At 42.4% G+C, this 288,358-nt stretch overlaps 3 protein-coding genes and 1 long non-coding RNA gene across 15 annotated transcripts; 2 read left to right on the forward strand and 2 right to left on the reverse strand.

Moving 5' to 3' along the window:
• Positions 1–8,945: 8,945 nt before the first annotated feature.
• CASP7 (caspase 7) lies at positions 8,946–47,724 on the reverse strand. 2 transcript variants are annotated; one of them, XM_053312746.1, is made up of 8 exons: positions 47,601–47,724; positions 47,345–47,455; positions 43,809–43,927; positions 29,411–29,550; positions 28,884–29,012; positions 20,641–20,816; positions 17,182–17,320; positions 8,946–12,580 (listed from the first exon to the last, which is right to left on the reverse strand). In XM_053312746.1, the coding sequence occupies exons 3-8, from the start codon at positions 43,889–43,891 to the stop codon at positions 12,357–12,359; spliced, it is 891 nt and encodes a 296-aa protein (XP_053168721.1). In that variant the 5' UTR covers positions 43,892–43,927; positions 47,345–47,455; positions 47,601–47,724; the 3' UTR covers positions 8,946–12,356. The 2 variants fall into 2 exon arrangements, with proteins under 2 accessions (XP_053168721.1, XP_053168723.1); XM_053312748.1 differs by lacking the exons at positions 47,345–47,455; positions 47,601–47,724 and adding an exon at positions 30,436–30,514 and having other exon boundaries at positions 43,809–43,915.
• A 6,557-nt stretch (positions 47,725–54,281) lies between these two features.
• On the forward strand, positions 54,282–132,755 carry NRAP (nebulin related anchoring protein). Of its 3 annotated transcripts, XM_053305237.1 has the most exons (42): positions 54,282–54,499; positions 54,821–54,915; positions 57,023–57,110; positions 60,389–60,493; positions 63,090–63,194; positions 64,920–65,027; positions 65,846–65,950; positions 66,054–66,161; positions 67,343–67,435; positions 68,667–68,771; positions 70,156–70,272; positions 71,726–71,830; positions 72,814–72,918; positions 73,743–73,847; positions 76,505–76,603; positions 78,067–78,171; positions 80,204–80,311; positions 81,411–81,512; positions 83,539–83,736; positions 84,125–84,229; positions 86,257–86,355; positions 88,325–88,429; positions 91,822–91,929; positions 92,891–93,202; positions 95,268–95,372; positions 97,900–97,998; positions 100,536–100,640; positions 101,208–101,315; positions 104,783–104,893; positions 106,313–106,510; positions 106,964–107,068; positions 111,425–111,523; positions 113,040–113,144; positions 114,496–114,603; positions 117,119–117,430; positions 118,933–119,037; positions 120,674–120,772; positions 121,060–121,164; positions 126,625–126,732; positions 127,981–128,292; positions 130,295–130,447; positions 132,315–132,755. In XM_053305237.1, exons 1-42 carry the CDS (start codon positions 54,428–54,430, stop codon positions 132,414–132,416), a joined length of 5,196 nt encoding a protein of 1,731 aa, XP_053161212.1. In that variant the 5' UTR covers positions 54,282–54,427; the 3' UTR covers positions 132,417–132,755. The 3 variants fall into 3 exon arrangements, with proteins under 3 accessions (XP_053161212.1, XP_053161214.1, XP_053161213.1); XM_053305239.1 differs by lacking the exon at positions 111,425–111,523; XM_053305238.1 differs by lacking the exon at positions 67,343–67,435.
• HABP2 (hyaluronan binding protein 2) lies at positions 132,234–217,277 on the reverse strand. Of its 9 annotated transcripts, XM_053305240.1 has the most exons (15): positions 199,438–199,573; positions 190,076–190,112; positions 184,599–184,739; positions 174,268–174,381; positions 171,767–171,877; positions 167,397–167,513; positions 166,416–166,535; positions 147,876–148,047; positions 146,651–146,745; positions 144,572–144,821; positions 144,063–144,205; positions 142,232–142,366; positions 137,430–137,572; positions 133,876–134,078; positions 132,234–132,374 (listed from the first exon to the last, which is right to left on the reverse strand). In XM_053305240.1, the coding sequence occupies exons 1-14, from the start codon at positions 199,504–199,506 to the stop codon at positions 133,902–133,904; spliced, it is 1,824 nt and encodes a 607-aa protein (XP_053161215.1). In that variant the 5' UTR covers positions 199,507–199,573; the 3' UTR covers positions 132,234–132,374; positions 133,876–133,901. The 9 variants fall into 9 exon arrangements, with proteins under 9 accessions (XP_053161215.1, XP_053161217.1, XP_053161222.1 ...); XM_053305242.1 differs by lacking the exons at positions 184,599–184,739; positions 190,076–190,112; positions 199,438–199,573 and adding exons at positions 199,631–199,751; positions 204,804–204,943; XM_053305247.1 differs by lacking the exons at positions 184,599–184,739; positions 199,438–199,573 and adding an exon at positions 199,631–199,748.
• A 21,266-nt stretch (positions 217,278–238,543) lies between these two features.
• On the forward strand, positions 238,544–240,815 carry LOC128349206 (uncharacterized). Its single transcript, XR_008318617.1, has 2 exons — positions 238,544–238,617; positions 239,009–240,815. It is a non-coding gene; the product is annotated as an uncharacterized LOC128349206 (long non-coding RNA).
• The last annotated feature ends 47,543 nt before the right edge of the window (positions 240,816–288,358 follow it).

Below are 288,358 nucleotides of genomic sequence, written 5' to 3' on the forward strand. Positions count from 1 at the left end.
GCTCTCACCACAGTCACACTCAGCCACCTGGCACAGCACACCACCCACCACAGACTCAAGAGGATTTGGGAGCCCCAGGGGGTGTGGAGGCCCTGGACTTCCACCTGGAGGTCTAGGGGGAAGAGTGCCTCTGCGACTATGACAAGGCTCAGATCTGAAAGCCTTCCTCCCTAGCACCAATTTTGTAGGATCAATTGTAGAATTTAGTGGTGATGAAAATGCTCTCAGCACTGCTCCTTAGCATGAACTTTGATATAGATAAGTTACTGTGTTTCACTTTTTGGAAAGCAAGTCCTAAACCCAGTTCTCTTCCTTACAAAATCAAGAGTGTTCCAAAAAGAGCAGGAAGTGGGAGGCACTGGAGTTAACCCAGGCCAGGTGCTCACTAAATCATTTGGTTTCAGCTTTGTCTGGCAATCGTACCTTACTTCCCTTGAGAGACTCAGAAAACATAACATTGTAAGCAAACTGGAATGTATTTTGCTGAATATCTCTAAAGGTTGGCAACAGGTTGCTCTTTTTGGTGCTGCTCTGTGTCTTCTATCGAGCTACATCACAATTTAGACCCAAGTATCTAGTGGCACAGTTACAAATACTCTTTTCAACAGGGGATGTATCTCTTAGCATAGAGAAAGCCTATGGTTTTATCAGACCCAGGAAAGCATGGAATGGATGACAGCAAAGTAAGAACATAAGAACAGCCCTGCTGGATCAGGCCAAGGCCCATCTAGTCCAGCATCCTGTTTCGCACAGTGGGCCACCTGATGCCTCTGGAAGCCACAGGCAGGAGTTGATGGCATGTTACTCCCCTGCAACTGGTACTCAGAGGCATCCTGCCTCTGAGGCTGGAGGTGGCCTATTGCCCTCCGACTAATAGCTGTTGATAGACCTCTCCTCCATGAAGTTATCCAAACCCTTCTCAAAGCCATCCAGGTTGTTGGCTGTCACCACATCTTGTGGCAGAGAATTCCACAATTTATGGCATTATTTAAAATGAGCATTTAAACAGTTTCAAATAAACCTATTTTATAAACCACCATTTCTTCATAAACACATTTTGCATCTGAGCAAGTTTTGACAACGTGGCATAGTCTTTCAAAGCAAAGCATAAATCAAAGCTGTGCTAAGCTGCACACACAAAAGCAGCACTGAATAAATCTATTATGGGGGAAGGGGGCATCTACATTTGAAGGAATGTCATGGTATGCAGAAAGCATGAGAGTAATTCTCTTACAGTGAGGACCGTCGTTATCTGCAGAATGCCAATGATTATGATTAGTGGTGGTGGGGAAGCATATCTAATCACTGTATGCTTGCTTTCACACATGTATTTCATTTGCAATATTTTTCCAAACAGAAGATGGCCCTGAATTTAAGATGGCCCTCTTGAAAATAGAGGTTAAATTAGGCTATACCTGTAATTATCCCAAAGGAACAGCACTCTGAATTTAAGATGATGACATCCCCCGGCCCCCGCCATTTCTAACATCAAAGAACTTGGAAAAAACCTAGTCTTAGATTCAGGTAAATATAGTCGTGATAGAGAATCTTTTGAATACGTTCACTCTAATTTAGGTTAAATAATGGTAATTCCATGACTATGCTTCTTGGGTTTTGCTTGCAAAATTTTAATGAGAGTTTCAACTTAGCTCCTATAAAACAAAATCTAACAAACCACTTTAGTTAAAATGAAGAGGAAGCAGCATGATGAAATTAGATGACATTGCTAACTTTTAATAACTCTTATAAACAATTTCAAAGTGAAAACTGTACTTACCAGCACAATGTGTGTGCCTTGCCAAAGATCAACAGTGACCAGTCATATCCACGGTGCATTGCTTGAGCACTGTATTGCTCTTAGTTCAATGCTGAGTAGGCAACAAGTTCCTCCTTACACTAGCAGTCTTCTAAAAGCAGCTGGTACGATGAGTCATAAGGAAATACCCAACTTTTTTCTAGTGAGCAAAGGTGCATCTGTGGAACTGAAAGAAGGATGTTTTGAAAAGGAAAACCTAGGAGATTGTAGCATGGTAATATTTACTAATGGGTCCTGATCAATAGATGTACTCTGAACTCATGCTGACTGGGGTTAAAATTAATGCCTTTTTGTTTCCTTGTTTCAGTTTCTCCCAATGTTTATCTGACCTCTAGTTTAAAATGCACCTTTCTGAACCTGAAGCAGAAAGGAAATACTATACAGCTGTAAATGTAACACAGGAGCTGATAAGTACATGCTTCCTTTTTTCCTAATCATTCCAACAACTAAATTTGAGTCCAATATTGACTCAGTTAAGCCAACACTATATTTAAAGGGTAGAACAGTCTAAGTCAGGATGCTCATATGCAAGAAACCAAAAGCCCCAACTTCATTCCTCAATCTGGACTTTCCAATATGAACAGGGAGTAAGAGGAAAATAGGGATTTCCCCTAAATCTGGGATATCATTATCACCAGTTAATCAATAACCAGATATGCATTCCCACTTTAACTGTGGGTGCTCATGCACAGGTGATCATGCATGTGTACAGCCCTCAGGGACATGTTTGAACATTGCACAGCGCGCTTCCAGGGGAATGGTAGACTGAAGAAGATTGCTTCCTGCATGTGAGCATCTGCACTTCTGAAGCGGGAGTGCACCTGCTGCATGCATGCTTTTTGGGGGGTGGGGGGTGGGGAAGTGTTAGTCAAGGTCAAGCCTGATAGAGACTTGAGATGACATGTTGTCATGCTCACTACATTCACATTTGTGCACCTTGTTGCAGAACCAGACCAGAAGTTTGGTCATTTTAGCTTACAAAGTGTTGACATTTTAGCCCTTTGCATTCCTGCCATTACAGGTCATTCTAATTAGGCATTTCCTGGTGCCCTAAGGTCATTAGTGCAACTATAATGGGATTGGGATCTGCCACTCTTTGCATCTAGAAAGGTACAGAGAGTCAGGGCAGACCAGTCTAAGAGTAAACAAAGAAGACAAAGACGATGGAATGCAGGCTTCCTTTCGTCTTAATGAGCTTTGAAGATAAGGCAAGAGTCCAAGGACACTTTCCTTCATTTTTGCAGTCGTTTCAGGTGAGTCATGCTGGTGAGAAGTCATACCTCCTCTCATCTTTTCTTTTTAATCTGCCTCTTTGGCAGGAACCTGTTGAAAGATTCTTTTATTTAAGGGGGAACTCCTAAGTGTTAGCCCACAGGATGTATGCTGCTGACCCAGTAACAAGTATTCAAAGTCCTTTTGTTGGTACCCACATACTCAGGCCATCAGACCATATTTTGGACTATAAGATCCTTTCTCCCATGAGGTTCGCGCCCTCTCTCTTGCTTACGCTCTCTCTCCTTGATTTATCTTGCTCACAGACATCCACACTTGTTCCCTTGCTAGCCCTGATGGATAGGCACCCAAGAGGATAGATGATTCCCAACCCAGACAGCAGGTAGCAGTATTTTAGGGATATACTGGGGCCATTCACATGACCTATCCGGTAGGGGTGTGCAAACAGGTTTGATGTTGAACCGGTTCAGTTCGACTGTTTGGGGTCGAACCGAACCATCCCGTTTGGTCTGACTTCGGACCAAACCCCACTGGGGATTCGCAATAAAAAAAGGTAAGTACTTACCTCACCTCCAGGGGAGTTGGTTGAGGCAGCGATGACCCAGGCCATGAAGAGGCCCATTACACAGGTGCAGCGGCCTCCAAAATGGCCACTGTGCTAAGGAGGAAGGCCGAAAAGCAGCCAAACAGACAATTAGGCGCATGAGGGAGGCCGGCAGGGGGAGGGGGAACCTCCATGGACACCCCCCACTGCCTTGAACAACTCCCCCGAAGGGGATAAGTGCTTTATTTATTTATTTTTAAAATAAATACATTGTGAATCCCCCCCCCGGAATGAACCAAACTGGGGCGGGGGTTCAAGGAGGTGCTGTTCCAAAGTGGCCCGGTCTAGGTTCAGTTTGGACTTGAACCAAACTGGACCAGCAAGTTCCGTGCACATCTTTACTACCTAGCGGGCAGGAATGGGGGGTGGGGAAGCTTCCCAAAACTTGCCTTGCTCCCAGACCAATCATAGACTGGTGAAAGCATGCTCCGCTCTTCCACATGATCCTGTTCCATGTAGCACTCCAAGGCTGGGACTTGTAATCCCGGCCTCTATGCATCTCAAAGTACACCACGCATAGAGTGCGGTGCACTGGGGGATTATTCCAGGGGACGGGTGCTCTAGGAGACCCCAGAACCAAGGTTGCACCCTTAACCTCAGCTAAGAGCTGGGCTTTAGTGCCAGGTTTGGCTCCTTAGCTGCTTAAGCCTGGGCATGGCAGCTTGCGAGAACAGCCTCATTAGCTGTCATAAACCACGTGCTTTCATTTACAAACAAAAGCCATGTGCATTTGTTTACACCAGAAACCACATGCTTGCAGACATCACCAGAAGCTGTCAGAAGCAGCCTTACATCTCCAGAAATGCTCAGAAACAGGCCTATGCCTTCACCCTGGATATTCTGCCCTTCCCCCCTCCCCAGAATATGCCCGGAAATGCCCTGAAGGTAGGCATGTGACCCCTTGATGAACACGCTTCACCACCCTGGACCAGTAGGAACAGGTTTAAGAGCATGGAAAGAAAGGCTTGATGGTGAAGGTGTGATAATGGCCATTTTGTGTAAATCTATTGGCTGAAACAGGTTCAAGTGACCTCTCTAAGTACAGCCCCCTGTGGCAGAGTGCTTAGAGGAGGCAATTTTACAGTACTGCTGAGACCATGGAGGACACTAGGACTCGGCTACAGTCTGTGGGCCTATATTTGCCACCCGGACTCTTGAACATTAAGCCTAGGAAAGTCAGGACCATGTATATGACACCGAAGAGCCTGTCCTATCCTCCCACAGGTCTGAAACAACCAGACGGCTGTTTTTACCATGGATCAGGTTCCGGATCCAGAAACAACCTTCCCAGTGAACCAGTATGATGAACTAGAATGCGATTGTGGACATTGTGACACCACTCCTGCTCCTGCTGTGGAAACTGAAACCAGAGAACCTCCAGTTACTGCCCCCAAACACAGTAGCAAGAGTTAATCAGATTCTGAAACAGAAGCTCCTGTGAAATGAAAGCTGCATAGGGAAACAAGTTGTTTTAGTAAGACTTACTAGAGAACTTGAGTTTTGGGTGGTATAGAAAGGTATTAAATGAATAAATAATAAAATAAATTAATCAGCCTACTTTCCTTTCACTGTCTCTGCAACTGGGCTAAATTTGGTTCAAATCAAGGTCCACAAGTTAGATCTCTTGCACCTCAAATGTTCATGCATCCACCATCTTGGATCATGGTGAATTACATCATTACAATCACTACATTACATTACATCATTACAATCACCACTGAGGTGTCCCTGTGTGTCACTCACTACAACTATATCAAATTTGGTTCAAATCAGTTAGACAGTCCTCAAGTTAGTACACTCGCACCTCAAAAGTTCACACGTCCACCATCTTGGATCAATGTGGATGTCATCGCCACAAACTATACCATTGGGGCATCAAAAGGCAATTTGAGGCCTGGCTTTCAGAGCAGGAGGCTTACACTCTGCACAAACCTGCGAGGACTCACTTTAAAAGAAACAAGATGGTTGTTTCATGGAGGGAGGCACAATAGCAGACAGATTTAGTGGTCATGCAACAATTTTCTAATTACAACAAAGGCTACATTTTGACAGTGGTGGGTATTCTATCTAAATATGCTTGTGGTGTCTCTCTAAAAGACAAAACAGGCCGGGAAATGGCCATGGCTTTTAAAGCTATTTTCAGAGATGTCCGAAAGCCTGACAGAGGGAAGGAGTTTTTAAAGAAGCCAGTAGGCAACCTGTTGAAGGAGCATGGGATTTATCACCTTGACACGAACAATGATGTCAAAGCATGCATGGCGGAACATTTTAACCAAACTTTAAAAACAGGAATGTAGAGATATATTTTACTGATAACAACATCTTCAGGTATATTGATGTCATGCTCGAATTCCTAAAGAGTTTTCACAGAAGCAACCAAACAAGTGTGGATATTAAACCCATGTTATGTCTGTTTGGAAAACAGCTTACAGTAGCACTATCCACAAAAAGCCAAGCCTCTCTGGTACTAAGAAAAGGAGATCACATTAGGATTTCTAAAATTAAAGGAGTTTTTGAGAAAGGCCATGAACAAAACTACAGGTGAAACTCGGAAAATTAGAATATCGTGCAAAAGTCCATTAATTTCAGTAATGCAAATTAAAAGGTGAAACTGATATATGAGACAGACGCATTACATGCAAAGCGAGATAAGTCAAGCCTTAATTTGTTATAATTGTGATGATCATGGCGTACAGCTCATGAAAAACCCAAATCCACAATCTCAGAAAATTAGAATATTACATGGAACCAAGAAGACAAGGATTGAAGAATAGAACAATATCGGACCTCTGAAAAGTATACAGTGTACTGTGCTTGATTGGCCAGCAAACTCGCCTGACCTGACCCCATAGAGAATCTATGGGGCATTGCCAAGAGAAGGATGAGAGACATGAGACCAAACAATGCAGAATTGCTGAAGGCCACTAATGAAGCATCCTGGTCTTCCATAATACCTCATCAGTGCCACAGGCTGATAGCATCCATGCCACGCCGCATTGAGGGAGTAATTGCTGCAAAAGGGGCCCAAACCAAGTACTGAATACATATGCATGCTTATACTTTTCAGAGGTCCGATATTGTTCTATTCTTCAATCCTTGTCTTCTTGGTTCCATGTAATATTCTAATTTTCTGAGATTGTGGATTTGGGGTTTTCATGAGCTTTACGCCATGATCATCACAATTATAACAAATTAAGGCTTGACTTATCTCGCTTTGCATGTAATGCGTCTGTCTCATATATCAGTTTCACCTTTTAATTTGCATTACTGAAATTAATGGACTTTTGCACGATATTCTAATTTTCCGAGTTTCACCTGTACACCTCAGAGTTGTTTGTAGGGGACCAAGTCATCAGAAGAGATGAAAGGCCGAACTACCTGTTAAAAGACTGCATGAGTGAGGCAATTCTTAGCAGCTTTTATCTTTACAGAAAGTTAAAGCAGAAGAGGACAAGCTGTACAGGGTTGAAAAAAATTCTACTTGCAAGAGGCTGTGGCAGGGTAAAACACTTAGTGAAGTGGCTAGGCTAAGCTGGTCTGAAAAGTTCCAACAGTTGGATGTCCGCATCAGACCTTCGAGAACTGGTATAGAATGGGTGACAGAGGATCTTACGTCACTCTCCCCAGTAATGCTAGCAAGGCTTTCCCACAGAAAGCTAGTTCAGCCTTCACTATCCAATTAGCAAGGCCCCTAGATTTTCCTGGGGAGTGGGAAGTGGGACTGGTTGAGATACAGAGGATACCCCCTTTGAATACATTAAGGAGTTAAAGAAGTGGTCCTTCCATTTATGAAAGGGGTATTATTCCATCATTACAGATTTGGTGGATGATATTAATGAAATTTTCAAGCACCCAGAACGTCCTAGTGGGAACAACTAGACTTCTCTGGGGGCAAAAGTGTAGCTTCACAATCAATGTGGTGCTTGTTCACAGGAATGTAGTGTCGCTTGTTATCACCCATGTTAACATACTCACTGTTCTGCCCATAAACTGGAATGCAATGAAAATGTGGACACAAAACTTGTTTCAGCCAATAAAGTTACACAAAATGGCCTTCGCTTCATTGTCAGGCCTGCACCACCAAGCTCTAAAACCTGTTCCTACTGGTCCAGGGTGGTGGGGCATGTTCATAGAAGGGTCACATGCCCACTTTCTGGACATAGGCCTGGTTCCAACTATTTCCGGTTACTTAGGCCTACTTCTGACAGCCTCCAGCAATGTAGGCCTGCTTCTGACAGCTTCTGGCGATGTCAGCAGCATGTGGTTTCCGGTGTAAACAAATGCACATGGTAAATGTGTGTTGGTGCAACCTAAGCCTTTTTCAGAGAGTCTGTACACCCCTTTTGGGAAGATTGTTTTCAGCAATCCACTGGGTGCAAAACATTGCTTAATCACCCTTTTCTTATTCAAAGCAACGCTTTGTTTTCAAGACACATGGCTATGTTCCTTTCTTTTACCTACTCTAAGTTCCAGTGCACCAAGTTACTTTCTCTGATACGCTGAATATACAACATAGCTGTATGCAGATTTGTACTGAGTTATCTCCCACCTTAGTCAAAATATATTCACAAAGGGTGTTTACTAAACTTCAGAGCAAACTTTGTAACACAGTTGCTGCCATTCATTGTAGGCAAATACTGAACTGCTGTAGATGGACCAAGGGTTTGACTTGTGTAAGGCAGCTTCCTGTGTTAGCTAAATTGACCTTTGGTCTGATCCAGCAGGACTATACTTGTACTGGAGAGCTGGTCTTGTGGTAGCAAGCATGATTTGCCCCCTTAGCTAAGCAGGGTCCACCCTCGTTGCATATGAAAAGGAGACTTGATGTGTGAGCACTGTAAGATATTCCCCTTAGGGAATGTATCCGCTCTAGGAAGAGCATAAGGTTCTAAGTTCCCTCCCTGGTAGCATCTCCAAGATAGGGCTGAGAGAGATTCCTGTCTGCAACCTTGGAGAAGCCGCTGCCAGTCTGTGTATACAATACTGAGCGAGATGGACATGGCAACTTCCTATGTTCCTATGTACTTAACCATGATTAAACTGAAAAACCAGTAGATGATAACTTCTCTACTGTGTGAAGAACTGGGGTGGAGGTGGTAGGAAGTGAATGATGTGTGAATACAAACACATTTTAGAGAGATACATAGAAACACATCTTATAACTTCTACTACTATGAATATTAAACAATTAAAACAACTGGAAGAGAGGCCAACCATAATTTCTGGGGATGAAGGATTTGCAAGTGCACGAGTCACATGTCCCCCTGACAAAAAATTAAACAAGCACACTAGTTAGAAAATTATCTTTATTTGTTTCATTATCTATTTCTCTATGAATTTACTAACATGTTTTTGGAGGAAAAATAGATAATCCTTGCTGCCTTACAATAATCATAGAAAAATATATTTAAAATATACAGATTGGTTATGTTTGCATCAATTGTTTAAAAGCTTTGGTATTCTTCCCTGAAAAACAAAGGTGGTTTTACGCACTACCATTCAAAAAAATTATTTACCTCAGTAGTTCAAGATACTTGTTCAAGTTCTCTGTTCATAAGGACATAAATAAGGAACTCTAATAATAAGGACAATGGTAACAGCAGATGTTTTGAAAATGCTGTAATAGATCTCTTACCAATTCTGCATATAATTGTGCAGACATGCAGAAGTCCAATGAATTCAAAAATTCTTTGTGCCAAAAGTATTTTCACCAATAACTGAGAATACTACCCATTTGCAAGGCAGAACTCCCATGGATCTTCTGATGCTGAAATTTAAGATTTATGCTCTGCCTTGCTACAAGAGAAGTATATGTTCTCATCGGGTAGATTGGGACAATCAGCTTTTCACACTGCATGGTGAATTCCGCGGTTGTTGTGATATGGGATATCGCCATTCTGTTTTTGCATTTTGCTAAAAACATTATAGATGTTAGGGCTATGTGACACTTTTTGGTGGCTGATTCATGCTGGAAGAGATTCAGCCTGCATTGACCACCAAAGCCTTGATTTGAATCTGAACTAGTAGACTACAGGATCAGTCCAAACTGAATCAATTATAGCCACACTGGACCACTTTGGAAGCACTTCATCCCTCCACCCAACATTACTTATCAGGTATAGGCAGAAAGAAGGGCAGGATGTACTTCATCTTTGTTCCAGGCATTGAGGGAGTAGCATCTTCTGCTTCAGTTTTATATTGACCCCTAGAAGGCCTTTTCTTGTTCTTCCTCTGACCCTGCACTTTCCCCAGGATTGCAGGGAAATTAAAAAAACCGTACTGGAAATGATTTCAAAATGGAAGCCGCAGAAGATGCTGACCCCTCACTGACAGGAACAAGGATGAAATATAACCTGCCCTTCCTTTTGCCCATGCCTGATAAGTAATGTCAAGAGGGGAGGGGTGGCAGCTGCTCCCTTGCCACTGGGAAAGCAAGGGAAGTATAGATGTCTGCCTCAAACCCTGTAGGAGGTTCAGCAACTGGGGGAGTGGTGAATGCAGGGTGAAGATTCAGCCCCAAACTGAAGGAACTGCTTTAAATCCAGCTACTCTCCGCCACCCCAGACTGAATTGGGTCCCTCAGAAGTGCTGATGTTGACTGCTGAATCAAATGAGTGGTGCTTTGTACAGTCCTAGGAGGCCTATGTTCCATCATGGGGTCCATTGTGCACTGAATCCCATCAGACACTGACATTCCATAGAGTTCTCTTCTAGCAGAAGACTAAAAAAAAAAAAATGTCCAATTGATGTGAAAAACTGGGTCATTTGAGTCTAGACTAGTTACATTTAAGTAGATTTAATTACTTTTTCCATTTTACAAAGCCAAAAACAACAGAAGTGTAGTCTCAAATTTACTTCAAAACACACACACACACACACTATGGTAGTGGTGTGCACGAATGGTTCGGAGGTTCGATCATGGACCCAAATGGGCTTGGTTCGGGAGAACTGGTATGGGACAAACAGTGGGGTGGGTGAGAGAGGAAAACTGCTTACCCTTGGCCCATGTGGCCACTCACCCTCCCGGTACAGTCCCCCTCCTTTACCGAGCTGCTTGGCTCGGTAAACGGTGGGGCCAGCTGGTAGGGCGAGTGGTGGCAAGTGGTAGTCTCCTCTTGCCGCTGCCTATGCCCCTTTACTTGTAAAGGGGAATCCTTGCCGCATTCCCCTTTACAAGTATATCCACTGAACCGGTTCAGCCCAGTTCGGTGGCCAAATCAGAACTGACCTAGTTTGGGCGGACACAGAACTGAACTGGCCATACTGGTTCCATGCACACCCCTAATCTATGGGAATCTGGCAAACACATGAAGTAAACACATACTTGCAACAGCATTGGACTTGTTATAAGAAAAGCATTCAACAGTTATAGAACACTGGGTATCAATCAAGGAACCAACAATTATCATGAAATTTAACACCCAGTGTAAAATGCATAGGCTTGTGTGATGCAGTTCAAGAGATCATGCCTTTAAATGGAAGTGCAAAAACTGTGCAAAACTGAATATGTAGTGTCTAATCATGGTGACTAGGTACCATGACAAGAACTAAGGCAGTGGGTGGCCAACCTGAAGCTCTCCAGCCCCACTACAACTCCCATTTTCAATGCAATGGCCATTGTGACTAGGGATGATGGGAACTGTAGTCCAACAGCTAGAACGCCTCAGGTTGGTCACCTTTATCCTACAGGATCTAAAGGAAAGAACTGTGGTTCCTCAGCAAGAAATTACAATCCTACTTTTAATTATTTTGTTTGCTACAGTTTTACTTATTGCTTCCTGGAATCATTGCGCTTTGAATGGACTGACAATCTGTAGTCATCACTGTCCTTTCTGTTTATTAACTATGGAACTAGACAAAATAAAACAGATCTTCCTAAATTATTAATATGTGAATGGACTATTTACTATACAGGAATCTCAAAATACAACTCAAGCAGTTTTCCCCATACTGAGTAAAAAGAACAGTTCAAGTATTTCCTAGGTTTTATAAGAATAGTTTGCCTCAATATCAAAGGTAAGGAAGTAGAAAGAGATGGATTTCCAACAGCAAAAGGCTAAAAGAGTTACCATCTGTTGCTTCATATATGCATTCAGATCAATCAAGATATGTAGAACTGTAATGTTCTCTGATATGTAAACATCAATGATACTGATATTTAACCATGGGAAACTTAACAAGAAAATCCAGGACACTTTGGTCATACTGATGTATTCATAACCTCCCTTTTCTCCCTTGAAGATACTAAGAAACTATTATAGACATTTGATAAACATTAATGGTTTTGGCGTATTAATGTTTTGCTAGAAACAAGGTAAAACAAGGTAAAAGCAGTTAAAGAAAAGCTATGAGAGATTTCCAGCAGGAGGGGGAAAAGACCCCATAGTCAAGCAAAAGAGGTATTAATGTATTCCTTTCAGTGTGCATAGAAATAGCAAAAGAACAGGAGGCATTTCCAAACACATTCAAACTTGTGTAGCATGTAGAAAAGGATTATAACAATCAACTGAGGTAATCTTGATATTGCATATTTCAGAATAATTGAAATATTCTAGTTGAAGCTCTGATTTTAGAGTTGTATTTCATTTCATAACTTCTGATTAAAAGTTGAGCACTGTATTACAGAATGTAGTGCACCATATATTTGACTCTTCCTGTGGGAAAAATTATCAGTGGTTGATATCCGCCCGTACAGATGAAAGTTCAGAAATAAAGTTCCTTAGTAAGCATGGAGACCACACAAGGAACCTGCTTTTTCTCACTGTAGCGTGGGTCATCAGACTGTGATTCATAGCGTGTAGCGACCTTAAAGTTAACCATAGTGAGAATCTGTAGTATCTCCAGTTGTTTTCCATACTCACTCAGAACTGAGCAAAGTGATTGCACAAACCAGGATCCTTTCCCTGGATTTCTCCAGGAATAATAACCTATGAATAAGAAGAACAGAGAAAAGTTGCTTTATTGGCATAAATGGTGCAAGTCAAAAGCAACATAATCCTATGTGCATTTACTCCCAATGATTTCAGTGGGGCTTATTCTCAAGTAAGGGTGCATGGATTGTGAAGGCTGGACTTATAGAGGACACAAAGTTTAACAAATGTTACAACTGTGGTCATGATGAATGGTATATGTAAATACAGAACAGAGCAGAGTCTGTAGTTTAAGGTTCTCACTGCAGCCACTCATATTGCTGAAGAAGCAAGTCACCTCTTCAAAAAGCATTTTATCTCTTCAAGAGCCTGAGTGTTCACAGTGGAAACCCATCAAAGAAAACTCTGGCTGTATGTGCAGTTGTTTCTGAACTATAGCAACTAAAATTATCCCAGAAAGGTGCCTCATGGCTATGAAACTGAAGGCTAAGGAGTATGGGTCTCTTTCAGCCTAAAAAGGAAACAACTTGTGGGTGGGGTTGGAGATATGACAAATATGTATACAATTATGAATGGTGTTTTGAAAGAGGCTAGACAGAAATTGTTTACTCTCAAAGCAGCAGAACCCTGTGCCTCATCTAATACATTTCATTAGTGTAGGTTCAGAACAAACCAAATATCTTTATACACAGTACAATCAATATGGAATTTATAGCCACAGAGTATTAGGATGACCATCAGCAAAGATTAAGCCAGGGGTTCCAAATCTTGGATCCCCAGATGCTATCAGGCTACAATATCCATTATTCACAGCTGTAATGGTGAAAGGGAGTGAGGATGGGAGTTATGCTGCATCATCATCTGGGAATGCATGGTTGAGAACTCCTGGGCTATACAAAAGCCATGATGGAGATAGATATAAATGGTTATCAGCCATGAGCTAAGAAAAGAACTTCCATCTTCACAACAACAACCATGGCTCTATCATGTCCTACTTGTGATTTTCCCAAGGGCACTTGGCTGGAAAAATCTCACAGACAGTGCTGGATATCTCTCCTAACTGAGCAAAGAAGCACTTTATAAAGTGGTGATTCTCTTATATTTAGCACAGGAAGAGCAATCGTCCCCATCCAACCCCAGCAATACCTGGTGCTTTAGCACTTTATTTAAAAACTAGTATTTTTCAGCCCGTTGAAATAACGGGCGCTAGTTGCCTTCTCCGGCCTCCCCCGCCACCTCCTCCTGGCTGGACCTTCCGCCTTTCATGGTGGTTGGGGGGGGCCTCCACGGTGGTGCCGCCCGCTGCCGCCTTTGGCCTTCTGGGCGGGCGGTGGGTTCCGCCGCCAAAAGTGCCGCCTGCCAACCCGCCGCCACCGCCTCTCCTCTCCCTGTGGCTGGGCTGGACCCGCCGCCACCGCCTCTCCTCTCCCCGTGGCCGGGCTGGACCCGCCGCCGCCGCCTCTGCCCTCCCCGTGGCCGCCTCCGGCCTCCCCTCGGCCGGGCCGACCAACTGACCAACATGGCCGCCTGGTGCCTGCGACCGTTTCTCCCTCGGCTGTTCTGGGCATGCGCTCTGCGCATGCCCAGAACGGCCGAGGGAGACGCGGGCACAGTCACCGGAGGACACGGGCGCACACCCAGGCACTTTATTATAGAGGATATTCTACCAATAATACTACTTCTCTTTCTGCAGCTTTCACAGATCTCAAGGCTGCATTTGACTCCATCTCCCAAATTAAATTATGGGAGAAGATGGAATCTTCCGCAATCAATTGCACGTGGAGCCAGCATGGCGTAGTGGCTAGAGTGCCGGACTAGGACCAGGGAGACCCGAATTCAAATCCCCATTCAGCCATGAGGTGGGTGACTCTGGGCCAGTCACCTCTCTCTCAGCCTAACCTACTTCACAGGGTTGTTGTGAAAGAGAAACTCAAGAATGTGGTACACCGCTCTGGGCTCCTTGGAGGAAGAACGGGATATAAATGTAACAACAACAACAACAACATCAACAATAATAATAATAATAATTGAGGATTGATTGCTGCATGCTCTATCTGATTTGTATCCTCCATGCAGATATTACCCTAAACGTAAAGTGCAACCCCAAGGGCACCTCATGAACTTGATGCTGACCCAGAAGAGTGTCAAACAAGGCTGTATTCTGGCCCCACTCCTTTTCAGCTTTTAGACTTTTATACATCCTGCCAAGCTGGCAGAAAAATGCATCTCCACTCTGCTCTATGCACATGTCGCCACAATAATATCCAGGACTCCCATAGGTCTTAGAAGAGCTCAATACTGCAAAAATGACCTGCTTAAAATTAATTAACTCCCCCCCCCCCACGTTATGGCCTTTGCCACAAGACCCAAGTCCCGTTCCTGGAGTATAGATGGCCATAAGATTGAACAGGTCGTCTGCTTCAAGTACTTGGGGGTGGTTTTACACGCCTCTGGCTCAATAAAGGTCCACAGCAATCATGTCACCTACACTGCACAGAACAGCTCCTCTGCCATTTTAAAATGTCTCTAGACTAGAAGTGGCCAATATGTCCCCCAACACTTAAACTGTTTAAAGCCAAATAGTTGGCACAACTCCTCTATGGAACCCACTCAGCCCCTCCCCTTCAATTTTGCCCCACTGGAATGGATGCAGTCCAAAGAGTGGCGCTCCAAGTGCCACATTGTGTCTCAAATGCCACCCGGACTAAAATGTCGACCTTGGGCTTCTCCTCCTTTTTTCTACTTCCTATGGGCTATAACCAGGCAAAAACAGTGATTAAAACAGAAGATAATGGACACAGAGTGACAAACTGATCTAGGTAGGGCCCCAAACTTCCTTTCCTTGGAAAGTCTTAGATACTCTGTGTTCCCTGTTGCTTATCTAGCACAGCTCCAAGTTCCAAACCACAGGAGGGCCTCTCCCTCGGCCGATGGCATGCCCTTCCTTCTGCTGTTTTAGAAGGCAGATATAGGAGGACTCCAATTGTGGAGAGGCTATGCCCCTGTGATACTGGGCAGGCCAAAACTACAGATTATGTTCTTCTCTACTGCCCCTTCTATAGAGACAGTTGTGCAAAGCTCATTCTGCCGCTACTAAGTACCCTGGACGTCTGAGCCATTCCTACACCATGATGCTTCTTTCGGATGAAGATACAACCCTCATGTATAACACTGCCAAGTTCTGCGCGGCAGGGTGTAGGATATGTCGGGTCCTGATAGCCAACAGGCCTTGCCCCGAGGGCAGTTCATAATTCTAAACAGGTGGCAGCCTCAGCCTGATCGTAGCTCCATGTTTTTAGTCAGTTTCTTAATTCTGCTTTTACCTCGTATTTTATAACTAACATAGCCTTTTATAACCGCCTTCATTAGTTTTATTAACAGATTATTTCCAGATTTTATATTTCACTTATGCCCTGCATCGGCAGAATTTTATAGTTTTATACAGTGTAACAGTTTTATAGATTTATAATCTGCTATTGCTTTTATGTCATTATGATATCCCCTGTATTGGCAGACGTTTACAGTTTGATACAGTGTATTTAGTTTTGTAGGCTTATAACTTGCTATTGCTTTTATGATATCCCTTATAGCTTTGGTTTTATCCTGGTCTATGACCAAAATAAAGATGATTGAAATGGATTAGCCATGTATTTGAACATGGGCGGATAGACAGAGCCTGCCACTACCCCAAAATTCATAGGATGCAGGGGCAGACTGTAATGTCTGAAGAGGATTCTGTTAAAATGGGAACACATATGCCATTAAAAAGAAAGAAAGAAAGAAAGAAAGAAAGAAAGAAAGAAAGAAAGAAAGAAAGAAAGAAAGAAAGAAAGTGCTTTTAAGAATATAAATGCAGCTAACTACTATTAGGAATACTATACTGGTTTTCAATAAACATTCTCAGCAGTTTGCATTGAAAATTAATTAGTTTTGTTCCCTGTTCCAAAAGATATTACAACCTTAAAAAATTAATAGTAAGGAAGACACTAGCAACAGCTATGAAGGGTACAGATGTCTATACAGTCATACAGCATAATGACCAAATAGGCTGTGGTCGGGCTACTATTTATGAACACAGCTTAGATTTATTGCTAATCCAATTTGAAATTTTTAAGACTTCACCATTAGTGCAATTAGTGAAAAATAAAAGCAGACCTAGAAATGCCTAAATTTTTCAGAAGGAAGCAAGCCTAGTCTGACCCTTTCTGCAGTTAAAATATAAAGAGCAATGTTTCAGAATGTTAAACTGGGCCTAAAGCTTAGAGGCTGACATCCTGACTAATGAAGCACATGTGCAAGGATGGGCAGTGATGGGAGACTTTGCACAACTCCCTTAGTCCCCCTGCACACGGGCTACTGCGCAAAAGTAATTAGAGTTTGGTGTGCCGCATGTGCTTTGGAAGTAGTCGGTAAGATTAGAAACATGTTGCTGCAAGAGGCTTCCTGGCGTGTCGCCAAAGTCCCTCCTTAACACACACACTTTGTTAGTTAGGATGTCAGTCAGTGTAAAGAAAACACATTATCTTTATAGAATTGCAATGAATTTCTATTTGTGATTCCCACCCCCCTCCGAAGTTTAGCTGAAATGCCTATATTTGTTCCCCAACAATTTACACTAACTCATCTGTAGGTCAATTTGTCACTTTCCCCAAACATACCTGGCACAGTGGAATATGCAAACAAAAAATCTGCTTCCACTGGAATCTTGTAGCTGGGATTAGCATCTGCTTCGAGCGTATCATTTGAAGGACCTGAATCTGTCTGAATCCCATCATCAAATTCACAACCTCGACATGCCTGAAACCAAAATATAAACAGTAGGCAAAATAAATCTGTGGCATTCTGTGATAATTCTGCAACTGAGACAGACCCACATCATAACCATTTGTAACTGAAACTTTTAAATGAAACACTGTACGTTAATGACCTATGCTAGGATTAGTATGGAAGTTCAGCATCAAAAACTTGAGACCCAGGGCTGCAGCTTATATATTTTAGTTGCATTTCATTTGTAAAGAGAGGCTAAGTCATAGCTGCTGCCATGTGATTTATTATTTATGAAGTGTCCAATACTGCACTTAATGCTGACTTTTTTAAAAAAAGGAATACATGTGTGTTTATGCTGATCCAAAATGCCTAATATTCAAGAAAAGATCTTGTCATCACTTGAATGTAGCAAGGTAAACACTGAGGATTATGCTGGAAAAGAGGACTAGAGAGTCAAGGCTGCAGTACTGTTGCAAGGCTATGACTCTCTAAAGTAAAGTAAGCCGTCAAGTTGATTTTGACTCCTGGCGCCCACAGAGCCCTGTGGTTTTCCTTTTGATAGAATACAGGAGGGGTTTACCATTGCCTCTTCCCTCACCATATGAGATGATGCCTTTCAGCATCTTCCTATATCGCTGCTGCCCAGGCGTGGCTCATGAACGCGCTTCCGGGGGGCGGTGGGCAGCTTCTTTAAGGTAAGCCCCTGCGGTGGAGAATCACCTCCGCCACTCACCTGGCTGCTGGTGGGGGCTCGCCTCCGCGGGAGCCAGGTGAGTGGCGGAGGAGATTCCCCGCCACGGAGGCTGCTGGGCGGCACGGAGCACCAGCTCCGTTTACCTTAAAGAAGCCACCATGGACCTGATATAGTACCAGCAGAGATTCAAACCAGAAACCTTCTACTTGTTAGTTAAGCATTTCCCCGCTGCGCCACTTAAGGTGGATCTACCACCATCGTATCTTATTATACTGATGAAATTTGGTAAAGTCCAGCTTTTTTTGAAAAGCTGTTCAAATACTGCATGCTAACAGAACACCACAGCACAAAGCACAGCTAGAACTGCAGAAAAGCCAACATAGTGTATGCCTCAGTTCCCACTTGTGTGACCGGTATTTGAGAAATGAGGGGGTTTGGGTACATTCATCAAAGATTACTATAGTCCCTCAATGACCATGAGACTGTCATAACAGTTATTATATTTCAAAAGTTTACGTTAGTATTGTAATATGTGGAATTATAATTTATATATTATTTGTTGCTTTGCAATGAATGAAATGGCAGGTCCCTGCCCCAAGGAGCTTGAAGTCTAGGAAATAGATACATGAGAGAAAACGGAGGAAGAGGCAGGGTATATCAGGGGAGCAAAGGGAGTAAGGCCGAGGGCTCTGCAAACACTATGACAGAATCGGGAAGGGGGGGATGCAGGCCCCAAGTCCATGTTTCTCCTGAATTACCTCTCTATTAGGGTTGCCATATTCTGGCTCTCCAAATCCTGGTGCCTGATTTGCATATTATGTAAATTGGTATGAAAATAATTTGCATGTGTAAATTAGCAGCTGCACTTTCCAGTTGACTTGTATTTGCTCTGGATATCTACCAACAATATTTGGGGAAGATATCGTTGCTTGACCTTTTTGTTGTTGTTGCCATATTAGCAGCAGCAACAGAACACACACACACACACACACACACACACACCTTCTAAACTAAGGCTACAATTCCATACGCACTTATTTGAGAGAAGATATGATCGAAACCAATGGTGTTTACTTCTAAGTACGCATGCATTGAATGTAAAGCCAAGGAAGTCCTTAAACATTACAATACACAGCCTGGTAGGCAGGTAGTGATTCACATCAAAAGCAAGCTATCTTTTCAACTGCTGATAGAGATCCTCTGCTTATAACAAACAAGACAATATTCCTCAGGGGATTACTGTACTTGTGAAAGTGAAACCCTCCCAGCTAGTCTCCTGTGTCCTTCCTTTCTTAATCCAAGTCCAAAGGTTGAGCAGAATAGTGAGTGCACGTTTTGCTCCATAACTCTGGTTCTACAAGGGCTAGAGCTTAACTTTTTTTAAAAAAAGAGATGCTGAAAATCCAGGAGGTACCTGGAATTCCGGGGGGCATGGCAACCCTACTCTCTATGGCCCTGGGGAAAACACACAACTGTTTCAATTACAGATACATGGGCTTAGTTACAGTAGCCTGGTCTACTGCAGTTAACTGATTTAACTTTATTAATCTTTTATTTTACGTTGTATTAATGTTCTGAGCCACCCCGGAGAGTGTACTGGGGTGGCAGAGTATAGAGAGCGGCAGAGCATAAATAAATTAAATAAATAAGAAATGGTTACAGTGCACTATGGGGGTCCTAAGGTGGGTTTTGCGAAGGGATTGGAAGGAAGAAATAGCACCAGAGAGGAATTCTAGGAGGATATTTCCATCATAAAGGGCAGCAAAGTAGAAGGGGTAGAGTAGTTTGAGGTGGCTACCATCAGATAGATGAGGGCAGCGAAGCTGGGATAAGAAAGGTCACAGGTAGTGATTTTTTTGTTTGGTTTTAGGGTAGGGATGGACATATGTTAGATTGGGGTTTATTGGTAGGTCTCTGGGTGAGTTGCAAGGGGTTTTTGGCAAGGGCCTTTTTGACAACAAAAAGGCATCTCCTACCTCAAATTAAAATAAGTAAAGTGTGCCGTCGAGTTGGTTTCGATTCCTGGGGACCACAGAGCCCTGTGGTTGTCTTTGGTAGACTACAGGAGGGGTTTACCATTGCCTCCTCCCATGCAGTATGAGATAACGCCTTTCAGCATCTTCCTATATCGCTGCTGCCCGATATAGGTGTTTCCCCATAGTCTGGGAAACATACCAGTGGGGATCTGAACCAGCAACCTCTGGCTTGATAATAAAGTCATTTCCCCGCTGCACCACTTAATTTAGGCTGCTTAAATTAAGAAAGCTTGGGTGAAAAATAGAAGAGTAAATTTTGTGTGTGAAGGGACTACTGTATTAACTTAGTGCTGGTACTGAAATTCCTGGCTTGAGCATGAGCTGGGAGGCAACCTGTTCCTTTAATTCTAAGTCTTTTCTATCCCCTCCTCCACCACGCCACTGTTTTTTTAATAACCTGATTCCAGTAGGTGGAGCTCAGGGTTCTTCTAATCAAAAAGGAATGCAGGCTTTGCAGTCCTGAAGTCTGCTGGCCTCTGTTTCAGAGTATATCACAATTCCACTTTCAAACCTAAACCCTGAAAGCATTTCAGGTTATTTCTTCAGGTTCTATCTCACTATCCCTATGCACTGCAAAACAGATTCTACTAACAAGCACTGGCTAGCATGAGATGCCTTACCTGAATGAAAAACAATTTAGGCTTTCCAATGAGGCTTTGGCACTTGTCTCCTCTGAAGAGAGCTGTCAGGTCCTTGATTGGCATCGCTCCATCTGTGCCATAGATACGGCCCTCCTCTCCATGGCTTAATAATATGCAGGAAAAACAAGCAGCATCGCTGTGGTTTTCACAGGCAGCTGCAGATCAAACATATTTTCTGTCATATAATGGAGACTCAATTCCTTTTTTACAAAAACAATAAAAGGCAAGCTTTTTTGTGCACAACTAGAGGAAGTGATTTAGACTAGAAGTTCCCAAATCAAGGAAAAACACTTAGTTAATTATAATTGTATGTTATTTGTTTCATGTTCAGCAACATAATGTTACACTTTACTTTCCAATATATAAAAAATTCAACTTCCCCATTAAGAACAGAGATGTAGAAACTCTATTTCAATGTTTCTTTTAAATGAAGTCCATTAATTTGTTCAATTTAGTAATTTCATATAAAAAAATGGAAAAGCACCACTAATACCCTGGCAGCAGCTGGAAGTTTCACAATTAATAAAGACAACTAGAGTCAAATATCAATATTATTTAAAAACAGAGTGGATGAGACCTCAACTGCAGGGATACAAAAGGCCATAGTCACAGTCTTAACAAAGATTCAAGTTTACTGAATTAATTTCATAATAATCAATCTTACACTGTTTGATCACCTGCATACTTCCAGCACTTAAAACAATAGTTTGCAAAATCTTGTTTAATCCAACAGGAGTCATATCCCATCCGAATTATATCCTTCTAGCTGGACCGGACGCAAGAGAATCTGCACCTCGGCTGCCCAGCTGGCTCGCTTCCCCCCTCCCCGCGCGCATGGCTTTTGGCTGGTGGGCCGGCTGGCTAGCCGGCCCGCTTATTCTCGCCCCCACCCCCACCTGCCACTTTCTGGCTGGTGGCCGGCCGGAAAACTGGCCCGCCACCTCCTCCCTCCCGCCAATTCCCGGCGTCAGGACCAGCCCACCACTGCCTGCTCCCAGCAGCTGGGCAGCCTGCTGCTGCCACCTGCACCTGCTGCTCCCGCCAGCCAGGCTGGCCCACTGCCTGCTTCTGCCAGCTGAGCAGCCTGCCGGCCAGGTAGCCCACCACTGCTTGCTGCTCTCGCTGGCTGGGCTGGCCCGCTGCTGCTCCCACCAGATGGGCTGGCCCACTGTTGCCTGCTGCTGCTCCTGCCAGCTGGGTGGCCCGCTGCCACCTGCTCCCACTGGCTGGACCAGACTGCCGCCACTGGAGTCCCTATTTTCTCCCCCATCCCTGTCACTAATCGGCAGCTGCTCCCGAACTCTCGGGAGAGCTGCCACACATGGGATTAGTGACGGGTACGCCTAATAGGAATAAATATAATTTCATGTAAACTGTAACAGTCAGTTGAAGTTTTGATCTATTTCAAAATAGTGTTCCATGTATCTTTAGGTATGGTATAGCCAAAATCCCTTTCCCAAGTATTTTGTAAAAAGTTCACCAATACATTTCCTGTATCATATACAGTGTCTGTATAATCATGTTAAGGTATAAATACTGCACTTCATTCCAAGCCCTGAACATTTTATTAGTCACAAAATCCAAGCCATCCATTCAGGCAGAACTTTGACGCAGAGCAACTAGGTGACCAGTGCCACCACATGTCCAGATTGGGGGCGAGGCTATTGAGAAGTGTCTGAGATATAGCAATTGGAAAATGGACCTCTAAAAAGCTGTGCTTCACACATAAGCAGACCAAGGGTAATGTATCTTTTTCTGTGGTTTTCCATTTAAATGTATTTAATCAAAGCAAAAACTCTTGGTTTTCACAAAGTTATGCCTGTGACAGCTCCAACTGAACTCTGGAAATTTGATAGCCCATGATGTTCACACCATGGGGCATGAGACCTGATGGCCAATCTGAGATACTGCACTGGCTTACAAAATTATAAGAACTTCTCTTGGTGTACCGATCACCTTGCTGCCCAGTGGAGTTCCTAACTGAGCTGACGGATTTGTTCTTGGGTTTGGCGTTGGAGTCTCCCAGTCTTGTGGTGCTGGGGGACTTCAATGTCCACTATGGGACCAATTTGTCTGGGGCAGCTCAGGAGTTCATAGCGGCCATGACAACTATGGGCCTATCACAAAGGGCTTCAGGACCGACGCACACTGCAGGTCACACGCTTGATCTGGTCGGTGTTCTGTGGGTGGGGACTCCTGTGATTTCCCCATTGTCATGGATGGACTACCATCTGGTTAAAGTTGAACTCACAGTCACACCCCACCTTTGCAGGGGGAGGGGCCCATTTGAATGGTCCACCCAAGAAGGTTATTGGATCCAATAGGGTTCCAAGAAGCCTTGGAGGGATTTAGTGTTGGCTCTGCCGGTGATCCTGTTGATGCCCTGGTGGAGAACTGGAACAGCAAGCTCACCAGAGCAGTAGACATGATCGCACCTAAGCGTCCTCTCCGACCCGCTTCAAAATTGGCCCCTTGGTATACAGAAGAACGATGGGGGCTGAAGCGGCGAGGTAGACAACTGGAGCGCAAGTGGAGGAAGACTCAACTCGAATCTGACGGATTACAACATAGAACGCATTTGAAGATCTATGCTCTGGCAATACAGGTGGCAAAGAAGAGAGTCTTTTTGGCCCATATTGCATCCGCAAGTTCATGTCCGGCAGAGTTGTCTAGGGTTGTGAGAGGGCTAGTGAATGCCTCTCCTCCCATGAATCAGAATTTGGGTCCATCTATTACCCGCTGTGATGTGTTTAATGATTTATTTGTGGATAAAATCTCTCATATTTGGGCCGACTTGGATTCAAACTCCACAATTACTGCAGTGTCTGAATTGGAGGTGTCCAGCGACTCCTCTTATGTGGTTAGGCTGGATCCGTTTCACTTTGTGACTTGTGAGGATGTGGACAAGCTGCTTGGATCGATGCGGCCTACCACCTATTCTCTTGACCCTTGCTTGACGTGGCTAATACTATCTGGCAGGGAGGTTCTTGTAGAAGGCCTGGTAGAGATCATAAATGCTTCTCTGAGGGAGGGAAGGATGCCTCCTTGTCTTAAGGAGGCAATTATTAGACCACTTCTGAAGAAGCCTGCCCTGGATTCTTCAGGGTTGAGCAACTATAGGCCTGTCGCAAAACTTCCGTGGCTGGGCAAGGTAATTGAGGGGGTGGTGGCCTCCCATCTCCAGGCAGTCTTGGATGAAACTGATTATCTAGACCCATTTCAGACTGGCTTTTGGGTGGTCTATGGGGTGTAGACTGCCTTGGTCGGTCTGATGGATGTTCTCCAATTGGGAATTGACAGAGGAAGTGTGACTCTGTTGGTCCTTTTGGACCTCTCGGCGGCTTTCGATACTATCGACCATAGTATCCTTCTGGAGCGTCTGAGGGGGTTGGGGGCGGGAGGCACTGCTTTGCAGTGGTTCCACTCCTATCTCTCGGGCAGATTCCAGATGGTGTCTCTTGGGGACTGTTGTTCTTCAAAAACTGAATTTCGGTACGGTGTCCCTCAGGGCTCCATATTGTCTCAATGTTGTTTAACATCTACATGAAAGCGCTGGGAGAGATCATCAGGAGATTTGGTGCAGGGTGTTATCAGTATGCTGATGACACCCAGATCTTTTTCTCCATGTCAACATCATCAGGAGAAGGCATAACCTCCCTAAATGCCTGGCTGGAGGCAGTGATGGGCTGGTTGAGAGGTAACAAGCTGATACTGAATCCAGATAAGACGGAGGTACTTATTGTGCGGGGTCGGAACTCGGGAGATGATTTTGATCTGCCTGTTCTGGATGGGGTCACACTTCCCCAGAAGTAACAGGTACGCAGTCTGGGGGTGCTCCTGGGCACAAAACTCTCCCTGGTGGCCCAGGTTGAGGCATTGGCCAGAGGTGCCTTTTATCAGCTTCAGCTGATACGTCAGCTGCGTCCATTTCTTGAGATAAATTATAAATTATTTTTTCTTGTTTACACAGTCAGACAGGTGTTATTGACTGGTTTGTTTTATCCAGACATCGAGTCCTTCCCAAGGACCTGGGATGGCTGAATTTTATCATCAATACTGTTGGTTATTCTAGATATCGTCGCAAAATATAGGCTGTTCCCAGTAAAGCTGCTTTTTGTAATTGGCTGATGGTGATTTCTGTGGCCCCTATGGTGTTGAGGTACTCTTCAAGGTCTTTTGGGACTGTACCCAGGGCACCAATTACCACTGGATTTTGGTCTTTTTCTGCCACAGCCTTTCAATATCAATTTGTAGATCTTTGTATTTGGTGAAAGTCTGTGCGGTCTTTTTACAACAGCTGATTAGGTGGTCCACTGTTTCATCTGCTTCTTTACAAAGGCGGCACTTGCTGTTTGTTGAGGATTTTTTGACTTTTGCTCTTATTGCATTTGTTCTTAGTGCCTGTTCTTGCGCAGCCAGTATTAAACCCTCTGTTTCTTTCTTCATGCAACCATTCTTAAGCCATTGCCAGGTCTTGGTGATGTCTGATTTTCCACTTATATTGTGCAAATATTGACCATGCAGGGGCTTCTTTTTTCCATTTTTCTGCTCGGTTCTTGACTTGTTCTTTCTTGTAGGCCTGCTTTCTTTCATTGGTGTTGAATAGTTTCTCGTTATTGACCATTTGAAGTGCATCTTCTTTACTGTCCTTGATATATTCTTCAAGGCCTCTTTTCTCCTCCTCTGCTGTTTGATGGACTTGCAGCATTCCTCTTCCACCTGAGCTGCGAGGGAGGTATAGCCTATCGACATCACTGTGGGGGTGCAGAGCATGATTGATGGTCATGATTTTCCTGGTCTTATGATCTAGCGTCTCTAGATCTGCCTGGGACCACTCTATTATTCCTGCAGTGTATCTGATAACAGGTATAGCCCAGGTGTTTATGGCTTGTATTGTGTTCCCGCCATTGAGTTTGGACTTGAGGATTTTTCTAACTCTCCTGATGTATTCGCTTCCAATTTTTCTTTTAACTTCAGTGTGTGCGATGTTATTATCATCATCATCATCATCATCATCATTTCAATTTCTATACCGCCCTTCCAAAAATGGTTCAGGGCGGTTTACACATAGAATTAATAAATAAATAAGATGGCTCCCTATCCCCAAAGGGCTCACATTCTAAAACGAAACATAAGATGGACACCAGCAACAGTCACTGGAAGTACTGTGCTGGGGGTGGATAGGGCTACCTTAGAACAGTAGTACATCTGCTTGTCATCTCCAAACTCGACTATTGCAATGCGCTCTATGTGGGGCTGCCTTTGTACGTAGTCCAGAAACTGCAGTTAGTCCAGAATTCGGCGGCCAGACTGGTCTGTGGGCCATATCGGAGAGACCATATCACTCCTATCTTAAAACATCTACACTGGCTGCCGGTAAGTTTCCGGGCAGTGTACAAGGTTTTGGTTATAACCTATAAAGCCCTAAATAGTGCAGCCCTGGGTATTTAAGAGAACGTCTTCTTTACTATGAACCACACCGCCCATTGAGATCATCTGGAGAGGTTCATCTGCAGTTGCCACCGGCTCATCTGTTTCCTACTCAGGGACAGGCCTTCTCCATTGCTGCCCCGAGGCTTTGGAACACAGTTCCTGCTGAAAGAAGAGCCTCCTCATCTCTTACAACTTTTAAAAGGGCAGTCAAGACGCATTTGTTCACCCAGGCTTTTAATTAGATACTGTTTTAATAGTTTTAACTTTTTAATTTTAATTGTTGAAATGTTTTAATCTTTTATTGGCTGTTTTTATTGTTTTGTAAACTGTCCAGAGAACTTGTGTTTTGGGCGGTATAGAAATGTATTAAATAAATAAATATTGTTAAAAATAAAGTCTGGTGATTAACTACCAACTCTAGAAGAGAATTAGGTGGGCTCAACTGATTACAGTTTTTGTCTCATGTTGTCCATAGCTGAACAGCTATGTTTTTCTGCCATAATTCCATGCTCTTTAACACCTACATGAAACCGCTGGAAGAGATCATCAGTGGATTTGGTGCAGCATATTAGTATGCTGATGACACCCAGATCTACTTCTAGAACATAAGAACAGCCCTGCTGGATCAGCCCCAAGGCCCATCTAGTCCAGCATCCTGTTTCACACAGTCACCCACTGGATGCCACTGGAAGCCCACAAGCAGGAGTTGAGGGCATGCCCTTTCTCCTGCTGTTACTCCCACGCAACTGGTACTCAGAGGCATCCTTTGAGGTTGGAGGTGGCCTATAGCCCTCCGACTAGTAGCCGTTGATATACCTCTCCTCTATGAAGTTATCCAAACCCCTCTTAAAGCCTTTCAGGTTGTTGGCTGTCACCACATCTTGTGGCAGAGAATTCCACAAGTTGATTATGCATTGTGTGAAAAAATACTTCTGTTTGCTGGTCCTAAATTTCCCGGCAATCAATTTCATGGGATGACCCCTGGTTCTAGTGCTATGTGAGAGGGAGAATAACTTCTCTCTATCCACTTTCTCTACACCATGCATGATTTCACAGACCTCTATCATGTGTCCTTGCAGTCATCTTTTTTCTAAACTAAATAGCCCCAGTTGTAGTAGCCTTGTCTCATAAGAAAGGTGCTCTAGGCCCCTGATAATTTTGGTTGCCCTCTTCTGCACCTTTCCCAGTTCTACGATGTCCTTTTTTAGATGTGGTGACCAGAATTGTACACAGTACTCCAGGTGTGGCCACACCATAGTTTTGTATAAGGGCATTATAATATTAGCAGTTTATTATACTCCATGTTAACATTCTATTCCATGTCAACATTATCAGAGGATGGCATAACCTCTCTAAATGCCTGCTTGGGAGCACTAATGGGCTAGATGAGGAAGAATAAACTGAGAATGAATCCAGATAAGACAGAGGTACATATTGTGCGGGGTAAAAACTCCAGAGATTATTTTGATCTACCTGTTGTAGGTGGGGTCATACTTCCCCAAAAGGAACAGATACATAGTCAAGGAGTCCTTCTGGATCCACACCTTTCCCTGTATCTCAGGTTGAGGGAGTGGCCAGACGGGCTGTCTATCAGCTTCAGCTGATACTCCAGCTGCCACTGTTCCCTCGAAGGTGTGTGCATGCTCACAAGTTTTTGGATGTCCGCTCAGTTCATTTTAGATCCCGCTCAGGTTGAATCAGGAAGGCCCCATTCTGAATGCAGGTGCACACACACTGCCTTGATACTGCTGCCCAGAACAAATCTCATTCCACAAAGAGATTAAAAAAAAATTAGAGGGACCACTGCCAGCTACGCCTGTTTCTTGAGATGAACGACCTCAAAACAGTGGCACATATGTTGGTAACCTCCAGACCCGACTTCTGCAATGCGCTCTATGTGGGGCTGCCTTTGTATGTAGTCCAGAAACTCCAGCTGGTACAGAATGCAGCAACCAGGTTGGTCTCTAGGTCATCTCAGAGAGTCCACATCACCCCTTTGTTGATAGAACTACACTGGCTGCCAATAGGTTTCCAGGGAAAATACCAAGTGCTGGTTATAACCTATAAAGCCCTAAATGCCTTGGGCCCTGGGTATTTAAGAGAACATCTTCTTCATTATGACCCCCACTGCCATTGAGGTCGTCTGGAGAGGTCCATCTCCAGTTTTCACCAGCCACACAGAGACAGGCCTTCTTGGTTGTTGCCCCAAGACTGTAGAATGTGCTCCCTATTGATATACGATCCTCCTCATCTCTGGCAATTTTCAAAAAGCACTTGAAAACCCACCTCTTCATCCAAGCTTTTTCAGCTATTTGAAAATTTTAAGTTTTAATTTGTTTTTTATTTTTAGCTTGTCTAAATTGTTTTAAGATCTTTGTGTATTTTTTAACTTGTTTTATGTTATCGTTAGCTGCCCAGATATGAATGTTTGGCGAGGTGTACAAATCTGACAAACAAATAATTCAGACTGCTTTCTGACCACAATATATCTAACAAAGATGAAGCATTATCTCCTCCCCCCGCTTGAAATCAATATTCTCTTGATCTAGACTAAACCACTTTGGCATCCATTGCTAAAACTGCTTCATTAACCAATCAATTTGTCAGGAACTGGAAATCCTCCTTTTTCTGTAGACTTTTGCACAGTGCTAGCCCACCCACTAAGATATTTCTCTTTCCATATGAATTCAAAGAACTTTTTTCTAGGCCTTCTAAACTAAGAAACACTATTCAGCAAAAACAAAAAGCCCCACTCCAGGAAGCCTAACCGAACAAATGTTCATTGTTACCTTCTTTCAGTAAGTTTTCCATAGCTTCACAGGTGAGATCATTATAGACAGTAACATCAAACCCAATTTTTCGGAAACATTTTTGCAGATCACCAGCATCTTTATCAGTCCCATTTCGTGGAGCCATGCCTGATAGGAAACAAAGGCCACATCTTAATGCACAAGAGTATATTCAATTGTCTAGGTCTACATTGGGTCAAATGACCCCTGTGAACAAACTTCAGGCTCCTGAGCAGTGTTCACGAAAAGCTAATATTACATTCACATATACCCAAATGATGCCAGCTTTAGTTTATGTGATGGCAATTGATCACTCTAAAGTCCTCTGGCATTTACAGACACTCAAACAGCAGTCAGGGCTGTGAATGACAGCCTAGAATGACAGCAATTCTAAGGAAATGTAGAGGTTAGCATCCTGAGATTTGTCACTGACCTATTAAAATACTGCTTGCCCACACAACTATACATAGTTGCAAAGAACATAATCTGGAGTTATATTTTAGATAGATTAAAAAACAAAAACATACCTATGTTTTCTGCGAAGTTCTTGTTGTTTATAATAATGCATTTACCAGTTTTCTTGTAGTCCATACTATACTGAATTGTTACCCCAGCTGTCCGGGAATGCCTAGGGCTCTCTGGCAGATCCTCTCCATTCTTTTTTGGTCTGTGGAGATTAAATGTTCATATTCTAAGATCAACTCTTTCAAACAACAGTTTATACACGTTACGATGGTTCAAAGGATTTACGTGGACTTCACTTTGGGTCAGTTGAGATGATACTTTCAATGCATGATTAGATTCCTCTACCTGTGTACAAATAAGAATCTGAATAGAAAACTATACATTCTCTACCCTGGATTTAAAGACTAGATGCCATTTAGGATTTAGAATGTGGGTTAGTCACTATCATGTGATTAGATGATCATCTGAATTGCAATGTGGTGTCCCCCACCCCACCCTCCGCTATCCATCGAGTTTGACCGGTGTACAAGACAGGTCTGTATACCTGTCTGTATACCAACTCTTACACTTTTCCCCCAAGAGCTCTGCTTCTCAAAATATTGTTGAGAAGGAAAATAAATATAAATATAATTATATAAATAGAAGAACCAATTTTATAGCAATAATTCATTTTCCTGTCCTCCTAGAATGTATTTATTTTTTTGGTAAACAGCTGTGGGGTGCAACCTCTCTCTTTTCATTTGACTTTATAGACCTGTAAACCATGTATGCCAACAAGGTGCCTGACCTTTCATGGAAACCGAACATGATTCCCGCTTAAGCCCCCCTAACCCCCACTAAAACCTGAACATCTATTACCATTTCCTTTGAGGGGAGGAATAAAGAAGACCCAAAATATTACACATAGTTCACAAGGCGTATGTGTGTGAGAGAATTCTTCTAATATGAATATGTATGCTATTCCCAAGGTCATAAAGAGTTTTAAGTAGATCATAAATCTATTTAAAGAGAGACAGTATTTGCTGAGAGAGGAAAGATCAAGAATTACCCTGCCTTTACGTAACTGGTTCTTTAAAAGTGAACACACCAAGTGATAATGATGTTCTCTATTCCAGGCCAATGTGTCTCCTCTGAAGGCTGCAGCACAATGGAAAGGAGCTTGAAACCTGATAAACAGACCAAGGGTCGTGTTCATTGCACCAAGAATTATCAGAATTTTCTGAAGCAGTACACTAGAAAATATTATAGACATTAAACACTTTATTAAGAGAAAGATCCTTCCATAATTGCCATATTTCAGATTTCTAAATAAAAAGCTTTTGTCTCTAGCATAGTGATTTCCCAACTCTCTACCATTATGGAACCTTTTCCACACCAGACTTGTCTTCTGAGAAACCTCTCTATTGCAGAGTATTGTTCTATGGTCCAGAGCACGAATGGGGAACACTAAATGTAGGAGTCTTGATGACAAGTGAACATCAACAGGTATGGACCTAGGCATCAAAGCTCTCTTCAGGGGCAAAAGATAATAGGAAAGTATAATATCTACCCTTACAATTTGCGAGCAGGTTAAAGCCTCTGGACTGGCCCAGTGTTATTAGCAGATGGCCGGCCTTCTGCTTCTGCTTGGTCAACAGCCAAGTGCTTTACTGCTTGCTACATTGCAGGTTCAAGTCTCCCCAACTTCCAGTTCAAGTCAGGGATTGGAAAGCCAATATACTGGGTCTCAGTTCAGATGCACTCCTCACACCTTGGTCCTGCTGCTTCACATAGGGCACTACTCAAACCTAAAGGGCCTTGCCATCAACCCGTGAGAACTGAGTGCACCTTTGAACACATTCACTGCTAGTCACGCACAATTCATGGGAAGTTTGGCTGTGGTAGAAAAACTGTATTTCCTAGGAGTTTGCCTACCACAATCAATTTCCTCACTGAGGAACTCCTGAGAATATTCTGGGGAAACCCAGAGTTCTTAGGAGCAGAGCTTGAAAAAGGCTTCTCTAATATGTTGTGCCTGTGTCCTGTTCCCTCCTGCTTCTTTGCTATATGCTTGTCCCTACATTATCAGTGTTGCACAATCAACCTTAACTGCCCAAGCTTCCTCAAAGTTGTCTTTAATTTGGGGAAATTACTTTAACAAGGTTGGAGAGCCCCTGGAGAGCCGCTTGGAACCTTTTAGGACCAGATCCCTGTTACTGGAAGTCACCTAGACAGCTGTGACAAACACCGAGTAACTGTCCAAGGCTTGGCAAGGCATTAAGGAAGTACATTTGCAGTACAAACAGAAGGTTTTGGAATTTCCCTTATTTACATGCCAAAGCAAAGGATTATAAAATCATTGGCTCGAGAATAATCAAAAGTAGATAATGGCTACATCTCTCTGATTTATGCTCAATACAAGTACTTCAGAGAGTGAGGGTGATGCAATACATTTCTACAGTAAACAAGAAACTTACTCCCAAACATGGCCCTACGGACAGAAATGTAATAGCGAGCTTATGAAACACATGACTTTTATGAACTGAGGTTTCATTCATACATACATTTCATGTATGCCTGCTCAAACTACAAAACATATTCATAAACTAATGATTTTTTCTTTCAGGCATGTTTAATGTGCAATGTTTTACTGTCAAGCTACCCCACCTAGTATCCATATTGTAAAGACTATATTTGTTGCTTTGCAAAGTGACTCCTATTTAATTTAATTTATTTATTTCATTTATATACCACAAGTTTCAGAATGGCTCAAGCCGGTTAACACAATTTTAAATTTAAAATAAAATAAAATATTATAGTATTTAAATTTTGTAACATAGAATACAGTTAAAATTAACATAAAACTCATTTTAAAACCATTTAAAAACAATTAAATATTATTAAAAGCCAGGCTGAAATGATGGGTCTTTAGGACTCGCTTGAAGATGGAAAGCCTCTCATACTCACAGGGAGCGTGTTCCACAACCCAGTGGTGACAACTGAGAAAGCACAACCTCAGGTTGCCACCAGACGAACTGGTGGTACTGGAAGACAGACCTCTCCTGATGATCTTAATGAGCAGTGGGGATCTTGCAGGTAAAGGCAAGTTCTCCCAAGTAACCCAGGCCTAAACTGTTTAGGACTTTAAAAGGTGATAACTAGCACTTTATATTTTGCATGGAAACATACTGGCAGCCAGTACAACTGTTTAAGAACAGGCATGATGTGGTCTCTCTGAGCAACCAATCTGGTTGCTGAATTTTGAACTAACTGAAGTTTTCAGAGGATACCAGCTGATACACCATCGTTTTGAGGTAACTCTCTTCAAGGAATGGGAGGAGCTGCTGTATTAGCTGAAGCTGGTAACCTGGCCAAAGCCTCAACCTGAGACAACAAGGTGAGACCAGGATCCAGGAGCACTCCCAAACTACATATAAATATTTTACTATATCAACATATAAACTGTTAATATTCACACCTGTTCTTTCTGGGGGAGTGTAACCCCATATAAAAAAAAGGAGATTCCATCCTGTCCTCCAGATTACAAACCTTCCCACTCCCCATGAGCACAATCCGTCTTGCTTGGATTCAGCTTCAATTTATTATTCCCTTATCCAGCCCATTACTGATTGTAGGCAGGCATTTAGGGATATAACGCAATTTCATGACAATGATGACAGGAGATAGATAGATTTGGGTGTCATCAGCATACTGATAGTACCCTGCACCAAATCCCCCGATGATCTTATCCAGTGGTTTCATGTAGGTGTTAAAAAGCATGGGTCACCATATAACAGCTCCTGTTTTGAAGAACCACCGTCACCAAGTGCTGCCAGCTGAAATCTATGAGATAGGAATTGAGCCACTCCATCCCAGCAGCAGAACAAATTAAACAAACATATCATATAGGCTTGGAACCAGAGGTATCTGAAAGGTTGTCTGATTTGATGTGAATTTGCTTTGCTCTTTATGATGATCATCAGAGACCTTCCTCTGGGTTGTGCTGCAACCTTCAGAGGAGACAGAGTCCTTTTAGTGATGGAAACCTATGTGGATACTGATGTGCATACAGTGTAGTGCCCCACCAATAAGGTAGTGGGACAAATGTGTTGGCTCTGTGCCACCGCAAAGCTTGCTGACACTGCTAGTGAACGCAGAGAGCTCCATGGTGCCTAAAGATTGCATCAGAGGTATAGCGCCAATTTCCCCATCATTCCCAATGGAACAATCAGCGCTATAGCTCTGATGTAATCCTTGGGAGTCAAAGAGGCTCTCTGCGCTTGCTATCAGCGACAATGGGTTTTCAGCAGTATGAAGCCAGTGTGTATGCCCCACTTTTTCATTCACGAGGCACTGCACATAGTATGCAAGTTCCTGTCCCAGAGATACACAACTAGTGCTTACTTTACTAGCTTTTCAACATCAGATAAAGACAACTGTATTCTCCCAATAGATTGTACTGAATAGATGATTGATTTTATTTTGCTGTTTCTTCCTTTCTATTGTGGTTTGTAAATTTCAATATTTTGTTATTTTAATGTTCCGAGTTTAAAACTGTCGGAAGCTTTTGCTGAAAGGCAGCATAGAAATATTTTACCTAAATATTTCACTGTTAAAATTCTCTTGCTACAGAGAAAGAACGACAAAATCAGGAGGTGTGGAATTGGCACCTTTGCTGTGAATTTGAGAGACCTCTGCTGAGACCAACAGCTGAATGGTATGGACTGAACCAAAGTGGGGAACAAACTGTTACATGTTCCAGAACTCAAGTTTTCATTAATCATATCAACACAATGTTGTTTTGTTAACTGGGGCCTTAAGCTATTTCCTCTTGCACTACACAATTATGGATTTAAGAGGCAGAAAGACACATGCAATAATTTAGTAATAGGCGGTAAATAGTGACAGGAGGAATTTTTAAAAGAACATGTTGTTCAAGACCACTGGATTAGAAATGATATATAGCTCCCCACCCCCACATAAATGTATTTTTCAAGATATTTAAATTTGGGAAATTTTTGTACAGCATTTACTTCTTTCCTGGGGAAATCTTAAGAGTTGCCTAATGTACAGCTTGTCTGTCTGCATACATCAGTAACCTGATACAAATGCAAACATTGCTTTTAATCAAGTTGTTATTCAAAGAATCATCAAAGCATGCAGAGAAAACCTAGGGCAACAAAAAGTCATGATGACTGCCCTATTATTTCAGAGAGAGAGAAAGCTGAGCAGCAGGGTGGGTTCAGCATTTGGAAAAGAAAAGAAAAGAACTCCCTCACCACCAAGAAAACGACCCAATTCAACAATGAGATTCAAAGTCAGTACAAGTACAATAAGCTGACTAAATCTATTTGAGAAAGTCCCATAGAAATTAAAAAGAAAAGTTAGGAATGTTTAACTTTTCCTTTTAATTCCAACGGGGCTTCCTCCAGTAAATTTAGTCAGGACCTCAGCCACAATCTTGAAGAACTGGAAAGGCCATTAGAGGCCTGAAATACAACTTGTCAAATCTGTCTCCTTTTGGATTCCAGTTAGAATACTAATTTCATGACAATAAAACAGTAAGAAAAACAATACAATTGCACCTGGAGGACATCCCCGACTCCTCGAAATGACAGGATAGCCCCTACAGTTGCAAAGTTGTGTGTGTGTAGGTGTACATATGAGTGCACCAGAGTATATAACAGTATATGGTAGAGTCACTGGATCATGGAAACTGACTTCATTGAGAGCACACATATTCTGTACAGTAAATCATATCATGAAGTTCTCCTTTTCACAGACTTAGGCTGCAATCCTATGCATATTACCTGGGATTAAGCACCACTGAACAAAGTAGGGCTTCCTTCTGAGTAAACATGCATAGGATTGCCAGGGTAATCAACTTCTGAGAGAAGCATCACCATCACCAGGGGTGTAACTATAATTGAGCAGAGGGGCTCAAAAAACTTGGGGCCCCCAGCTCTTGAGGGCCCCTCCAACTCTACCCTTTCCTATTTTCTTCATTATCTCCTTACATTGTGAAGGGCTGCCGGGGAGAGGAGTGAACATGGACTCACTCTTCCCTAGCTACGCCCTTGACCATCATTTCTATCAAATGTTATGATGGCATTGTATTGCATGCATGTTGTTATTAGTTCATACTGGTACCAGATACTGGGGCAGGGACTGTTACTCAGGTTTAGGCCTAATGTCCTCGGGGGCCTCACAAGTTAACTATTACCTTCAACATAATTGAAGACAGAAGCAGAAGTACTTCTGAATACTTAAAAATATGGTTTTTTTGTTTATATGTTTATATAAATGTTTATATGAATTTGACAAATGCTACAGTCACATTGTGTAGTGTTCAGAGATGCAGCTCAGGATGAGCATGCAATGAAATAATGACTCATAGCAACAGAATTTCAGATTAGGAGGAATAATTTAGGATGAGCGAATCTAAACTTCCAGTCAAAACAACTGAAAGCCGTTCTGCTACCCTTGTATCATGAGAATCCCACCTATTCCACTGATTCACAATTATTTTTACTCACTGCATTCACTTACATAATCCACATAATTAAACAACATATTCTACAAGCGTTTATATTCTTAGCTCATGCTGAGAAATAGCTTAACTCACATTTTTCTCACAAGAAGTGACAAGACTTGTGTTCAAATCCAAGCCATCAACCTTATGAGTGGCCTTGGGCCTGTTAGCTTCTAAGCTACTTCATAGGGTTGCTCTAAGAAGAAGACTGGGGTGGGGTGAGGTCCTTGGAAGAAGAATACAGATTAAAACACACAGTATATATAGTACCTTGGCTCTTCATCAAGTGGTACACCACTCTGCATCTGAAACTCGTGTTCCCCTTGTGCTGATGAACAGGCTTAATCTTCTCTAATCATGCCAGCATCCCACCATGCTTGCAGCGCACTAGAGTAAAGCAGGCTACGGTGTGTTCACAGACTGAGGATTTGTCTGTGTCAGCAATGGGTCACGCTGGACTTTTCTATAGGACTATTGAAACCTCCATAACTATGGCCCAGCAAGCAGCAGAGGTCATGTAGATCTCCTCTGCTCCTGCTGACAGGCAGAAAATATATATTTTCATCACTGTGATTCTATCACAGCTGCACTGCGACAACACAGGTAAGGAAGAAGTGCTGAAGAGATGGACCCCTGGTGCAGTGGGTGCAGGAAACAGGGCTATATTTTCCTTTAAAGGTAAACTGATTTTTATACCTATCTCCACAAAGTGGTTTCCCTGAAATCAAACAGTCTCTTTGAAAGTAAATAATTTCTTTATGGAGGAAAAAATACCCTCTCTAATAATAGGTTGCTGGTACAAATCCCCGCTGGTACTATAGTGGGCAGCAACGATATAGGAAGATGCTGAAAGGCATCATCTCATACTGCGCAGGAGGAGGCAATGGTAAACCCCTCCTGTATTCTACCAAAGACAACCACAGGGCTCTGTGGGCACCAGGAGTCGAGATCGACTTGATGGCACACTTTACCTTTGTACACACTTATGTATTCTTGTATTCATGACTGTTTTTGTGTGCTTCATTTTGGGCTAGCAGCTAATTACTGAAAACTGAGAAAATAGCAAGAGCTTTTTCTTTCCTCCTGATTCCCCTCTCCAATATACTTGCAAGTAAGTTATTCAAAGTACAGCAGGATGGTTCAGGAAAAATTAGATAACACATTCACAGGTTTACACTATGTCAACAAAAGTATAAGAAGTGATTTGAATATGCTCAAACTAAAAGCATTACGATACAACAATTCTGGGGCCTCAATGTCCTTATGTAAATCCAAAAAAGAAGGAAAGAACCTTGTATAGCAGGTTCTACAACTGCAAGCAAGCAAGCAAGCAAGCAAGCAGTAAAGTTGCCAAATATGCACAGCTGAATGTATTCAAACAAAACTGGATTTAGTGCAAAATATGAAGGACTCTTGAGATTTCACAAAATAATAAAATAGTATATGAAATTCAGCAGTCATGAAAAGTACACACTAGAAAGGACTTTTTCAATATATATTTTGTCAGTTTTCAAAACAGCATCTGACACAATTAATTGTACAAGAACTACATGTGATACAGTGGTTAAAAAGCAATATTAATATTTATTAGACAAGGAAAAATACAGAAGGTTCTGTATTTTGCAGACCTCTAGAGCAAGAAAAGTATATCTTGACCTTTTAAAATGTATTGGTCAAGTATTTGTTGAACAGTGCTGGCTTTTAAGAAGCAAATCAATGCTCTGCTCCTTCCAATGAAAATTCACTTTTCAAAGGTCAGATTTTTAAAAGGCTGGGGTTACAAAGAGTGTGCAACACATCTAGATCCAAGAAGACAAACTTTTATTGATCAAGGGGGTGAATTTTGAACTAATTCGTTCCACTGTCTTTTCCTATGAATGTTTTGTTTGTCAAAAAGAGGACAGGAACTTGTCAGCCATCAGAAGTGGGTGGAAATTACTTGCATAGGGAAGGGAATAGTGGTAGACAGACAGAGAACAGAAGCAGGCTGGTACAGAACCCTCCCTCTTCCGTTACATTTCCGAAGCTGTCATCATAACTGGTTATTAAGTTATGTGCAAGTATTGTCAAAGAAGAATTCAAAGCCCCTCTAACAGAATGATCTTCCAGCCTCTCTCTTCCACAAAGATTTTGCAAGTCACGCAGCAGATCAAACTTTTGTAAAGAGAAAAAAGTAGTCGTAAAAGGCATTCTGGTGCTGACAATTTTGGGTGAAAATTCAAGAGCAAGTCTCACACTATTAATCTATTTCATATTAAAAAAGCAGCTACCCATACCACTCCTAGATGTGGAATAGAATATGGACAGGTAAAATCTATATTGAATATTAATGTGTCCTATCTAACTTATTGGAAATAAAACTGCTTAAGGTTCACATACTCGCCAAACAAAAATCCCTGTACAGTCCGTCCAGCAGAAGCACATGACCAATTTTCTACTGGCAGTATGCGACTTGAGTAGTACATGAGCATGTGCAACATGCTTCCCTCTTAAAAACCAGAAGACAATATTTGAAGACTGGACCTATAGATGTATAGGTCCATAGATGCCTATAGATGTATGCACGTGCCATCCAGATGACTCATCAAACTGGAGAGGAAACTCTCCAGTTTGAAACTCCTCCCATCAAAATGGGAGGAGAGCTGGTCTTGTGGTAACAAGCATGAATTGTCTACTTTGCTAAGCAGGGTCCACCCGGGCTTGCATTTAAATGGAAGACTGAATGGGAGCACTGCAAGTTATTCCTCTTAGGGGATGTGGCCGCTCTGGGAATAGCATGTGCAAGCTTGCTTGTAGAAGGTTCCAGGTTTCCTCCCTGGCATCTCCAGAAAGGGCTGAGAGATTCCTGCCCATAACCTTAAGAGAAGCCGCTGTCAGTATGTGTAGATAATGTTGGGATATGCAACAGCTACAGTTTAGCTTGTTGTTTAGTTTGCACGCAATCCATTACAAAGCCAGAAGGGGCATTATAGTTTCCTCTGTATTGGTTGGGCTAGCTAGGAGCCCAACTATTTTATTCCCTGTTCTCCTTCCTGTTCCTTTGTATATGAGTCAGTAAGTTCTGTACTGACCTCGTAGTACAGGGTTTCTTAACCTTGGGCCCCCAGATGTTGTTGGACAACAACTCCCAGAATCCCCAGACATGGCCTTTGTGGCTGGGGATTCTGGGAGTTGTAGTACAACAACATCTGGGGGCCCAAGGTTAAGAAACCCTGTCGTATTGCCTTTGTCTCACAAGTAATCTTAAAAAACTTTCATTGATGTTTGCTCTGTAATCCAAGCAGACAGAATACTCTCTGCAACAGATAATACTGAGCTAGATGGACTTATTAGAAGGCAGCTTCCTATGTTCCCATGCAGCCACAATGAGGCAAAGCATACAAGTACATAAGATTTGTAATTTGGGATGTGTATGTGTGTTAAAAAACAGGCCCTAAGCACACTTGGGTTGAGGTGAAAATCCAGATGCCTTTAAATAACTGTTTCAAATGTGCTTAGACTGGAGTGGTCTCTCACAGGCCACACAAGGAAGAGAATCTCCAGCATAAGTCTTTATTTTGATACCAGGCACTATACAACTTCTTCTATGTAAAGTAAGCCCATGAAAGTTAATGAGAATGGAACAAGAACACATTGAGGACAATGGTTGATTGTCCAACAGGTGCACCTGAGAGATAATTTCTACTGAGTTCAAGACCAAGTGTCAAAAATCTATGGCCAAACTCTTATTAATCTGGAGTAAATTTACTGAGAAAGGATCCACCTATTACAATGGGAGAACATGGGTCATCTTGATCCCACTGCAGTTTAGCTTGTGGCAAGATGGTCCTATGATCACTTCACCAATTGTCCAGAATGCAGCTCACTTAACAGTTCTAAAAGTGGATTGCTGATGTACTTAAATCACAGAGCTAGTTCAAATGCCACAGGGGACCACAGTTAAAGCCTGGTCCCACGTGACATGCCCAAACCTTGGGAGTACGTGGTCCTTCCTCCTATGCCTGTGTCTGAACTGACTGGACTTTCTTTCATTCTAATCTACTTACTTGAATAAACTGCAATCTGTAATTCACTTTGAACCTTGACTACAGATCACTGTTTATTGCAAGTCAGTAAGTTTGAATAGAACAAAAGCAGGTAAAAGAGGATTTCACATAACTTACACTGAAAACCCAAAGTTATGTTTGCCTGCCATCTAGTGGGAATAAATTGTACAGTTTTGTTTGGATTTTTTTAAAAAATCAATTTTCTTAGAAAATTCTCCTGCAAAATAAAAAGCACAGACCTATAACAAAAGCTCCCAAAGGAGGAAACCCAGTGTCCAAATCAAAATAGGGTGCCGGGGGGCAGGGTGAGGGGCAGTGTTCCCTCTAATGTGCGCACGCATGCTCACATGTTTATATCCGCTCAGTTAATTCTAGATCCCACTTAGGAGATGGTGTGGGAGAGAATACAAAATAAGCCCAGTTTTTTAAGATTAGGCCTTGTATTTTCAGCCTTACAGTTTGTATTGGAAATAAAATTACAGCAGAAATTTTCTGTACTGCAAATGACCACCATTGTTCCCTCTAATTTTTTTCATCTGTGTGCGGAATGAGTTTTGTTCTGGGTGGCAGTAGCAAGGCAGCGTGCGTGCACGTGCATTCAGAGTGGGGTCTCCCCAATTCAACCTGCGCGGGATCTAAAATTAACTGAGCAGACATTAAAAAAAACTTTTGGGCATATGCACATGGCACGCTTTAGAGGAACACTGGATTACCACTACTGACATTTCTTTTATGACTATGTGAGATAGTTGAAGAGGAAGGAAATGAAGATTCAAGATGAAAGTGGACTCACTAAGCATTTGTAGACTTCTCTTGTTTCTGTCTTGAGCTGTTGCGACTTGGACAGAAAAAAACCTTATGCATGGAATTATCCCATTGTTTCATCCTCCCAATCTCTCTTGGGATTTCCCAGCTAGGGCAGAAGTACCAACTGTGAGCCACACATGGAAGAAAATTTACTCCCTAATTTTTAAAACCATAGTGGTGGTAAGAAAGTGGTTGGCAACTGATGGGGAAACCAGAGAGCTAGTTTAACATAACGGATTTTTTACTTCAAGTCCTCGTATTTGCATGGGAGTAAAATAAAATGTGTTCAGCATTTTAGTCTGCTAGCAAGGCTCATTGCTTCATAATTGCTAGTACCAAGTTATTATGGCTGCTTAGGCATCCCAAAATAAAAGATGAACCACGGAGAAGACCTACATCAAAATCTAGGGCCATCTTGTCTGCTCCAGCTAATGTTCTGGGTTCCCTTTGTTAAAAGGAAACTCTTTTAGGAAAGCAATCCAGACAGGCTTTTTCAAAAACCTGGTTCAATTTTAAGCAACACTCAAATGGAGATGCCTTGGTTTGGCATCTCAGGCCCTGCTCATGGCCCGTCCACTAAGAACCGGCTGGCGGGGACGAGAGACAGGACCTTTTTGGTTGTGGCCCCTTGCCTTTGGAACACCCTCCCAGAAGAGCTTCACCCTCCCTCAGTGTTTTTAAGAACTGAAAAAACATCTCTTTAGAGAGGCTTTTTAAGATTTTACATCTGCTGCCATATGTGGTAGGTTTATTATTTTTTAGCTTTTTATTTACAACTTTTAATTTGAGACTTTTAAAAATTGTAACTTTAAATGTGATTTTATCTTGGTCTTTTAACTTGTATTAATAATTTTTATTTATTATTGTATTTATTTTATTAATGTTGTACGCCATCTCGAGCAGCAGTATACTGGTGGGGTGGCATATAAATATTTAAAAAGAAATAAATACACCAATAAATAAATAATGGTAGTTTATTATTGAGTAGAAGCAGACCAAAAAACATACAATTGGCAAAATAAATGATTGTTTAGGTGATCCCTTTCTTTGCTGCTCTGCTAGGGTAGAATATGAAACTAGGGCTTAAGATTTGCATGTTCCAAAATCCTTGAGTAAGACATTTCAGAAAGATCAAGATGGTACTTGGATTTGCAAGGATTCTAGATCTCCAAGGTTATAGATTCACCCAACTGTTTCCTATATACTGATCAGGCAGAACCCAATAGAAACAAGGGACATCACTAGCGGTTCTTCCTTTTTTAAAACCTAAGATGTCCCACTTTGGTAACAAGATCATAGCTTCAAATTTCCAGGTCCAAAGTCAAACAGAGATGGGCAAATTATGAATAACATCACATATGAGATCTGGGTAAACACACCTCTTTTAGGTAACAAATGTATTAGTATTTAAACTGAAAATCTCATAGGGGCACACTGTCAGAATACAGACTTGCTTTCAGGAGGTGATAGGATTAAACATAGCACATTAAGCATACACATACACTAGCTAGGAGTGCTGCTGTACAGGCTTCAAATAGTTGCCCTTTTAAATTGGAAGACAGAAATGTCAAGCTGTCTAATCTTAGGCTGTCTTGTGTGTCTAAGGATATACTCTCTTTTAGGGTGCGAGAGATCCTAGGCTCAAATCCCAGCCCAGGGATAGGGGGATGCACCTTCAGGGAAGGGGCCATAGCTCAGGGACAAAATACATATTCTTCATGCAGAAGGTGCAGTCCCTAGCACCTCCAGATAGAGTAGGGAAAGACCTCTGTGGAACTTCTGAAGAGCCACTGCTCAGTGTAAAGACAGCTCAGGGTAAACACTACTGAGCTGGATGAACCAATGGTCTGTCTAAGCACAAGGCAGATCCATATGTTTACAGTAGCTGTGGCCAATACAAATCAAGCTAATCACACTGGAAAATTGCCCTTCCCTTAACAAACAGATCTATCATTGTGCCATGAGTGAGTAAATGGTGGATAAATAAACACTTGCTAAAAGAACAATGGCTTACTACAAAGCAGAAGTCATATCTGTTCTTGGAGTTGAGTGTTTTAAAAGTCAATGTGGAACAGGCCTGCACAACTCTGGCCCTCCTGCAAATGTTGGACGATAACTCCCATCATCCCCGATTATTGTCCACTGGGGATGAGGGGAGTTGTAGTCCAAAAACAACTGTAGGGTCAGAGTTGTACAACCCTGCATACAAAAATGAAGCTATCAAGTCCTTTCTCCTCTCCAACCCATCCATCCGATGTGCTTCAAGGGGAAACACGGGGAGACTTTGATGTGGCAGGCTGGACAGATCCACTTGCAGGCAAGGCACTAGGCCTACTACCATCATAGCATGCTAGTTGCTTCTCCAGATCACAAGGAACATTCTTCATACTTGCATGAGCAGAGGCTCTCTTAAAGTGGCTGTTTCACCTACATGGAGCAATTCTGGGGAGACACAGGACCAGTGGGGAAGAAGATGAAGCCTTCAACCATCCCTCTCCCTTCTCATCTGTCTTAAGGATGACAACAAAAACTAGATTGTAATAAAAGTAAGAACTTTTATCTCCACTCCAGAAAAGTAAAACCCCTTTCACTCAAATGCAAACTTAGGCCCAACCCACATTGTATATACTAATGCAAATATTAGTCTAATAGCCCTTTTAGAACAAGAAAAGTGATCCGGAACAGAGAACTGGGATGCATGTGTGCGTGTAAGGCTTTGTTATGTCCTTGTACACAGCACAGTATAAATTATAAACAAACCTTAAAGGAGCAGAACAAAGGCAGCTTGTACAGCATGTACAAGTACAGGACAGTCATTGTACAATGCTCAGTATAAATTATAAATAAACCTTTAAAAAGTAGCACAGTAAGCACCTGACAGTAAGGGCAATACAATAGGCAGAGCAGTTCAGAAGCTGTGGTTTCCTTACCATAATCCTTTAAATGATTCCAGAGTTCATTTGTCAAAAAATAAATTCAAAATTATGTGAGTAATTTGTTCACATGTAAAGTACAGAAGGACCAGTATGTAAAGCTTTAATTAAAAAGGAAGTTATAGGCAAACAGAATATTGTTATTTTTAAAAATGGTTCCTACTTTGAAAATATTGATAAACGATTTGTTCTAGTCGGCTTTGCATCCTGTACATCATAATCGCCTTTTCCGTTATCTTCAGCCATCTGCGATGATAAAGGATCAGAAAGGTCTTCTGCCGTCTAGCGAAATAAATAAATCACAGAGTTCTGTGATAAGCATTCTGTAAAATATTATTATTTTTAACCACTTCTCATAACCATAGAATTTTAAAGTTAAAAGGGACGTCCCTCATAGGGATGTGAATGGAATCAGGCAGGGGAAGTTCGAAGGTGGCAGGGGGGTGGGTTGACTTTAAGGGTGGGGGAGGTGCACTTACCCTTCCCTCCGCTTCCCCCCTGCCAGCGCGTTAGAAAAGTCTCTGTCGGGGAGGAAGCACACCTCCCTGTCGTCCTGCGTCCTCTTTGGCAGGAAGTACCAGGCACGTATGCCGGGCTTACCCATCCAACATGCGCGCAAGCGGGCGCGATGTGCACACACATGCACTTGGTGGCCAAAGAGGAAAAGGGGCAGCAGGGAGGTATGCTGCCACCCTGACAGAGCCTCTTCTAACGGAGTGCTGGCATGGGAAAAGCGGGGGGAGGAGTAAGTGCACCCTCCCCCACCCTTAAAGTCACCCCCTCGCCTGAGATCCGGTTGAACAGCCGGTTGTTCGAAATGGTTCACAGGTCCTTAAAAGGGGAATGTTTGTGCACATTCCTAGTCCCTCACTTAGTGAAGCAAACTGCAACAACACCCCAATAGATGGTCAGCCAAGCTTGGTATGAAACCCTCAAGTGAAGAGAGCTTATATCACTTGCACAAGACAGACTATTCTACAGTCAAACATCTCTTACTGATAGCGAATTCCTCTTACTGTCTAATTGTAATCTGCTTCCCTGCAGTTCAACCCACTGTTCTGCCATTCCACCCTCTCATTTTGGCTCACTTCATCACCTTTGGTCCTCCAGAAAACTGAAATAAATTATGTAAATTTATTGACTGCTGAGTTTAATGTACCTTTGGCACTTCAGTTATGGATCTGATGCCATTTCTAATGATTCAAGGTCAGCAAGATAAAGTTTATAGAGTCCAAAGAACAACACAACTCTGGGCCTTGAACAACACTCCTTTACACCATGTGGCATACTTCTTTTGAAACAGTATGAACTTTAAGAGCAGATTGTGATATAGCAAGGGAGGCTGCTGTCAAGGGGTGGGGGAAGGCACATCCTTTCACATGTGTGTCAAAGGCAAATCCAAGTATCTGGGTACATCTGAAGTAACATTTTCAGTCATGGTCAACTGGTAGCCACCCTGAGATATTCAGGACCCAAGCTGCACAGGGCTTAAAGGTAAGAACCAACCAAACCTTTCAATTGGGCCCAGAAACAAACTAGTTACTAGCAGAAGCTTGAAAATAGGTGATACAGCAATACAAACCTGTTAAAATATGGCCTGCTGTATGCATTCTGCACCAATTTAATTTTTTTAATGTGAGAGAGAAAGGCCACATTGAATGCATTATCGTTGCCCAATCTAGCAGTTACCAGAACCTGAATGACAGTGGCCAGGTTGGCTACTACTTTCCAGCAGTAGACATAAACTGATGTTTTGTCCAAAACTATCGTCCAGCAGCAGCGTGGACATCCAGCAGAGTTCAGCAACATCCACAAACTTCATCCTTACAGGAGTGTGATTCTTTCCAAAACAGGCATACTCCAGAGAACTGGTAAACTGAGTCTCCAACCATCATCAGTTTGGTCTTATCTGAGTCTATATAATTAATTAATTTCCTAACCATTATTATTTATATTTTTTATACCACTCTTCATCCTGAGATCCCAAGATCAGTCCACTAGTGATCACAGCAGGCTCCTCTTAAGTCTCTCTGGGTGGCCAGTGGATCACTCCAGGCCAAGTTACTGGGGTGGGGTGGGGAGAAGCAACAGTACTGGTACAAGGTTGTTGGAGATCCTGGAGCAAAGCCCTGCAATAAGCACACACACACCCCCCCGCGCGCATGCCTCACTAGCCCCTGTGCACTTTGGGCCCTCTGATGATACATTGCACCCTTGTGCCCCTCAATTTACTGGGTTTGAAGTGGCTCCACCCACCCATTTGGTGGCAGTGGCAATGAGGATAGGAGGAAGAGCTGCGGCTATGTCCTGCCCCATTTACTAATGGGGCAGAGCATGAGAATAAGCCCCTTGGTGAAAGCATCAGCTGTTGCTTGTCCTGTCCTCCCCACCGGCCAATGGGAAAGTTCCCTAAAATTATTCTCTAGAGGACATGACCATTTGTAGATGGGGGTGGTAGACACAGCAGCAGTGCAAGCCAACAAAACACAGCTTGTACTGGCATTGAGGGTCAGCTCAGCCAGATGAACCCTCTGATAGGATGGGCCCTCAACTAGTGCCCAACTTGGCCAATAGCCACCCAAATGCTGCCTCTGGGAAGCAATAATATCATGGTTAAGGGGATCCAGTAGTTTGGCCAAGAAGAGTCAGGTTTGAAACACCTACAGTAGACTGTTGTTAGGCTACAATCTGCAGGAGATCTGGTTATGTTGAACAAGGTTGGGAAAAGATGTAAAGTAGTAACTAATGAGCTGTATAATCACTGTAAAACACACGTTCAGGATCACTACACATGACTCAATTAATCTTTGACATCCTTTACATGCATTTTGTGAACGAGGATTTGATGAGGTCTGCAACTGTTTGGAATCAGGGTGTGGTGGAAGTTACTATGGATGCAGAGGTCACTGCATATGAGATATTGTTAAAAGAGTAATATAATACTGCAGTTCCAAGAAGTTGAACCAGAAAAAGTTAGTTTAGGGCAAGTCTGAGGTTTAGTTACAGTGCCAACAGGTTCTGATAAAGCTCAGTAACTTTTATGGCTGTTTGAAAAGTAAAAATTCACCAGGTCAGTTATCCACAGGCATGGAGATGCAGTGATGGACAAGCAGACCCCACAGCATTTAGCAGCTGCACAGCAGGCATCAATCCCCCAGGTCGTTTCCTAGCACAAAAAGCTGCACTTGTTGCATATAAAAATTATATGACACGCAGGCATAAAACCAGCATTGCTTTCACCATCACTTCCAGTAAAAGGAATGAATTAGCCTGTGGGAAGGGTGTGAGAGGAGATGGAGAGGTTAGAGAGTTTATGGGGTTGCACAAAAGACTGAAGAGAATAGAGAAGATCAGTCACTGGATGGAACGGATTAAATGTATAGGCTTAATATGGGCGAGGCACAGGCGCCCTTCCTAAAAAGCAATGAAACGGAATAGAATTTAGAGCTAGATGCTAAGACCGGAGGATTTTAGAAACTGGCTCGAGGCCACGTAGTTGCGGAGAGGAAACAGAGCAAATTTGGCGCAAGGAGCCAAGAGTGGGGGATTCTGGAAGGAAGTTTGTGGTGAAAGGCCACGTAGTTAGCGATAGTTCCAAAGCGGAAAGGAGAATGGTAGAAGAGCTAAGGTTGAGATGCGACGAAGGGCAAGCCTGGGCATAGGATGCCCCCCGTCCAACCAGCCCTAGGGGAAACTTGCCTTCGTGCGCTTTGTGAGGAAGGGGCGACCGAAGAAGTCCTCTGTCCGCTCCGCTCCAATGAACGAAATGCAAAAGCGAAACCAGAACCGCCGCCGGATGTCCTTCGACCCCTGTGGAATAATTTTCTCTTAACAGATTCTGTTTTCTGGTGCAACTGAGCATGCTCAAATACAGTGGAGCATGCTCGCCTCGATATGGTTAACGGAAGAAGCTGGTTTCTCTTTTCTGCCCACAACTCCCATAAAATTTTCTTACCTTCTTAAAACAAAAAGCTAAGAAAGGACATCCAAATCCTGCAGAAAAGCATCAGATGTCGCTGCATGTCTTATTTTGCATAAATAACTCTGAAACCCAAAGACGAATCCGTTGTGAAATGCCTGGAGAGCTGGCAAGAAGAGAGCATGCTCGGTCTGTTCGTTTGTAGCCAGTGCCCTTACCCTAAAGATAAATCTTTCAGAAACTCTTACCCTTTATTTTGCATGTGGCACGATGTTTATTTATGTATTTAACATTTTATATCCTGCTCTTCCTCCAAGGAGCCCAGACTACATATATAAGTTTTCCTCACAACAACCCTGTGAAGTAGGTTAGGCTGAGGGAGAAGTGACTGGCCCAGAGTCACCCAGCTAGTTTCATGGCTGAATGGAGATTTGAACTCTGGTCTCCCCGGTCCTAGTCCAGCACTCTAACCACTACACCATGCTGGCTCTCTTTTAAATTACTCCTGTATTTTATTGAGTTCCTAGCTGTATAAACATAAGCAGACATTCTTCTTTTTCATTTCAGTACTGAAGTTCTATATTATATTATTCAAGTAATGTAGTATAATAGTATATTGTTATTTTATAAATTCATTACAAACAATATAATACTTAAAAAAATTGTATTATTGAGTCTGTGTTGTCACCAGAACAGCAGCATTCTTTTTGTCTGTGAATAGACATTTGTTTGAATAATTCCTTTGTCCTGATCGCAAAGCTTATGTAATATCACTGTCTTCACAGTTAATTAGGAGACTTGGGTAGTTTACAGATTTGCAAGAGATTATGTGAATCTGGCAAAATTTGTTTGCAAACAGCTTTGCCTATTAGAAGACTGGTAATTAACATCAGGAACAGTTTGTAATCAGGCTTCCTTTTATTTGCATTGGATATCAGGGAACATCTAGAAATGTTTAGTCTGGCAGGATTTTGGCTCCCTTTAAAAACATGGCAACTTTGCAAATTCGATATTGTTCTATTCTTCAATCCTTGTCTTCTTGGTTCCATGTAATATTCTAATATTCTAATATTGTGGATTTGGGGTTTTCATGAGCTGTACGCCATGATCATCACAATTATAACAAATTAAGGCTTGACTTATCTCGCTTTGCATGTAATGCGTCTGTCTCATATATCAGTTTCACCTTTTAATTTGCATTACTGAAATTAATGGACTTTTGCACGATATTCTAATTTTCCGAGTTTCACCTGTGTATGTATATATATATATATATATATATATATTACATTGTTCAATTTTTTTAAAAGAACATACTGCAATATAAGATTGTAGTAGTTGAATCAGAAGGTAAAATGTCTGCTTATGTTTATGTAGCTTAATATTCAATAAGCTATAGAAGCAATTCAGAACTGTGCCATGCAAGATAAAGGGTAAGAGTTTCTGATAGATTTTTCTTCAGGGTAAGGGCAGTGGCTACAAATGGAGAGCCTGAGCATGGTCAGAAAAGTGTCCCAAAGTACTAAAATCTGATATGGTCCTAAAAACCTATTTTGTTTGTCTATCAGAAAACAATACCAAAAGAATAAAATCTGATGAGGTAAATGAAACTTATGTTCTTGTTTATTAGAAAACAGTACCAGAAATAAGAATCCAATGGTTAAGAGAAAATTATTGCATACAACACTTTCCTTCCACTACCAGTCCTCGATGTAGGAGACTGCTGTGCCAGCATCTCCTCTGCCTTTCACTATCCTGTAGGACTGAATAATTATCATTGTTGAGGAGAAGAATATTCTCCACTTTAGCCCAGGATTGCCACCTTTGGATCATGACTTCCCCATAGTCCTTGATTCCACCTCCTCAACAATTTTGTGGTTATAATCCAGATTCCGTTCACAGAGACGGGGGAGGATGGAGAAGATGGAATTAGGCAAAAGACTGGAAAGGGGAGGCACTGGTTAGTGCAGGAAATTCCCTCTTTCCCTGAGATCAGGCATGTGAATCAAAAACAGGGGAGCTATATAAGCATGAGCAGTGTGGTGTAGTGGATAGTGTGCTGGACTTTTTCTTAGATGAAGCTCCACTACCTGAAATATAACTGGTTTCTGCCTTACATATTCATCGAATCACTATAACCTGTTGAAATGTAATTTGCATAATGCTCAGCCTCTGTTGCATGACGGTTATCTTGTCCAGATATTGCCCATTATGAAGGGGACCTGCATACTCAGTGTGATGGATGGATGGATGGATAGATGGATTAAGTACTGTCAAGTTGGTGTCGACTCTTAGCAACAACATAGATAGATTCTCTCCAGGATGATCTGTCTTCAACTTGGCCTTTAAAGTCTCTCAGAGGTGCATTCATTGTGGTTGTAATTGAGTCTATCCACCTTGCTGCTGGTCGTCTTCTTCTTCTCTTTCCTTCAACTTTCCCCAGCATTATGGAGTTCTCAAAGGAGCTGGGTTTTTGCATAATGGATCCAAAGTATGATAGTTTGAGCCTGGTCATTTGTGCCTTAAGTGAAAATTCTGGATTGATTTGTTCTATGATCCATTTGTTCCATGTGGTTTACCATTGCCCGGAGTATGAAATGATGCCTTTGTCATTGTGACTGAAGTGATTGTCCGCCTCCAGCGCCTTCTTATATCGCTGCTGCCAAATATAGATGCCTGCTTGCTTCAGCTGGGCATCTGGGATGACCTTCATGCTTTGGGTGACCATACTCGGAGTATACCTCCAGGCATACTTTGCTCATCCCTCTCAGGAACATCCTCCCACCACCACAACCATGATGAGGCAGCATAGCAGGATTTCGGGGAAACTCCATTTAGCCATCAAATAAAGATGCATGGACTGCATTTATAACCTGGGCCTTTGTCTGCTCATTATCCATTATGAAGGGTCTTCACATCTAGTCCCATATTACAAGTCGCACAACTGATCTAACAGCTATTTTCTAGCTGTTATCTATATCCAAGCTCACATTAAATGTATATGTCAAATATGCTTGTACTTTTGCAAATCCAATTCTGTGAGTGGAACTCCAGATTTTCCCAATTAGTTATGGAATCAAGCCATCAGTGTAGCTCAACTTGTAGAGGCCTGCATCCCATATTCAGTAGGCCTGAAGCAATGGCTCAGTTCTTAACATCAATTTTTGACATGTTGACACCAGTACAACAATATCTGAAAGCCTCTGGACACACTACAGCTGAACCCTGGTCATGAAAGTGACCCTGGTCACCCTAACTGTGCCCTAGAACAGTTGGTCTTGGAACCAACCAGAGAGAAGGCGACCTTGGACTTAATCCTGAGTTGCACCCAGGACCTCGTGCAGGATGTCAGTGTCATCAACCCTTTAGGGAACAGTGACCATAGTGCGATCAAATTCAGCATACATGTGGGGAGAGAATCACCAAGGAAGTCTAACACAGACACTTTGAATTTCAGAAGAGGAAACTTCTCCAAAATGAGGAGTATGGTAAAAGGAAACCTGAAAGGGAAAATCAGGAGAGTCATTTTGCTCCAGAATGCACGGAGTTTATTCAACACCACAATACTAGAAGCCCAGAGATTGCATACCCCAAAGGAGGAAAGGTACCACTAAGTCCAGGAAGATGCCAGCATGGCTAGCAGGTAATGTCAAGGAAGCCATAAAAGGGAAGAAGACTTCTTTCTGAAATTGGAAGGCCTGCTCAAATGAGAACATTAAGGAACACAAACTCTGGCAAAAGAAATGCAAGGTGACAATAAGGGAGGCAAAAAGAGAGTTTGAGCAACATTTAGCTAAAAGCATCAAGGGGATGCTTATGTAGGCCGTGGGCCTGCACACATTACCTCTGTGTGGCCCAGGCCACGCAGAGGCCATGTGCACAGGCACACGGCTTCCATAACGGCTGCCAGGTGAAGGCCGAAAACTGGCCGAAGAGTGGCCGAGGGGGTGATTTCGAAGCCCGGCAGCGGAAGGGGGAACCTCCATGGACTCCCTGCCTCCAGGAATGCCCCCGAGGGTAGTAAAAGGTACATTTTTATTTAAAAAATTAATTTAAAAAAGAAAACTAAGTTCACAACCCCCCTGGACCGAACCAAAACGTGTGGGTGGGGTTCGAGGGGGTGTCGGCCGATTCAGCCTCTGACTGAACCGGGCGAGCCGGTTCCGTGCACATCCCTAACAAGTTCATGTGTGGATTGCTAACTGGTAGCAGGATAAAGACAGGAAACAGAGGGTAAGTATAAATGGACAGTTTTCACAATGGAGGGAAGTAAGAAGTGGGGGCCTCCAGGGATCTATACTGGGACCGGTACTTTTTAATTTATTCATAAATGAAGTAGGGGTAAGAAGCGAGGTGGCCAAATTTGCAGAAGATACCAAACTCTTTTGGGTAGTAAAATCCATAACAGATTGTGAGGAGCTCCAAAAGGATCTCTCCAAACTGGGGGAGTGGGCGACAAAATGGCAAATGTGCTTCAATGTTGGAAAGTGTAACGTGATGCAGATTGGGAAGGAAAACCCCGACTTCAAGTATACGCTGATGGGATCTGAGCTGTCGGTGACTGACCAGGAGAGGGATCTTGGGGTCGTGGTGGACAGCTCGTTGAAAGTGTCGACCCAATATGTGGCAGCTGTGAAAAAGGCAAATTCCATGCTAAGGATCATTAGGAAGGGGACTGCTAATAATATAATGTCCTTATACAAAACTATGGTGTGACCACACTTGGAGTACTGTGTACAATTCTGGTCACCACCTCTAAAGAAGGACATTGTAGAACTGGAAAAGGTGCAAAGAGAGCAACCAAGTTGATCAGATGCCTAGAGCACCTTTTTAATGAGGCAGGGCTACAACACTTGGGGCTATTTAGTTTAGGAAAAAGATGTCTGCGGGGAGACATGATAGAGGTCCATGAAATCATGCATGGAGTGGAGAAAGTGGATAGAGAGAAATTCTTCTCCCTCTCACATGATAACACTAGAACCAGGGATCATTCCATGAAATTGATTGCCAGGAAATCTAGGACCAACAAACGGAAGTACTTTTTCACACAACACACAATCAACTTGTGGAATTCTCTGCCACAAGATGTGGTGACAGCCAACAACCTTGATGGCTTTAATAAGGGTTTGGATGAGTTCATAGAGGAGAGGTCTACCATCAGCTACTAGTTGGAGGGCTAGAGGCCACTTCCAGCCTCAATGGAAGGATGCCTCTGAGTACCAGTTGCAGGGGAGTAACAGCAGGAGAGAGGGCATGCCCTCAACTTCTGCCTGTAGGATTCCCGCGGCATCTGGTGGGCCACTGTGTGAAACAAGATGCTGGACTAGATGGATCCAGCAGGGCTCTTCTTATGTTCTTATGAATACCTCGACACAATGACAAAAGAAGAAAAGACAGATGGTCAACAGAACAGCAGGATAAGTATACAGTAGCACGTACCTGAAGCATTGTGCACCTGAGATGCATGGGAATGCATCTGCTCCCTAAACCATTGAAAGGAGTGTCAAAGCAGGCAGAAGAAGTGAGCAAACATTGTTTCTCTCTGGAGGGTATGGACAGATTTGTTGATACCTGGGAAACACTTGAACAAAGTTAAGTCTTTCCTGGCTCACCCTGTCTAGGAATCTGTTGTTAAGTGGACCAGCTGAGGGATGTGGAGATTCTGAGGGGAATGTTTGGCCCTGCAAGCCAAATTAATCTATCCTAACATGTATACTGTAGACCAGTTAAAGCATCTCTTTGGTTTGACCGTGTCTTCCCACATTAATCTGCCATCCTTTGAAATTTGTTAGAGAAGCCGTCTTGAGGGGTGTCTCTTCCTGCAGAGTGATCACGCAAGAGAAGGCTTTCTGTTTGTACCCTGTAAAATTCTCTCCTCTGAAATACTCAGTTGACTGTCTGTGTTTTGGCAAAGGCATTTTTCTTTTGGCTGGCATTTCCACTGTTTTCCTAAAATGTTATTTCTGACTTTGGTTTCTGTAATTTGATCTGGCCTGATTTTTTTTTTTATTTTTAAAATAATATTATTTTATTGCACTAATGTAAGCTTACTTGTTCAAAAAAAGAAAGGCAGGATATAAATATTAAAATAAATAAAATAAATTATCCCATTCAACAATATCATACCTGTCAACATGTCCCTATTTTCCTATTCACCTGAATGGGAAAATAGGCATATGTTGGCAGGTATGCAATATACACGATATACAGAAATATACTCCAACTTACAAGACTTTTTCAGTGAGCAAGACCGATTCGAGACTGCCTTACACCAGATACACTGAGAACATTGTTCTCAATCTAGATACGAGCTATAGTGGATATTGTATATTCACTTTTCTATATAAATTGGTATTAACTAACTGAAGCAGTTGTGTATGAGGCTCGGTTGGAAAACGTTAAGGAAGTTTTCCATGTGTTTTACCCCTTAGTGGTGACCCTCTGCTAATAGATAATAATCTGAAGATTAAGTGATATATATTTAGAAGTCCATCCTGAGATTCTGACAACTAACCATTAAACCTCATACGTTAAGTGTTAACAATCAGATGTATTCACTCATATGATCATGATGCTTTTCTGTGAGTTCACTCTTCTATTTAAAGAAAGGTGTCACTGAATTCTTCTGCCTCTTTTCCTCCCATGAACTCTTACACAGTTGCCAAAATAACGCCTCTTAGTAACTGGCAGCTTTAAAAACCAGACAACAGCTGAGTTTGAAGCAGATGCTCAGCAAGAGAGAGATAGAATCTTTGGATTGGGAATTGGCACGAGTAGATTGGAGTGTGTTTCGTAGGACATTTTCATTATCATATCCTCTGAAATTTTGATACATATATATTTTAATTTTGAATAATTTCAAGATGAATATTCAGCTTTGTGCCAGATGTGGCTTTGGAGTTTATCCCGCAGAGAAGATTAACTGCATTGATCAGGTCAGTAGACCCTATATGGTAATGACTAACATTTCTGATACAGTATACCCACAAATACTTTTTGGATATACAGCCTGCATCTGCTTTAACTGAACTTAGTAGATTGTCATAATCTATATTCACATTGCTCTTAGAACTGAACTTCATTTGTCAGTCAACTTTATCTCTTAAAAGTTATGTGTGAGAGGGGTGTTTGGCATGTCCTCTTTTCCACACGGTGATAAATGGTTGTTTATCAGTCAGTTAAAAACTTTTAAAACAAACTAATAAAATGTGAAACACAAGCAGCATTCATTATATTTTTATCCTTGCTATTTCTAGACATGGCACAAAGCCTGCTTTCACTGCGAGGTCTGCAAGATGATGCTAACCGTAAATAACTTTGTTAGCCACCAGAAAAGGCCTTACTGTCAAGCGTAAGTGTCTCTTTAATTTTATGATGAAACAAAAATTGTCTATGTAATCCAGGCTCAACAAATTAGAATGGATTGAATTCTGATACTACTGAAGACTTGTTAAGATGATCTGTAAATTTTATTAAAATTAATTTGCTATAATATCACTGGCTGACATCCTGACTCTAAAGTATTACTTGACAGTAGGGATGTGTCCAAACCAGCTCAGGCAGCTGTGGGTGGGGCAGGGATTAGAACCTTCAAAAAACAGGAAAGCAGGTCCTTACCTGCTCCTCTTCTGCCCCAACACTGTTCCAGGCATGGTGCTCACTCTGGAAAAGGCCATGCGCGGCTGCAGTGCTGCTCCCTTGATGTTGCTGACCATGCATTGTCTGCCACGCATGCACGGTGGCCATGTGCATGCCGCAGCCATGTGTAGACTGCTGGGAGCAGTGCCGCAGCCATGCCTGGGCTTTTACAACGTGAGTGCTGCGCCCAAAAAAGTGGTGGGGCAGCAGAGGAGCAGGTAAGGACTTGCTTACCTGGATTTTAAAGGCACCAATCCCTGCCCCTCCAAATTGGTTTGGATGAGTGCATCTGAGCCAGTTGGGCGCTTCCCTAAGGAGGCACTGAACTGGTTTGAGCACATCAATGCAAGTCCTGTTGAAATTTAGTAGTCCTTTAGAATAATTCCTGAATACTGCTATTGAATAACGTTGCTAAGTTATTGAATAACTTAGGCTGGACTGACACAATCACAAAGATCCTAGTTTAAAAGTTAGTCAGGATTACTGCTGAGTCCTGTGCCACTGATTGTGAGAACTCAGAATTTTAGGACATGTTGGTCAAATTGTTCTGGTTAACCAGCATTTAACCAGGACAGATAACCAGGATTCAATCCTGGTTAACTGCTGGTTGACCAGAACAGTTTGATCAGGATTGCCCTGAAATTCTAGCCCTGTTCTGGCATTCAAAGGTAACATCAATGAACATGGGTAGAATGCCAGAAGCAGGTCTAGAATCCCACCACAGGCATGTCACCAGCCCATCAGTCACCCTCTTGATCGGGCTCTTCACTATCCATTTGAACAGTGATAATTACTTGCATTATGGCTACTAGTCTGGTTGCTATAAGCCACCTTCGGCCTCAGAGGCAAGATGCCTCTAAATGCCAGTTGCAGGGCAGCAAGAGAGAGGGCATGTCCTCATCTCCTGCCTGTGGGCTTCTCAGAGGCATCTGGTGGGCCACTGTGTGAAACAGGATGCTGGATTGGATGGGCCTTGGGCTTGATCCAGCAGGGCTGTTCTTATGTTCTTAGTCTACTGTAACAATCTTGGAATAAGCCTAATGTCATATATACAATATGAGTACACAATGAAGTGGTCCTGATTTCCTTAAGTCTGTTGAGATTTGATTATGACAAAAGTTTCCAATGGCTGAATAGCAGGTACAATAACATGCCAGTATGCAATGAAATAAAATAAGATTTCAGTATGTAATGAAGCAGTCACAAAACCACTGCATTATGTGAGTTTATCCATTTATGTGGTGGCTGGCATCTGGGACCATGTATGAATTCACTCTAAATTTGAGGGGGGAAACAATTCAAAGGAAATGGTCAATACTTGTTCGGATGTTTTGTGAAGCAGCTTCATTGAGGATTCATTATATTAGGGCTCCTGAGTGAAAAACAACAGAAAAAACCCCTCTTTTTCTTTTATTGCATTAAAGATACAGTATAGAAACATAATCAGGGATAATGATAATACAGGTGAATATAATGAAAAGGAAACAAAAAGAAAGATAGAACGAAAGAAAAGATGGGGTGGAAATACCTTAAACACAACTTAAACATAATGAGATACAACCAACACAGAATGGGAAAAAGCAATTTTTAAAAAACCAAAACCCACCCTCTTCAAGGATATATGTCCTATTTTCCAAAGCTTAAACAATTCATTAAAGTTCAACCAAATTACTGAGAAATCCTCTTCTTTACCTTACCAATGAAAACCCTACAGTTCAAATGCTGACAGAGAACACACATCAGTATATAAAAAGAGGACCTGCCTTTTTGAAGGACATTGATGATAGCTTTCTAAATTTGTGTTCTGCTTTCTTTTATAGACACAACCCAAAAAACAATACATTCACAAGTGTCTTGGAGACGCCAATAAATATGAACGTGAAAAAACAGTCTGAAGCCGTAAGTGAGGTAAGATGCTTTAGTACTCAATTGTGTTTCTGTTCAGCTGTAATGAATACATTAGCATAAAGATATGTTTTCTTTTTAAGGCTGAGCAGAATGTTCCTGATTTGCTTTCCAATGCGAAAATAATGATTTTACATTATAGGGGGGGCTAATTTGCCGGTCCCCAATCCGATCTTTCTCATGGCTCTTCCATGGTTTTTCATGAAAAAAGTGGCATAGAGGAAGAAAAACAATGATGGTTATCGTTAATAGCCACTGTTTTCTCCTTCTGTGTTGCCTTTTCCCTTTACTTTCATTGCTTCTCAGGCAATCCTAGTCAATCAAGCATCCTCTTTGTGCAGTATGTTATGACATCACAAAACTGTGTAGCCCATTCTAAATTAGCTGTGTGTTGACATTATTAAGCACAAATGAAGGCCATTTAGAGTGTAGGAAATGCTCCCTATAATCATTACATGGGTGCTCAGTGTTGATCAGAGAATCAAACTCTTTCACAGCCCTTTTTCAGCAAAGGAAGAAGGCGTACACTGAAATTTTTGCAATAGAAGCCTTACTTTTGCCTTTGCCTTATTTCTTATAGAAGGCTTACAGAAGATAGAGCCTATGTTCATCAAACCTTTCACTAAATTGAATTATCATAATGCAGAAACCACAAAAGCAGATCCTAGGCTGTAATAGTTTTACATTGACTACTGTCAACTTTGGTCCATTATCTGAAGTTCTGCACCAGCGCAAACACTGGACTTGGCTTCTGACTAGATTGGGCTGTCCTGGACCATTTAGTGTTCTGTTGTGGAGTTCACTTCTAAACCAGAGAATAAAACATCAGTTTGATTCAAAGCATCATGGAAGTTCTCAGGTGTATGGAAATGTTGCATAAGCAGCATTTTCCCATTTCCGTGTTGCAGACAGCTTCATGCACACTGTACATTCAGAGCTGTCTCTAATATTATGGTGAAGAGGAAGACCCTTTTGTACCTTTCTGTGCAAAAAATGAATACCATTTGTCCTACAAAAATGAGGAATTGCTGCAACTGAGTGATTATGCTTGTCTCTCATAATTGTAAGAACCATTGTTTCAGAACATCTAAGCGTTAAATTTTTTACCTTATTTTCTGCATATTTTTGAAACCTGTTTAGTCTCACAAAATGAGTATCAGAAAGAGTCTTGACTAAATAAGCACTGTAGGAATGCTTAGAGGTTCCCTCTGGTTCCTCAAAAATTGCTAGGGATGATGATCTGAGGTGTGGAAAGCAAGATAGGTTCAGTCAGAGAGGTTCATGCAAACGTTTTCTGTAGCTTTGTTTCACAGTCCAGGTTTTCCTTTGAATTCTCATTTCAAATGAACCAGAAAACTCAAAGGGAAAGTCAGCTGAAACTCTCAAATCTTTGACACCAAACCAGAAAGTGCCTGCAGATTCATTAGAATCTGAACCCAGGTTCGCTTTAAAAAAAGAAAAAGGTTTTCAAATCTCTGATGAAGATGGCTTGGATCTGAGTTTTTAACAAAAATATAAAGTCAAGTAAGTTTTACATGATTGTATTGGGTAAATTTGGTGAAATGTCAGGGACTGCTATGCTCCCCCCCACCTTCAGTCTGAAGCTGAAGGAAAGTCCTGTGAAATACTTCTGTTCGTTCAAAAACTATTACTGCGTTCTGTTACAGATATCCAAATTTCTAGACTAATTTTTTTCCTCTTGTCCCAGTGTTTACAGTAGATAGAATCAGAAGACATAAATGGGGAAAATTCACATGACTGAGCAGGTGGCTGGGGGGGGGAGGCTTCTCCAACTCACCTTCCCCCCAGGTGATCACAGACAGGATGCTGGGAGCATAGATTGTGCTCCCAGATTATCTGCGCCATGCAGCGCAGAGCTCTGGAGGCCAGTGCAGTGCATTGACATGCAGCCTGAGGAGACACACAATCCCAGCAGCCGGGTTTAGGGAGCTCTTGCTCCCTTAACCTCAGCTGAGAGCCAGGTTTAGGAGTGATGTTAGGCTGGGCAGGAGCTCCAGGATCCGCCCGGATCCCAGCACTCCACACAAGGCTGCCCTAGCCTGAGAACAGCCTCCATGCATGGGAAAAACAGTATACATGTATTTTTTGTCCTTCCATTTTTCCTGAATTGTGGAAAACATGTCCTCATACAGCTTTATCAGCCTTGTTCTATATTGTGCAGGATTTTGCCAAACAGTAATATAACAACAGCAACACATACACTTTATCTTAAACTGTGTGTGACAGATATACTTTGGAATGAGTCTAGGATTAACAGCAATTTCTATTTCTGTTTTAAGCCTGTGATGTGGGATCCAATTTCTCTCTGTGTGTGCGTGTGCGTGTGTGTGCATATGTGAGTGTGTTGTCAAAATCAGAGATAACGTTCTCTGACTTTTGTCACTGAAACCCAGTTCCTTTTAATCAGAAAATAATGTTTGAGGTCCAAAGAGAGGCTCATGAAAACTAATTCTCATATTAATATTTTGTATGTGAGATCCTCATGTACCTGTCAGGAAGATAATCCATGCACTAAGTAGCCAACATACACATCAGTTTCCTGATACTAGGATCAAACGACAAACATTTACATATGTCCTCAAACATGCATATGTTCCCTACAAACATCTGAAAGAGCCTGTCCGTGTGCAAACTTACTAACATCCACACTTGCAAAGTGTGTGTGCTACAAGAGAAGTGCCAGTACTGATTAATACAGCATCTGTGCTCGCACAGGGGGAGGGGTGGATTTCGATGACCTCTCCTTCTTCTGGAAGTGCTCTGTGCCATGCAAAAATATGCCCCTGAGAGCTACATGACCCTCAGGGATGTATTTTAGGGTGGCACAGAACACTTCTGGGGGAAAGGAAAGGTAATCAAAATTCCCAGCCATGCATAATTGCCAATGCAATCGTGTTAGTCTAAACCAGGCCTGCTCAACTTAGGCCCCCCAGCTGTTTTTGAACTACAACTCCCATAATCCCCAGCCACAGTGGCCAATAGCCTGGGATTATGGGAATTGTAGGCCAACATCTGCAGGAGGGCCGAAGTTGAGCAGCCCTGGTCTAAACCATCAGCATCACTTCTCACATAGCAGCCATACTTTATTAGTCTGGATATCAACCACTGTATGTGCATACTATACTAGAATATGCACATATCTGGAACTCCTACAGTTGCTATGTACTTCCCCTCCTTTAAAGTGGTGATTGCCTCATCATTTTGTGGCCTCATATTTGCTTCATATTTATTGCTACTGCATTTCTTTTCATTTTATGCAGATTAAATATCGAGAAGAAGGTGAGAGGTTCAAATCTGTTTTTCACTGGGATATGAAATCCAAAGATATAGAAGCTGCACAGAAAATGCAACAACTAAGCAGTCAGGTAGGCAACCTGTCTCAAGGGCATGATGTTCTGTGAGCATTCAGAAGATGCCTCCTTTTCACCCACTATTCAGAAGCCAAGTTGCTTGTCTCACTGGCTGCAGATATGTTTCTGGGCAAAATACAAAGTGCTGGTTATTACATTTACAGCTTTAAATGGCTTGGGTCCGGGCTACCTTAGAGAGCGCCTTCTTCTGTGTGATCCCCATCGCACATTGAGGTCATCTGGAGAGGTCTGACACCAGTTACCACTGGTGCGCCTGGTGGCAACTTGGAACTGGGCCTTTTCTGTAGCTCCTCCTGGCCAATGGAATGCACTCCAAGCAGATATCCGCAGTTTAGGCTCACTGTCGGCCTTTAAGAGAACCCTAAAAACATACTTGTTTGGCCTGGCCTACCAAGGTTTTGACATTGTTTTTAAAGTATTATAATTGGTTTTAAATGGTTTTTAATTGTTTTTATATTGTTTTTAGCACTATGTCTTAAATTGTTTTTTTTTTAAATAAATTTTAAATTGTTGTACACCACCAGAGCCTTTGGATGGGGTGGTTTATAAATGTAATAAATAAATAAATAAATAAATAAATAAATAAATAAAATGAGCATTAGGGGAATGTTTTTCTAATGTTGTGTTGTAAGAAAAATCACAATTGTGTGCCTTTTTAAAAAACAAAAAACAAAACCATTTTGATGCTTACTATTGCTTTGGTGTGATTTGGATCCCAAATGCTTGTTTGGACCATTTCATTTTTTTTTTTTTTAATATCTTGTTCAGTTGTTTAGGTGTCAGCAGACTTATTCTTAAGATCAGCTGTCTCAAAACCATGGCAGAGGCACTAGTGCAGGTGGTGTTCTTAACCCTGAGTCCCCAGATGATGTTGGACTACAGAACCCATCACCCCCAGCTTCAATGGCTTTTGGCTATTGTGGCCGGGAAGGATAGGAGTTGTAGTCCAACAATATCTGGGAACCAAAAGTTGAGACCCCTGCACTTGAGGCTTGATTTTCTGGATAACTTTCATTCAAAACACTATTGTAAGGATAGTGTTATGAACACTCAAAAGTACTATGCAAATGCTAAGTATTATTATTAATTCTATATATTTTAAAAAGAAATAAGTACATTCTAGTCACATACAGAAAAATAATGTAAAGGAAGAAAATCTGCCCGGCAACAAGTTTTGCTTGCCAGGCTGTTATCAGTGGCCTGCCAGCACTTCCAGACAGGGGCATAGCAAGGTTGGAGTGGGCCCAGAGACAAGATTTTAAAATGGCCCCCCCTAAATTATTTTTTTTAAGGGTTTGTAAATTGTGGATGATGCAAGTTATTTAATGGTACTGGAGAAAGACATGCTGTTCTGGTAGCTCCAGGTCTTCACACTCACATCAATTTCGGAGGATGAATACAACTGAAGGAAGCCCAGGAGGGTGCGTGGCTGGGGGAGTCAGTCATGTGACCTGCCTCTAGGGGCCCCCCTAAAGCAGTGGGCCCCCAGACAACTGTCTCCCCTTGCCCTATTATAGTTATGCCCCTGCTTCCAGAACACCACAGAATTTTCCCTCCCACTTCCAGCAGCTTGTGCAGTCTCAAAGGCATTTGGGTGTGGGAAGAGGCAAAAACCTTCTCACCTATTTCTGTTTCTTCCTCCTTTTAATTCCCCATACCATTTCAGAAAGTGTGGTGGAGAGGGAGGGAAAAGATTGGCAACCAAAGGGTCAAGTGGTTACTTTCTGGGGTGCTGGATTGGGTTCTGACTTGACCCTAAAAAATCACGCAGCTTGACCCTAAAATATTAGTGGCAATGGTGGTCTTAAAGTGAAAAGCCACAGCCGTGTCAGAAAACAACGCATTAAATTGCCTTGCAATGGCCATTACAGGTGGATACACTGGGCACTTCTCTTTTTCTTCTTAGAATTAGGATATTACCCTCTACAGGGCTGATGTGATGATCAAAATTATGTTAACTGGAATGTAAGTTTAATTGACATCAAACAGGTTCATGTGTAACTCACTGGCTGACATCCAGTGCAGTGTTAGGAGGTGGGAGCAAGAGATGTGCCCTCTCTGAGAGCTCAGCATGTGCTGAGCAGCAGAGTGCATATGAGGGGGGTAGGGAGTGACTTTTGTTGCTCTCCATTCCCTCCAAAAGGAGGATCAGTGACACAGAGAGAACAGCCCTCAGTGACACAGAGAGCAGAGTGAAAATAGCCTCCCCTTCCTGTGTGCTCTGCTGCTCAGTGACATACTAGCTCCGCTCCTGCTCCACTCTCCTAACACGGCACTGGCTGTCGGCTGCCATGTTTAGTACCAAGGTGTCAATCTTTCATGTTTACCTTGTGCGTATATACCGTGGAGGCAATTACTGGGAACTTGTCCTCTGCAAACCCCATGTAAGTTAATAATGTATGTGCAAAAGCAGAAACATGAGCACTTGTGTGGTAGAGACACAAGAAAAGGATGTGGCTAACCCCACATCCAGCCATCTATTCATAAAGGTATCTACTCAGGTATGATCTAATCCCCCTGATCTTTAGGGATGGAGCCAAATGTTTTTACCACTGTGCCAATTTCTCATGATACGATGTTTTCTTTATAGAGAGCCTACCGTGCTGCATATGAAGAAGGAAAATCCTGGTACTCAGAAACTATCCCAGATCCAGAAATGGTCAGGATAGCTCAAGCACAGAACACTCTCAGTGATGTATGTGAGCTTGTATTTTATAACAGATTTATTTATGGGACAAACATGATAGTGTGCCAAAGTCCTGATGGTATTCAGAATAACATCTTACCAATAAGATGTTAGAAGAGAGCTGGTCTTGTGGTCGCAAGCATGACTTGTCCCCTTAGCTAAGCAGGGTCTGTCCTGGTTGCATATGAATGGAAGACTTGATGTGCAAACACTGTAAGATATTCCCCTTAGGAGATGGAGCCACTCTGGTAGGAGCATCTAAGTTTCAAGTTCCATCCCTGCCTTTTCCAAGATAGGGCTGAGAGAGACTCCTGCCTGCAACCTTGGAGAAGCCACTGCCAGTCTGAAGATGATACTGAGCTAGATAGACCTATGGTCTGACTCAGTATAAGGCAGCTTCCTATGTTCCTGTGTAATATAGGTGATGATGAGAACAGATTCACAATGAGGTGAAAAAATAATAATGTTTAGTGGTGTACTCTTTCAGCAAACATAAGCTAGATGTATTTTGGACTGGTTTGGAAATGTTATTTACATTTGATAAGCTGTGAAACTCGGTTTGGTGCAATAGTTGGAGTGATGGGTTTGGATGTGGGACCAATCTTGAAAATAGATGAACAAGCCAATAAGGTTGCTTCTTCAGAACTCTGACAGACTGAAGCTGCATTCAATCAGAGGGCTTTTTGGGTTTCAGGCATGTAGAGTCAGAGAATCTGCAATTACTTTACTGTTATGATTCCTGAGCTGATCCATGTTAGTCCAAACAGTAGACAACTGTGCAGGAAAGTGGTGTTTAGCTATAAAACCTACATTAATGGGATGTATTATTTTCCATTTTTAGTTTAGGGCTGCATCAACCAGCCAGAGAAGAAGCCACCATATGAACAAGCCCTAACAATAACACATGTGTATTATGGTGTAGTGCAGGGATGACCAACCCGAGGCTCTCCAGTTTGTGTTAGACTGCAACTGCTATCATTCCTACCTGAAATTTGTTATGACTGAGAATTGTAGGAGTTGTAGTCCAACTACAGCTGGAGAGCATCAGGTTGGCCACCCTTGATTCAGTGCTTCGATGATCTTGGATGTGAGAACTTTCTGCTTTGTCCTGAAATTCACTGCATGGTTTGGTACAAGCTACTGTCTCTTGGTCTAACTTACCTTGAAAGGCTGTGTAGTTAAAATTGCTGCCTAAAGCTTCAGTGGAACTCAGTCTTATGCACATTTATCTGGAAGTAAGTTACTGAATTTGATGGGAGTTATTTCCAAGTAATCGTTCATAGGACTGTGGCTTTAGAGGAAAAGGATGTGCCCGAACCATGGTTCAAGCACTTTAAAGAAAAACAAGAAGGGAACTTTAAAGAAAAGCAACCATCAGCATGCACATGGCATCCACGTATGTGCAGGTGCCATTTGTGTGGTCAGTAACATCATGCTGATCACACAAATGGCACCGCACATGCATGGATGCCATGTGCGTACTGATGGTCATTTTGGGAAGCTAGAAGGGTTCCCAAAAAACCCATGCTGCCTCAGCAGGAAGCTAGAAGGGGCGCCACCTTCTCAACCTTTTCCTTAAAATTACTCTTCTGTTTTTCTTAAAAGTGCTCAAACCACGCTTCAAACTGTGCTTCGGGCACATCCCTAAAAGTAGGATACCAATATGTACATTTTCGAGGAGACAGTTGGCAAAGTTTTCTTGAAACACACACATATTTTGTCTCCCCACCCCAGGTGAAATATACAGAAGAATATGAACAACAAAAGGGGAAAGGTAGCTTTCCTGCTTTGATCACTCCAGCTTATCAGATAGCCAAAAAGGCTGCTCAGCTATCAAGTAATGTAAGTTTGCCTTTCCCAGGGAAGGGAAAGAATTTTTCTTAAAGCAGGGGGTCAAAGATCTATGGTTCGAAATAAAATGCTTCAAAAAGTAATATATTTTGAATCTTCGCTGTTACTTTTTTGTGCCTCTTAATCAGAGATAGTGGTGCTCCTGAGGAATGATCAAGTGGTCTGTTACAAGGCAGCAACTATTCCCTTCTCCAAAATGGTACCTTTGCCCTCTTCAGATCAGCTATAGGTTTAAATGATATATTTACTACTTGCCTACTTTTTAAATTGAAACTTGACAACTATAAGAAAAGGAGTATACTATTTTAGGTAACAATATGCATGAATTATATTGCCATGCAAAATTCTAGTTATTATTTCAAGAATAACATATAATGCTTTTCCAGAAACATAAAATGAAACTGTTTGAAATTGTTATTGATTAAACATGCTGGACAAGTGATTTAAAGAAAATGGTTTCATTCAAATCAACACTTCAGCGTGCCTGTTCAGAACTTTAACAGGATGATAGGTTGACCTTTTCTTATGTATTGACTCCTCTGCAGCTGTCTCTGTGTTATAAAATAAAAATCTTTGACAATTGCTGAGTGGATTAAAGCAAAGTACATTGTTTTGACAAAGAATGTCAGACTATGTTGTCATTCCAACACTTTTTCATCAATATAAGGTGCCAAGGAATTTTGCATTTGGAGCCAAGGAATTTATATTAGCAAATCTGTTTCCTTTGTCTTTTGATGCTTTATGACCAGAAATAAGATGGCAGTTTGTAATGGTTTTGAAATTGTCTTTGGGTCCATTCTTTCCCATAGGTGGAATATAAACGAGGGCATGAAGAACGGGTTTCCAAATTCACCAGTGTTGTGGATACTCCAGATATACTTCATGCAAAGGCTGGAGGCCAGCTCACAAGTGATGTAAGTGAAGAAGATGAAGAAGTTAGTGAAATAAGTAATCCTTCTGACTCTCTGTGTCTGTGGCTTTATACATAATTTTTTTAATGCTTTTGATTTTTTCCAGTTACAATACACAGAAGAGTATGAACAGCAAAGAGGGAAAGGAAGTTTCCCTGCTATGATCACCCCGGCTTATCAGATAGCTAAAAGAGCCAATGAACTAGCTAGTGATGTAAGTTTCAAAAGCATCATTTTATTTATTTATTTTTTAAAGTTGTTATCATATATTGGCAGAAAACCTGCACTGTATCTTACAAAATTAAGACTTCTTGTTATGGGAAAACATCTGTACTTTTCTGGGCCAATAGATTTGCACTGGCAGGGGATAGGCTACTGTGGGGATGCTGATAGTCTTTTATTTTTAAAATGAGTATATTTTGAATGACTATATTTTGACTGGGGACTCGATGAGGGCCAACAGACTGAAATCAGCATTGCTAATTGTTGGCAGCCCTTGTTATAAGGGGGAAGTGGAAATGCTATACTTGATGCAGCCATGCTCCACCCTGAAGAATCAGATTCAGGCATTGGGTGTAATTCTGTCAAGAGCTTTGCTCCTGGATGTCTAGGTGCTGAACATGGCCAGCATTGCTTTTTGTCAGCTGCATTTATTATTTCTTGTTTACACAGTCAGACAGGTGTTATTGACTGGTTTGTTTTATCTAGACATCGAGTCCTTCCCAAGGACCTGGGATGGCTGAATTTTATTGTCAATTGTTATAGATATCGTCGCAGAATATAGGCTGTTCCCAGTAAAGCTGATGATGATGATGATGATGATGATGATGATGATGATGATGATTTTATTACATGTATATGCTGCCCCATCCAAACAGCTCTGGGCAGTACACACACACACACACACACACACACACACACACACACACACACACCAGTCCTTTAAAAACAATAAATACAGACCAATTTAAAAACTGCATAAAACCATTAACAATTAAAACATTTAAAACAGTTTTAAAAACCTGGAAGGCTAGGCCAAACTAATATGCTGTATTCATTCCTTTCTTGAAAGATAGGGACCTTGCAACTGTCATTCATATGCTTCCCTCTAATTTTGACTACGGTAATGTGCTGAATATGGGACTGCACATGAAGATAGTGCCGAAAATTCAGATGGTGTGCAGCTGCCTGCCTGCCTATGTAGGGCTGAGTGAGCATAGAGCTTATAATATATCTATTTTGGCTGCTCTGCTAGTTTGCTAGTTTGCTTCTGGGTGGGTACATTTTGGGTGCTTAATTGCAATAATTGCAATTTTAATAAATTAATATTTGTCATTTATTTAGGGTTGTGAGAGCAGCAGTTTAAACCCATCCTTTCATCTTCCTTGCTTTTAGGTTAGGTATCATCAAAGGTATGAAAAGGAGATGAAGGGGAAAGCAAGTCATTCTGCTGGCACATCACAAGAAACTGTAGACCAATTTAGTCAGGTGAGGATCAATGCAAATATACATTGCTTCTAAATTTAATGGCTTGGATCCAAAGCATCATGAATGAATAGGGCTTTTAATATTATTGTTCTTAACAGATTCTTAACACTCAATAATTCAGAAATGATATTATGCCCAGGAGAAGCAGAAGATCTTTCTCAGATTCAAATTTACTGCGATTCAAATTTACAGTATATGGCAATTATTGAATAGAATGAATAATGTTTGAAGTTGAGATCCTACAAATTTCAAACTGTTCTTTTATTTCATTTTTGCAAGCACATTCATAAAAAATTCTCTTACATACATAAAAATTGTATCTCATATCTTTTGAAGAATTTGTTTGTGTATATGTTTGCACAAAATTGTGCATAAACAATCTTCCCACTTAAAGTAGCTGAATGCACTACTCTTTACACTGGAATATGCTGTGGGAAAGCAGTAAATAACTCCCCACCATCACCACACACAAAATGACTTTGCCCGGTCAACAACGGGCCTCACCTACTAATACTTTAATAAATGGTACCAAGAACCACTTTGCCCTATCCAAATAATTGTTTCCCTTTAAAAAACAAAATGAAAGAAAGATTTATAACAATACTATATTCAGATAAATGAATAAGCTTTTAAATAGCTAAATGAGATACAATGTCACTTTTGATTGGTGTATTAGGTCACTTAAGAGTTTTTTCCTGTATCATACTTTGGCAGATGATATATTCCTTTAGCTATGGATTTGCTGTTTACTAGAAGACATATATCCACAAAAAGTATGCAGTGGAAAAAATTATGAAAGTGGATGTAATGAGGGAGGTGGGGGATAAAGGTGTCTAATATGTAAACATAACTTGAGCTTTAGAAATATTATGGCTTTAAGATTATATCTGGCAGCTCATATAAAAAATTGGCAGTGGCAAAAATTTAACTTGTTTTAATATCTTCCTTCCATAATGGAAATGAACAGTGTTTACTCTGAAGTAAGTCCCAGGGTTCCTTTCCCACTTTCTCCATTTTATTATGATATGTGGAAATTGTGAACTATGGCTGTATGTTACACAGACTGGTGATAAGGCTAAGATGTAAAAAAATAAAGAGTGCACAGGCTCTAATCCTGTGCCTTCTTACCTGAGAGTAAACACCACTGAACACCCTGGTACTTACATCTGGGTAAAGATGCATAGGGCTGAGCTATCAATGGCTAAATAATAAACTACTGAATGTTCTCCAGGATTACATGGACGAATATGAGGAGCACAGAGGGAAAGGGAGCTTTCCTGCTATGATCACTCCAGCATATCTAAATGCTAAGAAGGCAAATGAACTGGCCAGTGATGTAAGTATGAAACAAGAAGTATCAGCCAAGATGGATGAGATGCAAGAAGTTGCTTATTATAATCCAAAGGTTCTCTGGTGTCACATTATGTGAACAAGTAATGTGAACATATAAAAAGAATGAAACTGCTTATGACTCATAGCTCTTCTTGTGGTGCTTCCAGTGATACCAAATATAACTGTTCCTGACTTGAGGTGCTATTTTAATAGATGTGCAAAATAGTGGCATCAGTATGTGTTTCTGTGGTGTGAGAAATCAGACTATTTTGTTTTCCATGAAGATTAACTGCAGAGATTTCAAAACAAAAAATTAGTAATCATCGCATTCTTTTCCTGATTACATCACCTGCTCCACCACTGAATACCCAGTGGTGAGGAGCTGAGCCCATACTGGCCACTAGCCTCCCTCAACCAGGTCTCAGTTATACAAGCCGAGTCGGCATCCCATCATACCAGATGACACCAGAAGACTAGGACTTGGGAGACTAGGACTTTAAATCCCCAACAAGCCAGGAAACTCATGGGGTGAGCTTGGGTGTGTAACACACTCTCTCTCTCTCTCTCTCTCTGCCTAAATAAATAAATAGTTTCAAATGTCTAATAGTAAGTTCAGTTAATGATAAAAGTTTTGAACTAGCTGACTTCTAAAATCATCAAGTGGGTGCATAATTCTACTATGATATTCTGTTTCTGCATACAGTTTTTACCAACAACGTTCCAATAAGAATATTCATAATAATATTCATTTCCTCCAAAGAGCTCGACGGAGTCATACAAAGATTCCCCCACCAATATTTCAAAACAATCCTGATATAGATTAGGCTGAGTGACAATGACTGGTCCAGGATGAAGTGAGCTTCATGAGTAAGGATTTGCTCTGAACCCAGGTCTCCTCAGTCCCAGTCTAATAGTCTAGCAAACATACTACTCTGCAGTAGTATTCATCCTGTTCTTAAATTGCACACAAGTATACCTGCCTTGACACTAAAATATTGTACAAAAAGAGTGACTTGCTCTGCTTCCCATGGCAGTTTGAGGGGTGGTCTCTTTATGCTGCCAGAGAAGTGAGCACTGGAAATTTATGATGTCTTTGCTACATTATATCTGCTTATTTTGAAATATACAAGTGGATTTTTAAAGCAGGCAGTAAAACGCCTATTTTTTGTACTGGATTTCCCAAGAACAATACTTCCAATCCTCCATTGCCTCATTCTAGTTAGCTAAAATTCCCAGCTCTCTTATCTTATTTTCTCTGCCCCATAAAACGGCAAACAGATACTTTTTCGGCCACACCCTCCTGCAGGCAAGAACAGTGCTCTCAGATCCATGTTGATGAGCACTCAATACACTCATATGATGGTCCAGTCCTTTCTTTTTCTCTTCAGATAAAATACAAGAAGGATTTTTCAAAGATGAAAGGAGCGGCCCACTACCATTCTCTTTCAGCTCAAGAAAACTTAGTTCTTAAGCAAGCCCAGGATGTTAACAAGCTATACAGTGAGGTAAGAAGGTCAAATATTATCATGATGCATATGCAAGTATATTCATTATTTGCATTTAATTATGGAAATTTGCAAGCATGTAACATAGTTTGCACATTATATCATCCACAGTGGCATAGCTAGGGGAGAGGGGGCCCATGTTTGCCCCTCTCTCCAGCAGCCCCTCAGAGTGAGGAAGATAATTAAGAAAATAGGGAGGGGTGGACCTGGGAGGCCCTCAGGAGCTCGGCGGGGTGTGTGTGTCTTTGAATCCATTCATGCCATTATAGATGCACCCCTAATCCTCAACTGCATAAGGAAAGGATAACAGTTAATGCTGCTGCTAGCACCAGGATGTAGAGGGGGAAAAATCTCCAGAGTTTCTTCTTGGAGAAACCCTGAAATTCTTTTTCAAAGTTCAGTTTGGAAAAATGTTGGTTCCAGTTCTAGAGGGCAAGTGTGGATGCCAGTCTTCTGTGGCTGCTTCCCAAGCCCTTCTGATAGCATTAGAATAGAGAGATTATGTGGGAGGCAGAGACTAATGACATAGTTACTTCCCATGTTTGTGCCAGTCCTCTCTGGGAGGAATTTGACCTGAATGTTGCTTTAAACAACATTAAATGACAGCTTGGAGAGGTGTGATCCTGCCCTTCCTGCCCAAACCAAGGAAATTCCTCACAGGTTTGCTTGAATATTACCCTCCACATTCTTATTGAAGCTTACTTTAGGCATAAGTTGATGGTACCTCTGTATGAGGCTATAATTCTGCAAAAGTTAAAATCTGTAGTTGACATCCTGACTAAGCATTCACTGGCAAGAACTGTCCCCACTGTGAAAAGCTTCTGAGCACAGCACATATCACTCAAGGAGGATGGGTTCAGTGATTTCCCCTAGAAGTGCCATGGACCACCCAAAGATATGTCCATGAAGGTCATGCAGTCCTCAGGGATATATTTTTGAGTAGTTCAGGGCACTTCTGGTGGAAGGAGAGATCGTGAAAGCCACTCCCCTCCCCTTGCACAATAAATGCTGCAGAGCTCAGGAATCTCTCAGCAGCAGGGATGCTTCTTAGTGTATGGGCAGATAGTTACTCAGGATGTAGGCCAATCAGATTTAAACATTTGGCTGTGACTTTCAATTACACAAATTAGGCCTTTAAAAAAATTAATGTTTTTTGAAAGTTTGTATTTTACAATGCCTTTCCCAGCTCCCCACCCCTCAACCAAGCCCCCGAGCCCAGCCCTCCCTTCCCCCCACGGCACAGGTTGGGTTTGGATTGTGTCCCTAAATGTTAACTATAAACAGAAGGTTTCCAATTGCTTGCTTGTTGAATAACCTAGTGTTTGTTTTGCTTGCCTGATGTGCAGTTCCGTCTCATGATAAAATCCTGTTTCTACTTATGGATGTAACTGATTTTGTTGGAAGTTAATGAACCTGTTTCCACTTCTCACTGCTGTAAATTCTGATTCTTAAGGTGGAATATAAGAAGGATCTGGAGAACAGCAAAGGCCACAGTATTAACTACTGTGAAACCCCTCAGTTCAGGAATGTTAGCAAGGTCTCAAAATACACCAGTGATGTAAGTCTTAAGTAGTTTGCATGCAGTTCTGTAAAAGCTTAACTTAGTCACTGTTGGAATCACAGTTTGTACATATGTGAATTCCCGATAAGAGCATGAAGCCCGGGTAAAAGCAGCACTGGGACTTGGGATATTAAAAATCTTTACAGGGGAAAGAGATTACATACAATTCATCACTAATCCAATCAAACAATTCCTGTTAATTATTATTAATGTTAATTGTCTCATCTCTCATTTACTTTATCTCTTATGTCCATTTCTTAATGGACTCTTAATTCCACCAGGTAAGCATTGTTTGACTTGCAAATGATAAAGCAGAACATAAGCAAGTCATATGCTTATAAACTGCATGTGTAAAAAGAATGCTTTATTGCCTAGTGCACTGTATTCCTGCAGTTGAATTCAAACAGCCTAGTCTTTATGAACAGAAGGTGTCACAATAGTTACATTGCTGTTTGTGGAACATATTTTAAAACCTTTGTAAGAAAAACAGAAAGCCCCACTAAAATAAGTGTGATTTAAGAATTTAACTTGATGTTAATCTTGTTGCTGTAGATATATTAATGCTACATAATATGTAGTATTAGACCTAGATGAGCCAAAATATGTGACTGTAGGCATAAAAAACCAATCATGACTATATATTCATTCTTGCAGTACAATAAGGAAATTGGTCTCTTAACCTTTCTGATTCCTTAAGTATACTCTTTTGTCCATAAATAGAAAGGACATCAAATTTGTCTAGCACTGTGTTGTTTAAAAATGACAGTCTTAAATATTTCATAGTCCATTGTTCTTAAATAGGAATAAAAATGATTGTACTGTCATATATTTGCAGTAATCGTAGTTCTACCTTACTGTATATTTCCATTGTTTGTGTTGTCCTCTTTGTTACAACAGCAACAATAACAACAACAAATCTCTTTGTTACAATAATTATAACAACAATAAATAGCTTTTAGAAGGTTTGTTTTTGTCTGCAGCTCAAATACAAAGAACATTACCGGAACCAGAAAGGTCATTATGAAGGTGTTGGCATGGACAGGCGTACACTGCATGCCATGAAGGTTGGAAGTCTGGCAAGCAATGTAAGTTGTTTGAACTTTGACTCTATATTATTTAGATATGGTGTTGGTTCTCATATGAAGGCATCAAATGAAGGGTAGCCATAGTTAAGTCTGTCTGGGGACATGCAAGGATGTGTGAAGAAAAAAAGGTGGTGGTTTTTGGAAATCAGTTTGAGCAAAATAGAACCAAACTGGCTGAAATGGTAAATTACACACATGGCTAACAGGCCAGCACAAGGTCCCAGAGTCACTGGTGTATCATTGTGGTTTGGGATGCAGAAGTTGGTATAATTTCCCCATGGAACTGAATTCCCGATTGCAACAATGAACAAATGATTGTAGAGATGAGTTTGTTTAGTTTTGCAGGATGCTGAGTTCTTTTCCTTTCACTTTTGGCTGGTAGGAATTGAGGTCATGCAACATGTCTCAAGGCCAAGGTGTCTGTACAATGAAATCTTTCATTGAACAGTTAATACGTGGTTTAATTGTATAGGGCTCATTAAGATGTCATTTCATTACATACTAGGTCTTGAAGTGCATTATTTACAGTTCTGAAAAAAGCTCAGGAACTATGCAGAAAGATAAAAGGAATGTGTCACAGGTGGAAGTTAAGTTAATGCTCCCACAGTTGGCACTGGATTAATTGTGCAGCTGAAAAAGAATCAATTAGCAGCTAAACTATGCAAATAATTTCATTTTCTTTGTCATTGACGACACTGAACTTACTTTGTTTCTGGTGTTTAATATTAATATTATTGTTTCTCTTTTTTCTCCTGTCTGATAATTATTCAAAACAAATGACAGCTTTAAAAAAGTTGATTCTTTTTGTTCTCCTTGTGTTCCAGATAGCCTATAAATCTGATTACACACATGATGATGTTGACTACAATTACCCAGCTACACTCACTCCTTCATATCAGACAACAAGGAAGCTGGTTCCTTTGAAAGATGTAAATAGCCTTCTGAGTTCTCACCCTGTTGTTTGCATGGTTCACCATCCCCTGTGGGAGAAGTATAATTCATGGGGCCTTTATAAGGCAGTAATTTAATTGCATTGACAAACATAGCTGATGACAGCAGAGCTCAGAAAGAAAAAAAGTTGTTTTCCAGCTGGTAGGATCATGAATGCTCAGGGAATTGGAAATGGCATATAGAACTTGCTGTACTGAGATGTCCCAATGCCAGTCATATCTTCTTTGGTTGTAATCCAAAAGTCATCACTACAACCACCTTGGGAGGGCATATCCATTCTGTATACTTACCTTGATTTTACACTGCTTCGACTAATATTGCTTCTCCCAAACAATTTATACACAGCTGTTCTTCCATGTTGGAACTAAAGGCGCATACATCAGGTTCCCTGGCAGTCTTCCATCAGGCACTGGGCCAGAGTTGCTTGGCTTAGCAAGACTGCTGTATCATGCTCCATGGCATGGGGTCAAAATCTTGGGAATTGTAGCCTAGTGGGGGTGCTGAGAACTCTCCTGCCTGCCTTAGAGATCTATAATTTCAGCGTTCCCTGGAGAGTGGGGATGATTTTAAGTCTGTGATGTAAAAATCCCCTTGATGTCAACCCTATTTCAACTGGAACAAAGTATTGAACACAAATGCCATAGCGTAGGTACTAGCCTAAGCATAATGAATACTGAAGAAATGGATATACAAATCAAAGCCAATAGGCTTGCCCTGTGTAGAATTTATCTTTATTCAAAGGTCCGATATCAGATATATGTGTAGGGATATTTTCCACTGTATACCCTGATGTGCACCAGGAAATACCCCGAGATGCTCTGTCTACTCAGATATAATGTGAGAAGATATGATATGACTAAATATATTATTAGACATGACTAAAAGAAGGGAAATAAGGCTATAATAGCAAATCCCCATTTGAGTGATGGGGGCTTGTTATTATAGCCTTATGAAAATGAGAGGTTAGCATCTATCATCTCATTTTTATTTACATCTAGATTCAGTTCATAGAACTTCTTGTCATTACTTAATAAGAAGTAAAAACTGAAAGGTCTGCACACAGCCTAAATCGTATCTGGCTGAGAGACATATAGGGGGAAATATGAATTCCTGGACTCAACACTCAACCGCTTGATCCGCTTGAGCCAGCTTGAGCCAGCGTGGTGTAGTGGTTAGAGTGCTGGACTAAAACCGGGGAGACCCGAGTTCAAATCCCCATTCAGCCATAAAACTAGCTGGGTGACTCTGGGTCAGTCACTTCTCTCTTGGCCTAACCTACATCACAGGGTTGTTGTGAAAGAGAAACTCAAGTATGTAGTACACCGCTCTGGGCTCCTTGGAGGAAGAGCGGGATATAAATGTAAAATAATAATAATAATAATAATAATTGAGCTTCTATGTTGAAACAGCATTCATTTCCTTTTTATTCATTTTTTTATTTGTCACTTGTAATCCATGCTGGAATGAACTTAAAGCAGGTGGTACCTGCTTAAATCCCCCTTTTCTACATAACTTTTAGAAAGTTGCACCTGATGAGGTGCAAAGTTCATAGACATCTTTTTAAAAACATAACTTTTCAGACTAGAGCCCTTGGTACGCTTCTTTGGTACCTGGTCAGCTGTAAGTCCTCTTTTAGCTACTGAAAGTATAACCAGGCCAAACTATCTCAGGGATTGGACTAGTCATTCTACAATTCTGTACATAACAGTTTGAACAGAAAACTGCAGCCAGCAAGCATTCCCAGATCACAAAGGATCATCTACTGAAGTGAATGCTGGATATCAAGACAGAAATGGCAAACTAAAGGATTTCAGTTGTATTGATCATTTTTATCATGTAAGAAAAGTTATAGCTATTTCTTTAGGGAAAGTAAGCATATGGCATTTTTATTCCATTGCTTTAAATACAGTTTGCCTGGCACAGTCCTTTCCCCTCAAAACAAAACCTCTCTCAATGAACTACATTTAAGTCATGTACAATTCGCAATCTAGCAAAGAGATAATTAACTAGGGTGAATGTTGATTAAGACCTGCCGAGAATAATAATTGTATCCTGTAGAGTGACATGGAGGTCTTTGGGAGGAATAGCCTTAAAGGGAAATCTCACCATAACAATTTTACTTTGCATAATTTGTGGGTTTTAATATATTACTGTGTATAGGTTAGTATTGTTGCTCCTGTCTTAATGTATTAGCAAGTTGCTTGACTATGATCTTATCAGTCACTGACTGTGAAATAACATTTTTGCCTTATTAAGATTTTCCATCAAGTGGAAAAGTTATTTCCACAATAAATAATTTGTTCCATTTAATACTTGTTCTTTATCATTCTTACATTCAAAACTATAAGTTAACAATGTGGCAGTCGACAAGGCATACCAATCTTTCCATAAAAACTCTTGTAAATAAAAGTAAGTGAGTGAGCAAAAGACAAAAGGAAAGTTGAAGAAGTTAATTTTATATATAAATACCTCACCAATGAAATTGCATCACAGTAAAAAGCCATGTTGTTTCTATTTTTAATTACTGCAGTGAATGTAGTGGATGCTAATATATTTTCCAGTCTTCATAACAGCTACTTCCAGGCCCTGAAAAATGCTTTATTAAACTTGTTGTGATGTTTTGCTTTGTTTTTAGGTAAACTACAGACAAAGTATAGATAAGCTGAAGTACAGTTCTGTTACCTCCACACCTCAGATCATTCAAGCGAAAATCAGTGCACAACAGCTTAGTGATGTAAGGCCTACTGCTGTGATTCAATAGTTATATGAAAGCATGAGAACCATTTCTTAGGTGAACAGGGATATTTCTAAATGTTGATTTCATGCATCTTTTTTTAAGTTCCTGGCTTTGTTAATGATGGGCTCTTGTGTAGGCTCCAGACTCCTGTGTCTGTTTCAAAAAAACTCATTGAGGTCATTCACACAGCCTTGTTACCCGGAGCAGGGAGGGCTGAGGGGAAGGCAGGATCGAATCTATCTTCCTCCCAGACAATTCAGCCATCCTCTTTGGCGCCACTGCTGCTTGCACACCCACATGATCCGTGTGGCTGGGGGAGCGGCGCTGGCCATCTGGAGGCTGGAGAAACACAACTCACCCTCCAGAAGTCCCACAGTGCACCGCACAAAGACCATAGTGCATTGGGGGATTTCTCCACTGCCGGGCACTCTAGGCGCCCAGCTCTGTGACTGCTTGGGCTGCAGGCAGCCCGAACAGCCAAATGACCTGGAACTGAGGTAGAAGGGCATGCTTGTGCCCTTCTACCTCAGTAAAAGCCCCAGTAAGAAACTTGGGCTACTCAGCAATACCCCTGCCACAAGCAACCCTGCTTGGGTAGGACTGTTCAAGCCTGGGTAGGGCTGCTCTTGTGAACAGCCCATTGTCTCTCATTGTGATTTTTGGTGCTTTGGCCAAACAGGGAGCACCTTCCTCATGCCAATTTTGGTCTGCCACCTCCCAGCCTCTTACTTTCCTATCTCTTTTCATGACCACTTAATAGCCAGACATGCCCCCCCCCCAAAGGGACGCTGTACTCATGTACAGTGAGTTAATCTCACTGTACTTAATCTCACTTAAATCTCACTGTACTCATGTACAGTGTCCCAAGAGCATGCCCGGAAATGCTGCCCCTGGCATTGATGCACTAAGAAGCATCACCCTCCCTGTGCTGGCCATGCTTCCAGTGTATGTCTGAAGAGAAATATGCCATAAGCATGATGGCGGTTACTTCTGTGATCAGTGTTTGCCTCTTTAGACAAAATCCATAAATATGGTGGAGAATGTGGCAGTGTGAGACTTCTCGGCATGTCAGTGCAGAAGCAGGGCTTGCCGGTGCAGTCTCAGGACGATGTACACGAGCATGTCTAAGCATGTTGGGGGCATGTCTGAAGAGAACTCATGGCAATGATTATTCTGTGGAGACCATTCAAGCCTCTTTAGTGCCTGTATGAGAATTAGAATGGCTTCTCACCAGCATTGTTACAGCTTTAAATTTAGGCTTTTAAAAAGTTTGCTCGTTAGGTGTTTCCTTGAAAAAGCTAGATTACATTCAATTCAATTTTCATATTGTTCCATTCAATTCAGTTTATCATATTGTTCACAGTTGTTTTTGATTGAAGCGTTCAACGGTTAGCCATTGTTTTATAGTTAAGCATTATTATATTTAACATATTGAATATGTTGTTTGATTTTTCTGGCAGTTGAACTACCGAGCACAGTATGAGAAAACCAAAACACATTATACTTTGCCTCAGGATGTGCCACAGTTAGTCAAGGCTAAAGCTAATGCAGAATTATATAGTGAGGTAAGGATACATTACAGTGATAAATTTGTGTATTGTGAACAATGAGCTGTGAACAATAATGAACATTAGTATGGTGTTAAGGTTTTCAGTTTGCCAAAAATGACAATTTCTCCAGCCTTTTGTTTTCCCCCTCAGATGTACAGACAGCAAAGTTAATCTAAATCTCTTTTTTGGCTTTCACGGGCCAATTTTTCCCAATTTTTCAAGGGATAGTGGTCTTTTAATATCAGGTTGCAACTCAGAAATCTCAACTTTTTTTATATATCCAACCTGACAATCTTAGATGTGGAAGCATTCGGTATTTCCAGTCTGAACTTGCTGCAACACTGCTTTAGATGCAGACTCAAAGTACAGCAAAGATTTGTCTAGGTTTTCCTTTAGACCAAAGGTAGGAAACATGTTCTGCATCAACAATTACTTTGGAAACAGATTACATTGGAAATATATTGGCAATAATGAATATATTACTTCCAATGGAATTTTGACTTTTTTCATTTTATGAAGTACAATGAATGATAAATCGTAGCTAGTAGACATCTGTCACTTCCTCAGTGATTTTCTTATTCTGGAACTACAGTATAACCTGCAGGTATGGAGTAGCCTCTTGGAATTAGAAATGATGTGAGTTGCACAACAATGTGAATTTGAGCTTCTTACTGTTCCAGTTCTGGATCCTTTACTATATATTGCCCTTGTATTTTCAAGAGCCAGTCCACAACCATGTAGGGTTGAATCATTGGCCGACACTCTTGCTAATAGTGTGGAGGCGCTTTGTGCAAAGCACTGCTGCAGTGTTTAGTAATCCACTGTGTGAGGTTATATGTGTGTGATTTTACTTTTCTTCCCCTGGAAGTGCTTTGAAGCCTGAGGGCTGTGTGACTTTCATAGTCATGTTAAAGAGCACTTCCAGGAAGTTTTTCACACCTGGCTTTTAGTTTGCATCTCCTCCGGAATGGAGGTATGTGCTCATATATCGGTCAAATTTACCTCAAAGTCCCTGTGAGCTATCAGGGAGCACTTCACACACAATTTGGGTTTTTCATTGCATATTAGAGTGTAGCCTGATTTATATCCAGAGTTAAAAAAAAAATCCACTTTTTACATTGGTTTTTTGGGGCAACTTTCAACTCACAGTAAAGCCTTGCAGAAAACCCAGTGTAAAGCCTGCTGTCTGGGAAAGCTCCAGGGGAAGAAGAGATTGGTGGATAATCCAGATGCCTGCTGCACCTGGAGGAGTATTGAATCCTGTAGAAGCACGTGCTTTCGGGGCCTCCACAGCATTGATGAGGATGTCTGCCATTGCTGCAATCCTGCATCCAGTTATGCATAAATCCAAGGGATTTCTGTGGTGTGTAAATATGTGTACTTGCTTTCAGGAGATGCCACCCTTTATTGTTAAATGATACCTGAGATGCTCCTGAAGCTGTACAGCAGTGACTCATGGGATACATTCATCTTATTAGTTTTATGTTGTCCAAGGTGATAGTGGTAAAATTTGTTTTAACTGCGTACCAGAATAAGACACATAAGTATGCTGAGGCTGACGAATACTGTTGGTCAAAAAGGGTTGGACAATCTTCATATAATTAGTTGCCTCATGTAATAAATTGCAGCAAAAACACGTGCGCACGCACACAGATACACACACGGAGTAGCAACTCAAGAGTACTTACGAAAGGAGCCTGTGTTTGTTTGCTGTACAACATAAGCACCAAACATTTTATTGATTTTGTTCTCTGCATTTGTGAGGTATTAGTAAGTGCTCTTGAGTTGGGGACAGTCTGATCATTAAATCTTTGGTATCCAGTTGTTGCAGGGATCTGAGAAACCTTTTCCAGTTCAAGGACGCTTTGATGAAAGAAGTTGATGAAAGAAACAAACAATCTTATGTCTTTCTTAAGACAATATACCCAAACATGCCAGTCTTGTGTATCATATTTGCTGATCTTCGTTTGTTTACACTTTACAGTACATTTTTCTTTCCTATCTCAGATCAAATTAGTGAAATATTACTGTGTTTTTTCTCCCTCAGATTAAATACAAGGAAGGCTGGGAGAAAAGCAAGGGCCAAGGCTTTGAAATGAAGTTAGATTCCATGTCGTTGCTTGCTGCCAAAGCATCAAGAGATCTTGCCAGTGATGTAGGTTATATGTATTTATCTAGGACATATTCCTAAGGAAAGTAAACAATAACATAGGCAAATGAAAATATGTTTCTTTTTGAGTTTTAAGATTTTATTTTAAATTAAGCTTTTACAAACGCTGATGTTACTGGCTGCCCTGCTGAAAACTGCATCTTTAAAATGTCTAAAAAGTAAAATTGAAATATAGTTGTGAAATTCGCCATGAATTAAAATAGGTGAAAAATATTTGCCAGGCATCCAGACTGTGCTAGCACTGTGGAGGAGGGGTGATTTTTGTGATATCTCTCCATCCCTCTGAAGTCCACCATGTCTCTCAAAAATATGCCCCTGGTGGTTGCATGATCCTCAGTGACATATTTGTGGGCACAGTGGGCTGTAGGAGGAAGGGGAGATCAGCAAAAAAAATTGTCCCTCCTCCATAGTGCCAGCACAGCATTAAATGTTAGCTGAAATACTTTCACAGTATTTCAGTTCAGACCATAAAATCATGCAATTTATTTTATTTATTTTGCTCACATTTCATTATAAGATGGCATTTCCTATACACAGCTGTCTCACATTGTGTCTCTACGGCATTGACTAATGCTCTTTTGCAGTTATCAAGTCTAATATTTTCCAGTGTAATTTTTTCCCTTAGAGTTTCACAACATTCCCTTGAGCTGTATAATGTAGCCTTATAACATATTAACATGCACTGTATTTGCCATAGTTCAAAATGCAAATACAGTAAAACATGGAAGAAAAATGTGAGCAATTCAACTTCTGCTTTTGATGGGCTCTCAGTAAGAATGTAAATAGACATAAGTAAGTGTGTTTTTTGTACCAGAGCATTTTAAAGATAAAGTGAGAAACATGTTCATTAACCACACATTTTCTACCTATGAAATAAAATCAGCCCTGCTTAAAACTATTAATAGCTAAATGTGCAATCCTATATATGTCTGCTTGGAAGTAAATCCCATTGATTTCAATGCAGGTTATTCTCAAGTTTTTTTGCCACAATTATGATTTTTTATGCTTTAATTGTATAGTCTGCTTTTTTATTTAAGTACAGAGTTTTTAATTTTACTCACAATGATTCCCTCTTTCTTTAAAGATTAAATACAAAGAGAAATATGAACAAACAAAAGGCAAAGCTATGGCAACCAAAGATTCAAGACTTCTGCACTCTTTGCAAGTAGCAAAGATGAGCAGTGAGGTACATAATTTTTATTTTTGAAAAATATTCTTCACTGTGCAAGTATTTCACCATTTCTACTTTTCTTTAATTATTACTATGCCTGAATACATCCCTTTATGCTCGATAGTTTACTTGTCTGGCATGGAGATGCTATTTGGTTTTCTCCTCCTTTCTCTGATTACCATAAACTATGGTGTAGCTTTACATCTGCAGCAGCACTTCTCATGGTTGATGCTGCCTATGGTGAGGATTAATTAGTTTGTAAAACTTGGTTTAAGAACTAATCATGCTCATGCAAACGTAGTGCACTATAGTTAATGCCAAGGAAGAGAATGGTAATTTGTATAGCTAAAGGGGATCGGGGAAATGCACAAGATATTGTATTCTGAACATAGGAAGCTGCCTTATACTGAGTCAGTCCATTGGTCCAACTAGCTCAGTATTGTCTACACAGACTGGCAGCGGCAGGAATCTCTCTAAGCCATATCTTGGAGGTGCCAGAGAGGAAACTTGTAACTTTCTGCATGCAAGCATGCAGCTGCTCTTCCCAGAACAGCCCTATCTCCTAAGGGGAATATATTACAGTGCTCACATATGTCCCTCATTCAAATACAAATCAGGGAAGACCCTGCTTAGCAAAGGGGACAATTTATGCTTCCTACCACAAGACCAGCTCTCCTCCATGACCAGAAAATTACTAGTATTATGCCTTGGCCTTAGTTCCAAATAAAAGTTCATTAAAACATTTCTTTAAAATAAATAAATGGTTTACTAAACAGTACATCTACCATCAACACATTTTTTTAACAAAAGCATACAATGTTTTAGATACTGTATGAATAATGATAGTCATTAACATCCAGCGCAGCATAATGCGGGCAGTGCAAATCCACCTACGCTGTAAGTGCCCACTGTGCCCAACGTGAAGTGCTGGCGGTTGCAAAAACTTTGAGTTGTGTGCTCACACTCTGGTAGTGCTAGTTGGATCAGAAACCAGTTGCTTGACTTTCTGATCTAACTAGTGCTTCCAGAGTGTGGGCTCGTGACTCGAAATGTGTGCATTTTTATGCAAAAGTGAAAGACTGCTGGTGTTTCACTGTGAGCCTGCAACAGCATGGGTGGATTGGCACCATCTGGGTTACACTGTTCTGGATGTCAGCCAATAATATATACTATGTGAAACTTAAAAGCCATACTCCACAGTAGATTCCTGAGGCAAACATTCACAATCCAGGCAAAAAGATTGGACCAAAACATAACTCATTCAAGCCTTAGTCAAGTAGAAGGTTGTGTTTTCATGGTAAAAGAATATTTTGGTAAAAGAATATTTTAAAAAATCTATCTATTGTCAGCATATAGAAAAGGTGGTTGTTAATAGATTTAAAAGAACATCATCTTCACTATGAGCCCCATCGCCCATTGAGATTATCCAGAGAGGTCTGTCTGCAGTTGCCACCAGTTCATCGGACCTTCTCTGTTGCTGCCCCAAGACTTTGGAATTCACTTCTTGCTGAAATAAGAGCCTCCCCATCTCTGACAGCTTTTAAAAAGCCTTTAAAAGACACATTTATTCACCCAAGAACAGAATTGTGGTTTTAAATTGTTGTAATGTTTTTTGTTTTGTTTCATGTTGTAGGAAACTGCCCAGAGACGTAGGTTTGGGGTGGTATACAAATATAACAAACAAACTATATTCTACTAGTATTAGAGGCTGGCATGCCCTGCCGTCTAATATGGGCACTTCTGAACAGTTCACATTGCTGTGGGGTTCTAACACACATACCCTTAGTTCTGGGCAAGAGGGCTCTTCTAGTACAACACACCCTTGCATCATTACTAGTTGTACACTATTTACAACCTTCAGTCGTGCAAGCTGAGTTGCACCAGAACAGCCCTCTTGCACAGCACCATGGGCACATGTGTTTGAGTCCTGCAGTGCTGATGATCAGCTGTGGTTCTGATCAGCCTGTGTTAGGCAGGGCATGCCAGCCTCCATCTTTGTTCTTTTATGTCACAATACATGTGATCATTTGATATTACCTAGATTGCATATAAAAAGGACTTTGAGAAGAGTAAATCACATTTCCACCTACCAATGGACATGATAAACCTGAAACATGCAAAGAAAGCTCAGGCTCTGGCTAGTGATCTTGACTATAGGAAGAAACTCCACGGATATACAGTGGTTCCAGAAGATCTAAAGACACAGTGGGCCAAAAAGGCCTATGGGCTACAGAGTGAGGTAGGAACCAAGGCATTTTCTTTTACATTATACAGAGGTGATAAGATCAGTGATCTTACTAGAATTTATTGATTATCTGTATGAAAGGCTCAACATTGATAATTACTGGCAAGATGTTAGATTCTGTCAAATCTATGGGATTTTGAACTCCAAATTCAGTTTCAATGTTATGTAGAAAACTCTTGTTTTTTAGTCGAAGGGCTTTGGAAAGTACTCCTTAGAACAGAGCTCCCATAGAAATATCAGTATTTGTGGTAGAAAATTGTAGGTTCCTGAAGGGTGTAACTTGCAGACATGTTTCCCAGGCCCTGCAAATGCATTTCTCTTTAAATGATAACACTAAATCTTTGTCTTTGTGAGATAATGAGCTTTCTTTCCCCCTCTTCAGCTTCAGTACAAGACTGACTTGACATGGATGAAAGGAGTTGGGTGGATAGCGGATGGGAGTCTCAATATAGAGCAAGCGAAGAAAGCAGGAGAACTTGTTAGTGAGGTAATTTTTTAAAAAAATTGTTTAATGTGCTCAAGTCTGGCTGGATCCTCAAAGAACATGAAAGTGTATTTTGAAAATATGACAATATATTATAAGTTAGTGGCTAATCATTACAGCATGGTGTATGTAGTTGTTGGGCTGCATGGTTGGTTGGGTCCACAAGCTGTGCAATCCTACCCAAGAAAAATGGAAATGAGAAAGAAAAGAGACATTTAGAAAAACTCCAAAGTCTTATTCACATGTTACATTCAACACTCGTACAACAAGTGTACAGTGTATACATGAACATATCTGTACACAGATTCATACATTATCTCCAGCATATCTACAATTGCAGTTTGCACCATGCATCTGAGAGGCCTGTTCTCAGGTTCACTTTTTAAAAGAACTCAAGTACAGTCATTCACACAAAAACATGTACAGTGCACAGACGTATGTACACTCATACAAGGTAATGTCTGAACAGTACTCTAGAGTGAACAGAAAGAAGAGCATCTAATAGCTAGGGATGCTGTAGCAGTTTCCTGAACTGAGCAGTGGGTTGGGCTAGAAAACCTCCCGGGTCCCTTCCAACTCTAAACTTCTATGATTCTAGTTAAGATTATTAAAGTTACCAGTGATTAGACTCCAATACTGTAGATTCTGACATCTGACAATGCTAGATTCTAAAGCAGAGACAGGAAGAAGCAGCAATGCTCAGATCTAATATCATGCAAAGAAGCAAAGTGACATCTACTGCTGGGATTTGCCACATAAACACTCACTGCCAGAAATATTGAATCCCGGGATGATCAGATAATATGATTTCTTATTTCTGAACTGTATAAGGGCTATATCAGTGGAGAACTAACACTTACCTTAGGTGTTTCTGTTTCCAGCCAGGAACTGGCATTTTGTTATTCTTAATGTGACTTTATATTAGGCTGCACAATTAAAAAAAACACAAAAAAAAAAACAATTTGTCCCTAATATGCCTCACTCTCCTCCAGATCTTGAATATAAAATAATGAGCATCTCTTTGAAGTCTTGTGCATAATAATAATAATAATAATGATAACAACAACAACTATAAAATTTCAGTCGTGTCTTCAGCTGGGAAAGTCACAGGGCGAATGGATACGTTCACCCACCAACTCTTTCCCCACAGAGTCTTTCCCCACAGAACCGCCACATTGACACACACATACAAGTATACACTGTCAGAGATTGCTGTGTTCCGTTGATGAGTTGTTAGCCCAAGAGTCTGAAGTGCAGTGGATAAAAGCAATTGCCTTTTCTTATCAACAGATTTTGCCATGAAATAGCTGTGATACACTTTTTCCTCATGGTGTTTTTGACAGCAGCAAGTTCAAGCAAAAACCTCACCTAGAACATCTAAAATATTACACTAGGCTGAGTATTTCCCACAGGTGTTGTAAAGCAGTTGAGATTCTACACTTCTTCTGGCTCCATTTTTGTATTTTGAAATCTTATGTAGGGCAAGAGCCAGAAAAAGCCAGTATGAGCATCATTTTGTAATCTAGAAATAGTCAAACAGGAGTCTGAAAGAAGTATATTGGCAAAGATCTGATGTTCTCTACCATTTGCCCATCTTAGGCTGATACTTACAAATTCCTGCATTGCAAAGGTGTGTGTATGGGCATTTGCTCCTTCTGGAAGCGTTTTTAGAACATAAGGAGAGAAAAGCAGGGTCTGAGATGGCCTGTAGACCCTAGATCATCTTGCAACTAAGTCAGTAACTATCCACTAGAGAATGTTCATTGACTGTGGATAAGTGAAGCTCCATTATATAAAAACGGTGGGCAGAAAGGTGGAAAAGAGAATCGTGACCCCACTGAATGTCCTCAACCCCTGTTTCTTCTGAGTGATCTTGCCTTTATTTCTGAGTTGGAGGCAACATGAAAAGCTACCGTTCCATTCTGTTGCCAGCCGTAGTAGTAAGTGGAAGGTGTAACTTGTCAAGTTTTAACCTTTGAGGAATGTGGTAATGATATCTGTATCACCTTTAAAAAATGTATTTTAATTAGAAAAAGTACAGACAGAAGGCTGATGCTCTCAAGTTCACAAGTGTGGCAGACAGTTCCCAGATCAAACATGCGAAGAAAAGCCAGGAACTGCAGAGTGATGTGAGTCCCTACTTTACCTTCTCTCCGCACCAATTCTTTATTATTTAAACTGGTAATTCTTGGGGACAGGCACCACCACTGAAAAAGCAATGGGATCCGGCCATGAATATTTGCTATTGCTTTGCATAGGTTTGAGGTTTACTTCTAAGATATTTTTGAACTCCCTGTACTTCCACAGGTAGAAAGCCTTTAAACCCAAAGGGTATCAAGAAGCGTGCTGACCAGGTTTCAGATACTATGGCGATAAAGGCCCTGTACATAACTAAAGAGAAAAAGACTAAATTGGATCCTTTAGAACATGTGCAAGGACCTCTGTAGTTGCTCTTTCCTCAGCGAGGCTATTCTGTTTTCATTAAAATTATTCTGCCTGTCTTATATAGTGCCTGTAATAGACTGGCTGTATATTATTTTATTTTTAAAGGCTTTTCAGATGCTTAGACATATTTGGTGAAATTATAATAATACAACATTTTCACACTCCCTAGACCTTGCTTTTGTAACAGCAAGACTCACGGCTGCTTATTTTACCTAGTGTTTCAGAAAGTGACTTAAGTTAACATGAGCCATAACCAAACATTTTAAACAAGATAATTTCAGTTTAAGTTTGCTAACTTGGCAAAGAGGCACCTTTTAACATGGTGATTCTCTTTATTTAGCAGGGGGAGAGTAACTGGCCCTGTCCACCCCCAGCACAGTACCTCCAGTAACTGTTGCAGGTGTCTATCTTATGTTTCTTTTTAGACTGTGAGCCCTTTGGGGACAGGGATCCATCTTATTTATTTGTTATTTCTCTGTGTAAACTGCCCTGAGCCATTTTTGGAAGGGCGGTATAGAAATCGAATGAATGAATGAATGAAGAGAAACTTGGCTGGTGAAAGTGTCAGCCTAATGTAGGTGCAGTAGCCTTTAGAGCTAGAAGCAGTGGCGGCTATTGAGGGCAGTGCGAGGGGTAGCAAGAGGTACCTTAAAAAGTCATTACCAGCTATACTGCTGGCATTTGGAAGCCACGAGGAGCAAGTAGAACCAGTGGTGGCCAGTGGGGAGCAGATTGAACCAGCTCCAGACAGCTTCCAGATCCCAGCGGTATTGCCAGTAATGACCTTTTAAAGTATCTCTTGCCACACATCCCCCACCACTGGCGCCTCCCTCACCGGCTGCCAGTGGGTAGAACAATGGCCCTAATTGTGTTTTGCCAATGGTTTGTGAATTCAAACAGAGTGGGAAATGACAGCACAAACTGTGCTTTGCAAACCAGCTTCATATCCTGGTTTGTCAGCTCCAAAGAAATCACGGTTAGTGGGTAGGCTCAAGTTCAGACATAATGCAAAACCTTCAACTAAACTAACTATGGTTTCATGTTATGTCTGAACACAGTCAGTCATCCAGAAGTTTTGCAAGTGTTTTATCACCCATGCTTATATAGTTGTTCTTTTCATTTTCTTCTTCACAACCATCCATAATTGTTAGTTAATCAGGAATAAAATTTAAATTTCAGTCATTTTTAAAAGTCACAACAGCCAGATAGATACTGGCTGACATCTTGAGTAAAAGCACCAGTGCAATAGGGAAAGCATTGGTGTTTCTGAAGATCCAGACTGATGCAGAATTGGTGCTTGTGTGTGTGTGTGAATTTCAACAACCTCCCCTTCCCACGATGCCCTCTGTATAAACTGAAATTATGTTCCTGAGGGCTGTTTGACCCTCACAAAAGTTTTTTCAGGTGTCACAGATTGCTTCCTGGGGAAGAGGAGGTTGTTGAGATGTGATCCTGCTACTCAGCAGTGGAACTGAGTTAGTGGAGCACAGCTAAGAAACAGAGGTGCTTTTTCTGTTGCACTGGTATTTCATTAGGATATCGGCCACTGGTAAATAGCCAGTTAGAAGTCTATTTGATCAGTCTTACATAATTCTTTCTGCCACAAATACTATGGCTAGTACTGATATGATTTCATCTGCTTACTTTGAACAGATTGCATACAGATCAGGAAAAGAAGATTTTCTTCATAACTATACCATCAGCAAAGATGAGCCTCTCTTCATACAGGCCAGAATAAATGCAGCAAATATCAGTGAGGTATGGATGAATTTAAATACTATAATGTTATGCTGTTGAAATAATGATTTCATGGATAATTGTTGATACTTTCACAAAACCTGTTGAGCATATCTGCATCACAAATTTCTACTACTACTACTACTATGAATATTTTTATACCGCTCTTCAACCAAAGTTCTCAAAGCGGTTTACACAGAAAAATAAATAATCCTCTATAATAAAACCCTAAGTGAGTGTCCGTGGCCTTGGAACGTTGGCGTCTGAGTCCCTGTCTCCCTGGGCTGTTCTGGGCCTGCGCAAAGCGCAGGCCCAGAACAGTCCAAGGGAGACACGACCGCCAACACCAGGCGGCCATGCTGGCCGGTTCTATTGCTGCCAGCCGGCACTCTGGGAGGCGGGAGGGAAGAGGACACCGGGGCCGGGTGGGCAGCAATCTGGCTGGGAAAGACTGCGGGGTCGGTGGCAGCAATCTGGCCGGCACTCTGGGAGGCGGGAGGGAAGAGGACACCGGGGCCGGGCAGGCACCAAAATAGCCGATGGGAACAGCACTCTGGGAGGCGGGAGGGATGCGAATACCGGGGCCGGCGGCAGCGGGTCCAGCCCGGCCACGGAGAGCCCAGAGGCAGCAATGGGGCATCCAGCCCGGCGCCCAAGCACACCACTCAAAGTCAAACACAAGCACACACACCCCCACCCAAATAAAGCTATAGCAACGGAGCACTGCTACCCTCTACTCCGGCTGAGAAAAGCAATCTGCCTGGGCGGGCTGCGACGCAGCTCTTTATATGCTCAGGGAGCGGACCACGTTGAGAACAACAACAGGGAGCTACAAGGCAAGCTCAAAGTTGTGCTTTTAGGGGCCCCTTTGCTGGGGTTTCTCTCTCCGGTGCCCTGCGCCCTAGAGACGGCGTACCACTGCCATTCCCTGCTCCCGGCAGTGCCTGATTGAGCTGCCAGGGTGCCACAGCTCTCTAGCGCTGGGAAAGTCCCCGCTGAAGCGATTTTAAGGGCGCACCCTATGCTGGAGAGAGACGGAGGATAGGGGCGTCCTGTATAGAGGGCTCTGTCTCCCCCAAGCAGAGGCGCTTGCGAAAGCCAATGCATGGATCGGGTGGAGAAGAGGGAGGGAGACAGGACAATAGAAAGATAGAAAGAAGGAAAGAAGGAAGGAGACAAAAGAGAGAGAAAGGAAGGAAAAGGACAAAAGAAACAAGGAGGGAGGGAGGGAAAGTAGGAAACAAAGACGTAAGAAAGGAAGGAAAAAGAAAGAAATAGAAGAAAAGAATGAAGGGGAAAGGACAAAAAAAAAAGACAGAAAAAAGGGAGGAGCAGCCAACCGCAAAGAGCGAGCCTGTAAAATAAAGAAAAGAGGGAAATAAAAATGAAAAAGAACGATGGGAGTGAGAAGAGGTGGAAGAAAGGAAGGAAAGGAGAGAGGGAGAGAGAAGAAAGGAAGGAAAAGAAACAAAGGAAGAGGGAGAGAAAAGGAAGGAGTGAAAGAGAGAGAGAGAAAAAGAAAAAAGAAGAGGAGGGCGAAAGAGAGGGAGAAGGAATAAAGGAAACAACAACACCAAAAGAAAAAAGGTTCTAGCGCCCGTTATTTTAACGGGCTTAAAAATACTAGTACATAAATAAGATGGTCCCCTGTCCCCTAAGGGCTCACAGTCTAAAAATAAATATAAGGCAGATACCAGCAACAACCACTGCAGGGATGCTGTGCTGGGGTTGGATAGGGCCAGTTGCTGTCTCTCTGCGAAATATAAGGTAACCACCGCATTAAAAGGCTAAACATAAGAGAATCACCACATTAAATATTTTGCTCATTTAGCAGTTAATCATCTTTGCTTAGTTAGCAGTTAATTAGCAGTTAGTTGATTTCTATTGATTTTATGCCAGTTTAAATGTGATGTGTCTTCTCTTAAAGAATCCTGGGCTATAGTCCAGTAAGAGTTCAGAGAAAGAAAAAGAGAACCTTAGGCCTCATCTCAGTGTTTCCTAGGAAGAGAGAATTAGGAGTAAGCGCAACTGAATATAGGACTTGCTTCTGAGCAAACATATATAAGATTACACAGCATGTCTGTGATGCAGGGATATCCTTAACTACAATTGTTGTATTATGCTTCCTTGGTACCCTGAGACTAGGAAACCTTGGCTTGCCAGCTGTTGTTGAACTACAGTTCCCATCATGCCCAGCCACAATTTATTGGGAAGTCAAAAAAACAGTTTGAAATTGGTAGGATTTCAGTCTCAAATATTGTCAGATAAGAAACCCAGTGTCACTTATAACGTGGCAAAGTTTTGTGTGTTGTCTGTCAAGATTTGGTCACCACTAACAGCTGATTTGATCAATATATTTAATAGCCATGATTAAGAGTTTGTCTTATTGTGTTAATTAAATTTAATAGGTTTTTCTTTTGTAACTGTACTGATATTGATGTATCTGATATTTGATTGTAATAAATGGCTTGACTTGACTTCAAACATTATTTATTTTATTGAATAATTAGCATACGTATTACATATGAATCATAGTAAATTTGAATCTGAGAAAGATATTCTGCTTCTCGTGGGCATGATATCATTTTAAATTATTGATCTGGTTACTGAGTGTTAAAATCCATTGAGAACAATAACAAAATATGTGCATTATATACAGAATTTCTGCAAATAAATAAATAAATAAATACAAAACATTATTTAAATCTTTCACCAAGCATATACTGGTGTTAAAAGATTGTGCATTCAGCCAATTTATGTGACGGTATGCAAAATTTGGTATCTGTAGGTCATTGGGAAGTATGACTTTCTTTTGCACAAAGAAGTCCACAAACAGACAAATTCTTCAAAAATATACTATTTACACAAGCAGCCCTACCCAGACTTGCGCAGCCCTACCAGGGTAGGGATCCTCACGTGAAGTGCTGGGATTGAGGCCGATCCCGGCACTGCCATGCCAGATAGCCCAAGATTTTACCTCAGGCTATTACCTAGGTAGGACACAAGCATGCCCTGGTTGCGTGTGTGGGCTCTAGGCTTCATGAACACACAGCTGGGTGGCAAGAGAACCTGGCTGAGGGGGAATCCCTCAATGCACCATACTGGCCTGGTGCACTGAGGGATGCTGGAGGACTTCCTACTCTGGCTTCCTGCTCTGCCGCTCACTGTGGCACAGATTGTGTGCCGTGCAAGCCGCAGAGCCTTAAAACTAATCATGTGCTGGGAGGCAGGTAGGAGCCTGCCTACCCACTAGCACCCCCCCCCCACATTTTCAGTCATGTTAATGACCTTACTGTATAATAGATTGCTCCTGAACCAATCGGGGGCTGGTTCATCTTGGATCTTTTGCGTGTCACTGTTATGCTTGTGCTATGACAATGCAAAAAGATAATTGAAGTTTGACATCTTTTTAGAAACTCTACAAGAGTAGTTGGGAAAATCAGAAGGAGAAAGGATTTGAACTTCATCTAGATGCAATTCCATTCTTGACAGCGAAAGCAAAGAGGGACTTGGCAAGTGATGTAAGTATTGGTTTAATTCAAATAGGACCCTTTCCCCCTTCTGTGAGAGAAGGGTTGTGTGTTCCTATGAAAAGGCCACATATACTTCCTTGGTATATACATTTTCAAAAAGATTTAAGTTTTAGACTCCCACAGCAACACAGGCAGTTCTGCAATGCCCACATTATGCTTTGGAACATGTAAGCTGATGTTAAATAAGTCAACATTTGCTGCACTTTTATGGCATCCTTCATTCCAGAGCATCGAGTTTACCTGGCGGTGGGGGCCAATCTGCATGTTTCTTAGGCTGATGATTGAAGAACAGAATTTTAAAAAGGAATTATAGATTCTTCTGTGCCAGAATGTTGTTGTGTCTCATTGCTTCATATTTGGGTGGTGCAGTCTAGCATAGACCAAGGGTGCAATCAAGACCAAAGTGTGTGTTGGAGTTGCAGCTCCATTTGTATCCTTTGTTTGCACCTTCTGTCCTAGTGACCACTAGGGGCATTAAGAATACAGATAGTAAGTAAGGGTCTTACTCCTACTAAACAAGACACTCTTGTTGTCTCTGTGCTTTGACTTCTGATTGGGTAGACTGATATTGTCAGGGCCTATCACCCCACCTTTTTTGCTCCCAGACTGCTCTTGCTCTCTGCTCTGCTCCATCTACTCCATTAGCCATATGGCTTCCCCCACCCTCTCTCTCCCCCCTCTCCTTCTCTTCTCCTCTCCTCTCTACTATGAAGACAGAAAGCTCAGGCCCACAGGCTTTCTACTCAAGACTGTAACCTCCCCAATAAAGTTTACTTGCTTTTGGAGCTACTCTTTAATGGGGTCAACTTTAAAGGCTCACACTGGCTCTGTTATAATTGGGTTTAGTCAAACTTTTTCCTTCCAACTGTTTGTTTACTTAATCCAGTTCTTTCGAAAGCAGTGATTTTGGACTTCACATTGTACCTGTGATCTATTTATTTCTTCACAGATAAAATACAAAGAAAATTATGAAAAGACTAGAGGAAAGCTGATTGGGGTGAAAGATGCGAGTGAAGATTCACAGATGTCTCACTTGCTCCATGTGTCAAAGATGCAAAGTGATCTGGAGTATAAAAAGGCATTTGAAGATACAAAGACTCAATATCATGTGTCTATGGATATGGTCACTCTTGTCCATGCCAAGAAGGCTCAAGATTTAGCCACTGAGAAGGGATACAAGACAATCCCACACCGTTACACTGCCTTGCCTACAGACATGAAAGTGGAATGGGCCAAGTGGGCCTACGGCTTGCAGAGCGATGTAAGTTTTGGCGATGGGGCCTTAGCTCAGGGGTGGAATATATGCAGAAGGTCTTAGGTTCAATTCTTGACATCTCCAGATAGACTTCTGCATGATAACTTGGAGAGCTGCTGAAAATCAGACTAGACAGCTAGATGGCCCAGTGGTCTGACTTGTTATTACGGCAGTTTCCTATATTCCTATGTTGTGCATTGCATAAATGTACTCTTTCATTTAATCATCTGGAAATTCCATCGTGGTGTGGAAACTGTGCCACTCCTTGCACTAATCTTCAGAATCATTTCTAGGTTTAATTATGACAGTGGAAAAATAGCCGTACAATCCTATGTTCCTAGTGGTGGATAAATTTAAAATGCCAGTAGTCTGTCTAGTATGGAGAAGATTTCAGGGATAGGATATGTTATTCAAGACAGAGCCTCAATAGTCTGTTCTTTCTTTTTGGTATCCTTTGTAGGCCAAAGAATATGATTTAGTTTATGGGACCCTGTGTTATTTAATCCCACCATTTTATAATGTTACTAGTAGCTTTAAGCCCGTTTCATTAACGGGCGCTAGTAGAGAAGACTCACGTGCTCACTCTCTTGCCCTCCCAGCTTCCTTCCTTTCTGCTCCTGCTCCCTCGGTCTCTGGCGGGGCCGAGTGCGGCCGCCGCTGGCAGCAGGCCCGGCCCGCCACGGCCGCCGCCAGCGGGCCGGACACAATGCTCTCACCTCGGTTGCTGCCGCCATCGGCCCCAGTCGGCCCGCAGTGGCCAACGCTGCCAGTGGGGCCAGTCTCCCTTCCGCGTCCGTTCAACTGTATCGTGTTCTCTGGCCGAGGCTGCAGCTCTGCCGCAGTCTCGGCCGCCTTCCCCCGCCGCCGTCTCGCCCAGCTTCCTCCGCCGGCCCCGCGGCCGGTCCGGCCCCGCCGCCTCTGTCCTCTGCTCACATTGGGTCTGGGCCGGACCTGCCGCCCCCTCTGGCCTTCCCATGGCCACCTCTTGCCTCCCCTTAGCCGGCCGATCAACATGGCCGCCCGTCTCTGGGCGGCCATGTTTTTTTGGGTCGATCTGGGCATACGCTCTGCGCATGCCCAGAACGGCCCAAAAAGACATGGGCAGCATGGCCGCACGCTTAAGGGTTTTATGGTATAGGATGTTAGACCTGACCATGTGGATTGCTTTGGACGTTATGAGGATGCAGAACCTTTTCATACTTAAGGTGTAATGTCTAAGAAGTGACATCATGCTTTTCTCATCCACTTGGATGTGAAGGTACCAGATACAGATCGAGCTCATACAAATCTGCATGGAAAAAATGTGTCAGCTCTTTCTCCAGACAGATACCAGCAGAGCACACAGAGGTTATTCAAGTCAGGCACATAGCCACATTTGCTGTTTCCTTTTAAGGTCAAAACCCACCCTAAAGCTATTTATGGTGGTACTATTGCTATTTACTTGGGAGTGAGCCCAACTGAAGTTTCAAGTAAATATGCATAGGATTCGACTGCAAGTGTGCTGAGAAATTTTCCAAATGTCAATCCTGAGTATGCATCACCAGAGTTTCCAGAATAAACCAGGTTCTCAAGTTGGGATTTCAAAGCTGGCTATAATAGCCAAGACTAACAAATTTGTATGTTGTGAGAGGTCCTGACTTATTCTAAACTAGTACTGGAAGTAGAATCCTTTCTCCCTTCATCCCAGTGGAAGGCGAGAACATGCATATCCAAAGGAATGTTGCAAGAAGCCAGGATCCAATCCTGGTTCGATATTCCTTGTGAACCAAGCCCCTATCTCCACTGTATAAACAGAAATAATTTAGAAAGCTACAATGGAGAGTAAATAATCTTTAAAAATATGTTCATTTTAATCTTGTAGTAGAAATGTTTGCTGGTAGCGACTCTACCATCTCTTTTCATATTTTTTTCTCTTCCATCCTACTCATTTCCACCCACAATGGCGAAGAAGTGGATAAAACAAAAGCAGGCACTAATTTGGCTCAGCTGGTGTTCTGATGTGTGAATTCTTTAGGTGGCATTTTAAATGTGTGAGCAGCAACAATGGAACATTTTCTTTTCCTTTTGTCAGAACCGATACAGAGCAGATTTGAACTGGATGAAAGGAGTCGGATGGATCGCCACTGGGTCATTAAATGTGAAGCAGGCTAAGAAGGCAGGAGAACTCATTAGTGAGGTGAGATTTCATGACAGCACGTAACAAAACTTGCTGCATAATGCGTGTAAAATGTCTGTATAAAATTAAAATAATTTCCACTCAAAGGGGAAAGAAAAAGGCACCCCACATGAAAGCTCTCAAAACCAGGAATAGGACTGGTAATTAGAGGGAAGCCAGATACCAAACACAAAACAGTGGGGGTCCATATAGCCTTTGCAAAAACAAAGTAGGTGACAAATGATATTATGAATAATAATGACAATCAAACAATGCTCAATTGCTACCCACTAACCTATGCTTTTAAATGAAGTTAATCAAGAGAGAGCCATAGAAGGTGTATTTATGCGTCTAAGAACCTACCTTTACATAAGCTGTCCCCTTGTCTCCTCAACCAAGCTCAGTAATAATTTTAGACAGTATTATCCAGCATCATCCACACACAAAAATAAATCTGGGAATGTAAAGTTTCCATCCTGATAATTGCATTCAGTATAGTGTCTTTAAAGGCCTTTCTGTATAATCAGGCTGAAGACAGACAATACATTATTTCAGATAGCTGAAGGTCGTATGATACAATAGTGGCACAAAAGAGAGAAAAAATGCATATAACACAGAAAATATGCCTCTTATTGTACCACACACACACACACACACATATATATATATATATATATATATATATATATATATATATATATACGAGCACACACACACACACACAGACATCCAAACTAATGTGCCAACATGCCAGCATTTTCCACCGTACAACAGAGGGATGACTTTTGATGGAGGGACAACCTATGTAAAAGTAGGTTCTTAGACACCTTCTATGGCCCTCTCTCTTAATGGGAGTGTCCCATTCTTCTGCAGTTGCCTGTACCTCCTGAAACTATGTCTCTGAGGTTCCCAGTGCTCAGGGACATAATTTTGGGCAGCAGTGACACTACTGATGGATGACATAATCTGATCATAATTGTGGCTCAGTTAAGAAAATAATCTAAACGATATTTTAGATTTGGATATTTAGATTTGTTATGAATGAGCTTTGCCATACCCCCCTTCCCCTCCCTTTTTCGTTTGTGCTTGAGAGGAGGAATTGGAAGCTCTAATTTTCTCTTTTGAATAAACCACAACTTCCCATAATGACCAAACTGTGGTTTATTCTAAGCAGGTTGGTTCAAATACTAGGATCTAACCATAGTTTCAGACCCTGATTTATTAATTGAGCACATAATAAACCACAGTTTTGATGTAAGGGGAAACTTCAGTTTATTCAAAAGTGGAAGTGGAAGTGTTCAGTCTCATTTCTCAAATGCGAAGGAAGGAGAGAGAAAGGAAGGAAGGAAGGAAGAATTGCTTTCAAATCCAAGGCTCCTTGTGGCACTCTCACAATCTCACTTTAGCCCATTCTCTGGCTGTTTGGCCACACCATTTTTGTTAACTTAAACAAAAAATTAGGTGTGTGTGTCTTTGTTGCATTCTGATATGCAGGAGTTAATTTAGCCTCCCTCCTTGTTGTATCCTATCTAGCAATCTTTTATGTTTTGTTAATTAGAAGTTTGTCCCTGTGAGGATCCTGTAGAGAGCGTGAGGGGTGGAGTCAGAAAGGAAAAGGAAAGGAAAAGAGAAGGAAAAAAATTAAGTTGTTTCTGAATAAAGCTTAGTTAAACAAACATAAGTTTTCTTTGTATTGATAAGGGAAGCAGCTGTAAAACACTCCGAAGTCATTAACATGACTGGATGGGGGGTGGGGACTGTTTGAACACACCTTCTCCCCAGACGAGCAATTGACTTGACAGCGCAGAGCTTCGGAGGCCAGAATGATGCATCTCAGCCTCCAAATATCCCACAATGTACTGCGCGACATGCATCATCCTGGGCTCCAGAGCTCCGTGCTGTCAAGTCAAGTGTGCATTGTGTGCATGCGCACACACATACTAATTTAGTTGTGATTACACACAAAACTCCCCAAATCATGGAAATAAGTGATTTCAGATGATCCAGTACCACAAGATGATAAATATACATCAACATCTGAAGGGGGGGAAATCCCTGTAAGTCCTAAAGCCCATAAAAAAGGGCAAGAAACTCTGCCTGAAATACCTGTGACGATAGCTCAGTGACCATTGCGCAGTCTGCTATGTTTCAGTGTTAAAACGAAATACAGAACTTCAAACAGTAAATGATAATATTGCTGTTATTACCTGCTGTGGCTGGATACTTTTATTTCCCTTCAAGGATCTGTTAATGCAAAATGGTGTTGTATATTTCAGACCATTTAGAAAAGACTCTGCAGTCATAATATAATCTTGAAATATTTTCCTTAATTCAAGTGGAAATTCTTTACTATTAATCAGTAAAGGTTATTGTTAAATGGAAACAAATATTAATCTGAAAGTACCTAGGAGATAAAGCCAAGGAAAGAGGAATAATAATTATGTTCACAAATTCACTCTAATCTCAAGCAACCTATGATTTTTTTCTTTCAAATAGCATGAAAGAGCAGCACAAAATTCACAGCTTTGATCTTTTTTCTGCTCAACAGAAGAAGTACCGTCAGCATCCATATGCTTTGAAGTTTACCAGTATTAAAGACACTCCTGAGATGATCCAGGCTAGAATTAGTTATAACCAGGCTGTGGATGTAAGTTATAATGTATATACATTATGATTATAAGAGTGGTATCCTCTTTGAACGTCCTGATTGAAGCACTGGCTTTCTCTCTCGCTCTTTGCCACTGAGATCATTCCCAGGAACCAAAAAACTTGTGTCCTAATCAGGTGCATGTTACAAAGGCCACCTTTAATTAGAATGGAAACCTTCCATCCTATATTGAACCCAATGGGAATCTCCCACATAGAATGTTTATCAGAAATCAGAAGCAGTCATGTGATGATACAGAGGCATTTTCAACCCTAACTGGAGCATATAGTTTTGCATATTAAATATCATATTTGTAATTGCAAACAGAGCAATACCATATAATTTGGAAGACCTTTCTTTTTCCTAAGCTGTCTTTTGAATAAATGTCTAATATAAGGGGGGAATGTTGAGTTCATATTGTTCTCAAAATGAGGGCTGAGTTGACACATACAATGGTACATACAAATTCCTTCCATGTGGTCTTTAAGCTCACTCCTGCCACCGGCATCACTACAACCATTGCAGGCCCACATTGCTTTGTGTGCAGGTACTTCCAGTTCATACCAGATTATTTCCATAATGCCATGGGAATGCATAAGTTTAAGAACAAATGTGTGGAAAGGAATTGCTTATCAAATGGCATAAATTTATTTATTTATTTAGCATATTTTTATACTGCCCAAAACTTATGTCTCTGGACGGTTTACAACAAGATAAAAAAAAAAGTTAAAACATTAGTTAAAAACAAAAACAAGAAATTTAAAACACAACAATTTAATTTAAAAAACAACAACAATATTATAAAAACAACATTAAAACAATCAAAACAATATCAGTTAAAAGCCTGGGTGAACAGATGTGTCTTTAAAGACTTTTTTAAAATTGTCAGAGATGGGGAGGCTCTTATTTCACTAGGGAGCGCATTCCAAAGCCTCAGGGCAGCAACGGAGAAGGCCCGTCCCTGAGTAGCCACCAGACGAGCCAGTGGCAAATGCAGATGGATCTCTCCTGATGATCTCATAAATGCTGCTGCTACATGTGTACACCAGATGCTGTGTAACAAAACTTATCTGTAACTGCTAGTACTGTATTCTACCACAAATATACTTATTACTAGTACATATACTTACACATATACTAATACATACTGGCTGGAATCCAGACTGATATCACATTGATAGAATAACATTTTCTGTCATGGACATTTTCTGTCATGGAAGGTGATTTTAGCTGATTCCCCTTCCTCTCTGCCCCTAATAGATACAAAGTGGACATAGTTTTGGGAGGCTCAAGCAGCTGCAGAGGAAAGGGGGATTAGAAAAAAATCACCAGCCACCCCATACATGATAGAGGTGTGCAGAACTGGTTCGAATCAAACCGACCCAGTTCAGCCGGTTTGAATTTGAACCGGCCACAAAAAAAGGTGGCCAGTCTGAGTGCAAACCAAATCGGGCCCAGTCCATTACGGACCAGTTCGAACCATTTCGATGGTTCAATGGGCAATGCTTGTAAAAGGGAATCCAGTGAGGATTTCCCTTAACGAGCAATGGGGAATCTTGCCTTTAAAACATTTCTAAGGGTGGCCAGGGGGGACAGTGAGAGGGCACCTTAGCGATGGCAGCAGTTGTTCCTCTAAATCCCAGCACTCCCTCCAGCAGTGTGGCCTGCACGGTGGCAGTATGGTTCTGTCTTCCATGCATCCGCAGAGGCCAGAACGATGCCACTTCCATGCAGGCCTCAGTTGTGGGGGAAGCGCCAGGGTTTAAAGGAGCTGCCAGCACTAGTAAGGTGTCTTCTTGCTGTACGCCCCCGCCCCCACCAACTACCCTTAGAAAAGGCAGGATTCTCCTTTGCTGGTAAAGGGGACCAGTTCGCAAACTGCCGGTTCGGTTCAAATTCGGTTTGAATTCAAACCGAACACCAAAAATGGTTCCATGCATACCCCTAAGGCATGATTTAAAAATGCACTTCTGCCAGCACAATATTATATTGGATGTCAACTGTTATATAATAGTATATACACAAATACATGTTAATAGATATACTTAGGATACACAACTTCTGTACAGACTCCAGTTTTAACCCTCAAGAAATTGTTTTGGGGAGGATTTCTTGGTATGATCTGGTGCACCAATTCCTGCTTATTCCTGCCTTCTATGTAGCTGCAATTTGAGCATATTTAGTCTGCCTGAATTCATTCAACTCCTACGTAAGGACTGCAAACAGGACTGCTAAATTAATTTTCATCTTCATACTATTTACGTTTCATTTGACAATTCAGTGGGCACCATTTTCAGAACTGAATTTTCATATGCTTGGAATTCCTAGTGTTTGAAGGCTTTTGATCTAGTTTACATAATATGAACACATGTTGATAAGTGAAAATTCATGCCACTTTCATGAGGAGTATCAGTACTTCTGCTTTACTAATCAGTGCTATCTCTGTTTTGGGAAGGATTGTTTCATATAACACCAGATTTAGTATTGTGCAAATCAGCTATTATTGCACATGTAGCAAATTCTGTACTATTTTGCAGAGGCTGTATAAGGAGCATGGAGAGAATATAAAGCACCATTATACCCAAACAGCAGAACTACCGGAAATACTTCAAGCTAAACAAAATGCTCTTAATATCAGTGAGGTAAGTTTTCTCTTACAGCCATACCTTCAGGAATAAATTAGTGCCTGGGAATTCTTTATAAAGGTGCATTTGTTAAAACTATATTTGAATTGTTTATCATGACATTTTGAGGCTGATCCTACTGATCTGCTTAATTTGCACCACCGCAAACACTGTATGGCATTGCTATAGCTGAAATACTATTCCTAGGTACTTCTGTTTCTTACTTTGGGGGCCAGGTTGTGTTGCTAGTTTCTGTGACTTTATCAAAAAGATCTAGAGGATGCCATGAAAGGCCCGGGGATGGAGCCTTCCCTGTAAATGCAGCAACTAACAGCAATGGACACCAGTGCCATGAATTTTCATTCATTTCTATGGGCTTTCTCACTGGAATAGTGGTGCTTGGTGGATGAAGCTTTGTAAAGCATCATGTGTCCTTGTGCCTCTCTGAAATTGGCCTGAAGTTGTATCAGCCATAACTAGAAACAAAGGAATGAATATGGTTTTCTCTCTAGGTGTAGGTTCATGAATATTATGGGGAAAGAAAGCGCAAGTTGTCAATAAACGCATGTTTCTGTTTACAAACAGACTCGCTACAAGGAATCCTGGAGCAAGATACGAGATGGAAGTTATAAGCTTAAACTGGATGCCATTCCTTTCCAGACAGCAAAAGCATCCAATGAAATAATAAGTGATGTAAGTTGTTTTAATAGTAATACAGTCTGATATAAAATGGGAGATTCTGGCAAGAAAATACTGCAGGGGAAAATTTGCTTGGACACCTGAAAGAAAAAGGCAGAAGAAAGCAAATATTTGAAGGGTAGATATGAAAAGCTCCAGATGATGTTTCCAAATTATACGACTGAACTGAGTAGCAGATGAAATTCTATGTAATTATGTGCATCCTAATGTGCATTGGGATACTTCATCATAACTTAATATGTTCATTTATGGACTTTGAATTGACACATCTTGGGGTTTGGTGGTAACATCATCTTAGTGTATGGTGGCAGTGACAAAAGCAAATGCAACATTAGCAAAGGTTCTGAACAGGCTGGAAATATAGAATATCAATTATTTTTCTGCCTTTCCCAACCTCAAGGGTACAAACACAAAACCAGACAATTATTTAAATACCATTTGACAAGAAAATCTAGAAAACCCAGAACCAATAAGACAGCATGAAAAATAACTTCTGTGTCAAAATAGATACAGTACGTTTCCTCTGTGTCAAAATAGATATAGCAGTAGGTATAGAAAAGGTTAATGAAATGTTACATGCCAGATTCTCCTTCCTTCCTTCTTTCCTTCCTTCCTTTGACAGTTAAAACTGTCTAGAAAATGAAGAGCTTAATTAAGAAGAGGTCCTGCAGTTGTTGCTTACAACTGAACTTAGCCACTAAACTCTTCTAGTAATAATGCCTAATAATAATAATATTCCAAAGGAATTAAGAGGCTTGACTTAAAAACCTAGGTGGTGCTGATAATTCTAAGAATCTGATAACTGACCAGACTTACTAATCCATAAATAAGGTTACGCTTACAGGTTAGTCTGTTATTTTAACACCTCTAACTTATTTTAAAAAGTATTCTATGTCTATTAAGTGTGTAACATAATATATCAGAGTAGGACTGCATATGGAAATACACAATCCTATGTATCACAATCCTATTTATCAGTGCTTCAAGTTGGAGCTAGGACCCTGGCAGCATAATCTCTCAACTGTAATGTCTCATTATGATCATGGGTGGGGGCAGTTAGGGTCATGAATAAAAGTGTTGGACTCCTCCCCTCTTTGTTCTTCCAGTGTTAAGTCTCCCGATTGTCTCTAGAGATGGCTGTTTGTTTTGCTTTCTCTCTTCCACCATGAGCTACAGCTGAAATTAAGCTGCAGGCTTTTTCACATTTGTTTGTAACCTTTTCTTTAAATAAATCCTAGTAGTTCTTCAGTACTAAAGAACTGTCTCAAGCCTTCTTGCTTTGCTGCTTTCTCACCAAACTGGTTTTGCTTTCCTATTTAGGCACTGAACTGCCATTTCCCCTGCTAACTGGGCAAAGAGGCACCTTTTACCATGGTGATTCTCTTTATTTAGCAGGGGGAAGAGTAATTGGCCCTATCCACCCCCAGCACAGTACCTCCAGTGACTGTTGCTGGTGTCTATCTTGTGTTTTTTTAGAATGTGAGCCCTTTGAGGACAGGGAGCCATTATTTATTTATTATTTCTCTGTGTAAACCGCCCTGAGCCATTTTTGGAAGGGTGGTATAGAAATCGAATTAATAATAATAATAATAATAATAATAATAATAATAATAATAATAAATAATTCCCCTACATGTCACTCTATTCACTCTTAAGAGACGGATTTGAACATAAGACAGACACATCATGTATTATACGGTTCACATGACTGTACCTGTGTACATTCAATGCATGTACAGCAAAATTCAATGCATGTACAACAAGACCTGACTTTCAAGGGTACAAGCACGTTTGTACAACTAGAATGAATGCACATTTAAACATTCTGGCTAACATCTAGAATTGCTTGTGCAGGGATGTGGCAAAAGATAGTTCCGCTTAGCTTGGAGCTTCATTGCAGACTAGTGTTGTGCTGATGCAACAGAGTGTGCTTTCAAATGACATGTGGCATGTGTCCTGCTGTGAAACCTTTCTCAGTCCATATACCTTGCGAGGAATGATGCAAAGCTATCTGCTATCCTAATTGCACAAGGACAATGCTTGAGCTACTAGACCAAAAGTGCAAAAGACAGAACATCTTCTCAACTATGTGAGCATCTTCTTGCATGGGTGCATTGTTGCTGATTGCACTACTGCAGCAGCATTAGTCTGGATGTAAGTCTCTGATGATAATTGTATGTGCATAGAACATGCATGAATGCCCATGCAACTGATATCTGGAAAAGGCTTATAGTGCAAAGGCTCACATGTAGAGATCATGCAATCACTCTTTGTACCACTGCAGCTTTGTTTGATCCAATGCCATGGACTGCAGAAATGGGAAAATATATCAGTAATGTGAGATGGCCCAACATTCATTTATTCATTCATTTTTCATATTTCTACACCGCCTGATATGTACATCTCTAAATGGTGTACAAAATTTAAAATATTTAAGTCACAGATTAAAATACATAATGATAAAAACAATAGAATAAAATAGTTATTAAGACACATTTTAAAAATTATTATTAATAATAATAATTCACAACATCTTTTGAAATTAACCAGCAACACACCTCATGATGTGGTTGTATATGCTAAGAAATGGCATTTCATTATGTTGCTTCTGCAGGCCAGATTAGGTTGAAATTACACAGCATCAAATTTAAGCTAGATATTAGGAAGAATTTCCTCACTGTTAAGAACAATTAGAGTGTGGAACAGTCTTGTGTAGTGGTGGTCTCTCCTTCTCTAGAAATTTTAAACACAGGCTGGATGACCAAACATAAGGAATGTTGTAGTAGATTCCTACACTGAGCAGGGGTTGCAGAAGACCGTAGAAGTCCCTTCCCACACTAACATTCTATGTTCTTGAAGAAGGATTTGTTTGCTTGGAATTATGCAATACCGTGGTTCTTCTAGAAGTATAACTCTATCTTTTGACAAAACAATGGTTTACATCCAGATTATCAGCTTCAATATGCCAGGCAGATGCGCATGCGCTGCAGAAAGATTCCAAAATACCACAGCACAGTATTTTGCACACGGGGCACTTCTGTATGGGGTGTATGGGGCAGGTGATTTCCATTGGCCCACAAGGATATATTTTTGGGTGGCACAGGGCTCTTATGGGGCAAACAGAGATCAATGAAAATCCCCTCTGCTCCTGCATGCTCTGTGCTCTTGAGTTAAGAAAACTCTCCTCAGCATGGGCGCGTCTTCCCAGCATGCTGATGTTGGCTTAGTCAGGATGTCAGCCAACATTCAATAGATGTAACTTGAAACTTGAAACCCACAGCCTGCTTCTGTTGTATTAGAAAACACTCATTGTAATGCCTTTTTGGTCCTGTTTCAAAGTGGTTACCTTCTCTTTCTTTGAAAAGCTCACCTTCTGAGAAGACAACAAAGAGTAATGCAATTACGGCCAATATGTTTCTTTCACTCATCTCAACCTTGTTTCATTTCATTTTCTCCTTCAGTACAAGTACAAGGAGGCATTTGAGAAAATGAAAGGACAGATGATTGGCTCTTGTGGCTTGGAAGATATTAACATTTCTCACTCAGTGCATGCAGCTTTACTACAGAGTGATGTAAGTACGGGGGATGAGAGGTGAATATCGATTGATGCTTTTGTAATACGCATCGTTTACAATGAAAAATGAACGTGGCTGGACTCTTTTTGAATGACCAACTCTTCTTTTTTAGTTGGCAGTATACTCACAACAATAATGTAATTTGATTATCAATGTTCACCTCAGTTTGGTGGTTCTTTGTGGGTGCAGGGGCTCCAGCATACTTGTAGGACTCTATTACACATTTGGTGTCCCCCATTCATGCCAATGGAAGAAGCAGTTCTATGAGTATGTTTTGTGCATTGGATTAACATAGCAGTATATGCGGACTATGGATAGAGGCCATTACTAACGATTTCAGTAGTTTAAAATTATCATATACCCCCAAATCAAACAACTCTGGGTTTTCCTTCATTGGACATATTGGCCTGATACCCACATTAACATTTATTTATTACCATATTTGTATGCCACTCAAAACACATATCAGTGCAGTTTATTTCTGCACTCAGAATAAGGGTTTATAAAATATTAGGAACAAACCACAAATTCACACACTTTCCCCCTCTGCTCTTCTAGTCTTCAAATAATCCCCTTTTCTGTTTTCCGAAACAACCATGGTGCATTTGTTGATGCTAATGCTAACAGCATTTGCTAATCTGCAACCATGGATAGAAGCAGGTTTGTAAACTATGAGCTTTGCATTACTGCTGATGTAAGACTGCACCATGGTTAGCTCTGAAAATGAAATGGAGGAGGAATTCAAGTGCAAGGTGGAAGGAGGGAGGGAAAGGAGCATGCAAGCCTACAGGGTACTTCTTATTTCTTAACCATGGTTATGTATTTACCAGAACATTCTATCTTTATTGTACCATTGTCACTATCATCATTGATGAACAATTTTGAAAAGATTAAGAGTACATAAAATAGCTCAAATGTTTATTGAAAGATTGTATACAATAGCACCATCATTATAATAATCTAAAATAATGTGCACATTATACAGTGGCTGACATGCTGATTAATCCAGCATCAATTATAGAGGGAAGACCACACCGTGGAAGGCTTCCAGAGTACCACAGCACAGAGTGCACAAGATTATCATTGAAAATATGTCCCTGAGGATCATGCAGCTTTTAGGGACATATTTTCGGGTGGCACAGGGCATTTCTAGGAAAAGCAGAGATTGACAAAAAAAATCATGCTGTGGTATTCTGGAAGCCTTCCATGGTACAGGTGCACTTTCCAGATAGGCTGATGCTGGTTTAGTCAGGAAGCCAGCAGTGTAGCTAAAGCTCCCTTTATTTTGTTTCTGGTGATCTATAGGTTCTGTAAGCAAAATAAATTCAGAATAATTTCAAGTGGTTTCCATTTGAATTAGCTTTAGTTTAAGCCATGACCTCAGTACAATGGTATTAATTTTTTTTCCCCCCATAGGTAACTTATAAGAAAGGTTTTGAGCATCAGAAGAGCCAGTTCCACCTGCCATTAGACATGGTCAATTTAGTACATGCCAGAAAAGCCCAGTCTCTGGTCAGTGATCAGGAATACAGACAACTGCTTCATGATTATACTTCCCTGTCTGAAGATGTGAGGCTGCAGTGTGCCAAGAAAGCTTATAAATTACAGAGTGAGGTAAATTCAATTCTCCATACAGTCTTTGACATATTGGGGTGTGTGTGTGTGATAGAAGATGAAAATAATCAAACATTGCAGGTATAAATTTGAACATCCAGTTTGCTCTGAGTTGTATACTTTGTCATATATATCAATATCCATTCATCCGTTGGGTTATCAATTTAATGTTCAGAAACAGGGTTTTTGCAAAAGAGTTTGCCTTTAACTTTTTTCCATATGTTTTGGATGGCAAAATCCAAAATCTGAAATTTTTGTACTTACATTTATTTTCTCTCTCCCTCTCTTTCTCTCACTATATGTGTGCACATAAAACATGCAAATACAATTCCAATATGACAGAATGCTACAAAAATCTTGTGCAGCAGATGTTGCTTCTAATGAACGCATTGAGATGACTATTCTGCCTTTCACAGTCTCTGTTATAAATTACTTGTGATTGGTTTCCCATAGAATTTATATAGGTCTGACTTAAACTTTATGAGAGGAGTTGGCTGTATTACACCGGGGGCCTTAGAGATTGAAGCAAAGAAGAAAGCTTCTGAACTCATCAGCGAGGTAACAAAAGAGGGTTTTGATTTCTCCACTACAAACAAGGGTTTGCCAGATGTCTCTGTAAAACAGGGCTGGGAAAGTAACTCCCTGGATTAAGGGCGGGCTCCGTTCCCCACCCTCCCTCTTTATTTGATCACTCAATTCATGTCCTGGGTGAGCTGAACAGAGTTCAAGGTTTTGCAGACCTTGCTAAACTACTCTCAAAATCTTTCTCTTCTGTAATCAGGACTCCAGTGACTGGTACATTAGGGTGAGCCTTTGTAGAAAGAAATGTTCCTTTCCAGATGAAAGGAAGACTGTGTTCTGTTATTAGACACAGAATTGTATTTCTCAAAACCCAGGTGGCTCTAGCATAAGTGGCCTGTAGAGAGAATAGCTCCTTCTCCCCATTTCCTGCTCTTTTAAATACAAACATACATACATACATACATCTCTCAAGTTTTTCTCCAGAGCCTCAGAACCTCAGTTATTGCCAAATAGGTCTGAACTAATGAGGGCCAAACTAGATGTGAGGGGAGCAGCCACCTTTTTTATTCACCTCTCTGCTCCAATCATGTATGAAGTTGGAAGTAGAGATTATTTTTGTACATCTATGTTGTGGACATCTTAAGGATATGCAGAAAAATTGACCGGATTGATTAGAATCTGAGTCAAATTTGAATAGATTCGACTCAAATCTGCTTGCACAGAATGGGATTCATTAGAACTGATTCAAATTTGCCTGAACCCGAATAGAATTTGCTCGAATTTGATGTGAATTCAGTTTGAATTCACCCAAATTCAAATCAAACTGAATGAATCCCAACCTGTGCATGCAGAGTTGAGTTGAATAGATTTGAATTCAATTTGGATTTGAATCGATTCGGTTGAATTCTCTGCACGTCCCTAGACCATGTGAAGAGATGTGAACCCAATCCAGCTTTACCTCTTTGTGCTCTGTTGCCTCAAGTTATTTTCTACCAGCTCAGCTCTGACAGTAAGAAGTGCAGCAGAGCATGGGGCTGGGGAGTGGAGTTCAGCTGCTATCAGCTATGCACTCAGAGGTGGGACTTCCATGCGGTGAGGTGAGGGAGCTGCCTCAGGCAGCAGATTATTGGATGGCAAGATGCCCTCAATGCAGCCATTGAAGCAGCACTTCAGGACCAATCTAAGTGCTTTTAAAGGAGCACGGGGAGAAGAGAGAAGGCTGCCTTTTCTCCTCATACCCCCTGCAAGGCTTGCAAGGAACATGAAAAGAGGCTGCTGGCAACCTTCCCACCTCCTCTCCCCACTTCCCACCTCTGCTCCCCACTTTCAAGCTTGCAAGGGTTGGTGTATGAAAGGGTATGTGGGGCAGCGATGTGGGGCAAGGCAGCATTTACTACCTTGTCTCATATGCACTGCAAAAGGCCACCCCTTTTGTGCTAAAAAGAGGCTCCATTCCTGCTTTCCACATGAATGAGACAGAGACATGAATAAATATAAATAGCTGCTCCCATCACATTTAATTTGATCCTAGGTTTGTCCACAAATTTCAAGTGTCCCATCGGTCCATTTTATTTGCTTCTCCACCCCTGCACCAGGTTAAGCATTATACAAACCTCCTTTGTGTGTTGCTTCCTCTGCGTACGTGCATCATTCTGATATCATTTTAATTTCCATTAGTTTTTAATGCTGTTTTAATGCTCATTCCCTTGTCCATGCATCCTCACTGAAACTGGATTCTGGATTAATTTCAAAGAAATATTTTGGTACTTGTAATGAAGCTAAATTGAAACAGAATTTCAGCAACAACAACAGCAGCAGCAGCAACAACAACAAATTTTTTTAAAAAACTTGTTTTTAAAAAATCAAAATATGCAAAATATGTATATATTTCCCGTGGCTGGCACTGAACTAATAAATCAGTGACGCAATGGGAGAAGGACCAGAATTATTGTACTCTGCACAGGTACTAGTGTGTGTGTGTGAAATTTCAGCAATATCCCTTGTCCCCGAAGCCTTCTGTGTTACCTGAAAATATGTCCATGAGAACTGCATGACCCACAGGGTCATATTTTCTGGTGACATAGAACACTTTCTGGGGAAGGAGAGGTAACTGAAATGAGAAGACTTAACCAGAAGACTAAACTATTGACAACAGGTACAGCAACCAGCCTCAGAATTCATAATGAAGACATTGAAATGGTGGATATCTTCTGCCTTTTAGGATTGACCATCAACAGTAAAGGATTCAGCTGACAAGAGATATGCCACAGACTAGCACTTGGTAGGGTTGCAGTGAAGGCCTTGGAAAGGATATTTAGATGCTGTGAGGTGTCTATACCTACAAAGATTATATAGGAACATAGGAAACTGCCATATACTGAGTCAGACCATTGGTCCATCAAGCTCAGTATTGTCTATACAGACTGGCATCAGCTTCTCCACGGTTGCAACAGGAATCTCTCTTAGCCCTGTCTTGGAGATGCCAGGGAGGGATCTTGGAATCTTCTGCATGCAAGCAAGCAGATGCTCCTCCCAGAGTGGCCCTATCCCCTAAGGGGAATATCTCACAGTGCTCACACTTCTAGTCTCCCTTTCATATGCAACCAGGGCACACCCTGCTTTACTAAGGGGACAAGTCATGCTTGCTACCACAAGACCAGCTCTCCTCAGTATAAACAGATGTCACTCCTCACACCCATAATATCTTCCTGCACATTGCTCCCGTCCTGTGTGTAACATCACCCAAGGTACTGTGGGTTATAGGAGGTAAATCAACTCTCAGTGAGGACCCTGTAGATGAAGATGCCACTCAGCACCACCTCAGCAGCCTGCCTTGGAGTTCGACACTCTCCTCAGTGAGCAGCTTTTGGCTCACCAGAAGTGCAAAACTGCCCTCAGCAACGCACAGGAAAGGATGAATCGGCCCTTGCAGCGCCTCTTCCCAGAACCATATATGATGATTATTAAGACACCAAATCCCTCTGGTCCAAAAGAGGGAATTGAATCATTCAGCAATGGTTTTCCTCATGATACTCTATGGATGCAAAAGCTGGACTTTGAAGAAGCAAGCTAGAAAAAGTATTGATGCTTTTGAACTCTGGTGCTGGAGAAGACTTTTGAGGATACTATGGACAGCCAGGAAAACAAACAAATGGATCATAGAACAGATCAATCTAGAATGTTCACTTGAGGCACAAATGACCAGGCTCAAACTATCGTAATTTGGACACTTTATGTGAAGACCCACCTCCCTTGAGAAGTCCATAATGCTGGGAAAAGTTGAAGGAAAGAGAAGAGGATGACCAGCAGCAAGGTGGATGGACTTGATTACAACAGCAGTGAATGCACCACTGAGAGACCTAAAAGGCCAAGTTGAAGACAGATCATCCTGGAGAGAATCTATTTTTTTAATAATAATAATAATAATAATAATAATTATTATTATTATTATTCAATTTCTATACCGCCCTTCCAGAAATGGCTCAGGGTGGTTTACAAAGAGAAATAACAAACAAATAAGATGGCTCCCTGTCCCCAAAGGGCTCGCATTCTAAAAAGAAACATAAGACACACACCAGCAACAGTCACTGGAAGTACTGTGCTGGGGGTGAATAGGGCCAGTTACTCTCCCCCTGCTAAATAAAGAGAATCACCACAGTAAAAGGTGCCTCTTTGCCCAGTTAGCAGGGGAGCTAACTGTGATTGCTAAGAGTTGACACCGACTTGATGGCACTTAATCAATCAATCAATCATGATTCAAACTTCTCTGTCTGTTTATCCACCCACCCATCACACTGAACTAGTTTTGGTTTTAGTGTTTAATTTGTACATATTTAAGTTAATCAGTGTTTCCCAGCAATGGTGGCTGGTTTTAGGGTACTGGATGAACCACACCCTAACTTACTCTTTCTATTTGTTGCAATCCTGTGGGTAGATCTGGCTAAACCAATGCTGATTGAGTAACTGATTGTCTACCTTTCAACCCACTAGCCCTGAAAGGCAACTTGCAATGTAAAATATGCTCCTCACACTCCAGTCCAATCTTGTTAAGACAGCTTTCACATATTCAGGGTAGCTGCTACCATTTTACCACATTATGTCAAGACAGGTAAAAATACCTGGTTGTATATCATATCCCCATAATAAAGAGCCTGTTTTAAAAAATGTAATCCTGAACCATCCTTTTTACGAGTCTTCTTTGAAGAGGCAATGAAGATCTAGATATTATGTTGAAGCAAGGGTTACACTGCCACAGAAGTCTCTAGACCAATACTTTTTGTGGAGCCAATTGTAAATGCTAGACAAATCACCAATGCCACTAGAAATATAATTTCCTTATTTTATAACACAGCTTAGCTCTTTGCATTTCTTTTTCTTTATGTGTGAATTCAGAGTAAATACCGTCAGCAGCCGAATTCCTTCAAGTACACATCGGTGGCAGACTCTCCTGGCCTCCTTCATGCAAAATTCAGCAATATGATTGCTAATGAGGTAGGCTCTGCTAACATGGATCAGAAAATATGCTGTTTAAAATGCAATGAGCTGGGGAGGGAGGAAAGAAGCTCACTCGGAGAAATATAATACTTCAAAAGGGGAGAAAAAGGCATCATCGATTTATCCTTTTACATAGTTAGATCATTTTTTATTTTCCCCGGACAAACATTTAGTCACATTTTGTCAATCACATTGTTCCTTTAAAACAAAACAACCAAAATCAGAGCAGCTATTTGATATGAATTCATGCAACGGGCTTTCTTTTTGTACTTGAAAGCAACCATAATGCAAAGAAATGCAAAGAAGGAGCATACTTGGAGGACATTCTTAGTGATGGTTAATGCGTGTGGTACTGAATAATTTGTTCAGGAGCCTACTTAATGCACTGGAGGCCAAGAACCTTATTTTGTGAAAACATACAGGTGGCCTTGTAAATTCACTATGCCATATGTCTGTCTGTCTGTCTGTGTGTGTGTGTGTGTGTGTGTGTGTGTGTGTGTGTGTGCGTGCGTGTGCGTGTGCGTGTGCCCACACATATAAGGACCACATCTGGGAACTGACATGCTCCAAACTGGGGGAACTTTCTTTTTCAGATGGTTCACATGATCTTTTCTACAACTCATCAAATAAGGCTTTAAGAAACGGGGGAACAAACTTTACTGTTTCCATAGCATTGGTTATAGTAGAGTTGTATTTAGCATTGCTAGGTCAGCATCTTATGTGGAAGATGGCTCACACTACAGAATAACTAGTGTAAATGATTAGACTCACCTAGGCAGTGCTTTTATAGGAGCTCTGGATACCCTAGCATTTTTTTAAACAGCTGTAACATTTTATTCATCAGTTAAAACATTTTGATTGACTAAAAGATATCCCTGATTAATTGAGCAGCAGGTTTAAATATATAGCTATAGATATAATTTTTAAACCACGCTTAACTGAAAACTGCTCATGGCAAGTAGCATCTTAAAAGGTATTCCCTCCTGCATGAGATAAAAGACAGAAAGCCTCTTCTAAGATCATTTGAATGATAGACTAAATATGTGCAACTTTTGAAAGCAAGGCAGTTTGTTTTTCCCCTTTAGAACTATTATTTTTCTCATATGAAAATATATGCAGATTTAATTAAAATCCATCCAATGTTCAATCAATTAAGATTTCTTTAATCGAATAACACCTCTATATTTAAAAAGATTTCATGCATTATTATTTATCTCTATCCTTACAACCATTTTTTTTACCTTTAAAATTTTTGTGTTAATTGTATATTTGTAACTATTTATAGGGATTTGGGGCACGTGCACACTTTGTGGCTAGACCTTTTCAGCAAGGCTATTTCATAGTGAAACACGGTATTCTGTATTTGGGGCAGCTTCTGCCAAAAAAAAATATATATTGCAGCATGATGTATACATCTATTTAGTTCATTATCCTTTGGCAATGCATTTAAAATATGGGTTGATGCAATTTATAGGGATACATTGTTAATTGCTCTTTTCTAAATCTACCCTAGCGCCTTTACAAAGCAGCAGGGGAGGATGCTTTGCATCACTGCACAGTCACTTTAGGTCTACCTGAATTTGCAAGGGCAAGAATAAATGCAACCAATCTCAGTGAGGTGAGTGCCCCCTTTTTCTATTTCACTAGATTTATTGGATGTGGCCGGCCCTCTTGTATGCAGGACAGGAACACAGTATAGGAAGAGGACTCTGGCCAAATGGCAAACAAAGAGAGGAGAGAAAAGCTTATCTAGCAGCTGCTGAGTGATGGGGAGGGAGTAGTAGTCCAGTAGGCCCAAGAACAGTGTTGTCATCAATGGGCAACTTCCAGACTAGTTAGCTATGACTAAGCACCACTGAAAATGTGACGTTAGTTAATTCAATTTCCATGGGACTTAGTCATGACTGACTTTGTCTGGAGGTTATCCAAAGTATCACATTGAGAATCCTTCCATTGCTGATCAGCAGTGGAAGGTGGGAAGTAATCCCACCATCACCACGTGGAATTCAGTCTGTTGTTTAGCTGGTAGATGTACTTGTGTGGGCCTGCAATAGAAGATGGTATCAGTAGGTGAGGAATGATGACTGGGTTACTCTTTCCACTCATTCAGCATATTGCACCAGGTAATTTCCCCCCAACAGGTTTGAAATGTCCAATGGAAGGAACTCCCTCCTTCCTTTTCCAGTTCGGTGTGTGTATGTGTGGGTTTGGGGGGGCGGGGGAGGGGTTCTTTGTTTTCCAAGCTGGGCAAGGCTTGGCAGACGGGGCTTCCTCACTTGCTGTATGCCAAGAGGCTAATGGTTGTATTTTAAATAGAGCCTATGGGAGTACTTGGAACTTTCTCTCGCTTCAAGGGAAGTTTCCTCCACTTCCTGAGATTAGCCCCCTTTGCCCCCTCCCTGGGCTTTTCTGAGGGTTGGGGCACTCTTTGAAAAAAAACAAAAACACAGAGAATGAGGAGAGAGGAATTGCTCTAAATCAGATTGGGGCATATTTTGTGCACAGACCTCTCACTCAGTTTCCCCATCCTCTGGCACTCCCTATACCTGATCCTCAGGAAACGCTTTTGGGGAGGGGATGCATGGGCTGTTGTGGAGAGGTGTGGGGTGGCACTGATCTCTCACAGAAATTTTTATTTGTGGCCCGATTAATACTTAGGATACAAACCACTGTGTGCAGCTGCTGTGATCATGGCTGTTCACAGAGCCTTTACCTTATCCTTCCACATGCCCTCTGCAAGGGGAAGACCATGCCCAATCTGTATAATGAATTATCTGTCATTGTTATTCCATGGCTTTGATTGAATATGAGCAGGTAGGCTCTTTATACAATTAATTTTGAAAGAATCTTTACTGTAGATGTGAGTTACTTTATTAACTCCAAATAACAAATAAGAAAGGGTGTCTTTGTTGCTTTACTTGCGCTTTAAAATTTAACCAAGAAATCTAAAGTTGCCATTTCCACTTTAGGCAAAATACAGGGAATCTTGGCATAATCTCCGTGCTCAAGGCTACAAGCTGACAATGGAAGCCATCCCTTTCCAGACTGCCAAGGCCTCAAGAGAAATTGCCAGCGATGTGAGTTGAATTATGCAGCTTTCCATCTTGCCTAATTTTTGTTAACTTCATGTAATACATTGTCTAAAGCAGATTTTACTGAATTAAAGCAGCCCCATAATCATGTGAGACAAGGATGTGAGACAGAATATATTACTTATGAATGAGATTCTTTGTGTGAATTAAAAAAGAAAAGAAAAGAGTCACTCTTAATCAGTAGCCAAGCCATGCTGAAGATCTTGCAATGGGAATTGCAGGAGAAAATGTATCTCTGGATGCTCAGTTCCAATTTATCCAGACCTTCCAAAATAATACCAGTCCATGAAGATACCCAGGCACACAATACTTTTTTGCATATCCACACTAAGTGGGTGCAGTGAAGAGAAATATAAAGTGTGCATGCAAAAGTTTGGCATTCATCTGGAGTTTCATGAAGTTCTTTTTGCTTTTGTAGGCCTGTCTTATGCCAACACACTTACAGATGATGGCTGACATGATGCACAGTTCTTAGGTCACCAGTAGAACTTGTGCTGCCACTGCGGCAGATCTGGAAGTGGCACCACTGTTGCAGATAATGGGCAGCAGCATACTACCACTACTGTATTTATTCCCATTGTAGAAAGTGGGGAAATGTCTGGCAACACTGCTTGTGGTACTTCCTGTTCTCTACAGTGGCACCACTGCTTCTGGTTCTGTAGCAGCAGCAGTACCACAAGGCCAGAGACCTAAGAACTGCTCATCATGCCAGCCACTGATCACCCAAATGAAATTATCTGAATTGAATACATGTTGGGGAAATCAGGCATTAAGAGCATACCCATATTCCACAATGCATGTATAGAGTTACCACATTTTAGCCTAGAGACATTGCCCATAACACTCAATGGAAAAATATAAAGTCTGTTTAGACATGCATACTTTGAGAATTTTATAAGAGTGCCAGACTGCCTCTATTCTCTTCTTACCCTTTGTTGTAGGGAAAATGACATCTGGTCCAGGTTGTACCCCATTTGTTTGAACATAATAGGGCTGTTCCCATGCTGATGAATAGGATAGGAGACACTTCCTACACTAGTTCGGGAGCTGTGTGAACTCTTGTTTTTTGATCGTGTGTTAGTTAAAGATGTTGGAGTTGGGAAGGTCGATTGTTTGCTAAGCCCCAGCTGCGTAGGATGGTTTCCCCTTCTACCTCATTCTAAAGCTGCGGCTGGAATATGCTAACCTGCTAACTGGGCAAAGAGGCACCTTTTTAACATGGTGATTCTCTTTATTTAGCAGGGGGAGATTAACTGGCCCTATCCACCCCCAGCACAGTACTTCCAGTGACTGTTGCTGGTGTGTATCTTGTGTTTTTTAGAATGTGAGCCCTTTGGGGACAGGGAGCCATCTTATTTATTTATTATTTCTCTGTGTAAACTGCCCTGAGCCATTTTTGGAAGGGCGGTATAGCGATCGAATTTAATAATAATAATAATAATAATAATAATAATAATAAAAAATGGGTAGGGTGCAGTGTTCAACGTAACAGGGATTCCCATCATCCCCAGCTGCAACTCCCATCATCCCCAGCTGCAACTCCCATCATCCCCAGCTGCAGTGGCCTTTGGTTGGGGATCATGGGAGTTGTAGTCAACAACATCTGGAAATCCCTTTTACAGGGAACACTGGTAGGGTGTGCTTGTCCTATCTAGCTGGGCATTAGCAAACGGTTAAGCTCCTCTCCTCTGAACTTGTTTTTAACTCACACACTATCAGAAAATGGGAGCGCATGAATTTTCCAAACCAAGGTAGGATTTTTACTCTTACCCAAGTTCTGATCGTGAACTGCCCTACTTTCTCTTTCCTGCCCACCCTGCCCTATACGCAGTCCATCCATACAGACTGATAGTTTTGGTTGTCAAGTGTTAGAAATGCTCAGAGATAAACGTGATGCAGCCTGGATCATCAGCATAGTATTCATCTGATGCTACAACATAAACTGATTCTGCATTGCCTGTGTGAAAAACTTACCTGTGTTCATGACAATGACCACTTTTCACCACCTCTTCCAACTTTTAGCAGAGCTATTGTACATATTCAGGTTAACAGGACACAAAGAGCAAGAATGAGTATCTGAACGATTCTACCTTTACTTGTAATACAACGCAGTGACCATATACCAAAATGTCCGATGCTTCTTCCCCTCTGAGAGCTGTAATGAGCTGCAAGATGTCAAGTAGGGCATATAACTCAGTCTATTACCATGTGACAATAAAAAAATTACACTTGTTGAAGTTATTCCTGCTTCAGGCCTTGTAAAGGGGCAGACATTCTATTCCTGTTGGAATATGGTTGCTCACTCATTTCTGAGGCATACAAAATTACAATTAAAGATGCAGTTCTGGGGGGAAGAGGAAATTTCTCTTGTATGTTGGTTTTTGGATTTTTTAAATTCTCTGTTGCACCCTTTTCCTTTTTGTTAACTAGATGCAATGCCAGCTTTTTAAAGGATCTGAAATGCATGATTTCAAACTAACCAGTATTTCCTTTTCTACAGCTCCAATACAAGCATCACTTTGTTGAGGAGAGAGGGAAGCACATTGGTGCCAGAAGCATTCTAGATGATACCAAGCTGTTGCACTGCTTGTATGCTGCTAAGTTACAGAGTGAACAGGAGTACAAGAAAGGATTCAGGGACATCAGTTCTCACTACAATCTACCACTGGACATGGTCAACCTAGTCCATGCCAGAAAAGCTCAGAACCTTGCAAGTGACCAGGATTACAGGAAGAGGCTGCACGAGTACACAGTGCTCCCTGAGGACCTGAAAATGAAGTGGGCAAAAAGAGTTCATCTCCTGCAGAGTGAGGTAAAGAGAGGGCCTCCTCTTTTGGCTGCAGGAAGGAAAATGGCTAATAGTGAATCCAGGCAATGTGTTGCTATGCTTTCCAAATCAATCAATCAATCAGTCAATCAATCAATGTACTTTGAAGCTGAGCCTGCCAAATTCTGCACATGCTTGCATTTCGTCAAGGACTTGGCCACTTATTGAACTTGGAATGTTATTGAGAGGTCAAACTGTAGGATATTGTTAAATGTAGAACTGATGGCAGAAGTTTGTCTAGGTGAACAAATATATCTGTGGAAATGCCATTGATGGGAGCCCAGGCTTAAATCAAAGCACTAGCATGTCTGCATCCTGCTTTCCTTACTTTACTATACTCATGATATAACATTCCAAACTCAACTCTATGTTGCAACAAAAGGAAGCTTGAAAGAGCTCTGTGTGTTTTATCTCTTCAATGAAAGCCAACGAGAAAACTGAAGAATCCCCGTTGGATTCTCCTCTCTGTGTAGCAAATGTACCAATTGCCTTTGTTCTTTTTTTGAGGATAGAGAAAGGCAATGTATTGTGCAAACTGGGGGATCCCACAATAAAAAGCTGCCCATTAACATGGGGCTTAGCTATTGTGTTAAGAGGGTGCCTTAAACTTCTTTCTTCTCTGCTTTGATAGAGGCATGGACATTTACTCTTGGATGTTAACTACTAGACAGTATACTTTGAAATGCCACAGTGCTGAAAACTTAGATAGGAGTGCATCCAAATTTCTACTTCAGGTCACAACCAGAATGTGCAGGGAAGATGTCATTTCATCTGGCTGCTTCACACACTATATATTTTAAAGTGTGCACCTAAATACATCAAGTGTAACTATGAGAAATAGATGCTTGAAAGCTTTTGAATCATAGTTACACCCATCAGAGAATATCAAATGCATAGTTAGTGGCAAAGTTGGGATTGTTGTTGTGCAATCTGAGAAACAATCTAAATTATTTTTGTCTACATATTCCAAAAAGACATTGGTTCAGCATGGTGCTGCTCCTAAATTAATCAGCTGCTTCAAAACCTATTGAATAATATTCCAACAACAGGATAAATTTGCCACCTCTCTTTATTAAAAGTGGGGATTCTACAATGAGCTATCAAAACAGAGCTATATTCTGAGAAAAGAGTTAATCAGAATACTTCCACTGCACAAGATAGTTTGTATTCCTGAGCTGGTCCTTCATCATAAACTAGCTTTTAAAAGAGGGACCAGTAATAACAAGTTATTACTTTTGGCTTGTGATAATATTAATTCAGTTGTGGGGGCCCATTTGTGTATCTTGTGTATAATGCATTATTTAATTCCGACAGGAATGGATGGATGCAAGCAATTTGGCACATCAAGATGTTGTATGCATGCATGGAAAATAGAAAAGTTAAAATGTTAATACAAAGCAGGAAGTCATACCTAGTAAGGAAAAGAAAATCTGATCAAGTCTAAGAAGGATTTTTGCTTGTTTGGTTTGTTCTTTTTTATTTGACAGTTCCGCTACAAATCAGACCTGAACTTCATGAAGGGGGTTGGCTGGGTGGCTCTGAGATCCCCTCAGATAGAAAATGTAAAGAAGGCTGGAGAACTCATCAGTGAGGTACTGATAAATCTTTCATGGGATGGTACGTCTGTAGGAATTGTTTACCATCAAGGCTCCTTGTTACATGACACTTATGGATGTAGCTTAGCATTTCCTTTTGATGTGGGAGCCTGTTTATACAACGGGTGTATGTTACCAAAGAGCCGTACACAAGATAGGAGTCCACCTGTGACATCCTGCTGCATATTTTCTATCCTGAGCAGGAGACTCTAAACAACAAAAACATGTACCAGTAAATAAGGGCAGCAAACTCAGCAATGGAATGCTAAGCAGGTGAGACATAGTTTGAAAATTGCATACTTGAAACTGACAGGGAAATCGAGAGTGATCAGCATAACTTATTAACAGAGAAGCAGTCTGAACCACAGTTTTGCAGATACATAAATAACAGGATGAGACATTTTGAGTACAAATTCTTCCTTGCCCAGCCAAATATACTTTTGTTTCTGTGCATCACTGCCATGATATATTTGAATTATGATGGTCAATTTTACAGTAAAGGTGAACATTAAGAAAAGAGCCTTTTCCCTGTTTGGTTACCCATCCTTCACAACGAAATCCATTGGGAACCTTTGAGTCCAAGTAGAACCAGTAGGAAGCAACTGCCAAACTATATTTGCATTTCTTCCGGACAAGCCAATTCCTTAGCTTAGACACAAAAAAATCCTCTGTCTTACTTCAGCATTTGAAAAAGGCTGCTCCATTCTATAATACATTATAATATATGATACATCCTGGCTGACATTCTTTGCAGTGTGTACAACAGAATCTGTGTCAATGGAAGACTCTCCCAGTGTGTTACCGAGCAGAGAAATGCAGGTGGAGTAAGAAGGGGATGCATTTTTGCTGCTCTCTCCTCCCTCCAAAAGGACTTTTGAGCTGTGTAGCCCTCTCACAGACATATTCCGAAAGTCAAAAGGAAGAAGTGGCCAATGAGTGCTACTCCATGGGATGGTGTGTGTGTGTGGGGGGGGGGGAGGATTCACTCAGGGCAGGCAAATACTACTTTACATGGAAGCAAATCAGAGCTGCTGGTATCAGAGATGCTTTACAAAGTTTCATTCCTGCCCCAGCATCCTGCGGGGTGGCTGTCCTGCCCCTGCTGCTTCGTTGGTCGCTGCTCATGCACAGAGGCCATTTAAGGGGGTAATGTAGCACAAACCTGTCATGCTAACCCCTCAGGTGGCCTACACACATATATAGTTGCCAACTGAGCAGTGGGGGCAGGCCAGCCTCCCTGTGGGATGGTGGGTGACAATATCTCGTGAAGCATCCCAAGTACCAGTAACAGGTAAGTTCACAGCCATTTAATGTAGTATTCCCCTGCCCTGGAGAGGTGCTTACTGGCTGCTACTATCAAAAAGTCCTTTTGGAGGGAGGAGAGAGCAGCAAAAGTTGTTCCCTGCTCCTCCAATATTTCACTGCTTGGCAACATACTGTGCAGAGCTGTGATGCAGACTCTTCCACTGAAACAGTTCCTGTTATGCAGTTCTAACACTACGCAGAATGCCAACCATTGCATCTTAGAGTGAAGCTGTTTCTTCAGTGCCTAGTGTCAGTCATTCGAATCCTTTATTTCATTCCATTTCATTTAGTTTTCATCTGCAGTTCTTATTTTTTGTTCCACTTGTAGACAAAGTATCGTCAAAAACCAAATAGTCTGAAGTTCACCACAGTGACTGACTCTCTGGACTTTATCCATGCTAAGAAGAGCTACCTTCAGTGCAATGACGTAGGTTAAACTTCTGTTATGTTGTAAGGCACAAATGGGCTATTGTTAGCCCAAACCATGGAACAATAAGACACTGGTTTATTTGTAAATAGCTGATTGTTGTTAGTTGATTTGCTGACAAATTGGCAGTTAAAACTGCACAACGCACACAGACACATCAGTTTGGAATAAAGGGGTCCCTTGGTCTGATCCACCTTGCTACAAGCGCTTGAGAAGGACTGGTTTTGGGGAGACAAACTGTTGGTTATCATTGTACACATTGTAAACATAAATATTTGGTTTCACAGCGGCTGTATCGAGCTGGACACTTGGAATCCATGCAAAGATATACCCTGCCCCCTGACCATCCTGACTTCATAAGGGCACGCCTCAATGCACTCCATATCAGTGACGTAAGTCATAGCTTTTTTCTTCTGGCAGATTTTGTAATAAACAGAGCTGTAATTGGCTTTTTCTTTTTAATTTATACTATCCAAGCAGAACTGGATTCTTGGTACTGGTATCAGTCTGTTTATGGACTCAGTTTAGGATGCTGGTCTTGCCCTTTAAAACCCTAAATGGCCTAGGACCAGAGCAACCTAAGAACTTCCTCCCCAAGTGTGAACTTGCTTGAGCACTTCTTTGTGTTCCCCTCTCTCCATTGGATGTATGGCAGACAGATACAAGCAATATAGGGCCTTGTTGGTGGTTGTGCTCGGAATCTGAATCTTTAGCCTTCCAAGAGGAATCTGCCAGTTCTTGTTGCTGATTGCCTTTTGGAGGGCAGCACAGAGTGACTATTCTATTTCAGTGGGCCTTTCCTATGTGCTGGTTTTAAATGCAGTTCAACTGCTGCTGCTTTTGAATTTTTAAAATTGTTATTTTAGATCATTTCAGTAATAATGGCTGACATCCTGACTAAGGCAGTGGCAGTATAGCGGGAGACATGCAGTACCTGCACTGCAGAAGGTTTCCAGCATGATACTTGCAGGGTGGGGAGATTTTTTGCCAATCTCTGCTACTCCCAGAAGTAACCTGCCACCTTCAAAAATATGTCCCATTAGGGCTGTGTGATCCCTGTAAATATATTTTTGAAGCATGAAGGGCACTTCCAGGAGAAGCAGAGATCAGAGAAAATGACTCCCAACCTGTGCACTCCCTGCTGTAGGGCTAAGAAAAATCTCTTAGTCAGGATGCCAACCAATTCTTTTATTTCTTGCTATTTTTTAAATATATTTAATGATTATTTTGTTTTTGTTAGCTGCCTTAATTATTTTTTAGAGAAAGGTGCAATTTAAATATTGGAAAGAAAAAAAGATAAATTAAAGAATTGGAACAATACCTGTATTAATTACCAGAAAACAAATTAGGAAAGGGAGATACTGGAAAAGGTGATACTAATAAGTTGTTCTGGCTTCTTAAAGAGATAGAGGCAGGAAGTGCATTTTGTATTGTACAGTGACAAACCTTTACTTTCATGGTAGAAGAAAAGAATAAGTGAGATCTGTTGCTCATGCAGTTAGAACTGTATTGCCATGCACAGATGAATGTCACAGTTGTATGCCTGATATGTACCATTTCTTCGAAAAACATTCAAATGGATCAGCAAGCATCTGAACTGAAACAGCCAGTGAGAGCATGGGGAGATGGAGGAGTTGGGGGCCTCTCATTAAAAATGAAACTGTTTTTGGTAGATATACAATTGGATCAGATGCCACACACAGAAAGCTGTTGAGAGAGTCTGACCTTACAGCACAGAAAAAAACCCTCACATTGGTATTTGTAGAGCTGCAAAGATAGCCATAAATCAAATGGATGTAATGTGTGAGGATGAGTGCAAAAACTGTGCAAACTGTGATAAAGTAAAACGATGCATGGGGTTTCAAATCAAAGGACCCATGTTACAGAATGTTGCTCAGCAGCAAGGCAAAAGCTTTGGCAGATTGTAAAAAGAGAGAGAGCGAGAGACAGGAAATGAGTAGGACTTGCTAGTGGTTGCTAGACTTAAGAACAACCCTTAAGTAGGGTTGCCAACATTTTGTTCTCCGAATACGGGGTGCAGGTCAAGGAAGCGTCTGGGGAGGCAGAGCCATGTCAAAGGCGGGGCCAGCATCAGGTGCAGGTAATGGAGGAGGGAGGAGGGGGGAGGGGGGAGGGAGCTGATGCTGGGATATGGGATACTGCTGCTGGACTAGAAGGACATCGTGGTGGGGTTGGAGTTGCCAATGCATCTCATGGAATGCGCCCAGGCCAGCTTTGCTCAATGTGTCCCCACCTAAGGCCAGCATCCTGTCCCACACAGTGGCCCACCGGATGCTAGGGATGTGCACAAAACCAGAAAACCCGGTTTGGTTCCAGTCAAACCAGACTTGAACTGAATCGGGTCCAGTCTGGTTTTGTGCACATCCAAACCAGGCGTGGTTTAGCTTGAATTCAAGACCGGTTTGGGTGGGTTCAAGGCCATACTTCTAAAGGGGAATCCAGTAAGGATTCCAGTAGAGGAATCCTTTCCCAGCAGAGGGGAAGGGGCAACCAGGGACCTAACTCTTTTTCTTTAGGTCCCCTGATCTCCTCCTTTGCTGGTAAAGGGTAAAACTTACTGGATTTCCTCTTTACCAGTGATTTTTGAGGCAAGTCCAAACCCCCTCAAGCTGAACGGTTAAAAGTCAAGCTGGCTCACACACTCCTACCAGATGCCTTTGAGAAGTCCACTGGCAAGAGGTGAGGGCATGCCGTCTCTCCTGCTGCTGCTCCCCGGCAACTGGTATTTAGAAGCATCTTGCCTCTGAGGTTGGAGGTAGCCTATAGCCTCAGACAATTAGCCACTAATAGACCTTTTAAAGCCATCCAAGCTAGTGGTCATCACAACAACTTGGGGCAGATAATTCCATCGATTATTTTTCTCTCCAATATGCATCACTTTATACTTGTTTACATTGAACTTCATTTGCCATTTTGTCACCCACTCACCCAGTTTGGAGAGATCCTTTTGGAGTTTTTCACAATCTGTTTTGGATTTCACTGCTCTAAACAGTTTAGTGTCATCTGCACTAAACCAACTTCACTGGTTACCCCAACTTATAGATCTTTTATAAATAAGTTAAAGAGCACTGGTACCAATACTGATCCTTGGGGGACCCCACTTCTTACTTCCCTCCACTGTGAAATCCTGTCTATATATTCCTACCCCCTGTTTTCTGTCCTTCAACGCATTACCAGCCCACACATGAACCTGTCCCCTTATCCCATGACTGCTAAGTTTACTCAAGAACCTTTGGTGGGAAACCTTGTCAAAAGTTTCTTGGAAGTCCAAGTATACTATGTTAACTGTATCACTTTTGTCCACATGCCTGTTGACACTCTCAAACAATTCCAAAAGGTTAGTGAGGCAAAACTTGCCCTTGCAGAAGCCATGCTGGCTCTCCTTCAGCAAGGCCTTTTCTTCTCTATGTTTAATCATTTTGTCCTTAAGTATGCTTTCCATCAATTTACCTGGTACAAAATTTAAGCTAACTGACCTGTAGTTTCTCGGATCCCCTCTGGATTCCTTTTTGAAAATCAGCTTCTCTGCAATCTCCTTATCCTCCTTAATAATCCCTTTTGCCCCATATCATTTAAAGGTCCAACCCTCCATGTCAGGTTTTTTGCTTCTGATTTATTTAAAGAAGTTGTTGTTATTCTCCTTGACACTTCTAGCTAAATGCTCCTGAAACTCTATTTTTGCATCCCTTATACTCTCCCCACAGGTCCTTCTATACTGCCCCATTGTGGCGGCGGGGTAGGGGTGGGGAGAGTGTTCTTAGGAGGGATGAGCGAAATACGCCGGGAGGTATACTCCCAGTAGGGTCACCCAAAGTGCGAAGGTCATCCCAGCTACCCAGCTAAAGCAAGCAGGCACCTATATTGGGCAGCAGTGATATAGAAAGGTGCTGGTCACTTCAGTGACAGCGACAAAGGCATCATTTCATACTGCATGGGAGAAGGCAATGGTAAACCATTCCTGTATTTTACCAAGAAAACCACATGGAACAAATGGATCATAGAACAAATCAATCCAGAATTTTCACTCGAGGCACAAATGACCAGGCTCAAACTATACTTCAGATGCACTATGCAAAGATCCAGCTCCCTTGTGAAGTCCATAATGCTTGGGAAAGTTGAAGGAAAGAGAAGAGGACAGCCAGCAGCAAGGTGGATGGACTTGATTATGACAGCAATGAATGCACCACTGAGAGACCTTAAAGGCTAAGTTGAAGACAGAACATCCTGGAGAGAATCTATCTATGTGGTCGCTAAGAGTTGACATCGACCTGATGGCACTCAATCAATCAATCAGTCAATCAGTCATAGTCTCCTTAAAGATTGTCTCCTTTAGCCATAAAGCTACCATGTTAGGAAAAACCTCCAGAGAGATTTAGGCTTATGCCACAGGGGAAAGGAGCACAGCTCTTCTTCATTTCTTCATGATAGCAGTCATTTCACATTCTCAGGCTTTGGCATAAGGATTTATCTGGAATTGCTCTTAAAGGGTGCTACATGTAATGATTTCTCTACAGAATGCCTCCGATGTATACTCAGCTGAGATAGTTTGGGATTCCATTGACATCATTATATGATCATGGCTTTGGAAGGGAATGTGAAAACCATTTGATCAAGAGATCTAGCAACATTTCTTAGAAGTGCAAGTTCATTGAAAAATGTTGATGTCATTCACCACTATTTTCATGGGAATGAAACTGAAATGGGTCTCATTTGGAATGTGCTCATAGGTGTGTTTTAGCACATCAAATCACTATCTTGCATAAACTAAAATTATTCAGTGACCTAGATCATGTTAGTTGCAAGGCCTGAGATCATCACCTTCTATCATGTAGTGAAAATATCCCTACCTATTAAAAATATATCCTATCCACTTCTTAGCATCCTGTGTGTTGTATCTCCCTGCACTCCACACACACAAACAAACATGTGTTTTTTGTGCTTGTAAGCCTAATGGCCAAACTTGAGAAGCAACAGTATAGCAGGACAGTTGTGAGGTGGGCAACAGATCACAATCATTTCAGACACAATGATGTAAACTCTTGGGATAGAAATGAGATTTGGCATACTCTCTTCAGAATTTGAATCTAGTTCATAGTCTTAATCATATCCAATACATTATCAGGCTGCTCATTATTTTAGATAAGTTAATGAAACCATCTGGGTATGGAGCTAGCCCAAAAAGCATTAGAAATGTTTGAAGTAACAGAGACTGTAGCACTGAAATTCCTTTGGAGTAAAACCCAAGATGCTATGAGTAGATGTTTCAAAAGACACAATAGGGGCAGTGCCAATGAAATATTGATGTGGCTGATGCACCAAAGTGTCTAATGTAAACCCAAATCAATGTACACATAATATGCAAAATTAAATCATAACTGTGATGTTTGGGACTCTGTGCCAATGGGACTTTTTGCCAATGTATTTCTTGTAAGTGAGAACGTGAAAGACTGTAGGACTATCATAAATATTAGGGGCCTTTGCGAATTACTCAGGAACAAATGATATAATAATGATAATGAAAATATATATTCTAGTATTATTATTGTCATTGTTAGCATAGCACATCACATGTATTATTATCTTGATATAATCCTTATAACAATCCTATAAGTATTATTATCCCCATACTGTAGCAAGGGACCAGGTCACCTAGTATGTTTTATGGCAGAAACATGATTCAAACTAGGGAAGTCCTGATTCACAGCTTACTCTGTTAGCTGCTCTGCTACACCAGCTCTTTAAAATAAATTTTTAAAAGTTATTGATGCTGCCACAAACAAGGTTGTAAACTGAGGGAATAATATTTTTCTTTTGTTTGCTTTGTCATGCAGAAACTATATAAAACATCTTGGGAGCAGACACGATCAACTGGCTATGATTTTAGATTGGATGCCATCCCTTTCCAGACTGCCAAAGCTTCCAGAGAAATTGCCAGTGATGTAAGAAGCAATAATGTTTCAAAATCTCACCTAAGGACCAGTTCATAAGTTCCCGCATAGCATGCTGCCCTTATCCTTTCTCTAACAATTTAAGGTGGCGACATGTATGCAAACTCATGAGAACCCACCGTTGGTCTGGGGACCTGTTTCCTACGTGTTTGCATGTGTCTCTGTAAATCATTATGGGGGTGGGGTGGGGAGCCCAGCAACAATATGCTGTGGAAACACCTGTCAGTATGCTTTTCCTGCTGCTCTATGGGGTATAGTATATATGGAGTTTTCCCCATTGTTGCCAATGGGCAAAACTGTGGAAGCAATTGTGCTCCTGCCCAGTGCTAACAGTGTCAGGCTGCCTTGGAAGTCCACAGGACATCCAGGGCACAGCATTATGGCTCTGTAATGCTGCACATCATGTGTGCTAATGCATTTAAAGGATTATGTTCTTAAGTCTCAATGATTTAATGGAAGTTCAGGCATGACTCATCTCTTCTGTGTTGTCCCTCACCCTTTCATACTATTTGTGCTTGCTAATACCTGTGTATATTCTGCAATTCTATGCAAGCAGAGTAAAAATTGTTGGAGGGTGTACTTTACCCATGATGGGTTTTGTGATTAATTAGCAGAGCACTATAGAAGCTACCCACTCCAGTTACAGAGTAGAATGCAGAGTATAGTTGTTGCAGCTGTTTAGAGAAGACACATGGAGATTCTTGTAGAATCTAAATACTAAGTAGATTTATTGGTGAAGTACACTTTGGATAGGAAAGACCCAATCCTAGCTATAGGCTACATAATGAATAGGTAGGGAGAGAGAGAGATGTTTCCATTTGCTCTCCAAGAGGAAAGGAAGGGATTCTGATTCATCACAGGAAATGCCTGAGGAATCAAGGCAGGGGTGATAGAGTAGAGGTAAAGCAGGGATGGGTAAGGAGACCCTCATTAGCTACCTCTACTCCCAATGCCCCTAGTGGTCATTAGGATAGTCAGTGCAAAAGGTCGATGCACTGGAACTCTATCTCCAACAAAAATGAGAATTATTTTCTATCTATCCCCATCAAGAATCAGTTCAACAAAGCAGGCCTTCCCTCTGGATATAGATAATAGATATTCCACAGTCTTGTATGCATATACAAGCTATAGTGTGTGCATAGTCAGTGAAATAGTACACTAAGGAATCATGTGATAAGGTATTTTCAGGTAAGGAAATAAGCTTTGCATTTTTCTTTGCTCTCTCTCAATGCTCCGCAGTTCAGGTACAAAGAAGCCTTCCTAAGGGATAGGGGACAACAGATTGGATTTTGTAATGTGAATGATGACCCCAAAATGAAACACTTTCTCAAGATGGGCTACATCCAGAGTAACAACCAATACAAGAGGGATTTTGCTAGAAACAGAGCACACTTCAAGAGTCAAATTGATCAGCCAGGATTTATCCACGCAAAGAGAAGCCAACAGTTAATAAGTGATGTCAACTACCGGCAGCACCTGCATCAGTATACCTGTGATCCAGAGCAGCTGAATCTGAAGCATGCCAAACAGGCCTACAAACTCCAGAGTGATGTAAGTATGGCTTCCAAAGACATTCAGACCAAAAATCTATCATCAGAATATCCACCACGTATTGCATAGCTTTGCATAATTTCACTACATAACTTTGCACAATTTCACACTGGCTGAGAGCAGAGCGGACAAACTGAGATATAAGAGAACTGTGTCCAGTTCAGAGAAGCTGCTTTGAGCGCAGCCAGAGTATTGCTGAGTAGTAGTGTGTGCAGGGGTGGGGATGGGGAGTGATTTTCGCTGCTCTCCCATAAGGGTGTACAAACCAGCTCGAATCCAAACCAGTTCGACATCAAACTGCTTTGGTTCAAAGGTTCAGGGTCAAGCCAAACCACACCCAGTTCAGCTCGACCTCAAACTGAAACATACACATGCACCCAGTTTGGGGGGTTCATTGAGAATTTTTTTTTAAAATAAAATAAAAAATTCTTTCTAAGAACTAAAAAATAATTATTTCTTTTAAAGAATTATTTCTTTTTACCCCCCACCCGCTCCAAGGTGGCGGGGGTGGTGGTGGTCTGCGGAGGTTCCCCATCCCCCGGCCAGCCAAAATTGCCCGGTTCAGGCATCTTGGGCCTATTTCCTGGCGCAGTGGCCATTTTGGAGGCTGTCATAAGTGCTCTTTACCTTCAATATATTTTTTTAGAGAGAGTATTTTTGCGGATAGCAGTGAAAATTCCTCCACCCATCTGCATGCTTTGCTGCTCGGCAACATTCTAGTTGAGCTCAGAGCAGTCACTGTGCACTGGATGCAGCTCCACTACATCCCCATTTGGCTGCTTTGGATGTGAGACACTATTTAAAAAAAAAAAAAGATTTGAACTGGTTTAAAAAAATAGGTGGAGAAGACAAGGGGCAAAAATATGTTGGTGCCATTCATATGACTGGGTGGGCAGGGGTGAGGAATTCTGCTCAAACTCACCTTCCCCACAGAGAAGTACGAACTGCACTTCCAAACGATCTGCATTGCGCCACACGGCTCAGAGCTCGGGAGGCTGAAGATGCGTCTGGCCTCCAGATATCCCACAACACACCACACCACAACCATGGTACATTGATGGGATCCCCCATCAGACTGTCACTCTAAGCACCCATCTCTATGTCTCCTCGAGCTGCGTGCAGCCCGAGGAGACACACAATCCCAGCAGCTGGGTTAAGGGATTGCTTGCCCCTTTAATCTCAGCTTAGAGCCAGGCTGGGAGCGGGGTTAGGCTGGCCGGGAGTGCCAAGATCTGCACGGATCCAGGCACTCCACACAAGCAGCCTAGCCCAGTCCAGGCTGCCCTAGCCTGGGCTAGGCTGCTCATGAGAACTGACATGGCATAAGATCTCGGGGCTCTAAGACAAGATGGAAAGATATTGGCTTCAGTAGGACCTCAAGTAGGCATCTTCAGGTTTCTGAGGTTTCAGCAGATTCTGGCACCATCTTTCCAACATGTTGTCAACAACCAAGAGAGAGAAAACCGAAAAAAGAAGACTCACTAAATTTTGAAATACAGTACATACAGTGAATATGCAGACGGTTTGTCTTTGTCTTCATTCACTTCTTGCTTTTTTAACTATCATCTCATTATCACACTGTCTTTAGTTATTGAAATAATTCGTCAAGTCCTATCAGTATGGGATATTAAGAACCAAGTGCTTATTGTATGCAGTTGACATCCTGTCTGATTTGAAGTGTGAATGAGTCTAGTGATCAATAGGGATGTGTACGGTGGTGTGTGGGGGGGATTACCTTTAAGGAGCAGGGAGGGTGCTCTTATTCCCCCCACCCATCATGTTCCCCCTGCTGTGCTCAAAACCGCTGGTGTGGGACGGCACATATCCTCTTGCTTCCCCAGTCAGCATAAGACTGGAAGTGGCCGATGCACATGTGCACAAGAGCACCCTCCCTGCTCCTTAAAGGTACCCCCCCCTCCCCGCTGAACCAGCTGGACCTCCTGACTGTTTCATGAACATCCCTAGTGATCGATATGCCAAGGTTTATGTATCTGTTTTTTAGGTCAAATACAAATCCGATTTGAACTGGATCAAAGGTATTGGCTGGACCCCTCCAGGTTCTTACAAAGTGGAAATGGCCAGAAGGGCTGCTGAACTGGCATATGCTCAGGAACTGGAACCTCAAGGAACTTTGACTCAGTATGATCCGGAAATGGTAAGTGAATGGACAAGACCATCTATTTCTTAGCACCTAGGATACAGAAGCAAAAAGTGACAGAAGCAAAAATGGAATGCGGAGTTCTTGTTCCCAACTCTTCTTTTGGCCCTAACTTTATCTAGTGACAGTCTACAAGCTGAGCTGAGCATGGATGGACCCAATACAAAAGATTCAGATACCATTAATAGTATGGTATCAATATCATATTGATAGTATGGTATCAATACCAATCGAAATAACTCAAATTAGTTCCTTTGAAATTAAAGGACAAGCTATGTATTGCTCAACATGTCATTTTAAGTTCAGTTGGACTACTTTGAGTAATTTGCCTCATCATGTCAGCCATTATTAGGAAAAATGACATACGTACTGTCAGGGTGAAGACACATAAATTTTTAGAGCAGTAAAGCCGCCCTTGAAGCACCTGCACTGTGATCGGTCCAAAGTTACCTTCTTATCTTTAGGATCAAATTCTGGAAACAAAAAAGGCAATTCAGAAGCTGGCTATGTATGGTGCTGATTGGCAGGTTCACTGTGATGTCACTAAGAAACCTCTCTTCAACCTCCAGTTGCATTTAAAAATGTTTCCTTTTCTTAACTAATAATCCAAAAACATATGTATACATTCATGAATGTTCTTGCAGTACTTAAGAAAAGGCAGACAGACTGGTGTGGGACGTGGCACAAGACTCACAGACAAGCAATTCAATTCACTGGTATGCAGGTCTGTTAGAATTCCCTGCAACTGAAGAATTCATTACAAGCAAAGCAGTGAGCATGGGCTATTTGGTGGCTTGGAAGCTGCGTGTGCACCCCACTCTTGGATCTGTGGCATGCTGCGCTGCGTGTTACCCATAGCAAGCTGTTTTTATATTACATCTGACTTCAACCTAAAATTTGGCAAGCAGGCATTGTGTCCATTGCAGTGCCTGATGTGGAACTGCTTTGAGCTCATAAGAACAGCCCAACTGGATCTGGCCCAAGGCCCATCTAGTTCAACATCCTGTTTCACACAGTTGTCCATCAGATGCCACTGGGAGCCTACAGGCAGGAGTTGAAGGCATGCCCTCGATCCTGGTGTTACTCCCCTGCAACTGGTATTCAGAGGCATTCTGCCTCTGAGGCTGGAGGTGACCTATAGCCCTCCAACTAATAACCATTGATAGACCTCTCCTCCATGATGTTATCCAAACCCCTCTTAAAGCAATCCAGGTCGTTGGGTGAAAAAGTACTTCTGCATGTTGATCCTAAATTTCCTGGCAATCAATTTCATGGGATGACCCCTGGTTCTAGTGTTATGTGAGAGGGAGAAGAATTTCTCTCTATCCACTTTCTCCACACCATGCATGATTTTATAGAGCTCTATCATGTCTCCCTTCAGTCATCTTTTTTCTAAACTAAGTAGCCCCAGGTGTTGTAGTCTTTCCTCATAAGGAAGGTGCTCTAGACCCCTGATCATCTTGGTTGCTGTCTTCTGCACCTTTCCCAGTTCTACAATGTCCTTGTTCAGGTGTGATGACCAGAACTGTATGCAATACTCCAAGTGTGGCCACACCATTGTTTTGTATACGGGCATCAAAATATTAGCAGTTTTATTTTAAGTCCTCTTCCTAATGATCCCTAGCATGGAATTGGCCTTTTTCACAGCTGCCGCACAGCAGCTTATCAAGAGTCTTTTGCCACTCTTATTGTCTCCCCATATATACATAAGACAACAGCTAAGGTTGCCAAAAGATGGCTTTTGGGTACTATTAATAATTTATTTTTTTAAAAACAGATGAGGTATTTTAAATTGTTATTTTTTAATAATAGAGAATGACAGAATCGTCTTCTTCAATAGCTGATATTTTATTTCCGTTGGCAGGAACAGACAGCAGGAGAAGGATCCCAAGAAGTCAGAGTCAACCCTGATGCAGCAGAGATTCTGCAAGTCAAGCGGAGGAAAATGCAGCTAATTAAGAAATAAACTGAAACATGGACAAAGGAAAATGCTTATGTTTTTCAGCATACGTTTTTTCACATGAAGCTTTCCTGACCCCTTGAGAAGCATAGAGGATGGCACCAAATGTTGTTTTGTTTGTTAAAGGGGTGGGGAGCACCCTAACATAGACAATTTGATATTGATCTTTATATTTTTGCATGTTCTGGAAGTGATTTTTAATTTTTATAGAACTTAGTATTTATTTATGACACCAAATGAAATAAGTACTAGATGACTGGCAGGCTCAGCTTTGTACTAAAAATGAATGAACCATGATTTGCGAAAAGTACAATAATTTGTATTGAAAATAAATCAGCAGAATCACTTTGCATAAATAATTACTTCAGGTACTTTAATGATGGTTTATGAGGGCAATTGATGATAGCCTACTTTCTTTCATTTCCTGAATTCCTTTGTAGTTGGATATTCTGATCTGATCTGTTCAAATGTAATTCTTCAAATTCATCATCTTTGAATGAGCGACTATGTGCAGAAACCACGAGTAGATTATGTGTGAGATTGTGAAAGGGGAACTGAGTGTAGGTGTTAGTGTGTGTATGTGATTAATTCTGAAAACCTAAAGACATTTACTATGGAGTAAGTCCCACTGAACACTGTAGAATTTGCTTCCAAGTAAATATGTGGATGATTGCTCTCTTAAGTGATTAGAAGAGTAGATGAGTGTATGAATGAGTATGCATGAGTGAGATATAAAACCAAGTATAACTTTAAGCCACAGGAAGCACCATGTTAGGGATGTGCATGGAACTGGGATGTGCGTGGCAAATCCGAACCAGATTCGAACTGACCTGGCCTGGTCCAGTTCAAGTTATGGTCAAACCAGACCTGGACCACCGGACTGGTTTGAACCAGTTCATGGACTGGTTCGGGAGTCTACTCATAAAGGAGAATCTGGTGAGGAGGGTGGTAATGGCTTCCCCCACCCCCACCGGCCTCCACCAGAGTAACCTGGTCTGGCTGTGGCCCAATTTGGGCCTTCTCTTGTCCAATTCAGGCCATAGCCAACCTGGGCTACTCTGGAGATTTAGTGGTGGAGTGGTGGTGGAGAGCTGCCCTGCCATTGCCACCAATTAAAATAAGTAGTCCCGACTTCCCTCCAGCTCCCTTAAGCTCTAGGAACCCACCTCCTGACCCATTACTCATAAAGGGGAATCTTTACCAGATTCCCCTTTATGCGTAGACCCCTGAAGCAGTCCAAACCTTTCTGGTTTGAACTTGGACTGACACTCCCTTTGGGGAGTCCAGTTCAAACCCACACCACGCGAACTGTCCCGGTTCAAACCCTTACACCATGTGGTACTGCTGACTAGTATATCTGACATTTTGGCCATATACCGGTCTAGAAAATATATTCTTGATGTCACAAAGTAAAGATCTTCCTCATCTACAAGTGTGAAAATGAATAAATATTATTTAGGTTTACCTTTCTTCATTTGTAGAAGGTCTTCCTTAGTTGAAGGAACCAGACTCACGTTGAATTTTTGTCCTAATCCAGCTGAGAAATCTTGTCACACGGGTATAAACTCCTGGCTTGTTTTTTAATCCACATCCGTCTCCCCAACTCACAATGCCATAGAGATAATAAGAGCCATTTTTAACACAGGCCAGAGGACCTCCTGAATCTCCCTAGTAAGAAATAAAATAAGACTTGTAACTTCAGTTAACAAAAAATATTGTCCAAAAGAATTAGATGCCTAAACCAGAATATTCAGACTTTTCAAGTATTTTTATTAAATAGAGAGGTCACAGAAGTACTAAATTTAGTCATGTTATAATTATCAACTAGCTGACCGGGCACAGAACGTCTGTGCCCCTAGTTCTCCCTGATTATTTCCTCCCTTCAGCCCCTTCTCCCTGACTCTTCCCCTGGGTGTCTCTGACGCCCACCCAGCTCACTTCACTCGGCTCCCCACCCTTCGGTTTCTGGCCATCTTTCAAGCCAGACGGTTCCCTCCTGCCGCTGCCTCCTCTTATTATTATACTGCCCTTCCAAAATGGATTTGTATACTGCCCTTCCAAAATGGCTCAAGGCAGTTTACAACATGATAAAAACAATTAAAACAAGTTAACAATTAAATCAAACTATGAAAACACAATAAAACCAATTAAACAGCTGAAAACTCTGGAAATCAGGGCAACAATTTAAAACAATTAGTCAATCATTTAAAACCCTGAAAGGCCAGGCCAAACAGATAGGTTTTAAGTGCTCTCCTGAAGGACAGCAATGATCTCAAATTACGAATTTCTGCTGGGAGTGCATTCCACAGCCCAGGAGCAGCTACAGAGAAGGCCCGCCTCTGAGTCGCTACCAGATGAACCGGTGGCAACTGGAGACGGACCTCCTCAGATGACCTTAACGAGTGGTGGGGATCATGTAGCAGAAGGCACTCTCTTAGATAACTTGGACCTAAGCCATTCAGGGCTTTAAAGGTAATAACCAGCACTTTGTATTTTGCCCGGAAACATATTGGCAGCCAGTGTAACTGTTTCAAAACAGGCATAATATGGTATCTCCGGGTTGCCCCAGAGACCAGTCTGGCTGCCGCATTCTGAAACTGAAGTTTCTGGACTATGTACAACAGCCCCACATAGAGCGCATTGCAGTAGTCGAGCCGGGAGGTTACCAGCTGATGCACCACTGTTTTGAGGTTCCTCTTCAAGGAATGGGCGCAGCTGTCGAAGCAGCTGAAGCTGAAATAAAGCACTCCTGGCCATGGCCTCCACCTGAGATATCAGGGTGAGGCCTGGGTCCAGGAGTACTCCCAAGCTGCGTACCTGCTCCTTCTGGGGGAGTGTAACCCCATCCTGGCGGCCCAGCCACCTCCTCATCCCAGTGGCTGGGCTGGGCCTGCCACCGCCGCCTCCTAACCCCAGCGGCCGTGCAGGGCCCGCCGCCGTCTCCTCACTGTGGCCGGGCCGGGCCCGCCACCTCCTCACTACGGCCAGGCCCACCGCCTCCTCACTGCAGCCGGGCCCGCTACCTCCTCACTGCCCACTCAAAGTCAGGAACTCTCACGAGTGGTGCCTCCACTCTCGCAAGAGGTTGCAACGCATCTCCATGCATCCCCATGCGGACCGTCTTGGAGAATGAATTATATAGATGATCCATAAAAATCTATGAACAGCGTTGAGATAGAATAATCTTTAAAGAAGAATCCAGTCAAATCCCAAGCACTATAGAGGCCATATGATAGCTGTGAGGCAAGATAATCAGGATATAATTTGTTGGGACAGTACTTCTGTTAATGTATTCCAGTTTGAATCAATCTATAATTTTACTCATAGCTTTGAGAGTTTAATCATGCTGCCATTTATAATGCAGGGAATCTAGAGTCAGTCCTTTATCACCGGCAGCAATTCACCATCACTTTAAGTAATATTATTTCAGTATAATAAATGGAATACTTGATATTTTGATGGTTGAGTATGTGTATACAGAGAAGGTCTACATATTGCATGGAGTCTTAGTGGTGCAGTATGTTTTCATGAACTCAGCCAGTGGGTCACTTTTCCCCTGAACAAGCTGCTGAGAGGGGAGATCCATCACCTCCATCTGCCCTGCTATGCTTGGATCTTGGTGCTTACAATAGGGATGTGTGTCCCCCTTGCCACCCCCACCCCCACAAGCCCAGTGCCTTCTAGGATATATTTGATTTGACTAATTTAGACTACATTAGTTATGACCAAGCACCATAGAAATTCATAAAATAAGTTAATTAACTTGTCTCATTGATTTTAGTGTTGCTTTGGCTGAATGGCACAGCAGGTCTTGATGTGATCAATGCCTAGATGATATTGTTGTTGTTCCTCCTCCTTCTCCTGCTGCTGCTGCTGCTCCACCACCACCACCACCAGCAGGACTTTTCAACAGACATTCTTAAAGCGGTTTACATAGAAATATATGGTAATAAACAAGATGGTTCCCTGTCCCAAAGGGCCCACAATCTGGGCCAGTCACTTATTTCTTAGCCTAACCTACCACACAAGGGAGACCCATGTATGCTACCTTTCAGGATAGGCTGTTGCTCAGGTTCAATCCCTTGCATCTTCAGGTTGGGCTGGGAAAGATTCCTGCCTCAAACCTTGGAGAGCAACACTGAGCTAGACGGACCAATGATCTGACTTGGAATAAGGCAGATTCCGATGTGCCTGTGCTTTATCATGAGTAACTAGTCTGAATGCTGCCAATTGTTTATTTGGTTGTCTGATTTTGCCTTGTCCTGTTCTGATAAGGGAGGTTAGAAGAGAGCTGAGACTGAGAAGAGCTGGTCCTGTGGTAGCAAGCATGAATTGTCCCTTTTGCCAAGCAGGATCCACCTTGGTTTGCATTTGAATGGGAGACAGGAGTGAGCACTAAGATATTCCCCTTGGGGATGGGATTGCTCTGAGAAGAGCATCTGCATTCTTGTATGTAGAAGGTCCTAAGTTCCCTCCATGGCATCTCCAAGATAGAGCTGAGAGAGAGTCCTGCCTGTAACCTTGGAGAAACTGCTGCCTATCTGTGTAGACAATACTGAACTAGATGGACCAATGGTCTGACTCGGTATATGGCAGCTTCCTATGTTCCTATGTAATTCAGGAGATAAATCAGTAAATAAAACATCCAGCAGCATACACAAAGAACCAATGGCTGGTGAAAAACATTAAGTTGGATGGTTTTTGTAAAAGAGATGTGTGGATCCAGTGAATAAGATGTGCTGGGAGAAACCTTGTCAAATAATGCAACTCCCCCCAAGTTTGCATTGCTCGTACCCAATGAACTTCTAAGTCTCCATAGGCTTGCCTGTCACCAGAAGCGCTGCTGTGAGTTTGAAGGACATGCCTCTCACATCATGTTGAAAGGAAGGAGGTGGTTGTAATGTATCTGATACAAGAAGCAGATACATATGTAGTACCCTGCCAGACATTACTCTGCATAGCCTATTTACATTTTTTTAAAAGAGAAATTAGTGTTCAGATACTGAAAAGGCAACAGACCTGACAAGTATCAGCTCTTCTCTGAAGATTTCCTGCACAAAGCATGCTTTCATCCAGTCTGTTATTATATGCACTTGGCGCATTACACCGCTGCTGGGAAATCAGCTTTACTCTGGCATCGAACAGCTGATGAGAGGATTCACCTACAGGATGAATGCCAGGAAAATGAAGAAACTCTTCCTTCCCGTCTCCCTTTTGCTACATATTTCTTTTCCATATATGCCATCATACATTTTTGGCAGGGCCTAAAATATGATTGTCTATTGGAAAGTGGAGATTATATGCTGAATTACATTTTAAAATTTGCCTCACTGATGTTAAAGTTGGGCTAGGAAATGAGCAAGAGAGAGGAGGGCTATCAAGGCTTAAAAGGGGGGAGGGGTTAGACCTCAGTGTTTATTGTCTATTGCTGTCACATGGGCTCTGAATGTCATTTCGCTTTTGAAGATCAGTATTTTGTTAGCTTTGCAAGATATTGGTCGATCCAGGAAGTTCTTGACCTGTCAACATTCAAGGGCAAGTGAGACAAAGCTGAAGTGTTGGGACAAATCCTGACATTTGCTAATTCTGCTATCGGCACACTACATCCAAAATCAGTAGACATTGGCTTTCTTTGGGACCTACTGGTCCTCCTGCACTGGGCTTGCACATTATCGCCACTGCCCATATTTAAAAGCATATTTACAGTTGCAGGTAACTGTCCCCAAGAGTCAAAAGGCTGAAACTTCAGCATCCTGAAACTTCCAGGGGCTGCACGGCCCCCGATCCCTGCCGCCCCCACTGGCTCCATGATGGAGCTAGCAGTCGTGTGGGCGGCTGATTCAGCCGCCCAGGGAGGAGGCAGTGATCATCTGCGGGGAGGTAAGCGCTTTCAGGCTTCCTCCCTGCAGAAGGCGGTAGCCTCCTGCAGCGATTGTGAGGATCGCTTCAATATTTCCAAAAACCTCTTTTAAACTGTGAAAGAGGGTGTTTGAAAGAAAGATGCACTTCCTTGGAAGTGAATTCCATACTACCACCTCAGAGGGCTACCAAACAAATCTCTGTCCATGGTAGGTCACCAAACAGGGCCTCCAATCCAGTCTCAGAACTTGGGCCAATTTGTACAGTTGTAGGCAGCTCCTGAAATAACCTGGTGTGCGGCGAGGCCAGCTGTCCTTACCTCCGAGGATGGAGTGGTGAGAGGGCCCAAGGTGACAGGGACGTGTGGCAGCCGGGGAGAGATGGAGAAAAGACTGCCAATGGGCAGGGACTCTGCTCCAGTGGAGGAGGAGCTGAGCCCTGATAAGACAAAAGGGAGGCGTGCGAAGATAACATCAGCAGCATGCCTCCCAAAGGGAGGGGGTCTGAGCAGCAGGAAGGAGAAGGGGGAGAGGCATTGGAAACAGCTGCAAGAGGTAATCAATTACAGGTAATAAAGAGGGGCATTGGCCCCGTAATTGGGGGCGGGCGATGTATAGCCTGTGATGAGGCATATAAGGAACCAGCCGGGGATGAGAGGCTGGCTGGTGGAGAGTGTCAGGGCCCTCCAGAGAGGGGCAGACACAAGGAAAAAGCAGCCTGCAATCAGAGGCGTATCTAGCGAAAATAGCGCCTAGGGCAAGCACTGAAATTGCGCACCCTGTCCAAACATCTGACACCCATCTTTTAGATATCTTTACTATAATATCAGCTGAAAAATATAAGTCAAGCTCATTAATCTTTTAAAATTTCAAACAGCAGTGGACGTAGCCAGACCAAAAAATGCTGGGAAACTACAAATTTCGGTATGCTGGGGCTCATGAAATACCCAAATACTATTTGAAGGTGTACCTGGAAAACTAAACAGAAGTGCCTGTCTAATTCTCTACTATGCATTGTAGCATCACTATTACATAAGTTTTAAAAATAAATGGAGAATTTGGCTTTTCCCAGATACTCTGAAAATTATTAAAGGATATGCAGAGCAAACTGTGTCACTGCTTGGAATATATTCTAGTATTTCAGAAAGACAGTTAAAATGAGAGAAAGAGAGCAAGAAACTCCCAGTGGCCTCAATACTAAAGATTTCACACTGAGTCAAAGACAAACTCACCATTAATAGCCATATTATTAAGACACCACATTTAACTCACTTATCATAAGAAGCAAAGTAAGAGCAAATGAATACAATACTAGCTCATAAGCTTCAGCTCAGTATTCACAAGCCCTGATTCTCTGTACATAGTGCCAAATTGAATATGTGTACAGTGACTTATATTATATTAAATTATTATTATTTTACCTGTAGCCCCTTCGGGGTGCTTCCTATAGGCTGTGAAAGGGGGGGCATCTGCAAAGGTTACCCCTCCCACCGCTGGCCTCTAGGGCCTCGCAGAGAGCATTTGAGCATGTGCTGTGGCCATTTTTTAAAATAATTGGGTTGGTTTTTTTTAAAGGCTGCTGAAAACAAAATGGCCACCGCGCATGCTCAAATGGCCTCTGCGAGGCCTAGGGCCTCACAGAGGTCATTTGAGCATGCGCGGTGGCCATTTTGTTTTGGGGGGGCCATTTTTTTTTTTAAAAATTAATTTTAAGAATTTGCGCCCCCATTCAAGTGGTGCCCAGGGCACGTGCCCTGCCTGCCCTACCCTAGATACGCCCCTGCCTGCGATAGAGGAAGCACAGGGTGATCCTCAATCCTCTCCCTGTCCCTGCTCCGAGGCCAGACCCGATAAGCCTAGCCAGGCTGTGTAAAGGAGACAGGGACATGTAGTCGGACACCTAATCCCTGACTGGGTAGGGCTCTAAAAACTGTAGGGGTCTGAAACTTAGATTCAAATAATAGTTCAGCTATGAAGCTCAGTAGGAAGCAAATAATTAGCTCCTTGCCTAAATTAATGTTCAGGGTTGTTATGGGGCTAAGCAGCCATTCTGAACTTCCTGAAAGAAGGGCAGGATACAAACAACAAACAAACAAAAGCCACCCTATTGTTATATCAGAATAGGTCAGCCAGTCACTGCTGGACAACATAGACTGTGGCCTGTGAGTGTGCTAGTTTATAAAGGTGCCTATGCCATGGAAGAATGATATTTTATTAAATCATACCATCAGCATATAATCTACCAAATCTACATACCAGATGCTTGTTACTTTCAATATGAATTATATCAAAAGATGTATACATTTCATATTGGATTATATTGCTCATAAAACATCAGGGTCCTTTTGGGAACCTGATTGACATATTGTCCACCTGCAATTTTACAGCAACTCATTAAGTGAAAAGTGAGAAAATGCATTTTTCAGAAAGCTCTCATTATCTTATTTTTAAGCACAAGAATGATTTCTTCCTTCCAAGGAGCTCTCAGGATGTCACAGAGGTTTAGCTGAACCAGAATAGATTTGGCAGTTCAGTTTCAATACGCATCCAAAAATCCAGATGCTGCTTATCAAAAACTTATCCAAACCAATAGGCTGGAAAATACTGTCACAGTTCTGGGTTTATTTCCTAGTTATAGCTCAGCATCTGTAAATGGAGCATATAGACTCATTCACTCTGTTTTGATTCTATGAATGAAGTCAAGATGATGAGTGGCATATGACAGAAACTGGGACAAAGAATTTGGAGAACGATTTGGCCTAAGTATCATTTCTTATTTTACTCCAAACAGATCTGCATACTGTGAATTTCCAGCAAAATTCTTCTTCAAAAATTATTTCATTATAACAAGCATGGCAAATGTTCCATATTCACACCCTGCAGCGTAACCCCACTGATTGACTTATTCTACCAAGATGATGAGTGGTGGCCTCTTAGTCAACAAAGGTTCTTCGACCAGCCCTTAAGTCCCTTTTCAACCCAGATTCTGGGCTGTGAAATCAGTCGAGTTATCTTACATCGGGTATATGGGAGAATAGCCAAGTATAACCAGTCATTGATTTAAATGAGTAAAATCTTAACATGATGTCTAAATTCTCCTAAAACTGGCTCCTTAAAGTATGTGACTCCTTGCTAGGTAGGAGCTATCACAGCACAGCATCCTATGACATCACTCTAATGTCTCACTATAAGTGAGGGTGAAATACAAATACTTCACCCACTACGTAAGTTCAGCTTTGCAATTTACATTACAAAAACGTATATTGTTTTTGTAATTTTTGTTGTACCTGCATTTAATCATATTTTTTATTCTAATCTTTGTAAAGTGCCTTTAGACTTTGTGTAAAAGATGGGCTACACATTTTTGAAATAAAATATATAAGCTTTCGTCAATCAACTGACACAGGCTGACATCCTGACTAGATTTACTAGAGGAAGTCCTGTTGAAATTCAGAACAGTACTGTCTAGCACTATTGAGAAATTTGGTCAGGATCAGCCACTTTTCACAGGCAGTTTCTGCGGCTGGTTTCTCAGAGCCTGACATATTTTAGAAGGAAAGGTAGATTTGAATTAAATGTGGTGAAAATGTTTGCCAACTGGCCACACAGCTCTGTAATGGGTCATCACCCCAACTCATTTGATTGTTTAAAAAAGAAACACTGTTAGAACAGCACTATTGACATGAGATAAGTTAGTCATGACTAACTTGCATTCCAATTATTTCAATGGGATTTAATAATGACTAACTTAATCTAGATGCTGCCCAATAAATTTTGATGTGATAGATAAACTGGCCTTCTGGACTATTCGGCAATCATCTACCTAACAACAGAGTTGGCCAGCTAGCATTAATAATTACAGTCTCAAATTCACTACAATATTTACCATGCCTGGAAAACAAAGGATGACCCTAGCATACAATTTAACTATAATCTACTGCATGATCTACAAAGACAGCCTACCTTCTTCAGTCTCTCCCCAACCTGATATGTAGCAATCTGTGTTATCAGGAAATGTAGAATCAGGCAAACACAGCGGTTTGACATATTTTGTTTCCACAGCGCAGTGGCCATTATTTGGCTTCAACTTCAGCAAAGCTGTAGGTCGAATGAAAGACAGTGTTATGGGACACAATTTATTGCATGTTTATTCTGAATCACAAGAAGAAAGTAACAAGTACAAAATCTCAACTTGTATTATTTGAATAGTCCTGCTTGGGAGACCTCCTCTCTCCTTAGACAGGCTGTTTTTCAAAATCTGTGTTGCCTTAATCAAAGACACCAGATAACATGACAGTCAGTTCCATTATTCTTCTCCTGGGCCTTTCCCAGACAGCAGGCTTTACTGCAGGATTAAGAGGTGTGAAGTACTGTGGGTAACGGGGTATATAGGAGATTTAGAATTTGCCCCCAAAGTGGAATTTTTTGCCCTGGACATAAATTGGGCAAAGCTTTATTGAGCAATGTAAAACCTGAATTGTGTATGGAGTGCTCCCCGATAGCTCTCAGGGACTTTGACGTAAACCTTGACGATATGTGAATGCACACACCTCCTTCCCGTGATGAAGAAAAGTAAAATCACAGACTGGGAATGGCCCTGGTAGTGTTTTTTTAAAAGATGAAAAGCATCTGCAGCAGGAAGTGGAAGTGAATAACCACTAGGGGAGGATGGGCTTCTTAATCTTTTTGCATCCTGATGTTTATCCACTCAAAAATAAAGATCCTTTTCTCTGTGAGGAAGGAAACCCGAATGTAGTCATCATACCTTTTCCCCTGATGGTGGGAACAAGTTGATGGGGGAAGTGTGATGTTGAGTTGACAAACAGCAGGGAGGGAAAGGGTTAGGGAAGTATACTGGAACTGCTGTTACATATTGTTCGGCTTTTTTGTTGTGCATGAGAGCTATTGATAATTTGATTTGTTCTGCATAAAAGCCATTTTGAAAGTTTTCTACAGAATAGTAATAGTCACTCTGGCTAATAAGAATCAGTTCATCTCATGCACAATAAGCAAGCAACCAACCAACACAATCAAAGGAGCACTTTGCCATGACCTTGGGGATCTGATCCATGGCCTCCTGTCTCCTGCAGGGGGCCCTCCAAATGTTCAAGGGGGCCCATGCCTGCCCTGCCCACAGGAGGGGGGTTGGGGGTGTTAAATCTGGGTTGTTGTTTTTTTTAAAAAAATTCAGCCGCCGCTGTGTGGCAGGGATGGTAATGCTGACAGGTGCCAGCTGGTGGGGTGCAGTTGAAAAAAGTGACAAAATAAAAGATTTAACTTGCCCACGACCCCCACTCAAGCCAAGGGGGGGGCCCTCCAAAGAGTCTGGGCTCCAAAAATTACCTAGGTGCACCACTGAACACAATCCATTCTGTATAATCCCCTGGGATATATCCAGTCAAAGTTATGCACTATTATCTATCATTTATGTCAGTGGCAGAAAGTTGTAGTCAACTCAAGATCTTATTAAATCATTTTCTCTAAACTGTGCTTAAATCAGCAAAAGCACTCCTTAGAGACTCACTACTGGATATTTTAAAAAGGAAATGTAAAAGCAGGACATAAACTTTTAAATGAATAAAACAAATCTATTTTCTAAAATATCTGAAGCTGAGCACTGTGCCACCTCTCTGAATAGCTAATTCCATTGCTTAACTTAGTAATATTTTCTCCTTGATATCTGATCTGCATCAGTGTTTGTGAATGAATTCTCATTTTTCTTCTCCTCACTGGGCAAAAAGAGCAACGATAAGAAAGTTTGTAAGCAACACATGGCATGAAACTAGAAACTTGCCAATATCATTGTATGGGATGCCCTCCATTTCTTCATAGTGCCCATGAATAATAACCTTTTCTACATCAAACTTCTGTTCATGATGCTCCTCCCTCTTGAGATCATATTCCCCAAGGAATACCTTCAAGGTATGTGCTTCTGATCTATGAAGTAAAAAGAAAAGAAGATGTATCATTCATAATTACAAAGCTGAAAAAGATGTCAAGGGTCATCTAATTCAGCTCCTGCATTCAGCATCGTGAGAAATATCTCTGCCAAACTAAACGATACAAAAGATAGAGGAAGCTTATCAGATTCTGTGCAATCAGCACCCATAAAAATGCAAACCTTTTCATAAGATAAAAAGTGAAAATCTTATACACATGACAGGAAACCTGGAATGGAGGGGAACTATAAAGTTGGGCATGTTGAATAATCACTTCAAATTTCTGTGGTTTGTGGGAGTTATTTTTTCTTACTGTAATATAACATGCAACAATGATTCAGATGAAGATAGCTGACATGCTTACTCAATGCAGTGTGCCGCAGTAAGAACCCAGCAAGATTTAATCAGTGTTCCTCCACAGTAGTGTCCCTTTGGTAAGAAGGTACCCAGTGAACGTTTCCTTTGAAGAGAAACTTGCCATGGATGCTTGCCAGGAGTTGTCTTGGCACCACCATAGATCCTCATGAATGATCTTATTGTCTCTGGTTGTCCACATGTGCTGGGTACATTTTTGACTGCAGTGAGCTCAGTAAGATGTCTTGTATCCAAGGACTCTTCATCAATACAGAGGAGACAACCAGTATTTGGAAATGTTATCAGGAGCATTCTGTCTCTCTTTTTCTTTTAGGCCTGTTTCACACAATCATTTGAATCTATGTTTGAACCTGTGTGTTAGCGACATTACTGGGATTGTGTGAACCCACACCAAAGCAGGAGTCTCAGATTAATCTCAGGTCATTAATCACCTTAGTGTGGGTTCACACAATTACACTAATGTTGGTAACCCACATTAAACCTAGATTCGAATGGTTGTGTAAACTAGGACACTGTAAGGTCATTCACACAATCATAAACTACCCAGGTTTGGGAGCTGTGTGTGCTCCCAATTTTTTGTTGTGTGGAAGCAAGGTAAGAGGAAAACCTGGGTAGAAGTGATTGTGTGGAAGCTACCCAGGTTTTCCTCCTACCTTGCTTCCACACAATGAAGCTAATCCCACGATCACTGGAAAGCAGGCTAAGGGAGCTTAGCCTGCTTTCCAGTGGTTGTGGGAACCACTGGGCTCATAGGCAAGCCCGGTGCTCCCAAGGCGGCTAGCCCGTTTAAACCACCCACCCCTTAAATGAAGTTAATGGAGTGAGCGCTCCATTAACCTCATTTCATTGTTTGTGCGTTGCCGCAGTGTGTGTGTGTGGCGACACATTAGTAGACCCCTGGCCGGGAGGCTGCAAGCAGCCTCCTGGGCTTGGGAGTCTCTCCAGGATGCCCCATGTGCTCGTGCAGGGCATCCTGGAACTTCCGGGGGCCATGCAGCCCCCGATGCCCACGGCCCCTGCCGGCTCCATGACAGAGCCGAGAGTCATGTGGGTGGCCAATGTGGCCACCCAGCTACAAGCGACTGCTTGTCTGCAGGGAGAGCGGGCTAAGTGTCATGTTGTGAGAAATGCCTCAGTCACTTCTACCCATGTTTTCCTCTTAACTTGCTTCCACACAACTGAAAACTGGGAGCACACACAGCTTCCAAACCAAGGTAGAACATAGTTTTTCATTGCTACGTTCTCTCTTCCTTCACTTCCATTTTTATTTATTAAGGGAAGGGAGGGTCAGGTCATATAGACAAACAAAACTGGACTCTCTAAAAGCCATGTAGGGCTAGTGAGCTCTACTTTGACCACTGACAGCATACAGTCAAAAAATAGTAACATAACTCTAGAATTGACCAGATATTTGGAGAAAAAAAGGTTGACTGTTGATGTGGTCTGACTGAGAGTACTATAAACTGTTACACAGAACATCTCGTCTCAATTATTTTGCCATCAAATTTTGAAAAAGCATTGCTTACTTAAGCATTGATATTGAAACAACAGTGGTATCTAATCAAGAAGCTACACTGGACCTGTACACATTCTGGTATCCAAGCAGATTAGGGCCCTTATGGATCATGTTCCTAAAGATACCTTACAACTCTGAAATAGTCCCACAGAAATGTAACTTGACAGCATCAAAACTCCCTCTCAGAACATGAGGGTAGCTCCTAAAAGACTTAGAATGTATTCCTTCATTCTGTGAATGTGAATGGTTTGTTTTCAGTTGTACTGCTTCATATTTTATTCCATCTATGCCCCTGATAAAAGATATCCCAGGACCTGTTATTTGTTTGGAACACTTATCACTTCTCTACGAATAACAGATCCTATAATATCACTAAACTCTTGAGCAGAGTTTCATGAAAACTGTTTAAAAAATCATGCCACAGTCACAATAATTTTGTGGGCTATAGTCTAGAGGTACAGAGATGGCAGGAAATTTATAATAATTGCCAATCTGAATTACTGCTACACTTTTCAAATTTAATTAATATGCTCCCTGTTATTATCCTCTTACCTGTTACTGAGCATGGGGAGACATCACAGAAGTCCCATTTCAGCTTGTTATTCACATTGACAAAACACCAGGGCTTTTTATCACCATCTGGATTCCTGAAGGAGGAAGGTTTCAATATTTGCTACTCAGAAGAGTAAAATGCTTCAAGAGGAGTTGTTACTAACTGAAGAATGGAAAGACAGTAGAACTGAAAAATGTTCACTGTGAGATATAAAACATCCAGAGAGCTTCACTAAGTCTGCGTTCTCATGACTACAGTGAGCATGGCTAAAGAGTTAACCATGATTGCTGAGTCCCATGTGGTCACACAAAATGTGTTGTGAGGACTTGGAATTTTGGGGCAATCTCAGTCAAACTGCTGCAGTTAAACCATAATTAATTGGGATAGATAACAAGGGTCAGATCCTAGTTCTCTATTCTGGTTAAATGTAGTTTAACCACAGTGGTTTGACTGGGATTGCCCAGAAATTCTGGGTTCTCATGTTACGCTCCAAGGGAGTGCATTGGGGCTTGGTGATCACAGTTAACTCTTTATTTGCACTCACCGTGGTCGTGAGAATGCAGCCTAAGTATAATTATCATTATCATTATCATTATTATTATTAATAATTTGATTTCTATACTGCCCTTCCAAAAATGGCTCAGGGCGGTTTACACAGAGAAATAATAAACAAACAAACAAACAAACAAACAAACAAACAAACAAACAAACAAACAAACAAACAAATAAATAAGATGGATCCCTGTCCCCAAAAGGCTCACATTTAAAAAAAAACAAAAAACCCCACACAAGATAGACACCAGCAACAGTCACTGGAAGTACTGTGCTGGGGGTGAATAGGGCCAGTTACTCTCCTCCTGCTAAATAAAGAGAATCACCATGGTAAAAGGTGCCTCTTTGCCCAGTTAACAGGGGTAATAATTGTGCCTGAGGAATAGCATGTCTTTTTTTTTTTAAAATGGTATTATATATGACTATGTTTTACTTATTTTATTTACTTATTTTATTTACTCACTCTATCTATCTATCTATCTATCTATCTATCTATCTATCTATCTCTATGTAAACCACCGGGAATTTTTGTTGAAAAGTGATATATAAATATTTGTCATATTCGTATTTGTATGCTTCTTCTGAGCAAGGGATATATTTGCATGACTGGCATCCATATTCACAGAAGCTAGGAGGAAGGAGATCTTCCTACAGGATTGAGCACTGGATTACCTGCAGTAGTTATGGTCACCAAGGTCATAATAGTCAGCAGCTTCCATAAATGCATTATAACTGTGCTTCAAAAGAAAATGAGAATTCCAGTGAAGGCAGGTCTTCTGTTGCATTGTCTGACTAACATTTCCTCTGTATGCCTCACCATTTTCTTCAAAACAGTCTTCAGCTCCTACAACAGGATGGCCATGAGATGGATCTCTCTCTCTCCCCTCCCTCACTCCCTCTCCCCCATACACAAACACAAACACACACACTTTATAACAGAGTGAGGCCATTCTCATGACACAAACAGCCTGAGTTACCTCAGGTCGCTTATGTCTGGAGCACTGGGAGTCCTCTGCTCCAAACTGCTCCAATTTGTGGGTAGCCCACATTTTCTACCCAGCATTTTACTGAGGTAGAATGAACCTACAGTTCATTCTACCTCAGCAGGCAACCATGTGTGCAATTGTTCTCTGGTTAGCTTGGCTGCACTCCAGCCGCCATTTTGGGCAGTGAGCTGGGGGAAGTAGTGGCTGCACAGAGCGAGCGGCTGCTTACTGAAAGCAGTCACCCTGCTGCTCGTGCGAGGCATACTGGGATGTGGAAGGACTTCCTCCTCTTGATGCCAGCTTGGGACTCTGCCCACTTGTGTGGGCACACAGCACAACAGAGCTGAGATGGCTGCCACTTGTTTGGGGGGAAGACAGGCAAGCTTCTTCCCCCCCACCTAAGCCACTTGGCTGAGGTGTGAATGACCTTAGCCTCTTACAATAGTTTTGCCATGAAAGGCAATCAGCACTCTAACACAGGGAGAAAAAACAAACATAGCCAGAAACACCGAAAGCACTAGCTGCGGACATGACACTAACTCAGAACTTGAGCCAAGCAGCAAAGAGGCCTTTAAGCTGGAGACCTCTGAACCAGGACCCTCAGCAGCAGCCTCCTGTGCCTCAGTCCCCTGAGAGATTGGGGCTCTCACACTTCTCAATGGTTTTTCAACACTAACATGCATGTTCGGTGGGTGTTAACGAGGAGAAGTATAAGCTCCAGGGCAGAGATCCACTTCCTTTAAGACTTACCTCTCTCCAAGATCTCAGGAAATGGATGGATCCAGGTAGGAGTATATAAGATTTAAATGTCAGATTCATTAAGAGTTGTCTGCCTGGCACTTGCCCAGGTCCTGAATCTCCAGCCTGACCTAACCTGCCATCAGTTATCAAGTGCCTCCTACTTGCAGTTAGAATTAGGTGTGTGCTTGAACACGTAGCCCCCCCACCCGGGTTGGGCTTGAATTCAAACCCAATTCAAACTGGTTGTAAAAGGTTCTACATAGGGTATAATGGGGACTCAAACTGGCCCTATGCTGAGCACCTAGAGGCACAAAACCAAGGTGGTGGGTGGCACCCAGTGGTGCCAACCACCCACAAAACCTCAAAGCAATCGGACACTCCTACGATATTTAATGATTTTTTGAAAATTTTTCCAGTTTTTGCATTTCTCCCATAGAGAATAATGGGGCTTGAGGCAGCCCCATTCCCCTCTTTGGGATGCCTGGGCATCCCAAAAGGAGTCTGGGGCACGGCGGGTTGTGCCACAACTCCCCCCAGGCAGCCCCAAGCCGGTGGGATTCATGGTTTTCTCCCCAGGAATTTTTTGATTTTCTGCCCTTTAAAAAGTCTATCTCTATCAGAGTAGCTTCTCTGGTCTCTGTATGTATGAGAGTGTGTGTGTATAAAGATCTTCATAGGGATTCATTGAGAGAACTTATACAGCAGCAAGTCCAAACACAAATTGGATTCTTGGTGGCTGTATGAGTTCTCTCAATTAATCCCTATGAAGATCTTTTCATATATCTACAGGGCATGAACCCCACCAGCTTGGGGCTGTCTGAGCGAGTTGTGGCTCGAACAAGCCAGGGTCCAACCAGGACCGAGCGCGTGTTACACAACACTTCTATCTACTGTTACTGACATCCACCACAAACACACAACCGAAGAAACATCCACGCATGCACACACTCACGCGCACATGCACACAACACTTCAATCTACACAAGCACATACTTACACAGTCTAAAAAATTTACAAATATACATTTGGGCAGTCCCGCTGCCCTCCCCCTGCAAGTCAGCTATGTACAACAGCATGAAACACAACACATTAAAAAAATGACATACTAACAAATCTACATTTTTACAAATCTACATTTTTACAGATCCACGTTTTTACAGTCCCCGCGCCACCCCCCTGCTTCCTCCCAAGTCATTTATTTACACATTCAGAAATTTACGTGCTTACAAATCTACGTATTTACACATCAACATTTTTACACATCTACACGGGGCCACACTGGCACAAACTGACTAGTGTTTGTGTGCATGTCCATGGCCACCTGAGTGCTGTGGGCAGGTGGAACCAGGGCAGGTGGAACCAGTTCAGCATCGGGTTACACCAGTGGGGGGGTGTATACAGTTGCCAAGTCACAGCACTAGCAGGCATGCTGCAACATGGCATGGCTGAAAAAGGAAGAGGGGAGAGATGAAAGAAAGCTGCTGCCAGGCAGGTGACCAGCACCATGGGCCAACCATGGGCCAATTACTTGCCAAGCTCCACCTCCAGCTCATGGTAGCCCAGCAGGGGGAGGTTAACCTTGAGGAAAAACAGCTGCTTGACCAAGCTAGGGTCCAAGTCCAACTAGGACTGAGTGGGTGTTACCACATTGCCAGCATGTGAAAACACCCACTTGCTCTGGATGCTGGTTAGTGGGCAGAAGAGCAAGCACGCAGCAACCAACGCCAGGTCTGTCCAGACTTGGCAGTGGGTAGCCCAGAACTGCGTGTGATCCATCTCAGGGTCTTCCTCCACAGGCTCCTCCAGGTACTGCACAATACATTGTGTAGCACTGGTGGGCCTGCTAGGCTGAGTTCTGCAAACCGAGCAAGGCACACCGACTTAAACCACTGGGCCGATTTAGCAGGAGGAACTGCTAAAGTTCCTCCGCTGCCTTGGATGCTGTGCCGCTGGACTGGGAAGAAGAAGGGGTGGGAGCTGAAGGGTTGCCTGCACTGCTGCTGCTGGGTGTGGGTCGTGAATGCTTGGGGGGTGCACCATCACCGCCATCCTGGTCTCTGACAGCCCTAATGACCTCCTATTCCCTAACTCTATTGACCAGGAGGTCCCTCCACCTGGGCAAGTCATCAACACAAATGACATTGCCCTTGATGGTCAGGTCACAGAGACAAGCTAGGACATACTCCTCCTTGTCACCCAACTCATCGACCAGCTTGTTGACAACCTAAGCCCTCAGCCTTCCAGCCAGAGCACATCCCCTGGCATTTTCAGCAAAGTGTGGCATTCACCCATAAGCTTCTCCAGGAGGAGAGCCACAGGCAGGGCCTGTCTTAGAGGAGTGGTGTTACCACACAAGCTCTTCGTGGCAAACAGGAACAGCTCGAGTGCCGACACCATCTCGGACATGAGCTTCCACTCCAAGTTGGATAGGTCACACATGCCCAAGGACCCATTCGTTGCCAGGTCATCAAGGGCCACCTCCTGCTCTAGCAGGCGCTGGAACAAGAGGAAGGTGGAGTTCCACTGGGTATCTACATTTGTGGGGATGGGATGTTGTGGAAGCCCATGGACATACTCATGTTTGCGAAGCAGGTGCCTGGACCTCTCACTCCGGTGGAAGTGGGCTGCAATCTTGCTGGATTTCTCCACAAGTGCAGCTGTGGCAGCAACAGCACCTACCATGGGGTGGCTATGTTCCATAGACACCTTTGCCTCTTTGAGGCCAAGGGTGTCCCTGACAATCAGGTGGAGTGTGTGTGCCATGCAGAGGATGTTCACACACTCCAACACTGACTCTACCACTGCTGTAACATTGGAGCCATTGTCTGTCACACCTTTTGAGGTGTGGCAACCCACCTATCCACTCCTCAGTTTGGCAGCCGAATATGGCTGCCACCTCCTCCTTGGTGTGCTTGACATCCAAGGTCTCCACATGCAAGATGGCCCGTCTGAGCTAAAATGTGGTGTGGGATGCACTGGAGCCAGAGGCAGCTCCAGAGTTCCCCTCTGGGCCCCAACAGTGAGCAGTTAGGGCCAGCATACATTCCACTCACACTGCTCCAGAGATCAGTGTTGAAATGCACGCTGGTGCTAGCTGGCGCTGCATGCAGAGTGGCTGACATGAGCTCCCTGTATCTCACATACAGGGAGGAGACCACAGTCCAGCTGAACATGGTCCTTGAGAGGATCTTGTAGTCGGGCATGAGCGTCTGGAGTATCCGGTGGAAGCAGGAGTTCTTGACCACCTGAAAAGGCTGGTCGTCAGTAGCCATCATCCTCCCCTATGAGGCGGGTGAGGAGACTGGGTCCATATGACTGGGGCGCTTCTTGCCCAATGACTACATCCACCGCATGACTGGCAGCATGCCCTGATTCATGGAAGCTGGTGCACTGCCCTTGTCAGCAGTAGTCGCAGGCACACAAGGCGCACTAGTGCTGCCAGCAGAGTCAAGGAGATCTGGGTGATGTCATCGCATGTGTCACCATATGGAGGTCATCCCCAGATGCTTAGCATCTTTGCCCTGACTGACCTATGCCCTGCAGTGGATGCAGCGAGCAGAAGTTGGGGCATCTTGAGGGACCTCAAAATGCCTCCAAACTTCACAACTCTGAGCCCTGGGCACTGTCTTGGGCCTCTTGAGTGACAGTGGACCTAGGGGGTCTCCTGGTGCTTGCTCACTGCCATCATCACGCCCCTTCTATCATGCATGGAAGAAGGGCCCAGCTGCACCGGAGGAGGGACTGACACGCCCCCCATCAGCAGCAGAACCTTCCCCTTCAGAACCAGACTGGGAGGACCTAGCACTGGATTCCACCATGACCTGGGCATTATAGGGGGGTGGGGCACTGAGTGGTGAGAGTAGCGTTGGAAGGGTTGGTAGAGGGAGGGAAAATCTGGCTGCACTGCCAGCCATCAAGCACCTGCCCTCCACCCTTGCCACAGAAGAAACTGGCAAGAGAGTCCCCCGCACCGTCAGGCTCCACACAGGTTGGCAACACTGGTGGAGCACCACTCGATGGACCCGCCACTGGTCCAGGATCTGGCTTGGCAGCAACAGGCTCCTTCGGATAGGAGAGCCTTCATGCCACTGCCTCACCTGGGCACAAGAATTCACCGATGGGGATACCTGCTGGTATCTTCTCCACCCCACACCCCGGCCTCCCACACCAGGTTGGGGATGAGGACCCCTCCCACATCTGCCTGCCACCCTGCTGTGAGCTCTGCTCACCACATGACACTCAGACATTCCCAAGGACCCCGGGGGCTTTAAAAAAACACACAGGAAAAACTATTTTTAAAAATTGAGGGTGGGTTTTCAAAAAATTCCTGTTTTGGGGTGGAACACCCTATGTGGGGGAATCTTTGAAAAAAACCCTAACCCTAATGAAAGAAAACCCTATTTAAAGAAAACCTATGAACTCACTCTACCCACAACAACAATACAATACAATACAATAAAAACACAATGGGGGCAACTGCGGGGGAACCTCTGAAAACAAGAAACAACCTGCAAAAAGAAGAAACAACCTGTAAAGAAAAAACACAGACAATATACCTCCCCACAACCAAACCAACAGAGGCCCTATTTATGGAGAACTAAAGGGGACTAAGGGTGCAACAAGAAGAAAGCACTTACCCTCTCCTTATACTGGAGATTTTCTGCCCCACACACTGGTCAGGAGAAAAAAGAAGGGAAGAAATTCCAGACCAGTGGCAGGCTGGCACAGTGTGGGTAGGCACGCACAGCTGGGGCGGGGGGGGGGGGGGCAGAATGAAAATCTTTCCAGCTTTTTCACCTGCCTAAAAAAAACAAATTAAAATAAACAGTAGACAGGGTCTCACGATTAGTGAGACCCGGTTTTAACCGTTGAGTGGGAAGAGCGGGCTAAGCCCACTCTCCCCACTCACGAGCGGGCAGGGAGCCCTGGGCGGCCGGATTGGCCACCCACACAATGGCCGGCTCCGTGACTGGCTCTGCGCTGCCCCCGCAAGCCCCAGTATGCCCTGCGTGAGCGCACAGGGCATACTGGTGAGACCCCCGGAGCCGGGAGGCGGCTTTTCGCCTCCTGGCTGGGGGTCTACTTGTAAGTAGGCATGGCGCGAAGGCACACCACGGCTACTCATGATCACAAAAAGCAGGTTTGCAGGAGCGCTCGCTCCGCAAATCTGCTTTTTGCCAGGGGTTCTCGAGTGGGTTACCTGCTCAAGAACAACCGGGCTCGGCTGCGAGCCCGGTGGTTCTGATGATCAACAAAAATTGGGCTAGCCTCTGCTATCCCGATTTTTGCTGATTGTGAGAAGCACCCCACTGACTAAATAAATAGAAAGGCTGGTGTGGAAAAAATAGCTTTGGGGATAAGGAAGGGGTTGTGGGGGAAAGAAAGGGAAGGGAAGGGAATGGAAGGGGAAAGAGGTGCTGCTGGATGGTGTGCTTAGCATAGCAAGAAAAGAGTTAACAAAGAAAAGCTCCTGCTCCAGAAAACAAGGACCTCCCCCCAAAAAAACCCCAGAATGAAATGAAAACAATTGGCAGTGGCTGCTGAGTTGAGGATTCTCTAATTATCAACTCAGCCAACAGATTTAAAAGCAGAAGCCAGCCACAGAATCCAAAAGGGGGGGGGGAGAGATGACTGAAGGTTAGGGAAATGGGCCAGAGAGAGGCATCAGGCCAAAGGGCCTGGGCCCCTGGCCCGGGTGGGGGGGGAAAGAGAGAGACAGACACTCACTCAGGGGGAAAAAACAGCAACAGAGAACAAATACACACAAAGTCAGGTTTAAAGCGGGGGTGGGGAGGGGTGAGAGCAGAAAAACAGGCAGAAGCGAATAGGGGATTGGAAACAAAAATACAGCCAGGTCTGCCAGGCGGGCTCTCGCCACACCAGCAGCAACAGCAACAGCAGGCCAGAAGGAAGCCAAGTAGCAACTGCAGCCAGAGTGGTTTTACTAGGCCAGAGGCTTGGCTTTAAATAGGATTTGAAATGCTCTCCTTTGGGAGTCTGCACGTTTGCCCCCCGCCCCTGACCATTAGGGTGCCAGTTCTCAAGGACTGGCACAGTGCAGAGCCAGATTCATCTTGCCAATCAGGGAAGCAAGAGCTTAGCCAATCAAATCAAGCAACAGAAGTCACACAAAATGGAGGACAACATCTAAAATGGCCTCTAGAACCTTCGAACCTGCTTGAACCAAACCTGGCTTGATGGGTTCAAACTCAGACCAGCATTGCCAATGCAATGCCCTGTTTGGTCCAAGTTCGAACTTTTGATCCGAACCGGTTCAAATTCAAACCGGTTCGAGTTCAAACCTGTTTGCACATCCCTAGTGGATGCTATGAGCCATGACTTGGAGGCTGTTCTGGACTGGATGGGGGCAAACAAACTGAAACTTAATCCAGATAAGACAGAAGTGCTATGGGTTGGTAAAACTGATTATCTGAGTAGTGAGGTAAGTCTGGTCTTGGATGGGGTCACACTCCCTCTGAAAGACAATGTCCGCAGCTTAGGGGTGCTTCTGGACTGAACGCTATCCTTGGAGGTACAGATGGTGGTGGTGTGCAGAAGTGCCTTTTACCAGCTACGGTTGGTGTGCCAGCTGCGAACCTACTTGGAGAAGTCGGACCTGACCTCAGTCACTCATGCTTTGGTAACATCCAGATTGGACTACCACAATGCCCTCTAAGTGGGGCTGACCTTGAAGATGGTTTGGAAGCTTCAGCTGATTCAGAATGCTGCTGCAAGGATGCTCGTGGGTGCAAGTCACTTCACGAGTAGTACACCCATTCTCGTCAGCTTCATTGGCTATGAATCTGCTTCCAGGCTAGATTCAAGGTGCTGGTGTTGACCTTCAAAGTTCTACATGGCTTGGGGCCGGGGTACCTGTCGGATTGCATTCACCCATATGAACCTGCCAAGGTCCTCCGCTCATCATCTCAGGCCCCGCCTCATGGCCCTGCCACTAACAGAGATCCGACTGGTGGGGACTAGAGACAGGGCTTTTCTGGTTATGGCCCCTTGGCTTTGGAATCCCCTCCCTGAAAAGGTTTTCCAATGCTCCCTCTCTCAGTGTTTTTTAAAAACAACTAAAAACACATCTTTTTAAAGAGGCTTTTTAATGTTTCACCTGTTGCAAATATCTGGCAGGTTCTTTAGTTTTTAGTTTTTATAAATCTTAGTGTTTAGTTTTTTAAAGAATATAATTTGAAATTTTAAAATTTCTGAATGTGGTTATATCTTGGATTTTTAACTTGTTTAATTTGGTTAATTTTATTAGTCTGATTTTATATTGCAACTGTTTTATAAATGTTGTGAGCTACCACAGGAACATATGAACATAAGAACAGTCCTGCTGGATCAGACCCAAGGCCCATCTAGTCCAGCATTCTGTTTCACACAGTGGCCCACCAGATGACTCTGGAAGCCTAACGGTAGGGGTTGAAAGCATGACCTCTCTCTGGCTGTTACTCCCCTGCAACTGGTACTCAGAGGCATCCTGCCTCTGAGGCTGAGTGTGGCCTATAGCCCTCTGACTAGTAGCCGTTGATAGACCTCTCCTTCATGAAGTTATCTAAACCCCTCTTAAAGCCATCCAGGTTGCTGGCTGTCATCACATCTTGTGGCAGAGAATTCCACAGGTGGATTATGTGTTGTGTGAAAAAGTACTTCCATTTGTTGGTCCTAAATTTACTGGCAATCAATTTCATGGGATGACCACTGGTTCTAGTGTTATGTGAGAGGGAGAAAAATTTCTCTCTATCCACTTTCTCCAAACCATGCATGGTTTTATAGACCTCTATCATGTCTCTCCAAAGATGTCTTTTTCCTAAACTAAATAGTCCCAGGTGTAGCCTTGCCTCATATGAAAGGTACTCTGCGCCCCAGATCATCTTGGTTGCTTTCTTCTGCACCTTTTCCAGTTCTACAATGTCCTTCTTTAGATGTGGTAACCAGAATTGTATGCAGTACTCCAAGTGTGGTCACACCTTAGTTTTGTATGAGGGCATTAAAAGATTAGCCATTTTATTTTCAGTCCCCTTGCTAGTGATCCCTAGCATGGAAAAGGCCTTTTTCACAGCTGCTACACATTGAGTCGACATATTCAACAAGCTGTCCACAACAACCCCAAGATCTCTCTCCTTATCTATCACTGACAGCTCAAATCCCATCAGCGTATACGTGAAGTTGGGGTTTTTCGTCCCAATGTGCATCACTTTACACTTGCCAACATTGAACCGCATTTGCCGTTTTGTCACCCACTCACCCAGTTTAGAGAGATCCTTTTGGAGTTCCTCACAATATGTTTTGGATTTCACTACCCGAAAGAGTTTGGTGTCATCTGCAAATTTAGCCACCTCGCTGCTTACCACTGCTTCTTGATAATTTATGAATAAATTAAAAAGCACCGGTCCCTTTATAGATCCCTGGGGGACCCCACTTCCTACTTCCCTCCCTTGTGAAAACTCTCCATTTATCCCTATCCTCTGTTTCCTGTCCTTCAACCAGTTAGCAATCCACACATGTACCTTTCACAAATACTAAACAGAACAGGCCTCGGATACCAAACATCTAAAACATCAAGTAAAATCAACCATCTGCTGTACATGGACAATCTGAAGTTGTATGGAAAGTCCCAGTCAGAAATCGAATCACTGCTAAACACTATTCGTATATTCAGTAGCGATATAGCAGTGGAGCTTGGACTAGACAAGTGTGCTGCATTAATAATGAACAGAGGGAAAATAAGAAAAACAGAAAGAATAGAACTGCCCAATGGAAGCAAGATCAAGAACCTGGAAGAAAAAGAACATTACAAATACTTGGGCATTCTCCATTCTCTAACACCGCACACACTGAAGTTAAAAGAAAAATTGGAAGTGAATACATCAGGAGAGTTAGAAAAATCCTCAAGTCCAAACTCAATGGCGGGAACACCATACAAGCCATAAACACTTGGGCTATACCTCTTATCAGAAACACTGCAGGAATAATAGACTGGACCCAGGCAGAGCTAGAGACGCTAGATTGTAAGATCAGGAAAATCATGACCATCAATCATGCTCTACCCCCAGCAGTGATGTAGATAGGCTATAACTCTCTCGCAGCTCAGGTGGAAGAGGAATGCTGCAAGTCCATCAAACAGTAGAGGAGGAGAAAAGAGGCCTTGAAGAATATATCAAGGACAGTGAAGAAGATGCACTTCAAATGGTCAAGAACGAGAAACTATTCAACACCAATGAAACAAAGCAGGCCTACAAGAAAGAATAAGTCAAGAACCGAACAGCAAAATGGAAAAATAAGCCACTGCATGGTCAATATTTGAACAATATAACTGGAAGTCAAACATCACCAAGACCTGGCAATGGCTTAAGAATGGCAACTTGAAGAAAGAAACAGAGGGTTTGATATTGGCAGCACAAGAACAGGCACTAAGAACAAAGGCAACAAGAGCAAAAGTTTAAAAATCAACAACAAACAGCAAGTGCCGCCTTTGTAAAGAAGCAGATGAAACTGTGGACCACCTAATCAGCTGTTGTGAAAAGATCGCACAGAGTGACTACAAACAAAGGCATGACAAGGTAGCAGGGACGAACACTGGAACATCTGCAAAAAATACAAGCTACCTGTAGCCAAAAATTGGTGGGACCATAAAATTGGAAAAGTCGTCGAAAATGAAGATGCCAAAATATTATAGGACTTCCGACTACAAACAGACAAACATCTGCCACACAATACACCAGATATAACTGTAGTCGAGAAGAAAGAAAAACAAGTTAAAATAATCGACATAGCAATACCAGGGGGATAGCAGAACAGAAGAAAAGGAAATAGAAAAAAAATAACAAAATACCAATATGTACAAATTGAAATTGAAAGACTTTGGCAGAAGAAGACCAAAATAATCCCTGTGTTAATTGGCGCCCTAAGTGCAATTCCAAAACAACTTGAAGAGCACCTCAACACCATAGGGGCCAAAGAAGTCACCATCAACCAATTACAAAAAGCAACTTTACTCGGAACAGTCTATATTCTGTGACGATATCTATAACAACAGCAACAACATTGACAATAAAATTCATCCATCCAAGGTCCTTGGGAAGGACTCGATGTCTGGATAAAACAAACCAGTCAATAACACCTGTCTGACTGTGTAAACAACAACAACAACAACAACAATAATAATAAAACAACCATACTGGACAGGTCTCACCAGAGGAGCCAGACAAAGAGTGCCTCTCTCATCAACAATATGGTGAGACGTAACTTTAATAAATCTATATCGGATCAGTCATCGCCCGGGTCAACCAGGACCATGCCCGGTGCTGGAGTCCCTGGACATCTGGTGGCAAGTGAGCAACAGGACTCCGGATCTTCAGTTGAGCAACCAGGGCTGGAGACTGCAAGGTTACTGGAAGAAACATCGCTTAACCGGAAAAAAAATACGAAAAATGCCAACAAGGAAATTATGGTCTGCTATTACAAGTCTAGTCCAACTAGAAGAGGTTATTTAAAAAGAATGTACCAGTTTGGAAAGAGAAGCATCCAGGTACAGAAATAACAGAACAAAGGCTAGCAGACCAGAGAAGATTCATAATAAGAAATAAAGTATTCAAAGGAGTTGAGCTGGAAGCACTGCAAAGAGCAACAGAGGCTCAAGATATGAAAGAAGAATTACAACCAACTGAAGAAATTGCTCAGGCGCAGGTGGAGGAGGTGTTGTAAATAGAGGATGCCACTGTGGCTGAACTGTTTCAAAATCAAAACCAGGCAACCTCCCCTTTGCCTTCACCTCAAAAACCCAAATGCCGTTTAACAGAAAAGCAACAAGAACTAAAGCAAACAATAACTGAAAACATGAACCAAACAACCACCAGGGTTCGACTTCCAGCTCTAAAAACAGTTGCCAAAAAAACAGCTTGCTCAGGCATTAAAAGATGTCAATGCTGCACTTGCAGAAATAACAACCATTAATTTGCAAGAAACAAACCAACTAATGTACAGTGCAGCAACAATAACAACACAAGAGCTCGGATATAAGATCAGTGGACCTGTCAAAAAAGAAAGCAGTACATCACCTATATAGAAGATTAGATTAGAAAATAAAATCTCCAGGCTCCGATCAGATGCTAGTAAATTGAAAGACATGAAAGACAAGAAGCTGAAGAATGAAAACACCAAACAGTATCTGATCCAAAAATGCCACCTAGATTTAAGGAAAATTAGAGAAGTCATGGAAATAATAAAGCAGCAAATAACAGCAGTGTCAAAGAAGATTAGCAGATACGAAGCCAGAATTACACAGCACAGGCAGAATCTCCAATTCCAGTCAAATCAGAGACGTTTCTACAAATGCATAGAAGGAGAAACTGCAAGAAACCTAGAAACACCAAATAAAGAAGAAACAGTGCAATTCTGGGGGAAATTATGGGACAATCCAATAGATTATTTTAAAAAAAGCAGGCTGGATAAAAGAGGTCAAAAAATGTAACCAACAAATGCAAGATCTAATAATAACACCAGAATTAATAAGTGCAAGAGCAAAGAAAATTAAAAATTGGACTGCTCCAGGCGACGATGAACTGCATGGCTTTTTGGCTTAAACGCCTTCATAAACAACTATCAAAACAGTTCAATCACATTTTGCAAGGAGGTGATATTGAACAATGGCTAACAACTGGGAAAACTCATCTCATCATGAAAGACCCAGCAAAAGGTGCAGTTCCAAGTAATTATAGACCGATCACCTGCCTGCCAACCATGTTCAAATTATTAACTGGAATAATAGCAGATGATGTGGTGCAACACTTATTAACTAACAAACAGCTTGCAGTTGAAAAGAAAGGAAATTGCCCAAACACCAGAGGCACAAAAGACCAGCTGCTGATTGACAAAATGATTTTAGAAAATTGCAAGAGAAGAAAAACAAATCTAACTGTTGCATGGATTGACTACAAGAAAGCCTTCGATTCATTGCCTCACACATGGATACTAAACTGTTTAGAAACAACTGGTGTCAGCAAAAACATTCAGATATTTATTAAAAAAGCAATGAGCATGTGGAGTACACAGTTAACAATCAATGGCGAGACACTTGGACAGGTTAGCATTAGAAGAAGCATTTTCCAAGGGGACTCACTATCCCCTCTGTTGTTCGTAATAGCCATGACCCCACTTTCACAAATACTAAACAAAACAGGCCTCAGATACCAAACATCTAAAACATTAAGTAAAATAAACCATCTGCTGTACATGGACGATCTGAAGTTGTATGGAAAGTCCCAGTCAGAAATCGAATCACTGCTAAACACTGTCCGTATATTCAGTAGTGATATAACAATGGAGTTTGGACTAGACAAGTGTGCTGCATTAATAATGAACAGAGGGAAAATAAGAAAAACAGAAAGAATAGAACTACCCAATGGAAGCAAGATCAAGAACCTGGAAGAGAAAGAACATTACAAATACGTGGGCATTCTCCAGGATGATAACTTTGCACACACTGAAGTTAAAAGAAAAATTGGAAGTGAATACATCAGGAGAGTTAGAAAAATCCTCAAGTCCAAACTCAATGGTGGGAACACAATACAAGCCATAAACACCTGAGCTATACCTGTTATCAGATACACTACAGGAATAATAGACTGGACCCAGGCAGAGCTAGAGACGCTAGATTGTAAGATCAGTAAAATCATGACTATCAATCATGCTCTGCACCCCCACAGTGATGTAGATAGGCTATACCTCCCTCGCGGCTCAGGTGGAAGAGGAATGCTGCAAGACCATCAAACAGTAGAGGAGGAGAAAAGAGGCCTTGAAGAATATATCAAGGACAGTGAAGAAGATGCACTTCAAATGGTCAAGAACGAGAAACTATTCAACACCAATGAAACAAAGCAGGCCTACAAGAAAGAATAAGTCAAGAACCGAACAGCAAAATGGAAAAATAAGCCACTGCATGGTCAATATTTGAACAATATAACTGGAAGTCAAACATCACCAAGACCTGGCAATGGCTTAAGAATGGCAACTTGAAGAAAGAAACAGAGGGTTTGATATTGGCAGCACAAGAACAGGCACTAAGAACAAAGGCAACAAGAGCAAAAGTTTAAAAATCAACAACAAACAGCAAGTGCCGCCTTTGTAAAGAAGCAGATGAAACTGTGGACCACCTAATCAGCTGTTGTGAAAAGATCGCACAGAGTGACTACAAACAAAGGCATGACAAGGTAGCAGGGACGAACACTGGAACATCTGCAAAAAATACAAGCTACCTGTAGCCAAAAATTGGTGGGACCATAAAATTGGAAAAGTCGTCGAAAATGAAGATGCCAAAATATTATAGGACTTCCGACTACAAACAGACAAACATCTGCCACACAATACACCAGATATAACTGTAGTCGAGAAGAAAGAAAAACAAGTTAAAATAATCGACATAGCAATACCAGGGGGATAGCAGAACAGAAGAAAAGGAAATAGAAAAAAAATAACAAAATACCAATATGTACAAATTGAAATTGAAAGACTTTGGCAGAAGAAGACCAAAATAATCCCTGTGTTAATTGGCGCCCTAAGTGCAATTCCAAAACAACTTGAAGAGCACCTCAACACCATAGGGGCCAAAGAAGTCACCATCAACCAATTACAAAAAGCAACTTTACTCGGAACAGTCTATATTCTGTGACGATATCTATAACAACAGCAACAACATTGACAATAAAATTCATCCATCCAAGGTCCTTGGGAAGGACTCGATGTCTGGATAAAACAAACCAGTCAATAACACCTGTCTGACTGTGTAAACAACAACAACAACAACAACAATAATAATAAAACAACCATACTGGACAGGTCTCACCAGAGGAGCCAGACAAAGAGTGCCTCTCTCATCAACAATATGGTGAGACGTAACTTTAATAAATCTATATCGGATCAGTCATCGCCCGGGTCAACCAGGACCATGCCCGGTGCTGGAGTCCCTGGACATCTGGTGGCAAGTGAGCAACAGGACTCCGGATCTTCAGTTGAGCAACCAGGGCTGGAGACTGCAAGGTTACTGGAAGAAACATCGCTTAACCGGAAAAAAAATACGAAAAATGCCAACAAGGAAATTATGGTCTGCTATTACAAGTCTAGTCCAACTAGAAGAGGTTATTTAAAAAGAATGTACCAGTTTGGAAAGAGAAGCATCCAGGTACAGAAATAACAGAACAAAGGCTAGCAGACCAGAGAAGATTCATAATAAGAAATAAAGTATTCAAAGGAGTTGAGCTGGAAGCACTGCAAAGAGCAACAGAGGCTCAAGATATGAAAGAAGAATTACAACCAACTGAAGAAATTGCTCAGGCGCAGGTGGAGGAGGTGTTGTAAATAGAGGATGCCACTGTGGCTGAACTGTTTCAAAATCAAAACCAGGCAACCTCCCCTTTGCCTTCACCTCAAAAACCCAAATGCCGTTTAACAGAAAAGCAACAAGAACTAAAGCAAACAATAACTGAAAACATGAACCAAACAACCACCAGGGTTCGACTTCCAGCTCTAAAAACAGTTGCCAAAAAAACAGCTTGCTCAGGCATTAAAAGATGTCAATGCTGCACTTGCAGAAATAACAACCATTAATTTGCAAGAAACAAACCAACTAATGTACAGTGCAGCAACAATAACAACACAAGAGCTCGGATATAAGATCAGTGGACCTGTCAAAAAAGAAAGCAGTACATCACCTATATAGAAGATTAGATTAGAAAATAAAATCTCCAGGCTCCGATCAGATGCTAGTAAATTGAAAGACATGAAAGACAAGAAGCTGAAGAATGAAAACACCAAACAGTATCTGATCCAAAAATGCCACCTAGATTTAAGGAAAATTAGAGAAGTCATGGAAATAATAAAGCAGCAAATAACAGCAGTGTCAAAGAAGATTAGCAGATACGAAGCCAGAATTACACAGCACAGGCAGAATCTCCAATTCCAGTCAAATCAGAGACGTTTCTACAAATGCATAGAAGGAGAAACTGCAAGAAACCTAGAAACACCAAATAAAGAAGAAACAGTGCAATTCTGGGGGAAATTATGGGACAATCCAATAGATTATTTTAAAAAAAGCAGGCTGGATAAAAGAGGTCAAAAAATGTAACCAACAAATGCAAGATCTAATAATAACACCAGAATTAATAAGTGCAAGAGCAAAGAAAATTAAAAATTGGACTGCTCCAGGCGACGATGAACTGCATGGCTTTTTGGCTTAAACGCCTTCATAAACAACTATCAAAACAGTTCAATCACATTTTGCAAGGAGGTGATATTGAACAATGGCTAACAACTGGGAAAACTCATCTCATCATGAAAGACCCAGCAAAAGGTGCAGTTCCAAGTAATTATAGACCGATCACCTGCCTGCCAACCATGTTCAAATTATTAACTGGAATAATAGCAGATGATGTGGTGCAACACTTATTAACTAACAAACAGCTTGCAGTTGAAAAGAAAGGAAATTGCCCAAACACCAGAGGCACAAAAGACCAGCTGCTGATTGACAAAATGATTTTAGAAAATTGCAAGAGAAGAAAAACAAATCTAACTGTTGCATGGATTGACTACAAGAAAGCCTTCGATTCATTGCCTCACACATGGATACTAAACTGTTTAGAAACAACTGGTGTCAGCAAAAACATTCAGATATTTATTAAAAAAGCAATGAGCATGTGGAGTACACAGTTAACAATCAATGGCGAGACACTTGGACAGGTTAGCATTAGAAGAAGCATTTTCCAAGGGGACTCACTATCCCCTCTGTTGTTCGTAATAGCCATGACCCCACTTTCACAAATACTAAACAAAACAGGCCTCAGATACCAAACATCTAAAACATTAAGTAAAATAAACCATCTGCTGTACATGGACGATCTGAAGTTGTATGGAAAGTCCCAGTCAGAAATCGAATCACTGCTAAACACTGTCCGTATATTCAGTAGTGATATAACAATGGAGTTTGGACTAGACAAGTGTGCTGCATTAATAATGAACAGAGGGAAAATAAGAAAAACAGAAAGAATAGAACTACCCAATGGAAGCAAGATCAAGAACCTGGAAGAGAAAGAACATTACAAATACGTGGGCATTCTCCAGGATGATAACTTTGCACACACTGAAGTTAAAAGAAAAATTGGAAGTGAATACATCAGGAGAGTTAGAAAAATCCTCAAGTCCAAACTCAATGGTGGGAACACAATACAAGCCATAAACACCTGAGCTATACCTGTTATCAGATACACTACAGGAATAATAGACTGGACCCAGGCAGAGCTAGAGACGCTAGATTGTAAGATCAGTAAAATCATGACTATCAATCATGCTCTGCACCCCCACAGTGATGTAGATAGGCTATACCTCCCTCGCGGCTCAGGTGGAAGAGGAATGCTGCAAGACCATCAAACAGTAGAGGAGGAGAAAAGAGGCCTTGAAGAATATATCAAGGACAGTGAAGAAGATGCACTTCAAATGGTCAAGAACGAGAAACTATTCAACACCAATGAAACAAAGCAGGCCTACAAGAAAGAACAAGTCAAGAACCGAGCAGAAAAATGGAGAAATAAGCCACTGCATGGTCAATATTTGCACAATATAAGTGGAAAATCAGGCATCACCAAGACCTGGCAACGGCTTAAGAATGGCAACTTGAAGAAATAAACAGAGGGTTTAATACTGGCTGCACAAGAACAGGCACTAAGAACAACTGCAATAAGAGCAAAAGTCGAAAAATCCACAACAAACAGCAAGTGCTGCCTTTGTAAAGAAGCAGATGAAACAGTTCATCACCTTATCAGCTGTTGTAAGAAGATCACACAGACTGACTACAAATAAAGGCATGACAAGGTAGCAGGGATGATACACTGGAACATCTGCAAAAAATACAAGCTACCTGTAGCCAAAAATTGGTGGGACCATCAAATTGAAAAAGTGGTAGAAAATGAAGATGTAAAAATATTATAGGACTTCTGACTACAAACAGACAAACATCTGCCCACACAATACACCAGATATAACTGTAGTCGAGAAGAAAGAAAAACAAGTCAAATTAATCGACATAGCAATACCAGGGAATAGCAGAATAGAAGAAAAAGAAATAGAAAAAAATCACAAAATACAAAGATCTACAAATTGAAATTGAAAGGCTGTGGCAGAAAAAGACCAAAATAATCCCAGTGGTAATTGGCGCCCTGGGTGCAGTTCCAAATGACCTTGAAGAGTACCTCAACACCATAGGGGCCACAGAAATCACCACCAGCCAATTACAAAAAGCAGCTTTACTGGGAACAGCCTATGTTCTGCGACGATATCGATAACAACAGCAACAACATTGACAATAAAATTCTGGCATCCCAGGTCCTTGGGAAGGACTCGATGTCTGTATAAAACAATAACAGTCAATAACACCTGACTGTGTAAACAAGAGATAATAATAATAATAATATATAAAACACAATTTCCTTACCTATTTCACAGAACTCCCCTCTGAATGGCTCAGGACATTTGCAGGTGAACTTGGATCTTATTCGATTCCTCTGACATATGCCTCCATTTTTACAAGGATTTGGTTTACAAGCTGAATGTGCTGTCAATGTTCAGAAAAAAAACCAAGTTGGATTTTAAAGTGAGATTAATAGCTTTCAATAACAATTCAAGGAGCTAGACAGGGACTCTTTTACAGTTCTACAGAGGGTTGGTTGAGGAAAAGCCCTGTTCAAATCCCTGATCAGCCCTGAAGCTCACCAAGTGGTCTAGAACAAACTACTAGGTTGGATCCAAAGTTGCCTTGCACAAGTGGAAAGGCATTTCTGCTTATGCAAGGTGGTCTCCTGGTTTTAGATTATTCCCCCCACCCCATCGCAGCTGCCTGTGTCCCACTGCACACTTTCCCAGGTGGTTTTGCAACCCCCAAGAGCAGATAATGGGGGTGGGGGCATACAGCTGGATGCCATGAGGAGAGGAGACAGGAATGGCCTGTTGTGTGAGTAAAATTCCACTCACACTTCATAGGATCTAACCTACATTATTATTTTTACGTTTTATATCCCGCTCTTCCCCAAGGAGCCCAGAGTAGTGTACTACATACTTAAGTTTCTCCTCACAACAACCTTGTGAAGTAGGTTAGGCTGAGAGAAAAGTGACTGGCCCAGAGTCACCCAGCAAGTATCATGGCTGAATGGGGATTTGAACTTGGGTCTCCCTGGTCCTAGTCCAGCACTCTAACCACTACACCATGCTGGCTATTTGCATGGTAGAAATGTAACAAACATGCACCTCTGCCTGAATGGAAAGGTTATATTTAGCAGGGAGCAACTATAAACACGTGGTGACTGAAAGGTTTTGATTGACTCTTAGAATAGACGTGTAGAACAGCAGGAAGCATTAAGTCAGTGGTGTTAGGAATTAGTGTCTAACAGCAATAATTTCTCTCAAGCTTAATACTCACCTTTGTTACAGAATGGTGGCTTGTAGGGATGTCTGCAACTGCATCGATAATAAGGAGGTGTTAAGCTTATAAGGCAGTCTCCTCTATTGCACCAGATTCGTTTACATGTGTTTTCCACTATAGTATATGGTACAGGTAAAATGGAAAAGAAAGTAAAAATTATGTCCTCATTCTGCATCCATTTCATCACTGCTCTATTCTGCTAATACAGATTTAGTCCAGGGAATGCTATGCATGGATAGATAGTGAGGAGATTCTTCATGATTGGCAAAAACTGGGCTAAGGGAGCCTAGCCCGCTTTTTGCCAATTGTCTGCTGCCACGGGAGCCACGGGAGCCACCTCCCAAAAGTACCCCTCCTCTTAGCCAAAATTAACAGAGAGAGTGTTCCGTTAACCTCGTCTTTCTGATCGTGTATTGCTGCGGCGTGGCTCTGCACCACGGCAACACAATAGGAGACCCCGCCGGGAGGCTGAAACAAGCCTTCCGGTCCTGGGGATCTCTCCAGGATGCCCCGCACACTCACACGGGGCATCCTAAAACTTCTGGGGGCCGCGTGGCCCCCGATCCCCACAGCCCCAGCCGACTCCGTGACGGAGCCGGTAGTCATGTGGGCGGACTATCTGGCCGCCCAGGGCTGCTGGCGTGCTCCTCTGCGGGGAGAGTGGGCTAAGCCTACTCTCCCCGCTAACCCCATTCAGGTGACTGAGACTCACCTCAGTAATGTATACACTACTACAGAATTTGTTTAGTTGGTCAACAGTTTTACTTATCTGAGATATTTCTCCTCTCCCTGACGTTTAGACTTATAAAGCTCCCAGGGTGGCTTTTGGAAGTTCCACTTGATGAATTCTAAATATACATTTGTTGTTCCATGTAATATAGGCTGCATTCTTATGTAACGTGGTACCGTGCATCTAATCGACCTGTGGTTACGTTCCCCCCCCTTGCACTCCTGTCCGCATTTTCCGCTGTCATTGTACACCCAAGTAGTGATTTGGGGCATTATTCTCTGTCTACAGAAGTACCTTGTTGCGTTCTAAAAATATGTCCCTGAATGCTGAGTGACCCTCTGAGGCATAGGTTCACCCAGGTTCAGAAGGTGAATGGCACTTCTGGAAGCACAGAAGATTGCCCAAAATTGCTCCTGCACACATGGACATGGGTGTGGCAGCAGTGGGGAAGCCTCTGGCTGTGAGGATGCAGTTCCTACTGCATTCTTGCTTCACTGCTTCGGACATCAGCAAGACTTTGGATTTTCAGATTAATTATAATACCTTTACAATGACTAGATACAATTCTACAGGAATTGTTAATGTTTTCATTAACAGTACTTAGCAGAAATTCATAAAAGCAACTATTCTTAACTGAAAACCATAAGCCTCATATAGACAATGATTTTTGCTATTCTCATCCAGAGCTCTGGCACAGCAACCAAGATTTATAACTCTGCAAGTGGCAATCCTACCTATTGAGCCTGTCAGGGCCGTCCCTAGCAGGGTGCGGGGCTGGGGGTGAATCAAGATGTGCAGGACCTCCTTAACTTTTCATATCATTCCAGAATCATACAGACTGATGACATACAGTATAAATAGTGTGAGTGAGGTTTTTGGACATTTCCAACCAGATTGGACATGCATTTCTTAAGAAAGAAAGAAATAAAATAAAAGGGCAACACATGCTTCACATTCTCTCTCAGACCTTCTGGATTGCAAATCAACTTGAGCATAGTGCAAGTTGTGTGTGTATCTCAGAAGTTTTTGTAATTTTCTGCCATGAAAAAAGCCATTTATAGGATTTTTAAAATGTTTTTTTTTAAATTAAAAACAAATATTAAAACCCAAGAATTTGTCCAATCCACTTCAATTTAAATATACATATTCCTCCCACGCTGCCTTACATCTCTGCTCAATGCCAAAGTTTTGCCAAGTCATTGCAGGAGTTCTAAAGGCTGGGGCAGAAATGGGGATGTTTTACCCTTTTTATGAAGGCAAAGGGCAGATTCTTTCATATGTGGGTAGAATGATGGTCTAAGGTGGGGCTCAAGTTCTAGAATTTTTTGTAATTTTCTGCCATGAAACAAGCCACTTATAGGACTTTGTTGATGTTTTTTAAAAAATAAAAATAAAAAAATATTAAAAATCAATTAATTCCTCAGTTTGTTTCACATTAAATATTCAGAGTCTTCCCAATCTGCCGTACATCTATGCCCAGTATCAAAGCCCTATGGCAAGCCAATCCCTAAATATTCAAAGAGGGGGAATAACTACAAAAAGGAAATCAGATTATACCTGCATTACTAAGCCTGAGGAGTCAGACTGTAGGCGGGCAAAGATTGGGCTTGGCAGGGCAGGGCGTCTGCACAGAGCTGTGGTGGTCAAGGGCAGCCAGTGCTGGCCACTCTGCCTCCTTCCTTCCTTGTTGCCTACAGCAGGCTTCAGTGAGGCCAGCAGGAGAGGCCTCTCTGGAAGCCCCGCCCGCCCACCAAACAGCTGAGAGGTAAAGAGGGAAGGAGCTGTAGCAGCTCGCCTGGGTGGAGCCTGCTGCGTGCACACACACACACACACACACGAAGAAAAGGTCAACTCTTGGGCTGGGCTGCAATTGTTGAAACTGGGAGAGAAGCAGGACTGCAGTGTGCCCAGAGTGGGGCCTGTGCCAGCACAGGGCTGGGGGTGATCTTCACCCCAGTCACCCCATCCTACGGATGTCCCTGGAGCCTGTATTTCAGGAATCCACAACTTCTGGGCTACAGAAGTCTCATGCATTTTGCTCTGAGGTCTTCCCTTGCCTTCTGTATAGGAAAATAAATATTTCTAGGATACTTGTTCCTATCTCTGCCAAGACTGAAGCACAGCACATGCCTCACCACTACCATCCACAAGGAACTAGATGCCCTTGCTCCATCGTGCTTTTATTCTAGGACTCTACCTTTGCTCTCCCTGGTTTGAACCACCTTCCTCTCCTTTCCACCCTTGGTCATTCTGTGGACCTGACCTCATATGGCATGCGATGGAAGTGTTAAACTGGAAGAAGGCAAGGGCTATATATACTGCCATATTTGAATACTATAAAGTTTGATTGCTGTAGGTAGTGTGTTTTTTTGTTTAAATGATATACGTACAACAAAATATTCATGTGATCTTGTATATAGGTGAGATGTCAGCACTGAGGAATTCTTTTATGAAGTATCAGAAAAAACTATGAATGTGATGAATACATAAAACATATAGATGAAGGTATAGGTTATCCTTTCAAATCTGCTAACTTTGTAGTCAAAATTCATCCTCACTTATTTGACTGGAATGTAAATAAAATATTTTCCAGTCTGCAAATATTTTGCATTTGGGCTGTGTCTGATTACTGTGATATTTTAGAAGGATGTTTGGGGGGGAAAGAAAGAAAATGACAATTATGATTTTCTGAACAACCCCAAAGTTTCAAAGTATTTGAAAGGATTGGTGGTAGAGCATGATTTGTAAGGAAACTAATGACAAGTTAATGTCAGCTATACTGTTTATTACCTCAGCTTTGAAATCTGTTGAATTGGTATAAGCAAAGTTGGGTAAATGTGCCATCAATAAACTTACTCATTAAAATAAGGTACAGGTGGACCTACTCATATGTGGTCCCAACAACGCGGTTTTGCATATCCACAGTCAGGCCATTGAGACCCAACCTCAGTATATGCAGTTACGAAAAGGGTTAATATCTGTGTATTTGCAGTTCCTAAGTATCTGTAAATGACCTCCAAAATCATTTTCAGCCACCATTTTGCTTAAAGGGGCCATTTTGTGGCATGATTTTTCACCGTAAATCACCAAAATTGGGGGTTTGGGCGGTGGGCATTGCTGGACAGCTGGAGACCCATGGACCATGGTACAGAACATGTTTCAATTATTTTGACCCTTTTCAGCTGTTTTTTGTTTGTTTTGCCTTTTTTGACCTCCAGGAACCTAACCCCCACAATTCCCATTCACTCACTGCCTCGTTATCTGCATTGAAGGCTTCTTTGCACAGTATACCAGGTGCACAAGCGGAATGACTCTTGCATCTCTTCCATCCCTCTAAAAGCCCCTTTCCACTTACACAAATCTGCCCGAGAGCTGTGCAGTGCTCAGGAACAGAATTATGCAAGTGGAAATGGCTTTTTAGAGGGTAGAAATCTCCATGCCCATTCTGCTGTGCAAGGAAGCCAATAAAAATAAAATCCTGGTTCTGCACTAGTAAAATCATAATGATGCATTTGTTGGCTAATAAAAATAAAATCATAATTATGCATTTGTAAAACAAAATTCAATACAAAAGGAGTCATCTAATCAATTTAATTATGTTTAGTGAAGTTTAATAACGACAATAAAATACACTTACCACTCTCACACTTGGGCCCTGTATATGGTGTGGTACAAATACATGTATAGTTGTTTCCATTCCTTTCACACACACCATTATTCTGGCATGGCCTGGTATGGCATGGATTTACTGTCACAAGAAAATAAATCTGAAGTTTATTTACAGTTAGCTTGCTGAATGTTTACAGCTAAGGTTGGGTCATGGAAGCGATGGAATTAATTACGAGCCTATTATTTGACACTCTCTCATCTCCTTCCAGAGATATTTGCCCACGTGGTATGTTTGTACACACATATCTCAATCCTAAATTTGCTTTCTGCATATATCAACTGGTGCAGGGTATCACTATGCAAAGTTAAATGGGGAAACAAGTCTGGATCACAGGGTAAATCACCACTCTCCTCTGAATTCAGCCATAGATGCTTCTGAATCCAGATGTAAATCTGTATACCTATCAAAGGTGGCTCTAGACTATCCAATGCCATTTTCTGCACCACTATTCATGGACTAAGCCCTATATAATTTCTGGAAAATGTTTGTGTTTTGGAGAAAATGTAAGAGTTTATTACATCTCTCTATATAATTCTAAGGCATATCCGTGGCTAATCCCGTGTGTGGCAGCTCTCGCAAGAGTTTGCAAGCAGAAGCACCGTGGTGACTGGGCAGTGGAGTTTCCATATGCAGATAGGGAGAAAGAGCCTGTGAGAGCAGAGGCATCATGGTGATTGGTCAGTGGGGATTCTATATGCAGATAGGGAGGAGGATCTGGTTAAGGTCAGTTGGAATTTGATGGTTAAGGTCAGTTTGAATGCAACTGTTACTGGTTGGAAGATATTCTTGATTGCAGAGGAAAGAAATATTTTAAAAAATTTAAGGTTTTAATTTGTGGCTGATTTTTTAAATTGTTAAATTGTTTTAAGTTTTTGTATATATTTTAACTTGTTTTATACTATTGTAAACCACCCAGAGACAAAAGTTTGGGGCGGTGTACAAATGTAATACATACATACATATAAAAGGATAGTGGGCAGGGGTCTGCGAAAAGAGGGGTCATGAGGGAGGAAAGAGCCCCTTCAGGAGAAGGAGGATGCTGTTGTGTGAATTAGATGAGGAAACAAGATGAACAAGATCTGTTAACTCAGGAAGGGAGAGAAAGAAAGAGAGAAATAAAGAGAGAAAGAAGGGAAGAAAGAAGGGAAGAGCGAATGGAGGAGAGAGAAAGAGAGGAAAAGAAGGGAGTGGAAGAGAGAAAGACGGAAGGGAGAGGGAGGGAGGGACGGGCCCAAGCTTGTCAGCAGCCTGAGAGGAATGACCAGCCATGGCACCGCCTATTGGTAGCAAGGAATGGCCCAGTCAACCACTGCTGTTGCTTGAGGCTACTGAAGCCATTGGAGGAGGGAAGCAGGCAGGCGAGGGACAGGCCCGGGCCTGTCAGTGGCCTGAGGGGAATGAGCAGCCATCGCAGGGGCGGCAACAAGGAAGGGCCCAGTCAACCGCTGCTGCTGCAGCTGCTCCTGTGGGGAGGAGCAGGAGCGGGGCTCGAGTGATGGTGGGGAGGTCTCTGGTGATAGGAAGCTGCAGCTTGGCCAATAGGCATCAGCAATGCTGCAGCCGCAACCAAGAGGGGTGAGGGAGATGGAGTACAAAGGGATGGAGGAGTCACCAAGAGGGGTGAGAGGGATAGAGGCAACCAGATGGAGGAGGAGAAGCAGGAGTGTGGCTCAGGTGAGGGTGGAGAGATCTCTGAGGTGAGGGGACTGTGTCAGGGGTGAGGGGAGCAATCAACTACTAGCGCGCAGATGCTCTGTGCAAGTAAGCTAGTTTTCAAATATTATGTTTACCCAATGACAAAACATGGTGAAGTAACCCATGCAATTCATATAACAGAGATCAACTTGTATAAAGATAGAACTGTACCACAGAAACATAGTGCATTTAGTTTTGTATCATGGTCTGAATATTTTCTTTGTATCAAGATAAACCATAACTGCAGTGATGGTGAGAATTTACAGTCTGATCCTCAGTTTATCAATTCCAATGAGATATGGGATCCTGAAATAGAACTTGTGGTCAAAGTAATGAAATTGTTTAGGAGTCATAAGGAAGTATATATTGTGCTGTTCTAAACATCTATCCAAAATGTTCTACATGGTCAGAATTTGTTCTGCAAACAGATGAAGGTCAGATTTTTTACTGTAGGAATGCATTAAAAACAACAACAACAACAAACAACTAACAGACATTGTGTAGAGCAGTGGTAGGCAACTTTTGGCACTCCAGATATTGCTGAACTTCAACTCCCATAATCTCTAGCCACAATTAATTGGAGCAGGGAATGCTGGGAGTTGTAGTTCAGCAACATGGAGAGCTAAAGATTGCCTACCCCTGGTATAGAGATGGCAAATTACAATGGCAGATACTGATGGCAAGCTCTGTTGCATCTGAAGCTAATTATTCTCCCACACTTTTCCATTTTCCATCATCCCTTTTCCATCACAAAATATGAGTTAGTAAAATACCAGAAAAGCTGTAGTATTCAGGAAGCCAGTCCGGATCCGTGGCAGAGTCATCATATAGGCCACTGGGTTGCATATATTCATCATCATACTCATAGAGATACTCATCAGCAGAGTCTGTAGACATATAGGGGATGTAGACATAGTATGACATTAGTGATAAAGCAATATTTTAGCTATAGCACAGTAAACACTAAATACTGGACTTTAGTCCAATGACTTCATCAAGCAGGCTGAAACCCTTGGGAGCAGGCAGTCCCTCTGGTATCCAGGGCCGAAACTGTTAAGGGCTTTAAAAGTCAAAACCAGCACCATTAATTGGACCCGGGAACAAATAGGCAGCCAATATAGCTCTTTCAAAATGGGTGTAATATGATCCTAGTTGCTAGCTGATCTGCCAAGCCTGGTGATATTTTACCTCACACAGCTAAAAAAAATACAAATTTATGTGTGTTATTCAAATTTACGTTTTTATAAAAAGTAGCATTTTAAAATTTAAAATTTATATGATTTTCTCTGCCTTTATATCATATATATTCAAGCCTTCCTAACAAGTTCCTGCAGAACACAGCTTCATTTTCAAGTTAGTCCATATTCCTGCACAGTCAATGGCAAAGCTGCTGTTTATTTTAGTAGTTTAGGATTATAGTTCAGTATTTAGTGAAAATTATTTGTATTTATGCTTATTTCTGCATTATTCAAAACATTGACTAAAAAGAAGTGTCATTATTTGACACTTAGAGTGAAAATGCTGCCTCAGAACTGCAGTCTACTCAAGTACTAGCGTGAAGTGATTGCAACTTTGCTTATGGTCTTCTGGCAAGAGAAAATGCCTCATTAGTGCTCTACAGACTGCTCCAAGGCCCCAATCCCATTCAGGACACTGCAGAAATCACACTACTGGAATAATACTAGTACTGGATAAAGTACACATAATTATTCCAGTCTTAGTAGCCGTATAAGAGAAGGGACATATTCACGAACAAAGAGAACAAGTGGGAGATTCTCCTTAGCTTTGATCATGGTGCCACATTTCCAATGCACAGACACAGATCTTTGTTCATAGCCATGGCTCTCAGGATACCCATTGACAAATAGCATTCAGAACAGCAAAGTGAAGATGGGATGGCAGTTCTTTCGGTAGACTTTTCATAGAAGTAGTTGATTAAGACGGGTCATCCGCTCTTTCCGGCAGGTGTCACTGCAGTTTGTTGGAACCACTGGTGAGTTTCAAAGAACAGGTATGGTAATGAGGAGAGCGAAAATGCATACAGGGATACTTTTAAAAGCTCTCCCCTAGGGTTGGGCCGATGGCCTGGTGGATAACGCTTTGCCTTGAACTGATTATCAACGGCATTATCTTAGTTTTCTCAACTCATTCATTCTGTTGCAGCCTTTATTCTTCCTTTGCTTCTGATGAAAAAAAAATACTTTTTTGTACAATGGATGCTTTATATTTCATATTAAAATAGAACCTTCTTTTTTTCTATGCGCCAACCCCAGTTTCTTTACGGAAAAAAAGTTTCACCTCATTTATCGTTATGTCAAGTCAAGACTTCTTTTCTTCGCTCATTATTTCACAAGAATCGAGTCTTTGCAATATGAAAGTGCTGCAGGAGTGCATGCCAGGCTGAGGAATAAGGATCTCATTCCAAGATAAGGCCATTGTCTTCACCCAGCAAATAAAGTTAGTTTAATGCAATACAATAGACAAGGGAAAAACAAAGAGAACATTTGCCTGGGGTTCAGACTTCAAGCTGACATTATGTGGGAGGATTTTATAGAAGTTAGATTTTATTCTATTTGTTTATTAAACTTTGTATAAGTAAAGGTATCTTTGACTCCACAGGTGCTTTTAAGGTCTGGATGTCAACCAGATAGTCTAGAGATGAAAGAAACAGAGCCTCTTCCTTTTGTGAACAATGTCCATTTTGGGATGCTTTGAGAACATCTTTGGGTTTATAGTTCTCCCCCATCCCTGAGGATGTCTCCTTGATTTGTTTTGTGTAACTTACCTTTATTAGTTTCTAATGAAATGTTGGGTGACATGAGACCTAACCACATGATAGTGCCAGCCATTCAAAACTTATATTTCAGTATGTTTCACATGGTTGTTGCTCTTTCTTTGTTTCTTTTTGTCTGAGCACTTCTTTTTGATTTTTGTGGTCATTTTGTTTAGCAATTGGTGATGAAAATTCTACCCACAAAGTTTGCAGAATCAAAGAGAACCTTTTATCTGATTTAAGTCATTTCAGTCAGCTAATTTTGATAGAAATGAACTGCTGTGACTGCCTGATCTAACTCTACATTTGCAATTACGCATGTAGATGTAAAATGTAACATACTAATCAGGGGTGTAACTATAATTGAGCAGATGGGTTCAAAGAAGCTGTGCCCCCCAGTTCCTGAGCCCCCCCCCAGCTCACTCCTCCCTATTTTCTTCATGATTTCCCTCACCCCAAGCGACCACCAGGGAGAGAAGTGAACATGGGTCTCCTCTCCCCTAGCTATGCCCCTGATACTAATAAGAAGGGTGTGAAGGACTGACAGCAGCCAGATATCATGAATTGAGAGCAGAATGGCTGAGAATGTACATAGAAGGGAATATAAGCCACCTGCCGATATAGTAAACGAAAACACAAACCAAGAATCTGAGCTGATATAAGTTTAGTAGCATTTGGCTCTCAAATCTGGGCTTTTTTCTTTACACAATGATAAAAGGAAAAATACAAAATTATGCTAACCAATATTTATTCAAGAATCCAAGAATGTTTTGAACCAAAGTTGTTCTGGGGAAAATATGTCAACCTCTAGATCTATAAAATCAAAACAGTCCTTCTACTTGAGCAAGCAATTGTGTTTGATCCATGTGACATCATTACTGTTTTTACCCAAATGGGCATCTATACTTTCTATTCTACTGCTGGTTTCTTGACTCCTTGGATGTGAGAGCTGTAGAGGTGAAGCTGTCATACCATAGTTTGTCATATCTGTATGCTGCCTGGTCATCTATCCTGGGTTATAAAACGATTACCAAATACTTTACCTGTAGGGTTGGAGCTTATCCTTTTTGACAGTCTTGTACATTCTGACTTAATTTATGCATCTGGGATGTATCGGCAGCAGCTACGACTTTTTCCTTGAACTATTTCTCTTTACAAGGCAGAAGGGGCTCTTGCAAAAGGTTGCAAAAGAGGGCATGTCCCAGGCAACATATCTAACTTCACCCGCAGTATCCCTGGGTGCTGGAGTCTTTCCAACCTTCTCTACACCAGTAATTTAATTCCTGATTGGCCCCATAGACCCATGGTGACTAGGGTCATCATACTCTGAGAGCATCAGAAAGGTCAGTCTTTTGGTAAGTTTTCTCCACAGCTGGACATTCAGACCAGGAGTGCAGACCTACTTCTAAGCTTTTGAGGAGTCCTCCCCCCACACACATTGTACTGAACTCCCCTCCCATTAAACCTAATAACCCATATCTCCCCCACAAAGTGTCTTTCCTCCCCCTCCTGTAAAAAACAATTTTAAGTGAGGAGATCCTCCTCAAGATTTCTGTCTGTCTTTGCCTCTGACTGAAAGGCAGAGCCTGATTGGTGGGCTCAGCAAGCTGTGGGGGAGCCAGGAGGTGTCAAGCAAAGGGACTACTGAGGGATCTATCCTTCCCTGATTTAAACCTTTCTTATAGTCAGTAATGTTTTAGAACTGTTAAACTCAGGAGTAGATGTCGCACCAGTCTAAAAGCACTGAGGGAAAAGAAGTTGGCAATAGCCCACTCAGTTTCTAGGGGGCTGATCTAATATAAGATGCAAAGATCAGCCCATGTGTACAAAACTCCTATGATCAGGTGGGGGAAATGACAATACTTCCTTCTAAGTTTACGCTTCATTAAAAAAGTTGACAGTGGGTACAACTTAGGTTTTTTATAAAGTAGAGTCTTATTTATTTATTTATTTATTTATTTATTTATTTGATTTCTATACCACCCTTCCAAAAATGGCTCAGGGCAGTTTACACAGAGAAATAATTAATAAATAAGATGGAGTTGCAAAACTTACTACTTTGAAGGTACAGATAGGCCATTATGTTGGCAAGCCGGGGATTGACTCTAAATTGCATTCTAGAATTTTATCATTTAAAAAAATTCTTCTTTTCAGTGAATTGAAAGGCGAATTCACCTCCATGTAGAGGTGAGAATTAGTGAAGACATTCCTTGGTCCTGCTTCGTGGGTTTTTTTGGCTCCTTTTTATTGGTTCCTTATCACTAAATAACCCTGCAGATCTCACTTCCCTTAAGAAATGCTTCTGTTCCATTCATTTAAATTATTCATAACAAGCCTTAGGTTTAGTAAAGTAAAAGCAACATTTTTTTAAATCTAAGCACATAATTAACGTACACATTCTGATACATGGGCTTATTTTAACACATTACAGAATCAGAGCCGTCACTCTTTGTAAATGCTGAAAAACCTTAACACATTTAAAGATGCAATGATCTGACATTTGCCACTGAAATGTGACTATTACACAAAATTAAATGAGACATCCTACATACATATTTTCAAAGACTAACTTTCTTCTGTGTAGTACAAAAAAGACCCTCCTTTTACCCCATAGTTGATAGGCAGAAATTGACTATAAAAGCCTGAAATTAGCTTTGAGGCTTCAATGATCTTTTAAACTGCGTATACTTTCATCTGCAATTTTTGTTGTTGCTGAAAGCTCTCAAGCAATTAACAAATTTATGATCAATATACTCTGACCCATTAATTTATTAGGACTTGATTGTAAAGGAAATAACTACTAACCCATAGACAACTTTTATATCTCTAGATCTCACATACAGCTCTGCAGTATTTTGATTGAAATGCTTTTTTCCAACATTCTAGAACTGTACTCTGTCGCCCTCTCTGAGAGCCTGAGTATCTGCATTCCTGTTATATATCTAGTTATGTTCTTAAAATAGAGTAGCCAAGTCCACATTGCCAAAAAGAGAACATAGATCACCAAAAAAGAGGACATAATCCATTAAAAAAAAAGATGAAAAGAGAATACAAATTTGAATAAAATATGCATACGTTAATTTATATGTGTAAATGTACATATAAAAATAACATATAAAAGCCCAACCTTTTTCAAGGGCATCATTAAAAACAAACAGGTACGAAAGCCTACTCAGCCTACTCACCTTCTTCTCTGGACCCGCCCCCCAGCTAATCACAGATTACCTCCGCCCATGCTGAACCCCCCCTCCCCGTTCCCGTTGGTTATCATGACCCAGGTTATCATTATCCAGATTTCATAGAGATAGGACAGCCTAGAGTCATAAATGCACTGCAAGAGTTGTTGTTGTTTTTCTTGTTGTAGCAAAGAAAAAAGAGAAAGGGGCAGGAGGAACAAACTGTGCCATATCCCGGACAAAGCTGCAATCCAGACAAATTATGCTGAATTAGATGTTTTCCCTGACTTGATTATCAATCAGTAGGGTGGCTGGGTCCAAACCACCAATAAAGAGGACATGGATAAAGAGGACTGTCAAAAAAAATAAAAATAAAGAGGACTGTCTTCTATAATAAAGTATGTCCATAATAAGATATATATATCCACTATATTAAGAAGATTCTTAAAATACCTCCTACAATGGAACCACATGCTCCCGTAACAGATTGGCCCATGTTACACAGGCTAACAAAGTCAATTCATCCATGCTGCTGGATTCATCCATTGCTGATGGATCCGCCAGCACTGCTACAGGGTCACAGTAAAGCTGCCGTGGTTAAATTCTCCACCTAGAAGCACTAGTGAGATTGGAAACATGTTTCTGGGCCAGTTCAAACAATACAGCCCAGCAGCACATGTGAACAGGTAGGCGCCCATCTAGAGCCCTCCCAGTTTGTACCTAACATCTGTGGGGGATTTGTTCATCTGAATTGCTCCTAACACATGCTGCCAAAGGCCCACCTGACTGCCCCTGAAGTCTCCGGCCTTAAGGAGAATTTGCTGCTATCAACCACCACTCCGTAAACCTCCCCATTGTGACCTGGCTTTCCAGGAAGGTGGTGGGTAGCAGCAGGAATAGATGCTCCTCCATCAGCACTGCTACTATCAGCTTGAGCAGCAGCACTGAAAGAAGAATGTTTGTCCACCTCCTGGTTAGCTTTAGGGATGTGCAAACAGGTTCGGATTCGAACCTGTTGAAGTTGAAATGGTTCGGTTTGATGGCTCAATGTCAAGCTGAACACACCCACATACACCCCGGTTTGACTCAACATTGGAACCCCCCCCCCGCAGCCATTCAGGGGGTTCATAAATTATTATTATTTTTTAAATGGCCGGGTCATGACCCGGCCACACGGGGCCCATTGTGCATGTGTGGCGGCCTCCAAAATGGCTGCTGCAATGGGGGAAAGGCCTGGAAAGGGCCAATGATCACTCAAACCAGGTGCTTTTTTGCAAAACAGAGGCCAGTGGGGGAGGGGGAACATCCACAGAAAACCCCCCCCCCAGTGGCCTCAGAGAAGCCCCCCAGAGTAAGTACAAAAAAATTTAATTTCAGGTTGTTGTTGTTTTTAAAATAAAATAATTGTGTACCACCCCTGAGCTTAATCGAATCAGGGGCGGGGTTTGAGGGGGGCAAAACTGAACTGGCCTTGTCCACTTCGAGGCCAATTCTGTTTGAACCAAACTGAGCCAGGCAGTTTCGTGCACACCCCTAGTTAGCTTTCTTACTTGCTTGGGAACCAGTGAGGAAGAAGGGCCCACCACACATGCGTCTGTGGATGCCCACTGGGCCCTTGCTCCCCTCTGAGGGTACCTGGGCACCCGAGAAAGTTAGCTGGCCAGTAGATTGATGCCCCTTCTTTAGTGCTGCTGCTGCTTCCAGTGCTGAAGGTACAGCATCCATCTGCAGCATTGTTAGTTATTTCATGCATCATGAGGGATGGAGGCCCAAGTGAGCCACTGGGGTGGTGGTGGTGGTGGTGGTGGGTACAGCACAGGACCCTGTCACAAGTATCAACTCTGGAATCAATATCTGGCTACAAAAAATAACCCTACTGGTTTAAAGAGATAAATCTCTGTCTAAAATAACTAAAACTTTAAACAAAGTGTAAACTTTGGGGCTATTCTTATGATCACAAAAATTGGGCTAGGAAAATCCTAGCCCGATTTTTGTGATCGTAAGAACCACCGGGCTACCAGCCGAGCCCGGTGGTTTTGGAGCAGCTAACCCGCTCCTGTAGCCCACCCCTTAGCCCGAGTTTGCAGAGCGAGCGCTCTGCAAACCCGGGCTATCTGCTCGTTAGTAGCTGCGGCTGGCTCCACGCCACGCTGAAGCTACTTGCGAGTAGACCCCCGGCCAGGAGGCTTAAAAGCAGCCTCCCGGCTCGGGGGTCTCCCCAGTATGCCCTGCGCGCTCGCAGAGGGCATACTGGGGTTTGCGGGGGCCGCACGGCCCCCGAGCTCCCCAGTCCTCGCCGGCTCCGGCTCGTGTGGGCTCTGTGTGGGCGGCCGATTCAGCTGCCCAGGGCTCCCTGCCTGCTCATGAGCGGGGAGAGCGGGCTTAGCCTTCCCACTCACCAGGAAAAACCAGGTCTCACTGATCGTGAGACCCGGTCCTTTATTTTATTTATAAAACTAAAATCAATAAGTATCCCACCACCTTTTCCTTGCCCCAGCTATTAAAACTGATGGATAGAACTAGAACAAATGAGATCTTTCCTCTCAAGATTTATAGTTGTCAGGGAGGGGGCATTTTTCACCAGGACCAAAGCATAAGGAAAATGGTTAAATATCCCCTCTCACATACAACATGGGCCTGATCATAATCAGTTGCCCAGCAGCTACTATTTTAATGTAATGAAATAATGCTGGAAACTCTTATAATGCTTCTAGTATCATGTGGTTTGACCTTTAGAGGGCTCCATGGACTACCAGTCAAAGAGGTTCAAGCTACAAACTAAGATGTGCATAATATATGAACACCAGAGGGAAATAGCATGAATTCTTGAGAGATAAGCATACTGTAATTATGCATACCACAGTTATCAGAAGCCAAACTGGAAGGAGCTCTAAACCTGGTGGCAAGTACATTCGGAACAAAATAATAAAAGAAGCCAAGCTGATAATATTGAGATTCTTATATGTGTGTGTGGCATTAAAAGAACAAGTTTGAAGTTTAACTGGGATGGGACATACAGACAGCAAGAAGTGGCTATAGTATAAAGAACAATTTTTGAGGCTACAGTTTGCATTGGACCACATGTTGAACAGGCTAAAGCATGTTAAGTCAACACATCCATGCTGCTGGGGGCTCTTGGTGGATCCACCAACACTGCTGCAGGGTCACAGAAAAGTTGCAGTGGTTAAATTCCCCACCTAGAAGCACTAGTGAGACTGGAAACATGTTTCTGGGTCATTTCAAACAATACAGCGCAGCAGCACATGCAAACCGGTAGGGGCCCATCTAGAGCCCTCCCATTTTGTCCCTTAATTTGGGGGGGGGGCTGTTCATCTGAAGTTCCCCAACACATGCTGCCATCTCTTTTTGTTCCCCCTTCTGTACTGGCTCAGCTCTGATGCCAATGCTAGCCCCACCTACCTCTCCAGCACTGCCCTTCCCCATCTCCCAGCTGCCTTACTTTCTGGTCACATTAGCCTTTTAAATTGAAGGTCAGAAGAGGAGGAGGTGGTGGCAGTGGAGGTGAAGTTGGAGCTTCTAGCACTGGGTGGTGGCCTCTGGTCACTGTTCCCACTTTACTAACTTAATCACTTCCCCCACCTTCAACCAACCTCCATTTTGGGAGCAAAGCCACAGTGCACAATTTGTTGGTGGAAGATGTGAGTGCAGTGGGTGGGACTGGACCCCAGGGTCTTATATTCCTCCTGGCCTTTGATGGTTCAGGGGTCAGCCCTCCCATCCATCAAGGGTGTAATTATGCCAACTTTGATGCCATCCTTCTGGGCTCTGGTATCAGGAAATCAACATTCTTCTCTAACCCTCTGATTCTGCCATCACAAATGGCTCCACATTATAGTCATTATCCTCTGCACCCCATTGGTTGGTACAGGAAGTTTCAGATGAGTTGTTATGAGTCTTTCCTGCTTTCTGGTCTCTGGCCTTGACTGATAAGCACTAGCTGGCAAACAACTATTGCTTTCCTTTCCTGGCTCTTTGGCCATCAAGTCTTTTATTAACACTTCAAAGTGGTGATTTAGGACGGTAAAGGAAGAGGGGTAAAGATGCAACTAAGTTATTTTCTCACATAAGGCACATATGCCAGGACTTTGGAGGAGTGCTACATCAGCGCATACCAGAAATACAAATATTACAGATTTATACTCATTCTTCCCCAAGCTATGGCCCCAATATATAAATGTAACTAATGTGGGACTTGGGATTCTACTAATCTAGCTTTCAGAGCCATGGTTACGGTCAGCAAGGCTATTCATGAATCTTTCAGGATATTCGCTATTCAGTACCCATGGTGCGATTTCTTTCTTCACAGCTACTGGTACAAACAATGCCAATATTAAAGGTGGCATGAGCAAACAAAAGTTATAACATCTGAAATGGCCATGAGGAGTGGGGTGTGCATAACACTTGCATTGCATGCACATGGCTGATGACCACACCCCTCCTGCACAGTGCTGGCTTTGCATGCATGAGGCAGATATACACATATCTCCTCTTTCCCCCTCATGTGGAGAGATCAAGTAGCGGCCCATGACCTGCGCCTGCTTGGGAAATCGCCACCAGCCATGCAATATCAACGTTCAATGATGGCTTCACCATCCACGATTGACACTGGCATAGCCATGGAAAGTAACCAGACTGGAGATGGAAGCAGGCAAGTCTGTGCAAAGTTGTGGATGGAGGAAGAGACGGTGGGTGTTCATGGACCTCTGAGCCTCTGACCATGTCCACTCACAATTGCAGCAGCAGTTCAAGAACGCGGCCACCTCCAACTGGATCTCTTGGCAGAGGGCGCAGAGGGGCTTCCAACACACTGGGGTATAATGCAAGGAAAGACTGCAGTTCCTGAGAAAGAAATTCAAGGAGGTGACCACCCACAACAAGATGTTGAGAGTGTAGCCAAGGACCATGACACACTATGATCAGCTGGCATCAGTCCTTCTAGATTGGAGGGACATAACGCACGGGAGCATGGCTGGGAGTGGGTACCCCATCCAACAGAAGAAGCAAAGGAGAAGCCAGATGGAACTCTCAACCAGCATGGCAGGGAGCAGCAGGGAGGAGCTATTCTTGCATTCCCTGACTGACATGTTATCCAGGATGGGCAGAGGAATAACTTTTCCAGGTTTCCCGCCTATACCTTTGCTCGATGAAGGAGCTGATGATTCAGACAATACTCCAGAAAAGTGCCATCTCTCCAACAAGAAGGCATGCCTGGTGAGTGCACCTGTCCTCCTAAGCTGAACAAGTTGCAGGAAGACAGCTGTGTCCAAGCTATAATCTTAACAGAATACAATGCATAATTAGCATGCCATCCATCTTGGCCACAAACCACCCTTACATTCATTGCTACAATTAAGAGCAGGTGCAATGATGTGCAAATTGTAGACCTTGATACTACCTTGGGACAGGCCTGGGCACCCTTGGTCCAGCAGAAGTAGTTGAAAAACAACCCTGGCCACAGGTTTTTAAACCTGGGGATGATAGTAGTTGTGCTCCAACAATGTTAATAGAGCCCACTTCTTCCAGGCCTCCCCTTAATATGCAGGGAACAACTTTTAGAGCAGGGATCTTGAGTTTCAGAATGATAATTAATGTTTTTTAAAATTTTAAAAAAACCGATCCCAGCTGCCATTCTAACAAATGGAACCCTTAGAATGTATACAGTACACAGAAGTCATGTGAGCAGAAAGCGGGAGTAGATGCAAATACTGCAGCTCCTAGAGAATCTTTTCTATCCTTTAAGAATAACCATGTGGTCTATGGAGGCATTTCTCCAAATACTCAGTATGCTGTTTGCAAACCACTTTAAATCAAGTTCAAGCTATGGTTCCTATCAACAGACTTCCCCTCCTTTTTCACAATTCTCCCTTCATATTCTCCAGGATGTGACCTCCCAGAGGAACCACTGCCACAGGAGCATGTGCCCACTCATCCTGCAGCTCGAGAAGCAGGGCCTACACCCAGCAGGCCACACTCCAATGCACAGCGTGCAGCATAACTGAGGAGCAGGAGGCATTGGATCGCTTGCAGCTTGCAACGAGAGTATGCAAGGAGAGTATGCAAGGGGAGAGTATGCAAGGAGTATCCAAGGAGAGTATGCAGGCTACATGTGCCTTCCTCTGAGAACTGGACCACAAAGAAGAGCAGAGGTTGGCAGAGGACAGGAGGATCTTGCAAGCGGTCTCCAAGCACGCAGCCCAAGAAATGGTCAGAGCCATGGAGAGATCTGATGCTGCAACAAAGAGGCAATTTGAACGCTACAAGGCCTACCTCAAGAGGATGGTTGGCTCAATTGCATGATTGGCCAAGCAGGCACCAGCTCATCCTCTCCATCAACAGCAACTGTACCAGCCACAGGTGCTCATGCAGCAGCTTACATGGCACCCCAGCCTTTCCACTTTTGCAGGCACCATTCATGCATCCACAGGTGGTGCAAGGGCACTCTGGGCTCACACAGCACCTGCCCCCACCCCCAGGTTCCATAGCTACAGAACCCCCTGCCCCAAACCCAGAGCACAGCAGCAAAAGGAGCACACATGAGTCATACCAAGCATGCTGTATCCAACCGCACAGCTCTGAGGGGGAGGAAACCCACTTTGCAGAAAGGCAAGGGTGCACATTCACACTCCTGCCTAGGTTGCGGGAAGGGGAAAGGACAACGTCGGAGTGATGGCGGTGGCAAGTATCCTCCTGATTCATTCTCAACCTCAATTGAAGATTAAGGCACACATGCAATGGAACAGTTTCTGATAAAGTGCTTATTCTGTTCTTTGCACTATGACTTTAAGTTCAGTTTTTAATTCATTAAATCCTCTTCTATTCTTTAAGCCATTATTGTGTGTGGCTCTTGCACTTGAGCCTTGGTGAACGGTTGTTTTCACAAGAACCTTCAAAAATATTTTTAATGTGCATTTCAGTTCCCATGCAGAAATTGTTGTTTTTTTCATGCACCCCTGTGGCTGTGAGTTTTGCAGCAGGGATGCAATTTTTATCATGAAATTTTTTCTATCAGTAAACACAATTTTAAAACAGCACACTGCCTCTGGTTCCCATCACAAAAGGCCGAGGGAGGGGTGTGTGGTGCTTCTGTCTTATCACATCCAAGAAGTGCTCCCGCTGCATTATACATGTGCTTTACTTGCAACTTTGCTCCTGGTGTGGTTTTTGTCGTATCCAAAGGATAGAGACGGCCCAAGGATACTTCTCCCATTGGTGGTAGTGAGATGGCTAGGGCCATGCAAAGGCGGTCAAGTGGCTGCGTGCTGAAACGGCCTGCTTCCCCCTATGGATTGAGGTGGGTTTCTGCGTGTTCACCGTGCTGATGGCAAGGCAATGCAGGCGGGGTTTGGGAGAAGGCAGAGAAGAGTCCCCACCCAAACTGCCTTCCTCCCCCAAATGAGGTGATCCAAGCTGATTTCAAGCTTCTGTGCACATGCATGCATGTGCAGAAGCCTGAAATTGGCTTGGATCACCTCATTTGGGGGAGGAAGGCGGGTTGGGTAGGGACTCATCACCGCCCTCCCTGCCTGCATTGCCTTGCCTTCAGTGTGGTGAGCATGCCCGCCCAGAGCAAGCAGTGTATCCCTGCCTAAGTGCCTACCTAGTGCTAAACTTCACCATTGGACGGTGGGAGGAGCTCTTGCTGCTGTTCCTGCTCCGCTGCTGCAGAGCAGCCATTTAAAAAGTTTTTTTAAAAGGTTTTTTTAAAAAATAAAATAAAATAAAAGCGGGAGAAAGCTTGTCCTGAATGGGACGAGCATTTCCCCACTGAAATTCAGGATGTCCCACACAATGCAACCTTAGCACGTCCCTACCCTTCATTCCCTTCCTTTCATTTAAAAAAACCCTTTGCCCCACTGTCAATCTAAAATAGAATGCGTGCTTGTGTGGCGGGAGAAGTCCCCAACAGGCAGGGGTGGTATCGTCAGGTGCAATGCAGTATTCCCATTAAGATGTGCTCATGTGCACATGCAATAGACTTTTAAAATATCTGCTTAGTTAATTTTAGATCCCACTCAAGAAGGCTTCATTCGGAATGAATGTGAGCACGCACTGCCATGATACTGACACCCAGAGCTTAACTACATAATTCTGCACAGATATGAAAAATGTAGAGGGAACGCATATGGAATCTTTAACCAGTAAAAGTAGGGAGAGGGGCCCAATCCTCTCTTTTCTGAGAGGGAAGGCCCCAAGTCCCTTCCTCTGGGAAGATTAAAAGAAGACCCCCCACAAGGGATCCTCACAACCAGAAGAGAAAACTCATTTTTCTGGATGTTTAATGTGGCAAACAGATTCCCCTACAAAGAGTGCACTTTCTCTCATCTAATGGTGGGATATGGGTTTGCACTGCAATTGCTACTGAGGGTAGTCTCAGTGACAGCCCTTTTAAATGCAGCGCTCGTAAACTACATGAACAAATCCCACCTTCTCTTTAAGTCTGGATGTCTAAAACGCAGGTCACTTCACTTCTCCACCAAAGGTGGAGGTCACATGGCTTCACCAGACACTGCCTTCCAAGGCAGTAATAGTTCCTAGATAAACCAGCTACATTTATCTATCTATCTATTTATTTATTTATTTGATTGATTGATTGATTTGTATACCGCACTTCCAAAAATGGCTCAGGGCAGTTTTCACAGAGAAATAATAAATAAATAAGATGGATCCCTGTCCCCAAAGGGCTCACAATCTAAAAAGAAACTTAAGACAGACATCAGCAACAGTCACTGGAGCTACTGTGCTGGGGGTGGAGAGGGCCAGTTACTCTCCCCCTGCTGAATAAAAAGAATCACCACATTAAAAGGTGCCTCTTTGCCAAATTAGCAGGGCTAAATAATTTGCATGAGATCGGCCCTAGGCTCCAGGAGCAGTTGCACAGATACGACATGGCATCCTTTTTTCTGGTGGACCGTCCCTTCTGCCACCCACCCAGCCAACAACCCATTGCCCCCTCACCCTAATTTCTTAGTTGCTGTTCTGCATCTCTCCCTCAATACCTCATTGCTATCGGGAAGTGCTCCTCGCCACCCCGGGGTATCAATTGTGCTTGTGAATGGCTGTGTAGCTTGAAAGTTCTTGATAAGGCAGTGATGCAAGTGGTCTGAGGAAAGGGTTAAAATGTATTTGTCCTGCTGAGGGTGTGCAATCAATGCCAAAAAGGCACACTCGCACTGAGCACACACCCTCTAACATTGTAGCCAATGGTGGCTGCTTTACTGATGTGCTGATGCCTTACCCACAGTCTGGAGACACTAGCAGAACGGAGCTTTCTAGCATGTAGTCTGTGTGGACTAGGAAGAAGGAGAGGTTCCTGTGTCCAGAAGCAGAGGTTGCCAAACTGCAGATGATCAATCAACTGCAGCATGATTCCCAGCTTCACAAATGAACCGCAACTTTGTCTAGCTGAGGTTTGATGCTACCAGGGGCATATCTAGGGTAGGGCAGTTAGGGCATGTGCCCCGGGTGCCACTTGAAGGGGGGCACTATTTTTAAAAATGAAAAAAAAAAAAAATTAAAAATGGCCACCAAAAACAAAATGGCCACTGTGCATGCTCAAATGGCCTCTGTGAGGCCCTAAGCCATGCCAGGCCTTGCAGAGGCCTATTGAGCATGAGCAGCAGCCATTTTGTTTTTGGCAGCCTTTTTATTTATTTATTTATTTTAAATGACCACCACACATGCTCAAATGGTCCCTGTGAGGCCCTCAGCCCGGGATGGGCAGCAGTGAATTAAGAGGCCAGCTGGGGGAGGGAGAACCTTTGCAGACCCCGCCCCATGGCCTTTAGGAAGGCCCCCGAAGGGGCTACAGGTTAAAAAAAAAATAATTTAATATAATATGTCACTGTACACATATTCAGTTTGGCACTATGTACAGAGAATCAGAGCTTGTGAATACTGAGCTGAAGCTTATGCGCTAGGATTGTATTCATTTGCTTTTACTTTGCTTCTTGTGATAAGTGAGTTAAATGTGATGTCTTAATAATATGACTATTAGTGGTGAGTTTGTCTTTGAATCAGTGTGAAATCCTTAGTATTAAGGCCCGCTGGGAATTTCTTGCTCTCTTTCTCTCATTTTAACTCTTTGAAATACTAGAATGTATTCAAAGCAGTGATACAGTTTACTCTGCATATCCGTTAATTATTTTCAGAGTATCTGGGAAAGGTCAAATTCTCCATTTATTTTTAAAACTTATTTAATAGTGATGCTACAATGCATAGTAGAGAATTAGACAGGCACTTCTCTTTAGTTTTCCAAGTACACCTCCACATAGTATTTGGGTATTTCATGAGCCGCAGCATACTGTAATTTGTAGTTTTCCAGCATTTTTTGGTTTGGCTACATCTACTGCTAAATAGTTTTTGAAATATTAAAAGATTAATGAGCTTGACTTGTATTTTTCAGCAGATATTATGGTAAAAAGATGGGTGTCAGATGTTTGGACAGGGGGCACAATTTCAGTGCTTGCCCTAGGCACTATTTCCCCTAGATACGCCTCTGGATGCTACATCCGAGCAGGGCCTATGTCTTTTTGTACAGTCAAATTAGAATATAGAATCCTTGTACGCATTAGAAGCACTTGCCAAAAAAACAAGAAGACATATATTGCTTACCAATCTGTTGGCCAAACCATGTCAGGATACCAGAAAGCTGCATGTGAAAAGAAATGCAGAGGTGTAACATTAAACAAAGACATCAGATTTTCATTTAGGCACCTGTATGGGTGCCTAAAATGGGGATCTTTTAAGAAAGATCCCCATTTTGAAAATATAGTTTGAATAATATGAAGTAACCATATTGGACAGTAGAAACTTGTTAGTAAGGAAAATATATGTGAACATAATAAATGACAACAAGAAAATAACTGCAAATAAATCCTTCAGGATCTGCTGGGGAGACCCTGACAGAAATGGGATATAAGACCTGTTCATGTGTTATGTTCAACACACATATATCTGTGTACAGCGTATGCATATACAGAACTGTACACATGTACAGTTATACACATGTTACATTTAGAACATGTACAATAGTACATTTCCTATCTGTACCCTGTATTTGAGCAAGTTCACTTTTGAAGTGAATGGGGAGCTACTCACACAAAAATATGTTCATATGGACAGACATCATAAGCATATAAAACATAATTTCTGAATAGGGCTTTATTCACATGTTATGTTATGTTTGATGAATGCCGATACATGTATAACAGTACACTTCCTATATACAACATAATAAGGCTATTCACACAACTGGGAGGTGAGGAGGGTGGGCGGACAGGGCGAAGGCTACGTTAAACTTACCTCCCCCTCCAGATGAGTTCCCAATATTGGTGGGAAGTGGAGACCACACTCCCACACGATCTGTGCTGCTGCTCACAGAGTGGATCAAGCATGCTGGGATGAGCATGGTGCATTGGGGAATACCCCTGTGAGATGGACGCTCTAGGCACTCATCTCTGTGTGCGCTTGGGCTCGAGCACACGCACAATCCCAGTGCTTGGGTGAAAGATGTGCTTGCACCCTTACCCATGGATAAAGGCCAGGCTTAAAAGTGGGGTTAGGAGGGCGAGCAGTGCCAGGATCCACACGGATCCCAGTGCTGCACATGAGCAGCTTAACCCAGGCTGGGCTGCCCCAGCCTGGGGTTAGGCTGCTTGTGAGAACAGCCTTGATGTCTGAATAGGGCTTTATTCACACATTATGTTCACCAGACATAGAACTTCCTATCTGTACTCTGCATTTAGCACTATTGGCATGTTAAATGCATGTACAATCTGTGTACACACAGATCTATGCAGATGCACAGTTATTCACATGTTATGTTCAACATATGTACAGCAGTATCACCTTGCATTTGAGAGAGTTTGTACCTCTTTTAAATTGAGCTCATGTACAGACACCTGAACGCATGAAGAATGTTGGGGGCAATATGCTAAATCATTGTAAACCGCTTAGAGAGCTCCGGCTATAGAGCAGTATATAAATGTAAGTGCTATTGCTATTGGTATAATGTCTGAATAATAGGGCTTTTGATGGGCTGTTAATCCAGGTTTTGATGGGCTGTTAATCCATACATTTTTAAAAATGAATGTATGTACAGTCATTCACAAAAACATGTATACAGAAACCTAATGCAGATATAGTGTAATGTCTGAATAAGGTTGTAGAGATGTGTGTGACTTAGAAGAGCCTTCTCAGCAGCTGCCCCCATCCTTTGAAATCCTTTATAGCCTTGCTTGGAAATTTAAAAGTCAATATTGCCATTGTAATTGGTTGAACTAGAGTGCCCTTGAGGTCCTCTCCTCCAGCATCATCATTCTGTGATCTTGATTCTTTCTTTTTTATGCCCATAGGAATGCTGTGATATTAAGCTCAGCAAGAATGCTTAGACGAATGAGTTCATTAATAGGATAGCAGAATTTTGCCTCGTTCCTGAGATATACTGCTGCTCTAATGTATAAAGTCAATACATTTGATCAGCTTACAGAGATAGTGAGAAAATAACTACCATATACCTATGAAAGATATAGAAGCTGAAAAATAACATGCACTTCTTATTTTGTCTATTCTTTGGCATGTTATATTCTACATAGCCAGAAGAGGGAGGGCTTGTCTTTCAAAGTATGAAAAGAAGTTAAAAATAGGTACTGGTATTTATTTCACAAAACCAATTGTTTCTGTTGTCCAACAAAGATCCTTTGTATTCTCCAGGGACTTAAATGATAAATCTGTTAAATTCTGTACAAGGCAACACTGATTTTCAAGCCAGAGAAACTTACAGGTGGTGTACCACTTCACAAAAACAGCAACAAAAACTAATTCAAACCATAAGAATAGACTTTTAAAATGTGTAGGATATCTGATGTAGGCCTTTATGTGATCTAGAAATTTCACTTGCATATGGGTGAAATTCGCAATGTTAAAACTTCCTTGCACTGATAATATTTGGGGATCTTTTATTTCCAAAGCACAGTGTAAACTTGAGCCAAAAGAGGCTAAGAATTGCAGATAGTTTTGCAGCCACTCTTCATTCTGAAAGCAGGGGTATGCACAGAATAGGTTTTGCCATTCATTTGTTTTGAATCTAAACTGGATTTGAACCGACCTGGCCTTGTCGGGTTCCAGTTCTGCAAATGGAACTAGTCACACAAATGGCCGGTCACTCAAATGGCCTCCACACATGCATGGAAATCACTAGAATGGGTCGTAGAAGGCCCAAACTGGGTGGCTGCTAGCCCAGGCTACTGGGGGCGGCTGGTGGGTGCGGGGTGGGGTAGTTGCTGTTGCCCCCACCCCTGCTGCCATTGCTGAAAATTGAGTTAAGTGCCCCTAACTCCCCTCCTGCCCTCTCTCTAGCCTTAGGGAAGCCCCCCTGACACTTTACTGCTAAAGGGGAATCTTAATGGGATTTCCCTTTATCAGTAGACTTCTGAACTGTTCTGATTTGAACTCAGACCAGATGAACTGGGCTGGTTTGATTCGAACTGTGGTTCAAATCAAGCTGGCTCACACATTCCTATCTGAAAATGTGATATATTTTTGTCTCAGAGACACTGAGACTGGAGAATTTAAATACGTATAAAATAGCAGTGGTGCTGGCTAAAGGATTTGGCTGCCATTCATTTTAAAACACTCTATTGTGCATTTTATTTTTCAAAACTTCAAAGGTGGCTATTGGGGCTTCTTAAGCTGGAGCAGGCAGACCATCAATATATTTAATTCTCCTAGACGTACCCGTCGCTAATCCCATGTGTGGCTGCTCTCGTGACAGTTTGCGAGCAAGCTGATGATTAGTGATGGGGACAGCCAGCCACCAAGGGAGGAGAAGTGGCAGCACAGCAAACAGCCAGCCACCGGGGGGGGGGGGGGGGAGAGCAGTGGCCCGGCAAACAGCTGGCCACGGGGGTGTCATGGATCTGTTAGTTTGGCTAACCTAACAGGATTTTATAACCCCCTTCAGCACTCCCCCTGAGAGTAACCAGAAAGCAGCAGCAAAACCAAATGAAGGAAAATAAAAGGCTCACAAAGCAATTAGTCAACTGATTAAGTCCCCTGAACTGAAACTAGTTACCCCTGTCTAACTCTAACTGAGTAATAAGTGGAAGGAAAAAACAAAACAAGGAATGAAACAAGCAAAGAACACAGAACAAGGAATTAAGGGAACAATGCAGGAAAGTACAGACAAGACAAACTGGGACACAGAAATGGTTGAAATTCAAGAGCACACTATCTGCAGCCAACAAAATTGCAAACAACATCAGAGCAAAGAGAGTCGTTGAATATATATGGCTCAAGAGAACCAGCAGCCAATCAGGCTTCCCTGAGTCAGCACTTTGGCTTTCTTTCTTGGGATCTCCTACACCTGCGTGACTCCCACTGAGCCTGCCTTTTGAGACATCGTCTCAAGACAAGTGAAATCCCAGGCTCTTCCCTATCAGAGATCATGTCTGGCAGCTGTTGCAAATCATCCACTCCAGAGTCTGGTTTCTCTGCCAAATCCTGTGGCTGTGTCTCTAAGCCCTCACTAGCTGGTAAGTCATCCTGCTCTGACTCTTCTGAGTCAGAAGTCTGAGCCATGACCGGGGATGGAGGGGAGAAGTGGCAGTAATGTTGTAATGTTTTTAATTTTTTGTTTTTGTTTTAACTAATGTTTTATTTTCTGCTTTTATTTTGTTGTAAACCACCCAGAGACATAGGTTTTAGGTGGTATAAAAATATGTCAAACAAACAAATAAATAATGGCCGCTGGGGGCAGGGGAGAGAAGCGGCGGCTCAGCGAATAGCCAGCCACTGGGGGAGGACTAGGGGCGCAGATGCTCTGTGCCAGGTCAGCTAGTCGAAATAGATTTCTCACACTCCTTTTGACATTTTTGGTTACTGCATGCTCAGTGAGAATAGCAGTATTGTTGGGACAGTGGGCTCTTTGCTTGTCTTAGTACCATGACAAATGTCCAGCCTCACCATTCTTTGGACCCAACCTTCAGCACAGAACAAAATGAACAGGGTTGTTTCTGGAGGGGGGAGTGGGGTTTGTCTTCACAATTAAAAGTCTAAGTACTTTTACATGTAGCAGAACAATGGAAGTGCAGCTTAGTTGCGTTTGAAGCTACTACAGGTGAAAGCACCCCAAGGGGTGAGATGTTTCAAAGACTTCGGCAAGTACCAAAAAGACCACCATAAGAACCATCTCAGAGCCACTGAGAGAGAAAAAACAAAGGCAAATGATGTAATGATAGCAGCATAGCTACTGAATGTGGATACATGGATGGCACTCTGGGTTCTAATTACATGCTAGCTCTTTTGCCTAACATGTGGTGTTGGGGGAAGAAGCAATGTGCAATACATACATACAAGTATGCATACAGTCACACAATCTAAATGGCCCTGCTCCTCACACAACAATCTACAAATCTAGGGTAAGAGAACATGTTTCAGTGATGTACTCCCTATTGGAGATAAATACCCAATAATTTCACATGCCCCAAATCAGAAGAAGACCTAAGCTGAGAAGGAAGTCACCCAAAGAACATAAGAAGTGCCAAACACTGTCAGATTAAGGTTCTTCAGCCAGCCACACTTCTGATGAGAAAAGGAACGGAAGAGAAAGAGTTCCATCTCATTTTACCATATTGATCAGGGAACAAGGAAACTGTGATTTGGAAGGCCTAAGTATTTTGACAACAGAATACAGTGGATGACATACAAAGCAAGAATGCATTGGTGCAGCAAGACAGCGACCTAACAGAACTTCCCAACTAACTGTACAAGGCAGCAGGGGAGTGGCAATTTTTGATGTTCTCTCCCTTTTCAGGCAATCCTTTGTGCCATTCAAAAATATTTCCCTGAAGATTGCACAACCCTTAGGTTTTTGGGAGCCACAGAAGGGTTTCCTGGAGAAGGGGAGGGTGTCAGAAATTGCCATCTCCCTGCTGCACAGGTGCAGTTACTTGGGAAGTTCTTCTGTGAGGTTGCTCTCCCATTGCACGGGTGCATCCTTGCTCAATATGTCAGCTAGTTGCCATAATACTTTGGCCTTCCATATCAGTTCATATTCTGAGACACCCTGCATGTTCCTAACTCTCCCTTTCCCCCAGTTTGCTCTACATTTCTGAGGTTTAGAAACATACTTTTAAAAAAGAGAGAGCAATCAGAAAATTTCGGCAGGATCTTCGATGAGTCTAACACAAGATTTCTGCAGCATCAAACACTTTGCTATCTGTGCTGAGAATGCAGGTTATGCAGCTCAGCTTAAAGCTGATGGAAACCCATTAAGACTCTTTAGCTGTAAGGGAACTCTCCTGCTGCAGGGCATATGCTGATTGCCTTCAGGGGTCAGAAAGAATGTTTCCCTCTAGAAGAGATCAGTGCAACATTTGCTAATGCATCTAGCTAAGACATTTTGCAGTCCTGTAGCTTCAGGCAGACCCAAGCCCATCCTGTAAAAAAAGCATATTGGGCTTCCTTGATCAACGAGCAATGCTGAATTGGCAACTTGTTTCTCCCCCGCTAGAGGCTAAGAGGTTACAATGCAATGGAAGAGAAGACATTTTCCTGAATGCACAGAGCATATATTCGGTAAATCATTCACATGTTGAAAGCAAACTCGTATCATACATGTTTACAGACTGATCTAAAGTAAGTACTACTGAGTTCCAGGCTCACTTCCCAATAAGTATGCTTAGGATTGCCATCTTAATGTTATATGAGAACTACTATCATTTCTGTAGGACTTGAACCCATGACCTTGCATGTATTAATATCAACATCAAATTCTGCCTAATAGCTTACAAGGTTGGCACTTATTATAAATATGTATGTTTTTATTGTAGGTGCTGGGATCTGTATTATTTTCTTTCTTTAGACATGCCCTTACCACAAGCTGCATTATTTTGCCTTTGTGGCATATTAAGACTAATGCCATATGTACCTCAAGGAGGCAACCGAAGACCTTGTCCCAAAGTAAATGATTCCCTTCTCACCCCTAAAATTCAGAAGCACTGGCTGACACGCCTCACAGTAGAACATGGGTGTTAGACCTGCTTGGCTGCTGCAAATTGATGGTGTTGCCACAAAGGGCAACTGTGGAACTACTAAAAATACAGTCTGGGCAGCTGGGCAGTGCTACTTCCATTGTTTCCAATGGGAGTAGCACTGTGCAGCTGTGTGGACACCTTTTTAAGTCATTCCACAACTGCCTTGTCATGTAACACCACCAGGGCTGGTTTCTATGTTGCACGGCACCCATGGCAGCTCTCTGTTGACTAGCGGTGTGCATGAACCATTCATTGCTGAACCAGTTTGCCTCAAACCAGGCCGGTTCAGCGGCTCAGTTGTGAACTGAACTGGGGGTGGTTTGGTCCGCTATCTAACTGGACCAAGCTCAGTTTGGATGAACTGGTTTGGCAGCGAAGGGGCGGCCAGGCGGCCATGGTGAGAGAGGTAGAAAGGCTCTTACCCAGCCAGTGTGGCGGCTGGCACCACTGCCCGTCCCCCTGGGATGGCCCTAAGCACATGCAATGCTTTGTTTAGGAAGCTGCCTGTGTGGCAGCGGCACGGTTCCAGCCTCCGTAAATGTCGGAGGCAGGAACCTATTGTATGGAGGCATCTGCGGAAGTTAGAACCACTTCTGTTGTATAGCTGGCTTTCTAAACAAAGCATCATATGTGTTTGGGGCCACACAGGGGAGGAAGCAGCGGTGCTGGCAGCCGCACCGATCAGGTACGAGCCTTTTGATCTCTCTTGCTGTCCCTACCTGGCAGCCCCTTAACATATCCAGGACCACCCCCACCCCTTTACTTGGAAAGGGGAATCCTCACCGGATTCCCCTTTACAAGTATTAGGTGAACCACTGAACCAGTTCGGTCAAACAGACCACACTGCCGATCAGTTTGACTGATCTGGTTCGGCACACAGTCGGTTTGACTGAACTGGAATGCAGTCAGTTCGACTGAACTGGCAGCATGCAGTTCAGCTTGAATTGGATTCCAATTTGAGCTGAACTGCAATTTTTTGTTTGTCCACACCCCATACTGTTGACGTTCTGCTGCACAGAATGTCAGCTGCTCTATGGAACACAATTGTGTTGTGAGCCTTTGCCATGTTGTGAACCTTCACATTCTTTCAAGTGTCGAGTAGGAATGTGGAGTGAGAGTTAGTAGGGGTGTGCACGGAACCGCCAACTGCGGTCCAGCACTGGGGTGGGGGGTAGCTTTAAGAGCGGTGGGAGGGTTTACTTACCCCTCCCGCCGCTTTCCCGCTGTGGCGCCGTAATGTTAAGAGTAATTGGGGTGGCAGGATACCTTGATGTGCGCATGCGCAAAGCACTACTGGGAGTTTTGAAGAGCAACGTTGGGGAAGGGGCGGCAGGGAGGTATCCTGCCGCCCCAATTACTCTTAACATTACGGCGCCACAGCGGGAAAGTGGTGGGAGGGGTAAGTAAACCCTCCCGCCGCTCTTAAAGCTACCCCCCCACCCCGAACCGAACCACCCAGGTCCGGGCCGGTCCGGGCCCATCCCTAAGATTTAGAGACTCCCCATATAACAGCCAATCTCCACACAAACAAATACATCTAAGTATTATGAACCAAGCAGACACCAGTTAATCTATAGGGTTGCTTACATGGGATGGGCTGCTTGGTTGTACTTTGTCCTACCCAAGCAGCCCATGTCATCTTGGAGACTGGGAGGCCTCTCGACACCGCAGCTGCAGTCCTGGCTAGCCCAGATCCGCTACCCAGGCAAAACATGAGGTAGGACAGAAAAGGAGTCCATTTTACCTCACCTTTTGGTTGTGTGCAGTGCTGGGGCTCTAAAAATGGCCACCAGGAGCAGGGGCCTAGAGTCCCAACTGCAGTATGGCCAGGGAGAGGAGCCCTGCTGCATTGCAACAGGCTGCCTCTCTGCTGCCTGCGCAGGGCATTGTGGGATGTGAGAGGACTTCCTCCTCCCAATCCCACATCCAGCAACCCATGCAGCATGAGTGGCAGGGCCCTGAAGAGGAGATGGTCATGTGGGGAAAGTTAGGCAGGCTTCTGCCTTCCCACCTGCTCTCCCGTGCCCCAGCACTTATGATCATGAGACTCCCCTCTATAGCTACTAGACTATTTTCAGTACATCCCCATGGTCACTGTACCAGAACTCCCTGCCAATATTCAAACTGCATCTGTGTCTATACACATTATACAACCTCCCCCATCCCACATACACAATTATTTACATGGGAAGTACAACATGGGAAGTTCAGAAGGTTAAATATATGAATTGCATCAACCCTACAGTATGTACTAATATGTTTTTATTTGGCATGAACCATTATGGCCACAAAATATAGTCAACTTCCACTGTATTTGACACAGAGTGGTGACAACACTCCCCCCTTCCCCAAATTTATTTCAAAAGATAAGCTGGAAATTAATTATGATCAAAAAGTTTTATTTAAAAACTAGCCTATGACATATTCGTTGTGTTCTTTCCCAGTGACAGCAAAACTGCTTCATATTTTGGCAACATTGATTAATTTTCAGGGAGAAAACTATATTCTATTTCTTGACACTATGTTCACAAATGTCGGATTCTAGCTATCATTGGTTATTTTGTGAATGCTTAGGCCAGGTTAAAAAACCTTCTTGTTAGACAAGCATCCATCCTGCAGCTTGTTTATAGGAAGAGAATGAAACATAGGTGGCAATTATGGATATTAAGTTTTGATTTAAAGGAAGAATTGAAGAAGAATGGAAGTTGTAGAAGGGGTATTTGTTTAAGTGGTCAGAGCTGGAACATCTGCACACTAATTTTACATGGTTAAATTGCTCTGTACCTTTTCAAAGAAACTCAAGACTTCCTAATTTTCATCCAAAGAATTACAGAATAAATACAACCATAGATTTGGATTCAACGCTCAGCTTTACCAGCAGTCTGTTCTGACATGATTTCATTAGTCCATATTAAATAAATCTTTTAATCAGATACTTACACAAACAGGTGTATTTCCAAAAAAGACAATCAGAGGAAGAACAGGCAGAGAGACAAAACAATTAACCATCCTTATTATATCAGGCTTTCCCCCCTTTTGTGAATAAGCTTTCCTTTGTTTCCAATCTTTTTCTGTATAGTCAACCTAAAGTAGTTAGTTAATAGGGTTGTGCCTTGCAAATTATTAACCATACTTTCAATTTTGATTATCCTGATCCAACAAGTGCTGCCAGAAAGTCTTCTCAATAGGAATCTTCTCTGAAGCATATTTTAAGGAGGAAATGGCTATGTTTTATCAGCCTTCCATTGTTTCATCTGGAACAACAACAACAAAACAACTTTATTTGTTAGCCACCCCATATCAAATTGTTCTCTGGGTGGTTCACAACACAGCATTAAAACACCAAGTAAAAACACATCTCTCTCTCTCTCGCTCTCGCTCTCTCTCTCTCTCTCTCTCTCTCTCACACACACACACACACACACACACACACACACACACCCCTATACAAATCAATCTAAAAACTTTTTTAAAATATCATTTTAAAAAATCAAATTTAAAAGTCAACGATTTTAAGCAGTGCTTCCCACACCCAACTCAGCCAGTCTATCCAAAAAGATACCATGGGCAATGGTATTGAAAGCCACTGAGAGATCCAAGAGAATTAACAGGGTTGCACTCTGTCTTTCTCTCTGCACAGGTCATCCCACAGCGCAACTAAAGCAGTTTCTGTTCCAAAGCCAGGCCTGAAGCCTGACTGGGGGGAAAACTAGAGAGTCCATTTCCTCCAAGAGTGTCTGGAGCTGGTCAGCCACTACATGGTCAAGCATCTTGCCCAGGAAGGGAATATTGGACACAGGTCTATAGTTGTTTGCATCCTCAGTGTCCAGACTGTCTTTAGTAGGGATGAAATATTAGCTTCCTTGAATGGAGCGGAGACCACTCCATCTCTCAAAGAGGCATTTAGAACCTTCTGGACCCAGCTAAAATTTTCCCCTCTACTAGATTTAATAAGCCATGAAGGGCAAGGGTCAAACATGCATGTGGTTGGAACGTTTATGGATTTCTTATCAGGTTTCATGGACTAATAGGAGATATGGCAGGATCAGAGTAAGATGTAGGGTTATTTTTGTTCTTGTTATTCTTTATTTTTAGTTGGTTAATTAATAACTTTTAGGGGCAGAATACAGCCCCAAAAGAACACTTCTATTTTTTAAATTTACTTCTTAAAAAATATATGTGCCACTTTTCTCTTTAGAACAAACCGTCAAGGTCTCTAAATCTAACTGATTTCAGTTGGAGAGATTTAATCACAAAGTGTGACTGGATCATGCTCCAGTTTCTAAAATTGATTTTACTGAATTCATATTTCTCTGGTTGGAAACTGGTAGGAAAATTAATGACAACCCAGAGGCTTAATATTATTACTATTTATTTAAACAGTCAGACAGGTGTTATTGACTGATTCGTTTTATCCAGATGAGTCCTTCCCAAGGACCTGGGATTGCTGAATTTTATTATCAATGTTGTTATTATAGATATCGTCGCAGAATATAGGCTGTTCCCAGTAAAGCTGCTTTTGGTAATTGGCTGATGGTGATTTCTGTGGCCCCTACGGTGTTGAGGTGCTCTTCAAGTTGTTTTGGAATTCCACCTAGGGTGCCAATTACCACTGGGATTATTTTGGTCTTTTTCTGCCACAGCCTTTCAATCTCAATTTGTAGATCGTGATTTTTTTCTATTTCTTTTTCTTCTATTATGCTATCCCCTGGTATTGCTATGTTGATTATTTTAATTTGTTTTTCTTTCTTCTCGACTACAGTTATATCTGGTGTATTGTGTGGCAGATGTTTGTCTGTTTGTAGTCGGAAGTCCCATAATATTTTTGCATCTTCGTTTTCAACCACTTTTTCTATTTTATAGCCCCACCAATGTTTGGCTACAGGTAGCTTGTATTTTTTGCAGATGTTCCAGTGTATCATCCCTGCTACCTTGTCATGCCTTTGTTTGTAGACAGTCTGTGAGATCTTCTTACAACAGCTGATCAGGTGGTCCACTGTTTCATCTGCTTCTTTACAAAGGCGGCACTTGCTGTTTGTTGTTGACTTTTCTACTTTAGCTCTTATTGCATTTGTTCTTAGTGCCTGTTCTTGGGCAGCCAGTATTAAACCCTCTGTTTCTTTCTTCAAGTTGCCAATCTTAAACCATTGCCAGGTCTTGGTGATGTCTGATTTTCCACTTATATTGTGCAAATATTGACCATGCAGTGGCTTATTTTTCCATTTTCCTTCTCGGTTCTTGACTTGTTCTTTCTTGTAGGCCTGCTTTCTTTCATTGGTGTTGAATAGTTTCTCGTTATTGACCATTTGAAGTGCATCTTCTTCACTGTCCTTGATATATTCTTAAAGGCCTCTTTTCTCCTCCTCTACTGTTTGATGGACTTGCAGCATTCCTCTTCCACCTTAGCTGCGAGGGAGGTAGAGCCTATCTACATCACTGCGGGGGTGCAGAGCATGATTGATGGTCATGATTTTCCTGGTCTTATGATCCAGCATCTCTAGCTCTGCCTGGGTCCAGTCTATTATTCCTGCAGTGTATCTGATAACAGGTATAGCCCAGGTGTTTATGGCTTGTATGGTGTTCCCGCCATTGAGTTTGGATTTGAGGATTTTTCTAACTCTCCTGATGTATTCACTTCCAATTTTTCTTTTAACTTCAGTGTGTGCGATGTTATCAGCCTCGAGAATGCCCTAGTATTTGTAATGTTCTTTCTCTTCCAGGTTCTTGATCTTGCTTCCATTGGGCAGTTCTAATCCTTCTGTTTTTGTTATTTTTCCTCTGTTCATTATTAATGCAGCACACTTGTCTAGTCCAAACTCCATTGCTATATCGCTACTGAATATACGGACAGTGTTTAGCAGTGATTCGATTTCTGATGGGACTTTCCATACAACTTCAGATCGTCCATGTACAGCAGATGGTTGATTTTACTTGATGTTTTAGATGTTTGGTATCCGAGACCTGTTTTGTTTAGTATTTCTGAAAGTGGGGTCATGGCTATTACAAACAACAAGGGAATAGTGAGTCCTCGTGGACAATGCCTCTTCTAATACTAACCTGTCCAAGTGTCTCGCCATTAACTGTGTACTCCACATGCTCATTGCTTTTTTAAATAAATATCTGAATGTTTTTGCTGACACCTAAACAGTTTAGTATCCATATGTGAGGCAATGAATCGAAGGCTTTCTTGTAGTCAATCCATGCAACACTTAGATTTGTTTTTCTTCTCTTGCAGTTTTCTAAAATCATTTTTTCAATCAGCAGATGGTCTTTTGTGCCTCTGTTGTTTGGGCAATTTCCTTTTTGTTCAATGGGAAGCTGTTTGTTAGTTAATAAGTGTTGCATCACTTCATCTGCTATTATTCCAGTTAATAATTTGAACATGGTTGGCAGGCAGGTGATCGGTCTATAATTACTTGGAACTGCACCTTTTGCTGGGTCTTTCGTGATGAGATGAGTTTTCCCAGTTGTTAGCCATTGTTCAATATCACCTCCTTGCAAAATGTGATTGAACTGTTTTGATAGTTGTTTATGAAGGCTTGTTAGGTTTTTAAGCCAAAAGCCATGCAGTTCATCGTCGCCTGGCACAGTCCAATTTTTAAGTTTCTTTGCTCTTTCACTTATTAATTCTGGTGTTATTATTAGATCTTGCATTGTTGGTTACATTTTTTGACCTCTTTCATCCAGCCTGCTTTTTCATTATAATCTATTGGATTGTCCCATAATTTCCCCCAGAATTGCACTGTTTCTTCTTTATTTGGTGTTTCTACAATTCTTGCAGTTTCTCCTTCTGTGCTTTTGTAGAAACGTCTCAGATTCGACTGGAATTGGAGATTCTGCCTGTGTTGTGTAGTTCTGACTTCGTATCTGCTAATCTTCTTTGACACTGCTGTTATTTGCTGCTTTATTATTTCCAGGACTTCTCTAATTTTCCTTGAATCTAGGTGGCATTTTTGGATCAGATACTGTTTGGTGTTTTCATTCTTCAGCTTCTTGTCTTTCATGTCTTTCAATTTACTAGCATCTGATCGGAGACTGGAGATTTTATTTTCTAATCTAATCTTCCATATAGGTGATGTACTGCTTTCTTTTTTGACAGGTCCACTGATCTTTGCAAGTGCTGCATTGACATCTTTTAATGCCTGAGCAAGCTGTTTTTTGGCAACTGTTTTGAGAGCTGGAAGTCGAACCCTGGTGGTTGTTTGGTTCATGTGCTCAGTTATTTTTTGCTTTAGTTCTTGTTGCTTTTCTGTTAAACGGCATTTGGGTTTTTGAGGTGAAGGCAAAGGGGAGGTTGCCTGTTTTTGATTTTGAAACAAGTCAGCAACAGTGGCATCCTCTATTTCCAACACCTCCTCCACCTGCGCCTGAGCAACTGCTTCAATTGGTGGTAATTCTTCTTCCATATCTTGAGCCTGTGTTGCTCTTTGCAGTTCTTCCAGCTCAACTCCTGTGAATACTTTATTTCTGATTATGAATCTTCTCTGGTCTGCTAGCCTTTGTTCTGTTATTTCTATATCTGGATGCTTCTCTTTCCAAATTTGGTACATTCTTTTTAAATAACCTCTTCTAGTTGGACTAGACTTGTAATAGCAGATTATTATTTCCTTATTATTTGCATTTTTCGTATTTTTTTTCCGGTTAAGCGACGTTTCTTCCAGTAACCTTGCAGTCTCCAGCCCTGGTTGCTCAACTGAAGATCCTGAGTCCTGTAGCCCACTTGCCACCAGATGTCCAGGGACTCCTGCACCTGGTGCGGTCCTTGTTGACCCAGGCGACAACCGATCCGGTATAGATTTATTAAAGTTACGTCTCACCATATTGTTGATAGGAGAGGCACTCTTTGTCTGGCTCCTCTGGTAAGACCTCTTCAGTATGGTTGGACCTCTGGCATAGCTCTCACCTTCCTCAGAGCACGCAAGCCCCACAACCACACCAAAGTAGTGCCTCACTGGGGGATGTTGTTGTTGTTGTTGTTGTTGTTATTATTCTCCTTTGGAGGAAAGAGCACTGGTTTTACATTTGTTTATATCATGTAGAGTTTGAACAGGTATTATGAGACTCTAAAAAAGCAGTGTTTAGTTCAATACCACCCAATACTGGGCTAATGTATGTAAAAAAATAAATAAATCCAGACTGTTTCCTCAAGCAACCTGTCTTGGCCACCAACCAACCCTTGCAACCAACCTAGATCCAATCTATTTAACATGCTGGCTTTGGTCTTTGCCATTTTTCTATGGCAGTTAAGTGTGAGATCATTCGCACGATCAGGTGGCTGGAGCAGGGGGAAGGCTGGTTTAACTCACCTTCTCCCCAGATGACTGCTTCCATGGAGCTGGGAGTGCGGACCGTGCTCCCAGACTATCTGTGCTGTCTGCCACAGTGCAGAACTCTGGAAGCTGGGACAACCATAGGTGGATTTAACAATAGGTAGGATAGGCAGCTGCCTACAGCAGCAACTTTCCTGCAGTGGTGAATTTAGGAAATAAATTAATAAATAAATGTATGAGAGAGATTCAACAAACTAACCAGCAACAACGTGCACCGGCAGTGGAGGGCAATGCACTGGCAGGAGCTAAAGCAAGTGAAGCCGCCTGAAGGGGGGCAGGGGGTGCCGCATCACGCTCGCTCTCATCTCTGACTCTAGTCTCACCATTGGTTGTCATCAGTGTGTGTGTGTGTGTGTGTGTGTGTGTGTGTGTGTGTGTGTGCACGTGTGTGCAGAGAGAGGAGCTGCAGAGCAGAACAGATTGTTCCTGCTCAGAGAGAGAGGGAGAGAGAGAGCCGGAGGGAGGAGGTGGGAAGTGGCAGCATGGCAGCAAGGCAACCAATCCTACTGGCTGATGGTGGTGTGGCTCCTTTTCTTGGTGCGCGTGCACACACACTACACCACTCCCCACACACACACACTTCTTGTTCTCCTCTTTTCACTCTCAGTCAGCGTCAGGCAAAGTTTCTGTATGTGTTTGTGTGTGTGTCTGTGTTTTGACTCCTCGTGGGAGGAGTCTTGTGGGATATCCTCCAGATATCCCACAAGACTCCACATGACATGATACATTGGGGTATTCTCCCAAGAGATGGGCACTCTAGGCACCCATCTCTGTGTCCACTGGGGCTAAACATAGGTTTCAAAGCTGCCCCAATGGGAAAGCTGCCCTGCCGATCCCAGTGATTCCCACACGCAGCCTAACCCTGGCTGGGCTTCCCTAGCCTGGGTTAGGCTGTGCATGAGAATAGCTTCTGTGTATCCTACAGCACAGTCATTACTGCTCTACAGTTTTTAGTAGAAGATGGATAGAAAATGGCGGGGAATCTATGATCCAGGAAAATGTGTCCAACATTTCTGATCTTTTCAGTGAGGAGTCCAAGATAAGCTTCTGAGGAACCCTGTGAATACATTTTGAAACCCAGCACAGAATGAAATATTCTGTTAGTTCCTATACAGTTTTAAAGCTCTTGAAGCATCCAGATTTGGTTACTGTCAAAGATAGCATGCAGAACCATTAGGTGAATCCAGTATGGCCATAATTTTGTTCTTATCCATGCAGCTCAAGAAGTCCAAGTGGAGGAGCATGAATACTTCCTGTTCCCTCAAATTCCTATGTTTGCAGTCTAAAGAAAAACAAAATTTCCATAAATAAGGTAACTTTATCTAGTTAAAGACAGAAAGATGAAAGGAATGTGATAAAGCACAGCTTTATGTAATGTGTCCTTGAGTGAGATGAGGTGCACTGAATTTTAATAGAGACCTGATTCATCAAATCTCAAACAGAATTAAAGTATGGACTGGATCCTAATAACAACATGCTTTATACCCATGAAAGATAAATTAAAGGATGCAAAACTGCTATTGACAAACATTGATTATATGTACTTTGAAGGACTTTGAAGTTGTGCCAGATGCATCTTGTCAGCTTCCAAAGTTTTCTTTTAAATCTCATTGCGTAAGGCTTTTACTTTTTAATTATTTTTTTCAAAAACTCTTTGATCAAGTGAAATGTAGATCATTTTTGGGTGATGCCACTTGCTATGTGTTCTATTAAGATGTACCCTTATGCATTACTTCAGTCTACTATATCTTTTCAAAAGTTATACAGTACTTAATAAATTTAATCTATTATGCTGAAACCTATTTATTTTTTAATTCTGTTTTTTAGAATTGCGGGCTACATTTATTATGCTTCACAGGGTTGCATCTACTAGACAAGCACTAGGTGTGTGCATATCTAGCATTAATTAACCATATATTAAGACAGTTATTGGGAAGTTGAGTGGGAGAGACACTCATTTGAGTGGGAGAGAATGTTGTGCTTCAAAATTCTGGAATGAAAATTCCCTGAGCCATGCCTACCATCTACTTGCATTGCAGCAGCTGCTAAATCTTTAGAAAATATGCATGGTACAAACGCAATGTGTGCCCAGCTCAATTGTCTGTAAACCATCAGAGAGTTTCTAAGATAGGATCATATTACAATTTACATTTCATGTTTTAACAAGTGAATCTAAGAAAGAAATAATGTTGTGCACTTCCTCCCTCCCTTGGCTGTGACATGATATTCAAATATTCAAGAATGGCATAGGCTGCAGATATGTTTCCAAATGAAATACAAAGTGCTGATTATTACCTACAAAGCCCTCAATGGCTTGGGTCCAGGGTAATTAAGAGAGCGCCTTCTCTGTCATGAAACCTGTTACCTATTAAGATCATCTGGAGAGGTCCGGATATGGTTGCCACCGGCTCGTTTGGTGGTGACTCTGGACTAGGCCTTTTCTGTGGCTGCCACAGGGCTCTGGAATACACTCCCTGCTGAAATAAGAGTATCTTCTTCTCTTCTTGCTTTTAGGAAAACCCTCAAGTACGTGTTTCCTCAAGTTTTTAACTTAAATTTTAATTTTAGTCTGTTTTTATCCACCAAGATCGTTTGTACTCATTTATGAAATTTAACAGCTTTATATTGTTTTATATTGTTTTTATATTTGTTTTGTTTTAACTTGGTAAACCACCTGGAGATGACTATATAAGGTGGTATAGAAATATGATTAAATCAAATACATAAATAAATAAATTTCATAATGCTAGCTACTGGACTGCAGCAGTTCTGACAGAAATGCTATGAATGCCATTAATATACAGTATTGGAAAGTAAACAACCAAGGTGCCATTGAAAATATTTACTAATGTGTTTTGTAAGAATTTGGGTGACCATTTCCTGTAAGTATGATGAATAACAAGCCACCTAATGGCACAGTGAAGAAGTAACCTGCCTAGGGAGCAAGAGGTTGCTGGTTCGAATCCCCACTGGTATGTTTCCCAGACTATGGGAAACACCTATATCAGGCAGCAGCGATATAGGAAGGTGCTGAAAGGCATCATCTCATACTGCACAGGAGATGGCAATGGTAAACCCCTCCTCTGTTCTACCAAATAAAACCACAGGGCTCTGTGGTCACCAGGAGTTGACGCTGACTCAACAGCACAACTTTACCTTTACTTTATGATGAACAACAGTTCAGTGCAAACCTTCCTTTGAACCTTCCTGTTGATAGATTGCTTTTGGCAGGTATTAACAAGACACTAAGGTCGTTCACAAAACCTGTGTTTACCTGGCTGGGGGAGGACTGGGGGGAAGGCAGGAGCCATCTTGCTTTCCCCCTTATGATTCAAGCCAGTCTTGGGCTTGCCAGTGCCACGTGCCCTCAAAAGTGGCAAGGGAACAGGAGGAAAGCAGGCTGCGGCCTTCTGCACCCCACAGTGCACCACACAATGAATTAGCTATCTTAAATGGAACAGTGCACCTTCATAATAAATTTGTTCAAAGCTTCAGCTGCAGAAGGAACTGAATGGGGAGGTTAAAGTTCAAAATAAAATGAGTTTTATTGAAGGGTTTAGGGCAGTGGAGGCTCTTCCCTTAGGGCAGGGTGGGCAACTCACGCCTCCCCAAAAGGCCAAAAATTTCCAAAGAAACTAATAAAAATGGTCCAAAAACAATAATAATTGTCAGCCATTCTGTCCTCTACCACCATTTCAGGTCTGACTGACTCAGTCACTGCAGCCCTGCCCTTCCCTGCCTGTAGCTTGCATGCCTGCAGTGTTGACATATAGTGGGCGCTGGTAGTAAAATTCCTTAAAGAGCACATGACACAGTTTCACATAACAATGTTCATAAGGCAGGAGCCGACCCCATGGCTTGCTTTTATTGTCAAAAGATGGGCTGAATTTAAATAGCCCTATCAGGAAGACATCATCCTGATCGACAGATCCCTCTGCCTCTGACTAGCAATCAATGTGACCGGGGGCAATCCTTGTTCTAGTCTTCTGAAGGAAGAGAGTGGCAATCGCCATTTTGTTCACTCTTGGACAGTGCACTGAGAGAAGAGCTTGCTGAGAGCTCTATTTGTTTGTTTATTTACCCGCAGATTATGTGAGCTAAATTTATGTAATTGTCAGATTATGTAAGTTATGTAATTGCTAGCAGCAATTACAGCGAGGTAGGTAGCAATGTGCGTTCAGGCACCTTTGAGGAACTAATAGACACAAAACAAAATGTGTAGATAGCCCCCTGCACATCTCCTCAGGTCTGTACCTCAGGTCTGTACCTCAGATCACTTTGCCCTACCACATGGAATGGCCACCCCTGCTAAATTCATGATCTATTTGCAATTTTATTATCATGAACTTGCAATAATTACTAATTTCCTGCCAGGTCTGCCATGATTTAAAAACCATCATTTCACAAATTGGGAATCTAATCTTCCCATAGTTGTAGTCTGCCAATATTTCCTATCATCATTTGGATGATATCATCATTTGGATGATATTTCCTATCATCATCATTTATAAAACAGGAGGGGTAGCTTAGAAGTTTTTTACACCTGCCTCCCTAGTTACGCACTCTGGAGCCCTACCAAGCCACACACACACACACACACACCTTCTCTGCATTCACTCAGCCCACCAATTTCTTCGTGCGGGACAGTGGAATAGGTATGGCCCCTCCCACCCCTGGAAAGAGCAAGCTGCAAATGTGAGAAATAATTATAAGCCCCTCATGCTAGTACTATGCGGAAATATGTCTATGCCAGACAAATGGTTTTCTAGGCATTAAGGGTTACAAGTAAAAAGAGAGAGGGAAATGATCGATAAATATTTTAAAATTCTCTGTTCGTTTACCCTGAAATAGTAAAAATTGTTTACAAATTAAATTGTTTACTCTGAAATAGTAAAAAGTGGCAGGTGGGCCAGGCTTCCAGAGAGGCCTATGTATAGGCTTCGCTGAAGCCTGAAGCTCTCCAGGAAGGCTTTGGAGATCGGCAGGAGCAGACAGTCAAGAAAGGGTTAACTTTTTTCCAAGCCCTATTGGTTCTCCTGGAGTCTTGTGATCCTCCCCCACTTGGAATTTGTATGGAACTACAGAGCCCAGGTAGCTTGCTGTTGGACTGTGGGTCTCCCTCCAACCAAGCAGGAAAGTAAATCATTTGCTGTTTGAAAGTAAACCCTTTGCTGTTTATGGTGTGTGTGTGTGATTTGTTCCCCTTGGTCAAGCTACCATGTTGCTCACTCTCCCCCTGCCCCATCCCCATGAACCGTGTGTATGTTGCACATGGGATAGAAGTCCCATCCTGTGTGTGTGAGAGAAAGAGAATTCTTAAGCTTTAAAAAACAACCAACAAAACATTTTCAAAGTATGCCAAAACTATTCTAGTGCAAACTTGTAAGAAAAACCCTCCCCATCAGTATACCTTGTTGAGAGAAAATTAGTTATTGTAAAAGTATTAAAAGCTTTGAAAAGAATGCAGGGTGGAGGGTGGGGGGATGCTCTGACAAAATGGATCTGTTTTTGTTTTTGTTTCTGCCTTTTATTCCTGAAGTTACACTGGTTTTATAACTCTAATCTGGTCTCTGTGTGTGTTGCTTTCTCCCTCACCCCGCCCTTATTAAAAATATTTATATGCTGCTTTTTTAGCAACAGAGTTCTCACAATGGCTTAAATAGTAAAATATTAGAAAATGGTTCTCTTTACATGTTTCCCCTTTTAAACATTACTACTTTATTTTATTTTGCTTTGTATTTGTAGCATGCTCCCCCACCAAAAGTCTATTTTTGTACACTTGCTTCAAAATAAGGCTTTGCAAATCAGTTCACAAGAAACTCATTTTTAAATTGCACATGAAATGGTTGTCTTTAAATTCTGCAAAATTGGGGTAACTCCATATATGATGCAGCTCCCTGCCCCAAGGAGCTTACAATGTTTATTTAAACAGTGGGGTGGGGGTGGTAGGCTACCACTGGTTGTAGTGTGACAACAAAGGGAGAGGGCAACATTCCTTTCTCTCATGATGTCCTCTAACCTTCTGGACCTGCTTCTCTGACCAGGACTATCTTAATAGCCTTGAGGAAAGTCCCTTTATCTGCTCTTAGAGCATATACTCTCCCCAGCCTTCAGGCACTTCCAACTTTCTGGTGTGTTTCTTCAAAGACTTTGTTGCGATGGTTGTAGACAGTGAAGGGTGCCTGGCATAGACAAACGGGCTCAAGTAATTTTCTCATCTGCAGAACAAGATTGAAGGCAAAAAGCCTTTCTTGGGAGAGTTCACAAATCTCCATGGGGAGGGGTGGGCAGCAGGAGCAACATTCTGCTGCAGCGCATAATTCCCCAAACAGCTGTGATAGGACAGGCAGGAGGCATCTGGTCCTCCATGCATGGAACTGGATGGGCAGATGTAGATTCTGCTGTCCAATTCCTCTCACGTTGGAATTTACTTAATGAAGGCGACTGGTTCTGTGAGGCTGAACTCCACTGTTCATATAAGGATGACCTCCCTATCATCCTGCATTCCCTCTGAATGGCACAACAAAAATGCCAAGAACTTAAAACTGAGTTCTTGTAAATGGAGGGGTGAAGGGGAACAAGGTCACAAGAATCCCCAAGCTGAGTGATTAGCAAAGAGAGATTTGAGGAACTGTGTGGATCTCTTTGAGTGGAACAAAACATGCATGTGTATGAATGGATGAAGTGTGTGTGTGTGTGTACTCTCATGAGCATGGATGTGCGTCTACATGCGCGGATAGAATTTTGGTTTATGTACATGCTCATGGGACCGTGTGCACACATACCTGTAGCTGGTGACAAGGTCTTAGAGAACATGAGCATACAGCCCTGTATACAGACAAAGTGTGTGTCATAGTGATAATGTGGGGAAATCAATGCACAGTCAGACATGTACTCATGGCATGTTCTTATAACCGTTTGAAAATGGGTGTCCTTGAGTGCAGAGGCTTTTACAGGTATGTTGCTTGGAATGACACAGCCACCTAATGGCGCAGTGGGGAAGTAACTTGCCTAGGGAGCAAGAGGTTGCTGGTTCAATCCCCACTGCTATGTTTCCCAGACTCCTATATTGGGCAGCAGTGATATAGGAAGATGCTGAAAGGCATCATCTCATACTGCGTGGGAGGAGGCAATGGTAATCCCCTCCTGTATTCTATCAAAGAAAATCACATGGCTCTGTGATTGCCAGGAGTCGACACCGACTCGATGGCACAACTTTACCTTTTACTTCCTAGATGCCCACAGGAGTTAGTGTTTTGTTTTTTTGCTCCACCCCTGCGCCACCCACTTTGGCTCTGCCCACCTGCCTGGCGCCCACCCAGTCCCAGAAGTCACCAGCCACCACTGGTTTAGGGGTACAGGAAGAGAAAAATAATGGCTATTAAGCAATAATATTTAACTAGTAATAAACCAACAAAGACTAGGTTATGGCTCAAAAAGAGTTAATTTGGCTTGAGTTTTCAAATTAGGTTTACTCTAGGCTGGATAAAGAGAAATGAACAGATTTGGATTTTAGGAGAAATGAGGAAAAAGGTAAGTAAAGGATAGCAGTAATATACTGCCTCATACCTTCCAAGAGAAATGTGTCAAAACCTTATACCTCAGTCTTTACTGAGAGGCTTCTCTTCTCTGGTACAGGAAGGCAGGAACAAGGAAACAGAGACCAGGTAGGGGTCCAGGAACAAAAAGTAAATCCAAGAATGAACAGGACCACGCAGCCACAAGTGCTGGGCAGACCAGGTCAAAGCCAGTGTGGAGGTGGCGGTCAAGCCAGGGCAAGATGGAAGATGTGGGGGAAAGTATGGTGGTTCTAAGGTATGCATATAGCACTGGTGACCCACAAGACAAACTGATTGATGGTGTTTTCACCACCCCAGCAGGAAGCTGCCTGGGGACATGGAGAGCAGGTAAAGACCTGCTCCCCTCTTTCTTAAAGCTCCCGGGCCCCGCTCCCAAAATGTGCTCAAACCGTGGTTTGAAGCACAGTTTATGCATATACCCATTGCCAAAGGGTTTTTTAAATGTTGTTTTGACAGACTGAGAAAATCTTCTGTGTGCACTTGGACACATTATATTAGCCCCAGTACAGTCCAAAGGTGGTGATGTACTGGGCCTGAATGTTGTGCGTATGTGAAAAATTGGCAGCAAGATGTTTCAGGTAATGAAGTCTGTCCCCCCAACATTCTGAGTTCTGATTGCTCACTACTGAATTTCAGCTGTGTGAAAGAACTGTTTTAAACTCCCACATCCTGAACACTTAATCTTGCAGTTCTCTCAGCATCCTTTGCTTCCATATCACTGTGGAAATCAATATGACGATGTGGAGAAACCCAGTTAATTCCTCAGAATGATGCACAGGATCAGACCTCCATTTCATAACACTTACCCTCAAAGGATTGCTCAATCCTATAGAATCAGATTTCAGAGAAGGAACTAAAAGAAACATCAATAAAAAAGAAACTGTGAGGAAACCTAATATAGCTCAGACCAATATGAATTAAACAAGATCCTAGAAATCTTCACACAGTAATTGATTTGCTCATTTGTACTTCTTTCTATTCTTTAGTCTTTCAGCAGGGCTTCTCCCTTCCTTCTTGCATTTAAATATTTGTTCATCTGTTGTCTACAGTATTGTTTCTGATATCTCCCCATTACATCAGTCATTTGTACACATTGACTAATCCACATGCTCTGGTCTAGTTTTCTAATAACTACAGTATATTTAAAAACAAACAAACCAATCACCTAGACTGAGCAATTCACGTTGTTGAAAGTGTCTCTTTGATTTATTAAACATCTCTGTATAAACTGTGCTTTTCCTGCTACCTGAATGAAAGGTCTATGAGAATGTGCCACTGTGTTTGCTTAAGATCTAGGGATTCATGTAAAGTGTAGAATTCTTCTGACATTGAAAATGTTTTCTGCATTTACATTTTCAAAAATCCACCTTGAACCAAATTGTTGCCGGTATTTAGGCACACCCATTTTAATGATCCATTGGGTTAGAGGTGATGATATCCAGCACCACATAATACTGGCAGAAGCAGCAGCAGTAGTAGTAATAACAACAACAAAACAGCAACAACAACAACATCGCACACACTGAAGTTAAAAGAAAAATTGGAAGTGAATACATCCGAAGAGTTAGGAAAATCCTAAAGTCCAAACTCAATGGCGGGAACACCATACAAGCCATAAACACCTGGGCTATACCTGTTATCAGATACACTGCAGGAATAATAGACTGGACCCAGGCAGAGCTAGAGATGCTAGATCGTAAGACCAGGAAAATCATGACCATCAATAATGCTCTGCACCCCCGCAGTGATGTCGATAGGCTCTACCTCCCTCGCAGCTCAGGTGGAAGAGGAATGCTGCAAGTCTATCAAACAGTAGAGGAGGAGAAAAGAGGCCTTGAAGAAACTATTCAACACCAATGAAACAAAGGAGGCCTACAAGAAAGAACAAGTCAAGAACCGAGCAGAAAAATGGAAAAATAAGCCCCTGCATGGTCAATATTTGCACAATATAAGTGGAAAATCAGACATCACCAAGACCTGTCAACGGCTTAAGAATGGAAACTTGAGGAAAGAAACAGGGGGTCTAATATTGGCTGCACAAGAACAGGCACTAAGAACAAATGCAATAAGAGCAAAAGTCAAAAAATCAACAAAAACAGCAAGTGCCGCCTTTGTAAAGAAGCAGATGAAACAGTGGACCACCTAATCAGCTGTTGTAAAAAGATCGCACAGACTGACTACAAACAAAGGCATGGCAAGGTAGCAGGGATGATACACTGGAACATCTGCAAAAAATACAAGCTACCTGTAGCCAAACATTGGTGGGACCATAAATTTGAAAAAGTTGAAGAAAATGAAGATGCAAAAATATTATGGGACTTCCAACTACAAACAGACAAATATCTGCCACACAATACACCAGATATAACTGTAGTTGAGAAGAAAGAAAAACAAGTCAAAATAATCGACACAGCAATACCAGGGGGATAGCAGAATAGAAGAAAAAGAAATAGAAAAAATCACCAAATACAAAGATCTACAAATTGAAATTGAAAGGCTGTGTCAGAAAAAGACCAAAATAATCCCAGTGCTAACTAGTACCCTAGGAGCAATTCCAAAACAACTTGAAGAGCACCTCAACACCATAGGGGACACAGAAATCACCATCAGCCAATTACAAAAATCAGCTTTACTGGGAACAGCCTTTATTCTGCGACAATATCTATAACAAAAGCAACAACTTTGACAATAAAATTCAACCATCCCAGGTCCTTGGGAAGGACTCGATTTCTGGATAAAACAAACTAGTCAATAACACCTGTCTGACTGTGTAAACAACAACAATAATAATATTAAAATCAATACACACGATTTAAAAGCAAGTAACAACAAATATATCCATATACCAAACCTGACAGACAGTAATACTAAGCACAAAAAACCCACATAAACAACCCAACCCATGACAGCCCCAAGAGTTCTTTCCTTACAAGGAGAGCTGGTCTTGTAGTAGCAAGCATGAATTGCAGTGTCTGCCCTGGTTTGCATTTGATTGGGAGACATGTACAAGCATTGTAAGATATTCTCCTCAGGATATTTATTTATTTATTTATCATATTTTTACACCACCCAAAACTTATGTCTCTGGGCAGTTTACAACAAAATTAAAGTAAAGCATTAATTAAAAAAAAAATTAAAAGCAAGAAATTTAAAACACAATTTAAAATTTTAAAACAATATTCTAAAAACAACATTAAAACAATCAAAACATTATCATTTTCAAGTCTGGGTGAAGAAATGCGTCTTTAGAGACTTTTAAAAAGATATCACAGATGAGGAGGCTGTTACTTCACTAGGGAGCGCATTCCAAAGCCTCGAGGCAGCAACAGAGAAGGCCCATCCCTGAGTAGCCACCAGATGAGCTGGTGGCAAATGCAGATGGACCTCTCCTGATGATCTCAATGGGCCATGGGGTTCATAACAAAGAAGACGTTCTCTTAAAAACCCTGGGGCTGAGATGGGGCTGCTCTGAGAAGAGCACCTGCATGCTTGCATGCAGAAGGTTCCAAGTTCCCTCCCTGGCATCTCCACAATAGGGCTGAGAGAGACTCCTGCCTGCAACCCTGGAGAAGTCGCTGCCAGTCTGTGTAGACAATACTGAGCTAGATACAGGGGCAGAGTCACCACTGGGCAAATGGGTTCAAAGAACCCAGGCTGCCACTAATCGGGCCCATGAACGCAGCCCCAGACATGCCCCCGCATCTGACATCAGATCCAGGGGACTTTATTTGGTCCCAAACAGGGCCCCGTGGCCTCGTTTGGAACTGAAACTGTCCTGTGCTGTGTTGGCAGTGCGGCCAGAGTGACTCCGTCTGCCTTAAAGGCAGAGAAAACTGCTCCTGGTCTTGCTGCCAATGCAGCAGGGCCCATCGATCTCCCTCCCAAACGCAGCCCCATTTAGGAGAGAGGTCAGCCTGCGCTGCATTGGAAGCATGGCTGGAATGGCTCTCTCTGCCTTTAAGCAAGGGACCAGCACTGTCATGAATGACTAAACTGCAGCAGAGACCCTGCTTTAGCTGCACAAGGCCTTCCAGCCCTATCCATGAAGGAATCCTTTGGGACTGCACCCATGGAACAGTTAGATTTCCATACTCCTGCTACGTGGCCAGAGTGGATCAGATGCTTAAACAGATTCAGAAATGTTTCTGGGTTTCTGGCAAAGCCAGAACTCTACCAAGTAAGTACAGGAGGACCTCGTTAATTGTAGATCCAACACTTGCAATTTTGCATATCCGCGGTCGGGTAATTGGCACCCAACCTCAGTATACAGGAGGTTAAACCGGCACAAAAATGGTTAATTCTGCAGATTGGAGGCAGGCAGAAATGACCATGGAAGTAATTTCCAGCCACCATTTTGAACATTGGAGCCATTTTGTGACTTGTTTTATTTTTTTAAAAGTCAGAAAATCATGGTTTTTTGAGGGGGAAAAGCATGGATTTTGGCACTTTGGGGGAGCCTTGCTGTAGTGCTGGAGGCCTGCGGACCATGGTAGGGCAATTTATCCCCTCCCATTTTGGCCCATTTTACCACAGTTTCTCAGCCTCCCTGAACCTTATCTCCACAATTGGATTGACTGCAATGACCCAGTATATGTGATTTCCTTATCTGCAACAATGTCAAGGAATGGAACCCCCATGAATACCGAGTTTTTCCTGAACTCTGATCTATTCTACAGGGGTTCAAGCTGATGAAATACTGATGTTCCTGGGGGCCAAAAAACCCAGTGTTGTGTAGTAGTAGTCTTTAACAGGCCGTTTTCTAGGGAGGCAATATGTGATATATGAGAAAGCAAGATTTACCCTCTGCAGTTATGGGCTCTCTCAACCTATGGACAGTTTTATCCTGGCTTTGCATAAATTAGCAGAATCTTGTGATCATGGTAACCTGAAAGAGGAACTTATCAGGGACTGCCTTGTTGTAGGTGTTTCTGATGACATCATAAATAGGGGATTAACCCTTTACGCTATAACTGTGGAGACCCCTGTATTCATAATACAAACATATTTTTTTCTTCAAAATAACATTTGGAAATCTATGTGGGTTTAAACAATTAATGGACTACATCACATATTTTTAATCAATTTAGGCTTTTAATCTTTGCCCTAGCCATGAGGGAGCTGCTTGTCTGTGAATGTTCTGGTGAAGCTAGAATAACATTTAAACACCCAGAGACTACATGAGTAGTGGAGGGGCTGATTGTGTAAGTCTTGTTCTCAGAATCAGCACCCTACATGTTGTGACTCTGTGGGAGAAACCTGCATAGGACAATGGTTCGAAGGGTCCCTTTGATTTCTTTAATCAGGTGACAGGCATGATGCTTCCTGTAACTCAAAACAATGGTTATTTGTATAAGGAGAGGGGGGAAAAGACTGTTCTTCAAATAGGGAAAGGAAAACAGAAATGCTCTACTACTGTTAGTATTTCAAAAGATGGCTACCAAGCCAAAGTAGCTTGGTTGTTTTGATCCTGAGGAAGGCATTCCTGGCCAAGGTACACTGGTGGCCAAAGAGTAGGTGTGGTGGTCAAAGGTGTGTGATGAATGCCATTTATCCTGTGGCTCTTTCCACCACATGCTCAGTTTTGTGTATGTAGCTATAAATACACTCTGCTATTCCAAGCCCTTGGCTTAGCTGCCAGAGGTGCTGCATGAAGATCATCATCCCAGCAGTTCTAGTGAGATTACTCAGCTGTGAACAGATAACTCAATACAAAGAAGAGGTAGAAGAAAAAGCCAGGGGGAAAAAGGTAGAAGCCGACAATTTCATACCAGCCCAAACTAGACAAGCCTCTCTCTCTCTCTGATGACCGAGGGGAAAGCTTTGATAAACGGTAGGGCAGCTCCTCAAATCCATGTCTCTGAAAGTGGAGGTGGAACGCTGCGGGAAATAATATGAGAGTCCCTGCTGTGGGAGTCAAGGGAGACAGGGGAAATAGTTCAGGTAATAAAAAAAATGTTAATATTACAAGAGAGAAATGCATCTGAGTATAATTCCAGACTTTTAAGTTCAGTTTTCAAATCTTGGTGAAAGAAAGAGACAGCCTGCTGCCATCTTAGTGTTTTGTCACATTGGGTTTAAGGTATGGAATAAATCAAAACTTTTTTTACCTCCCTCTTTGGAATACCGCACAAAGAAATGCATTAATAATACATGAAAAATGTTCATCACATTGGTGTGTATCATCCGAAATGCTATTTTAAAGGAATTATGAGCAACACATGAAAAGAAGTGGCCCAGCATTCGTGTCATGTGAGTTATGGCAAAAGAGATGGGGCACATCTTTCCATCCTGATCCACGGCTTTGGCTTGCTAAAGCTGACACTTGAAGCAGCTTCCAGAGGGAAGGTTATCAAAACCTAGAGGCCATCACCTCAAGACACAAGTGAAGAGCAGATGGGACGGAGATAAAATGATTGCCCTCTGAGCTGGGAATACACTTCACTGTGCAAACTGTGCTTTTGTTTTTGGAGGACAGGACCATTTCTTCTAGTACAGTAAACCCTATGAATGTTTACTCAGAAGAAAGTTCAGTTAAATCAGTGGCTGTTCCTCCCAAGTGAGTGTACATAAGACTGCAGCCTTATTCTCCTTACACTTCAGGAAGAGGCAGCCATTTTGCATAGGATCTTACAAAGGAGAGGAATCAATAAACACAAATTAGGTGATATTGTATTCTCTTTCCTCATTCATTGTTTTGCCCTTAATCAAAAGAAAGTGTAACTTATAAAAGTTTTAAATTTTGCAGAAATTATATTCTGATTCTATGGGACCCAAATGTAACAGACCCAAAAGTTGGTCCCAAATGAAAAATCACATCCCAGAATCATGACCCAAGTCAGTTAACAAGCAAACAACAATCCCAAAATAGCACTGAACATAATAAACGAAGAGCCCAAAATTAAACTACAATCTACAGCTGCAGATGCAACATCCACTCACCTACCCATCCACGTGCCAATGCATCAACTCCCCCCACCCTCGCCGCCCCAAACGCAGTGGAAAAACCAGAAGGCAGGACTGTCTCTAGCTTCTTCCCCCAACCCCCATAATATAATGCACTGTATCATTGGTCATATCATGCAAATACAAAAGAATCCATACTGTCATGGTCTTAAAACCTTGTTGGAGTGAACAACAGTAGTTGTGAATTCTATAACTGTCCTCTGATTTCTGTACAATTACCCAATACTACCAGATACATATCTTAGATACAAATATTGAGATATTTAGATCTTCCCATTATGGATTTTTAATGTTTGTATGTTGTTATCCGCATTGCATTGCTTGAATTTTTTTTTATTAGGGCTTCAGCTATGAATGACATTTTTTGCCTCATGTGCTGAGAATCAAGATGGTTGATTTGGTGCCTTCAAGATGGAATACATGAAAGAAACCAGTGCTCGGACTGTTTTCTTTTTTTTATTATTCAGGTCTGCACAATTTATGACTCACCAAGCCAAACACATCCCATAAACTATGTATTATGTCTTGGCAGATGCAGGGCATAATATAAGGTGCCCTGCTTGCCCTAAGCCAGGTTGTTCAAACTTCCAGTGAACAATCATACATCACAGATGAGATGCATTCTGCTTGCTGGGTTCTAGGATTTAAAATATGTTGCTATTATTAAAATATATCATCATCTATTATTATTATTGTTGTTGTTGTTATTGTTGTTATATTTAGTTGACATGCCACACAGGCTTCAAAGGTGGATGGAGCAAGAGTTCTTTCCTTGCAAGCAGGCAGGAAACTAACTGTGTTCAAGGTTAGCCTCACAACACAGTGCACAGTGAGGTGGAAGCAATCCAAAAATAAATACAGAGTAGATACCAGCAACTGTCAGCCAATGGAAGAATGGAAAGAAATGTATGACATCTCAGAAAAGTATGAAGAGCTTTATCACTGATGAATACTGTCACAAGGTGGCTGAATTTATCAGGCATAAAATACTCAAACATCCACTTTACAAATATGGTTGGACAATTCTCCCCACTGCTAAATATAAAAGAGTCACCACTTTAAACTTTTTGCCCAGTTAGCAGGGGTTAGGTTTTGCAATTCAGTATATTGTCAAGGATGTTAATATGGATTAATCCTGACCTTGAAGTTGCATACTCTTCCTATGCTGCTTACTAATGGCAAATGACAAATGTGCTGATCATGAACCTGTTTGACTAGTCAACTCTAGCAGTCTTCATATGTTATCCCACCATGTCCAGTGAATGCACCTATACTGATGTACTGTCCAGCCACACCCCTTGAGTGTCCACAAATTTAGTCCTTATTTGCAAAGGTTTTAAATTATCCAGAGGAACTGGAAGTTATCCTGAACAATTATTCCATTTATCCAGAACATTATTCCATGTTCAGGACTTGTGGGACTGATTTTCATAGGTATGGCCCAGTCATTATGGGCCATATCTATGTATCGTGTGTGTGTGTGTGTGTGTGTGTGTGTGTGTGTGTGAGCATGGCTTGCTAGTGCATTTCCAGTCTCCATCTCCTTGCATTCAGTAAATGCAGGGAGAATGTATGAAGAGGGCTTTATGGATTATAGATCCTAGTGACATGTGTAATGTTGACTGCTACTATAATTTTACTAACTAACATAATAAAGCGATAATATGATAACAATAAATATAATGATGATATATGCAATAGCTTCTGGTTACATGGTAAACATGGAGTGATAAGATTATGGTGATATAATGCTAAGGAAATTACAATCATAATTATTTTGGTTATTTTGCAGGTGCATCTTGCTTATATGTGCATCAAGATACTGCGCTCATTGTTGAATCAATCTCTTTTGGATCCAAGCCCCAAAGGATTCAAACCTAAGTCAGGTTTTTAAGCGAAGCACAAAAGTTGCTTATAAACAAATTTCAAACATATAACCATTGCATCACATCTCCTAACTTTTTATGAATATTATCTAACCAACATAGGCTTGGAACCAAAGAACTGTAAGAGAAAAATGTATTAGTGTTATTGTTCCATGAACTCTTGTACAAGTGGCAGAATTTTCTCAGTGCCATGCCATAATATATTGGGCGGGGGCTGGGAGTTTGCCTTGCAGTATGAAAAACGTGGTGAATAAAGAAGGCATGGGCTATTGTGGTGATTGGCTAGTAAACACAATCAAGAGGAATTCAAACTTAAGAATCTCCTCTGGAGGGAATTCCTAAGGGAGGGGCTTTGGAATGGAGTGAAGAGGTGGCTATAAAATTCAGTTGGAGTTAACTGGCAGGCAAGCCACCTAATGGCGCAGCAAGGAAATGACTTAATTAGCAAGCCAGAGGTTGCCGGTTCAAATCCCCGCTGGTATGTTTCCCAGACTATGGGAAACACCTATATCAGGCAGCAGTGATATAAGGAGATGTTACAAGGAATCATTTCATTCTCCGTGGAAGGAGGCAATGGTCAACCCTTCCTACCAAGGACAGCTACAGGGCTCTGTGGGTGCCAAGAGTTGACACCGACTTGATGGCACACTTTACCTTTTAACTGACAGGAGCAGATAGGGATGGTTAGGATCTCTAGAGCAGGACTGAGGGTGGAATTGGGAGGTGGGTAGGTTTTACACACTGGGGCACTTTCCAGACTAGCTACTCAACAGCAGCAAACTGTCTCTGTTCAGGCAAGTTGCATTGAAAATGTAAACAGCAGGGGGAGCAGTCTCACAGCACCTAACAACTCCCCAAAGCAGCAACTTCCTTATGCCAGATATACGATGTCCTAGCTCTATATCGCAGCAATTAAATTTGAGACAAGGCATTGGCAATGTAAACAGCACCCTGCTGTCCGCGTAGGGACTGCGGTGTCACAGCGCAGGAAGCACACTTCCGAGATCCGATGTGACCCCATTGCAGGGTCTAATCTGAAAAGTGCCCAGGCAAGACCTCTGTAGAAAAAGCTTGACTATCAAATGTAAATGCTTGGAGTGAATGGTTGTTTACACAGGGTAGACAGCCAGGGAAGTTGAGGTTGTATCCAGTAAAGCTGCTGAAAGTCTAAAGAAGCTTGTTAATTCTAAACAGTCACCTCAGTAACTTGAAAGTAAAGCCTTCATTGATGTATTGACACAATATTATATAAGTACCTGAGTTTGAATACCAGTATGAAGTATAAGAGGCAGTGTACAGTCTTTACAGTGCTAAGGTCACTACTTTGTCTCAGAAACCGTTATACATTTGACCCTACATTGTAGTGAATAAGAAACCACTGAAGCTATTGTACAAGAAATATAAAGTTATTTTCTTCAGTTTGGAACTGTTCCAACTGTGTCTATTTACTTCTCCCCAGGTTACCACTCAAGCGCAATACCGAAGTTAGTTTAGTGTTAGAAACCCAAATTAGGATTTAATTTGGTGGCGGCTACATAATAAATAAATAAAGTGTTTAGAACAAATCAAAGGGGTCACAAACATATTGTTTATTTCAACATGTATATATATTGTAATCACTAATCTCCCAGTCCCAACTTCGGGTCCTGACAGCTGTATACAAATTTGAGTGGCCCATGCCTGTTCAAAGTCTCATGCAAGAGCTTTTATTTTTTTTTAATTATTGTATTTATTTAACATATTTTTATACTGACCAAAACTCACATCTCTGGGCGGTTTACAACAAAACAAACAAACAGAAACAGAATATTAGTTAAAACAAACAACAAAAATTAAAACACCAGTTAAAACAAAGTAAATGATACAGCAAAAGTTAAAAACCTACAACAATTCAAACCTTGAAACCTTTTAAACAATGCTAATACTATTAAAACAATATTTAGTTAAAAGCCTGGGTGAATAGATTCATCTTTATAGACTTTTAAAAAGTTGTCAGAGATGGAGAGGCTCTTATTTCAGCAGGGAGAGTGTTCCAAAGCTTTGGGGCAGCAGCTGAGAAGGCCTGTCCCTGAGTAGCCACCAAACGAGCTGATGGCAACTACAGATGGCCCTCTCCTGATTATCTCAGTGGGCAGTGGGGTTCATAACGAAGAAGACGTTCTCTTAAATACTCTGTTTACAGCTTTATAGGTTATAACCAGCACCTTGTATTTTGCCTGGAAACTTATCGGCAGCCAGTGTAGATCTTTCAAAATGGGAATAATATGATCTCTCCTTTTGCAAGCTTTTGCTAAACCTTTCTGATTTAGTGTCACTTTTCTCATACAGTACTCTTCCACTAGGTTGGAGAGAGGCTTTTTGTAAACATGGTGAATTGCTTCTTTAGTCCCAAGCCATACTTCAAAGAAACACCCACAGTTTCTGAAAGTCCAGCCTTTGCAGTGCTGCTAATGAGAGAGAAGCCATGCAAAAGAGTAGTGTGCCACCAGGTGTGTCCATGCTTTTCATTTTTTGTGTGAGCTGATGACAGCTGCTCTGTTGTTTGCAGGATCAGAGTCTGTGTTAACTCACAGCTAACCATTAATCTTGTCTTTTTGCCCAGTTCCAAAATGGATTGAGCAATTCTGTTAAGGGAAGTGTGTTCCTTATATACGTTAGAATGCCAATGAGTAGCTGCTTTGTACTGATAAGTGCTACATCATATGAGATGGAATTTAGAATAGAACAACCATCTAATACAAAACTGAATACTAATACTATGAATATCTATATACCACTTTTCAAAAAAAGTTCCCAAAGCAGTTTACATATAAACAAATAATACAATGTATCCCTGTCCGCAAAATGCTCACAATCTAAAAAAAGAAACATAAGATAGACACCAGCAACGGTCACTGGAGGGATGTTGTGCTGGGGCTGGATAGGGCCAGTTGCTTCCCCAGCTCAATAAGGAGAATCGCCATTTTTAAAAGGTGCATCTTTGTTCAGTTAGCAGGAGATTGAGATAGGAAAGTCCTTGATCTGGTTGAGGACTAAGTGCCATTTGAACACTTGATCTGTTTCTTTGGGCCAGTGCACATAACCAAGTTGGCACGTATGTGCTGGTGCCACACGTGTGTACTTGGGACATGCAGGAAGCTGCATGGCGGTGGTGGGATGGAGATCAGGTAAGGATCTGCTCTTCTCTTTCTTAAAGCTCCTAGTCACTGCTTCCCTCCCCATGGCACTGGACCAGTACAGACCTCCTCTGAACCAGTTTGGTACCAAACTTGTGCACCTAGGTTTGTGCTCATCCTTAGCAAGCTGTTCATTCATCCGGTGAATGACCAGTCTGTGTGGCTGCATTTAAAACCAGGGGCAGGAGAGAGAGAGAGAGAGAGAGAGAGAGATGCAGCTGGGGCAGAGTGGCAAAAGAGAGAGAGAGAGAGACAGAGACAGAGAGGAAGAGAGTCGTATCTGCAGTCCATTCTCAGCCTGCCAGCTCCGGGGGATCGGCCGTCACAGGCCTTTTGTATGTATTTTGTTTGTGAAATTCTATGAAAAATAAGGTTTTTTTAAAATGTGTGTGTGTGTGGATAGATAGATAGATAGAGTCAAATACTTATCACATTCATCTTATAGAATTCCATTGCAAGCAAAAGAGTTTCGTATCATGTTGCAAGGAACTGGTTTGAAATTGGTTTGAAATGTATGAACCAGTTGATGAACCAGTTCTTAAAGTTAGCATCTGAACTGCAACTGAACCAAAGGTATATAAAGTACTGATGATTCTTAACTGAACTCAGAATTTAACTACTCAGCGCTCTGATCAGAACTCTTTGATTTTTAATTCTGCTACAAAATAAGGCTGTTCACATGATCTGTGAGCGGGGTGGGGAGGGCATGAGGAGGGAGAGGCAGGATCAATCATACCCAACAGTGCAGGATCAATCATACCCATTTGGAGGCTGGGGGAATTTAGACCAGCCTCCAGAAATCCCTCAATGCACCTTGTGAGGAGCACAGTGCATGGGGTTTTGTTTTTTTTCCCCCAATCCCCACAAGCTGGGCACTCTAGGCACCCAGCTCTGTGGCTGTTCATGCTGCCTGCAGCCTGAGCAGACACACAGCTGGGTACAGAGGTAAAAGCCTGCACTCATGCCCTTCTACCTCAGTAATAGCCCATTGGGGGGAACCTTGGGCTACACAGTGGGGCAGCACCAGGATCAGGTGTGATCCATCATCCTGGTGCTCCACATGAGCAGCCCTCCCCTGCAAGCCCGGGTAGGGCTGCTCGTATGAACAGACTCCATATCCCCCCCCCATAAAACCATTTAGGCATACCTTCTGTACTGAACCAACAACATACAACTTTAGTTCTAGGCTAACATTGCCACAGACTACATGGCTCTACACACAATCTTTGTGTAGAGCCTGGGAGGGTTCTTCAAGGAGAGTGGGCTTAGCCGGCTCTCCCCTCAGATGAGCAGCCACTCACTGCTGGGCAGCCAGATCAGCCACCCACACGACTACCAGCTCCATCACAGAGCTGGTGGGAGCACAGGGATCGGGGGCCATCTGGCCTCCAGATGTCCCAGGATGTCCCATGCGAATGCGTGGGGCATCCTGGGAAGACCCCCGAAACCTGGAGGCTCATTTTAGCCTCCCCGTGGGGGTCTCCTCATGAGTTGCCGTGGCGCGGAGCAATGCCGTGGTGACTCACGATTGGGAAACCGGGGTTAGCAGAGCACTCACTCCACTAACCTCATTTAAAGGGAAGGCTTCTTTGTCAAGCTAGCTGCCAGAGAACCACCAGGCCCGCCCATGAACCTCCTTTAGCCTCAAAAAGAATCATGAGAATAGCCCACCAAAGAAGTCCTCCCCTAAAAATGGAGTTAGCAGAGCGAGCAGTCCACTAACCCTGTTTTCCAAATCGTGAGTTGCTACAGTGCGGCTCCACACCGCTGCGACTTGTGAGGAGACCCCCGCCAGGAGGCTAAAACGAGCCTCCTGGTGTCGGGGCTCTCCCCAGGATGCCCCACGCATTCGCGCAGGGCATCCTGGGACTTCTGGGGGCCAGGTGGCCCCCAATCCCTGCAGTCCCTACTGGCTCCATGATGGAGCCGGTAGTCGCGTGGGTGGCCAATTGGGCCACCCAGCAACAAGTGGCTGCTCGTCTGTGGAGAGAGTGGGCTAAGCCCGCTCTCCCCACAGAACCCTCCCAGGTTCTACTCATGGATCATGCATAGAGCCTCTACCTCTAACCATCCTGTCTAATCAAATGAGTCAACTGCTATAAGTTTATGAAGAGTAAAAGCAGAGATGCTGTCCTTGAGTGCTTGGAAGCCCTGCACTGATACACTCTGAAACCCTGTCCCCCCGCCCCCTATTCACCACCCTTATAGCGTTTGTCTAGGCAGGGATTCTCAAACTTGGGTCCTCAGGTGTTATTGGACTTCAGTTCCCATAATCCCCAGCCTCAGTGGCCTTTGGTTGGGGATTATGGGAGTTGAAGTCCAATAACACCTGAGGACCCAAGTTTGAGAATCACTGGTCTAGGGTGATGATAATACAATGAGATAATAACCAGGCTAGGGCAACAAGACTAGGGCAAACCAAGCAATACTGCTGCTATGATATTGAGAAAGTGTGAGGAGACTGAATACAAGGTTTGCATGGGAAGAAAAACAGCAGAAACTAGTAACCAGCCAGAAGTACATGAGGTAAACATGGCTGGGTAGGATGAAGGAAGCTAAGGGAAATTAGAGGTATCCAAGAGCATGGCATGGCAGAGTCATTGCCCCAGTTGTGCATACATGTGGCTCTTTTCAACACTTTTCCTGTGTTTAGTCCTCTAAACAGGGATTGAAATTGGAATCTCTTATGAAATACATTGGAATATTATTAGAATCATATACAGTACATTTATTTATGTATTTCTATCATAAAAAGGGACGTAAAATACAATTTAAAACACACACAATTCTACAATCCCAATAAAACAAAATACAGATACAAAAGAGCAATTTTCCTAAAGCCAACCAGCAGCTAAAGCCTTTAGAAATGAAAAGGGCTGGAGGTGGCAAGAGAACCTGAATGTGGCAGGAGAAGAGCTCAGTCTTATTTCCCATGAGAGGGGAGTTCCACAGTTTTGGCACCAACACTGGTACCCTGTGTTGGTGATACCTGGTACCCACCCACGGTATTTTGTCCACAGATGGGTAAGAGAGTAAGAGTGAGTCAACGTCAAAGTTCGAACAGGCTGTTATGTTAGAAGGATCCAGAAGCTAACTTTGTCCCAAACTATATAGGGCTTTAAACACCAAAACCAGCATTTTAATTAAACTGAGCATGGGGGCAAATTGTGAGCTAACAGGGGCTGCCCACGGTACTGTGGAACCTGAGGCGAGGTGCCTAATAATATGCCTTGCCTGACACCCCTTGTGGGGGCCCAGCTCCTTTGAAGATTGTCCCTTGCAAGCTTCAAAACTGGTGCAGGTGCTAGGGAGGAGGGAAGGTTGGCAGCAGCCTCCTCTTTTCTTCTTGTGCTTTTTTGAGCTTTTTTGAGCTTTTGAGCTTCTTCTTTGTATAAGAAGAAGCACGCCTTGTGAATTTTGCAAGGGTCAGATTGATCCCAAAGAGCTGCTTCAATTGCAGTGGGGGGGGGCATCCTGCTGCCCAGCTGTGCCCCAATAATCAGCCGATGCAGGAGAGTACCATTCCCGGATGCTGAAACAAGATTGGTGAAATATGTTCGAATGGTCATGCTGCAATGAACAACCTGGCAGTCATACTTCACCTCCATCTGAAGTTTCTGAACTATCTTCTAAAGCATAAACAGCATTACAATAATCAGTGCATGGATAATTGTGGTGAGTTCTGCCCCAAATAGGCATTCCTGGCCACAGCCTTCACCTGGACATGAAGGGATACAACTGGGTCCAGCAGCATCCCCCAGATCAGTGGTTTCCAACCAGGGTTCCTCCAGAAGTTTCTGAACTACAACTCCCAGCATCCTCAGCCACAATAAATTTCAGCTAGGAATGCTGGGAGTTGTAGTTCAGCAACTGCTGGAGGAACCCTGGCTGGGAACCACTGCCCAGATGCATATACAAACTTTTGGTGGGACAACCCCATTAAACCAAGCTGAACACCTGTTTCCAGACTGGCTGACTCTCCAACCAACAGCACTCAGTCTTATCTGGTTTAAGTTCAGCGAGGTGCATATTCAGTGAACAGTCTGCAACAGTCACTCAAAGACAAACAGAGACATGGCTGGTTAAAAAAGAAGAAGTTTTTTAATCAGAAAGTACAAGAGATGCAGCAGAGGCAAGAACTAGAGGCCAGACATCAACACACACCCTGCATTATGAGTTATGGCATGTACAATTCTCTTTTAAAAAACAAAACAAAACTGCACAATGCCATATCAAGTATTCCTTTACAACTGAGAGGGATTGGGGTGAAACACACACACACACACTCACACTCAAGGCAGAACTTTCCACCATTTGTCTAACTGGACAAAGTGGGGTGTGTGTGTATGAGAGAGAGAGAGAGAGAGAGAGAGAGAGACTACTGCTTCTATTCAACTGAGCATGCCCTCCCTCAACTGGGTTGTTTTTGTTTATGTGTTTGTAGATTGTGAGCCCCTTGGGGACAGAGAATCATCTTCTGCATTTGTATGCCTAAACTGAAAGTTAAAATGTCCCAGCTCCCATATTTATTCAATCATTTGGAGACAGAAAAATGGAACCTTCTTTCAAATATAATGTTTGAATTCCCTGATCCATGGTCAGCCTGGTCCTGTGGAGATGTTCAAGGCACAGAGTGATTTTGGAATTAAATGCCTGAAAGTGAAAGTGCCATTGATCTTCTTGTTTGCATTATGTAAAGCATAACTGGGATGGGAGAGGGGGTTCTGTTACATAACTAAAATAGATCCTGATTTTGCATCACTTGGATTTCATTCAAATAAACAGACATTACATTAAGCACTTGCACCCTTGTTTCCACCCCCAGTTTAAAACAGTCTGTATTCTAGAGTCTGATCCAGACCGGGCCTGTAGAAATAAGGGGAGACTTAAACCTTTTTCTCCCACTATGCTACCAATCTGAATTGCCTCCTCTCCTGCACGCACCATTTTACCTGGGGGGAAACTTCCAATGGTAGCAGTGGGAGCTTTCTTCCCAGCTCAAACAGGAGGACCCAGCCCTCATCAGGGCTATGGTGCAGTTAATGCCCCTCATAAATCAGCCTCCCCCATACATGCTATGTTTCAGAGAAAGAAGAAGCAAGCATTCAGCTGCACAGCGAATGCATAAAATGATGTGCAATTGATCCTATTGCATTGTGTTCAGCATTTCAGCATTATTTTGCTTTGCATCAGTCCAAGTTTTTTTCTCTTTTAATCTGGATCTTTTAATCTGGAAGAAACAGAGAGAGAGAGAGATTGTAAAATAAGAGTAAAAACTAGCATGACCCGCACAGAGCATCTGCGCACTAGTACTTGATTGCTCCCCTCACCTCCTACCACAGACCCCTCACTTCAGAGATTTCTCCACCCTCACCTGAGCTGCACACCTGTTGCTCCTCCTCCATCCCATTGCTTCCTCCCCCTCACCCCTCTTGGTCATTCCTCCATCCCTTTACTCTATCCCCCTCGCCCCTCTTGGTTGCGGCTGCAGAGTTGCTGGCGTCTACTGGCCAAGCTGCAACCCCCTATCCCCAGAGACCTCCCCACCCTCACACAAGCCGCACTCCTGCTCCTCCCCACAGGAACAGCACCAGCAGTGGTTGACCAGGCCCTTCCTTGCTGCCGCCACCACCATGACCGCTCGTTCCCCTCAGGCCGCTGACAGGCCTGGCCCATCCCTTACCTTCCATGCTGCCCTCTGCCAATGGCCTCAGTAGCCCCAAACAGCAGCAGTGGTTGATTGGGCCCTATCTTGCTGTCAGTAGGTGCCGCCATTGCCGCTCGTTCCCCTCAGGCAATTGACAGGTTCAGGCCCATCCCTTGCCCTTCCTTCTTTCTCTCTTCCCCTCCTTTCTTTTGCTTTCTCTCCTCCACTCACTTTCCCCTTCTGTCTTTCTTCCCCCTTCTTCTTTTTTCTTTCTCCCTCTTTCTCTCTCTTGCTTCCTGAGTAAATAGATCTTGTTCATCTTGTTTCCTCATCTAATCCATACAATGGCAGCCTCCTTCTCCTGAAGGGGCTCTTTCCTCCCTCATGACCCCTCTCTTTGCAGAACCCTGCCCACTATCCTTTTATATATATAGATTCCTCTCCTCTACAATCAAGAACATCTTCTGGCCAGTAACATTTGCACTCAAACGGTCCTTAACCATCACCGGCTCCTCCTCCCTGTCTGCATATGGAATCCCGACTGCCCAATCACCATGGTGCTTTTGCTCACGAACTCTTGTGAGAGCTGCCACGCACGGGATTAGCCATGGGTATGCCTTAGAGAATTATAGAGATAGATAGGAGGACGAATAATTCCTAGTTAAACACAGAAGTGCATATATTGTTTCTGATATTTCTTCAACCAGAACAGATAGGGCCAACCAAATGGGTCTTTCCTACCAAACCTTACCCTCCTGTTAACATAGACGCTTCATGCACACACACTCCCCAGTGCTGTGGGGTCACACCATGAAGAAGTTGCTTTTGTGCCTACTGTGGGTTCATGTAACTGGTATCACAGAGTCATATTATTCTTGTTTTGATGCAAAGAGTGAGACTTTATTAATCTGAAACACAGCTAAACTATGTTGCAACTACAGCATTCCTTGTGAAGTGAAGATTCCCATGAATACTACTTAGAATGTTGGAATGGAACATGTGTAACTCTATTCCATAAGCATTCATTCTGGGAAATTGCAGAGAATTTTGCCAATTTGTCTGAAATTATTATACACTGGAGAGTTTTGCTCCATGTCATGTTCTGAAGCCTGAACTGCTGATTCTTTTTCTCTCTGTGTGTGGCCAGCATCCCAAGCACACAGCACTGCTTGTTGCTGTTGCCTGTGCCTTGATTTGATTTAGATCTATAATTCTATTTGCCACTGCCATTTATTTTGTTTTGCTGGAAAAACTTGAAGACTATGGATCAATTGCAGAACTGAGCAGCAGGAGAACATGGATATGGGCAAGGAAATAGGCACCCAGGATAAGGAATTGACCTATTTAAGAGAAATGTAGATTTTACATACAGTACTAATAAATAAGCTAGTTATATATGCAGTGATCTATATAAAGGATGCACCAAGCTTTTAAATATTTGTTGATTAGATATAACTGGTCTGATTTCTGAACTGAGTTGATAAATCTGTCTTGGGTTTAGATGTAAGTGTTTGGATGCTAGATTTTACTCTAGACTTCAGTGGATACACTGGTTGGGGGGAGATAAAGGTAAACATAGACTCTGGATGGGGCAAGCTATGTTGCATATTAAGAAGAAAAGCATGCAACAAGTTTGATTGTTCATTCAGCAACTACAATTCTTGCTGTGTGCAGTTGCCAGTGTTTCAAAGTTTGGTTTTCCAGCAGAGGTGATAAGGGGGAGCAATTCTGAATGGGACACATACCACAATTGAACCCCTGAAGAACTGCCTGTGAGACGATTCACACAATCAAAAACTGTGTTCTACCCAGGTTTGGGAGCTGTGTGTATTCCCAATTTTCAGTTGTGTGGAAGCAAGGTAGGAGGAAAACCTGGGTAGAAGTGATTGTGTGAAACCAAGGTAGGAGGAAAAGCTAGCCATGTTTTCCTCCTACCTTGCTTCCACACAACCAAAAACTGGGAGCACACACAGCTCCCAAACCCGGGTAGAACACAGTTTTTGATTGTGTGAATGTGTGTGAAATGCACAAATTGGCCATTGCAAAGTGGCAGAACCAGAGCAGATGGATGCAGGTTACTATGTCCATAGCTCTTAGCAAATTCTCCTAAAGACAAAATGGGACCAGATTTTTGAGTTTTACTATTTCCCCCAAAATACACTGTTGTGGATGGTAAGGTTGTGATTTTTTTTTTTGCTGTCCATGTATAGATCTGTTTTGGATATTTGTTGCTGTTTTGTGTTAAAGTAACATCTGTTACTGTGCCGGGTCATTCTAAGGCTTTGTAGATATCATCAGCAGAGGTGGCACCAACTAGATTTTTATCTACTCCATGAGATACAGTGATCAGGAAGATTCCTTGTGTGCCCTTGTGCAGTGATGGACGATCCTTTTCAAACAAATTCCGCAGTAGTTTCCTGTACTGGAGGTCCCCTATGAGCCCCTTCCCAATACTAAAATTCTATAATTCTGCCATTCTTGCAGAGCCCACACTTCCATGCAGAATCTGGTAGCCACCCCCCCCCCCCGGAAATGTTGTGCAAGATGTTGTTAAACCGTTCATGCAATGAAATGCAAGTGAATGAATGGTTAACAAAAAATTTCCATCCTGTGAATATTAAAAATAAGAGACTTCATGCGGAGGAAACCAGATTTTAGGTTCATCCATGCTTTTACATGGTTGTAAGTTGATATAAAAGCCAGGTTTTTAAAAAAATAATAATAAAAAAACAAAATAGAGCAAACATCATTCCCAGATTGTCCTTTGTCCTCCACATCTAGTATAAATTCTGGCATAGCACTAGCATGAATTAACTCAGAGTATTCTGGAAGATTGTCTTGAATTAAGTTTCTGTAGCTCAAGCCCATTTCCCCCCCATCTTATACCCTGGGAAAGAGCTTTGCTTGAGACCTTGAAAAGCCACAACCAGCCACAGTAGACACTACTAGACTAGAAGTGCCAATTATTTGACTCAGTGTAAGACAGTTCCTTATGTCCACTGTTTTTGGTTGCATTCAGTGTGTTGATCCCTATGATGATTGAAGGTACTGGATGAATCAGCTACCACAAGCACCGTCAGCTTCTGCAGCATGCTGCAAGAAACTATACCTAATCTGTGTACAAGCAGGCCGTTTGTTCTGCAGCAGCCACTTGATAGGACTAATTTTGTGTGCCTTTACTTAGTCTGGAAAGAAAAGATGCCAGCTAGGGAAAGTGTCCAACAATGGTCATGTGAATTGGCCCTCTGGCTATACACAGTGAGGTTTAAAGTTTTCCCTTCTGCAAAACGATGTGTGTTTTAGTTTTATTTTTCTCTCTGTTCAACAGAGGATAGCACACTCAGCCACTAGAGGACACTCAAGCACAAGGCTACACGTGCTGCAGGAGTTGAACTTTTAAAAACATGTCGAACTACTCATGCCCACTTTGGGGATGGGGAACTGACCTGCAATCTGATATGAATTATACTTTTGCTACAGTTATATTTTCAGATAAAATTGAAAAAGAAGCAATGCATGGATAATATTGGATACATTCACTGTGATATTTCAACTGTTCGTTTTACTCTCTATACAGTGTGAGCTTATACTAGGATATTTGATCACCGGAGTTGTTTTAAAAATGATGACCAGTAAAATATATTTGAAATTTACTTTTAGTAAACTGATTTACACAGCAATCCTGTGCTGGCATGCACAGCAACTCAAACTTACTCTCAGGTAAGGGTGTACAGAAAGAATTGTAGTCATAGGGAAGGATGACCATTTAATGGGACTTAAGTTTGTAAAGTCTTATTTATTTCAATGATGTTGTTGTGACTAATTTAATCTGGATACTGCCCTTGAGTCTGCATTCCTGTACATGTTTACTTGAGAGCAAGTCCCATTCAAACATACATAGGATTGGGGTGCACATATATTTCAGACACCTATCTTAAATATTTTTGTAATATGCATTTCTATGGCTGAACATTTAACCTTTCCCACAATATCATTCACATTATACTTTCATTTTATATATATATTTCATAGTTAAGAATTAGATATAGATATACTTAGATATACTCATTACCTTTGAAACACAAGATTTGCTACAATACAGTTTTCACAGAATACTTAGTAAGAAAAGGAGATAAAAAGCTTACTTATTAAATAAGATACTACATTAAGAAGATAATTTTAGTACAGCAACAATTACTACCTATGTAGTTAAAATAAAACCACTGCCAATATAGTGCAACATATGTATAGTATAACAGAAATGTCAATGCTACAACTGAAAAGGAATTGATAAAATACCACCCGAAATTCCACCAGAGATAACCTCAGTGAGAGCAAAGAATAAATATTTTAAAATACATCTCTTTTTATAGTAACTTTTGTACCTTATGCAAATTGATTGACTTTTCATATTATTATACTTAAGCAACTTATGCTTTTCATTTTTATTAGGGGCTAGTTTAGAAGGGATTTTTTTTAATCCACAAATTTTTTTTCAAAGGATGGAAAGAAAGAAAAGAAAACTCAAGAAAATGTTTAATGATCAGCTATCCATGATACTAAATAGTTCAGATTTGGTGTGTCTTGGAAGTACGCTTTAGCAAATTTATTTTTTGCTAATTATATTTCTGATATGCTTATTTGGAATTAAAAATGTGAACAGAACACTCACCACTTTTATTAATACAGATGAAAAAGATCAATAATGGGGTGTTACTAAGCAAACAGGGCCAATTACCTGTAAGGTGGGAAATCCATGATAGGGTCTTCTGTCATTTTGCATTTTAATTAAAATCACTAACAAAAGGCTCTCATTTGGATTAGAGCAATGGCTTTGGGAAAGGGGAGTTAAACCCTTCCCCATCCCCATATGGTTTTGCTGATCTAAATTGCTTTTCATTGCTACCTTTTCTTCTGCTGGGGAAAAAATTCATGTACTATATTTCCCCACTACACTGCTAACAGCAAATATGGGGACACTTTGTATCAGTAAAGAATGTGTGGATGGGTGGATGAGTGGGTGGGGGTAAATGGGTGCCTTCTTCCTTGCCCTAGTTCTCCAGTCCAGTCCAGATCTCTCCCTTCCCCCCATCCCCAGTGATTGCCATTAAGTAAACAATTAAAAAGTTTGTAGATCCAGTCATGGATCTTAGGTATCACATGTAGCTTAGCCCATGGAGCATTGAGTAATTGGTGAGTTTGCTTTAATTTCACAAAAGTAAGTAAAATATGTGGTTAATATTATTCTACCTTGCCTCTTTGCAAAGTAATTGACCTGAATGCAGAGATGATTTCAGTTAAAAAAACAACAACAACCCAAAGCAATGACACAGGTATTGTTATCTGACTCTTATATTTGAATAGCTGTTATTGTTGTGTTCATCGTGAAGTAGGATTGCTACAGTCAGCAGCTGACATTGTGCAAGGCAACCATTGGTTTTGAACCATATGAGCCACTGCAGGCATCTAAAACAATGCCTGTGGCATCAGGGCTTGTCTATTACCACTTAAAATTGCACATTCATACTTCTGTTGCACTAAGCCCATTATTTCCAATGGCTGTAGCACTGCAGAAGTGTGATTACACAGTCTTTAGGAGTAGCAGACAAGCCCCGTTCCACAGCATCTCTAATGCCCACAGCTTTAGATGCTAGGGATGTGCATGAATCGAGATTTGTGCACAGCCCTGTTAGATGCCTGCAGTGTGATAGGTAGTTCAGAATTGACTCCATTGCCTTGTACAATGGGTCAGCCAGTGTGCAATGCTTGCAGCTAAAATCTATGGGAAATACAGCATTTCCCTTATAGTTATTGTGCCTGAACAATTTCTGTTAATATGATCCTGAAATGGAGCAAATGTTGGCTATTACATGCATGCCTATTCTATGAAATTATAAAGCATGTTGCTATTCATTTATCTTAACTTATTAGGCACTCAAGTTTTTCCTTTGTGTCATAGTTTGAATCCCAAATGGCAGATTTTTCTTTTCTCTCTGTGTGGCCAGCATCCTAAGAAAACAATGTTGTCTGGTGGCTCTGCATTTTGATTTATAATTGAATTTACATTCCCCCCACCCCCGCTCTCTCTCTCTGAGCTGTTACATTTGGAGGTGGGGGAAATTCACGTTCAGCTCTCATATTTTGTGTATGCAATATTTGCTTACTGCTAACTTTGCAGATATTATTATAGCCCTTTTTAATGTGGAATTTCTTTCATCTAAACCACCCTGTAAAGCAAGTCATCCTTATTCATTTTATAGATGAAGAATTTATTCATAGTGACTGGAGGACATAGAGCCTAACACAGAAATTCTATTGGGACAGTGGAGGAACATCCAAGAATTCTTTTGCACTGATCCCTGAAAGTTGAGGGAACCTATACAGGTTTGTTGGCAGCTTAAAAGCTCCCTGTTCTGACATGAAACACTAAGTACATGGATGAACTGTGATATGAACCTAGATTTTGCAGATTTGTGGTATCCAGAATTTTTGTGAGCTGGGGAAAAAATGAGAAGGGGCAGAAGCAAGTGTAGCTCAAGATTCATTTCTGAGATGGAAGGTTTTGGAACTCAAGCCAATCAGGAAATAACACTCTTAGCTTGTCCCTTTCCTAGATGAGTAGAAGCAGATTGTCATTAGTGGTGAAAAGAAAGCACTTTCTGCATGATCAGCTATACTCTTCTCTTTATTATTCACTTTGTGTGTGATCAGATATACACTTCTCTTTATTCATTTCCAGGAGTTGATTCTGACATTCAGTTCAGGTTTCAGCACCAATACAGAAAATTTGTTCTGTTGGGTGTTGAAACTTGAACTGAACATGAGAAGCCACCCCTGGAAATGTGGTAATAATAAAGAAAAGAAGGTACATCTGATCATGTAGAAGGTGCTTTTTCCTCACTACCAAGTAATCACACCCTGATCCCACATGTCTGGGATTCAGCACAGGACTCCCAAATCAGTATGTTATTATTTCTTGGTTGGCTTCAATTCCTGGACCTCCCTGCTTAGAAAGCTATCCCAGCCCACACTTGCTCTCTGCTTATGCCTGCAATTCTTCTGCAGCTTCAGCTTACAAACATTCTATATGAAAACCACAAGAGGTGGGGGAAGCCTAAGATATTGAGGCTGTTCACACGAGCAGCCCTACCCAAGCTTGGGCAGACCTACCTGGGCAGGGCTGCTCGTGTGAAGCACCAAGATCAAAGCCAATCCTGGCGCTGCCCTCCTGGGTAACCTGGGAATTTTTGCTGACTGTTTACTTGGGTAGAAGGGCATGAGCATGCCCTTCTACCCAGGTCCAGGGTCGTATGAATGCTTGGGCTTGACGCAGCCCGAGGAAACACAGAGCTGGGCGCTCATGTTGGGATCCCTCAATGCACCACACTCATCACGTGGTGCATTGTGGGATATCTAGAGGCCGGGACATGTTTTCCTGACCTCCAGAATGCTATTTGGCTTGCAAAAGCATCAGTCATGTGGGGGCACGAGCCACGCAGCCCAGGACTGTGCCAGATTGTCTGGGGGGAAGGTAGTCTGCCTTTCCCCCTCCTGCCCTCCTCAGCACTATCAAAGGAATGACCTCATTATGTTTTAACACCTGATAAAATTTCTGACTCTCCTAAAGAAAAGTAAAACACATAATCATTACAAGGTAAGAAGAGTAAATGATCTCCCTCTCTACTGGGTAGCTGAATCATCTGTGGCACATTCAGAATGGGCTAGTTTTAAACCTCTTACAACCATCTTACAATGCAGGTAAAAGAGATGCTGTGAAACATTTCCTCCCCTGCCCCAAATCACTTTACTTGCAGAAGTACAACTGCTAAATGCTCCTGGCTCCAGCATGTAGTCACCCGCCCCTCTCTTGCTCTTTTGCACCACTGGGAAATGTATGGACCAATATTCTTCCTCTCAGGAACCAATATCAAAACAACAGCATTCTAGGCACATGCTCCTTTTCCAAAGCAGCCTTTTTAAAAAAAATGCTCAGGGAAGATTCTCTCCCCCCACACCCCGCCGCCACCTATTTTTCTCTCCTTTTCCTGCTTCTCTTTCCCACTAGTTAAACTATCCTCCTACACAGCTCCTACATAGTTCTTTTGACTGTTACAACAGTTTGTCATCTAGTCCAGAAACAGAACTGCAGCACACTTCACCTTCTGCCCAGGTGCGTAACAACGATCGGGCAAGGGGAGACAGTTGTCTGGGGGCCCCACTGCCTGGAGGGGCCCCCCAGAGGCACCTCACGTGACTTCCCATTGCCCCCTGCCCAGCCCCAAGGCCCCTCAGCCACTTGCCCTGTTCGCTGTCTCTCCAGCTTGTTCTCCTGGCCGGCAATCCAGGCAGCAGACAAGCTGCAAAGAGCTCCTTTTCTCCCACCTCTCAGCTGATCGGCGGGTGGGCGGGGCTTCCACGGAGGTCTGGTGTAGGCCTCTGTGAAGCCTGAACTCCAGTAGGGCCCAAGCCAGCCAGGAAGGAGGAGGCAGCCAGAGAGGACTCCACTGTTCTCTGCAGCAGAAGACCCCCTGCTGCCAGGTAGAGTGTGAACTCCTTTTTGTGGTTACCTTCCCCACCCCCCACCCCCACCCGGATATATAGGGATCTGCTTGCCATAGGGCTTTGATATGGGGGTGGGGGAGGAGGGACCGAGAAGTCTCTGAATATTTATTTTGAAACAGCTTGGAAAATTTGCTGACTTAAAAAAAACTATCTAAAAAGTCCTATAAGTGGCTTGTTTCATGGCAGAAAATTACAAAAACTTCTGGAAGAAACAGTATTATATTTATTTTATTCATTCATGTATAAATGCACTTATGTTCAAGTTGTTTTGCAACCCAGAAGGTCTGAGTGAGAACTGTGAAGCATGTGTGTGCTTTTATTTTATTTTATTTTTCTTGTGTGTGAACTGCTCCCCAATAACCTGCAGGGACTTCAGGATAAATCTGGCCAACATGTGAATGCAGCACCTCCATTCCAGAGGAGATGTGTGTTAAAGGGCTTTAAAAGCCTCCTGTGAAAAACCTCCTGGAATCAGACTTGACTGAATTTGTTCAGAATTCTGAGAAAACAAACATAGGCTCACCCTGCATGGTTGAAAGTCTCCTTGGCTAATCTGCAGCGAGGGGCCCATTTTAATCATTCATCTTTCTAGTGTGTTCTAGGCATTAAAAGTAAAACAAATGTATAGTACTCAATGTATATCACTATATATTGTGACGTGTGCGTGTGTGTATTCAGTGAAATGTATTTCCAGGCAGCATACTTATTTTGGAATATCAGACTTAAATCCTTGGGGGCCTGGGGTGTGCGGAGGCCCTGGACTTTGAGTGGGGGGGCCCCATTTTAAAATCTTGTCTCTGGGCCCACTCCAACCTTGCTACGCCCCTGCTTCTGCCCAAACCTTTCCAGAGCTGCTTTGCTTTCCACAGCAGGGAATTTCTATATTCACATTCCTGCGCTGGTTATGTATGACTCATGAGCAGCAAAGTTAATTTGTACATCTGTGTTGCTCAATCACTGATATGGACAGAGAGTTGATGGAATTTAAAGTAATAATATATTTATTACCAACTGTGAAATTACTCAGTAGGGATGGATAAGGATAATGCTGCATTTAGCCTGCTTCCCAGGGCAGCGTTTTGAGCTGGTTAGGCTGGACTACAACAGCTGTAGTCGTTTCTTCCAGTTCCTTAATTTTACTGGATATGGGCATTTTAGCAGTACGGAGTATTTCATCCACCACTAGCGTATGCAATGTTGATAACTTGTTTTACTCTTCCTAAAATCTGATAGGTTATTTTATTTAGCAAAGGGATTCTGATTGGCTTAAGGGCCTCTGACCAATAGGATCATGACTGCTTTTCCTAATACCCCAGTGTTTTGCCTTCAAATGCAATAACGTTGCAGTTCTTGAACCACTTATTTTGCAGTAGCTCTCCACTTCAGTGGAGTATTTGATTTGAGGATTGCAGCATTTAAGATTCTTTAAACAAGAAACTACTGTAGGATTTAGAACCCAGAATCCGATTAGAGGATATGCCAATTGCCAGCTGACTATTTGACCAAAAGTTTTTGCTGTTCATCCTTGATGTTAGCTTTGATACAGCAGCGACCACATATCTTATACTGCATTTCTCTGTAGTAATAATAATAATGATCAGCAAACAATCACTGAAACGTAAGGTCCTACCCATTCACAACATAAAAACATGTGTGCACCAAAATTAAACAGCCTCACATTCACAGTTTGAATGTGAAATGCCTTTTCTTTGTTTGTGTTACATATCCCTTGAACCACATTCATTATGCTTTACAGGAGGGTTTTAAAAAACCCACCAAAATGAGGTACAAAAATGCATACTTGTGTTAAACATGCAGTTGTTGTTATTGTTTTTTTAAAGTCAAATAGGAGTCAAATGCTTGATTAGGCATTATTATTCTTATTGCAGCCGTAGTTAAATCATTTTATGCTATAGTAAAATGTAGTCCAGGATCTACTATGTCTCTTATTCCAGCCATAGCTAGATTTTTAGTGCAGTTGTATGCCTATATTTTATATTTTAAATCATTTTATGCTAGTAATATATTTTAGTGTCTTTTTATTTCTTATTGTATATTTTAAATAATCTTATGATAGTAGTATGTTTTAGAGTGTAAAATCTGTTGCTACTCAGGTTTTTAAAATGTACTTTATGCTGGTTTGTGAATGTAATAAAGATTGATTGATTGATTGATTCATTGATGCTTGATTAGGGTTGGAACAATGGGGTGTATAGAGAGAGCATGTAATGCTTTTCTGCCACGTCACAGCCCCATGGAAAATCATGTCCCCAAAGTCGTTGTTAGGCCTAGAGGGGACGCTTCCTTTGGTGCCAATTCCACCCACCCCCTGCCCCGCTCTCTCTCAGTTTCGTACCAAAGAATATACACATACACATATAATCAAAAGCTTTTCTAAATGGGGTAGTGGGGAGGAAACCGATAGGGTGAGGGCTCCAGCAGCCCATCAAAGCACAGAGGTAGAGCCTGCTTGCTTCACATTGGTGGCTAGCAGACCACAAAGTCCTTTCTTGTGTTATACTACATTTTAATTCTACTCTTCTGCCAAGGAGTCTGAGGTGGAATGTACAGTTCTTTTTCTCCTGTTTTGCTAGGCTGAGTTAGTGACTAGCCTCGGATCACCCAGTGAGCTCCATGGCTGAGTGAGAATTTGAACCAATATCTCTAGGTTCTAGTCCAACACACTAACCACTACACCACACTGGCTCTCTTTGTCCACCCATCTTTCCAGTTGACCCCTTACATTGTAGATTTTGACTAGAGCTTCCCTTGAAAATATCAAAGGACATCAGGAGTACTCATATAGGAAAAGCTGCTCTTTGATTTATGTGCTTTGACTTACTTGTGTGGCTGTACCACATTTTGTATTATCATCCATTGGCATCAAGTAAATCCTTATGCTTCTCCAATAAAGCATGATGTATTTGCAAAGCAGCTCCCACCATATTTCAATGTACATTATTCCTGTAATCAAACCTTCCTGCTCCATACCTAAAGTCACTTTGTCTGTAATTGTTTATTTATAGTTGAATATCAGTCATCATCCATCATGTCAGGACAATAGATGTCACTACATCTGTACATGGACAACCATGCCTTCACTTCCCAGAATATGTCGGTTTGACATTTTGTGTTAACACTTTCTCTTCACAACTCTGCTGGGCTACAAATGAGGGAGGAAGGGAAGAGAAAACCAATGAAAGAGAGAGGATCGCTCATGACTACTGAGCTGGTGATGGAGTTAGCAGCACCACTTCCTTCTTCCCAGTACTGCTCAGCAATGCAGACCAGCTGTGTAACCTTTTAAACAGCTTTGGCTGTAAAACACAAGTCTGCATTTGCCATAACAAAAACGCTTCATTCCCAACAGTCGAATAAAAGGATTTGCTAAAAAAGAAAGGGCATCAAAAGTCTTTGCTTTGTGCTCTGAATTCTCTTTCTCCCTCTCTCCTCTTTTTTTTCTTAACAGCATCTTCCTTTTAATACATTGAAAGAGGAGTGGGGGTGGGGAATACTAAGGGAAAAAGTGTTTTCCCAGGAAATATCACACACAGAACTAAAACACCTTATCTACAAGGAGGTCCTGGTGGCGACGGTAGATTCAACACAGAAGAAAATCAATACAGCCCACAGAGATTAAAAACGTATGGGAAAGACTTAAGAAAAAAGGTGACAATTAATGTTAGTTGTGCATATAATATATGAAAACAAAGCCAAGCAGCATTAGTGTCTACAGCCAGATTTATCAGATAGGTAATGCTTTCATCTCAACTTGAAAATGGAAGTTTTATTAGATTGTATCCCATCAGGAGGCACCGTACAAAAAATGCAGTCTGAAGCTCTAACTAGAGAAATGGCTTTCCTGTGTCTTTTCTTTGCATACTGGAAAAAAAATGCAGCTAGCTCAGCCTCAGATGGGAGACTTGAGTTGAGTTTCATTAGTCAAGGGAGAGTCATGTATGTTCCCATGAAGACATTTTAGCAGCTAGTGACCCTTTCCTTCTTATGAGATGAAGGCAGTTTAAAAAAAACCCTGCCATACCATTAAAGTAGGAAGCTGACCTACTTCTTACATATTAGCCACTATCCCATATTTTAGTAAGTATATGGAATAAAGCTAGTTTTACTGTGTTTTAATTTATGGACATTTTCAGAACCCAAAGGAAACATGGCTGAAAGATGTAGAAAACAGTACATAATGTCTACATAATGTCTGGAATTTATGGATTTTTTTTTAAAAAATGGCTGTCGTATATATGTGCACGGACAGGTATGTGTAGTAGGGTAGGTAGGTAGATAATTCTGAGATGAAAATGAAGGTCATTTTGGTAGTCAATGACTTCTCACTCGTATAACAATAATGGCTTCATATATGCAAATATCCTAGACAATTTGGAGGGTACTCCAAGCTGGTCTTGTGGTAGCAAGCATGACTTGTGCCTTAGCTAAGCAGGGTCTGTCCTGGTTGCATATGAATGGGAGACTAGAAGTGTGAGCACTGTAAGATATTCTCCTCAGGGGATGGAGCCACTCTGGGAAGAGCAGAGGGTTTCAAGTTCCCTCCCTGGCTTCTCCAAGATAGGGCTGAGAGAGATTCCGACCTGCAACCTTGGAGAAGCTGCTGCCAGTCTGATAGATAGACCAATGGTCTGACTCAGTATATGGCAGGTTCCTATGTTCCTATGTTCCAAAGTGAGTATGGAGAGCTGGTCTTGTAGAAGCAAGCATGACTTTGCTAAGCAGGGTTTGCCCTGGCTGCATATGAATGGGAAACTACATGTATGAGCACTGCAATATATTCTCATTAGGGGATGTAGCCGCTCTGGAAAGAGCATCTGCATGCCTGCATCCAGAAGGTTCCAAGTTCCCTCCATGGCATCTCCAATATAGGTCTTAGAGAGATTCCAGACTGCAACCTTGGAGAAGCTGTTGCTACTCTGTATAGACAATAATGAGCTAGATGGGCCAATGGTCTGACTTGGTATATGGCAGCTTCCTATGTTCCCAAGTTCCTTATGTCAATGTCTATCAGAAGACTTTTCCCCCCCAGTGACTTTATACCATCTCCCTTTTGTTTTATCCATTTATTGGTTGTTGACTGTGTGAGGATACCAACGATTAATCTTTACTAGGGAGTTGAGGGCTCACTTTGGTTTCCTGTACTATAGGCAGATAAAACTATGGAATTCCATCAACTAATTACAGGCAGAAGTGTTGTAACATTCCATATAGGACGTTAATGTTATGTGTGGCTGGCCAAGCAAAGAGAGTTTTCAGCAAATCTAACCTATAAAACACATAAGGTATGAGTCTATCTCAAAGAAGATGGCAGATTGCTGTATATTAGCACAAATTATGGGGAGAACCTCATCCCTGGATATGAATGTGACTGGGAAAGCTATTTGCATAGAGCTTCCTGAATGTGTAACTTTATCCACTGCTATACGTGCTACTTTCACCCTGTGGATGAGCTGGCAAAATGTAATATGGTAATGATACTTCCTTGCTTTCAGTTCAAGTTGCATCATGGATCATTTTAACTCACACTGATGTTAGCTATGTGAATGCACTCTAAATACATCCCACTAAATTATATTCATCCAGTGCTTGTGGTTTGATATTATGTTTAATAAGATTTCCTCACCTTGGAAAACAGAAACGTTTGTATTATCTGAATCTAGACTGAGGGAAAATTGGAATTCATGACTCTCAGGAGGTCTGATGTCAGCATCAGATTTTACAACAGGCTTCCTGTGCAAGCTTAAGCAGGTCACTCAGTCTTTCCCTGCTGCACTTTGCCATCTGATGTCATAATCCATATTTTACAGATGGCAAAGTGCTGCAGAGAAAGATTGACATGGCTGCTGGTAATGGGCCCCTGGACATGGAAATTGTAAGACCTTTTCCTGCCATGGGACATACATATCTGACACTCCAGGCCAAGGCAGTCCATAACTAGAAAGAAAGAATCTCCTCATTGTTCAGACCACTTTGAAAGCCTAGCATAGAAGCCTTTATATGGGTCAGGAAGTATCACCTGACCTGCTATGTTTTACTTGTATAAAGAAACTTCCCTGATGGTGTAGCTGTTTTCCTTGTGGTTCCCGGAGCTTGATGGTGGTTCTATCCTGCAGATTACCTGTTTAAGAACCACTGACCACAAGTCTTTGCATTAGATTGTACAGTAGGCCACAGTCCTAGAGATGGACAGCCTAAGCCAAGTTATGCTTGGTTCCTGCAAAATTAGATGTTATGCAGAGGAAAGAGTCCTGCACTGATATCAAGTCTTTCTTCTCTTCCTTGTCTCCATTATCACATTATCTCCTCCATTATTAGCCTCAGTGAGATGCAGACCAAACTACTACCTGGCTTGTGGGTGTGGCTCCTGCATTGCAGTAGGTCTTGCATCGCATCGCAGAAGGTGGGCTGCCCGACTTTTTTGCCACAAGCAAAATCTTCCATCTTGGCACACTTGTGTCTTTATACAAAATTGCAACCTTGTGTCTTACAACTTGGCTCTGTGACCTGTGAACATCTTGACACTATGACTACTTGAATTTCCTAGTCATGTTAAGGAAGCATAACTCTTAGAAATTATAGCTTTTGAAGTCAGTAAGGCTTCTTATGACTAAGTGCTTTTAGGATTTAAACTGGCAACTATAAATGGAAGCAGCTTAAAGAGGCATATCAGTCACTGCAAGAGAATTCCAGGGAGAGAAACTTGAACAGAGACATTGAGAATCTGGTTTAAAGTGCAAATCAATTTTCTGTGTCCAAAGTCCTTCTGCTGAACCGAGCTGGCACTCATTTTTATTGAGAAAATTGGTTAAGATATTTGGCTGTCCAACTTTTTAACAAACAAACAAATAAATAAATAGTATGAATATATTCATTCCACTGTTTGTGGAGCAAATAATCAAAGAACAAATGCACTTGCAGGTTGCTTGTAATTTTTTCTTCTCAAAGACTCCACACACTTGAGATTTGGCATCATATTTGCTTCCCTATAAAATTTAACGTTTGTCAAGTGCAATTTGTTGTGCTCCTGCTTCTCTTCAATTGATGACGAGGCAAAGAAATGTCTAGTTTTAGTGATTAAGGGAATTGAGAGGTATTTTTAAATAATGCTTATAAGGAAGAAATATTAGAGTGTCAGAAATACTGATTGATGTTTCCTACCTGCAGGAAAGAACCTAAAATAGCAGTAGTTAATATGTAAATGTGAAATACTATTCTGTCTCACACACACACACACACACACACACACACACACACACACACACACACACAACTGCCCTCCAAAGAACAATTCATGTTGCTTAATGACTTCAAGTTTTCAAGGACAGAATTCAAGTAGTACAAATAAGAGCCCAACTAAGGAGGGGCTGAACTTGGTATGACATTAAAATGTCATTATTGAGTTTGGGTTTTCTTTTCTCTTTAAAAAGCAGTCATACAAATCTTGATCAAATCAAGGCCATAGCATGGAGGTAGGAGAACGGTGCCATTTTCAGATCCCCAAATGTGCCATTTAATCCAGTGCTTCCATTTTTCAATTATTTTGAGTTCAGTACATTTCGGTGGGAAAACAGCAGGGAAGTAAAATATTAAACACTCCCCTGCCTCTGCACTGTGGTCCAGATCCAGATAGGGCTCTCGCACAGCTGAAATTTTAAGGAGAAAATAAACCCCAAACTGGACAATGATGTGTCCATGTGTCCAATATATCTAGTTCAACTTAGACAAAAATGTATTTCATTATGTGCAACATTCTTAGTAGTTCATGTTAAATATTATCCCTTATGAGTAATTATTGCTTTTAGTTGTGTTTTTCTTTTGTAGTCAAGAGCAATTTAGAAAGCAAAAAATGTGCCAGTGCCCTTCCCTTTCCTCTTTCCCATACTTTCTCCAAACAGAAACAATTCAACATAGTGAATGTACGTGATCCCTTCTTCCATAGCAAGGCAATCTTGTCCACTGCAGTGAAGATCTATTTATTTTGTGAATAGTTCAGCATTCTTTCCAGTTGTGAGCCAACCTGACTTTTGTTAGTCTTGAAAGTAAGATTGGCCAGACTTGTAATTGGAACTTCTGTTACTCTTGAGATCCATTTGGATCTCCACCATGAGATGACTATAAAGTTCCCTGAATTTCCATACAAGGAAACATGAAAGGAACAAAATTTATTTTGTAATGGCCCTGTTGCAGCTACATTGCAGCTTATAGTTGTTTTATCCTACTTTCACTAATCTAACTGCTGTGGAAGAAATACAGAAGGCCTCCATTTGAGTGAACTGGGCCAGTCAGTCAGTCTTTATTACGGTCTTCGACCAATAACACAACATCTAAAACAATATAAAATTTTAAACATCTATATAATTATTCCTCCAAGATGGTCCGCCGGATGGCCCGTGGCGGCCGGATGCGTGGCAGCCTCTCACGAGAGAATGCGAGAGTTCCAGAGTGACAGGGAGTTTGGCAAGAGTTCCTGACTTTGGGCAGTGGCAGGCATGGCCGCGGTGAGGAGGTGGCGGCGGGCCCAGCCGTGGTGGGGAGGCAGTGGAGGAGACAGACGGCGGGGTGAGGAAGAGGAGGCGGCAGTGGGCCCTGGAAGAGGAGATGGCCAACTGGAGGGTGGGTGAAAATGGCAGGGAGGGAGGGAGGTAGCCCGGCGGGGAGAGAAAGCACTACCGGAGGGCGGGGAGGGAAAACTGCCAGTGGCGGGAGGAGGGAAGGGACTGCACCGAGATGGCAGCAAGAACGGAACGATGGGCAATGGACTGGGGCAGGAGAGGGGAAGCGGCGGGGAGAGAAAGCGGCAGAGCCCGGCTGGGCAGAGCCGCACTGCACCAAAGCACAGCAACAAACTAGCGGTGCAGATGCTGTGCACCGGGTCTGCTAGTAGCCATACTGATAATATAACTGTACATTGAATCTAACCATTAGCGATCAGAGTGTGACAAACTCATATTGCAGAACAACAGAATTTTGCCACTGTGTGTGTGATAGATGAATTCACATCTATTAGCAGATATTTGGTGTAGAATTCATTCGACAACCTGGCAGATTATGTAAAAGAAGGTCAATTAACCTTTGTCTAAGGTCTACATAAAAGACATACTGCAGGAGCACATGTGCAACTGATTCAATCTCATCAGAATTACAGGGGCAATATCTCTGTTCAATTAGGATTATATTGTATCTACCAGCCAAGAATTCTGAAGGGAGAGCATTCACACAGGCCCTTGAAAAGGCCCATCTATGTTTGGGGAAAGTGAGGAAAAAACAGATAATCTGCTGGGCAATTATTGAGCAGGAGGAATGACCTAGATGTCTTCGACCTAGATGTCCTCGAAACTCAATATCCCAGATCCTTCATTTAATAAGTTCTTTGGCCGTGTCCAAACCCACAGAGAGATCTGCCTCAGGTGAAAGACCATAGGTACAGAGTTTCCTGACACAGTTCTCCCACCAGCTCAAGCAGTGCCTATCCAATAGTAACAAAGAAAGGAGACCAGAGGGCAATATGTAGACTCTTGCCCAGTTTATTAGTATTAAATACTAGGCTCTGGCTTCTATCAAGATAATGCCCAATTCCAATCTCAGAGTTGCATTAGAAATGCATTTGGGAGTCAGATATAATGTTCTTAAGAACCTGACTTGGACCCGCTCCAGGAGGAAATAGTTGGCGTAGGGTCCCAGCTGTGACCCATATAACATTTGAGCCATCCACTTTGCCTCGGATAAGTTGAGGGCAGCCGGAATGAACATCCCTCCTTGCCGCCTGTAGAAGCTGAGAATTGCTGGCGCACTTCTCTGTGCTTGAACAACAGCATAACTGATTTGGGCGGTCTTCTTCCTAGATTCCTGAAATACGACCCCCAAATACATAAAACATTTCACCTGCTCTATGTCGTGATTGTCAATCCTCCATTTATATTTTTTCCTCCTGATGGAGAAGGCAAAAATTTTGGCTTTCTGATAATTAATACCCAGTTGCTCTTCCTTGCAATAGAGTGCTAAGGCCTTAAGAGCTCTTCTCATCCCCACTTGTGACAGGGACAAAAAGTCCACATCATCCGCATATAAAAGTATTTAATTAATTAATTAATTAATTTAGTTATTCGATTTCTATGCTGCCCTTCCAAAAAAATGGCTCAGGGCAGTTTACACAGAGAAATAATAAATAAATAAATAAGATGGATCCCTGTCCCCAAAGGACTCACAATCTAAAAGAAACATGAGATAGACACCAGCAACAGTCACTGGAGGTACTACGCTGGGGGTAAATAGGGCCAGTTACTCTCCCCCTGCTAAATAAAAGAGAATCACCATGTTAAAAGGTGCCTCTTTGCCAAGTTAGCTGGGGCATCCTGTACTGTACCAAGTTAGTACAGGAAGCCATCAATTTGCCAACTTTGGGCGTGTATATCTAAGCCCTGCAGACACCTGATTAAAGAGTTTACATAGATATTGAACAATGAAGGCACCAAAATGCACCCCTGCTTGACCCCCCAGATATCCTAATAGGCCTAGGTAACTGGCCCTGCCAGTTGCATCTCACTCAAAGGCTTGTATTGTCATACAATTTGATCCGCAACAGCAAGAGCCTCTTATCAGAGGTTCTACAGAGCCTGGAGTACTCCAGAAATTGAAAGTGAACTGGGCAAACAGTTTCAGTTTTTCAGCAGAAGTCTGTGTGAGTGGTTAGCATGGCAGGGTGCTAGATAGAGACCCAAAATGTCTAGACACAAGAAGGTTAGGCTGTGTGTGAGAACTGCTGGGTTTGGGCCCGATCCCTTTGGGGCAGCACTGCCTAGCCCCGCTTTGAAGTCTGGCTCTTAGCAAGGGTTAAGGACTTGAGTTAACCCTTAACCTGGGCTCCAAGATCATGTATTTTCTGGAGCTATGTTCAGCCCCAGCAGACCCAGAGACAGGTGCCTAGAGAGCCTTTATAGTAATCTCCTGGGGGAATCCTGCAATGCATTGCGCATTTTGCATAGTGCATTGTGGGATCTCTCAGGGCCAGGATGCGTTGTCCTGGCCTCCAGACCTCCACGCTGCAGCACACCACGCAGATCATCTGGGATCATGGACCAAGCTCCCAGAAGCAAAACAGTACTCGTCTGGGGAGAAGGTGAGTTTAGCCAGCCTTTCCCACTGCTCCCCCGCTCACTCAGTTGTGTGAATGACTTCAAGGTATGGTATTTAGATACATTGTGCTTTATTGTTTCTTCAGTCTAAGACATTCAACTTTTCCAGTGAGTATTAAACAAACAAACAAACAAACAAAAGTTGAACTTCTTCTTCCATTCCCTCCCGCTCTCACTATCAGTCCAGCAGCAAAGAAAGATGAGGAGACAAAGTGGAGTGTGCACATGTAAGCAAGTACATGAAATCAAGCTGTGGCAGTGGTAATACTAGCTTGATAAAACAGGAAGAAGTCAGCATTTGTTGACTGGTCTAAGGTGCAAACAGATTTTGGGCTGCCACTGGGAGTCAGGATGGCTGGACACTGGCAGTTTTGCCAGATAATAAGCCTGTTCTTATAAGCAGCCTAACCCAGGCTAAGGCAGCCCTGCCTAGGTTAGACTGCTTGTGTGCTCTGCTGCCCACCCACCTAACCCTACTTTTTACCCTGGCCTTTAGCCTGGGTTAAGGACATGAGTAAAGACTGAAGTTGAGACCGAAGTCTTACACAATTGTTTACAGCTGGCATATTAAAACTAGAAAGACTTATTATCAATTACTGCTGTTGTAAATTGTCACCGGACTTGTGTACATCTGAGCGTTGCATGCACAGAGTTGGGCACCTAGAGTGCCTGACTCATTGGGGTATCCTCCAATGCACTGTGCTTATTGCATGGTGTTTGACTCTGGGCCAGTCTCTTCTCTCTCAGCCTAACCTACTTCACAGGGTTGTTGTGAAAGAGAAATTCAAGTATGTATTACCACTGCTCTGGGCTCCTTAGAGGAAGAGTGGGATATAAATGTGGTGATGATGATGATGATGATGATGTGGGATATCTGGAGGCTGGGACACATTGTCCTGGCCTCTGGAGATCCACTCTGCCGCATCGTGTGGGCATGTTGCTTGATGCATATCGAGCAGTGCATGCTGTATGGGCATGCAGCAGTGTGCTGAAGTATAGAATGTCTATTGTCTGGGGGAAGGTAGGTATGTCCCTGCCTCCCCCACCCCGCCCATGCACCCTCCTGTCCGCCCTCCTGAAAATTGAAATTGAAATTGAAAGGCTGTGGCAGAAAAAGACCAAAGTAATCCCAGTGGTAATTGCAGTTCTAAAAGACCTTGAAGAGCACCTCAACACCATAGGGGTCACAGAAATCACCATCAGCCAATTACAAAAAACAACTTTACTGGGAACAGCCTATATTCTGCAATGATATCTATAACAACGGAAACAACATTGACAATAAAATTCAGCCAACCCAGGTCCTTGGGAAGGACTTGATGTCTGGATAAAACAAACCAGTCAATAACACCTGTCTGACTGTATAAATAAATAATAATAATGTGGGATATCCGGAGGCTGGGACACATTGTCCTGGCCTCTGGAGATGCACTCTGCCATATCGTATGGGCATGTTGCTCGATGCATATCGAGCAGTGCATATCGTATGGGCATGCAGCGGTGTGCTGAAGTATAGAATGTCTATTGTCTGGGGGAAGGTAGGTATGTCCCTGCCTCCCCCCCCCACTCATGCACCCTCCTGTCCGCCCTCCTGATCATGTGCATAGCCTTAATAGCTAACTGTTGGTTCCAATTCTTGCATAGTTGCTCTCATTGCTATTGGCTCCTCCTTAGGCTCTCAGGTCAAATTTGCAGTATTAAAAAGGCTGTCATGGGCTAAAGGGAAGTACATGTAGAATGAGAACTTCTGAACAATACATATTTTCTGGTCCAGGTTGGTGTGAGTCAAACAGTACCAGAAAAGGATGGGAGTGGGGTGCAGCAGCAAGGAGATTGGGTAATTGTCTTCTCTTGCCTCATCATGCCATGGCATTTTCAGCCTGGGAGAGGCTTTACCCACAAACTCTGGGGAATTGCCAAGAATAGGTCGTGCCACCTGGGTCCTTCTGGAAAAAGCCCTTTCCAAGCTTTAATTTGGAGAGCAGAAGGATGCCATTTGAGGAAGACAACACGGTGGAGGGTATCATTTCTTCATCTTATGATGTCCGGTAGGAAGCTGAGTTGCTTTTGCTTCCTGTCTGGGCTGCATGGTCTGGGAAAAGAGATGGGAAGTTACTCCTAGCCAGTGTACTGGGGCAGAACTCATACAGCACAAGGGATGAAAGCATGACAGTATCAAACTTGTATTTCTGTGTCCTCATCCTTTTATTTGGTCCTCCCTTTTGATTGCTCAGGGAGTTTGTCCAATATGTTTGACTTGAAAAGTTCACCAAAACAAAAAAATGAGGCAAGCTTTGAAGTGTTCATAGCCTGCTACAGTTGTGATGCTGTGTGATCATGATCATGGCCAGTTTATTTGGTATGGATCTCCTTGCTCTCATTAGAACTAGAGTACTCACAGATACTTACTGAAATATTTTCTGACAAGAAAGAGGCATCAGAATTTCAATGATTCACTTGTCAAGTTTGACACAATGTAGAAGCTATTTTATTTATTTATTGTAATCTAGTATGCTTCTGTTGATGTTATAGCCGTATACTGACTCTCTTCTTAGAGCAAGGTAGTCATCTGAAAGTATGACAGGGGTTTTCAAATGCTACTTAGGTCTGGAAAGAAGAATGCTTAAAATGAGATTGTCTTTGTTTACTTGACACATAGTAATCTTCAGCATGGACCTGAGTCATTAAAACAATTAAAAATAGCTCATATTAAACTGGCTTTGTTGTTTTTTAACTTACAGCAAAGAGTAATCTCTGTAAAATCATTGATTTAGTACATATCATTAGAGAACCATTATTCACAGGAACGATGTCAATATCTAGTGGCTGACTGACTATTGTGCAGCTCCTTTTGCATTGCTTTCCCCCATTAAGAGTAATAGTTGTAACATTCCAGCCAGCCATAGGTATATGGGCTTGTACTGAATTTAATTGGGCTCCTGAAGTCAGCTAATAAGTTACACAAATCATATACACAAGGGCTGCAATGATTTCCTGACCATGAAGCCTCTGGAGCTCTGCGCTGCAGCATGTAGTGCGGTCGTCTGGTAGCGTAGCCCACGCTCCCAGAAACAACGAGCACTTGTCTGGGATGAAGGGGAGTACAACCAGCCTTCCCCCCAACCCGTGTGCTGCTCTGCCTGGCCGTGTGAATGACCTCAGAGTGTTGCTAGGTGAGCATGCCAGCATGGCAAACATTTAGAATTTGCCACATTTCAGATAATTGACTTTGCTCTTCTCCACATAGTTGGGCAAGTTCATGCATACTTACTGCTTACTGTTGGAAGCCATATTTTACCCTATGCTATACCCTTCTATTGCAAAGCCTATAATGTGCTATCAGTGCTTTTATGGGTTTTTTGATCTTTGGAGATGATTAAAACACTCTATTGGACTATTAAGTGATTATCTGTGTGTCAGAGTAAAATAAAGCCACCTTCCTTTAATCAAAGGTCTTTATAAAATCTTAGTATGTCTGACAAGGAACTCAGTTTAATGCGAACGTAATTAGACCTGCACGTTTCTGCAACTATATGATTACAGACCTTTTGTAGACTTTGGCAGTCATTTCAGAATTCTTGCAGAAAATCCCTGTCACTGCAGAATATCAAGTAGGAACCAAGGTATGAGGCACCACAAAGCACAAAGTTGAAAAGCTTAAAAGATGTATGTGGAAATCTGAAGGTCATAATTATTCATGAGTCATATTCTACTGGTGTAACAGGGTAGAAAAATAGTTTAAGCTAGTTCAGAATGCCTTGTTGGGCATGAGGACTTATGGCATAGGTAAGCTACAAGCGTAACGTGGCTTTATAGTTTTTTGTCATGTTGCTTCCCAAATGCTGAAAAGTCTAGATTGGTGAGGGTCTCATGCCAAGAATTCTCTTAGAAGCCCCAGTCCGATCCACTACAGGGTTGCTCTGAGCACATGGGAAGTACCTTTCCCTTACTTCCGAATAATTACAACAGCTCTACACATCTGGCAATAAGTAGAAGTGCTTCCACAGCAGAGTGTGTGATTTCAACTTGGGACTGGTGTGTTCTTGCCTTAGACATCAATTACTGAGTGTTTCATATATTCTAGTGACACCACAGAACTACTTGTTCTCTACAACACACACAGAGAAGAAACAGAATCATTTGTTACTTCCTACTTTTCAGCTGGTGAACAAAATTATTGGAAATATGCTTAGTGAATACTAACAGCAAAGTATTCAGAAGATTTTTGAAAGTGTTGCCCTTCCTTCTCACTGGAAACCATGCTTTGGCTACAAGAATAGTCTAACCAATAAATAGTTTCTAATGAGAAAATATGGAAGTTTGGGGTTTCTTCAAAAGCGCTTTGAATACTTTGCTGTCACTGTAGAGTCCTTTGGGTTGTTTGGACATGAGATTTAAGAGAACTGTATTACTGCATGCACTCCACACATTTTTGAGCAGTGAGGACTTCTGGGGGTGCTACTTGAATTCTGGCTTCTGTGGGAGGAGAAACCACTGGATGCTTATCTTGTTTTTGTAATATTTAATTCAAGTATATAGGTTGAGCATCAGTTGGAATAAATAATATGTATGTTACTATAAGTCAGCAACAGATTACATCAGAACCCCAGAAAGACACTACTGCATCCTAAGGTGACTTCCATTAGCTTTCAGCTCTAGCTCTGTTCAGGCATTCAAAAGTAAGCAGATACAGTGGCAGTCATGTGCTGAGAGTGGGTCAGAAGTCCCGCCCGCCATGTCACCCACCTCCCATATTGCACTGCTATGGAAACAACAGCCCTCGTCTGCAGAGGGTAGTGCCGTAGCTGTGATGATCAGAAGTGTCAACGTGGTTACACCATTTCCCTCTGCAGACAAACACTGCTGTTTCCATGAGCAGTGCAACAAGGTGACACGTCAGGGCAGGATGTGCCATCCACTTTCAGCACTCGAACATGCTTACTTTCGAATGCATGTCTCTAAGTTTCTTCATTCAGTCTGTCTCTCCAACTCTCAGAAGCTGCCTTTCTTTGGTTTCTTTTCATTGATCATACATGTCTCTTTGGTTGGATGAGGGGGAACGAAGATGGCTCACAGGCTCAATGGCTTCCCTTATTCAGAATACTTTAGAGCCATTAATTCCCCATTCAAAGATACCCAGTGGCTTCATGACCTATCAGCGAATAAGCTGCTGAACAAAGAGATGGCCACCTAGCAATCATAATCATAACCCTGCACTCATTACAGTACTTACAATTTGCTTTCACATTTTCAGAATCTACTTTATGCTTACCATTCAGCTTACCTTAGCTTTGCATGAGCTCATTGCAACCCAAATTAGTAAAAACAACTCCCCCTCCCAAGCAGGTCAAAAAATCCTCTTCAGTAGACAAAGGGAAGCTTCTTAACTTGAAAAAGGACAGGATTTAGTTCTTTGCTTTGCCTGTGGTAATGTTGACTTTGAGTAGCTTTCTCCAGGAGCCCTCTTTTCATATAGCACCAAAGAACATAGGAGTCTTGGTATTCAAAAAGAGTAATAATACATTTAATTCACACAGTATGGAAAAAAAACCTTCTGAGTTCTAGTGTTTCTCTAAAACTGTAAACCTGGATAATTAATTAAGGAATGTTTATATTCACCAAAGAAGCTGGCAGTTTGAAAGCTCACTTTTGAAATAAAGGACAAAAGGCTTACTAACAAATATTAATGTATCTTAATGAAGATAATTCAAAAGTAAAAATGTCTCATTCATTACACTTCACACTTACTGCATAGCACATACTTTTTCTCTCAGGCTACACAGTACCTTCACTCCCACCTTCATTTGAATTAAATACCATGAGCTCTCAGGATGAATAGAAGCATTTATTTGTTTGCCTCTCTTGCTGAGGTGATGGTGGAATGAGGAAGGGAGAGTCTGCCTTTTAAGCACTTTGAAAGGCAGAATTACAGTTTATATTATTATAGTGAGGAAAACATATTTAGCCAAAACAAAACAGACTTCAGTCTTTCGCCATGGTTCTCTTTTTCATTTTGTCTTCAGAAGTCATACTCACTGAACCTCATCTTGACTTCTCATAGATTTAATTTAAATGTTCCACATTTCTGTTATGAAAGCACACCATCACATCATTGCCAGCTGATAGCACTATCATATTCTCCTCATGGGGAACAAAGTCAGCACAAAACAGGAACATTTTTCAACTACTATATTCCTTCATTCTCTTAATATTTTCTCTTTCATCTGCCTATATATTGAATTCACACTTCATCTGCATATTTCATTGGCACAGTTGGCACCCCGATTAGATGCCAGTTTCAGTAATACGTACAGTAATACATATGTATGGATGGATGTATTCATGCATTCAGTTTTGAGATTTATGTTCCATCAGAAAAGCTGCAGACTAGTATGCAAAAAGATTTAATCAATAAAACAACAATTCCATTAAAAAATATATAAGCATAACAAATATATTTTGCTGTACACACACTTGGTGTAATCATGCATCTGGCCCAAATTTTCCCTATAATTGTATTTACAGCATTCAATCATTTTAATAGCATATCCATTTGAATTATAATGTATACTTGGATGTTTACCTCTTCATCAACTGAATCCAACAACCAATCACCTGTATTATTTCATTTCCAAGGAAGATAATATTTTCCCAGCCTGTTGTATATGGACTGAGCTTGTATCTTATATGTTTGAATGTAAAAGGTACAGATGTGCCATGCAATTTGCAATGCTACTAAACTGTATGTGGATGGGACTCAATGAGCCAGTTGTTTTATTTCCAGCTGTCATGTTTCCTATTGTGGTTCTATTATGATTATTATTGTATCCAGACTTGTATCCAGACTAGCACTGTGTTGTCATATGTGGGGGAGGAGCAATTTTTGACCATTGTCCTTTCCCTCTGAGGCCCAATAGTGCCTCCTGAAAATAGAATTCAAGAAGCAAGCTTTCTTCTGCCTTCTAATTGAAAATCAATTGTGTTCCAGGCAGCTGCAATGGCAGTAATTTAAAATGCCACCTCCCCACTGGCAATTGCCCCACAATGCCCTAGGAAAGAAAGCAATGTCATCAGATTGAATCTTTTCCCTGGGACATTACTCAGAAAAATGTGGCTTCCCACTATAGTTACAGGAAGTGGCAGTTTTAGTAATCCTGTGGGGAAAAGATACAATGGCCCCATTTGCACATAACGTGAAACCGCAATTAAATGGGGCAGAGGTTGGAATGCCTGTACATCTGAATGTGTGAAACCATGGTTTTCTGGCAAAAGCAACCTGTGATTTTCCTTGTCAAACTCCAATTTGAACCTTGAGTTTGTAGTGAGTTTCGCCACTCCAACCTGAGGTTTGGGATTGGAAGCATCATGTCTCAGCACAGATGCCACCATAACCACAGTTTCATACTGTTTCTGAAATCATAGAGAGGGCAGCCCAGACCTGCCCAGGAACACCCTCCCCCCATGCCTGCTGCACTTTGATGGCTGCCTCTCTGAGCAATTGCTCACCCCCTGTCTCCTAGCTACTCAAGCTGTTGCTCATCAACAGGGATGCCGCCACATCCCATCTCAATCGTCTAAGCCTGTCAAATAGAAAGTCACATGGGGGGATGCCCTCTTCCCATTATGTCCCTTATTCCCCCCTCCTGACAATCAGGAGAGAAAGGATAGCAAGATTGGCACTATGTGCTTTGCTCTCTGACAATGAATGGATAAAGAAGTATGTTCACAAGCACATGCAGTTGCAGTGGCATCATAAACCCGACAACCCTATTATATCACTGGGAAGATATCATATGGCAGGGGAACAATACCTGGGCCAGGTTTAAAAGGTAGCCCCACCCAGGAATTCTTTAATTGCTCTGCTCTATTTTTTGTACAATAAAGTTGGGGAAGGGGGCCCATCCCCTTCCCCTTGGATTAATATGTGAGGTCCCTAGGCTTACTCATGAGAACAACCATCCAGCAGGAGCAGCATTGCCTTGAGTGACAAGGGAGATTCCTCTGCTGGGATGATGATGGATGCTGCTCTGAAGTGGAATGCTCTCTCATAAGAGTGGAAGGCCATGGGGATTCCCATTCACAAATCATGAGAAGAACTGTCTGGGAGGACAGAGGAATCGGGCAGAATCACCAATAATGTGTGATGTTAGCCCTTTCCCCACAGACCGATCTCACAAGAGTGTTAGGACATGGAGACACTCATGTGGGCTGGCTAGTAGATGATGCCCAGCCTAGTTGCTCGGTATGACAGGTACCCCGGCCACACCTATCCTTGTCTTGGTGACTGCCGTGAAGAAGCAGTCCAAGCACGCCCTGTGCCGAGTCTAGCCACCTATTGGAACATATCCATCTCTTTTTTTTGCCCAGAATGGTGAACTTATTCTCCTGGGGTCATGGATAATCGGGTCTCCCCTCTCCCATGATTCCCTGTGGTGGTTAATCTTATATGCCCCAAGGTGGGTCTGAACTCAGGAAATCCTCACCCAAGGAGAGTGAAGATTTATTCCCTGTTCCAGTGTTTCCCTAGTCTACCCACCCGGTACACCCGGACACATAGAACGGCAAATTCATCTTTGGGTGCAAAAAGGGATTGCCTGTAGAGGAGGGAGTTCGCTGTGTAAAAGTTCTGTTATTAACCAGAGAGAACAGGGACTCCACCCAAGTGGGGGCCCCTTTATTTGGCTGGCCTAGCTTATTAGAGCGCAATCTGATGGTGGACCAAAAGTCTTGGCACCCCAGGTCCTCCCCAGTGGACTGGCCCTCTCATGAGATGGCTATTCCCCAGGCAGCAAGCCAACATGGGGGGCAGGAGTGTGATTTGGTGCCCTGGACTGCTTTGCCAGGGGTCAGCCATCGCAAGAGCATTCTTGTTCACAGTGGACCACACCACAGGATCCTTTGCCCTCCCTCATATACATATTCCCTCCTAGAAAGTGGGCATGATCCCTTCCCAGAGTAAATAGTGCTTCTCTGCATCCCCCAGTGCCAGCAATTGTGACTGTGAAAGACTGTTTTGGTGTGGGGCTCTTACAAGGGTGGCAGTGCAACTGCTGTCAGACGAAGGGTTTGCATACCATTTAAGGGGATATGAACGTCCTTTCCCTGCTGAAGGCGAGCAGTACATTCGTTCTGAAAAGGTACAATCTAACTCAGCATGCCTCCTTGAAGATTGTAGCCAATGGTTGCTGCTCTGCTGATGTGCTGACGCCTTACGCACAGTCTGGTGATGCTAGAGCTTTGGTTGCGGCCTTGGTGGACAAGGATCAGGGAGTGGCTCCCCTACTCCAAAACTGGAATTTGATGGGCTGCAGTTGAACAAACATCTACAATGCGATTCACAGTTACAAAAATTAACCATGGGTTTAGCAAATTCCAGTTTCAAGTTGAGTGCTAATGTAGCCAATGTCTTGACATTCCTTCCTTCCCTGGGCATTGTTGGGTAACTGCCAAGCATAAGAGATAGCTTTTTAAAGTGCCACTGGTGTGCCTGTCTGGAAGGCAGTGCTAGAGGAATGGACAGTTTAATAGATGGGGACCTCATGTAAAACAGGAGCTGAAGGAGAGCGTTGGCCAAGGCCAAGGATATCCTTAAAAATAAGGACTAGTACTTTGTGCTGTAAAAGGAAGGGGATAAGAAGCAACTTTGTCCATTCATTACAGTAGCCCAAAGCTATTTTATCCAGACTGAATAATCCCAGATTTGCTCAACCTTCCTCCACAGGTTCAGTTGCTGGGAGTTTCAGATGCTGGACTTTTATGAGCAGGCATTGGTGATCACATTGACAATTGGTCTGAGGATGCTGCTGCAAATTCTTCAGTCTAGTCAACAGCTGAAATTGGAGCTGGCCAACCCTGGAGTGAAATAATTTTAATTTGCATTTTTTCATAATACAGAGAACTACTTAAAAAGTTTGGTAAAGCATTAAATAAGGAATAATCAGTACAGATATGAGAGTTCATGAAATGCATGGCTTCTAAGAGGCCCCCCAAATTTGTTTAATAATGGGCTGTCCCCATGCCACTGAATGTGTAGTTGGAGTATTGAGAAATTGGGCTTAGAGATGTGCATTACGTGGTGTGCATCCTCAGAGCCCAATTTATTCTTCTCAAAAGAATCATCAATGGCAATTACTGCTAAAAGGATCTCACATGATTCTACCCAGAAAGCTTTCTAGATATAATAATTGTGAGCGGGGGTGGATTTCCTTATCATTGTAGAAAAAACCCAACTTGTAGCCAAAAATCTCTGGACAAGCAAAATATGTTTATTGTTTGTTCGAAAACCATGCATATAAGGTACTTTGTACTTTGCTTCTGGTATACTTTGGCTCTTGAATACAAGTAAACCTATTATAATCATCCAATAAGCAAATCACAAAATATTCCCAAGTGAAAGTATGTAGAAACAGGTCTTTGTTTGTGAAATCACATTTAGCATAGTCTTCATTTAGCATAGTCCAGCTATGTTATCTCTCGGCTGAAAAAGACATCTGTCTAACATACTGTAAACACAAATATTAAGTGCCTGACCCTTTTGTCTTGATGACTTATGAACATGATCTACACTGTACAGGATTAAGGTAAGCCCACATTAAAAACTCAGTTTTATTTCTGTGCAAATTGTCAGGCATGTTGACAACCCCAGACAAATTTTGCAGCTGTCTAAAAATGGAGAAATAAAGTGTTGACTGTCATCTAAACATGACTGTCAGCAATCACTCATGTATGTTCAGAAAGTAGGCAAATATTTAAATATGTAAGAGCCACCTATTGGAGCATCGGGGAAGTAATTTGCCTAGGGAGCAAGAAGTTGCTGGTTCGGAACACCCCCCCCCCCGGTATGTTCCCCAGACTATGGGAAACACCTATATTGGGCAGCAGCAATATAGGAAGATGCTGAAAGGCATCATCTCATACTGTGCAGGAGATGGCAAGGTAAACCCCTCCTGTATTCTATCAAAGACAACTATAGGGCTCTGTTGTCGCCAGGAACTGACACTGACTCGACGGCACAACTTTACCTTTTATGTGTGTTATGTTTATATTATGTCCTTCTTCCAAGAAACTGAATGTAGCATATGTTGTTCCCCCCATTTTGAAGCTGCCTTATACTGAGTCAGACTCTTGATCTGTCTAGGTTGGTATTGTCTATCTCGACTTGCAGCAGCGAGTTATGATTTCAAGCAGGTTTATTTTCCACTACCCCCTTGAGATACCAGGAAGGTAACTCAAGTCTGTCTTCATATACTGTCACTGAACTACAGCCCCTCTCCCAACAATCCTGGGAGATAGGCAATAGTTTTGGCTGAGAGAGAGTCACCAATCCAATGCTTATTTTTAGATATTCACATTCAGTGCGGAATTGTCAACAGCCACCTAATTTGGGGGCATTTTCTGTAATACACAACATCTATATACCACACACACACACTCACTCACTCACGCACGTCATACTTTGTGAAAGGCTTGGTATGATGGGTGGCTAGTGTGGTGAAAAAAAGACTGAAGGAAATTATTCACTATTTCTGAGCTCCAGCAGAGACGGGGGTGGGGGTGAGCAAAAGTGTGTGTGTGTGTGTGTGTGTGTGTGTGTGTGTGTGTGTTCTCATCCAGGATATGCTGTTGAAACAGCACCAAAATCCTATGCTGTCTGGAGTGCTAATGAGCCCCAAACTTAACAACAAACCTTAGCGTAATAAGCATATTTGCATAATCCAGTTTTCCCCCTTGCAATTACAGATAGCAAAGTCTTGCGTATGTAAGAGGATAGAGATTTATTTTATGCTACCAAAAAGAGAAATAACTGGGAAATGGCAAAGCACGAAGGGAAGGCCTAAGGGATAAAAAATTAAAAATGATGATGAGGAACTGCCAATTTAGCGATAGAAGTCTGAGCTAGGGTAAATAAATGAAGCTCAGCTGAGGTTAATATAGAAACAGTGTGTGTAGAATTTAGGTTTTCAGGAACTGTATATCAGGAGTGACCAAACCATACTGGATACAAACACAAATGACTGAGAAGCAGTAGATACACACTCTTCCAAGTCTTTTCATTCATGCACATAGAGTATATCCACCAATGCAAAACCACTATTAAACTATACATGGATTGTTCAACTGAGATTCTTATATCCTTAAATTTATAGTGTAGTAAATTTAAGGATATAAGAACATGGTCATCCATGTCAGTGTCATGTGTTCTCTACCCTAATATCTTCCCTTAAAAACAATGCAGATCAAGATTGCGTGGGTTTTGTGTTTTTTTTAAAAGAACACAGATAGTTGCTCTGTTATCCACTCCTAGGCTATAAAAATCTAAGGACTAGTGGTATCCTAAGCACGCAGATATTTTCTGCTCTTAGTACATTGCCATACTATTTCTTGTTATTTGTTGCTCTCTGTGTATACCAATTAGTGCTTGTGACAGATCTGAATAACTGCTAGGTTACAGGAAATAGCCGTTTGTATTTCTTTGTCCCTCAGCCCTCTGCCACTTAACTTAGTAGACTAAGTGGTATAACTTAGCAGAGGCTAATCACATGAAGCCTCATGCACTCCATCTTAACACTGTTATGAACTACAGATCTTGGGGTTCTCCCATCATGCCCATTGTTGTACCCCAACCCCTTTTGTTTTATTGAACACCCAGTCTGAAGAAGAGTTCTGGAAAACTTGAAAGATGGAGATTTGGTGATTATTTTAGTTAGTCTTAATAAAGTATTCTACTTTTGCTTCCCCACCCACCCCCATTGGACCCGTATAACTACTTATTCCTTTTACAGTTGTCATTGTTGTCTTATATTAAAATAGTTATGCACTTAATCCTATAGGCGTTTCAACAAACGTGAGACCAACCATCCTAAAACTCAATGGCCGTCAGCATTATGAAAGTGAAGCAAGAACTATGTTTTTGGAGAGAGGCTGCTGTGTAACTTAGCCAGAGGCTTGTCCCACAGTTGAGCATGCATGGAAGGAGAGGTTAATTGATTTTTGCTGCTCTCCCCTACCTCCAAAAGTCCTTTGGGCTTCCAAAAATATGTCCCTGCGGGCTGTGTGGCCCTCAGGGACATATTTCTGGAAGCAAAAAAAGTACTTTTGGAGGGAGGGGAGAGCCAGTGATAATCTCTCCCTCTTTCCCTCTCCCCTCCACACATGCTCAGCTGTGGGACAAGCTTTTGGCTGAGCTCTGCAGCAGCCTCTTTGCAAAATGTCAGTCACTCTCTTTAGTACATTTATATTGTTACTGCTGTACTGTTCTGTCATACAAAGAGCCCTTTCTCACAATCCATGAGAAGGGCTTGGCAGGTGGGTGGGAAGGAAGGTTAATGAACCTTATCTTCCCCACAGATGATCCATCGAAGGAGCTGGCTGTGTGGATTGCACACCCAGATGATTCTCTGATGCCCCAAGCAGTGCAGAGGGTCAGGGACCAGGACACATTGTCTCAGCCTCTGGAACTCCCATGATGCACTGCGCAAGTATGTGGTGCATTCTGGGTATCCTCCCTGGCAATGGGTGGGAGCCCCACAGTTTCCCAGCCCTGTCTGCAAACAGCCAGTGCTGGCAGACGATCAAGAGAGAAGAATGGAGCTAAAGGAGCACTCACTCCCTTAAACCGGTTTAAGAGGTTGGCCTCTTTGGCAGGTTTGCCACTGAAGCACCGTTGGGATCAGGTATGACCAAACTTGGCTTCCTTAGCCCGGTTTTGGCTGATTGTGAGGAAAGCCTCAAAGTGCAGCAAAGGCCCTCTCTAGGCTTTGTATAGTACAGAGGCACTATACTACAGAAAAGCAGCTGAGGAGCTATTTTTGGTTTTCAGGAAGGTAATCCTTTGAGTGCACCGCCTGTCCCCCTGTACATTTACCTGCTCAACCCATAATTTGTGACTAAATAGGTTATTACAAAAACATTGTCAATCTTCAGAGCGCTTTTGCCCAGACTGAACATATAATGCTTTCTCATGCCAGCTCAGACCATTGGTCTATCTAGCTTAGTACTGCCATTTACTGCCACTGACTGGCAGCAGCCTTTCAGAGTTTCAAACAGGAGTCTCTCTCAGTATTACCTGGAGCTTTTCCAGACAGCAGGCTTTACTCAGAGGTTTTACTGTGAGTTCGGGGCATATTGGATACTCTGATGAAAAAAGTGGATTTTTTTTTTTTAAACTCCAGACATAAATCGGGCTCCAATACTCGGGGGAAAACCTGAAGCGTCTATGGAGTGCCCTCTGATATGGCCCACAGACTTCGTTGGAATTTGACTTAGAATCTTTTGCATGCAAAGCAATGAGTTCTACTGAACTATGATCCCTACTGGCCCTCTCATAGATTTGTGACAGGAAAATACAAAACAACATGATTCAAATCTGAATAGAATAACACCATAATCTGCAAATGTTTTGACACAGGTTCATAAGTGGTGCCTTCTAGCTGCATATTTGCTGCATAACTATTAGGGATGTGCACAAATTGATTTTTTCATTGCGATTTGTACCCAAATTGAAACACCCCTGATTTGTTTCCAAGTTTCCAAAGGTCATGCACATTCACTGTGTCACTCACCACATCCACTGTGTTCCACCATCCCCACCAACAGAAAAGCAATTGATCTACACACAACAGTGTGAAACAACAACAATGAAATGCACTGCCCCACGCGCCCTCTCTCAATGCAGGGTAACAGCAGCAGCCAGCAACAAGCAAGCAAGCAAGTGTGATATCACAGATGCAGCAGACTAGGGCCAACAACAGCATCAAATGTGCCCTGCCCTCCCTCCTCCAAGCATTTTTCAAACATAAGCAACAGACACAGCTACATCTTTGGCATCTGGCCATAAAAGCGGGTTAAGTAAGGAAGGATGCAAAACAACATTCTGCCAGTGGAACAGCAAGATTTGGCCCCCCTCCCACCTACACAAGTAGAAGAGTGATGATATTTGGTGCATTTTTTTGGACATTTCTGCAACGGATCGGAGCCTGTGGCACCAGCCCAACCTATTGTAGATACAAGCAATCTAGTTTGAATAAAAATGATGATGATGCTAGAAGTCACAATCTGACCCAATCTTCATTGCAAAGAAGTCCAGAGAGAGAGAGAGAGAGAGAGAGAGAGAGAGAGAGAGAGAGAGAACACGAACTTGTCCTTTACCCATCCATGCGGCCCCCAAAATACAGGAACAACAAACCATCCAAGGCATTTGAATTGCATAATATATATACTGCTAGACTTGAGATTATGTAGAGGGGAAGCATAGTATACCTCTGTGTGTGTGCTTTGCGAAAGGGATAGTGAGTTTAGGGTTAATTTCTGCCATGGCCTTAGAAAGCTGCAGTCGGGGTGGAGGTAAATGGGTGCAGGGAGGAGGCTAGAGTCTGTGCCTTCCTGTCCACTCAGAGTCTGTAGGCTGTTGGGCAGAGAATATTAATACTGATATATTATGGGCACAGAGGGCTGGAGGACAGGCTTCTGTTTTTTTAAAATGCCAAAAAGAAAATCTTTGGAATGGGGAAAAAGACAGAATTGTTTTTTAAAACCACGAGGCTACGCTACCCTTCTAACCACCTACTAGTACTAGTTAATGGAGATCCCTCCAACAGACAGAACCCCTGTTTAAACTTCTTCTAAACGAAACAACACACAACTTTTTAAATTCAATTGCAACTCAAAACCTCCCTCCAAACAGGAAAAAACACACACCAAGAAAGCACAATTCCAGAGACGTGTGTGCGTGTGGTGTGTGTGTTAAAATGGGTACTCACTCAGTCTAGGGCTTCACCCACTTTGTGTGTCCAGTTGTCCACTTCTGTGGTCTGGTCTCTGAGTCTACTCTTTCTTCTTCAATCTTCTTCTCCTTCTTCAGTCTTCAAATTGGGGTGGGTGGGGGTGGGCTGGGGCAAAAGCCTGGGGAATCTGAGGGGGGGTGGGGTAGCTGGCCAGGTGCCCGGTGGCCACATGGGCTGGGGCTGATGGCTGGCACAGACACAGCAGGCATAGGCAGGCAGTGATTCTCTTAGCAGCAGGAAGGGGGTGAAAAAAGAATTCTCTTCTTCTCAGGAACAAAAAAGCAATGCAGCAGATAATCCATCCAATGCAGCAGATAATTCCCAGGCTGGCATGCAGCAGGGGCAGGCAGGCTGGGTGGCAAGGTAGGCTGGGCTCAGGCTGGCAAGGCAGAAGGCAATAGGCAAGGCAAAGCAAAGCAAAACTCTCTCTCTCTTCTCCCACAAGGCAGAAAGGCAGAATGGTGGCTGCTGCCTCTTTACATCTCATTGAAAATCCCTCCTTGAACTCCCCCCACCCTTGCCCCTTCTTCGACCCTTCACCTGGCCAATGTGTGGTCAGTCAGGAGCAGCAAGAGCCAAAAGACCCAATCTGGAACCAGGAGGCAATTGTCAGCAGACCAACCAATACTTTTGTTCATCGATCTGAAGATTGGAAGGGTGGCACAATCGCCACAAAATGGAGGTCCGAAACAAAACATTTGGCTCCAAAATTTGGGCAATTTGTTTTGTATACACCCAAAACTGGCAGATTTGGGTACAGATCGTTCTATACCTGAAATGTTCTGCACATCCCAAATAACTATTACATATATACTATGTAATAGTATGCACATCCCAATATATTATTACATACAACACATAATTGGCCATTTTGTTACCTATTAATCCAGGATTAATTTGGCTAAGCAACACTCACACTTCCTGCTCCTGCCTTATTGTGGCAGAAGTAGGAGAAGGGAACATGAGACACATGAAGCTGGCCTACAAGCAGTGGTGCTCCTACCCCTGGACTTTGGGGCCAAAGTCTGAGGCTTCCAAACCCCCTGAGGGCACCCAAATCCTCTTTAATCTGTCCTAGGTGGTATGGTAACTGCTGGACCGCACTGCGCTGGGCAGCCAAGTGTGATTATGACCTATGCCAGGTGCTTTAGAGACGGAGGAGTGAGGGAAGAAATATGTGGTATAATAATAGAGGGATGATGCTTAATTTGAAGGGGGGCTGCAGCAAGGGGGTGTATCCAAAGGCCTTTAGGTCCAGGCTCCAAAATTACCTAGGTGCACCTCTGCCTACAAGTTACATGGAAAGACATAGTAGTATTATGGACTACTAGTGGGCCCGGGCACAGAGCATCTGTGCCTCAAGCGGGCCCGCCGCCGCCAGCTCTGGCCTCCCCGCCGTCAGCTCTGGCCTCCCCACAGCCGGGCCGGGCCCGCCGCCGCCACCTCTGGCTCCCCGCGGCTGGGCCAGGCCCGCCGCTGCCGCCTCTGGCCTCCCCGCGGCCGGGCCGGGCCTGCTGCCGCCACCTCTGGCCTCCCCGCCACCGCCTCTGGCCTCCCCGTGGCCAGGCCCACCGCCGCCGCCTCTGGTCTCCCCGCAGCCAGGCCGGGCCCACCGCCGCGCCTCTGCGCCACGCATGCGCAGAACACCCGCAAGAGACACGGACGCAGGTACCTTAGGGTTTTATTATATAGGATATCAACTTTAAGTGCCAGAAAAGAAAGTAGTCATATATCTGAATGCTTTCCCATGTAGTAGATTAGCATATCAAAGACAAAGGGTTATAACAACCTTCAGTTCGGTCTGCTAGTTTATTATATGGAGTTTAAAAAATACCCAATGTAGTCTTAACTGGAACAATTCAGAATTCTTTCACTTCATTCTACCACCTCCAGAATTCAATCAATCAATTCAAGCAAGAACCCAGTCATTCTGTATAATGTAGACCAGTACTTAGAACTTTGGACTTTGGAGAATAGTATGGACAGGGACTAGCTAAACCCCAAAATGATTCTGCTCTTTAGCTTTATTGTGACTGTGTCGAGGTCATGCTTTCATGAAAAAGATTCTAACTTCAGTTCCCAGAAACTCCAGGTAATAATACTGGGAAATACCTCTGCCTGAAAGCCTAGAGAACTGCTGCAAGTCAGTGGTGGCAAATGGCAATATTAAGCTAGATGGACCAACAGTCTGACTCAGTAGGCTGGTTTTCACTATGATAAACTGAGTAGGACAAGCTTCCTACCCAGCTTTGGGAGCTGTGTGCACTCCTGAGTTTTGGTTGTTTGTCAGCAAAACCTAGGTATGAGGAGGTGGAAATGATTGTGTAGAAGGTGGGCACAAGCTCCAATGACATTGTGCTACCCAGCACATTTACTCAGGTTATTACTGAGGGTGGAGGACACGTCATTGGAACCTATTCGTCCCCCACACCATTACTCTCCGCTCTTCCTACATAGGTTTTTGCTGATTGATGACCAAAAATTGGGAGCATGCATATTTCAACCTACCCTCTTTACCTTTGTGAGAACCAGCCTAGTATGTGGCAGCTTCATATGTTCAAGACAAGGGCAGTTGCTTGGGACAAAATTCATAATCAAACTGTTATGCTCCAGCCTTTACACACTGAGAAAATAGTTACCATAGCTTGTAAATTGGTACCAGCTGGACAATATGCTGGACTCTGGATTGCAGACAGGTCTCTGTGATACTAGCATATTCTAAAGCCCTCCCTTGATCCCTCCAACCTGGACAACTATAGACCTGTGTCTAACCTCCCCTTTTTGGGCAAGGTGATGGAGCGTGTGGTGGCGTCCCAGCTGCAGAGGGTCTTGGATGATACGGATTATCTGGACCCTTTTCAATCTGGCTTCCGCCCCGGGTATGGGACTGAGACTGCCTTGGTTGCTCTAGTGGATGACCTACGCCGGGAACTAGACAGGGGGAGTGTGTCCCTGTTGGTTCTGCTGGACTTCTCGGCGGCATTCGATACCATCGACCATGGTATCCTTCTGGGCCGCCTCTCGAGTATGGGAATTGGAGCCACTGCGTTGCAGTGGTTTCGGTCCTTTCTTGAGGGGAGGGTTCAGAAGGTGGTGCTGGGGGACTACTGCTCGGCCCCGTGGCCGTTGGCCTGTGGGGTCCCGCAGGGTTCGGTCTTGTCCCCCATGCTATTTAACATCTACATGAAGCCGCAGGGAGAGGTCATCCGGAGATTTGGACTGAGTTGTCAGCAATATGCGGATGACACTCAGCTCTATCTCTCCTTGTCATCTGATCCTAGGGAGGCAGTGGATGTCCTGAATCGGGGGCTGGAGGCCATGATGGGTTGGATGTGGGCTAACAAACTGAAATTGAATCGGGATAAGACGGAGGTAATTTTGGTCAGTAGGAGAGCCAATCGGGATGAGGAGATTTTACCGGTTCTGGATGGGGTTGCACTCCCCTTGAAGGAGCAAGTACGCAGCTTGGGGGTACTACTGGACCCGGCTCTGCTTTTGGAACCTCATGTGGAGGCGGTGGCCAGGGGTGCCTTTGCACGGCTTCGGCTGGTGCGCCAGCTGCATCCCTTTCTCGAGAAGGCAGATCTGGCCACGGTTACCCACGCCTTAGTCACGTCGCGGCTGGATTACTGTAACACGCTCTATGTGGGGCTGCCCTTGAAGACTATCCGGAAACTGCAGCTAGTGCAAAACGCGGCAGCGAGGGTTTTATCCGGAGCTGCTGTTGGGAACATATCACCCCCATTTTGAAAGAGCTGCACTGGCTGCCGGTTCGTTTCCGGGTCCAATTCAAGGTGCTGGTTTTGACCTTTAAAGCCCTAAACGGTTTGGGCCCGGGGTATTTGAGGGAACGCCTGCTCCCAAGGGTTGCTGCCCGCTTGACAAGGACATCTGAGGGGGCCCTGCTCCGGGTGCCGACAATGAGGGAGGCGCGGCTGTCATGCACTCGGGACAGGGCCTTCTCTGTTGCTGCCCCCAGACTCTGGAACGCTCTCCCAGTGGCCAGTCGTTCCTCGGACTCCATCACAGCTTTTAGAAAGCTTGTAAAGACTTGGCTTTTTACCCAGGCTTTTACATAATCGTTTTTACTGCTGCTTCGGTGTGTTTTTATTTGTTGTATTGTTTTATGCCTGTTTTTATATGTTTTTATACTTTTAACATGATGTTTTTATTGTCTTTTTACTGTATGTTTTTAACTTTTGTAAACCGCCTTGGGGTTATCTTTTTAACGAAAGGCGGTATATAAATGCAAAAATAAATAAATATTTGGAAATAATATATTTTTTCATTGCCAGTGTTGGTCTGGGGCTAAGCCATTGGACTCTTGACTAGTGCAACGACTCTTATGAATGCAAATTCTGGTAATCCAATAAATTTGAACTTTCCTTTTTAATCTGGCTTCTGGACAAAATGATTCCCTCCCTCCTAATCCCCATGTTTGTACATCCCTCACAGGTTTGAACATACTCTTTGTTCACCCCAGCAGGTTCCATGCTGTGAACCTGACAATAGAAACCCACTGCTAATTTGTATGCTTGTGCTAACCCTGCCAACAAATTGCCACCCGGATGGCTTGCAATGCAGATATAGAATATAAAGTGATACAGAGAGGAGGGGGGAGAGAGGAGAGGGAGGGGGGGAGAGCGCGAGTGCTACAGGTAATCCCTGAATCATATATATGGCATAAGCACACATCTGTTTTAACCATTTTGGCCAGGAGATCTACAAAAATCCATATAGTTAGGCCACAGAATCTGAAGCGAAGAAGCCAAGTTTCTTTGATTAATTTTGACTACATACTGAAGCCTTCACACCAGTCTCTGTGGGTTTTTCCCATTTGGGTAACTGCAAGTTTTGTTCTACAAACATTTCATCCGCGTGCTTGTATATGTGTCTTTCCCCCCTCCCTCCTCTTCACTATATTGTCGTATGGCTCCTCATTGCAATTCATACGCCTGTCATTTTTGGGTGTCACTGGCTCCTGCCACGCTGATTAAAAAGCAAACAAAAAGGGAGAGAGAGTGGGGTGGGGGAGAGAAGAAAAATAGCTGTATAAATAAAAAATTACAGCCTGTCACATTTGAAAAAGGAACCGATGTTTAAAACACCCGTATTTATTTTATGTTTTAAGAAAATGCTATTTCCTGGTTATCCCCCTACCTTTGAAATGGGGTGTAGGAGAGAAACATCTAATGGTTTGTTTTTAGTGATTAAGTGGTTAATGATTTAATGAACTAAAAAAAAAATCTCATTTGTTGCATCCCTTGGATTTAGTAAAAACCTCAAAGAGCTGATTTTCTGTGTACCTCAGTCCAATATTGCTACCTGCTGGGATATGAACACAATCTCTAAATAAATTGCAAGTGGCCGTGGGCAAATGGAAGAGCTTCTCTTTGATCTTGCTAGAGAGAATGAAGTCAAATGTTCAATCAATCAATCAAATTCATAACTTCTAGCTACAATCGGTCTGACAACAGCCTATTATTTATTTTTAAAATCATATATTTCATTATTGCAAAACACATAGGCTCTCATGGGGGGGAGGACTAAATTATTGATAAGCCTTATATGTGACTGAGTTTGTTGTTTCTGACATGCTTGTCACTAACTATTGTCAGGAAGAATTTACTAAGATGTTGAGTCGGAAAAGTTGGCAGTGAATGTGTGTTGTGCCAAATTTAAACTGGGAAGAGTAAACTTTAATGGCCTCTTTCTTATGGAATTCCTAGTTGGTAAAGACAGCTGAAGGCAGAACAGCTTTCTAGTGTGAAAAAAACAATAAAAAAGAAAAGACAACAATCCCCTCCCCCCACCTTTGTTTTAATTGCAGGGAAAGAGATTATTTTTGGGCTTTAAAATGTGTGCACCTAGAAGAGGCAGGAAACTATTAATTGATTTCTATCTTTCTGGAAAAAGTCACTCTCAATTTGTAGAAGAATTATAGAAACCAAAAAGTGAAGACAATTAACCAGCACATATATCTCAAGGGTCTCTCTTTACTGGAGTATCTGTCAGAAACAGCAGAAGAGCTGCAAAGGGGGAAAAATCCACTTTATAAAACAACAATGTAAGAAGATTTACCTTGGGCACATTTGCAGAAGGAGACGGGATGTCCACAAATACATTAAAATGCCTACTTGCAATCATGATTAAATATGGCATTGCTAACCTGGCATGACCTCTCTCTTTTGAGTGATTTAGTTAAGGTCTGCTTGCATTTTTATACAGTATGGAGGAGTAGATCCTAGATATCTATCAACCTTGTTTTACAGCATACACCATCATACTATTTAGCCCATTCAATTTGCCCTCTCTCAAAAGGAATGAAAATCTGAGCGCTTTTCAGAATTTACTTTAGGGACATTTCATGTGTGACCCTCCCATGTACATATAGTGATGAGGCACTTTTCCAAAATGAATCAGCCTGAGACCAAGATCAGAGCTTCCCAGTCCAACCTAAAATCAAACCATTTCAACCTCTTCATGAATATCCATGAGCTTTCCCTGTTGCCTTTTCCCATGCTTAAATGAATTAAGTGGTAGTGAGGAGGACTTGTAGCAAACGCTGTGGCAGAACCTCCATTAGGCTATAGACTGTGTCAGAAGCATGCACAGCAATGCCTACTGTGTATAGTGGTTATGCTTGTATTTTATAGGTTTTAAATTTGGTTTGTTTTTTATATTTTTAGCTTAATATTCTTATTGTCATTTTATTGTATGTTTTTTAACTTTTGTAAACTGCCTTGAGATTGTTTTTAATGAAAGGCGGTATATAAATTCAACAATAAATAAATGAATACATACATACATACATACATACTGCTACCAGGGTCCATGAGCAATGTCATTTCTATGGTTTCCAGCATCTCTAGAATATCTGAGGGGCATTCAGTAACATGATCTGCTAACCACTTAATGATTTCTTATACGAAGTGTGCAAACTATAAGTAGCAGACATTTGTTGGATGCAGTTCCTGCCCGGCATCAATCCTTAGCACCAGCAACCCTATTGACCACTAGTGGCATTGGGGGTAGACACAGCCAGTAAGGCATTCCCTCTCTGACCATGCTTTCTCTACTCTACTTCCCCTTTGTTAGACTGATAGTCTAAGGTTTCATTCTCTCACCTGTGAGACAGACTTCCTTGGTCTCCCTTCCCCTCTTTCTATATGTAGCTATCAATGAGGCATGCAGCTCTCAATCTATATTAATTAATACTGCTCCCTTACTTGTTCACTTCCTCTGTAGCTGGGGCAGATAAAGAAATCTCCCCTCCTGAGCTCTCTAACAACCTCAGTGCAGGACAGAAAGCAAGAGGCAGCCATTTTAAAAAAATCAAAAAGACACTCTGACAAATTTTGATTGTATGTTCACTTTATAGAACAATTTAAGCAAAAACAAACCAATTTATCTGTGTGAAAGTATCCTCAACATAAACATTTTTTGTTACATAGTGAAGAGCCACCTAATGGTGCAGCAGGGAAATGGCCTGACTACCAAGCCAGAGATTGCTGGTTCAAATCTCCGCTGATATCTGGTTTTCCAGATATCGGGCAGCAGCGATATAGGAAGGTGATGAAAGGCATCATCTCATACTGTGAGGGAGGAGGCAATGCTAAACCCCTCTTGTATTCTACCAAAGACAACCGCAGGGCTCTGTGGTTGCCAGGAGTGGACACCGACTCGACAGCACACTTTACTTTTACTTTAGTGAAGTTAAGTTGAATTTACTTTTTCAAGATTTTCCAGGATTAATTAAAATCTCAACCCAACAAACCAAGTTTGTTAAAGCTTCCATTCAGTTCCTATTTAGAATTACTGATTCAGTTATTCATAAACTAACAGTTGAGTTTATTGTATAAAAACAGTCATGTGAAATGCTGTAAGTCAGCAGTAAATATGCTTGACTTTACACTTGCTTTGATTTAACTGCATTTGCCATTTTGTTGCCCATTCCCGCAGTTTGGAGAGATCATTTTGCAGCTCCTCCTTGTGGATTTCACTACTCTAAATAGTTTAGTATCATCTGCAAATCTGGCCACTTGTCTGCTTACCCCAAATTCTAGATCATTTATGAACAAGTTAAAGAGCACTGGTCCCAGTACCAATTCCTGGGGAGCCCACTTCTTATTTCCCTCCATTGTGAAAACTCTCCATTTATACCTATCTTCTGTTTCCTGTCCTTTAACCAGTTACCGATCCATACATGAACCTGTCCCCTTATCCCATGACTGCTAAGTTTAATCAAGAGCCTTTGGTGGGAAACTTTGTCAAAAGCCTTTTGGAAATCCAAGTATACTATGTCAACCGGATCCCCTTAATCCACATGCTTGTTGACACTCTCAAAAAACTCCAAAAGGTTAGTGAGGCAAGACTTTCCCTTGCAGAAACCATGCTGGTTCTCCTTCAGCAAGGCCTTTTCTACTACATGCTTAACAATTTTGTCCTTAAGTATGCTTTCCATCAATTTACCCCGCACCAAAGTTAAGCTTACCAGCCTGTAATTTCCTAGATCCCCCCTGGCTCACTTTTTTGAAAATCAGAGTTACATTGGCTACTTTCCAGTCCTCTGGTACAGAGCCTGGTTGTAGGGACAAGTTACAAGATATATTTTTGATAAGAGATCAGCAATTTCACATTTGAGTTCCTTCAGAACTCTTGGGTGGATGCCATCTGACCCTGGCGATTTGTTAATTTTTTGTTTTTCAAGACAGTTTAGCACATCTTCCCTTGTCACCTCAAACTGACCCTGTTCTTTAGCCACTAAACCTAAAAAGCTCAATTCTGGAGAGGATATATGGGTCAGTATCCTCTGCCATGAAGACAGATGCAAAGAACTCATTCAGCTTCTCTGCAATTTCCCGGGCAGGTTTTCAACTTCTGATATATTTAAAGAAATTTTTGTTATTCCCCTTGGCACTCCTAGCTAGATGCGCCTCAAACTCTTTTTACACTTGAAGCTATGTACTGAGTGCAGTTGTAAGCTGATTAAAGGTTTTAAGCTAAGTTCTTCAAGAAAATTACAAAAGTAATTTAGTACTCACCTTATTCTTGCGCTGGGTATCTCCTCTGTGATGCAAGGGGCACCACTAGTGTGCCTTCCCACCAATCTTCCGCTAAACTCCTGCAAAGCATCTTTGATATCTATTTGCAAAGTTCCTGGGAGCAAAGCTCCTCTGGTCTGAGTCTTGTATTCGAGACCAGTAGGCAATCTGAATCTCTTCAGGAATGTGACCCCTCCCACAAGCTGAGGCACTCACCTGGAATGAATCCCCCACTCAGGCTACTCCTGCCAAATGCACAAATACTTCCAGTCAGCCAGAAATCTAACCCTAGAAAATTACCAGCCCCAAAAAACTTAGTTTCTCCTCTCCCTTTCATTTTCTTGGTGATTGATTGATTTGTTTGTTTAATTTCCTTGCTGTGTTCCCTTGCATGATATCTTCTTTAAGAGAGAAATACAAGCTTGTTGCTTCCTCTTTCTTCAAGACCAGCAGCAAGAAATTTCATCCTTGAAAAATGAATTTTAGCTGGTCTGGATTGACAAGTTTGTGAGAAAAGGAACAAATGTCGGCTGGCTTGATTTTTGGTTAATTTAGGACTTAACACTGAAGATATGTACTATAATTCCCTACAGACCAGTGTGAATACCTATTTCTGGGTAATCACTTTTTCTATTTTGTTCCCCCTCCCCCCCTTTTTTTTTTGCCTTTTGGGGATGCCTTGTTAAATGTAGAGTTGATAGCATTCTTCACATGCAGGCTGTCTTCTCATGGTCTTCAGAAGTTAAATGTCTGTGATGTATATGTGTATATGCATTTTAGCCCTATACAATGCCAGTTTAGACAGACCGCCTCCCCATGCAAGTAGGAAATGCCCTGGCAGGCTGGAATGGGGAAAGCACATGTGCGTTTACAACACATACATGTCCTGATTACATGTGTTTAGGTCACTCAGGTAATATTGATTGAGCTGGCCCTCTAACTACATTGTATAAAGGTTTCTATACACATGTACATGTTTTTGTGTGAGGAGCGCTGGTCTTGTGGTAGCAAGCATGAATTGTCCCCTTTGCTAAGCAGAGTCCACCCTGGTTTGCATTTGAATGGGAGAATACATGTGAGCACTGTAAGATATTCACCTTAGGATGCTCTGGAAAGATCATCTGCATGCTTGCTTGCAGAGAGTTTCAAGTTTCCTCCCTGGCATCTCCAAGATAGGGCTGAGACAGACTCATGCCTGTAACCTTGGAGAGGTCGCTGCCAGTCTGGATTGATAATAGTGAGCTAGATGGATCAATGGTCTGATTTAGTATAAGGGAGCTTCCTGTGTTCCTAAGACTGTACATGTGTACATTTCAAAAATCAGATGCCTATACAGATAGGATATGATACAGATAAAAAGTGTACTACCATATGTGTGTACAGATCTGTATGTGTGTACACTGTACACATTGTACATGTGTTGAACATATGAATAGGGCTATTATCTCTAGTACATATATAGATACATACATATCTATGATCACTGAGACACAGTGCAGTGCAAGCCTGCTATTTCTGGCACTGTAGCTATAGAGGTATATTCTAGTTTGCTGGTGACCTTTTGTAGCAAAGTTATGTTTTTTCCATTATATCATTACCAAAAGAACCATCTCCTCTTGATGTTTAAATCGGTGGAGGATAGACTGTTGCAATGCAAATACATCACAAAGTATGCAGATCAAAGCCTTTGGCAATGTGTAGAAATGGTGAGCTGATAATGGGGAGTTAGAGCACAGAATAGATCCTTGGTGTGAAGCATCAGATGTTAAGGGCGTGCCCCCATTTTAATCTGTAAAATGTTGGAGGGTTTACAGTGTTTAGAAAAATGGCTCAAGTCTGTAGAAAGGGAAAGGAAAACTTTTCCAAACAGGGGAAACCGTGAGAACTAACTTCATCAGTGGCACACCTAGGGCAAAAAGAGCCCGGATCTGAAGGCTTCAAGGACTTCAGAGCCCCCCCCCCCCCGCCGCCACCGTGAGGCCCCACATTAAAAAAATTTAAGCTGTGGCTACCACCACTGCTGCTCCAGTTGCCTGTGGGTCCTCCAAATGATCGGGGGGGCTTTCCAGAGCCCTACCGCTATGCCGCTTTCCCACGCCCACCCCGCTGCTGCCCTACATCTGCTGCTGCCCCACCGATATTTGTCATCCTCACCACTGGGGGACATGGGGGGTAAGTGGCCGAACGGTGCAGGCCTCCCCCTGGTGGCAGCGGGGCACAGATGCAGTGACTGGTCGGCCTGTCAGTGGGCACAGCTGAATACCAGCAATGAGTGACCAAAGAGGTGGAAAGCTGGCAGGGGTGGAGGAGATGAAGACGTGTAGGTGTGTGTGTTTTGCTTCTTGAAATCTTTTGTTGTAAATAAAAATATGGTATCACAGCTGAGTAACTGAAGGCTCTACTGGAGGAAGGAAACTTTGAATGCAACCTTTTGACTACAGCATAAAGTGCAGACCCAGCTTCTGTGCTATCTGTCAAGAGCTGAAAAAACTCAGGCTAAATCATCACTTTGGAGCTTCTTCTATTTTCCAGCTTTAGGTATATTAAAAAAGTAACTAATACATTCATCCAAGTGGTTGCATTGTTCCCCAGAGATTAGCCACTAGAATGGCTGTAAAATAGCTATTAGCCACCATGGCATTCAATGTTTCAATAAGAAACACATTGTCATGATCACATTGCTTTTTGACTTCTAATATGTAGCTTATATTTTGGGAGGCTTTTGGCTCCTAGTATTACTTAGAAATATGCCAGTTCTTATAGATTTGTTTCAAGGTTTTTCTCTCTCTTGAAAACTGCATATATATGTGTTCTCCTATATTTTTTCTTTATGTAAATATACCTTTTGGAACAACAATATTTTAAATAAAAATTCAACCACAAAAAGATGCTGATTCTATTAAAAACAATTCTAGTTTACTCTGCTCTGCTATGCTTTAAAGCACCAATGCTATTTTTCTACTACGATCTGCCTGCCAGTTCCCTTAGTCCTATAAAATCCCTTTTCACAATGACCCTCCTGTTGTGATTAAGTTCTAATAGCTCTATTAGACTATAGAGCTTGAGTCCCCAGATGTTGTTGGACTACAACTACCATCATCCCCAGCCACAGTGGCCAAAGACCATTATGTTTGAGTTTGAGAACTCCTGCTTTAGCTAACCTATGTGTCCTAATTGAATGCATTGTGGAGTAGGTGATGGGGGAAATCCTTTGCCTCATGCCACTTTGGGCGAAGAAGCAAAAATTCTTATTCAGCAGTGACCAGTCTGTCCAGCAATGCTCCATAAGTGGCTGGGAAGGACAAGGCACTGAAGGGACCTGGTGAGAAAAGCACTGGATATTCACACTCTCCAGTGCTTCCTCCCATTGGCCAGTAAGGATGTGCACAGAACCAGTTTTGTGGTTCAGTTCTAATTAGAACTGAACTTGAACTGGCTCTACCAGTTCTGGTTCTAAACTGTTAGAACCAGTCCATGGTTCGGTTCAAATTAGAACCCCCCTAGAACTGGTTCTAAAAGGTTCTCCATATGGAATAATGGGGCTCAAACTAGTCCATTATTCCCTATGGGTAGCACCCAGGAGTACCAACTACCACCCAAGCCCCAAAGCAATTGGTCAAAGGGGCTATTTTTAATGATTTTAAAAATATTTTTAAAGTTTTGTTATTTCTTCCGTAGGAATAAAGGGGATTGAATTATTTGATGTCACATAGATTCTACATAATGAATCCCTATGTGGAATCTATGGACCATCAGAGAATCCAACACTAGTTGGCACCCATGGGGGCCCACCACCTCAAACCATGCTTTGGCACCCCTAGACGCACCACCAGCCCAAACACCCAATGCAAAGTCAAAAAACCCGCCAAAATAACCAAAACAAAAACGACAAAAACACTACAAACCTAGCCTGAAACCACAAACCTATCTACACGACAAACCATGTGCAAACCACAAACCTAACTACAAATCACAAACTGCAAACCTCACCTGACCAAGACAAGAAGGCACAATCCAAACTAACAACACATAAAACTGCAAGCCCACTGGAGGAAGCCACAACCAAACAAGCAGACACCACAAATACATTGCAAACCACAAACCTGCTAATACTACCAAGTAACACAAATTACAGAAAAAGAATTTAGACACAGGCATTTCAGATAAAGCAAGTTAAGCATTTAAAAGGCAGCATTTAAAAATAAGAAAGCAATTCTTTAAAATGACATTTTAGACATTTTAAGATGTCCAGGACTGGAAAGACCGAAGTTCAAATCCCCATTCAGCCATGAAACTCACTGGGTGACCCTGGTGCCAGTCACTTCTCTCTCAGCCCAACCTACCTCACAGGATTGTTGTGAGGATAAACATAACCATGCACATCACTCTGGGCTCTCTGGAGAAAGACTGGGATATAAATGTAAAAATAAAATAAAAATAATTAAATAAATAGGAAACAATTAATTAAGCACACTACATAACAGGCAGCCAGGAAATAAAATTCTTAAATATTGTTTTTTAAAAAAAACATAAATCCCCCCCTACCCTGAGCAAAATGTGCTTTCACATAGGAAGCAATTAATAAAGCATACTACATAACAGTCAGACCGAAAATAAAATTTTTGGTTTTCCACCACCTGCTAAGCTCACTGGAAAGGTTTGCCTGTGGCTGCCACCAACTCATCTGGTGGCTACTCAGGAATGAGCCTTCTCCGTTGCAACTCCTGGACTTTGGAATGCGCTCCCTGTTGAAATAAGAGCCTCCCCATCTCTGGCAACTTTAAAAAAGGCACTGAAGACACACCTATTCACCCAGGCTTTTTATTAGATTTATAGTTTTAAATAATTTTAATACTGGGTTTTAAATATTTTTAACCTTTTAAAGGATTTTAATTTTTAATTGATTTAATGTTTTAAATGATTTTAATTGTAAAACTGCCCAGAGATGCAAGTTTTGGGTGGTATAGACATATTTTAAATAAATAAATAAATAAATAAATAACTTAAATACTAGTTGGGCCGGGTGCAGAGCATCTGCACCTCTAGTTCGCCACCACTGCTCTCTCCCCCCACCCCCACAGCCACTCTTTCCCTCCATATCCCGCCGCCACTTCTTTGCTCGCCTGCCCACCATCACCTCCCCCTGACCGCTGGCCGGCCGGCCATTTTCTTCCCCCACCCCTCACCCCGCCGCCACCACCTTCTTCCCACCTGCCCACCCACTGCCACCACCATTTTATTTGGCTGGCTGGCTGCCACCATTTTCTTTGGCTAGCCGGCCACAACCATTTTCCGCAGTTTTATTTGCCTCTGGCTGGCTGATTGCCGCTGCCATTTTCTCCCCTGTCCCCGTCGCTATCCGGGCAGCTGCTCGTGAACTCTCGTGAGAGCTGCCACCATGGGATTAGTGACAGGTATGCCTAAGAGATAGATAGATAGATAGATAGATAGATAGATTTAAAAAAAAATTCTAGCCAGAAAAATTTCCAAAAAAACCTTCCACAAAGTTCCTCATCAAAGACTCTTGAGAAAACGTAGCAATCATGGGATAAGGGGACAAGTATATGTGTGGATTGCTAACTGGTTGAAGGACAGGAAACAGAGGGTAGGTATAAATGGAGAGTCTCATAAATGATCTAGAGAAAGATTCATAAATGATCTAGACATTGAGATAATCAGCAAGGTGGCCAGATTTGTAGATGACACCAAACTATTTAGGGTACTAAGATCCAAAACAGACTGCAGGGAGCTCCCAGAAGATCTCTCCAAACTGGTTGAGTGGGCGACAAAATGGCAAATGCGCTTCAGTGTAGGTAAGTGTAAAGTGATGCACATTGGGAAGAAAACCCCCATCTTCAAGTATACGCTGATGGGATCTGAGCTGTCAGTGACTGACCAGGAGAGGGATCTTGGGGTCGTGGTGGACAGCTCGTTGAAATTGTCGACTCAATGTGCGGCAGCTGTGAAAAAGGCCAATTCCATGCTAGGGATAGTTAGGAAGGGGATTGAAAAGAAAATGGCTAATATTATAATGCCCTTATACAAAACTATGGTGCGACCACAATTGGAGTACTGCATACAATTCTGGTCAACACATCTAAAAAAGGAACATTGTAAAACTGGAAAAGGTGCAGAAGAGGGCAACCAAGATGATCAGGGGCCTAGAGCACCTTCCTTATGAGGCAAGGCTAAAACACATGGTGCTTTTTAGTTTAGAAAAAGGATGACTGTGGGGAGCATAGGAACATAGCAACATAGGAAGCTGCTATATAGGAACATAGGAATATGTTGCCATATGTTGCTATATATTGCCATATAGCAACATAGGAAGCTGACAACATAGGACGCTGCCATGAGTAAGATCATAGGTCCATTTAGCTCAGTATTGTCTACACAAACTGGAAGCGGCTTCTCCAGGGTTGCAGGCATGAATCTCTCTCAGCCCTATCTTTGAGATGCCAGGGAGGGAACTTGGGACCTTCTGCTCTTCCCAGAGCGGCCCCATCCTCTAAGGGGAATATCTTACAGTGCTCACACTAGGGATGTGGGAACCAGTCCAGTGGAACTGAACCGCCAGACAGGTCCGCAAATATTTTTTAAATTTTTAAAAAAATTAGTGATAAATACCTGTAGCCCCTTCAGGGGGCTTGCTGTTGGCTGTGGAAGGGGGTCCACGAGGGTTCCCCCTCCCCCGCTGGCCTCCCTCATCACCACCGCAGCCGGGTAAATGTAGTATTTTTGGCCCTTTCGGGCCTCTGTAAAGGTGAGTGGCAGCCATTTTGGCTACTGCTGCACATGCGCAAATGCCCTCGATCCAGTTTGACATAGAACAGGCTCTATTTTTTATTTTGGAGTTCGGGCTCGACCTAGAACTTTGAGCCGGGTTTTTAAAAATCTAGAACAATTTCTAAATTGAACCAGTTCGCACATCCCTATTGGCCAGATGAGAACAAGGCAGAGCACCACCTCCCCACCGCCACCACCCCACATCACATTCTCACTCACCCACCCACTAGCACTAGTAGCCAATTAGCTCCCCATTCAGCTCCCCCATGGATGACTATGAAACTTGGATTCTTTCCAGCGATCTATACTCGTTAACAACCTCACATCTGCATTCTGAACCAGTCAGGTTTTCTGAACGACCCAGCCATGTATAGTTCCAATGGGCATGCACAGCGGCCTCCAAAATGGCCACTGCCACCACAGGTAGGCCCGTAATGGACTGAAAATGGCCTGTAAAGGGCCAAAAATGACTGGGGTTGGCAGGCGGAGAGAAGCCATCAGGAGATACCCCCCCCCCCGGCAGCGAGCGACAGCACCCCTCAGAGCCCAGCAATGGCATTAAGTCTGCCTTCTAGAAACTATGTTTAAAAAAAACCCAGACTGGCCCCAGACTGGCCCAATGGGTTTGGTTCGACTTTGAGCTGAACCAGGCCCAATCTGGCTCAAGGGCGAGCCCTCGACCTGGGTTAGTTGAATGTCGGACTGGCTCAAGGTCGAGCCTGTTCACATATCCCTAGTACTAGTGCTCTGTTAGTTACAAGAGCAGCCCTACCTGGGTAGGGCTGCTCGTGTGAAGTGCTGGGATTGGGCTTAATCCTGGCTCTGCCTACCCTCATCGCCCGAGTTTTTACACTTGGTTTTTACCTGGGTTAAATGGCGTGAGTGAGCCCTTTACCCCAGGTCCGGGGATGGTTGAATACTTGGGCTGCATGCATCTTGGGATTCCTGGAAGCCGGGACTCATTTTCCCAGCCTCCAGTGATCCATGCTGCTCAGAGCAGCGCATATAATGTGGGTGCTCGATCCATGTGCCAGAGAACAGCAGGACGATCCTCTGAGGTGGAGGTAGGTTCAACTCTGTCTTCCCCACCACCCGCCTTCCCCAGCCACACAACCCATGGTCATAAGAATGACCGTAGGCTGTGAACCAATGTAGACATACCGACTTCAGTGGAACAAAAGTCTCCCTTACTATAAGTCATTTTCCTGTTCTTTCTTTACGTATGTTGTTTTGTTGCTAATAAACAGATTACTATGTTAAGAAACCTCTTTCTTTCTGATGAACAGTTAACCACTAAGTGTCTCTCCTCACACGTAAATAAATAGAAAGTAAATACTCATTATGATGTATGTTATCATATTTTTTTTTATTTTTAGCACTCCAAATTGTATCAAAGACCCCAGAATAATTGCAATACAATTATCAGGGGAAATGTGACAAGACAATTCAATTTGTCTTTCTACACATAGGAATATAGGATATAGCCACAAGCACTAGATTTTTCCTTAACTGCAAAATTGTAGGGAAAGGTCCCAATCAGTCCTATTTTTATCTCTCTCTTTTTTATTTTTTTAAAAAAGTAAATTAATTTCCCCCATAGCTTAATAATCTTATGCACCATTGTCTTCAATAAACATCTAATTGATTTTACAAGACTTATTCAATATGCCATTCATTATTTCAGGCATCCAGGACACTGGTTTCTTTAGTGAGCACAAAGAAAGGGGAGGGGGAAAATGAATGTTTCATTCCAGAATATGTTAAGAAGGCACAAATAACCTCAGTAATCCTCTGTGCCTGCCAATAAACGGGGTGTGTTTTGGAGAGCCAACATTTTGCATAAAACTACATTATGAACACCAGAATATTTAGCTTTCATGTAGACACTCAAACCAAATTTGGATTGAAACACAAAGGAAAAACACATTTCTCCTGACATTTAATGCAGTCCGATGACATGCAACATCATTGGATTTTCTTTTATGATGCAAGTTCTGTAAGTGATACCAGTTGTCATCAAACATCACAAAAAGCCAAGCATGCCTCAAGTCATCAATATTTATTGTTGTTTTAGAACAGCACCCTGGTTTGAATTTGGTACAGATGGGTTTCATTTTTTTCCATGGAAAACTTAAACCAGCCCTATCTAGTATTGAGTGTTGGGCTGGGAAAGATCTGCTGATGTGACACAATTGAGATACACAGGCAGCTGGCGCAACAAATAACCTCTTTGACACATAGAAAGTAGGGGGAAGGATCAGTCTGAAGGACTAGGACACTTTTAAACAAATTTAAGTACAATTATTTCTTGTGTTAATAAAGACCACAATGTGGACATCGATGTATTGTATGCAACCTACTTTCAACTTCCAGTGAAGAGGTAAATAAGGAAAAACCAACAACCCACAATTATGATTTCAGTCAAAGATAGATAATGGCTGACATTCTGATAAAGCACTGGTGCAATGGAGGAAGCACCAGTGTAGCACCAGTAGGGATGTGCACAAACCCATTTTTGGTGTGACTCCAAAGCAGATTTGAGTCGGCACGGTCTGGTTTTGGGCCTGGTCAAACCAGACCTGGTTTGCATTCGAACCTAGCTGGTTTGACTGGCTTGGAGCTCTACTGGTAAAGGGGTATCCAGAAGGGGTTCCCCTTTACCAGTAAAGGGGCAGGGGGGACTTGCCTAATCTTAGAGCAGATGGGAGGTGAGTAAATAAGTTCTTACAGATGCCTCTGACTATGGCAGCAGCGGTGGCTGTGAGGGGGGCAGCAGAGGCAGCTCCCCCCATGCCGGCCTCCTCCAGAGTAGGCAGGGCTAGCGGCAGCTCAATTTGGGCCTTTCTCAGCCTGCTTTATGCCTCTGAGCACAGGCGGGGGCCATTTTACTTACCTCTGTGCAAGCACAGAGGCCATTTGCATGACCACACAAACTGCATAGTCATGCAAATGGCCTCTGTGCATGCACAGAGGTCAGTTAAATGACCCCTGTGCATGCGCAGAAGCCGAACTTGGCAGTCGCCAGCCCTGCCTACTCTGGGGGAGGCCGGTGGGGGTGGGAGGGATCTGTCACCACTGCCCCTGCCAACAGCACTTGTAAGTATTTATTTACTCTCCTCCCACCTGCTGTAACATTAGGTGAGACCCCTTTACTGGTGGTAAATGCTAATCGGATTCCCCTTTACCAGTAGATTTCTGAACCGGCTTGGTTCGAAAGAGGCCCAGTTCGGTTTGAGCTTGGACCTGGCGAGGTTGGTCTTGTTCGACTCCATATCCGTTGAGCCAAGCCAGCTCAACACAGAGCCTGGCTCAAACAGAACTTGCTTGCATACCCCTAAGCAGCATTGCTTCTGAAGAGCTCTAGACTGATCCTGCACGGGTACTTGTGTGTGTGTGTTTGAGTGGATTTCAGTGATCTCCCCTTTCCCCTGAAGCTCTCTGTGTTACCTGAAAATATGTCCCTGAGTGTGCATGACCCTCATGGACATAATTTCAGGTGGAATAGAGCATTTTTTGGAGAAGGGGAGGTCACTGAAATTTGCACTCACCACTGAACCAGCAGTGGAGCTGAATTAATGGAACTTTTCGGAAGCACTGGTGTTTGTCCCATTGCACCAATGCTTAATTGGTCAGGATGCCAGACAAACTGTGCTGTTCTTGGCAATAATTCAATAAGTCCATGAGCAAATGCAATCCACTTACATAATTAGACACAAAGCCTATTAACATGAGCAGCCTAGCCCAACCTAGGGCAGCCGAGCCTGGGCTAGGCTGCTTGTATGAGGCACCAGAATCATGCCCAGTCCCAGTCCTGCCCAACCTGACTTTATACACTGGCCTTTAGCCAGGTTTAAGGGTGCAAGTGCACCACTAAACCTGGCACCAGGTTTGTGTGTACGCTTGGGCTGCACGCAGAGAGCACGCAAAGAGCAATACACCACGACCACCCCGTTGAGGGAGAATCCCTAAATGCACTGTGCTCCTGGCGTGGTGCATTGAGTGATGCTGGAAAACTTTCTCCTCTGGCTCCCTGCTCTGCCACTCTCAGCATCTCTGCTTGTGTGTAGTGCAAGCAGCAGAACCTTGAGGAGAACATTGTTCATGTGCAGGGAGGCCAGCCCTCCCAGGTAAGAGGTTGTGTGAATGACCACACTGACTTGTTAACGAAGTGCTTGTGGAAGGATGTTACACTACTAGAGGGGTTCCCAACCTGTGGTACTGCAGATGTTACTGAACTACAACTCCCATCATCTCCAACTACAAGCTATTGTGACTGGGGAAGCATCCCCTGGTGTTAGTGTTATGTGCTAGTGTTATGTGAGAGGGAGAAACATATCTCTCTATCCACTTTCTCCACATCATGCATGATTTTATGGACCTCTATCATGTTTTCCCGCAGTTGTCTTTTTTCTAAACTAAATAGCCCCAGGTGTTGTAGCCCTGCCTCATAAGAAAGGTGCTCCAGGCCCCTGATCATCTTGGTTGCCCTCTTCTGCACCTTTTTCCAGTTCTACAATGTCCTTTTTTAGATGTGGTGACCAGAATTGTATGCAGTACTCCAGGTGTGGCCACACCATAGTTTGTATAAAGGCATTATAATATTAGCACTTTTATTTTCAATCCTCTTCCTAATTATCTCTAGCATGGAATTGACCTTTTTCACAGCTGCCGCACATTGAGTCAACACTTTCAACGAACTGTCCACCACAACCCCAAGATTGTTGTCCACATGACCCCAAGACCTTCCTTCTTTCTCTCTTCCTCTCCGTTCTTTTTCTCTCTGCCCCACTCGCTCTTCCACTGTCTTTCTTCCCCTCCCTCCTTCCTTCCCTCCCTCTCTCTCCCTTCCTGAGTTAACTGACATTGTCATCTTGTTTCCTCATCTAATTCACACAACGGCAGCCTCCTTCTCCTGAAAGGGCTCTTTCCTCCCTCATGACTCCTCGCTTCACAGACCTCTGCCCACTATCCTTTTTAAATATAGATTCCTCTCCAGTAACAGTTGCATTCCAACTGACCTTAACCATCACAGGCTCCTCCCTATCTGCATATGGAATCCCCACTGCCCGATCACCATGGTGCTTCTGTTCACGAACTCTTGCGAGAGCTGCCACACACAGGATTAGCCACGGGCATGCCTTAGGGAATTATATACATAGAAGCTAGAAATGCTTAATATGTTAAATATATTAGCAAATCAATCAATCAATCAATCAAATAAATAAATAAATAAAATTATACATATATTAAATACATAATGCAGTGCTTCAATCATGTGTAAGAGCGGGTTCAGGCAAGCTATGACCCCCCCGCCCGCATTTGATTAAGAGAAGGGGAAAGGCATGAAGGGAGGAGAAACAGTGTTCACATCTACAAATTTACCGCAAGAATTTGAGTCCATACTGCTGCACATGAGAAACTAAAAGTTGGCATGGTCCTTTGATTAGGGAGGAAGAAGGATTCAGTTTCCCATCCTGCAAGCAGTTGATTTGGTGCTGTCAAACCTAACAGTGCCACCAACTATTAAGAGATGTATGTATGGACCTACTCCAACACAGATTTTGACATGTAAACCCAGGATGCTGGATGTGAAGATTGTTCTACTACATATAGCATACTTTTGTCAGTATAGAGCCCACTACAATAATGGGATTTTGCTGAATTATAGTGGGTGCAGGTTTTTGCTGCCACAACACTGAGGTGCAATTATTGTTGCCACAAAATATGAGGTGCAAGGTTTGTGGTATACATTGGATTGCCATTATGGTCGAGTGATATAATTTATACTATAGTTGGAGTTACATGTATCCAATTCTACTTTAATGGGATTTCCATATTTGTCCAAAATAGAAGAATGACTGATCAATTTCTTACCATGTAAAGACTAATCAAATAATTTTAAGGTTGGGATAATGAACTTTTTCAATACATATTGGCTTTAGAAAAGGAAAGATGGTGATAATCTAAAGCTTCTTTGAATTATGATAATCCACAGATACTTTCAGAAATAAGCACAGTATAAAAGAATGTCAGTTTGGTAGCCATTTCAGACTGAAAAAAAGTATAAGCTGTCTGGAGCCAGTGTGGGGCAGTGGTTAGAGTGTTGGACAAGGACCGGGGAGATCCGAGTTCTAATCCCCATTCAACCATGAAACTAAGTGGGTGACTCTGAACCAGTCAATATCTCTCAGCCTGACCTACCTCACACAGTTGTTGTGAGGATAAACGTAACCATGTACACTGCTCTGGGTTCCTTGGAAGAAGAGCGGGATATACATGTAAATAAATAAATAAATAAATCTGTTCTAAAGCTTGTGAATCATTATTAGTTGCTTTGATTGCCACCACACCTATTTGTAGCATACATTCACCAAATATATAATTGAAACATGCATATTTTTATGTATATAAAATCTCGCCTAGTTCTTAAGTCTTGGAGAGAGTAACAACACTAAGAGTAACAAATGCAAACATCCACTTTTTAAAAATAAATAAATTGTAAAACACTTTCCCCTTTTCTCCAGGTTTTGGCACTTGAAAGCCTCCTCACCTTTAGAGAACCTAGCTTGCACTCACTGTCTAACTCCCTGCCCCATCTTAATGTGAAAGTATTTTTTATTCTCTGCTTACATGAAGAGGAAAGGCCTTTACTTTTGAACCTTTTATTGTCTTTTTACTCCCCCACCTCCTGCTCTCCAAATAGTTAGGTGACCAGCTCTCTAAAGTCCAAGACCTCTTGCTTTATTCCCCTTCTTACACCGGACACAGCATAGAACCAAGTTACCCTTTCACAAATCACAGCAATACATTGATTTTTTTTTTTTTTGAAAACTCTCCTTTGTTATTGTCTGCTTGCATACTGTGTCCCCACTGAACTCCTCATTCATTACCTAGCAGAGTACTTTTCTGTCTGCAGCCACAGAGCACTAAAGCTCTGCTCCTTATTCACAGA

This window comes from Hemicordylus capensis, chromosome 3, assembly GCF_027244095.1.
Source record: "Hemicordylus capensis ecotype Gifberg chromosome 3, rHemCap1.1.pri, whole genome shotgun sequence".
In the NCBI taxonomy this organism is placed as follows: Eukaryota; Metazoa; Chordata; class Lepidosauria; order Squamata; family Cordylidae; genus Hemicordylus; species Hemicordylus capensis.

What these genes read in the sequence shown, in the direction of transcription:
- CASP7 (XM_053312746.1), bottom strand. Translation starts at nt 43,891, where the DNA reads ATGGCTGAAGATAACGGAAAAGGCGATTATGATGTACAGGATGCAAAG. An exon ending in CGTTTATCAATATTTTCAAA is followed by an intron (nt 29,551 to 43,808) that starts GTAGGAACCATT and finishes TAATCTCCACAG; the next exon opens with ACCAAAAAAGAATGGAGAGG. An exon ending in GAACTTCGCAGAAAACATAG is followed by an intron (nt 29,013 to 29,410) that starts GTATGTTTTTGT and finishes GTTTCCTATCAG; the next exon opens with GCATGGCTCCACGAAATGGG.
- NRAP (XM_053305237.1), top strand. Translation starts at nt 54,428, where the DNA reads ATGAATATTCAGCTTTGTGCCAGATGTGGCTTTGGAGTTTATCCCGCA. An exon ending in TAGCAAAGATGAGCAGTGAG is followed by an intron (nt 81,513 to 83,538) that starts GTACATAATTTT and finishes GATATTACCTAG; the next exon opens with ATTGCATATAAAAAGGACTT. An exon ending in GTTATAACCAGGCTGTGGAT is followed by an intron (nt 97,999 to 100,535) that starts GTAAGTTATAAT and finishes ACTATTTTGCAG; the next exon opens with AGGCTGTATAAGGAGCATGG.
- HABP2 (XM_053305240.1), bottom strand. Translation starts at nt 199,506, where the DNA reads ATGGTTAATTGTTTTGTCTCTCTGCCTGTTCTTCCTCTGATTGTCTTT. An exon ending in AGCTCCTTCATCGAGCAAAG is followed by an intron (nt 174,382 to 184,598) that starts GTATAGGCGGGA and finishes ATATGTCTACAG; the next exon opens with ACTCTGCTGATGAGTATCTC. An exon ending in TTGGGGAGAGACTGAAGAAG is followed by an intron (nt 137,573 to 142,231) that starts GTAGGCTGTCTT and finishes TTCATCCTGTAG; the next exon opens with GTGAATCCTCTCATCAGCTG.